Below are 273,402 nucleotides of genomic sequence, written 5' to 3' on the forward strand. Positions count from 1 at the left end.
GAAAGTGGCTCAGAAAATAAGGAACAGGAAGAAGGAAGGGAGAGAGAGGGGGAGGGAGAGAGAGATTAACTCCCCTCAGCACAGACGAAATATATATAACCTAAAGGCATGTACCCAGTGACCTCCAGTCACACCCTACCAGAGTATAGTTACCACCCAGTTAATCCCTATCAGAAGATTAATGCACTGATTAGGTTAAGGCTGTTGTAACCCAATCATTTCACCTCTAAGCTTTCTTGCATTGTCTCACACATGAACTTTTGGGAGGACTCCTAATGTCTAAACCATAATAAAAGCTGTTTGAACATAGTTATCCTCTAGTTCTATCATCTTTGTCATTTCAAGGTCTATTTCTATTGATTGATTTTTCTCCTGGCTATTTCTAGGTTCTTTGCATAGCTGGTAATTTTTTTATTGGATACCTGATATTGTTTTTATAATGTTGGATGCTGAATCTTACTTAATTTCATCAGTTAATGTTGACTTTTGTTCTGGTTCAGTTAAGTTACTTGGAATTAGTTTTTTTCCTTTTAAAGTTTCCTTTGAAACCCAAGAAGCCTTTGGTCTGAGGTTAATGTATCCCTATTATTAAGGAGATAAGCTTTGAGAACTCGGCCTGATGCCTTGGAAATTATGAAATCTTTCTACTCTGGCTGGTTGCATAAGCCAGGCCTATGTGAGCTCTCAGAATCTTTCAAAGCTTTCTGCTTTGCAATGATCCTTTCCACTGCCTTAATAGTTTACTGTCTCATGGGTGGAGTTTGTCCCAGGGAATTCTCTGCAAATATCCAGATCTCTCTCAACCTCCTCTTTGAACTTTGTCAAGTTCTAGTTTCACTGACCTCCCAAACTCTGATTTATTCTTTTAACTCATAAATGTTACTAAGCTGTTTGTAACCTTACAAACCGAGTTCTAGAAATTCTATCCAGGTAATACACTGGGAGAGTTGTAGAACTCACAAAGTATTTCCATTCTCTCAGGGATTACAGTCTACAATGTTTGCCATCCAGATTCCAAAAACAGTTGTTATATATTTTTGTCCAGAGTTTTATCTGTCAAGGCTAGAGGATAAATTCAGTTCCTATTATTCCATTATGTCTAGAAGCAAAATCAAGTCATCTCAGTTATCTCATTCCTGATTCATCAATCAGGAATCCCTTCCAATTGCACCTTTCATTTAAAATACCACTAATAATTATGGTAGTTATTATTAGGACAACAGAATGAAAGAAAAAATCAGTATGATGACATTATTTATATATCAAATCTTAACAAGATTGTTCCTGGTTATGCAAGTCTTGATGTGGTTCTTTCAGAGTTATAGCTAAGAAGAGTAAAAAGTTCCACTCCTCAACCTGTAGAAGAGCTTGGCAAACCCATGTATAAAAACCAGTGAGACAATGAGCCATGCTTCTCTGCCTGCTTTAATCAACCTTTAGTCATAAAGTTACAATCACATTGCCCTCTTATATTTTATTACTTTCGAAAGCATATTCTTCCTACATGTTTAATGTAAAAAAAATTAAAGCATACAGGTAAACAAGAATAAGATGAGCATTCACCCAAAGTTTAGGTACAGACGGCAAGAGATAACAATTAAAATACTGTAAGATATTTTAGAATAAAACTGTTGAGGATGTTTAATAAATAAACAGACTAGCAAAAATATAAATAACTGCTTAAATAGATGTAATTATGACTATGAAATCTGTTTGGGATGGAGCAAAAATCAGGGGAAAAATGACAAATGAAATTTAATCAAAAGGCTAGGATTGTGGCTTAGTGGTAGAATGCTTGCCTAGCATGCTTGAAACCCTGGGTTCCATTCCCAGCACAGCAAAAAAATAATAAAATTGATGCCAGGCATGATGACACTCTCCTATAATCCCAGCTATGGGGAGGTTGAGGCAGAAGGATGGTAAGTTCAAGGCCAGCCTGAGAGATTTAGCAAGACCCTGTCTCAAAATAATTTTTTAAAAGACTGGAGATGTAGCTCAGTGGTTGGAGTCTTTGCCTCATATGTATTGGGTTCAATCCCAATACAGGAAAAAAAAAAAACAAGTTTGAATCAAGATCCGAGAAATAGACTCAAAATACAAAACCATAAGCATGGTACAAGACAAGTCATACCCTGTTCACACGAAACATTATAAATTACAAATCTTAGAAAATAGATAAATAATTCTTTTGGGTGCGATTAGGGAAAGAACTGCTAGGGATCAAACCCCAAGCCTTGCACATACCAAGTACATGCTCTACCACTGAACTACACCCACTCCCAGATCAGAAAGTCTTTAACACCCACTATTCACGGTATTCAGTTGAAGCTGTGTTAAAGGACAAAATGTCTTAAATTTTTATTTCAATGTATGGTAAATTTATGATTATTAAATAAGAACAAAATGTACTTTCCATGATGAGATAGATATATTTTAATATATCCAAAAATCTTGTACAACAAAATGGAATGGGACACTATCACAAATAAAGCAGACTGGTGAAAAAGTATATAAGTCAGACTGATAAAGCTCATTAAAAGAATGAAGATTTGATCCTCAGTAGGCTAAGGCAGGTGGACTGCAAGTTCAAAGCCAGCTTCAACAACTCAGTCAGTTGTTAAATTTAAATTTTTAAATTTTTAAAAGGGGAGTGAAGGGCTGGAGATGTGGCTCAGTGGTTAAGCAATCCCTGGTATTAAAAAAAAAAAAAAAACAGCTCTTACCACCCACTCAGTAACTAATATTTAGAGATCAGTCAAAAATCTTGCATTAGAAAAAAATGGCTAAGCCATTTTATGGAAAAATTCTTTGTCTCACTGACAAGAGACACATAAACACAAATATTTTCAAGGTATCTTTATTCACCAAACTTTCAAAATAAATACCCTTAGATTTTGTTTTTGCATTTCAATCGGTCCCATTGTTTTCAGTATCAACCAGCTGGACACAAAGCCATTTACATCTTTGACTTGGTAATTTCACTTCTGGGAATATAGCACTGAGGCAATTTATATTCTAGGCAACAGTTTTATAATAGGACAGTTTTGAATAGTTGTTAGACAAACAAAACCTTAGAAACACAAAATCCCCAGCAACAGAAAAAAATTAAATTTAAAAATTAAAATTATGGGGCTGGGGATGTGGCTCAAGCGGTAGCGCACTCGCCTGGCACTGGATTGGATCCTCAGCACCACATAAAAATAAAGATGTTGTATCTGCCGAAAACTAAAAAATAAATATTAAAAAAAAATTAAAATTAAACTAAGATATTTCAACATGGTAGAGTACTTTACACAATATTAATAATTTTAATTTAATTTAATTTACAGAGCACTTGTTATATGCCAGGTACTAGATGGAGGTTTTAATTATCCTGTTTATATTTGCATTTACTTGCTTAAAAGTCTCTATCTCTGGTAGATATTCACAAATGGGGAAATTAAGTCTCAGAGACCTTATGTAATAAGTTTAAAGTATATAATAGGCTCTAGGTTGCAACTTAGAACAGTAGACAGACTCTAACTCAGGTTTATCTGACTCCCAAATCTTTGATACTTTTTTCACTGTATTATGGAGTTGCAGATTCCAAATAGGGTAAGCCTCAGAATTTGGAGAAAAGGCCAGAAGATATAAACCTTTAAGATCAAAGTTTGAAATAATCAAAATAAAATTCTTCATTACTGAACAGATAAAGATTTCTTCCCAGGAAGATTGCAATATAAATTTTGATTTATAATTATGATTGCAATATAAATTTTCAACACTGTACTATATTTTAAATACTTAAATAGCAGTATTTAGTGGAAATAATACTTTCAATCAAAACCTTTGGGGCTGGGGATGTGGCTCAAGCGGTAGCGCGCTCACCTGGCATGCGGGCGGCCCAGGTTCGATCCTCAGCACCACATGCAAACAAAGATGTTGTGTCCGCCGAAAACTAAAAAATAAATATTAAAATTCTCTCTCTTTAAAAAAACAAACAAAAAAACCTTCTTGCATGCTATTTGACTGTCTTCAGATCCTTTTGGTACACCTTTTTTTCCTCCTTGACACCCTGTCCCAACCCCTCCCTCTTTTCCCACCAGTTCCTGCTAGTCCCCTGCTCCCTCCTATCTCTTCTCCTCCCCTTAAAGTGCAGATCTGCTGCAAAAGGAACTGAGCAAGACCCAGGACAGAGCCATCTCTTCAGAATTGGTAAAGGGAATCCAAAAACAATACAATCAGTCATGAAAGCTCATGACTGAAGAGAACAGCCACACCAGTGGTGACCAGAGGGATGTTTCATAATAGGTTTAAATGTTTTCCAATTGAAAATATCCTAAGAACATAGTTTTGATGATTTTTATTTTATTTTACACATTCTGAGATAAATACAGAAATATATTGCCGTTGTGCAAACTAATCTGCATGTGTGTGGCTGGTAAATGTGATTGCTTCACAGTTTCCAGGAAGGGGTCCAAGATGTCTCTAGTAAATGCAAGTCATGAATTTAAAATGCAACTAGTGGGAGTGAAACAGTAGACTTTAAAATAGTGTCAGGTCTGGGAATCATCAGAATACTTCAGTGAGTAACAGTGAAAGAGGAGAGAAAGAATTGATCTATATAACCCGCTTTCTTTCCATGGGTTCCAGATATACCAATTCAATGATGAATTTAAAAATATTTATGTCTGTACTGAACATGCACAGGCACTTTTTCTTGTTACTATTCTCTAAACAATATAGAATGATAACTATTTACATGCCATTTACATTTTAGGTGTTATAAATAATCTAGAGATCATTCAAAGTATATAAAAGGATGTATGTAGGTTATATATAAAAATACCATTTTATATAAGGGACATGAGCAACTTTGTATTTTGGTAACTGGGGGACTCCGAGAATCAATCATCCATGGATACCAAGGGTCTACTGCATTTCCCTAGCACTGTCCATAGGAGAGAGATGGGATTTAGTGAATCCTAATCTCTAGAAGAGTATACCTTATAGCGGAGGAAGATGAATTCTGCACATCCTGTGTTAGCTCAGCTGAAGCAATCCCACAGAGAGGTGGCGGGGACTGAACTCTAGATGTACAAACAAATAAAGACTTTATTTCTTACCAGTGTCCTTTAACATGCCTTAACATATCTCGTTTTTTAGCTCCTGAACAATCTCTGAAGAATTTAAAGTTTTTCAGGCTCTTGTGATTGTATGAATAGCCTCATCTGGGGACATTTACAAAAGTCCAGTCTAGCGTATTTAAAAACCTCACATCCAGTTCAACGCTTTTCCCTACCTGGCTAGGGGATCCGCCTCGAAGAAGAAGGCATGTATGGTCTGCAATTCTCCTCTCCTTGGTCCACCTCATCCACCTCATTCCCTGCCGCTTCTGGATTAGGGAGAAGGGACAGGAAGCAAATGTCCTTTTACTTGGGTTGGTGCTGTTTGTGTTCCCTCTTGCCTGCCTTAGTTGGCCAATGTTTGATTGCTAGTTCTATAGAGGGGGGACATTCATGGGTTCTTCAGAGGCCCCACGTGGTACCTTTGTAGTGCCTGGTCCCTGATGTGAGGTACTCTCTGGGTGCTTTACTATGATCTCTTCATATTACTGGAGTCCCCCCTGTGGGGTGGGACCCATCAAGACAGCTCTAATCCTTCTGCCCATTGCAGAGTCAAGGAAGCATGATCCAGGAAATTCCCACATCTTTGCCCCACCAAAGTGTTGTGCTGTCTCCTTACCATTGCACTGTGGTCTTCTCTAGCCATCTTCTTGCCCTCAGAATTCTCCAGATAGGAAGCAAATATTCAAATATTGGTCTCTATGTTTACTAGAATTACCTCAACCTTCTCTCTCTCTCTCTCTCTCTCTCTCTCTCTCTCTCTCTCTCTCACACACACACACACACACACACACACACACACACACTACAAATTCCAGAGTCTACACTTCAGGCTTCCCAAGGTCTCTTTAAGCCCTCAGACTTGGCTCTGCGGGGGATCTGATTCTTTGTCAGAACATCAGGTGACCACATCACTCCCTCATAGGCAGGCTTTCTGTAAATAAGCCCCCTTAGAACTTCTAGGTGCCTATAATGCTGAAGGTGAGTGTCAGAGACTGATAGTCACACAATCAGCTATGTCATCTTTTAGGAAGCCCTAAAGAGATGTCTAACAGCATTCTTTCCTTTTTCTTTTTCTTTTTTTTTTCTTTTTGAGACTGTAATATGCTGAAGCTAGCCTCAAATTTTCTATCTTCTTGCTGCAGCCTCCCAAATCACTGGGATTACAGGTATGTGCCAGTGCCCCTGGTTCTAATAACATTATTTAGGAGGGAAGGGATCCTTATCACTATCTTTTGAGAATTTAGCCAAAACTCTGAGATATTAGGAAAATTCCACGCCTTGGTCATTTACATTAACAATAAGAGCCAATTTAGTTCCATTTTTTTTAACCTGGTTGCTTGTTTGGGTGTATTTATTTTGGAAAAACAATTCATGAGCAGTGTGCTTATGCTTCCTATACTTCTCTTTGTGTGGGTTATTATACATCCATAAACCTATAGAAAATTACCCAGGACCTCTTGTGTATTGTATTCTGTGCTAGGCATTTTATATATGTTATCTCATTTAATCAAGCTTCCCACCATTTACTGAGCACCTATATGTAAGCATTGTTATATTCTTTTTTCTTTTAATTTTTATTTTGATATAAAATAGACTACAGAATGTGTTCAGTTTAACAATTAGTTATAAAATGAACACACATATAACCACTATTCAGATCAAAAAACATTTCCAGCTGGGCAGGGGATGTGGCTCAGTGGTAAAGTGCTTGCTTCAGATGCATGAAGCCCTGGGTTCAATCCCTTGCACCACCACCAAAAAAAAAAAAAAAAAAAAAATTGGCAACATCCCAGAAGCCCCTCATGCATTCTTTCCTTATCACAACCCCCTGAAATATTCTTCATATGCATTCTGGCATGTTATAATCAGTGGTTTCAAGCTGAAAGATTCCCAGAGCTTGCATGGATCTAGGTAATATTTGAGTTCTGGAGGCAGAAACCTAATTTTAAGTACTGGGAGCATTCAGTCAAGACCCCAGAGGAGTTGCATCTTATTTATAGGACTGCACTTATCACTTAGTAAAGGATACTCTAGACCCACAATAACGAAATTTTTAAAATAAGCTTTAGAAGAATCAAACCTATCTCCCAATCATTTAATTGTCTTTCACTATGAAGTCCAACATACTTTAAGGAAGAAAGCAAAATTCAGCACTCAACAAATTTCAAAATGTCTGGCATCCAATCAAAAATGAAAGAATCTGAAACAGCTATTAGAGCTGTGTTCAAATATTTAAAAGAAAATGAACACAATGCAAACATTGATAAAGATATAGATAAGAAACAAAGAAATTATAGAAATATAATATAATTATATATTATGTAATACTATATAGTATACAATATATAAAATATGATAAAATTATATAATATAGAAAATATAATGTCTGAAGTTTTTAAGAAATGTACTTGAAGGGTTTAACAACAGATTAGGAAGTGCAGAAGAAAAGGTTAGTGGACTTGGGGACCTTGGATAGAAGTTATCCAAACTAAAGTACAGAGAGAAAAAAGACTGAGAAAATTGTAGGATAATATTAAATGATCTAAAATACATATACTATGTGTACAAAGAAAGACATGAGTGACAAAAAATATTAAACAAAAAAATTTCTGAGCTGAGATGCAGCTCAGTGGGAGAGTACTTGCCTAGCATGTGTGAGGCCCTGGGTACAATACCCCCAGCACCATTTAAAAAATAATTGCTGAAATTTTCCAAGTAATAAAAACTATTAAACCACATATACAAGAATTCCAAATGGAACTTTAGATTGACATAGAGAATGAAAATGCTCAAAATGGTATATATGTAAATAGATATAAAAATTTTTCTCTCATATTTTAAGTCCTATAAAAGATAATTTCCATTTAAAGAAAAAATAATAAGTATAGTAGAATTTATGACATACAGGGAGTAAAATGTGACAATAATAGTAAAAATGACAGAAAAGTGAAAGTACAGTCATTCATAATGACATTTCAGTCAACAACAGACCACATACATCCCATTGATTTCATAAGACGATAACAAAGCTGAAATTTTTCTATTGCCTAGAGATGTCATATGCATCATAATATCATAGTGTAATACATTACTCACAGGTATGTGGTGATGCGGATGTATACAGGCCTACATCTTTCCCAGTCATATTAAAGTACAGCACCATCAATTATAGTACACCTCATAATGTTTGTACAATGACAAAATGGCCTAACAACATATTTCTCAGAACATACCCATTATAAATCAGCCCATAACTGTATAACTATTATAAGTTTCTTACATTATACATGAAGCATAATATTATTTGAAAGTAGATTAAAACACAATCATCAAAATATATTAAATGTAAATGATCTAACCTTCCTGTTAAAGGACAAAGATGATCACATTCACTAAAAAAGCAAAAATCAACTATATTCTGCTTATAATAAACTTATTTTAAATATAAAAATATGGAAAGATTATAAATAACAGGACTTATCTCAGTAAAGTTTTTTTTTTAGCAAAATGAAAAGAAATAGTATACTATAAAACTCTAATAACAAAAATCTGGATAATCAAATGTTCTAAAATGAGATTGTGCTGGATACAGTAGTACACGCCTATAATCCCAACAACTCAGGAGGCTGAAGCAGGAAAATTTGAGGTCAGCATGGACAACTTAGTGAGATCCTGTCTCAAAATTTAAAAAAAAAAAAAAAAAATTTTTAAAGAAAGGATAGGGGGTAGAGCCTGTGTCCAAACTGCAGTCTTGCAAAAAAAAATAAACAAATAGAATGAGATTTTAGTGATGATTACACAACTATATATGAAAAAACCATTGAACTGTATATTTTAAATGGGTCAATTGTTTGGTATGAAACTGTATTTCAATAAAGTTGTTTTCAAAAAAGAAAACTGGAATGCCTATAAAATATCAGACAGAATAAGACTTAGAAAATGATTTTAAAAATTGATAGTGATAAAGTGATCAATTCATCAGAAATATATTACAGGGCTGGGGATATATAGCTCACTGATAGAATACGTGCCTAGTATGCATGAGATATTGGGTTCAATCTCCAATACCAAAAAATCAATAATATAATATAATATATAAAACAACACTTGATATGTCTGTATCTAATAACCTAACTTCAAAATACATGAAGCAAAATTGGGAGAAAAGGGGGAAAGACAAATCTATAATTATATTTGAAAAATATATAAAAGCTCTATCAATAATTAATGGAATAGGCAGAAAATCAGTAAGGATATCAAAGATTTGAACAACACTATTGACCTGTTTACATTAATCTGTGACCAAAATATCTGATAAGAACAACTTAGAGGAAGAAAAGTTTATTTTTGCTCACAGTTTCAGAGTTTCAGTCCATGGTCAGCTGACTCCATGGCTCTAAGCCCAAGGTGAGGCAGAATATCACGGCAGAAGAGCAAGGCAGAGGAAATCTGCTTATTTATGACAGCAAGACTCATTCATTCAATAAGCATTTATTGAGCATCTACAATGTACCAGGTACTGAACAAAGAGTTGGAAATGCGCATAGCCCTCAATAGGCAGACATGGTCTCTTTTCCATAGTAGATACTGTCTACTAGGGGATACAGACAAATAGCAAGACAATTATAGAGCATTGTGAAATATCCTGAGTGAGCAAGCCCAAGAAGTTTGAAAGTACAGAAAATAAATATTTAATTTAGACTTTATGTTTATGAAAGATTTTCTGGAGAAAATGAAATCAAAGCTGAAGCCTGAAGGATAAATAGGAGTTAACCAGCCAGAGTGATGGGAAGAGTGGGCAGATTGGCTCATTTGGGGCTGCATCTCCAAAGCCATCTTTTATATAGTCCAAAACTCTACGTGGGGGCCCAGCAATCTTTGTTTTAACAAACCTTCAGGTAATTCTGATTTGTGGCAAAATTTGAAAATTACTACTCTAGGCTGTGGAACAAAATGTACACAGGTTTGGAAAAAATATGGCATCCACTGGGCACAGTGGCACACACCTGAAATCCCAGTGACTCAAGAGGCTGGGGCAGGAGGATCACAAGTTCGAGGCCAGCCTCAGCAATTTAATGAGACCCTTGGCTATTTGGCAAGGTCAGCAATTTTGAGACACTGTCTCAAAAAAAGAAAAAAAAAAAAAAAAAGCAGGGGATAGCCTGGGGATGTAACATGGTAGTAAAGTGCTATGGGGTTAAATCTCCAGAACAACAACAACAACAAAAATTAGGTGTCCTTCTCCCCCATATAATACTCCATTTATGAGAATGGTGATCCTGATGTTTCATCTGAGGTGGCAACACCAGGCCTACTAGTTCAGTCCCCACATAAAAGAAAAATAGAAAAGGAGAGGATTACCATTTGTTAAACAGATAGTGTGCACCAGGCCCTTTACTGGTCTCTCTTATTGCATGCTCAGTACATCTCTATTTGCATGTCCATTTCACAGATATGGAAATTGAGGTTATAGAATTTTCCCAACCTTACTCAGAACTGGAATTTGAACCCAGTTCTAACTTCAGAATCCAATGAGTTTTCTACACTAGCCCACTGCTTCTAGGGAAAAGTTCAAGACTGAGAGATTAGGACATCTAGGGTCCACTCACAGAGGCTTCTGGAAATGGAGCAGGCAGATTGAGCAGCCATGTTTGATAGCTTTTCAACTTAATGGGTAGGCCTTTGGAGATGGAGCCCCAAATGAGCTAAGCCCTCTTCGTGTGTCAGAAAAGCTCTCTACCAGATAGTGATTCTGGCTGTGCCCAGGTGAAGTGCTGCTAGATCCCCTGGGCTTAAATCAGAGCAGATCCAGCTCTATTTTTCCTACTAAAGGAAATTTTTCCTTGTGTTAACAGCCCTGGAGAAAGCATCACATTGAAGGTCTTTGGTAGCAGTTGCCACCACATAATGAGGTGTGGTGTTGTTAGCCTTTGAATGAAGAGGAGAAAAAAGAATTACAAGTGTTCAGAGCTCAGCAGAAGAAAGAAGCACTTGAGAAAGGAATGATTAAACTTTTCTCCAGAGCAGTTACGCAAGCCATGTGTGAGCAGTGTGGGTTGAAGATAAACGTGGGTAAAATTGCAGTGTCTGCCTCTCAAATGGGCCCTGGAGCATGCTGGCGCCCATTTTCTTTTGTCTGTTTGGCTGGTAAAGAGCTGCTGGTCGACCTCATCTATTTTTATCAGAATGGAAAGATTCACTGTGGCAGGCACTGTGCTAAACAGCTCAGCCACTGTGCTCATCATGTGATGAGATAATTTTGTTGATGAGTACACAGAAGCTGAGAGGCACCATTGGCACATGAAACCCTTCTGCCACCTTGAGTGTGAAACAGTTGCAGGAGAACAAGGTGAAGGATAAAGAATAAGCACCTGTTCTGCCGTGGCAGCTTTGAGTCTCTATGCAAAGCACTGCGAACCTGTGGGGAATATATTGGTGTTGATCATGATCAGATAACCTACAACAGGTAGCATTAGTGTGCTACAGAAGTATGGTTTTTTGTTTTGGTTTGGTTTTGGTTTGGAGGGGTTTTGGGAGGGAAGGGGGTTGTTTGTTTGTTTGTTTGTTGTGTCCCATGTAAATCCTCTTTGTTGGAATGGCCTTTCCTTCCCAAACCAGATCAGATTTGTTGGTCAAAAACATGCAGCCTTGGCTGGGCACCGTGGCACAGGCCTGCAATCCCAGAAATTTGGGAGGCTGAGGCAGGAGGATTGCAAGTTCAAAGCCAGCCTCTGCAGATTAGCAAGGCACTTAGCAACTCAGTGAGACCTTGTCTCTAACTAAAACATTGAAAAGGGCTGGAGATGTAGCTCAGTGGTTAAGCACCCCTGGGTAATCTTCAGTACAAAAAACTTTAAAAATGCAGGCTTAGTAAAGTCATTTATGCCTCTAATTCTTCCAATTTGGACTTTCTCAAGACACTCCAGAAAAAGTATCCAAATAGGTAAAAAGCAGTTGGTCAGTGAATCAGTGTAGATAGTCTCTCCTCTTATCCTCTGCTCTGAACTTCAAGCCTCCTGACCCTTCAGGCAATGATAATATCACCCTTTATCAGAAATGCATGATCTGTATCTCTCTGGACAAGAACTAAGTATTGTCAATGAAGAATTTTGAGAAGGCAGAGTACAGCTTAAAACTCCAGAAGACCCTGAAAATAGGCTGAGCATGAAGGTTATATGACAGCTCCTTTTTAGATTTGGTGACACAAGCCTCTATAGCAACAGCCAGTGAGATGGATATTTGAGCCAATCCACATTGAAGATTTGATAACATGGTTAAAAATAAGACAAGGTAAAGCAAAACAATCAGAGCCTTGCAAATAAAAACTACCAATCCAACATGTATTGGATGACCCAGTCTCAAGATGAGTGGAGTGATTCTGCTTATGGCACCAGCCAAGCCCTACAAGGCTCCAAGAACTGGATCTGAACCATAGGCTTTAAGATATAATGATGATCAAACACAGGGCACAAAGATTCCCCGGAGTGTTTGTCAGAGACTTGAAACCAGAGCAACATATTCAGGATTCCATAGATTCTTGGCTTTGTCTAATATCACAGTAATTCAGTGGATGAAAAAAGCAAACTGCAGTCATTATAATATTCCCTGTGAACTCTGAGGAATTAAAGGCAGAAGACTGAGAAAATAAGCAACATAGGAATGTTGAACTTTTCTACACCATACAGGAGTGCAAAGTCCTTAAAAAGTCTAAGTTCAGAATTGTGTCCAGAAAAGAATCATGCTTAAAGAGAAACTAGTACATCTGCCAGTACTCAGAAGATCCAAGGCACAATCCAGATCACAGCAGGTCAAGTTTTCAGAGGATGTCATTAACATGGAAACTATGACAACATTAATATTGGGCAAACTCCAGTGAGTGAGAGGACTCTGGTCTACTTTTTTTTTTTTTTCCTTCTGGTGTCAGGGATTGAACCCAGGGGCACTTAACCACTGAACCACATCCCCAGCCCTTTTTTTATATTTTATTTAGAGACAGGATCTTGCTGAGTTGCTAAGTGCCTTGCTAATATGCTGAGGCTGGCTTTGAGCTTACCATCCTCCTGGCCTAGCCTCCCGGGCCACTGCTGGGTCTATCATTTGAAAGAAAGGGGATCCAGATCTCAATACTATTTTTACAAGAGAAGTAGGAGTTCCTGCTCTGACAAACTCTGATGTTTATTACAGAAAGAAAATATTCTCCCAAGGCCAGTCTGCAGCTTTCCCTCCTCCAATAACAATGAGTTATGTGGAATAAAAAGCATCCAGGAGATCCATCCACGCATACATCCAGAATACTGATCTCACCTGATGTGGTAACCCATACCTGTAATCCCAGCCATTTGGGAGGCTGAGGCAAGAGGTATAGAAAGGGCTGGGGATATGACTCAGTGGTTAAGTGCCCCTGAGTTCAATCCCCAATACCAAAAACAACCCAGAATATGGATCTCAACAGAGAGTATGCCCATGCCATTTTTGATTATGCACTACAGAGCCTGGGAGTGAACAGGTTTCTAGGACTCTGTGGTGAGGATGCTGATTCGAGGTGCTCCTTCTCTTCCCCCTCTTTCTTCCTTTTTCTCCTTCTCATCCTCTTCCTCTGACTGACAAAGATATCTTCTTGGCCTACCAATCCCTCAACTCCAGCCACAGAGATACATCTATACAGACTCTTCTAGCCCAATATCTGTACTCCCTGTCCTTCGATTTGGTCAGAAGACAACTAAATCCAAGATGAAAAAGGGACACAAGGAAAAAACCTGTATTATTCCCTAACCTAGTAGCTATGGAGATCAGTTATTTAAAACTTATCCATTGACCATCAGAATCACATCTTCTTTTTTTCTGTAAGAAATTTACTAAAATAGTTTAAAGTGCTTTTTTTTTTTTTTTTTTTTTTTTTTGCCATATAAGTGAGACCTCAACTGCTGTTTGTAGTGTCAGATTAACCTTTGAAATGTGCTTTCCTAGGATGGTAGTATGGGGTGCATTACTTTTTTGTTTGTTTGTTGTGCCGGGGTTTGGACCCAGGAGTGCTGAGCAACACCTTTGTCCCTTTTTGTTTGTTTGTTTGTTTGTTTGTTTTTAAGACAGGATCTTGCTAAATTGCTGAGGCTGGCCTGGAACTTGGTATTCTCCTGTCTCAGCCTTCCAAATCACTGAGATTATAGGTGTGCATGACCACACCCGGCTGCATTACAATTATTACAGTTTTATATAGCTGCTTTAGTGTCCAATCCTCAAGAGAATACTCAAGAAGCTGTCTGAAGGTGATTGAAGAGGGGTGCTTATTTTAAAAGATAGAGAACTCTAGACACCTTTATAAAGAGTTTGTCATTTAGGTAAATCAGATTGGCTCAGGTCCTGACTGGTCTGTCATGTGAGGCATGCAGATAATCACATCAACCTAGCTGACACTGTGCATCCTTTATACAATGCCAACTCATTCCCTTTCAATCTGCATACAAAGCCAGGTAAACACTGGATTGTATTAGCTCCTGCTAAAGATTGGGAAAAAAACAAACCCTGCTGTTTATAGTATATTATTTCATAAATCTAAATGTATTCCTAATTTCATGGTATAAATATTAATGTACATTCTATACAGCTGAGATTTTAAAACTGATATTTTTATGTCCCTGAATTATAAGGATTTTGTTACATTGTAAGCCCAGCTGGATTTGTTAGGGAAACAGCTACAACATTTATTAATTAAATTATTTGAGTTAGGGTTTACAAATTTAGATGATTGATTGCCTAGTGATGGAAATTTTAATTTTTTTATTTTTCAATATGACATGGTAGAGCTATGTAAATACTATTTAATATGGCTGTATTAATCTTACAAGTGTTATTTATGGGCTCTTTTTATGTAAACTGGATAAATATAAAAACACCAAAACCGAGGCTGGGGTTGTGGCTCAGCGGTAGAGAACTCACCTCTCACATGTGAGACCCTGGGTTCAATCCTCAGCACCACATAAAAATAAATAAACAAAATAAAGATATTGTGCCCATGTATAACTAAAAAAAATTAAAAAAAAAAAACAGCACCAAAACCCACACATACCCCTGAAATATATAGTAAAGACAAGGAGAAGTTGAATTTTCCTCTTTGGGGGTGGCAGGAAGGTGCCTGTCCTATTCTGAGCAAGGTTGTGAATACCTCATGGGATGAGGCCAAAACTATAAGAATCTACTTTTTGTAGTAGAGGACTTTGAGCATTTATTTATTATATGAGGTTATTTATTTGAGGCATTTATTTATTATAAGAGGTTATTTCTTTTTAGCCCTCCCTTTCAGATCACTTGTTGGCCTTTAACAGCAATTTTGAAAACTAGGTCTTCTGGTTATGTTTTTCTTTTTAAAAACTTTAGATTAAAAGATTTGGTACCACTGAGCACTTCAAGTTAATATGAGGTTCTAGTTTATGAAATATAATATTGGATTTGATCTGATTAACTGATGTCATGATCTATGCCATTCTTGTAGGTATGTCTCAGTTCTAATGTTAGGGAAGTATTTAGTATATGTTCATAAAAAGCACACCAATTAAAAAAAAAAGTCAGGAAAAGATCAGAACATGGACTTGGGCTCTTGGAGGGACAGGACTATCCAGGGTGGAGAAAGGAGATCCTAGTGTCTCTCAGATTGCCTGCTCAGACTCTCCTCTCTATGCCAGAGGGGATGACTGATAGACCCAACCTGATCTTTTCTTAAAATCGGGCATCTTGCCACAAAGCCATGAAAAGATAATTTCGGCTTTACTATAAATTACTGCAAATTCTGAACCTGCTTGGAATGCCTGCCCGTGCCTTGAACTCACCCATGCCTGGCTCTCTGACCAGATAGCAGCCCTCTCTGAAACTTTAGTGACACCTCATAAATATTGGCCTTCCCTGGCCAGACAACGACCCTCTCTGAGGCTTTAATGGTCCTCATAAATTCTGATGTTGGGGCCAGCAAAAAATGTAAACTACCATTAGTGTGATACTTGTCAGAGTTCTGTTATCTGTAACCCCTCTTTGTGTAACTTTCTGGGCTATAAAGCTGGGCTGCAGGAAAGCTGGGGTGCTGTCTTGTTCCCGCCGTTTTGGGAGGGAGAGGCAGCCCAGCCGGTTGAAATAATAAGCTTGCTTTAATTTGATTTTAATTGGAGTCAGTGGTCTTTTCTTGTGTCCTGGTCTAACAATGACCAACAGGCAAGAACAACTTGCCTGACATGCAAGTGAAGTGGGAGTCAAGAACCCAAGCTCAGGATTTTTCAACTGAAAAGTCCTTGTTAAAGTCTATGCTAAACACTGAAGGCTTATGAGAAATAAATGATACACTTGCCTGAAAACATGAAGCAAGATCCTTAAATAAGCTTTTAGATTCAGCTTTAATGATATCTATCTATATACAAATTGTGACCATAAGAATAGTCATGAAATAGTATTAAGAAGATTATCTGGTGCAATGATGCATGTCTACAATTGCAGATACTGGGGAGGTGGAGGCAGGAGGATTGCAAGTTCAAGGTCAGCCAGGACAGCACCCTGTCCATCCTTCCCAGTGAGTTTCTGGTAGGTAGAGAAGGGACCAATTCACCTCTATATCCCATAGGGGGACAATATCACCATTTCATGGTTGTCAATGATGATTTTATCAGTAGCTGCCCCTTGTTCTGCCTCAGGACAGGATCCAGCACTGGACTCTCTCACCCCAGGTCACCAAGCTGCCACCTACAGGCCAACTTTGACCTTCTATCACTAAAGTTTATTGCAAAACACACACACACACACACACACACACACACACATACACATGAACTTTTGTAACTATATTTATTTCAAAAGGGAATACTTGGGATGGTATACAGCTCAGTGGTAAAGTATTTGCCTAGCATGTATGAGACCCTGGTCCAACCCCCAGTACTACAAAGAAAAGAAAAAAGGTGGGATAAAAATTATATAACTGAATGATTCCAACCATGTTTAAAGTGCTTAATTAAAAACAAACGAATAAAAAACAGAAGATGCTGGGCATGGTGGCTCAAACCTGTAATCCCAGAGCTCAGGAGGCTGAGGCAAGAGGATCACAAGTTAGGGAGACCTTATCTCAAAATTAAAAATAAATAAAAATAAAAAGTGTTGGGGATGAGGCCCAATGGTTAAGGGTCCCAGGTCCAAACCCTGGTTAAAAAAAAAAAAAACAGAAATTAGTTTCTCCTTAATCTAATACTCCCAAAATAGACTAAATTTGATAGAAAGATTAACATAATAAGATGTTCTCTGAAGTATCTTAACAAAATGATAGCAGGAAACAAGGCCACAGTGGGCTATAGTTAGCCCACTGTTATGAAGTCAAGTCCTAACTTTCCTCTCTCAGAGGATCTACCCTATTGTGTTAGGGATTAAATACTGATCCAGGGAACTCCAGATTAAATGGGACTTATTCAGATTTAAAAAGAAGGCAGTTCTGCTTAAATCTCACCTCCAGCTGATTTACCCCCAGCACCCTGTCCATCCTTCCCAGTGAGTTTCTGGTGGGTAGAGAAGGGACCAATTCACCTCTATATCCCATAGGAGGACAATATCACCATTTCATTGTTGTCAGTGATGATTTTATCAGTAGCTGCCCCTTGTTCTGCATCAGGACAGGATCCAGCACTGAACTCTCTCACCCCAGGTCATCAAGCTGCCACCTACAGGCCAACTTTGACCTTCCATCACTAAAGTTTTATTGCAAAACACACACACACAAGAACTTTTGTAACTATAAGATTATGATGATTTAATATTAAGATGAAAAAGCAGAATAAGTTAAAACAAATTAAAATTTTTTAAAAAAATTAAAGTTTACACATACAGATCCTCTGAGACCCAATCAGGTTTACATTGCTTAATAAAAAGAATAGAAGGGAATACCAAAATACTAAGACAGCATCTCCCTCATCTAATACAATGATGTCCATTCTACAGAGGAAGAAACAGAGAAGTTGCCTCTGGAGAGTGGAATTGTGGATGGTTCACTCTAATTCTTCTACTGCTTTCTATATTCTTCTATAATCCCGTATCTTGATCCTTGGTCAGGAATTGGGAAAGAGGATCTTAAAGGGAAAAAAATCAAAGCTGTTCTGTGAGGCTCAAATGCCCAAAGATACCATGTTTCCATCTGTTATTAGGCCTCTGGGGAGATGAGGATGAAGGTGGGCACTGGGCTTCCGTGCAAGGCCTGGTCTCCTGTAGGCCTAGAAAGACCATTCTGTGCAGGTAGAAAGACCATCGCATAGCTACCTATAAAACTTGATTTGATTTGATCCAAAAACCATGAGCGGTCTCAGCTCCCTATGACCTCCCCTCAGGTAAATTTAGAGCTTTCCTGGTACCATCTCAGACCCTTGGCCTCCATTTCTGCCTATCTCTTTGATTCAGTGTTTCTTTGTAAACCAAAGAACAAGCTTCCCTCTGATTGTTTACTAATCTGATACCTCTTTATGCTCACAGCTCACCTGGCTCCTGTCTGAGGCTGTTGATGACCCAGCCCTTTGATCCCATCTGACCTCATCTCTCTGGCTTTTACCGTGCTTCTGACTTCCTGGTTCCTGCCCCTGCTGGCCACTTGCAGCCACCCTTCCAAGTGAAGGTCTCATGCACCAGCATCCTTGTATCAGTTGCCAGTCCTGTCCTCAGCACACATGTAGCACAATATTTTGTTGGAGAAGGTGGCAATCCAGAGGAAGTAGTCAGATTTTATTTCTGGTGGTGGCATCAGCAGCGGCTTAAGTCGGTCCTGACTATAGTTAATAGCACTGAAACTAACTCAGACAGTTCCAGTGCTTTCTATTTTTACTGTTTCTATCTCTCGGACTACACTTGCCCCTCCTCATTTGTGCCATCAAGCTTTGCTGTTACCATTAAATTGTGTCTCAAATGGAAACTCTGATTCCAAGCTTCGTCAGACCTATCAATCATACCTTAAATGTCTCAGCTCCCATGGTTCTATAACAAAGCTTGAGCACTTGTGAAATAAACAATGGACGCGGGTGTGATAGCGCACACCTGTGACCCCAGTGACTCGGGAAGCTGAGGCAGGAGGATCACAAGTTTGAGGATGGCCTCAGCAACTTAGTGAGATCCTGTCTCAAAATAAAAAATAAAAATGGCTGAGGATGTAGCTCAAGGGTAAAGTGCCTCTGGGTTCAATCCCCAGTAGGAAAGAGAAAGGGAGAGGGAAAGGGCCAGGAAGAAGGAGAGGGAGAGAGAGGGGGGCAGGGAGGAAATGCCTCCAGCACCACTGTCCTGCTTCCTGTCCTGCTAGGTTTTAAACTTTACATCCAACCTCTAGGCTAGAAATTCAGCCTAATCTTAGTTTCTTTATTTTTTTTTTCTTCCATCAAAGTAGAATTTATTGTCTGAATAATGTGTGTTATATCCAGATTGGAAAGGCAGCAGTTTTGTTGTTGTTGTTTGTTTTTTTATTTTTAATTATTTTTTAATTTGTTTTAATTAGTTACACATGACAGTACAATGACCTTGACACATCATACATTTGAATCACATGGGATACAATATCTCATTTTTCTGAGTATACAGGTTGCAGAATCACATTGGTCATGCGTTCACATATATTATTACTGTGTGTAAAAATGTGAATGCTAATCTTAGTTTCAAAGGAAAATTTTATTTCCAGGCACCTTGAGTTACTTAGATCAATAACTCAGCCTTCTATATATGCCTAGTTTTGTGGCCAGCTTTACTCTGAACTGGCTAATGGAATTGGAACAGTTGTAATAAAGCCCCTGCCTTGAAATTCCAGGCAACTTTGATCCCCTTGCTTGGGTCCCCAATGCCAGGCCAGCCTGGGATCCCAGGATGTGAAGTCACTTATCCAGCAGGAGGGCCAGGGTGCTGTTGTTATAGTCTTGTGAGCAGAGGTAAAAGGATCCCACCTGAGGTCTTGGCTTAGTTCTGGCTCAAGGCAGAGGGGGACCTTGGCTGGTAACCAAGGAGTATTGACCAACCTTCACTGGGGGAGAAAGCCTGAGCTGCTGATCTGTAGTCCACCAGCTGCTGGGGCTATGCCCCTCCTCCTGCCAGGTTCTGAGAAGTCTCCTAATCAGGTTGGGCTTAGTCAGCAGAGAATAATATCTGTTCATAGGGCCAGAGAGATGGGGTCAGGAAAAAAACCCTCACGGGATTTTATTTCCTCAATTGTATAATGAGGAGGTTGGATCTGGTGCACTTCAATTTTATTTCTGGTTCTATGAACTCACCAGAAGGCCTAGACCATTCTGTAATCAGATTATTATAGCTAAAGGTGTGTAAGAAACAAATTACATAATATGTGTAAAAGTACTCTGTGAAGCAATAAAGCCTTTTGTTTATGAGATTATAACTGCTATAAATTATCATAATTATCATACTGTCTCCCATGCTATGAATCATTAAATCCTGTCACTTACATCTTACATCCCCAATGTTCCTTTACATTGTCACAATGTTTCACCCACCACCATCTCAGTCATTGTCCACGTTAGCACCCTGTTTTTAAATATAGGTTTTGTTACTACTCAGATAAGTGAGGCCGACAGATGAAGATGCGGCTTCCTCTGAAAGAACAGTTTGTTACTCAGGAAGTTTGGTCCCCAGGAAGCCACCCAGGGCCACAAGGGGAAGCACCAGGCTTCAGGAGTCAGAGGAAGCAAGAGGAAGTTAAGGCAAAAGACTTTATTGTGGCCGGGTTGGGTGGCCTAAACTTGTAATCCCAGCAGCTCCGGAGGCTGAGGCAGGAGGATCAAGTTCAAAGCCAATCTCAGCAACTTATCAAGGCCCTAAGCAACTTAAGGAGACTCTGTCTCAAATTAAAAAATTAAAAAGGGCTGGGAATGTGGCTCAATAGTTAAGCACCCCTAAGTTCAATTCCTGGTTCCAAAAAAAAAAAAAAAAAAAGTGTGGTTTTCACAGGAATCCAGTTCCAAGCTGCAGATTAGTGTCATTGTGACTGGCAAGAGGAAACAGATCAAAACAGATCAGAGAGAAGGACATAGAAAGCCACATAGTAAGTACTGACACGTGACTTCATTTTGGATGTGAAGTATTAGCTCAAATACGCAGACTTATGTAGAAGCAGGTATAGATACAATCTAAACATGTATATAAAAATAAAGGATGAGAGCTGTGGTTGTGGCTCAGTATTACAGAACATGCCTAGCATGTGTGAGATGCTGGGTTTGATTCTCAGAAACATAAATAAATAAGTATCCATTGACAACTAATAAAAATTTAAAAAATAAAGCATGAGAAATGTATTGCTAACAGTAGCTATCTTTGGGTCAGAAGATCACACATAATATACAATTTCTTCTTTATCCTTTCTAAATATTTCTATAACTGGTGTATAATACTTTGAAATTTGGAACCTTAAAAACTACTAATTTCTTCTCTTTAAATCAATATATAATTCTTGAAAAAATGACTGGGGACATACTTAAGCCAGCAATGTCATAAATGACCCAGTGCATGTGACTGTCTACTCCAAAAAGTCCCTGAGTAGGAAGCTAAAGATAGAAAGATCAGGGTGGGTGGTGGAGGGGGACTGGGGGAGACAAAGCATCCTACCAAGAGGGCCATGAGCTAGGCAAACTTTAAGCACATGAGGGGATGGACTGGGGGGAAGGAACCTGGCTCAGAACTCTCTCTGGGGAATGCAGTCTGCATGAAGGAAAAGGGCTCACCTAGAGACCCAGCTTGGAAAGCCTTTGGGGATGGTGTGAAAGACTGGGAGCATTGTTGGGTGTATAAAGTTTCAGGGTAGGAAATGAATTCACTAAATAGCTGTGTCCTTCCCAAATCTCAGCCTATAAAGTCGACTTTTCTCTCTCAGAGTAAAATCTGATTACTGATCATTTATAGCCACTTATGGCAACACAATTCTTTTTCCAAAGAATTCCATGTCCCCTCAGGTTTGTCCTGGTTTGGGCGCTTCTTGAACCAAAATAATTTTCCATTGAAGTCCCTTCGACCAAAAAAATACACAGTATTAGGACAAGTGATGTACCTCAGTATGAAGTACTTATATGTCCTGCTCAAGGCCCTGGGTTCAATCCCCAGCATCACTAGAACAATGAAACAAATATCCAGTAATGCCAAAACTAGACAGGCCTTTGGAAATAATTTAACCAAGCACCCTTCTTGGTGCAAGGCCCAGAGCTCCCTTTAGAGATAAAGGAACTGGCGCCCAAGGGAATTAGGTTATTTGTCCAGGGTAGCTAAATGACAGAGCTCACCTGGACCCCTCTCTTTCTCTGTATATTTTTTCCCCATTATTCCTTGAAGTTCCCTGTTTAAAAAGAAAAAAAAAAATCTTCCTTTGCTAGGATATATCAATGACTGTCATTACATCTAGACAGAATAATATCATTACGTCTTGACTGAATAATACCACTTATTAAGGATTATATGTTCTTTTCATAAGTTGTCATTTAATAATCATAATAAGAAGGTATTCTTAGATTCTATTTTCAGGCAAAGAAGCTGAGCACCAAAGCAGTTAAATAAACCACCCAACATCCCCCTGTTAGTGGTAGCAGGATCAGGATTGGAACCTAGTTAATCTGAATCTACACTTACATTCTTGTCTCTGCATAAAGATAAATTAGTGGGACTGACTTTGATAGGAGATGGTTCCTCAATAAATTGAGCATTCCCTTAAAGTTTTTAATTTCTTTTTAATATGCTCTGAAATTGTCTTTTCTTTGATTAAAATGGCAAAGTTAAGCATTGAGACATTATATTAGAACTAAATTTCTACATTTTATTAAGAGAGTCCCTAAGTGGGGACTGGTGATATAGCTCAGTTGGTAGAATGCTTGCCTTGCATGCACAAGACCCTGGGTTCAATCCCCAGCATCACAAACAAAAAAAGATAGTCCCTAATTGTATCTAGATAGCCCCATAGAGTTTCCAGGAAAATAATTTTTACCCTGAGTTGGTGTTTATTTCACTTGAGTTATACCCAGGGTAAATTTTTATCAAAAACTATGAAGGAGAAATCGTATATATTCCCTGCTTGTTTGTTTTGTTTCCCATTAACATGATAATCTTCACAAGTTTTGTGCTATGAAGTATCAACTCTGGCACTTGAATTAGTCGATAAAAAGCAAGGTGCCCTCCAATTCCTTACTACTCTTGGGGACAAAGATCACTTAGAGTTCATCCTGAAAAGCATCTAAATTTAGAGATTTGCTGCTGGAGCAAAACTTCCATGTACCAGTAATAGAACCAGGCAGGCCTTCCAAAGTATGTCAGGCATGTGCTTGCAATGCTGTCACAAGCAGGGTCAAGAGGCTCTGTCCCTGTGTACTGGTGACCTGGGAGGCCTGGCTCTTTTCTAGGCCATTTACAGAGTGTTCCGGAGCTGGAAGCACAGAGTCAGGCAATGATTTTTAAAAAACATTTAAAACAAATATTTAGTGCTCATTTTGGCAGTATATATGCTAAATTAGGAATGACACAGAGAAGATTAGAATAGTCATTGCACAAGCATGACGTGTAGACTCATGAAGCTTTCCATATTTTTATGCTGGAGAGGATGTGGAAAAAAAGGAACACTTTTACACTGTTGGTGGGATTGTAAAGTAGTACAACCACTATGGAAAGTAGCATGGAGGCTCTTCAAAAGATTAGCAGAGGAACTACCATATGACCCAGCTATTCTACTTCTCAGTATTTATCCTAAGGAATTACAGTCATCATACTCTGGAGATACATGAACCATGTTTGTAGCAGCACAATTCACAATAGCCAAACAATGGAACCAGACGAGATGTGTCCATCAACGGACATATAGAAAATATTTTATTCAGTCATAAAGAAAAATTAAATTACGTCATTTGCAGGAAAATGGATGGAACTTGAGAATATTAAGTGGAAAGCCAAATTCAGAATGTCAAGGGCCCTATGTTTTCTCTCATAGGTGGGAGCTAAAGAGGAAAAGGAAAAGGAAAAATGGGGAGAATCTCATGAAAATGGAAGGAAGATGAGCAGAGTAGAGGAAAGGGTGCCGGAGAGGGAGAAGAGGAGGGAAAAGGGAAATACTGGGGAATGAAATTGACCAAACTATATTGTTATATTGTGTGTATACATGAATAGGTAACAACAAATTCCACCATTATGTGCAACTACAGTGCACCGATAAAAATATGAAAAAATAAAAATAAATCAAACAAATATTTAGGAGCTTGGGGCATAGCTCAGTGGTAAGAGTACCTGCCTGGCATGTGCAAGGCTCTGGGCTCAAATCCCAGCACCACCTCAAAAATTTTAAAAATAAAAAAATATTTGAGTAGTGCATTCATGCACATAGCTTTTTGTTTGTTTGTTCTTTAATGTCAAAAGATTCCCAAAAGAAACACAGCTCTCCTCAAACACTAAGTCTTCATCCCTTGATCAGGCAACCATGGTTCAAGCTCAGTGATGTGGCCTTTGTGGACATTTGAAGAGCAGAGGCAGACTGCTTTCCCATTCCTGATCTCTCTTCAGAGTATAGGACCCTGGTTGAGTGTTCGGAGGGCTGGCTTTGGTTTTTAGGTTCCTCAATCACTTCATTTCTTCAGGCTTGTTTTTCAAATCTAATTTACATATCACAAATTAGAGTGATTCTTAAACCATCAGTGTGTGGAAACTGCCCTAAGGTCTGCACTAGAGCTTTGGAGAAGTTGCATTGTTCAAAGTGGATGCCCCAAACAGAGCCTCTTGTGATAGCATCAGAAGAGGTACTAAACTGAGAATTCTCAGGCTGGAGATTGTTGTTTCATCCTTAACATGATTTCTTAAGAAACTAGATAAGGTCTTTCAAGAACAGGAGAGGAAGTGTGCTATAGATATTCTTGAATGGCCTAGCCCCTTCCCTGCAGAATTCCTGGAACAGCTGCCCATCAAGCAATCAAAGGGACGACAAGTGGACAAAACAGACTCTCAGAAACTGCAGGCATTTGGAAGGAGAGAAGTGCCAGCCACAGCAGATCAAATCGGAGTCAGTACATGTCTCCTAAATGTCATGGGGTGGTGAGCCTTGGAGGCAAGAAACTAGAGATTAAATCACGGTCTGCTGGAGCCAGCAGCAGGAACTCAATATGGACTTGAAGCATCTGTGGGACATAATGCTAACCAGAGCCAAGAGCAGAAATGCAGTCATTTCTAGGACTGGCCTAACATTGCGGCCAGAGGCCACAAAAAGGAGAAGACTTTCTTCATAAATGTACGAAGTTTAGAGGATTTCCCAGCAAGACATGTAAAACGTGCTGCTGGTGTCCCTTGGGGAATTCAGTGTACCTTGAGCAGTCAGAGCAGGAGTCATTTATGGAAAATCTTTTCCCCAAAATCCAACTTATTCTGAGACTGGAGGGACCACTTGGATTCTCACTAGGGGAAATGATTAAGGAAGAAGACATGGAGGTAAAATCAGATGTTTTGAGCTGGGACTGGGGTCACCATGGGAGAAGGATTGTATGTGTGCCGTAGTCTCCTGAAGTCAGAGCCCAGGGCTCATGGTAATGACTACTGTTTTGAGGTGTCCCTCTAAAGCTCCTGCTAATGCAGGAATATTTAGAGGTGAACTTATTAGATTGTGAGAGCTGTAACCCAATCAGTCTATGCTACTTTAATTGAACTGGCTGGATGATAAGTGTAGGCAGGTGAGGCATGGCTAGAGGAGGTGGGTCATGTCCTGGAAAGGTGCATCTGTCCTGTGGCCCCTAGTCTCTCTCTTCTCTCTCACTCCTTTCCGATCTCACCACAAGCTAAACAGTGTTCTTCTACTGGGCCCTTCCCCCTTCTTATGTTGCCTCACTTTAGGCCCAGAGCAAAAAATGTAGCCAGTTATTGATGGACAAAGACCTCTTAATTCATGAGCCCCAAATAAACTTTTCCTCCTCTAAGTTGTTCTTGCTGGTATTTTGGTAACCACTCACCCTTATTTGTATTTAGTGTGGCATGTTTGGTCACAAACAAAATCCTAATGCCACCAAGGCACCCACCACCCAGCATTCATCTTCTTCAACCTTGAAGGATAGTTTCAGGAACAAAACAAGGATTACCACCACCCCACTCCATCCCACCCCCATGTGATAGAATGGCCTAGCTTTTGCTTCAGTTGTGAGGATGGATACCTTGTGACAGAGTGCACCCATGAAGGAAAAAGCTGTGGGAGCATTGAGGAAACTCACCTTCTAAGTGGCAGAAGATTTCCTTCTTTTCCCATATCTCAAAATGGAAATTTTTCAGCTGTATCTTTCCCCATTAAAATCTAATGTTACAATGTCTAATCCCAAACTCAGCCTGGCTTTGTGGGGCCCATGACTTGCAGATCTGGAGTAGGAGTAGGGGCAAATTAAACCTTTCCTGGGCTGGGACTGTAGCTCAGTGGTAGAGCACTTGCCTGGCATGATTGAGACCCTGGGATAAATCCCTAGCACAGCAAAAAACAAACAAATCAGTTTTTCCTGATAATCTAAATAGTCTAGGTGAGCCAGACCTTCAAAAGGGTTTGAAGGTGATTCATGTCTAACCTCACCAAAGAAGAAGGGAGGGAAGGGAGAGTTCTCAAGATTGGAGAGTCTCAGGTGCCATGAGCAAACAGTGCATTGTATTTACTGTTCCCGTCACTCCACACTCTGAGGGGGTATTGTGTAACAGACTTGCTGGGATATTAAATGTGTCTGTGGAGGAAAACAGGATGGCGGAGTGGGCAGAGATAATTTGTCATTTATCATATTGTCTTCTGAAGAGCAGAACTCCCTTATTTGAAAGGTAATGAGTATAAAATGAAAATTACAGAAAAATGGATGGGAGGAGGGATGTCTCAGAGGAAGGTGACAGAAAACTCAGAAAGAGAAGAAACCCAAACACATGTATAGGACAAGGCCCCAGAGCCAGGGTGTCTGGTGGGAAAGAGGAGGATCCGAGGGGAGGAAGCAGATTGTTATGGAGTTTTGCAGCATGAGATGTTGTCTAATTCTCTTTTCATAAAGCCTTCAGCAAAATCTCCTTTACTGATGCTTTTTAACCAGGATTTGCTGTGAAAGAGGAGCTCAAAGTACTAAGTTTATCAAAGGAAGTGCAAGGACCTCAGGTCACATTCTTAAAGACTGGATTCTTAAAGAGAATCAGAAAGTTCTAAAGAAGAGGCGGCACCAGGATGGGCCTTATAGGATGCTCAACATTTCTGCTACAATTGCAGACATGGGAGACTCCAAGGGCTGGAGGCCAAGAAGGGAGGCAGGGAGGTCTGAAAGTACATGAAATGTCTAAGGAGAAGACACTACTATTGTCTTCAGGGGAATAAGAGCAGGGTGGCAGAACTATGGATGCTTAGCCACCTTCAGCTCTCAAGAGCAGTAGTGGATTTTATGGAAAGCAAAACTAGGACTACTGCGTGGGATTGGCAAGAAGACAGATTATGGCACAATATACTGTTATCTCTGAAAGAAGAAATAGGACTGAAGAACCTCTGGCTCCCTCCAACTTCAGTTGTCTACCTCCTTCAAATGACCAGGCGGACCTGGATTGAAAACACTGCACCAAGGAAAACACAATCTCACTCAGTTTCAGTAGATTTCCCTTGGACTTGACAGCTCTGCATCTGTTCCAGTTGAGGAAAAGTTTACTGCCCAACCATGCTCACTGATTTATGGAGTTAGTATAACCCCGAGGGCCCACCACCAATGCTGAAGTCACCCATATTCTGGCTGCCTGAGGAGCCCCACCCACCAGCAGGCCTCTACCTATATGCCAGGACTATCCTGCCTGCTGAGGATCCCTCCCTCCCTTCCTATCTCAGAGTTGTGAGTGATCACTCTTGCATTATTTTCCCCACAGTGTCTGAGGACCTCAGGCCCACAACTGCATGTGGAGCCCAGGAGGTATGGAAGAGATTGTTATAATTGATTAAATAAATTAGTTGTTCTTTTCTTGTTAAACTTTTATTTTAGGTCTGTCTAAATCCCCCTTATGATGGATGAGGACAAGTATAGTTTTATGCCCCACAGTTTCTGGCACTTAATGTAAGATATCATGGGCTGGGAATGCCATTCACTTTAGACACTTTGCTCAATCTAGAAGGTATGGTTAAGAGATCCTGGACTTCTGACAAAAGCCAGCCAAGGTAAGGATTCTTAACTACATCAGCCTCTCAGATCTCTGTGGGGACTGGTCAAGCCAGAATGGTAAGCAGTTTTATTTCAGGCCTAGCCAAGAACTCTAGGGAAGTAAAGAAAACCTTTCCTTCTCTAAAATAAGTACTCAACAAATATCAGACATTTTCATTTTTGATCATTTTAATAAGAGATACAAAAAAAGACCTAAAAATACATCTTAAAGACCTGAATACCGACCTTCCATATTATTTTCACCTCTGGTCATTGAACACATCTCCTTATTTAATATAGGTATTAATGAAGTGTATTCATGTAGTATAGAAGAGAGATGACTTATAATTTTGATTTGAGAAACCAAAACCTAGTTAAATGGTTTCAAAATCAGGAGGTTAAAAAAAAAAAAAAAAAGATTTGCAGAAACAAAAGAACAAAAATAATGCCTCTCAGAGAGAGTCTATCTACCCTGGAAAATAGAGATTTGGGACAACTTTGTTCAACTTGCATGCGCGTTCAAAATAAAAAGTAGGCTAAGATTTGATACCAGTGTCATTAATAGATTTACCAAGAAAGGTAGTTTCTCTTGCGCCTTCTAGTGACCAGGGTTTTAGTCCCTTTACCCTTCAGTCCCTCAGATTTTCCAATTATATATCAAAGAGTTAAATTAAAAGATCTTAAGTCTCATAGCTCTAAGCTGTAAGGTTCTGTGAATTCCTGGAGTGTGGGGGTGATGGTGGTGGTGTTTGTTTTTCGCTTTGTGCCTTGAGACCTGGAAAAGGCTTTGAGGGCAATAAACAGCCGCCGCAGTTTTCTCATCAAGGCTCTTTGCACGTGATGCATTTCCTTCACTGGTCTCTATCTAAAACAAAGTGTTTCAAGTCAGCAGCCCTAGCACTGCTTCTTGCCACTCTGGGCACTTAGTACTCGCTTTATGGTGGAGACTCAGGTGGCCCCGGGGGACATCTGTGAGGGAAGGAGAACTACAACTCCCAGGGTTCCCCAGGTGGGGACGCCCATCCGATTGGCCAGGGGTCAGTGACGCTCAGTGTTTTGGCCCCAACGGTCACATGTTTCCTTTGTTGTGAGCTGCGGCCGAGACTGGTGTTTCGCGGAGACGCCGGCGCTGGAGAGTGCGTTGCGCCGCCGGCCGCTGAGGGACCGCAGGGCCCGCCGCTGCTGGCCGCTTCCAGCCTTCGCCGAGAGGTACCCGGGGATGACAGCTCCGGGACCGGCCGAAAGGCGAGGAATCGGCCAGAGCCTGGGACCTCGGGGCGGAGGGGCGGCCGAGGTCCTGGCCAGCGGGTGTCACGGGTGGGAAGCTTGCGGCGGCCGGCCTCTCAGAGCCAGACTAGGGGTCTGCGGAGGAACTGCGGCTGGGCCTGCAGGGCCCTTTTCTGAGGCGAGGGGCCACCGAGGTGAACCTGGGGGTCTCCAGCCCCGGCTGGATAGCGTCAACGCTGAGGGAGAGCACCCCCGCCTCCCGGTACTACCGGCCCGGAACTGCCGCGCGGCCTGCGGGGGCGGGGAGGGCAGCCGGGGCTGGGTCGCAGGTGCGGTCACTCCGCCGCCTCGGGGCTGAGCAGCTGGGGGCCGGGCCCTGCACGTCGCTGATGGGCTTCGATCGGGCGTTGCTTTTTTTTTTTTTTTTTTTTTTAAGCTCTGGAAGCAGTAAGTGCGACGGTCTCAAATCCAGCCTTCCCGTTTGGCAGGGGGACCGTTGGTCCTATAGGGGAGAACTGACGGGATCAAGGTGGGGTACCCAGGGCTACGGGCCAAAGGAGCCCCGTTAAAACGATTGCGAAATGTGCTCGGCACTGTCACCTGACCGTTACCCCCGCCCCCGCCGCCCGCGAGCCTTTGTTTACCACGCTCGCGACCCGGCCCGCACCGGGAACCCGGCCGTCCCCTGAGAGCCTGGCGGGCGGGGGAGCGGGCGTTCCGCGGGTGGAGTCCCCGCCTCCCCTCCCCACCTTCCCACCACTCCAAGCCTCGGCGTCTTAATTTAGTTCCCAGTGTCCCCGCCCCAAGTTCTCGATGCCCAGGGCCAAGACTCTTAAGGCGGCCAGGATTGGCGCCTGCGGCGATTGTGGGTGGGGCCCGGCGGCGAGTTCGAGTTTTTGTTGGCGATCGTCACGTTGCTAGGTGGGCCTGCCCTAGTCAGTTCTTCCCGCCCCCTTGAAGGTGATCTGGAGGACGCGCGGGAGCGCGCCCTGGCCGCTGTGGGGCCGGGCGGTGGGGGTGAGGGCGGCGCGCGCCCCCGTGCTGGCCGCCAGGGGCCTCCGCGGTGGCGCTGGCTTCTCGCGGTTTCTGTAGGCGGTTCTGGCCACGCAGCTGACTGCAGCTGCGTCCCGCCCTCCGAGGACCGGAAAATTAGCACCCTGTAACTGCTGTCGCTTTATCTGCCGAGATGGTGCAGAGGAAGTCCTGCGAATTTGTTCTTGCCTGTTCTGTAAACAGGGCTTAGATGGCTAAATACAGGGCACGTTTTGGGGGGCTTCGCGGTTACCCCTGAGGCAGTGACTGTTCACAGTTGATTTAAGTGGATTTTAATGATTAATTGCTTTTGTTGGCAGCTTCATAAACACCATCTTAGTATTTGCAGCCACAGACCTTTTTAAATCCACCAGCTGGTTGATTTTTATTAGGTTTGTAAACTAGATTTAAAATGTACACATTGTCTGTTAAGACCGTTAATGGTTAGATTGAAAAGATTGCTTTAAAAAAATGATGGTTTGAGGATACGTCCCTGAAAATTAAAGATTCTTATATAACCCTGCTCAGATGAGTTATTTTCCTCCTTCCGGGGATTCTAGCTCACATCAATGTTTGAGCTAATTCAGTTTTGAGAAGGGAATTGCAGATGTGTTTGAAAACTGTAAATTAAGATAATAAAATCTGGGAGGCCAGTTTTAACCATAGTGTATTAAAGGTGGTTTTCTTAATCTTTTGAGCAAATAGGGTACTTGGGTTTTAACAGATTTTCTTTTCTGTAAATCTGTAATAGTTCACCCAAGACTTAAATATATTTTTTAAAGAAAAAAGATGGAGCTCTCCTGGGTGAAGCAGGAATTGAATGTGAATCCTTCTTATTGGTTATACATTCTTAACATATTTTAAAAATTCAAGTAGAGATGGCTGCACTGGAATGAGCAGCTGCTGTGATCCGAACTCCCTCATAAGTAGTGCATGGAAGGCATTTAATATATTTAAACAAGTACAAATGCAACTAACCTTTCTAAAAATTAAAGCCACCACTTGATAAAGACCTTTTTATTTAAACAAAGCCTTATGACTTAGTACCTGAACAGGAAGAAGAAATAGTATCCTGAGTTAGGGCTGTTGTCAACTTTATCTTAAACTTTCCTGTTTTTTGTCCAAGTTGTTAAAATTTTAACAACACACACACACACACACACCCTCCTGGAGATTGAACCCAGGACCTCCCATGCTAGGTAAGCACTCTACCATAGAGCTACATCCCTAGCCCATTTTATTTTAAGACAGGGTCTCTAATTGGAGCTAGCCTCCAACTTTTGATCCTCCTGCCTCAGCCTCCGGAATTGCAGGAGATATAGCCTGCAGTACTGAGCCAGGCTCAATATACTTTTTTTTTTTAATATTTATTTTTTAGTCATAGGTGAACACAGTATCTTTATTTTATTTTTATATGGTGCTGAGGATCAAACCCAGTGCCTCACGCATGGTAGGCGAGAGCTATACCTCTGAGCAACCCCAGCCCCTACTTTTTTTTTAACTTCCTTGTTTTTCTGCCATTTCATGAAAACTCAAAGGTCAAGTCTTTGAAAAATAAACACTACAATATATCCCGTTAGTGATATCAGTTGTTTTTGTAAATACTTTCCTCTTATCTGGAAATTTAGGACCTCTTTTTTTTCAATAGCTATTTAAGTATGTTGTACAATGAAAAATGTGAGTAAAATATAAATATGAAAAATACAACCTATATGATTTTTTTCTTCTGTTATGACAACAAGAAAACATTATACAACAACTGTATGTTTTAAAATCCCTAGCCTTTCTGTCATGAAAAACATAATAAGCAAGGTGCCAGGGTGCATTCTTGTAGGCCTAGCTAATACACAGGCTGGGGTGAGAGGGTCACTTTAGCCTAGGAAATCAAGAGCAGCCTAGGCAGCAGAGTCAGACCCTGGCTAAAAAAGGGGGTTGGGGGAAGGGACATGGAGGGATAGTGAGAGGAAAAAAAGAAACAAGACACAGAAGAAAAATCAATAGCTAAATTTTTTTAAATCACCCAAGAGCTATAATCTTTCAGCATTTGGCACATCTTAATACTCAAATTTGTGTTTTAAAATGGCTAGGCTTTGCTCTTTACCGAAGTTTCTAAAAGTTATTTCTTTTAATAATTTGTGTCACCACTAAGGTAAGTAAAAATCACTGTTTGGGGCTGGGGAAGTGGCTCAGTATTAGAGCATTTGCCTGGCATTTGTGAGGCCATGGGTTAGATCCCCAACACTGGAAAAAAATAAAATCACTGATTTACAAGTCTGACTCTGCTGCCTTTTATACATAAAAAAACTCATTTAGCGTACTCAGATTTCTCAAATTTGTTCAAGTGACAGAGTTTCTGGTGGCACCTTGCAGATTTAATTCTAATAAACAACAAAAAACAGTTTTGCTAAAGAAACCATAACTATGTCATATATATATAGTTTTTCAACTTTGTGTGTGTGTAACTGGGGATTGAACCCAGGATGTTCTGCCACTGAACTACATCTTTAGCCCCTTTTATTTTATTTTGAAACAAGGTGTTGCTAAGTTGCCCGGGCTGGCTTCCAACTGCCTTAGCCTCCTGAATTGCTGAGATTACAGGTGTTCGCCACCATGCCTAGTAGTTCTTTCAATTTTAAAATTAAAAAAAAAAAAAAAAGCATTTAATACTACATGTCAGCAGGATAAAGCCAAATGACATTAAATTTTTGTGTCAGATCTAGTGAGAAACAAGAATAGGCCCAGCAGGTATAATGTCTGATGGTTCAACATTCTTTTTTTTTTTTTCCCTTACCTTCCTTTTAGGGGTTGGGAAGTATTCTCTAGTCAAGTTTTAAGACAGATGAACATGGTAGCACACATCTGTAATTCAAGTGGCTCTGAAGAGTGAGGCAAGAGGATCCCAAGTTGGAGGACAGCCTCAGCAATTTAGCAAGACCTCTCAGCAACTCAGTGAGATCCTGCCTCAAAATTAAAAAATATATATATATAAAAAATTAATAAAGACTGGAGAAATAACTCAGTGGTAAAGAGCCAGAGCCCATAGGTTCATTCCCCAGTGCCAAAAAAAAAAAAAAAAAGTTTTAAGGCAAGGGAGAGAAACACTTGGGGGGGATTCAGTTTTTTCCTTGTGCCTTTGAAGACAGTATTCTTTTTAAATTATAGAATCATTGTTTAAGCTTCCTATATTTTTCACCATCAGACACTTTTTAAATTTTTCTCTCACCAAAGTGTATTATTTATCTAAGATTCTAGTTGACATAAGATAATCACTAGTTATATATCTAGCAAAAAACTAAAGATTTTAGTTGGTTTCAGATGTATCTTAAAGGGCTAAATCTGGTCTTGGTGGTTCCATTAAGAAACTGGAAATACTGAAAATTTCTTGAAGACTGGACTTTAAATATTGATTTTGTAAAACTTGCTTTAGGAACCACTTCTCCAGAATAATAACTTTAAATTGAAAATTTAACAGAGCATATTTATAATTTTTAAAAAGTAGTCATCAGGCTAGGAACTGTGATACATGCCTGTAATCCCAGTGACTCAGGAAGCTAAGGCAGGAGGATTGCAAGTTTGAGGCCAGCCTCAGCAACATAGTGGAGCCCTGTCTCAAAATGTAGCTCAATGATAAAAGTACCCATGGGTTCAATCCCCTGTGTCCCCCCCCCCAAAAAAAAAAGTGGTCATCAAGAGCTATAAGTAGCTTAATGGTAAAGCAAGTAGTTAGTCACCACACGTGAGTCCCTGGGTTTAATTCCCAGCATTGAAAGAAAGAACAGTGGTCATCAAATAACTAAATTAGTTATGAGACACTAGAGTGAAAAAAAATCTGAAGTTTATAAAAACTGCTTGGTTTTATATAGTATGGCTTCTTTTGAATTACTGTATATTTTCAAAGATAAATCTCTTCTTGATATTTATCCTTTTTTTTTTTTAATCTTTATTTTGTTTGTTTTTATGTGGTGCTGAGGATCTAACCCAGTGCCTCACATGTGCGAGGCACACGCTCTGCCACTGAGCCACAACCCTAGTCCAGTAGTTAACCTTTCTTGTTGCTGCTGTGTTGTTTTTCATCCGTGGTTAAATTTAAGAAAATGGAGTAGTATAGAGCATAGCATGTGGATTCACTACCACAAGATGTAGGGGCTGTGCTAATCAGGATGTTGTTGGTTTCCTATGTTTTTTGATAGTCTTTAGAAGGCCCTCATTAATCCATACTATCTTTATGGCTGATAGTAACTTCTTTGTTTAGAATTCCTTTATTCTACAGGAAAAAGAATCTTGTTGCATTATAACAATATGATAGATCACTTTTGGTATTACATATTCCTTAAGACTGTACTCTGACTTACTCTGGCTCTTGGCCTTAGAAGGTCAGTATTACCTACAAGTCCTGCAGAAAATGTCCAGGTGAATTGCCTTGCCCTTTCTACTCTATAAGGTATCCTTCTAGACTAGATGAGTCATGCTTCAGAAGGCTCTCTTGCAATTTGCACCTGTGTTGTCTGCTAGAGAAATGCTGAGAATTTGAATCTATTTTAGTATCTGTCTTGGAGTTCTTATTTGATTCTGGTCTTAGCCAGCCCTGCAAGGTCTGAAATTGGATCTGAATCCAACATTTGCAATCCCATTGCCAGGCACAGACTAGGGTATCTATAAATGTTTCTGGAATTGACCTGAATCTTTTGATTGACTCAGGATCTAATTGTCCACTTGGAAACACTTACTTAGCCCCTGTTTTGACCAAGTTACAATATTCTTTATCAGGGGTGCCTGTCAGACAGACTTCTGAAAATGAGGAAACACACAGGATAACACTCAGACTGGATAAAAAAAAAATGTGTATATATGTTTAAGAAAAAATCAGTTGATAGTTTATATTTGGTTTGAGGGTCAACTTTTGAATTTGCCTGAGCTTGTCTAGAATTTACGAGTTCTATTTATAAAAATCTGGGCCTGAAACCAGGGCCACTTATATTTAAATACTCTTGCTATTCTGTGCACAGCTCGAATTTCTGATATTTTCTCTTTTAAGTATTCCTCACCTTCCCTTCCACCAAAATAAATAAATAAATAAATAAAAGCAGTGAATTAGTCAGTTGCTATAGGCATTATGTCTGTAAGGTTCAACAAAGCAGAAGAAATGCACATTTACATATCTCAAAAACAATTATTTAATAAACAGATTATATATTAAAATTTTAATTAAGGATTTTAAAACAGGTTTTTTTTTTTCATGAATTCTTGAGCTTTTCTCATTGGTTTCATAGTACATAATATATAGTAGCTAAACTGTTTATGTCTGATAATATTGACAGACTGATAATTTTTAATGGCACCAAACTCAGATGAACATCAATTTCCAGATATTCCTCAAATATTCAAAGCACAATTATCACAGCATATGTAGTTTTTCATCTCACTGCTACATTTAGCTTCCTGTTGCCTTGAATGTTTGTTTATTCATCTTTTACTCAAGAAATCTTATTGCAGGATAAAATTGTCAAGTAAGGAAGCTGATAAATAAGAAAACTAATCTGTATATCAAAGAGCATAAAATTATTAATCTGCTTAAGGAAGTGTTTTTCTTATGACTTTCTATGAAAAAGTGAGCTTCCAGTTAGAAACTAAAATCTATTTCAACACATTAGTATATAATGCTAATAACTGTACTTAAATAATTAATATTTGATTTATATGTATCTGTTCTCCATTTATTTTAGGTGTGGAAATTAAAACAACATAAATATTTTGACTGAGGGCTTTGCAAACAAATGCTAAAAAGGTATATTTGTAATATTTATAAACTATCTAAACATTGTTATTAGAGAATTTAAGCCATTTTCCTTTCTTTAGCCAGGGATTTCTTATGCCAGTCAAAGTAACAAGGAGCAGTTCTCTCTATTATATCATAAAGAAATGCCATGTCACAATTATTTCTGTTGCTAAGTATTTAGCCACTCCTTTCTGTTCTTTCCTGAGAGCCTCAGTTCTTCTGCGTTTTTCTCCAGTCTTGGAGATACCAAGATACATTATTTTCACTCATTTTTCTGGGACCTAGGCCAAATACATGTAATTTTATATTTACCTAGCAATCAGAAAGTAGGTCTGTCACATGAGTTCTACAGCTGAAAATAAATCCTAGAATGTCCTTAACCAGAATAATCTTAAGAAAGGCCATTCTTTTCAAATGAAGAGTGTAGCTCCAGGAATAAAACTCCTAAAAAAAAAAATGAGGGAAATGAAGAAGGAAATACTAGCTTTTCCTGATAAGTCATGTAACTTTGGCAGCTAGTGAGTGTCTTGACAGTGTGGTCACACTTGTGCTCACTAACATATCTCTATACAACTTTCAGTCATTATTTTTCTTTGGAACAAATATGTTCCTACTGTTTTATCCAGAGATTCCTAATTACTTGTTTACTTTTTCCTGGTAAGAAATAATTATGCTTTGATATTTGCAAAATTTTTAGAAGAATTCACTGTGTAATCTTCTGTTTTGTTTGATTAAGTATGAGTTCATTTTTAAAATTTTTTTTAATTGTTGATAGAACTTTATTTTTATTTATTTATATGTGGTGCTGAGAATCAAATCCAGTGCTTCACACATGCTAGGCAAGTGCTCTACCACTGAGCTATAACCTCAGCCCATGAGTTCATTTTTTATAAACCTGGAATCTATATTTAATACATACTTTGATACATGATTAAACTTTTGTTTTCCTTTTTAACCATTTCTGGTTAAAATTAAGTACTTTATTTGAATAAAGTGGAAAGGTTAATAAATTACACCTGGAAGCCCAAAAGATGCATTTTGAAATACATCCACATTTCTAAGATGCTTCTGTGCAAATCCTTTACCCGGTCATAAATAGAGTTCTTATTTAGTGTTGTTTTGGAGACTGGTTAATGGAGAGTTCTTAGGAAGTCCAGAGAAAGCAAAAATATCCCCCAAAATCATGAGATAGTAGGCCATAGTTGCTTAAATGGATCTATCTGGTCTATGAGATTGCCTATCTTCTATACAAAGCAGTAAACAAGTGTCTTATTGCCATTAACCACTTTGTAATCAGGTGATTTTATGTGTTCTAATACAGAATTCTCAGTTGGAGAATAAGACCTCTTTTATCAGTCAGTAAATCAAGGAATCATCTATGAGAATAAGGGACCGAAAATAGTAAAAAGACCCTTAACTCAAAGTTTTAATCAGTCTTATAGTAATACTTAATTCACTCAATATGTGCTTTTGTCAGCTTTTTTGCAGCTGTGGCCAAATGACCTGCAAGAACAACATAGAGACAGAAAAGTTTATTTGGTTCTCAGGGTTTTAGAGATGGCCAACTCTATTGCTGTGGGCCCAGAAGGACATGGCAGAGGAAAACAGCTCAGAATATGGCAACAAGGAATCAGAAAGCTTTGCTCACCAAAGGCATGCCCCCATGACCTACCTCCTCCAGCCATGCCCTGCCTGCCTCCAATTAACACCCAGTTAATGCAGTCAAGTGGATTAATGCACTGATTCAGTTAAGGTTCATAACCCAGTCATTTTACCCCTAGACTTTCTCGCATTATCTCATACATGAGCTTTTGGGAGTCACCTCAGTCTAAACGATAACAATATAGTGTCACCAAATTTTGATACAGTAAGGTCATCAGACAAAGCAGAATGTCATTTCACATTATTTTCCTACTTATCCATGTTAGCCAAAGGGAAATTCTTACAATATACTAATTTGTTTTGATTTCAAACACATTTCATTGAAAGTTATAAAAAAAGAAAACTATAGCGAAAGAATGGTCAAAAAGTTTTTATTATTGTTAACACCAGTAATCATGCAGCACTAGTCACAGTCACAATAGCTTGTACAAATTGCTTAAACTTGAAATGTAATAAGAATTTAAATTAGATATTATAAAGAATAAGTTCTTGATTTAGACAGCTGACTTGTGGGTATTCAGTCATTATTTGAACTTATATTAGTAAAGCATTAAGATTGAAATATGAATTATATTCCATGTCACCACAGTTTATCATAATTGAAATGTTCCCCAGTTATCACTTGTGATATTACATACTTAAGTTTCAACAACAAAATTAACATTCAGGCACAGGGGGATAGATTTTGGTGTATAGAAGTATCATTGAAGATAACTTTCAATTAAGACCATAATTTATATTTATTCTCCTGCTTAAGATGAAAAGTTCCGTATGGGAACTTGGAATTTGGAAGTGACTCTATGCACTGTACATGGATTTTTAAAAATTTTTATTCTTTAGATATTCATGACAGTAGAGTACATTTTTACACATTATACATACATAGAGTATAAAATTAGGATGCCATTCTTACGATTGTACATAATGTGGAGTGTCACTGGTGGCATATTCATATATGAACATAGGAATGGTATGTCTGATTCATTCTGTCTTTCCTATTCCCATCCCTCCTTCCTTCCCATCATTCCCCTTTGTCTAATCCACTGAACTTCTATTCTTCCTTCCCCCTACTTAACTGTGTGTTAGCCTCCGCTTATCAGAGAATGTACATGGATTTTTAAGTTTTAAACCATGTATAAATGTATGTGCACATGAACATACACACATTTACATGGGCAACCATAACGCAACTAGTTAGATGACCTACAATGAGGCAAATACGAACTCTGTATGTAATCAGTGATAATAAATTTTAAAACTTAATCATAAGGTTGGGGGTGTAGCTCAGTGGTAGAATGAGTACAAGACCCTGGGTTCAATCCCAAGCACCAAACAAACAAAGCAAATAATAAAATACTTTAAACTCAGATTATCTTTATTCATTTAGGTAATTTTCTCTGTCAAATGAGATAAAGACTAAAGTAAAATAATAATCTTTTCATATGGGATCACATTATTACGATTCAGAGGCAGGATGCTGGTATCTCAAAAGTCCTAAAATGACTGAAAAGTATAATGCTCTTTGGTCTCCTCTAAGAATTCTGGCAAAAAACAAAAACAGGAAGTTCTTGGAAATCTACCAGGTTACACTTGATTAACTGTTAGGATCTGTGACCTAACAAGAATAATTTAGAGAAGGAAAAACTTACTTTAGCTCATAGTTTCAAAGGTATCAGTTCGTGGTCCGCTAAGTCCATCACTTTGGATCTGAGATGAGGCAGAATATCCTAGCCGAAGGACCCAGTGGAGGAAAGCTGGTCAGCTCATGGCAGTCAGGAAGCAGAGAGAAGGAAAGATGCTAGGGATAAAATATAAACCCCAAAGGTACATCCCCAGTAACCTACTTCCTCTAGCCACACTCTACCTGCCTACACAGTACAGTAGTCCTTTCCAACTATTAATCCATCAAATGATATAACCCACTGATTAGGTTATAGCTTTCATAATCTGTTCATTTCACCTCTGAACATTCCTACATTAATAGGAGCTTGGCAGGGGAGGCATCTCATATACAAAGCATAACAGGAGCTAAAAATCTGTTTGATGCAACCACAGAGGTTTTATTTGCTATATGAATTAAAAAACAAAACAGAAATGTGGAAAGAGAATAAAACAGGATAAAGATGATAAATAACATGGAAAAAAAGAGAATATATAATAGAACAAGTTATTCCTGATTTTGTTACTACATATTTACTTCTTTGTGCCACTTAAGAATTTTTCAAATGTGGTACAATTTAATACATAAAAGTATATACAATATATACAGTCTTATATTAAGATTATTAACTCTCAAAGCTCAGTTTTATTTGCAGCTTATGAATATAGGATGGCATCTCATTTTTTTAGATTACCCACAAGGTCCTTTAGGTACCTTCTTGTTGCTACCATACTTAGGCCTGAAATTCTGATTGATGAGATATTTCAAGAAGTTGGAACTTTTAGAAGGGGTTGTGCATAAGATTGTGAGGCTATGGAACTAGATAAGCATTACTTCCAGTACTATTAACTCAATTAATAATACATTTTAAATCATGTATCATTTTCTGGAGATGTGGAAAGAGAATAGGAGCAGAACTCCCTTAAAATTAGCATCATAGAGAACTGATGTCTGTAGCCAAGCGCCTAAATCCATTGGTTACTTATTCACAGTCATCTTTGGGAATCTGTGGGGTGTTTCTTATTAGCGAAAGGGAGGATGGCCATGAATGTTTTAATTTTTTAAAACAAAGCACTACCTATTTATAGTGGAAATTTTGAGGAAAATAGAGAAGGTAAATAAATCACTTAATTTTTAGACAGATATGCCTCCTTTTCTATCCCTAGATGCACTACTATATAAATTTTTTATTAGCATATGTTTTGCGATCTACTTTTTCATTTACTATCTGGCTAATACCTCACCATGTCAATAAGTAGCCTATATACTTTACAATGACTACATAGACTGTGTTCCATCTTTAAGATATTCTATGGTTTATAATCTATAGTAGGGCTGTTAAGTTGTTTTAAGTATTTTCTATTAATATGGCATTGAACATCTATAGATAAGACTTTCCATACAATCTTGTTTATTTCCTTAAGAGAGATTATTAGAGATGTGGGTTAGACAGTATATATATTTTTAAAGTCTGTTGATATATTTAGATAAAATTCTTATCCAGCAATGCTGTATTAAGATAATAACTATTTATATTAGGATCAAATTCTTCATCATTCTGACTTCTCTGTAGTCCGTCAGTAGAATGAAACCCAACTGTAAAAAGAGAGACAGAAAGTTACTTACAATTGAAAAACACATAGTATCTTTTCAGCTGGGGAACTTCAAGACTACAAATTACCCTTAATGTTCTAATTAGGTAAATACAAATTTTTCTTTTATTAATGGTTGTTAAAACGAGATAGTCTCATATACCCTACGTGAAATTTATTAATCATGTGGTTTATATATTTACATCAAAATGAAATTATGTAATTTGAATATTGAATTTTTTACATATTGAAATTCTTTCCTTTTTTTATTTTAGACACATAAAGAAGACCCCTATCAATCATTTCTCAACAATTATATAGTCAACTAATGTAACAATGGTACTAATATTGGGACGCAGACTAAACAGAGAGGATCTTGGGGTGCGTGATTCCCCAGCAACTAAGCGTAAAGTTTTTGAAATGGACCCTAAATCTCTGACAGGTCATGAGTTTTTTGACTTCTCTTCAGGATCATCCCATGCTGAAAACATACTCCAGATATTTAATGAGTTCCGAGACAGCCGCTTATTCACAGATGTTATCATCTGTGTGGAAGGAAAGGAGTTTCCTTGCCATAGAGCTGTTCTTTCAGCCTGTAGCAGCTACTTCAGAGCTATGTTTTGTAATGACCACAGGGAAAGCCGAGAAATGTTGGTTGAGATCAATGGTATTTTAGCTGAAGCCATGGAATGTTTTTTGCAGTATGTTTATACTGGAAAGGTGAAGATCACTACAGAGAACGTTCAATATCTCTTTGAAACCTCAAGCCTCTTTCAGATTAGTGTTCTCCGTGATGCATGTGCCAAGTTCTTGGAGGAGCAACTGGATCCTTGTAATTGCTTAGGAATTCAGCGCTTTGCTGACACCCATTCACTCAAAACACTCTTCACAAAATGTAAAACCTTTGCATTACAGACTTTTGAGGATGTGTCCCAGCATGAAGAATTTCTTGAGCTTGACAAAGATGAACTTATTGATTATATTTGTAGTGATGAACTTGTTATTGGTAAAGAGGAGATGGTTTTTGAAGCAGTCATGCGTTGGGTCTATCGTGCTGTTGATCTGAGAAGACCATTGTTACACGAGCTCCTGACACATGTGAGACTCCCTCTTTTGCATCCCAACTACTTTGTTCAAACAGTCGAGGTGGACCAATTGATCCAGAATTCTCCTGAGTGTTACCAGTTGTTGCATGAAGCAAGACGGTACCACATACTTGGGAATGAAATGATGTCCCCAAGGACTAGGCCACGCAGGTGAGAAGATTTACAAATATAGATAATAAAATTTTTTAAAATAGTTTTAAATCTCCTGAATCCAAACTCAGTGTAGTCATTTATTTGTATAGTTTACATGCAGTTTTTGTACAGTTGAATATTTATTTTGGATTATGTAAATAATGAAAAGGAAGACTAGTGAAGACTGCATTCAACAATGCATTTTTTAAAATATTGTTTTGTAGTTGTAGATGGGCAGAATGCCTTTATTTGTTTATTTTTATATGGTGCTGAAGATCGAACCCATTGCCTCACACATGCTGGGCAAGCGCTCTGCCACTGAGCTACAGCCTCCACACAACAATGCATTTTTTTTTGATAATGTTGTCCTGAGCTATCAGAGAGTGTTACAAAGGGTCTTTGCCACTGTGCTTGTCTCAACATATTACTACTAATTTCTCTTAACCTTTGTAAGACCTCAAACCTTTCCACTTTTCTTTCCAAGGAATTTTTGAATACAGAGTAGCTAAATGGTAGGCTCCCTTAAGAGTGAACAAATTATGTTATGTGGGTGTATGAATTTGGCACAATGAGTCCACTGTTATGTATAATCATAATGTACCAGTAAAAATAAATTGAAGAAACAATAAGCTTGCTTACTTAGACTGCCTCTACTTATTAAAAACAATTTGCACATCCACAGACTGACCTTTGTCCTCCAAGACTGAACATGGAATTTAGAGGTGAAGTAAGTAAACTGGTATGCAAAGTGAATTCACAGATGTAAAATTCAGGTCTCCAACCTTTTATAAATGCCATAGTTACTATATTTAATGTCAGTCTCAATTTTTTAATCTTTTTTCTGATATGAAATTATATCATGCTTTAGAACTTGTGCAATTTATTAGCATTGCACTGTATTTGTGTCTTCTTAGAAAAGGTTATTTCTGTAAAACACCTTTTGATTTTGATTGACAAAATATAGAAAAAATAAATTTTCATGCCTTATTAATAGAAAAAATACTGTTAAAGTTTATTATTAATAAGCAGAAAATACCTATTTTGAGAAGCATTCCAGAAGAGAAGTTTTTTAATATTTTTCTGACAAAGCTAACATTGATGTTCAGGTTTTTTAATTGTAGCTAAAAAATAGCATAACAGTTATCATCTTACCTATTTTTAGTTGTACAGTTCAATATTATTAAGTATATGCACACTGTTGTGAAATTGGAATTTTTTCCAGCATCTCTTTTTTTTCTGTAAATTTACTACAGCATATAAAACCACATTTTTAACTTTCATTTTAAGTGCCATTGTTACTCATTATGTCATGAAATATTCTATTTTTTAAATCTAAGCTAGTTTGGATGTAGCAAGATTTCATCCATTTCCTCATATGTAAAGTATGGATAATAAATAGGGTTTACTTCACAGGATTTCAGATTGGAGCTATTAAATTCAATAGTCCTTAGGCATCCAACATATATGTAGAAAGTCCCTAATAATAACTAGCTACTATTATGTATGCAGTATTATATGGATCAATACTTGAAAGTCTAAACTTTTTATAATTAGATACAATATTGGGTAACTATTATAATACAAAATTAGGACCGAGCGCAGTGGCACACGCCTGTAATCCCAGCAGCTTGGGACCTTCCTGAAGCAGGAAGATCGCAAGTTCAAAGCCAGTCTCAGCAAAAATGAGGCGCTAAGCAACTCAGTGAGACACTATCTCTAAATAAAATACATATAGGGCTGGGGATGTGGCTCAGTGGTCTATGCCTGAGTTCAATCCCTGGTAACCCCCCCGCAAAAAAAAAAATTAATATAGTATTTCCTTATACCAGGATGAGTAACTGAATTTACTTAAAAGTCTAGAACATTTTATTCAAGTCTTTAGCAAAGCATAGAAAGCATACAATTTTATCCTATAATTACACTGATGTTTTTAAAAATATTTTTAGTTATAGATGGGCTCAATACCTTTATTCTATTTATTTATTTATTTCTATGTCGTGCTAAGGATTAAACTTGTTGTCTCACAAGTGATAGGCAAGAGCTCTACCACTGAGCTATAACCCCAGCCTGATTTTCTTTTTTTTGTAAGTTAATTTTTTTTTTAAAGGACCATTAAAACACTTGGACTGATCTTAGGAATGTGGAAAGACCAAGTTTCCTGAATGTACTCATAAAGAAAACTAAACAGCCTGGGGCTGTGTGATTATTAGCTCTTCTGGGACTTTTCTGAACACATAGTATCACTCTAAGGGTAAAATCACTTTTTCAAGCAGAATTCCCTTATAGCAGACAGAATGTTCTGGGGGGTCAAATGAGGTTGACTAGTACCCAGCCTGTATATTTTATAGTACTAGAGTAGGGACCAAGGGTAATCCGTTGTAAAATTCAAATAAGCTATTTATTGTATTATTTATAAAGATATAACCTGAATAGAATCAGATTGCTGAGTAGGTAGCTTATCATTCCTTTAAAGAGAAAATTTTCCTAATCCACTTAATTATTTGATTTCCAAAAATTTGTTTGGCATCTAATGTTTAAGGGAACCAATCCATTTTATACAGCAGAACACATCTATGTGGAAGATTATAGCATCACCTTAGTTTAGGAAATGAATAAGAAAAAACAAGCTACAGTTATATTGAATTTGCAGGCCACTGTAAATATAATAGAAGATATTTATTTTATGTGGGCATTACATGAGGAATGGGGATTGAACTCAAGGGCACTCGACCACTCAGCCACATCCCAAGCCCTATTTTGTACTGTATTTAGAGACAGGGTCTCACTGAGTTGCTCAGCGCCTCATTTTTGCTGAGGCTGACTTTGAACTGGCCATCCTCCTGTCTCAGCCTCCAGACCGCTGGGATTACAAGCATGCCCAACCCAGACCTTCTGCTTTTTTTTTTTTTTTTAGGGCTGGGGATGTGGCTCGGGTGGCGGCACGCTTGCCTGGCATGCACGGGGGTACTGGGTTCGATCCTCAACACCACATAGAAACAAAAAGTAGAGATATTATGTCCACCAAAAACTAAAGGATAAATATTTTTTTAAAAAATATATTTTTTTAGTTGTAGTTGGACACAGTATCTTTATTTTATTTTATTTATTTATTTATTTAAGTGGTGCTGAGGCTCGAACCCAGGGCCTCACATATTCTAGGCAAAGGCTCCCCGCTGAGCCACTACCCCAGCCCCAGAACTTCTGCTTTTTATTTGCAGGCCTCTTTTCAGTCCCTCTCCAACTTGATCTCTCTTTAGGATTTGACATTGTTAATTGCCTTTTCTATTGGCTTTTTTCATGGGCTTCTGGAATATCATTTTTCTCATAGTCCTCCGGTTTTCTCCAGCTGCTCTTACTTTATATCTAGTCTTGGAAGTACTGATTATCTGCTCGTTCATCTCTCTCTTACCTTATGTACTTCCCTGTGTGATCTCATCTATTCTCATGATTTTAATTACCATACATGCTGTTGACAACCAAACCTGTTATCTCTAACCCAGACTTTTTTATTTGTTCATTCACATTTCTTTTGTTTGGATTTTAGATTTCTTTTATATGTTTTATTTATACACTTATTTTTAATTTTATTACTTGATTGTGTCTTTTAAAGAGATAGCATAGGCAAAATAGCAGGATTAAAATTAAACTTAACAGCTCATATTATCTCATGCCCAATCCATATTCAAATTTGAACTATTCTTTAATAAACTTGTATCCAATCCAGAATCACTCATTACATCTGGTTATTTCCAGGAAGTCTCTTTTATTCCAAAACAGTTTCTTTTTCATGATTCTGAATTGTTGGAAAAAAATTGTCCATAAAAATATTCCCCTTACTGGATTAATGTGGTTACTTCTTAAGGTGTTTAACTTTAATTCCTAGAAACTGAAATATGGTTCTACAACCTTCAACTTGATGAATACTAATTAAATATTTGTGTACATAAGTATTTATATTAAACCACATTAGGAGCACAGTATATGCTGTTGTCCCACCATGAATGATGCAAAGATTTAACTCTGTGTTAGGGTGATGACAGTCTGCTCGCTCCACTGTGTAGTTAACTTGTACTCCCCAAATTGGCCGGTGTTTTTTTTTAGTGTTTGTCCTATGCCAAGTATTCTTCAGAGCTCAAGCCATACTGGGTATTCTACCTATATACTCATGTGTTTTCAGATGACAAGAGAAAATCCTAGAGTACATTGTTTAAAAAGCAGTGTGACAGTAGTTTCCTAGAAAGAGGCAAATCTAAGAAGAGCACAAAGCTTTGATTATCTGCCCTGCCAGTGGTAAATCCTTGGTTGCATAGAGAGAAACTAATCACAGAAGGTAGTAAAACTTAGGAATAATTTGGATGTATTTCTTTTTTTTTTTTTTTAGTTTTGATGGACACTGTACCTTTATTTTATTTATTTATTTTTCGTAGTACTGAGGATCGAACCCAGTGCCTCATATGTTTGAGGCAAGTTCTCTGCCACTGAGCCACTACCCCAGCCCCTAACTTGGTTGTATTTCTAATGATATATATTTTGCAACTGCAAATCTTTGTTTTGATATATTTTTCAGTGCTAGCATCAGGATGTATTAAGAGTACAGGCTTCAGAATCAGACAGGCTTTAGAATCTCACTCTACACAACTAGTAAATTCCATGACCATGGGCAAGGCACTAAAGTTATACTGTACATTTACAGAGTAGGAATATGGTTTAAGAGAGAAATGTTTGCTATCAAATAGTTTCTTTTTTAAACATAATTAAAAAAAATTTTAAACTATGCATCTGTTTGAATATATTAGTTTTTTTCAAAGCTTACTTTATAATTGTTCTAATTTAAAAACAAATTTTGTTACATATGCATACTACCTTCCCATCATTTCTAATAGTAATGGCAAATGTTTGTGTTCAGGAACTGCTTTATGGACAATTACATATGTAACATAATGCTCAGAAAAGCCCTGAGAGAGAGTGCCATTATTATGCCCACTTTACTGATGAGCAAACTGAGTCTCACAGAGAAGTAATTTGTTCAAGGTTACATAGTTTAGTAAGTGGCAGAGCAAGGATTGAAAACAAGTGTTCTGGTTCTAGAGTATATGCTCCTAAGTAGTATGCATAGTGTCTCTTGTACATTTTCAATATTAATATTTAAAACACATTCTGCAAAAACGATGTTTTATAGGACCTTATTAAATAAGCTTTTTATTCAATAACTGTTTAATTTACTGTTTTGCCTGTTTTCTTCCTTCAGTCCTCTTGGTAAGTTCCCAAGTTGAAAATTTCACATTAAGGTGGAAAACATGGGGAGGAGCAGAAAATTTATATGCTCATATTGACAATCTAACACACATTTGGACTCAGAAATATTCTTGAACTCTAAAAAGAATCATTTAGGGCTGGGACTGTAGCTCAGTTGGTAGAATGCTTGCCTTGCCCATGTGAGGCATTGGGTTCGATCCTCAGAACCACATAAAAATAAAATGAAGGTATTGTGTCCACTTACTATAAAAAAAGAAAAAGAAAAAGAATCATTTATTAACCAACTTATATAAAGCCTAAGTTTTGTCGAGTACTGTCTCTGTGTCACCCCTGTAAGCAAAGTACTAGGCTTCAAACTCTTCATCAGGAGAAAAATGGTTTCTCTGCTTACAGTGGGTCTCTGGCTTTGTCCCAGTTCATGAATCTTAACTGTGGTATTTACTGTCTCTGGCTCTGATGTTTCACATTCCTGGCCATTGTTTGACAATCTGATTCTGACCTCCAATACACTTAATTTCCATTTCTTGCCCTAGCCCAAATACTAATTTCCATTCTATCCTGAGTACCAGATATTTATTATTATTTTTTTAAAGACAGACAGAGAGAGAGAGAGAGAATTTTAATATTTATTTATTTTTTTTAGTTCTCCGCGGACACAACATCTTTGTATGTGGTGCTGAGGATCGAACCTGGGCCGCACGCATGCCAGGCGAGCGCGCTACCGCTTGAGCCACACACATCCCCAGCCCCCAGACATTTAAACCCCTAATTGCTTGGTAGCTTGGTTCTGATTTTGCATTGTGTCTCAATCTAGATTGTTCCTACCATGATTCTCTGGAAAAAGTAGTAGTCTCCCCTGACAGATGCTAATTTTCCATTTTGGGAGGGCTGGACTACCTACATAATGAGGTTCTCATGTAGAAACACGGATGATATTAAACTAAACAAGCATCTTACAGTGTATTGACCATAAGTGGCAAATTGTTAATGTTTGTGCAAGATATCAGTGTCCTTTGCCATACTCCATTGAGCAACAGAGAAAGCTAAGACTTGTAAGTTCATTATTTTGAGTTAGAATCAACAATTAAAGTGCTTGTCTCTTTTAATATTGTTCACTTCCTGTTATCTGTATAGTGAATATAGAATTTAATTGCCATAATGAGGACAATGCTCAAGTTCCTATTGTAAACCAAGGAGAAAACTAAGAGAGTTAAAGAATATTTTTTTTAAGAAATGATATTTTATGATTATTTAATAAATTTCTTGTTCCTTATTTTATAGGTGATAAAAACAGGGCATAATTAAGCAAAATGACTTACTCTGGTTACAAAATTACTTAGTATCAGGGATAGGACTAGAATCTAGAATCTAAATTCCTTTTCCAGTCACTCTTAAAAAAGATATTCTAGCCAGGTGTGGTGGGACACACCTGTAATCCTGCGACTCACAGGGCTTAGGCAGTAGGATACCAAATTCAAGGCCAGCCTTGGCAACTTAGTGAGACCCTGTCTCAAAATTTAATAAATGAAATGGGCTGGGGATGTAGGTCATTGGTAGAGTACCATTGCCACTGGATTCAATTCCTAGTACCACATACATGTTCACACAAAAGATATTCTATATTATAGGAAGTATGGCTTACCAAATTTATATATATTCTTTTGAACTCAGACCCTTTTTTTAATGTAAGAGTATACATTTAAGTCTTCTACCTTACACTCTGTTCCTCTGAACTTCTTTTAGAAATCATCTTTTAAAAAAAAGGGGGGGGGGAGGGTGGTTAAAATATGTTTAGTTGTAGATAGACACAATACCTTTATTTTATTTATTTTTATGTGGAGCTGAAGATCAAACCCAATTCCTTACACATGCCAGTGAGTGTTCTACCACTGAGCCACAGCCACAGCCCCTAGAGATATTCTTTGTTTACACGTGTGTGTGTGTGTGCATGCATGCGCGTGCATGTGTGTTCATATGCAAACCTCTCTACTTTTCTTATACATATAGAGGATACTGCACTCAAAATCCTTCACCTCATTTTTACTACTTGAAAAGATCTTGGGAAAAGTTCTATTTTACCACATGCAGACCTTTCTCCATTTTGTTATTCAGGAATTTTTCAGATTTGATCTGGATAGTATGCCGTTTATGAATAGACTAATTTATTTAACCCATCTCTTGATGGATATTTAGGTTGTTTCTAGAGTGTGTAAGTATTTCCATTGCAAAGCATGATTAGTTACTATTCTGAGCCTATGTCTTTGCATACATACAATGTTAATTTATAGCATGAATAACTAGTAGTAGTATTGTGCAGTCATAGGATATGTATAGTTTTAATTTTTGTAGGTATTGTGAAAATTGCCTTCCAATTTATACTTAAGCTAGAAATATGAAAGCACATATTTCTGCAGTCCTTTGCCAACCTAGTTTGCATTAGTTTTTGTAAATCTTTGCTACTGTGAAAAGGGAAAATGATATCTCATAATTTTAATTTACATTTCTTTTTTAATGTGGAAGATTTTTCAAATTTTTCCTGAGTATAAAAGCCATTTGTATTTTTTCCTGCAATCCATTGAACTCTAATGATGTATCAGAATTCTGGATTGTGAATAATAGAGACTTTTTTTTTTTTCCATAAAAGGCAAATGTAAATCCAAGAGGCTTGGGAGGTAGAGACAGGATTATCACAAGTTCAAGGTCATTCTTAGCAATTTAGCTAAACCTTGTCTCAAAATATAAAAAAGGGCTTAGATGTAGATCAGCGGTAAATAGCCCCTGGGTTAAATTCCCAGTATCCCCTTTCCTCCCTCCCTGCCCCCCAAAAAAAGGCAAATGTATTTAAGGGAGACTGTATCTTGTAGAACCTAGGGACAAAAATTCACAGGACCTTATTGGAACAGGCTACTAAAAAGCCATCAAAAACCAAGCTGGCTGGGTACAGTAGCTACACCTATAATCCCAGCAACCCTGGAGGATAGTGAGTTCAAAGCCAGCCTCACCCAAAAGCAAGATGCTAAGCAACTCAGTGAGACCCTGTCTCTAAATAAAATACAAAATAGGGCTAGGGATGTGGCTCAGTGGTCAAGTGCCCCTAAGGTCAATCCCTGGCACCCATCCCCACCCAAATACCAAGGTGTGCCTTCTGTCTTCTGTTCTTGGCATGTATGCATAATTTTCTTTCATTAGTCTTGCTGAAAATGGCCTCTCATGGGTTTGGAGTTTATATATTACAAGTTCAATCACTCAGACTGAATCTCTCCTCTTGGGAAGAGAGATCTCTGAATGAGCCAGACAATCTTTTCTGGCCATGGGAACAGGAAGAAGCAGCAGAAGTCTGATGACTAAAAAGCCTGCTAGGCTGAAAAGAAACCAAATGGTGGCTGTTAGTAGTAAGGTCTAATTTTTATTTAGTTTGGTCTTAGATTGGGCAGATTAGGACCAGGGTAATTTACATTAATTGGAGAAAAATTAGAAAATATAATCAAAAATATTACCCATTGTCTTACCTGTAAGAGGTAATTGGCTTTCTTCTTTCTCTCTCTCACACTCTTTTTGGCCAAACTGCTAGGCAGATACTCTGAGTTACGTCTTTATTCTTTTTTTTCCTCTATAAGTTTATTATTTCATGTGTGGCATTGTAATCCTTTTCTTTGTTTTTTATCACTTAATATTTATTAAAGGTAGTTCCATAATATGAAATCTAGTACGGTATACCATAACCACCATCACCATGCACATTTAAGCTGTTTCTGATCCCTCTCCCCCTTTGTACTAGGGATTGAACCCTAGGACCTGCTACATACTGGGCAAATATACTGCCACTGAGCTACATCCTGGCCCTTTTTCTTTTCTTCTCTTTTCTTTCCGTCTCTTCCTTTTCTTCTCTTTTCTTTTTTTAAGATAGGATCCCACTAAATTGCCCAGAATGGCCTTGTATTTAGGATCCTCCTGCGTCAGCTTTACAAGTAGCTGGGATTATAGGCATGAGTCACTGGATCCAGCTGTTTCTGATTTTCAAACTTTAAGATGAACATCTTTGTTGCTCAGTATTTAAAAACATCTATGGTTAGTTCTTGAGAACTTATTAATTAACTGATTCTGATCAATACAGCCATTTCCTCAGAGAATCCATTCTGCCTATTGCCTTTCAGGTAGACAGCCTCACCACACAGGTGGTCTGTGTCCTCACCAGGTTTAGAAATTAGGAAGAGATCAAACTGTTAGGGACAGATTTAACATTCACTATGAGAGATTATTAACTCATTTATCTTCTAGTCTGTGTAAATCTATTTGTGGTGAGAAATGGAACTGTCAAGAGATTCAAAATGTTAAAGCGATCTGCCCAGTATGTTCTCTTACTATAGGCAAGTCCCTATATGGGAAGCCAAAGTATTCAAATGTTGTTTGGCAAACATGGAATCTAAACAAAGGGAGTCGGTGGGTCTTTAGAACCAGAGTCCTCTCAGCTAATATAACTTGAGGAACTCTCTCACCCAGCATTAAAATATTCTTGGCAAAGAAAAGATAATGTTCAAGTCACCTTACCTAAGATTCTCTTTTCCCTGGGTACAGCAAATATTTGCCTTTGTGATTGTTATTTATTCTTTTATTCATTTGTTCATTTATTTATTGTTTCTAGGGCTTATTAATCCCCTTTTCTAACTTTAGATGAATCAACACATTGAATTTGGTAGTGTAATATGTTATAAACTAGAGAATCATGCTGTTTCCTTAGACTTAGTGATGGTTTGATTTTCATATATTTTTAAGTCTTAGAATGGTGAATAGACTCTATCACTAACATCTCTCCCTATCCCTCCTTTCTGATTTCCTAATAAATGGGAACACACTTCCTTTCCTTATTGTGTTTCTTAAAAATCCATTTTGTTACTAGTCAGGATCATCTTTCAACCCTTGTTGTTGATGAAAGTTTGGGAGTTCATCTGTTTCTGGCATATTTGACATTGATTTATAAGTAGGTCTGTTATTTCAGACAGCAGTTCCTATATTTTACCTTTTCAGATTTTAACTGAATCTGGTAATTACTACGTTTTGTTTATTTGGTTTAGAATATCTGTAGATTTATAATTATTTTATCCTTCACATAAATCATATAAATTTGACCTTTTCTTGAATTTATGATGAAATAAAAGGAAAATTTTAAAAAATATATTATTATCAAAAGGACCTTTTGGAATGTATGATAAAAGAAAGGAAGATTTTTAAAAATATATTATTGTAAAAAGAACCATTTGGTTGTCATGCCTTCCTAGGGAGAAGTGGCAAAATTTAATGCTAGAGCAGCAAATATTTATTTCATCATTGTAGAAGATCAAAAACTTTACTTCAAAAAAATTAATGAAATAGTACTAGGGATATAGCTCAATAACAGAACACTTGCTTAGCATGTGCGAGACCCTGGTTACATTCCCAGAACCACCAAAAAAATAGATTAATTAATTAATTAAATAGATATATTTTATTGGGTTAACACACTGTGGTGAGAACACCGGACTTGTATCAATTAAGTTAAAGGCTATTTGATTACAGATAGGACCTTCAATATAGGCAAAACTACAAGCTTATAAGTGAAGTATAAAACCAATGTTCTATAATTATTACTCTGGATTTTGCATTAAAACAGTTAGAAATGATTTAGCCCCAGTGACAGTATTTAGTAATTTTATGGTATAATTGATAAAAACTATCAGCATTCTGATGTGGTCTTTTTTTCTCTCCACATTTAATTAAGAGAAGAGGGATTATATATAACTTACTCAGTCTGGTTTTTAGATGAGAAATGCAGCACAGATGTTGGGGAAACCATGAATATATATTTCAACTATGAAAGAAAATCTGCTTCTGCATTTGAGGCACGGTAAAATGGTTCATAAATGCCATACCTTATCTTTCTTGTAGCAAACTGCACAATTCTTGCCAGAATAAATGCCATTATCAGTGAAGAAAAAGAGAGATTATTGAAATTTTTTAATGAGATTTGACTTGTAGTAACCATAAAATGTAATCACAAGATTTTTTCATTTAGATTAAATTTCTGAACAAATATAAAGGCAAAGAATTTTAAAATTCTAAAGCTGTCTATTGAAGCTTATGAACAAAGAGATCTTGGCTAAGCATTTGTTTTTCCTGTGTATCTTTAGTTGAGGCCAGTGACTAGCATGAACCATTAGGATTCTCTTCATGGTCTTAAAGGTGTTTCTTCTTCTTTTTTTTTTTTTTTTTTTTCCATTCTAAAAATAGGCTGGATTTACTGTCAATTTGAAAATTGTAATGATTGAAAGTGGAGTACCATACCATTCAGAAACAACCTTCATCTGCATTTTGGTGGATTTTTTTCTCAGATACATTTTTAACATACCATTGAATACACTCTGTAATTTTTTTGTGTGTGTTTTTCCCCTTTACACTCTAACTATAATTTTTTATTTTGTGTTTTTTCCCCTTTAACATCCTTTGTTTGCATTTTTACTGACTGCCTGACACTTTTAGTTAGATTACCTTAATTTATTTACTCTGTATTTTTAAAATTTACTTCTGAACAAATACATAAACTTCTTTTTCTTTTCTTTTTTATATTTTTAGTTGAACATGGACACAATACCTGTATTTTACTTATTTATTTATTTTATATAGTGCTAAGAATAAAACCCAGTGCCTCACATATTTAAGGCAAGTGCTCTACCACTGAGCCACAACTCCAGCTCCTTCTTTTTTTTTAAAACTTTCGTTGAATTAGAATTTTTCTCATTGTCAGTCTATTTGCCTAGTATTAGATAACTAGACTATTTTTCTTATTTTTATTAAGCATGTATTATCAAGATATCTTAGTCCACTCAGGAATTATAGCAGGATACCACATACTGGGTGGCTTATAAAGAATGGAAATTCAATTCTCTCAGTTCTCCCAATTCTGGAGACTGGGAAATCCAAGAGCAAGGTGTCAGCAAATTCAGTATCTAGAGGGGGTCACTTCCAGGTTCATATGTAGATGGTTTTTGTTGTTTTCACAGGGCATAAAGGGTCACATAAACTTCTTTACAGGGTGCCTAGATCAAACCCATTAATTAGTTTTTTAGAATGAACAGTCTGATAAAAAAAAAAAAACAGCATTTTCCTACAGTTAGAAAAAGTCCATTATCTTAACCTTGTGTGGTTATATATATCTGAATTGCTACAAAACTGCATTTGAAAGTCATTCTTAATATTACTTGATAATGTCTTTAATATTAGTTTAAATATTAGTAAATTAGATAGGCTCGTTTGACTGGTTTACAAAACCCATAGAAAAAAATATCCATAGACATTTTCTGTTGTATGATGATGTCACTATCTACCCTGTAAATATTCTCAAGTAAGTAACTGCCAGTCTGTACTTTTGGCAAGTATGCAGAGAATAAACTTAACTGTTTGTTTATGACAATGTGTGGTTTGTTTTTAGGATTTTAAAAAATTTTGAATATATTTTAATATTTATTATTATTTGCATTTTTACAATAATTATTTTAGGTCCACTGGCTATTCAGAGGTGATAGTTGTTGTTGGAGGCTGTGAACGAGTTGGAGGATTTAACCTTCCATATACTGAGTGTTATGATCCTGTAACAGGAGAATGGAAGTCTTTGGCTAAGCTTCCAGAATTTACCAAATCAGAGTATGCAGTCTGCGCTCTAAGGAATGACATTCTTGTTTCAGGTAAATAAAGGATCACTGGAGTTGCTAGCTACTTTTGATTTGGATATGGCTTGACTGTTTTAAACAACAATAGTGTTTTAAAAGAAAATAGTGAAATGTGAATATGCTCACTTTAGGCAAATCTTTTTATACAACAAATTAAACTAAAAATAATATTTTTCTTTTAAAAATAGTCACAAGATAGAATGAGCTGAGCATGGTGGCACACCATATAATCCCAGCAACTCAGGAGGCTAAGGCAGGAGGTTCACAAGTTCTAGGCCAGCCTCAGCAACTTAGTGAGGACCTAAACAACTTAGCAAGACCCTGTCTCAAAAAATGAAAACAGGGTTGTGGATTGGCTCACATAACTAAATGGGTGGTTGAATGCCCCTGGGTTCAATCCCCAGTTCCAATCCCACCCCCTACAAAAAAGGATAAGGATAATGTAGAATATAACTATTGAATCTATGCTCAAAAGTCTGTTAATTGGCACTAGACATGGTGGTGTACACCCATAATCCCAGCAATTCAGGAGGCTGAGGCAGGAATATCACAAATTAGAGGCTGACCTCTATAATTTAGTGAAAACCTGTCTTATAAAAATTAAAAACAGCCAGGGGCAGTGGTGTAGGCCTATAATCCCAGTAGCTCAGAGACTGAGACAGGAAGATCATGAGTTCAAAGCTAGCCTCAACAAAAGTGAGGCACTAAGCAGCTCAGTGAGACCCTGTCTCTAAATAAAATACAAAATAGGGCTGGGGATGTGGCTCAGTGGTAGAGTGCCCCTGAGTTCAATCCCTGGTACCACCTCCCCCCACCCCCCCAAAAAAAAAAGATTGGGGACGTAGCTCAGTGGTAAAGTGCTTCTCAGTTCAATCCCCAGTACTTAAAAAAAAAAAAAAATTGTTTGATGGGTCCTGATATCTGACTTCTAAATTAACAATCATATATTTGTAAGACTCATATTCTATATTTTATTTTAAGAAGACCTATAATCATTACTTCTCAAGATCATAATTGACAAAGTTTAAATCTGCTCTGTAGAACTATTTTCATTAAGCTGTAAGAGCGTCTTTCTTTCATTTATTGAACTTAATTCTCAAATTTTTGAATTGCCTCCTGTGCTTTGGTGACATAGATCTCTTGATGATAAATATATAGTGATATATTATTCCATGTGCACTGTTTTGCATTTAAAGGTGGAAGAATCAATAGTCGTGATGTCTGGATTTATAACTCACAGTTAAATATTTGGATCAGAGTTGCCTCTCTAAATAAAGGCAGATGGCGTCACAAAATGGCTGTCCTTCTTGGTAAAGTAAGAGAAACCATTTTTTATTACTATTGCTGGTACATTTCCAAAATAAATACTACAGCTAAGTCCTGCATTTCACTTTCCCTTTGGGTGTTTTGGATTCAAATAGTTTTTCCTTCCATTCCTAACCACAGTAGATAAACTGAAGATATAAACAATATGACACTGTAATTTTGAATGGATATTTTGTTCTCCCAACTTCTAATTCATGGCAATGTAGCACATATCTTTTCTCATGCACATTGGAATCCAAATGCCTAAGAATTGGAAAAGAAAGGAGTTACATCAAAAGGGCAATGTCTAATCCAAGCAAAATTTTTTTTCCTTTTACTGAATTTGGCAGGCAGGCAAGCTAAGATTTACTTATCTAAAATGATGTTACTTTATCTTTTTTTTTTGTACAAGTAAGGACAAAACAAATTTAAATAACAAGATAAACATTAACATATTTTAAAGAAAATGTATTATTGACTAAAGATAATGAATATTATTAAAATACATACAATATAGGATAAGAACCATATACTAGCCTTCTTAACCTTTTAAAGTACTGTATACTCTTTTTAAAAGTTAAATCTTATATTAAAAACCCATTACATTAAACAGATTATCTTTAGCAGCTGTATTAGGGAGTAATTCAGAGTCTGTAGCCATTCCCTGCCAGCATCTCTGTGAGCGCTTCCAAAGCCAACTTAAATGAATGAAAAATCTAAGTGAGGATCACGAGATACTTGACTGCACATAATTCTTTGATTGGTCCCCTTGAACCTCTTTCTAAAAAAATCACTACCTTTAAGGCCTTACAGTGAGATATTTCAGAGACACTTAAAAAAACCAGAACTTTTCTAATTGAATCAAAGATGTTGGCTTAGAATTTTCCACTCAGACCCCTATCAGTCTTTCTTACCCTATATCCCGACAAGAGGCTTCTTGAAGTCTCTATACTGTGGACACTTAGAGCTTCCCAAAACACAGTTTAAAAGCTATTGTTGATTACTAGAGACTTTAATATCATATATGCTGCAGCTATCAACGAAGCCTATGAAAAATTGTGATTGATGTACTGGAAATAAAATATCAATAGAAATCTTTTTGAAAACCATTGATGTGCTCATACCTACTATATTGTATGTAGTTTTGGTAGCTATGCCTAAAGAATGACAAAGCATTACTAGGAAAGAGACTTTAAAATAATTGAGGGGTTAAAAGGAGATGAGCTCTGACTAAAAGTATAATTTGTAATTATTTAATCTGGACATAGACAAATGAAAATGATTGATGCATCAAAAAATATTATGTATTAGTAAATTCAAATTTATTTGACAAATACTTGACTCAAAGGTACCCAAAGCTTAAGGTGCTAAATCAAGAAATAAGAAGAATCATTTCTGTTTTACACAGCAAGTACCCAGTTCATGGAAACCATTACCCTAAAAATTAAAATAGAGGCTGAATTCAAATCTATGAATATATTTAAAAATTGTAATACTCTCTATAAGGAAACCTAAGATGACTTAGAATTTAGAATATAGAAAGAGGATATTTATTATAACTTTGTCAGTTTATAAGGAAAACCTTGCCCAAGGTTACACAGATAAAGCAATGGCAAAAGCTCAGATTTTCTCAATCTAGAGCCCTTCTGTCTTGATGCTCATGGTGTGCATTTTTCATTTATACGTATAGGAGTATGTACTAAAGTTTAATCTCTAAGGTTATGTGATAAGTACTCTTGTGTACATTTTTAATTGAGTGAATAAATACTCAGTTTCTGAGAAGATTAATTGCTATATATGGAGAGGCGGAGCTAGATATGAACCCAGCTGTCCTGTTCCCTAAAACCGCATACCACTTAGAGCTGCACAACCTTTTATAAGTTACTTTACCTTCCTGAGCTGTATGGTGTTCTGGGCACAAATCCACCATTAGGTCATCATAACATAATGTGAGAAATGCATGACAGAAGTGACATTAGCTTCTGTAAAAATTTAAAGGAACATTGAAAGATAAATTGTAGACAAATTTTAATGACAAGATGTGAAGTTTGGCTTTGGCCCTTGGGATTCATTGTTGAACTGTTGAATTGATGGCCAGGTGCTTTGGTGCTTGCCTATAATCCCAGCAGCTCAGGAGGCTGAGGCAGGAGGAATCACAAGTTCAAAGCCAACCTCAGCAATTTAGTGAGGCCTTTTAGTAAGTCCCTGACTCTAAAGAAAATATAAAAAAGGGCTGGGGATGTGGCTCAGTGATCAAGGGTCCCTGGGTTCAATCCCCAGTACCAAAAAAAAAAAAAAAGGAATTGATGAAGTGTTTTAGGAAAATTAATCTATAAGTTTCCAGAGCACAAGAATGGAAATCAGGAGGTTATTTGAGGTTTGAAATCATGTGGACCCTAAGGTAGGATGGTGGTAGTGACAAACAAAAGGAATGGGCAGATACAAGAGATGTGTGAAAGAAGATATAGATAGATATAAATAGAACTTAATTAAATTAATCAGATATGAAGGAAGAGTTGATGACGACTGCTCACTAAAGGAAACACGGAGAGCTTTGTTGAAATTAAAAAAGCTCCAGATATCTTTCATATAAAGATATTGATTTGCCCTGCCTTCTTCCTGTTTGTAAAGTGAAAATGTACATTAAAGCTCTTTGAAGTGAAGATTATAAATTCATTATGCATCAGGTACTAAAAGATAGGCCCTGTCTTCCAAATTCTCATAATCTAATAATCCTTACCTAATATTTTAGTTTCATAGTTTATTACTTTATGAAAATCAAATAGTTCATCATCCATGAGTGTGAACACTTAAGGTAAATCATGCAGTTCTCCATGATCACCAAGGAAGTGGTGAAAATTTGTTCTTGAAGTGGGGGTGTGAAAAAAGTCATAAGATTTCATGTACAAAATACAGATACACATACAGTGAGACAACAAATATACAGTATATCTGTGATATTAAAATTCCATCCACAGTGGTCTCATAGGGAAAAAAAGAGTCTTTAAGGCTTCATGGTAGTGTTAAAAAAAGAAGAAGACACGGAAGCTCTGGGTTAAATATATTGCAGTTATAGTTATCAAAGGCTTTTAAAGAGAGGAAATCCCTTCTTTAACCAACTAATTCAAAATTTGGACTTTTGATATTTAAGTGGTTTTATGTATTTTACATGTAGGTATACGTCGTAGGAGGCTATGATGGACAAAACAGACTTAGCAGCGTAGAGTGTTATGATTCCTTTTCAAATCGATGGACTGAAGTAGCTCCCCTTAAGGAAGCAGTGAGTTCTCCTGCAGTGACTAGCTGTGTAGGCAAATTGTTCGTGATTGGTGGAGGACCTGATGATAATACTTGTTCTGATAAGGTAAGTCAGTGCCCCTGCCCCCCACTCTCTTTACTGTGGATGGAACCCAGGGCCTTGAGCATGCTGAGAATGCTCTATACCACTGATCCACGTCCCCAAACCATAAGCCATGTTCTTACAAATAAATTACCAAAAATATATATAAAAAGGGAAAGACAGAAAGTTTATCCAGTAGGTAGTTAGGTTGCTTAGTGTGAAAGGTCTTTTAAAAATTTTCTGATACCTTATTCTTTTGGGGAAAACCTCTGAATTTTGTGTTGTTAAAGCGAGACCCTACAATATCTAAACACTTTTCATAACAAGTGTAATTAAAGTTTTTTGAAATAAAACTAATCTCAGTACTGAAATTTTACTGCTATCATCTACAGAATCTAAATTATTCACATGCAACCCAGTTGGGAAGTGAATTAGCCCAGGGTAAAGCACAATGACTAATTATACTGCTTCCAGCTAGGTCATTTTGTGCATACTTTCAAAGTATTTTTAGAACAAAAAGGAGGAAAAGGAGCCCCTGCAATGTATATAGAGGATGGCTCACAGTAACTGCAATTCATTGAATTCCTGAGACAAAAGAACAAATGTGGTCCTGACATCCCAGGAAACACCATTTTTATTCTGGGGAAAAATATCTAATGCTTAATTGATCTATAAATGTTACCTTAATTTTGTCAATCAATTAATTCTTTTTCTAAGTTAAATTTCAATACAGTGTGGTCAAATGTCACTTAGAATTCATTAATTCAGAACTTACAATAACTTACTGAATTGAGGTCTACTTGTATTTTTTTTTTTAAGAAAGGACTCCTTAAAAGTACAAAGAAATTATTTTCAGATTGAGGAATGCTTATTCCACATAATGCAATTTTTAAAAATTTAGACTGCTAATTTCAGTGGAAATAAGTAAAACTAACCTGATGGCCCTTCATCCTGGAAACAGTGTGCATTTATTACTTTTTTCTGCTTCATAGTAATAAATTTGTATTTTTTTTGGAGAATTTTCTAAATATACACCTTTCACTGTGAGGCTAACCTCCTCCTTTAATTCTCTGAACTAATGGAATTTTATTTTGAATCATGTTTCTATGTATTGGTAGACCTTTTATTAAGTAAATTTACTAATTTATTTAGAAACTTTAATTAAGTGTTTCTATATATTATTAGGTTCAATCTTATGATCCAGAAACCAACTCTTGGCTACTTCGTGCAGCTATCCCAATTGCCAAGAGGTGTATAACAGCTGTCTCCTTAAACAACCTGATCTATGTTGCTGGTGGACTGACCAAGACAATATACTGTTATGATCCAGTTGAAGACTACTGGATGCATGTACAGAATACATTCAGCCGACAGGTAATATTGTAAAACAGTCCAAGAGAGAAATAAACCTAAGAGGGACCAAGCACATGACTACTATTAATCCACTGGAATTTCACTTTTAAAATATTATCTGTTTACTTGAACTTCATATTTTTTTAAAGTTCCACATAAAACTTTTATGAACTCATTCCAGGGAATTTTTTTTTAAATAACTTCCTTTTTACCATCCCAAGATGAAGTATCCATTGATTTTTTTATTCCCTTTAACCTTTTTCAGAACCCTATTCTTGTCTTCATCCCCTTTTTAATATTTTTGAAGAGATGTTCTCATATGGATGGTTTTCTGGTTAGCAACTAGGTCATTTGTTGTTTTTGTTATAAAGGACATGGTTTGTGTGTCTCCACCTGGAGCCCACTCCCTTATCCCTGCCATTCCCCAAAAGACCTTCCCTCAACCTTTTGATTCATGGCTCTGTTTACCTTCCTTCTAGCAAAATGCTGCTTTTGATGCTGGAAATCTGGCTTTACTTATAACCACTTAAAAATGTTGTACTATCAAAGTCACTACTAGTAATCTCTTTAAGTCTCTTTCATATTTTTCTTAATTTTTTCTACTCAGTCCTTAAATATGAATGTTGTTTGAGCCCCTTTCCCCTTACCTCTTCCCAGTATATAGTCTATTCCTGAATGATTTCATCTGCTACCCAGTACTGAAGACTTCAAGTCTTGATCTGCACCAAAGCCTCTCTCCTGCGCTCCAGACTCCAATTTCCAGCTGTCTATTTTCCATGGGTGCCCAAGACTTCAGACTTAGTTAAAACGTACCCTCTTGCCAAGCTTATTTTTTTTGTGTCTCCAAACAACTTAGAAATGTAATTTATTAGATATTCTTCATTTCTATTAAATTGAATCAATCTATTAAATTGAACCATTTTGCCACCAGATCTTTTCTTTACACTAAAAATTCATCTCTCCCTTGACTGGAAACCTACTTGAACAAAAATCCAAGTTTTACCACTTCATTCTAGACCTTCTCTTACGAATCTTTTCTTTGCCTTTTCAGCCTCACTTTCTATAACTGTATCCCAATTACATTCCCAATCCCGATTTTCTTTTTTTTTTCCTTCCTTCTTGCCTTCCCTCTTTCTTCCCTTCCTCCCTCCCTTCCTTCCTTCTTCCTTTTTAAATTTTGAGACAGGGTCTCACTAAGTTGCCAAGGCCAGCCTCAAACCTCATGGTCCCCCTACCTCAACTGCCCAAGTCTCTGGGATTATGGGCGTGCACCACTGTACCTTGCTCATTACTTGTGTTCTCTAAACAGGTCATATATATTCTTGTCTTGGTTCTCGCTGTCTCCTCCTTAGCTTCTAATGAACCTTTTTTTTTTTTTTTTAAACCTTCTCTATTTGTAATTATTCATTTCAAAAACAAACTTTATCATAGTTACAACAAACTGATTTTACTTTGGCCAGAACTGATTGTGTTTTCCTTCTGATGTTACAACTTCCAACACTTACGTTATGACACTAACATATTTTCTAATGGGTATAAATTGAGTATTTTCCATGCTGGTCTCCGGCCTTCTTGAGAATACTATTCTAACTCATCTCTTAATGTATTTTGGATTTATTCATGTTCAGTAAATATTGAGTAAGTAAGCAAATGAGAAAGTAAAGTAAATGAAGAACCTAATTTTAAGATAATCTTACATTCAAGATACACAAGAGATATAGCATAGAACTATAAGGATAATGAAGAGGATTTGAGTATAACACAATCTTTTTAAAGTTGTTGATATTGACTTATGGTCTCCACTTAATAATGTATTCAGACTATCATTATCCCAACTGATAAAAGAGACATAATATGATCTTCAGTTTCAGAGTATATAGTGAATATAATCTTTTATCCTTCTCATATTACATTTAAGAGGAAATGAAGTTTTAATCTAAAATATCTTTTATTGGCTTGTTTTATGAATATTTTAAAGAGTAAATCATTTTTACTAAAGATCACTGTTCATTAGAAACTTGATTATACTGTACAAAATAATTAAGAGAGCTTAGTTAGGAAGCTAATTACCACATAAACATAATGCAGAGCATACAATGAATATATTTTTAATTGGATGATTGACATAACCGAAAAATATCAACAACAGGACATCATGGCACATTTTCTCTAAACAGTGAATAACATTGATTTCAGAAATTTCAAGGGAAAGGAACATTTGGATCAGAAGTATATTAAATTTTACAAAGACTATTGAAGTTCAAATGTAGTACCAGGATTTGGGGGATCATTTTCTCTCCCCTCATTCCTTCTCACTACCAGTATTACTAAGTGTATTTATGTATTAATTGCCTGCCCTTTTAATGCTAATCAGTGAAAAAGATAACTGTAATTTTTTTGGTAGACAATAAAATGAGAAATGAATCTAAAACTATTGCTTTTTTTAAATGCTCAAAATATTAAGTAACAAAGAGTTGAAAATATTTTAACTTTTTAACTTTTTTTTTTATGGTCCTTATGGACCCAACCTATTTCTCTATTTGTTCTTCACCATTTCCATGCCTCTCAACTTTGCATAATTCCTTAAGGTCAAATTTGATATTCTAAACATATTTTGCTTTCTGCTTTCTAACCCCCATTAGAAATGTCCTTGTTAAAAAATTATAGGTTTGGGGGTTTTTTGTGGGCTTTTTTTTTTTTTCTTTTTAATACCAGAAATTTAACAGGAACACTTAACCACTGAGCCACATCCCCAGTCCTTTTTATATGTTTTATTTTTGTTGTTGTTGTTATTTTGAGATAGAGTCTCACTAAATTGCTGAGACCGGCCTCAAACTTGGCCTCCCAAGTAGCTGGGATTACAGTGGTATGCCACCATGCCCAGCAGCAGGGGTGTTTTTTAAGTCAATGATGAAGATTTCTTTTCTTTCTTCAGTAGACCATGTATTTAAAATATCATTAAAGTTTAGAATAATTAAAATAACTCTGATTATTGTTGTGTACTGTTGGTTAACATTTTAACATTTAAGCATTTATAAAAGTAATTAAAGAGAAGATTTTTAATAATATAAGAATCATTTCATTTTAGTCTTTAAAAATAACATTAAAACTTCATATATTGATCAATTATTTTTACCACTAGCTACCCTTTGAGTAAAGAATAAGTGTTTCATATAGTATACATATACACAGAGTAAAGAAGTAGGTATTTTACAGAGTGAAATAAACAATTATATCTGGTAGAAATAATTTCCCAATATGAATGAATATTTGTTTTCAAGGTGGCTTGCTTCATTCATTTAAATTCTGAGCATTATTATCTGAAATATTAATAACCAGATTGTGTAATGACACATTGCTTTAGAATCACCATAAAAGTAATTATACCATTCAATATTCAACATAGCTCGTACCTGAAAATTAAGTATATTTTTGTCATTATTTTACTGTATTCAGAACTTTTAGAATTTATAGAAAGAGCTCATTGTGCTTTAGTTTGACTTATAATTTGTGTAGCTCATGGGTTTCACTCAAGATAAAAATATCATTCATTAATGTTAACAAGCCATTTCATTTTCACATATAAATTCTAATACAGGCATTTTAAGTACTCACTGATGCTTTCAGACCTGAAGATTGTGCAAATCCACCACAATTTAGGTTTTTTCTATAAGAGGGGAATCTATATGTAGCAAATATGGCCAGTGAAAATGTTTTTTGAACTCATTGGTAGAACTATTTCATTGTAGATGATGTGAAACCACAATAACAAGATACAATATTACGAGATATTAATTTTCTGAAGTAAAATGAAATGTAAATAGAGTATTTGACTTATAGCATAAATAAGTCCATGTAAAAGTGAGATAAATTTTAGTATTGTTTATTTGTTTGAAAAATCACTCTCATTTTTCACAAAAATAATTATTTTATATAGTTATTATATTATTGCCACACAAGAGTAAAACTTAAGCTAAGAATACGATCATAGGCAAAGATAACTAAAATGTTGTTTGGATCATTTCTGTGATCTATTTGGTTATAGCTAATTTGGTGTAACTCTTCCTCTCATTCCTTCATTCAACTTGTGGGTAGTTCTATAAAGTGAATAAGATTCCTACCTGTGGTCAGGTAATAGCTAGTTTCTATAATATTTAAAAAAAAACAACTTCCCCAGTAGAATTAGTAGAAGCGACTGTTTTTCAAAGAGGTTTTGTTTCATAATTGTTAAGTTAAGCCTTTCTATGTCAGTCTACCATGCCTATCCTGCCTTCACATCTTGGCCCCAATTACTAACATATATTTTTCTATTCACTACATGCATACAGAATTATCTAGTGCCCACACACAGGATGGGAATTGGGCAAAAAGTAGCTTAGCTTATATTATGTTTCCTTTTTTTTTTTTTGATTGTGTTTAAATGTCTTTTTTTTACTTTTCAGTTTGTTACCAAATTTTTTACCTGCAACAGTTAATTTTTTTTTATGTATTTGGTTAAACAGGAAAACTGTGGTATGTCTGTGTGTAATGGTAAAATATATATCCTGGGTGGAAGACGGGAAAATGGAGAAGCCACAGACACTATTCTCTGTTATGATCCTGCGACAAGTATCATCACAGGGGTAGCTGCAATGCCCAGGCCAGTGTCCTATCATGGCTGTGTGACTATTCATAGATACAATGAGAAATGCTTTAAGCTTTAAAGCCAGGATACCTCACCAAGAAGCCACACTGATCCAAGATGAGAGGTTTTAAAAACTCCTGAGTGGGAACTTGACTTATCTCCTCTGTGCCATATTCAAAAAATAGTAAAACCAATAATCCTGGTGCCTTTCTCCCCAGTACATCAGTCTTTCAAACTGTAATAAAGCCTTTGCTGTAATGGAAAGAAGTTGTTAAAGATAATTATGGTGATTGTTGCTTGACCTTTGAGAGTTTACCCTTGTATTTGTTAAGAAGCCTCTGTGGAGTAGGAAATAATGTCTGCTTGAATACTTGTTTAGAAATTGTGAATGGTCTTTTCATTTATGTACGTTTATCTGCAAGACTGTATATTCCTTATTTTGTCATTTATGTAAAGAAAAATTGCATGACTGAGGCTTCATTTAGGTTGACTCACCTAATGCTGAGAATGCTTAGTATGTATTCTTAGGGAGAAAAATCAATTTTAAAAATCTTTGTCACAGACATAGCATATCCACACTGGTTAATTTTATTGAAGGGTTTTTTCCCCCTGCAATTGATAAAATTGTAATGATAACAATTCCAGTATCATAAAATACTGAATTATTGTGACTTCATTCTTAGAACTGCTGTCTTATATTAAACATGTTCTTGGGGGAGGAGTTAGGTAGGAGATACAGATATAAGTGCCCATAAAAGGGGGATGAAAATTACCAGTTAATTTGTAAGAAAAAATTAAACAACTATTTAAGAGAATGGGACCCACTGTGGCTCTCAAAGTATTTATGCATCATCTCTAAGTCCTCTAAGGAAGTCTCTTTCCTTTAACCTGACAAAGGAGTTGAAATCCATTTTGCAATGTTGTCCTGTGAAAACTAGGAACAGGTTTCCTCCCCAGCCAATAGGTTTGACCTCATTAGTATGGTGCTTTGGGTCAGAACCTCTTCCTTGGTTATTCTGCTTTCTTTGAAACGGCTACAAACCCTGAGAATCTCTACTGTTGAAGTGCCTTTAATAGGCTAAAGCAGGGACCACTTACCTCAGTGGGTCCATTTTTCTTTGAAATTTAGCTCTGAAAAAAAAAAAAAAAAACAACAGTAGTTCCAGTCTTCTGAGATAAATCCAAATTGTATTAATTTGTGTAAAACAGACTGATTTGTCTAGATTTCTCAACTACAGTTTATGAAGCTTACCAGTTTTCAGAGAGGAATGTCAAAATTTTTCCAAGGCAAATAAATGGATATGGCAGGAACTACAACCTGAGTAATTATTGTGATTCCTGGATGGACAGATATAATTTACAACATTTTAGGGATGTACCAGGTAGCCTACTGTATTTTGACTTCCCAGTCAATGTTGTCTCTCACTTTGGAATTGCATACTCCTTTTCATAGTAGGGACGATGCAAATACATGATTATAGTGTCACCAGATTTTTGTTAAAACCAAAGTAGTCATCAAAAAACCTAACATTGGTAAAGTTGTTTTTCCCCTTATTCTAGAATGACACAGACATTTCAAATAGAGAAACTTTAGAGCTTAGGATCTAAATTCAAGTCAATTTTAAAATGATAAATAATTTTCTGTGATAACTATCAAAGCAATTCAGAAAATAATTAGTTGAAAAACAGTTATACAATTGGGATGCTTGTACTGTAATTTTATAATAAATATCTTCATTATACTTTTGTAGATAATGGAACCTATTTAGTTCAGAAATTCTTTATAGTAAATGAGATAATGTATGAAAACATGTTTTGTAAATGCTTAGAATTATACAAACAATAGTTGTTATTTTTATGTGTATTTGTAAGATCTTGTCCAGAGACTTCACATAAAAAAAAACTTTCTTAAGATAACTTTGTATTCTAGTATTTTTGTCTATTGTAAAAGTATTAACTATTTACTTATATTTTGTTTTACATTTATTTTCATATCCATGTGTTTGTTGTAGTAAAATTGAAATGAAACCTTAACAAAAATAATTTGTTTAAACACAGACCTCATATCAATATTGTTTAATTTTTTCTCTACATAATTTTAAACTACATAAATTAAGTACTTGCAATTTATGTTGAAGGCCACCAAGTACTTAGCATGAATCCTAGAAAATTAAAGTAATTTTTTAAAGTTACACAACTGATATTTTAACTTACTTTAATTATTTTTCTTCCTGTTTCTAATTCTTGATAAATAATGGCATTCGCCTTGATTTTAAAAAAATATTTTAGGATACAATTAGTATATCAAAAGGGATATATCAACCAGATTGGTGTCAGATTATATTCATTCTGTCATCCCATAGTTGGCAGATTTTTCTCTTGACAGGTGATGCTTGAATGAGCCTCTGGGTTAGTATGCATGTGTATACCTGTATGTATGTATTTATATATATATATAATTAGTATGAGTGTGGACACACACATATACAAACACCAAGAATTTTTGCAGTTTGTGATGATCAGAAAAAAAAAAACACATAAAGTAAAAATTAGTTGATAATGTTAAATTCGATTCCAGAAGATTTTTGTTGTTGTTTGGGCATTTCTAGAGTACTTTTTTACATTTGAAAGTACAAGATAAGTATTAGTAATGATGACTTATATACCATCAGAATCTATATAACCAGTTTTTACAAGGTTAGAAAACAAATTGGCAGCAGAGATGTTTGCTAACCCCAGCTTGATACTTCAGTTGGAAAGAGAATTTGAAGGTATGCTCTGTGGATAACAGAAAAATAGTTTTTGTGTTTGTTGCGTGTGTGTGTGTTTCATGAACTTGTATCCTTTTCCATATTTTTCCTCTGTGAATGAGTGACAGAGTGATCTAACTTCCTCCTTTTCTACTGTAATACTCCCACTGACTGTACTGCACAGGCATGAAATGGTAGCCTATTGGGTCTTCGGTGACTTTTTTTTTCCTAAATGAGTGAAACATAGATATTTAACTCCATTTAAACCAGGTTAAGAAAAGATGAGATTATATATATATATATATATATATATATATATATATATATATATATATATATAGACACTCAGGGAGGGTATTAACTTGTCACTTTTGCCTATCTGGGTGTTTAAAGTGCCATAACTAAATAACTTTCAGTTGATGATTCTAGAGTAAATTAAATTTGGTAAAGGAGCTTCACACGTGGCAGTGGTTAAACATTCTTTTGTATTTAAAAAAATGAAAACGTTTTGTGAACTGGTATATTTTCTCTTAGTGAATATGAATTGTTTCTTTACTGTCAATACCCTTTTTAAAACTCAGGAAAGACAAAGGTTCAATTATACCACTTTTGTCAATGTGCAAACCAGGTGTATGTTTCTTTTTCCTGTTATCTGGATATGGCAATAGACTTTTTAAAAATTACTGTGAGAACCCCTACATGAAAAGAGAGGAGTTGAATTGTTTGTGTGTGCCTTTTGAGTCTTGAGCTTTACATGTGGAAAAGACATCTACTCCAGACTATTTTCAAAGAGAGGGAGAGATTGCTATTTATGTGGTGCCAAGTGATAAGATAATGTCTCACAAAGGCTTCCTATGGATTGCCTTTATTTTTAGTAAACTCAAGACACTGGTTAACCTCAACATAATTTTGGCCTTATTAGAATTTCTTGTTCTTTATGTTGAAAGCCAGGTTTACATAACCTCATCCCCATTATTCTTTTTAGGTAAATAAATTGACCATACCAAGGCACCAGAATAGGAGAATTTGGCTGACCTATAAAACAGTAGGTGTGACTAGCTAGCTATGCTAATTGTCATTTCTAAAATGTTAGGCACCAGAAACCACTTGAGCCAGGCGTGTGAACTGATAATTCCAGAGACATTTTCAACATATGTTAGACATTTTTAAATGTTTTATATGAATGTTTTACATTTGTGTGATTGCTTTAGATATTAAATTTACTTAGTGCTAAAGATGATCATAATTTTTAAAGAACAGCAAGTCATAACTTATTTTATATATTGTTCCAAAGAAAACAATTTGTTTTAATGTTTTCAAAATAACTACATCTGAATTTGTTTATGTGCCTTAAGTTCTCCAGTGCTATTTCAATTTTTTTCAATCTAAGCAAAGTTCATAAACTTCCCCCTTAAATATTTTAATGAGCACCAACTGTGATTGCTTGGCAGAATGAGAATGTTAAAGAGAGGTCATTGGGTGCTTGGAGTTTTATTATATTTTTATTTTTTTGATACCTAGGTGCTTTTTAAAATATTTAGACACATATTTATCTTATTTTGATTAAGCCCTTGTAAATGTCATTTGAAATATCTACATCTAGTGTCAAAAAAAAGTATCTAATTTCTTTCGTTCCATTCTTCATACTATTTTTTCCCTCTACATGCTTTTACTTCAACTTTCTTGAGAAAGCATTTCTTCCCTTTCCTATCACTCCTCCCTTCAGTTTATATAAATTCTATTGAGACTGAAACAACCCAATTTTAAAATTGAACTAAGTATAATCTGCTTTACAACTAGTACAGACCCATGGCAGCCAAAGTCATTTGCTTTCAATTAGCTACTACGGAATCTTCATAGTGAAATGTATTTCATTGTTCCCAATTCAGTTGTAGCACATTAATATTTACATGTTTTGTTTTTATTCTTACATAGTTTAAATTTTTAAGAAGTTGTAAAATGTCTTTTAACCATTATTACTTGACTGTATGGTTACATTAAATTTTGTTTACCAAAAACATGTTGTTCTGGTTTTTTTTAAATATATCGAAGTAGTTTGGCTACATATAAATGTCTGTGTGTATTTTTCTCATGTGACATAAAATAACTGCAGGATAAATAAGAAACTGAAAATACTAGTGTTATGACAGGTTTGTCCTCCCCACAGTTTCCTGTGCTGTGAGCATGATCCCTACTGTAGTGGTGCTGAAGTGGTAGAACTTTTAAAAGATGGAGCCTAGTAGAAGGTGGATAGGTCATGGAGGGCACTGCCTTAGAAGGCATTAATACTCCACACTGTGAGCTAATTAAACCTGTCTTCTGAATGTTACCCAATTTTGCTATAGCAATAAAACACAGACTAAGGTAAAAAAGGAAACTTAACTGCATTTATGTGTGTGTGGGTGTGTGTATAATTATATGTAGTCATATCGGTATGTATAAAATGGAATTTTTTTGTCTAGACCACATGAAAGTATTACTTATTCAAAAAAAATTTAATTCAGAGGGTAATTCATAACATTTATACCCTAGCATTCTTTTTGGATTTAACCCAGGGTGCTTTACCACTGAGCCACATCCTCAGCCCTTTTTATTTTTATTTATTTATTTTTTAATATTTTTTTAGTTGTAGTTGAACATAATACCTTTATTTTATTTTTACATGGTGCTGATGAGTCACAAGCGTGATCCCCACTGTGCCTGGCTCTCTGATTTGGTTCTCACAAGTACTTCTATTGTAAATCAAAGATAAAGAACTTAAGAAATTTGATTTCAAATAAATTTGAAAAAAAAAAAAAAAAACGGTGTTATTTACTAGAGAGGCAGTGTCAGAAGTCAAAAAGGAACTATGGTGTCACGACTTACTGGAGAGGCAGTGTCTGAATTTGTATTAACAGTAGGGCTGGGATTGTGGCTCATCGGTAAAGTGCTCGATTAGCACTAGAGGGGCCCGGGTTTGATTCTCAGTACCACATAAAAATAAAGGCATTGTGTTGTGTCCATCTACAAAAAAGATTCTCTCCTTTAAAAAAATAAATTTTTGAAATGTAAAATATGGAAGCACATATAATGCTTAGCTTTTTTTTTTTTTTTTTTTTTTTTTTTGGTGGTACTGCTAATTGAACCAAAGGGTACTCTATCACTGAGCTACATCCCCTGGCCCTCTTCCTTTCTCCCTTTTTCCCTCCCTCCCTCTTTGTTTTTTCTTCCTTTCTTTCTTGACAATGCCTTGCTCAGTTGCTAAGGCTGACCTCAAACTTTCAGTCCTGCCTCAGCCCCCCAAGTCGCTATAACTACAGGCAATATTTTGTACCATCAAACCGATATAAGCCAGGTGCACATCTGTAATCCCAGCAGCTCAGGAAACTGAGGCAGGAGGATCTCAAGTTCAAAGCCAGTTTCAGCAATTTATTGAGGCCCTGTCTCTAAATAAAACAAAAAGGGATGGGGATGTGGCTCGGTGAAGTGCCCCTGGATTCAATCCCCGGTACCAAACAAACATTAACAAAAAAAGTTAGACTGCTTTTAAAATAGAAAATGTTAAACGTGTTTTCATTTGACTTCATTCCTTAGTAGCTACATTGGTAAAGTGTGCAGGCTTCATCAGACCTGATTCCCACTGGTTGCTCTGTCATAGAGCCATTTGCCTAAGTCTTACTTTCCTTATTCCAGGAAATGCAGCCACAACACTTGCCAGCTTCTTATAAAGAATGATATAATGCAACATATATTGAAGAACAGTTCTAGAACATTAGTATATAAATGTTGACTCCCTTCTCCATGCAGCTGGATCAGAACAAATAATGCAATATGAAAAGGCAGGGAAGGAATTAAAAGCACTTGTTAGCTTTTATTTAGAAAACCATGGAAGTGGGTAATAGGAGCCACTTGTACTTTAAATGTTCTCTAAAATTCATCTTCTCTCTGATGGGGAAATGGGCCATACCTACCTCTGCTTCTCCGCAATTTATTAACTTGTACTAGAGACAAAATGAGAAGAGTTAGTTTCAACCTAATTATGTTTGAAGAACTAAGTCATATTAATATTTTTATTTTCTACATTAAAATAGTGTTTTGACATCTTTAGGGGGCCTTGCTGGCTGGGAAGTGTCTTCCCCTCCCAGGGGAATTCCTCAGTGCCGCAGGAATCAGTTTGTCAGAGTTTGAGTGAGCTATGTCTCATGTATAAACCAATAGACTGTAAGATACCTCCAACCACCTCCTTTATCTAACTCTTACATACCAAGTCAATATTTCCCCTGCTGTAAATCATCACAGGACCAGGTACAAGCACCTGGGAGCAGCCCCAGCCCCCAGATTGTGCCATTAATTATTCAAACTAGCCAACCCTAATCTGTTTACCGAATTCTGCCTTTCTGGAGGAAACCAAACATAAAGACAGGCCTCCACTTTCCCCTTGCTCCTTTCTGTCTCCTAATGGACATACTGGTACTTATTCCTGTGGCCCTGGCCATTCCTGTCATTTTAAAGGAAATGTGAATAAAAAATCTTTTTTTTTTTTTTTTCAGTTATGGGAATTGAACCCAGGGCCTTGGGTATGCTAAGCAAGGCACTGGGCTACATCACTGAGCTACATCCCAAGCCCTTAAACTTTTTCTGAGATGGGGTCTTGCTATATGCCCAGACTGGCCTCAAATTCCTGAGCTGAAGCTATCTTTCTGCCTCAACCTGCTGGGTAGCTGGGATTACAGGTGCATGTCACTATATCCAGATAACAGTAAATTTTCAGCCTGGGAGTATAGTTCAGCAGTAGATGACTTGCCTAAGCCTGGATTCAATCCCCAGTACTGCAAAAAAAAGAAAAAAAAAAAATTCTTTCAAAAGCATTGACCTCTCCATATCACCACAAAGTGACCTTTATAAATGAAGATACAGGCCCAAATCACTTGTTCGTTTTTGTATTGTAGTACCATGCTTGCACAAAGGTGCTTAAAGTTTCTTAATAAAAATACCAATTCTGGTTTTTATGGCTATACATGAGTCTGTTTAAAAAAAAAAAAAAAAAAAAGACCTTGGCCAAGTACATTGGTGCACACCTGTAATTCCAGCCACTTGGGAAGCTGAGACAGAGGATGGCAAGTTCAAGGTCAGTATCAGCAACTCAGCAAAGCCCTAAGCAACTTATCAAGACTCTGCCTCAAAATTTTAGAAGGGATTGGATGTAGCTCAGAGGTAAAACCCCTGGGTATAATCCCTGGTACCCACCCCTCACCAAAATAGACATTAAAACACATATTCTTTTCTTTTCTTAATGATACTAGGGATTGAACCAAGGGGCACTTTAATATGGAGTTACATCCCCCAGCTTTTTTTATTGTTTTGAGATAGGGTCTCCTTAAGTTGATTAGGACCTTCTACAGCCAACTACAGCTTGGTAGTTTGCTGAGGCGGATCTCCAATTTGTGATTCTCCTTTCTCAGCCTTTCAAGTCACTGAGATTATAGTCATACTAGGGGTTAAACCCAGAGAGGCTCTTCCTCTGAGCTACATACACCACCGGCCCCCCTTTCTTTTTTTTTTTTCACTTTTCGAGAAAGCTCCTGGTTAAGTTGCCAAAGTGACCTTGAACTTGCAATCCTCCTGCCTCAGCCTTGCAAGTTGCTGGGAATTACAGGCTTGTGCCCCCAGGCCCAGTGACACAGCCCTCTTTGGATGGTGGGTTTTGGTACCCCTTCTGCTTTGCCCAACCTTCATTAGACTACAAGACAATGTAGGCTGCTTCTATCCATTCTCTTTCTTCTTCACCTGCTTTTGAGATCTAATGGCTCTCCCAGGCTTTTCTGGCTCTCTTCCATATTTTCTCCCACAGGGTATTTCTTTGCATGCTTTTATTAAAATCCTTGCCTGCTTAATCCCATCTTGGCATCTGCTTCTCACATGAAACTAGTACATGTCATAAACTAATCAAACAAAAAAAGTCTCTTGGGAATCATTGCCCTAATCATAAAGTGTCACTGTGGAGCCATCCACTAAACATTGCTTTTTTAAAACCCTAATTACAGTACACTTGGTGGCAATGAAAGGTGAAAATAGTTTTGAAGTTAGAGCAGTGTTTAAATGTCAGTTTTAATACTACCTGTGCATCTTTGGGCAACTTATTTAATTTTATGAGCCTCAGTTTCTTCTTTTCCTATGTAAGCTTGTTGTGAGGATTAAGTAAAATAAAACGTAAAAGTTCTTAGCACAGTCTTGGGATTGGTACCTTAGTCAAAAAGGGTGGCTAACAGCCTAGAGATTTAATTCATTTATTTATGTGATAAACATAAATTGGAGTCTTTTGGGGGAAGGGACGTGGTACTGAGGATTGAACCCAGGGTTTCTTTACCATTAAGCTACAACCCAAGTCCTTTTTATTTTTATTTTGAGACAGGGTCTTGCTAAATTGCTGAGGCTGGCCTCAAACTTGCGATCCTCCTGCCTCAGTCTCCCAAGTTGCTGGGATAAGAAGTGTGTGTCACCACATCCAGCTCATTGGAGTCCTTAATATGGATCAGACAGAATGTTTCCTACTGAGGTTACAAAAAGGAATGTGACATTCCCTGTCCTCAAGGGGTTTACAGACTGATGAGAGAAGCAGACATATGAACAGAAATTCTAAAAGTGATAGGCTTTCCAAGTACTGAGAGATGTTAATGGGAATAAAGAATCACAACTTTCTAGAGGAAAGAGATTGTCCTAGTGGGCATGGTGACACACACTTATAATCCCAGCAATTGGGGAGACTGAGACAGAAGAATCTCCAATTCAAAGTCAGCCACAGCAATTTAGCAATACCCTAAGCAAGTTAGTGAAAGGCTATCTCAAAATAAAAAATAAAAAGGGCTGGGGATGTGGTTCAGTGGTTAAGCACCTCTGTGTTCAATCCCCACTACCAAAAAAAGAAAGAAAGGAAAAGAAAAGAAAAGTGAGACAGATCCTGCCTTCCAGAAGCTTTCTATAAAGTTAGAAAATACATAGTAACCAAGAAAGGGCTGTCCTCTAAGATAGAAGAATGATGTTAATGTCCTTGCTTGTTGCATTTTCTACTTGTCAATCTTTGGCTTCCTTACTAATATCATTTACAATGTTGCAATGTTTGTTTGTTAGCAAATTTGGCATCTGATTCACAGTCTATCTCTTTAATTTTGATTTTCAACATTATTTGGGATCATTTCAGCATATAAGACCCATGCCCTTGCTCTGGCCTTTAATCAGCAGAACACCCCACTCATTCCAATAATACACAAAGTCATGCCTTAGATCTTTTCATCACCTAGAGTTACTTTTTTTTTTTTAAGATAAACTAGGCTTTTGTTGTTGTTGTGCTTTTTAGACATAAATGACAATACAGTGTATTTTGACATGTTTTACATATTTAGAGTATAACATTCTAATTAGGATCCCATTCTTGTGATTGTACAGGATACAGAGTTTCCCTGGTTGTGTATTCATATGTGAGCATAGGAAAGTTAAGTCTAATTCATTCTACTGTCTTTCCTATTTCCATATCCCCTCCCTTTCCTTCATTCCCCTATCTCTAATCCAATGAACTTCTATTCTTTCCCACCCCACCCTCCCTTGTTGTAGGTTAACATCCACATTTGGCTTTGGCTTCTAGGACTGGCTTATAGACTTAGCATGATATTTTCCAGTTCCATCCATTTACCGGCAAATACCATAATTTCATTCTTCTTTATGGTGAAGTAATATTCCATTGTGTATATATACCACATTTTCTTTATCTATTCACCTATTGAAGAGCTCCTAGGTTGGTTCCATAGCTTAGCTATTATGAATTGAGCTTCTATAAACATTGATGTGGCTGTGTCACTGTAGTATGATGATTTTAAGTCCTTTGGGGATATACTGAGGAGTGGAATAACTGGGTCAAATGGTGGTTCCATTCTAAGTTTTCTAAGGAATCTCCATACTGCTTTCCATAGTTTGCCGCAGTCTGTCTGGGCACAAAATAACCGAGCCGCAAACAGCAACTCTTTATTCCCCAACTCTCACCAGCACTTGACACACACTTCCCGGGAACACACTCCCTCCACCAGGCTCCACGCGACAATTCTCTCAGAACCCCGCTAGAACTCAAGGGGAACTCCAAAGTAGTGGGCACCCGAGGCAGCAGGATCCGCCCTAATCCCAGAGCCGCCCTATTCCCAGAGGATCCGCCCTAATCCTGGTGCAGGGTCACCTTTCAACCATTCCCTCTAGCAAAATGCCAGGCGTCATTCCGACTAAACTGTGGCTCTCAACATCTCCCCCCTTCTGTTTAATTAAACAACAAGCATGTGGCTTAGGGACCGTGCCTGTCTTAGGTTGTCCAATACTACATATGGTCCTTACACGTCATTGGATGAGCTGACCTCAAGGAGTCAGCCTCCTGTCTTAGGTTGGTACCATTGCAATTGGATCTTACCCATCATTGACTACCAGTCCAGCATACAGCCATACTTGTGGATAGGCCTTTGCACCAGTGGGGGGGTGAGGTTCTTTGCCTCAACTCTGTTGGCCCCCAAATTTGGCCTTTGCACCAGTGGGGGGGTGAGGTTCTTTGCCTTACCTCTGTTGGCCCCCAAATTTGGCCTTGCACCAGTGGGGGGGGGGGGGGTGAGGTTCTATGCCTCACCTCTGTTGGCCCCCAAATTTTAAACCATCACAAGCAGAAGGGAGGAGGATGCAAAATGCCAAGGCACCAAGCCAAATGACGGCTCTTTTTAGAAAAATTGTACCATTGATGACACCATCAGCAAAGATACCCCAGCACTACCACAATTTGCTGCACCAACAGATAGTTCACAATGCATGCAAGTGATACATAGTCCAGGCAAGTTCTGCAAGCAGTTCAAAGAAGAGGAATCCATTAATATGTCCATTTCCTCCCAAAGTAAATCGACTTCTTGATTGAGCATCACTTGTTGAGTTATTGTTCATTGATGCATCAGTTTATACAGTTTACTGTGATAGCTATCGAAAAAGCTGTAGTTTAGTTTTATCTTTGTCTTCACCGGCACTGGGATGAAGATAGGAATTCTGGCAATGATGGCTAAAAAAAAATTGTGTAACATTCCAGCAGGTACTAAGAAAACAATTTTCTGAACAATTTACATTATCCTGAACAGAATTATTAAATATAATGAAAAGGAAAGGTGAAAGTAAACAAACAGATCTGTTAACCACCTTTAAAAACAATCCTCAACAGCTGTATACCTAATTTAAATCACGTGAATAAAAAAAAAAATATTTGGATCTATTTTTTCATGAGCACTCCTCATATATATGGACATATGCACATACAGACATACAACACAAAACAGAAGTGTGCACACATAACATACAACACATAAGACAACAGTAAAGGCCTTGTAGCTTTACACAGGTGAAATCTCCATTGTAATGTTTAAAAACTCCACAGTCAAAAAATAGAACTGATCAGAAAAATATTAATCTAGGTCTGTATGAGCTCAAAAAATAAAATAAAACTTCATGATGTGGGAAAAGGCAATAATAAAATAGATATTGAAAAAAGCATCCTGGTTACCACCTGGGTTTGACTTTCTTTTGATATCTCATCCTTCTTCCTGTAACTTGCATATGGATCTGAAGGTATTCCCACAAGTAAGCCCCAAGGTTTCTTACATTTGAAATAGGCCTTAATGGTGTTCATTATTCATTAGCCTCCAGGTGTGGGAGAATCACTGTCGAAGATGTAAGAATAGCCAAACTGGAGTTCTGAATAACAGCTGTTATGAATTTGAGCCAAATCATCTTCTTTTTGGTCTGTAGAAATCGCTTTAGTTAATCTCTCTGGAATCCAAATCGGCTGCTGTTCTCCCTGTGGAAACACACAAACAGACCCCCGCCTCCAGACAATCACTGGGTCAGGACCTTTCCATTATCCTGTTAGAATATCCTTCCAAAGTACCTTGGGCGTCTGTACATTTTTTGGACACATATGCCTTTCTGCAGCACTAAGCCCTGATGAATCCAAATTTTAAAAATTTATAGAGTAAAAAAGGTTATTTTAAGTTTATCTTTGGGGGATATATACCCCTTTCCAATTCCCTCTTTTTGCTTTAATAAATACATTTTAATAATTTGATGAGCTCTTTCAACTATGCCTTGTCCCTGTGGATTGTATGGGATTCCTGTTATATGAGTAAGGCCAAATGATGAGCAAAATTGTTTAAAAGAGGTAGAAGTATAACCAGGAGCATTATCTGTTTTTAACTGTTTTGGAACACCCACAGTGGCAAAATTTTGTAAGCAAAGAGCTATAATATCTTTAGTTTTTTCTCTGGCATGAAGGGAGCCCATCAAAAATCCGGAAGAAGTATCAACTATAACATGCAAATATTTTAATTTTCCTAATTCTTGCAAGTGTGTGACGTCCATCTGCCAAATATGATTAGGTATCAGTCCTCTAGGATTGACTCCAAGATTAACTTGTGGTAAAAAGGTCACACAATTTTGACATTGTTTTATTATTTGTCTAGCTTGTTCCTTAGTTATTTTAAAACACTTTTGTAAAGTATTAGCATTGACATGGAACTTTTTATGAAAATTTGTAGCTTCTTCTAGCGTAGAGAAAATACGTATGTCATGTGTAGTTTTATCTGCTAAATCATTGCCCAAACTAAGGGCTCCAGGCAATCCTGTATGTGCTCTGATATGTCCTATAAAGAATGGATCTTTTCTGTCCCAGATTAGACTTTGTAAAGTGGAAAACAAAGAGAAAACAGTAGAGGAAGGGGAAATCCTACCAGCATCTTCAAGGGATACTATAGCATTAACTATATACTGACTATCAGAAAATAAATTAAATACAGAATCTTTAAACATCACAAAAGCTTGTAATACTGCATTAAGCTCTACCTTTTGAGCTGATTGTTTGGGTACTAAAAACGTAAAAGTTTGATCAGGGGTAACTACTCCTGCTGTACCATTATTTGACCCATCGGTGAATATATTTGGAGCATTCATGATAGGTGTTTTTCTTGTCATTTTTGGAAAAACTACAGGATGCAAAGACCAAAAAGACAATAAATGATTAGATGGTAAGTGGTTATCAAATGAAACATTAGATTTACACATGATTATTGCCCAAGTATTTAACTCATTAGCTAACTCATCAATTTGATCCATAGTATATGGAGTAATAATTTTATTGGGAGAAATTCCAAACACTCCCTTTGCTGCTTTTATTCCTTTGAGTATTAATTGTCCTACAACCTCAGGATACCTAGTAAGAATAGTGTTAGGAGAATAAGATAAATGTATCCACAATAATGGACCTTCTTGCCAAAATACTCCTGTAGGAATAGTTTTGTTGGTAGTACAGTAAATAATAAAGGTAAACTTATATCAATTCTATCCAAATGCATATTTTCCATATGTGTTTCAATGATTTTTAATGCCTTTCTTGCTTCAGGTGTTAACATTCAGGGTGAATTTGGATCTGATGGACCTTTTAGGATATCAAATAAAGGTCCTAACTCTCCTGTTGGTATGCCTAGATAAGGCCTTATCCAATTTATGTCTCCTAATAACTTTTGAAAGTCGTTAAGTGATTTGAGTTAATCTACTTGTATTTGAATTTTTGGTGGACGGACCATGGTTGAGGATAATAGAACTCCTAAATAATTAATTGAAAAATTTAATTGTACTTTATTGCTATCTCTAAATTATAATTTTCTAATAAATTTGTAAGTGTGGCATAACATTCTAGCAATATGTTTTTATCTTTGTGTGCTAACAATATATCATCCATATAGTCAAATATTTGTAGTTCAGGATTTTGATTTCTAAGTGGCTGGATTGCTTTGTTAACATAAATTTGACACATAGTTGGGCTATTCAACATTCCTTGAGGGAGTACTTTCCATTCATGTCTCTGATCGGGACCTTCATGATTCAGTGCAGGGATGCAAAACGTGGACTATCCTCAGGATGAATTGGAATTGAGAAAAAACAATCTTTAATATCTATAGCTAAAACATACCAGGTTTTTGGCAAAGCAGACAATTGGGGAAGCCCCGATTGAGCAGGTCCCATAATAACCATCTCATTATTAATGGCTCTTAAATCTTGCAATAATCTCCATTTACCAGATTTCTTTTTAATGACAAAAATGAGAGTATTATGGGGAGATACAGAAGGTTGTATATGTCCCTCCGCTAATTGTTGTTTGACCAGGTCATGGGCTACTTGTATCTTTTCTTTAGTCAGGGGCCACTGAGGAACCCATACTGATCTTTCTGATTTCCAAGTAATTTTTATTGTCTCAGTGACCCCTTCTGAAAACCCAATCCATGTCTATTTATTCCTTGATCTATTTGAATTGGTGCTGCTATACCTTGTTCTTATTCTCCTAATCTTTTTCCTTTCCTAAAACCTTGTCTAGCCATAATAGTGGGCACATTTGAATTGATATTATTTGTTAATGTCAAACCTAATTGATCTAGGACATCTCATCCCCATAAATTTATAGGAAGATGATCCAATACATATGGCTGTATAGTTCCTTCACATCCTTCAGGATCCTTCCAATCTAATACCATTGCACTTCTATGGGGATTAGTCGCCACTCCTAGGCCTCGAAGCGTTTGAGTGGCTTGTTGTAATGGCCAATGTTTTGGCCATTCTTGATGAGATATAATGCTAACGTCTGCACCTGTATCCAGTATCCCATTAAATTCATGTCCTTGAATATTTAATTTTAGCATGGGGCGAGAATCTAAATTTAAAGAAAGCATTGCCCAATCTACACCTGTGGAGCCTAATCCCCTGGAACCTCTTTCTATAGTACTGCCGGAAAATTTATCATGCAGGCTGGGTATTATTAATAACTGTGCTATACTATCTCCTGGTGAAATTACTGATATACCCCTTGGAGAACTGGCTATAATTTTTATTTCATCTTCAAAATCGGGATCAATTACCCCAGGACTTATCATAAGTCCTTTTAGAGTAGAAAAACTCCGTCCCAATAATAAGCCTACTGTTCCTTGGGGAAGAGGTCCTTTTACCCCTGTGGGAATGACTTGAACTCCCATCTCTGGAGTTAGTACTGCTCTGGTGGAGGCGCAGATGTCCAACCCTGCGCTCCCTCTGGTTCGTCTGATGAGGGATCTAATGGATAATGTGTCCTGGGCACTACCCTGATGGTATTGCTGGGTTCCTCCATTGCCCCATATATTTGTGGTCGTGGGCCCCGGAGCATTGGTCCCCCCTGTCCATTTTTTGGCAATGGAGCCCAATGCTTTTCTCCATGATATCGTGGGTAAACACTTGGTCCTTGTCCATTTTTTGATAATGGAGTACCCTCTATGGTGGTTTGAGAATGGCATTCATTAGCCCAATGTCTCCCTCTTTGGCATCATGGGCAAATACCTGGTATTCTACCCCTTTGATACCTAGTTTTGTTAAACCCTCCTCCTATGGGGCAATTCCTTTTAAAATGTCCTGTTTGTTCGCAATTGTAGCATGTTTTTGGCCTGGCATCTAAAGCCCGTTGTACTGCAGCCGCCAAGACTTGCCCTTATTCATTAATGTCTCTACATAATTTAATATATGTGTTTAAATCTTCATGTTTCCATGGTCTAATGGCTTCCTTGCACCAACGATTTGCTTGCTCGAAGGCTAGCTGTTTAATTAATGGCATTGCTTGTTCTGTATCCCCAAAAACTCTGGTAGCTGTTTGAATAAGCCTATCTACAAATTCAGCGTAAGGTTCATTAGCTCCTTGTATAACCTTAGATAATTGTTCTTGTAAATCTCCATGTCCTTGTAAAGTCTTCCATGCCCTAACCGCATCTGCAGCAATTTGTGAATATATAGCAGGATCATATTCAATTTGTTGCCACTGACCCTCATAAGGTCCTTGTCCTAACAACATATCTAGATTTCTCTGAGGATAACCGGCTGCTGCATTTCACCTAGTCGTCTCCGTGCAAAATTCCTGATTGGCAACCTTCCATAACAAATATTGCCCTCCATTTAGCACAGCTTTACACATGCTTGTCCAATCTGCTGGCATCATGTCCAAGTTGGTAATGGATTCGACCATGCTTAGAGTGAAGGGTGCTTGGGAGCCATAGGTTGTTACAGCCTCTTTTAGCTGCTTCACTGTTTTGAAGTCTAAAGTACGGTGAATTCACTGCCCTCCTGTCTGCTCAAATACAGGGCATGCTAATCTTTGAGGTCCTGTCTCAGGATCCCATCTATCAACTACGGGGGTTGGGGGCCCCACAGCATATGTTGTCTCTATAGGTGGAGCTGTTGTTTGGACACTTACGCCCTCTGGTGATAGAAAGGTGTTAGTAGCAGCCTTTGGTTGTAACTTTTTTTCTGATAGCTCCTTTTCCTTTAAATTTTCTTCTTCTGTCTTACTAACTCGAGAGACCTTCTCTTTTACTTGATCTACCATAGTCTGAACCTCTAACAATTTACTTAACATTCTTTCAGTTTGTTTTTTACTAATTTCTGATCTACTATAAAGATAACGCAACCCAACAAAATAACACAAAACAAAACTGAAACAGAATGAAACAAAAATGGAACAAAAAATCATTGTGTCAGTTTTTCTATTTTCTTGACATGTGCATTTGTGGTCTATCTCTATCTTTTCCTCAGGGGTGAACAACTTCAAACCTTGAGCCAACCATTTTCCCCAGTTTGCCTGAGAAAGTTCTAGGGACAGGCAGCTTGAAATAAAAACAAAATAAATCAAAACAAGAACACACTGTTTTTTGAAATGGTTACCCATTCTTTCGCTCTCCTTCAGGGGCGAGCAATTTCACTTACCTCCAAGCTTCAAGCGTTCCCCGTACGGGCCACCAAATGCTGCAGTCTGGGCACAAAATAACCGAGCCGCCACAAAGTCTTGTAGGTTCAAACAGCAACTCTTTATTCCCCAACTCTCATGGGCATTCTACACACACTTCCCCAGAACACACTCCCTCCACTGGGCTCCGTGCGCCAATTCTCTCAGAACCCCGCGAGAACTCAAAGGGAACTCCAAAGTAGCAGGCGGGCACCCAAAGCAGCAGGATCCGCCCTAATCCCAGAGCCGCCCTATTCCCCCCCCCCCAGGATCCGCCCTAATCCTGGAGCAGGGTCATCTTTCAACCATTCCCTCTAGCAAAATGCCAGTCGTCATTCCGACTAGACTAAACTGTGGCTCTCAACAATAGTTGTTGCACCAATTTGCAGTCCCACCAGCAATGTATGAGTGTACCTTTTTCCCCACATACTAACATTTATTGTTACTTGTATTCTTGATAATTGCAATTCTGACTGGAGACAGATGGAATCTCAATGTAGTTTTAATTTGCATTTCTCTAATTTCTTTAATTTGCTAGAGATATTAAACATTTTTTCATATATTTTTTGATCATTCATATTTCTTCTGTAAAGTGCCTATTCAGTTTCTTTGCCCATTTATTGATTGTGTTATTTGAGTTTTGGTGTTGTTTTTTTGAATTCTTTGTACATCCTGGAGATTAATGCTCTATCTGAGGTGCAGGTGGTAAAGATTTTCTCCTGTTCCGTAGGCTCTCTCTCTTCACATTCTTGATTGTTTCTTTGCTGTGAAGAAGCTTTTTAGTTTTATACCATCCCATTTATTGATTCTTGATTTTACTTCTTGTGCTTTGGGAATCTTATTGAGGAAATCAATTCCTAAGCCAATATGGTGGAGAGCTGGGCCTACTTTTTCTTCTAGTAGATGCAGAGTCCTAATGCCTAGGTCCTTGATCCACTTTGGTTATTTTCCTTTTTGCCTTTTACCTCAGCTTTCCTTTCCTTTCATCGCTCTCATTCCATGACTCTTCTTGAGGCCTCATCCAGATCTCCAGTCTTTTAACTTCCCTTTTTGCTAAGCACTGGTTTAACCATTGCCCCTTACCATCCTGCACTCCATAATTATAGTGTCATACAATCACTTTCACCAGCTTTCAACATTTGCTCACTCTTTTGATCTCCCATTTCCACTTACTTACTCTTATTGCCTATATGTGTATCAATCTAATTGTTAGCCGTTTCATTTCCTACTCCCAAACTATTGACCACAGGTAGAGATTCAATTAGTGGCAAATTTACACCTCTAAAATGTGATCTCCAACTTCAACTGGACAAGATCCCCCCTGCCCCCAAATACTGGGGATTGAACCTTAGGGATGCTCTACCATTGAGCTCCATGCCCAGCCCTTTTTATTTCAGGACTGGGTCTTGCCAATTTGCCAGACTGGCCTTGAATTTGCAATTCTATTGCCTCAGGCTCCTGAGTTGCTGGGTTTACAGGCGTGGCCACACCTGACTCTGGACAAAATATTCTTGACCGACTGCCAATGTAAGCCTACTCTCTCCTTCTTTCCCCTTCCTCTGTAACAGTTCAATTACCATCCTCCTGGAGTAAGCCACAATCTTGACTTTTGCTTTCAGTAGTTGATCTTACCTTCTCCTTCAAAGAGAAAATAAAGGACTTAAGATAGAATCCCTCCCAACATTTTGCCCTCTCAAAGATGGGATATGGAGGGGGAGGGGCTGGGGTTGTGGCTCAGCGGTAGAGCACTTGCCTAGCATGTGCGAGGCCCTTGGTTCGATCCTTAGCACCACATAAAATAAATAAATAAAATAAAGATTGCGTTCAACTACAACTAAAAAATAAATATTTTTTTTTTAAAGATGGGATATTTCCTTTCTTCTTCACCATTGAGGATTGAAGCTCATTCTTTCAGCTTCTTAGGGACGTCCCCTAAGAAGGGCAGTCAAACACACTCTGGCCTCTCCTATCTTTAAAATCCTTTCTATAACCCTGTGTTCCCTTCTAACTCCACATTGTTTTTCTTTCATGCCTAATCAAATATCTTAAAAGGTTCAACTTTGCCTCGCTTATTCCTACACAGCAATCTGGCTCTCATCCTGCACTCAAGACCACAGCCTTATTGAAATCACATTTGCCAAGACTGTCAGTTTCATCTTTGTTCCCAAATCTGAATTCTTTATCTTAACTTAACCTCCCTACAATTTTGATGCTATTAATTATATTTTTCCTGTTTTTATCTAGTCATAGAACTCTTTTCCACTTTTCCTTTTCCTTTTCCTTTTTTTTTTTTTTTTTTTGTTGTTAAAGAGCTCTTCTTCCACCTCAGCCCTGAATCTTCAATCATCAGGGTTTCTTTTTGCCATGCAGATAACTACCCTAAGTAATTTTAGTCAGTCACTCCTACGGCACCACCTATAGCTGCATTTGACAACCCCAAAATCTAAATGTTCTGCCAAGATTCATATGTTCAAATATTTTCTATAAACTTCTGAGTCCTTTATATTGAACTACTAGCACCTGGAACTTCAAAACCTCTTTCTCTCCAAATACTTGTCTATCTTGTATTTTCTCTTCCATTAATAGCAACAATATTAACTGCTTATCAAAGGCAGAAATATAGGAGTGATTTTTTTCTGTTATTTAAACATGCAAATATTTACCTTGCGCCAGGACTTCTTCCTCTTTGATATCTGTCTGTCTATCCATCTGTCTGTCTGTCTATCTTTTCATCCCCTCTACCAATGCCTTAGTTTGGGCCTTCAGCATCTCCTAAGTGGAAAAATCCACCTAAACTGCTTGCCTAAGACCAAAGTTCCTTGTTGCATGCAAATGAAACCAACTTTATCTAAATAGAGAAGGTAGCAGAGGCTCACAGAATTAAGAATCAAGTATCAGTCAGATGGTCATTCCTGGTTGTCAGGAAAAGTAGATAATTATTTAACGTTCCAGCTTGTAGGAGCCATGGATTGTGGTGCCTGCCTGTAATCCAAATAATTAGAGAAACTGAGGCAGGATGATCACAAGTTCAAGGCCAGTCTGGGCAATTTGGGGTGGAGGGATTGAACCCAGGGGCACTTAACCACTGAGCCACATCCCCAACCCTTTTGTATTGTTGTTTTTATTTTGAGATAGTATGACTAAATTACTTAGGGACTTTATAAATTGCTGAGCTGGATTTGAACTTGAAATCCTCCTGCCTCAGCCTTCTGAGCCACTGGAATTACAGGCATGCACCACTGAACCTGGCCTGGGCAATTTTTTATTCTGTCTCAGAATAAAATTTTAAAAAGTGTTAAGGATGTAGCTCAGTGGCAGAGGGTCTCTGGGTTCAATAGCCAGTACCACAAAATAAACTAATAACAATTGTTTTGTTTTGTTTTTTCAGTGCTGAAGATCAAACCCAGTCTTCGTACATGCAGGGCAAGCACTCTAGCACTGAGCTGCATCCCCAGTCCTCAACTGAATATTTTAAATTTTCTACTTGGCATGAGTATAAAGAAATAATTCCCTAGTATGAGAAGACAGCACTGCTAATAAAACAATAAATGGTAACTGATGCTCAGCCTGGGATGGGCAATGTGTCAGAAAAGCCTTGGGAGTGGTGAACTATGGCCTGAGGGCAACAGGGTCTCTAAATGGGATTAAGTTTCTAACTACTTCCTGGTGGGACAGCTAAACTCTCAGACCCTGAGGCAACTGTGTGTGTCCACAACCCAGCTGCACCACTTCTAGGCTGTGTAACAAGTTCCTCAACCTTTCTGCCTCCTTTTTCTTTTCCTTAAAATATGAATAATAGTAATAAAGTTGTTAGGAAGATTAAATTTGTATAGTGCTTGGAACACTGCCTAGGAAGCAGTGTTAGCTGATTCCTAATTATAGCAACATGGGCCAGGTTACCACAGCTCCTGATTTTTCACAGAAGCCCAAACCCAGGTTACTATGTGAAGTATCTCAATGTTCAAAATGTGGCTTGTTTAATGCAGATTGTGACATTTATAGGTGGTGATGGTGCAACCTCTGCACTGTTTTCTTTTCCATGGCAACCTCTCCGGCTCTCACCAGTTACCTGTTGACAACAGATTGTTGACAGCACCACCCATCAGTTCTTCCCTGAGCCCCAGAGCCATATACTATACACAGATACCTGTTTAATGTTGAGATGGATACCTCAAACCAAAATGTCCCAAAGGGATTTTTTAATTTTCTTTTTCTTTTCTTTTTTTTTTTTTTTTTTTTTTTTTGTGTGTGTGTAGTGATCAGGATTAAACCCAGGGCCTTCTCTATCACCAAGCTACATCCCCAGCTCCACACAGGGAATTCTTGATTCCCCCTCCCCGTCTTAGTAAATGATTCTACTATTCACCATTTTTTAAAGCCAGAGACCTGGGAGCCACCCTTATCCTCCTAATCCTCTTCTCCAGGCCCACCTTCATGGTGGCAAGCAAGCGCTGCAGGAGAGCCTGGCCAATCAGAGGCCCTGAAATCCAATCTCCAGCCACTAGTCAAGCTCCCAAATCTGCTTAGAGGAAGGGGTAACTTTCTAAAGGTCCCTTTGCCTTAGCAGGGGTCAGTTACTTTCCTTTTCCTCCCATCTCCTCTCCAGTCTCTTCCTCACCAAGTCGTTAGGTATTTTGTCTACAGTTCTTGTATCCATCCACCTCCCTCCATCTCCACTGCCCAGGGTAAGCCAACCTCACTTCTCACCTAGATGACTTGGACAAAATTTTCCAATACCTTCATTGCTTCTTTGTTCACAAACCCCTCCAGTCATTCCCCATCCATTTTCTGCTGCAGGTGATAGTTTTTAAAAGGTGAATTGGATACATCATTCCTGCTTAAAACCTCTTGCTACAGGGAAGGTGACACATGGCTATAATCCCAGCAATTTGGGAGGCTGAGGCAGGAGAATTACAAATTCAAGGCCAGACTCAGGAATTTAGAATCTGTCTCAAAATAAAAATAAAAAAGGGCTAGGGTATAGCTCAGTGGTAGGGCATTCTTGGGTTAAATCCCCGGTAAGGCAGAGGTATGGGGTGGGGACAAACAAAACCCTTTGATGACTTCCTGTTGCTCTTATGGAAAAGATCAAAATCTTGCCACACCTATTTGTGTGTTCTTGCTACTGTGGATATCTGGATATCTGGTCCCATCTCTTGCACTCTACTTTTGCTTAAACAATCCTGAGTTCCTTCCATATACCTTGTCTGAGACTTAATCCTCCCCAACAGCTCCTCCTCTTCAGCTCTCACTGAATATTTTTCAAGGGCCCTTTTCTAACACTAAATGTGTTCCCTTGTGTTGTGCTTTCTAAGGGCTTTGCTCATTTCCTTCACATAGCCCGTCTTTGTTTTTGAAATGTACACACTGCACGCAAATGTGTAAAAAAACTATAGCTATGCTCTTTTTAAATGATACAAGCTCTCTCATAGGTTCTCATCCCTGTTCGGGATGTTTGCTCTTCCATGGCAACCTCATCAGCTCTTAGGAGCTTCCGGTTGACAACAGATTGTTGCCGGCAGCACCCATCCATCTTCCTGGAACCTTCAACTTGAGCTCACCTTAAACTTGCTAATAATGGAAGTTAGATCTGAGTCCTTCCTGGTCTAAAACAGTTTCATCTGGGGGGAAAACATTTGGGTAAATAATTTAAAGTTTCAGTTCTATCAAAACTTTCCCCCTTTTCTCTTTTCCCTCTTGACTTTCCAAGGTCCCTGATGGGATCTAGGGGAAACCTCAAGGCTATAGCAGGAAGGGTCTCTGATCTGTGCACAATTATGATGTGCATTTTAGGTCTTCACTGGCTTCTTCTGCCATGTGCCTTATCACTCCTGGTTACCACTGCCTTGTGGCATAAGCTGCTGAAGTGGTTGGCCAGCCATCTCATGACCTGTTGCTTCAGTGCCTTCGGATCTGAAATCTCATCTTTCACCCCCTCTATTCTATCCTTGCTCCTCTCATCAGCTGACTTAGGAGTACTTCAGCTTTGCTGGCACCTTCAGCTTTGCCCTTGATGTCTTGTCACATCCTCCAGCCAGCCAGCCATACCACAAGGCCTCTTTACTTTAGGAATAACTGGCCCCCCGACACTGTGTCCACCTATGGCTCTCAGCCAGCCTACTTTCTGCATGCCTGGCAGGGAGCATAGACAGAGGTATGGATTTCTGGCACACCATCTGCAAGTGTCAGAGCCCAGAAGCATTATCTCGGATTCCTCTCCCACCCAATGCCACTTTCTGCTCTTGAGCCCTGCTCAGTGTGGGACTTTTCCAAGAGCTGGGCAGCTTTCCAAGCTAGAGCAGGGAAAGTGGACGATCTGGATCCTTCAAGAGTGAAGGAACTCCAACACACTCACTGTGACCTCTCATTTTACCTCTTTACTCATGGAATTTATTTACTGAGTGCTGAGATGTGAACCCTGGGCCTGGCACATGCTAAGCAAGTGCTCTACCATTGAGCTATATCCCCAGTCCTCAAAAAAAAAAAAAAAAAAAATTATCTCCCCAGTTTCTATTCTCTTTGAGTTTTAGCTTAAGGCTCAAAGAATCCTTTCTGTCAAGAAAGGATTCAGATTAGATTATTTCTCTGTCAAATGATAATCCAACTAAATTTCACAAGGGTAGGAGCTCTGTCTACTTTAATATCCTCAGTGCCTAACTAATATAAATGATTGGAACACAGTGTCTGAATACAAAATAGAAACATATAAAATTTTATTGAGCATCTGGGCATGGTGGCACACACCTGCAATCCCAGCAGTTTGGGAGGCTGAGGCAGGGGGATTGCAAGTTTGAGGCCAACCTTAGCAACTTAGCTTTTAAGCCAGAGCAACTCAGTAAGACCCTACCTTGAAATAAAAAATAAAAGGGGGGGTGATGTGTCTCAGTGGTTAAGTGCTTCTGGGTTCAATCCCCAGTACCCCCTTCCAAATATATATAGCAAATATTGTGAATCTGTTTTTACCCATAATAAACCTATGGTCAGGAGGCCAGAGGTGACATAAATTCCTCTATTTCCTCATAATGTATGGCTTTTGAGTAAGTTCCTGGCCCTACTTTTCACACGTTCCATAATTACTTTTTGAGTACATACTGAGTGTAATGAACTGGACATTTTATTGGTGATATAGAAGTGTATCTTTTAAAACATTCATATTAAGCATTAAATACATCAAACAATTGATAATGTATGTAAAGAAAGTATGAAAACAAAGAATTCAAACTCTCTAAGTCCATCCCCTTACTCCAATAGTAAATATCTACATACTGAAGAGAAAGGACTGAAGGGGGCCAGAGACCCTCAAGATCAGTTGAGAGGCTGTATTGCAGTCTCCCTCCACCTTCTTCAGTGTTGGGGAACAAGCCCAGGGCCTTGAGAATGCCAGAGGCTACTGCATCTTAGGCAGAAATGATGAGGTGTTGGGTAGGATGGCCCATGGAAAAGAAATGAGATGGCTGGCCTCAGAGATGGACTTGACAGTCACTAGTGTGACCTCTGTTAAATCGCAACATTTTTGAGCTTTCCTTTCTTTCTTCCTTTTTTTCTTTTTCTCCTCTCTTTGTCTTTCTTTTCACTGGGGTTGCCCTTTGCTGCCCAGGGTGGGCTCAAATGATCCTCTTGCCTCAGCATCCCAAGGAGCCCAGACTACAGGTAGGCACACGGAGCCAGCTTGAGCCTTGTTTTTGTATCTATAAAATGGGTTGTTATAGTTACTGTTATGTGTCTCCCCATCACCTAGTATAGAAGTTGGCACAAGGGCTGGGGCTTAGCTCAGTGGAAGTGCGCTTGCCTAGCATATGTGAGGCGCTGGGTTCGACTCTCAGTACCACATATGAATAAAAAGAAAAAAAAAAAGTTGGCCCAAGACGGCACACACAGAAATCAGTTATAATCGTACCACGGAAGCTCATGAACGCCGGAAGAATGAATATTCTGTCAAACTTGGGACTAGAAGTCGCCGTCTTCTGGACAGGAAAATGATGGAAGCTGGCTTCTGCAGCACCCACACCCGCAGTCCCCGCAGCTGGGTGGCGCGGCCAGATTCCCGGCCTGGGCCAGCCCCCGCAGACCCGGGCCCGCCCCGCCCAGCTCGCCCCGCCCCCCGCCCGCGCGTCCCCGCCGCCAGCGCCGCGCGCGCCCCGCCCCTGCTGCTGACGTGCGGTGCGGAGCGGGTAGAGCGGGCTCCACCGAGCTGTGCGCTTCCGCGGGCTTGCGGGGTCGCTGGGCCTCGTGGCAGGGCGGCTCCGCGGGGCTTCGCTCGCTCCCTCCCCTCCCCGTGCCCCCTCGCCTCGCCCGGCGGGGCCGCGCTGCAGCCACGGACCGGAGAAACGGTGAGTGCTGGCGGGATCGGGGTGACGGCGGCGCGCGCCCCGCTCTCCCGGGCATTGTCTGGGCGGGGGCTGCGCGGGCACGTGCGCGCCCCTCCTCCACCCGCCGGCCGCGCGGCGGCCGGACTGAGGCGGGGCTGGGGGAGCCTGAGGCCGCGGAGGGGAGGGGACGGGGGAGGCTGGGGGAGTGAGGTCGCTAGCCGCCTGTGCGGGAACCGGAATTCGGACGTCCGTGTGCAGGGGTCCTTTTTGAAGGGGCGCTGCGCTTCGTAGGGGTTGGTGGCTCTCTGAGCCCCAGTGGCCGAGCTTTCAGTGTAGTCAGCGTGGTGGCCTGTGGATGGTATTGGAAACAAAAATTGGCCCAGCACCAGCAAGTTGTGGATTTACCAAAAAGATTCTGGAATGTACCTCCAACCTGTCGCCATCACCGCTGGCCCTTCGCCTCCGAAGGGTGGGCAGAGTGAGAAAGGTGTGGGATACTCCAGGCGCGATGCCGGAGTCAAGCACCGGAGGTGTGAGACAGTGCGGCGTTAGAGTGGAGCCTCGGAAAGTGAGGGCTTGCCAAGAAAGGCTGGCTCTATGGGTTGTGTCCACATTGCAGAAGACAATGAGCCTTTTAATATAACCTTCCCCCCATTATGTGTGTAGTTAGGTTAAAAAATAGAAAGTAGAGGAGGGAAAATATCACTGCAGCCCCGACACATCATTCTTCGATGTATGTTTTCTTGTATTTTCATCTAAGCATGTTTCTTAACAGTTACAGTTGACCCATATTTTCCATTGTGTTTTTCCTCATGTAAAAAAATGCGATGTAATATTACATGTATTCAGCAGTATCGTTCTGTTAAGTAGCAAGTATTCATTGTAGAAGAATTTAAAAATAGACGCAAAACTAGAAAAAGTACTTTACTGTCTAGAAATAATTACCATTGATTGTGTAGACTTTCAAAGATAGGGACAGACAATTCCCTGATTAGTTTTATTTTAAAAGATTTTGAGAAGGGGAGTAGCATAATCTGCCTGCTACATGGAGGAAGAAGCCAATAAAGAGAGATGGGAGATCAGTTCCAATGCTGTGTACAATAACTTGGTCTAGGCCCATGGCAGTGGAGATGCCAAAGAGTGAAAAGATTAAAAAATAATTTGGAGGGCTGGGGTTGTGGCTCAGTGGCAGAGTGCTTGCCTAAGATGTAAATAAATGGCCTGTTGACAACTAAAAAAATATTTAAAAAAATAATAATTTGGAGGTAGAATGAACAAAACTTGAAAGTGAATTGATGAGAAAAGAAAGGAGTCTTTGCTTTTGTTTTTTTGAGCAACTGAGTAGATAATGGTGTCATTTATTAAGATGCAGAGTAGAAGAGAGTAATTTTTTTTAGGTTTTAAAAAAGTTTTTTTTTAATTACTGGGGATTGAACCCTGGGATGCTGTACCACTGAGCTACATCCCAGTTCTTTTTTATTTCTGAGAGAGGGTCTCACTAAGTTGCCCAGGCTGGCCTCAGGTTTGTGATCCTTCTGCCTCAGCCTTTCAAGTAGCTAGCATTTGGGTGTGCACCCCTGTGCCCAGCTGGGAGAGAGAAATTTGAGGAGGAAAAAAACATGAGTTTCATTTTGGATGATTTAATTTGAGATGCATATTAGTCATAAAATTGGTATGTTGAGAAAGTAGTTGGATGCACAGGTCTGGAACTCAGGGAGCTTCTAGAACTAGAGATGAACATTTGGGAATGATCAGAATATATTCAAAGATATGGGACTATGTGAGGTCACTTAGGAAAAGAGTGTAGAGAGAGAAGCAAATAGAACTTGGACACTCAGATACTTCCAGAGCGAAAAGGTTGAGCAAACGATGGAGAAGAAGCAGGTTTTTCTCCTCTTGGGAAGCCAAGAGAGGGAGTTTCTGGAAGCTAGCATTGGTCCTCATATCAGTGCTTCTGAAATGTTTAGTAAGATTGTCATTTGGATTTGACAACCTGAGGCTATTGTTTATCCACAATTCTGAAAGCAGGGGAGGTGGAGAACAGAATAGTCCAATGGGATGTAAGGAAGTAAAGACAATGAGTGTGTTGCCAGATCTGGTGGCGCACACCTGTAATCCAGGAGATTTGGGAGGCTGAGGCAGTAGGATCACAAGTTGGAGACCAGCCTCAGCAACTTAGACCCCCAGCAACTTATCTTAAACAACCCTCTCAAAATAAAAATATAAAAAGGATTGTGGATGTAGCTTATTGGTAAAGCACCCCTGTGTTCAATCCTCAGTACCAAAAAAAAAAAAAGTTTCAAAGGCTAGAGTTTATTTTATACATAAGTTGGAATTCAACTTCATTCTTGAAGGATGAAGAACATTTTGGTAAGTAGAGAAGGTCAAGGTGAAATTGGAACTCATTGGAAGATGATTGTGAAATGTTCAGGCATGTGAACTTTGATGACTAGACCTACAGAGGTAGAAGAACTAGTTCTCCTAGGCAAGGGTTGTTTGATCTGCTTGTATGTAGAGTGGGCTGTGGAGGGGGGACTGTTAATGTGATGGTGGAGAGGGGTGGGGGTGGGGATTCAACTTTATTTGTAATATTTTTCATTCATAGTGGTGGATACATTGGGGATTGTTTTTGTATTTTTTTTCAAGTATTATTCAAGCATATGGGTATATTTTTAAATCGAAATAAAATTTAATTACTGTTTTGAAGTATAGAATTGTTGAGATTTTACTATATTCATGAGATTGTGCAACCATCACCAGTATCTAATTCTGTGACATTACTATCTCCAAAAAAGAAGCCCTTTGCCTGTTAGCAGTGTTGATTCTCCCCTTCCCTCATTTCCCTGGCAACCACTTTCTATGTCTGTGCATTTGCCTGTTTCTACACATTTCATTATAAGTATAATCTAACATGTGTCTTTTTTCACTTAGTACAGGGTTTTTCAGTGTTCATCTATTTTATAGCTTGTATCAATACTTCCTTCTGATTGCTCAATAATATTCCATTGTAGGAATGTACATTTTGTTTACTATTCATCAATAGATTGGCATTTGGGTTGTTTGCATTTTTTTGCTATTATAAATAATGATATTGTAAGTAATGCTATTATAAATTATGTGTAAAAATATTCATATAGGTTTGCAAGGATATATGTTTTCATTTTTCTTGAAGACATATGTAGGAGTAGAGTTGCTAGTTCATATGGTAATTCTGTCTTTAATTTTTGAGAAAACACCAAGCTTTTCATTATGGCTGCACCATTTTATTTTGCCAAAAATGTATAAAGGTTCCCATTGTATGTTCTTACACATTCTGGCAGACTGTGTTTAATAGTGTTGTGTATGTGCAAACAGCTTTATTGAGGTACAGTTGACAGGTCACAAACTGCACATATATAGAATGTACAACTTTTTTAAGTTTTGATGTAGATATCTGTCTGTGAACCTATCACCACAGTCAAGATAGTAAATATCCAATCTCTCCGAAGTGTCCTCATGCCCCTCTGAAAACTCTTTTCTCCCTATCCTTACCCCTCCCCAACAGGCAGCCATTGCTCACCTTTTCCTTCACACTAGACTTCTTTGCATTTTATGTAAATGGAATAATGTAGTATGTACTTTTTTGGGCGTGAGGATTAACAAGGATAGAACCCAGGGCCTTGAACATGATAGGCAAGCACTCTACCACTGAGCTATATCTCCAGTCCTTTTTTTTTAAGTTGTTGAGGCTGATCTCCCAGCTTGCAGTTCTCCTGCCTCAGCCTCTTGAATAGCTGGAATTACAGGTGTGTGCCACAACATTCAGCTTAGTATATTTTATATTTTTTCAAAAACTGGCCTCTTTTACCCAGCATCATTTTGATGTTAATTCACGTTATTGTGTATATCAATAGTTTATTCCTTTTTTGGTGCATAAAATTTTATTATACAAATATATTACAACTTATTTAATTCATTCACTAATTAGTGGATTTTGGGGTTGTTTCCAAGAATGTGTGTGGTTATGGGGATTGAACCCAGGGCCTTGTGCATGCTATACACACGTTCTACCACTGAGCTACGTTCCCAGCCCCAGTCTCTCACTGTGTTCTCCTGTCTTTTTTTTTTTTTTGAGATGAGGTCTTGTTATATTGCCTGGCTGGTCTTAAACTTCTGTGTTCAAGTGATCCATCCTTCCACTTCTGCTGCCCAAGTGGTGTTTCTGGTTTTTGACTATTACAAATAAAGTTGCTGTGAACATTCATGTCCAAGTTCTTTTTTTTTTTTTTCCTGAATTTTTTAATATTTATTTTTTAGTTTTCTGCAGACACAATATCTTTGTTTGTATGTGGTGCTGAGGATCGAACCCGGGCCACATGCATGCCAGGCGAGCGTGCTACCGCTTGAGCCACATTCCCAGCCCCATGTCCAAGTTCTTACATGGACATATACTTTTATTTCTCTTGAATAAATACCCAGGAGTGAAATTCCCAAAGTGTCTGTACCATTTTACATTCCTACTAGTGGTACATGAGAGTTCCAGGTGTTCCATGTTCTCTAATTTTGTTTTTTTAAACATAAAGAGAAGCATAAAATAGAGACATGCAGACATCTATAATCTGTCTCCCAGATTAATCCTTTTGTCATTTTTATCTCCCAAATACCACATCTGTGTGGTTAGAAAGTTCAAACATGGTAGACAAGAATAAAATGAAAAAGCAAATCCACTACCCATTGGTAACTATTATCAATCATTTTGATTTTTTTTTCTCCCAGAAAGCTTAAAGAAAACACACTTAAGTATTTCTTTTTTCTGTCTTCACTTTTCCCTAGTTTATACAGAAGGAATGAAAATATGTGCACTGATCTGTGTCTCCATGTGTTTCACTTCACAATTTATTTTAGAGGTATTTCCATATCAGCCCATTATTTTTCTTTCTTTCTTTTTTTTTTTGGTACTAGGGATTGAACCCAGGGGCATTTAACTATTTAGCCACATCACTATCCCTTTTTATATGGGACAGGGCCTTGCAAAGTTGCTGAGGCTGGCTACACATTCTTTTTAATAACTGAATCATAGTCTTAGAGCAAAACAGTTTTGCTATAAGAAAACACAGATTTGTTCCCAAGCAATGTTCATATTTGGGGACTTTTGGAACATATTGTGAATTTCACATTTGTTTATGCGTGATTCCATCTGCAGAAAACACTAGGTGAATGCAGAAAACTACACCCTGCTGAATGAATACACAAGCCACACAAGTGCAACCTCTAACATCTTATAGGGATCTCAGCTTACTCTTGTTAAGAGTCACACTCATCCACATCTACTGTTAAAACTGTCTTGTCAACTTCAGATAACCCTCCTGTTATTTCACAGTAACACACAAGCTATAATCTTTCAGGCCCACTTCCCAAGCAAACTTGGTCTTTTTCAAGGTAAGATGTCATTTATTATAGCATTTATGTAATTCTTAACCATCTAACATATAGAGAAGTGGGCTACCATTTTTATTAGATTCCCCTTTTTATGTCACTAAGTGAAGTTTTTCAATATTGTGTCCAATCCTATATTCCCCATAAGCCAGGTGGTTTTATTATGCAGGTTTACAGAGTGAGGTTATTTTTTAAGAATAACATCACATTATAGAAGAACTGATTTGTTCCAAAGAATGAATGTGTCCTGTTTCTTTAATTTATAATTTTTTAGTTTAACAAAAAGGACTGGGGATGTAACTCAGTGGAAAGTGCCTTTGGGTTCAAGCCCTAGTACCAAAACAAAAAGGGAAATTATGAATACTTTTAATCTCCCTGTATTCCCTTTCACTGATCATTTTATACTTTTCTGAATATCTGAAATATCTAATAATAAAATTAGAAAGTATTAAAGTATTAATATCTCTTCATACACACACAACTGGTCTTTTGGGGGGTTGGTACCAGGGATTGAAATCGGAGGGGGGGGGGCACTCAACGATTGAACCACATCTCCAGCCCTATTTTGTATTTTATTTAGTTAGAGATAGGGTCTCACTGAGTTGCTTAGCGCCTTGCTTGCTGTTGCTGAGGCTGGCTTTGAACTCACCATCCTTCTGCCTCACCCTCCCAAATTGCTGGGATTACAGGCATGTGCTGCACCCAGCACAACTGGTCTTCATAATGGTGATTCCCTAACTGCCTGCCCTACTGCAAGCATACAGATAGTGTGCATGCATATTTGAGTGAAGGATAAATACATATGTAAATATATATTTAGCTATTGAAGGTAAATGCATCATGATGCATGCCTGTAATCCCAGATACTTGAATGCCTGAGGCAGGAAGATAACAAGTTCAAGGCCAATCTTGGCAACTTAAGGAAATCCTGTCTCAAAATAAAAAATAAGAAGAGTTGGGGATGTAGCTTAATAGTAGAGGACCCCTGAGTTCAATCCCCAATTCTGCCAGTATTGTTTAAAAAAGAAAAAAAAAAGATACATATCTGCACAGACGTGTGTGTGTGTGTGTGTGTGTGTACACAACCATCACCACATCTAATTCTAGAAAATTTTCATCAGGTAAATTTTTGTAGGTGTGTAGATTTAGGCACTGTTGTTTTAAAGAATAAAGCAATTTTCTAAAAAAAAAACATATATATATATATATGTTTTAAGGTTTTCCTTCTGGAATCTCACCTCCAGATAGAAAACTATGTAACTTATGCCCATAGGAGTAATTCTCAGTTTGAAAGCTCCAGCAAAACTTCCTGCTTAACAAAGTGTATAAGATTTGCCTCAATTATGTATGCACAGTGATTGTGTGCAAGAATTTGACATTCTTGATCTAGTCTAGTTCCTTTTCTCCATTTTTAACCTGGACTTGTAGATAAGTTTTATTTCCTTTTTGTTTCTGGTATAAAAATTTGCCGCAGTCTGGCTGGGCACAGAATAACCGGGCCGCCACAGCCTTGTAGGTTCAAAACAGGAACTCCTTTATTCTCCACACTCCGGGGAACAACACGCATGCGACCTTCTCCCCCCGCACCACCACCAACCGGAAATCCCTCCTCCGGCACTTCCCCAACCAATGGAAACTCTCCAGGAATCCCCAAAGTAGCAGGGGAACTCCAAAGTAGCAGGCCAAGGCCGACAGCAGGGGTCTAATATGCAATTGAATACACAGCTTAACATAACCATTATCATCTCAATGGCTTGCTGGCATCACCTCTCAACCACTCTGTTCTGGCAAAAATGCCATGTGTCATTCCAACTCAGCTATGGCTCTCAGCAAAACTTTCTGCTAGAAAAAATTTTAATGGCTTCATAACTGAAATACACAATTGCCATGTAAGTTAGAACCATCGTTTTATTGGACAGTTCAGTGGTCTTTGTTGGAAACTGACTTAAAGGAAGTCACTAGAGGGTTATGTGGCCTCCCTTAAGTCAGCTTAAGAATGTATCTTAAATCTCCTAAAACACTTATGTCCCACATTGCTCACTCTTCCAGAAAAATTATGTTGAATTAACTGGGGGAGTAAAGGAATGGTAAAACTTAACTAGGGTCAGCTCTTGAGTTGTTGCATTAGAAGTAAAAACAGTGACTTGGATGATTTAGAATAATTGTTTTATCCTTAACTTTTATTTCTAAATATCTTTATTTTGTTTATTTATTTTTATGTGATGCTGAGGATCGAACCCAGTGCCTTACATGTGGGAAGCAGGCACTCTGCCATTGAGGCACAACCCCAGCTCTATCGTTAACTTTTCTATGTGCTAGTTGGCAAGGTTGAGATAGAGTACTGGCCTGAATTGATCCTGGGTCTTATTAGAAGGTTGTATAGTCTTAAACAGTTTTATTTGTAATAGGAAAGTGGTTATTTTTTTGAGCTGAAGATACATAATTATTAATAAAGAAACAATATTTTTGAGCTAAGATCTCTAGCTTTTCTATTTTGCTCAGCTCTTTTCATATCACATTGGGAAAGGCCCACATCAGTTTGATACTAAGACCAGAGACCTCTCTCAACTTCCCACCATTTTCATCGTGTAAAATTGTGATTATTTTTACTTAAAAGACCTGTTTTGGGCTGGGGTTATGGCTCATAACTGTGAGTTGATTCCCAGTACCTTCTGCCCCCAACACAGACACACAGAAAGAAAAAAACAGTGATTGTTGGCCAACAATTGAGAACATATTCAAAAAGTTTTGTGTATAAGAATAATTAGCATAGTTTTTGTCAGTACCAACTCTAAGGAAAATCAGAACAAAATCTGTTTTCTCATTAATTTCCCTTGGTCTGTCTTTCCTGTAATAGATTATTTCAGATTATTTCTAGGATAACCATAATTTGGGGGAGAAAATTAGATGAATTTTTTTCAGTTTCTATGTCAGTGAGAAATGACAATCTTATTTGAAGATAGAGAAATTTAAATTGACATTGAAATATGTTTTGATTCTTTTGATTCTATTTACCTAATAATTTTTCTCAGTAAAATATTAAAATGGGAATATATTCCTAGAGTGTACATTGGATTCTTTGGGAATCCTGGATGGTATTTGGGTCATAATTGCTGCTATTTTTAGTTTGCAAAATATAATTCATGAGGGGCTGGTGTTGTGGCTTAGTGGTGGAGCGCTCACCTAGCACGTGCAAGGCCCTGGGTTTGGTCCTCAGCGCCACATAAAAATAAATAAACAAAATAAAGATATTGTGTACAACTAAAAAATAAAATATTTAAAAAATATATAATTCATGAAAGGATCTTATATATTTGAATTACTAAAAATCAATGGCATTAAAATGTTCTTAAAAGTCCAGCATTAGACATGTGCCGTGCAGATCACCTTCCTTCTAGGTCCTTCAGTACCATTTTAGGATTTAGCCTTTGTTCGGTCTGTTTCTTTTACTATAATTGGCATCAAAACCTAGTTATGGGCTGGGGTTGTAGCTCAAGTGGTAAGAGTGCTTGCCTCGCATGCATGAGGCACTGGGTTCGATTCTCAGCACCACATAAAAATAAAGATATTGTGTCCATCTACAGCTAAAAAAAATTTAAGGAAACTTTCCAGTTATGATGTGTTAGACTTTTATCCCCCCTGCCCCGCTGTATTAGTCTTTTAATACCCTGCCGGATTAGATTTATATCTGTATTTGCAAATAAAAACTGTTCTGTTATTTTCCTGTGAAAATGAGTGTGTCCATATTTCCATTAGTTTGGGTATATTATGTTTCTTTTCATTGTTGTCAGTTTTTATTTTGCTTAATTGTAATTTCCTCTTTGAGCCATGAGTTAGTTATTGCATAGTATCTTCTATATAGTGAGTTAATAATTTAATATTATTATCAGAGAATATGGTCATAACACTTCCACATTTTTTGCAGTAGTTTAGACTTTCTTCATTTCCTGTTATAATCATCCTTCAGTGTGCTTGGGAAGTTGATACCAAAATCCAAGGATGCTTGAGGCCCTTACATAAAATGGTATAGTATTTGCATATAATTTATGCATATCCTTCTGTATACTTTAAATCCTCACTAGATTACTTATAATACTTAATACAATATAAAAGCTATATAGATAGTTATTTTACTGTATCATTTAGGGAATGATGTCAAAAGTCTGTACATGTGTAGTACAGACACAATTTTTTCCCCCTGGTTATTTTTTTGTTCCGCAGTTGGTTGAATCTGTGGTTGTAGAACCTGATGGTACAGTGGACTAACACTGTATCTGATTTAAATTTAATGCATTTTTATAACTGGATTTTTCCTCTGTTGTGTTTAGAATTGTGTTAAGTCTGGCTTGTTAATTGCATTATTTGTATCTTTATTTTTTATCTGTCATCTTGATCTTTTAAATATTTTGAGAGATATGTTTAGATTATCCTACAATTATAATTTCTTAAATTCTCCTTGCATTTACATTTTCAGGTTTTTTGTGTGTATTTTAATACTATGCTGTTTGCTGAATGGTTTATGACATACCTTTTTGATAGTCTTTTAGTAGTATCGTAATTTTTATCATATTAAATATTTTTGCTTTGAATTGTTCTATTAATATTGCCATGTGTACTGTCTTTTTTTAAAAACCAATATGTCTAATAGTTTTGTATATCTCTTTATTTTAAACATTCGGCTATGGTGCCTTTGAAGGTGTAAAAATATTAAAAAATAGATTTGCAAGTATTGTGAAAGGAATGATGAAACCTAGTGCAAGCTAGTTATGTTCCCTGTGGGTATTTGTACTTGGCAAATATGTTAACCCTTCATTCATTTATTCAGCAAACTTATTGACTATTTCTAGGAACTTTGGAGGGAGTATGTGGGAAGAGCTCCATTGGATAGGGTGGTCAGGGAATCCTTCTCTGACAAAGTAAATGTTTGAGTTGGGATCTGATAAAGTTAATCTAGAGGAAAAGCATTCCCGGAAAAAAGAACTATAAGCCCAAAAGTTGTAATGAAAAATTGAACTGTATTTGAAGAACAGAAAGAACCAACATGTGAGATCTTAAAGATCAAGAATGGAGAGGGAGCCAGAGCCCAGTTCATGTAGGGTCTTACAGGTCATACTGAGGAATGTGAATTACTCTATTATGGGATTCCATTAGGTTTTAAGCAGGTGATGACAGAAAATATATTTTTATAGTTCATTTCTAAATTAAGGTATAGTTTATATATAGTAAAATAGGCAGATCTTAAGGGTCCAGTTGGGAGAGTTTTTGTGATTGCATATGCCTGAGTAACTTAAACCCTTTATTAAGCTATAAAACATTTGTCAACCCAGAAGGAACCTTTATTCCTCCTCTTAATAAGTCACCAGCACCCTCAACTAGACTTTCCATTTCTTTCACCATTAATTTATCAGTTCTAGGACTTCATATAAATAATATCATTTCATTTAGTGTGTGTGTTCTTCCCCGCTCCCCTTTAGTTTTTCTTCCAAAGCTGGGGATTGAACCTAGACTTCTAGCATGCTAGGTAAACTGTTCTGCCACTGAGCCACAGCCCCAGTTCCCTTGTGAATATGCTCTTGTTTCTGGTTTCTTTGCTTAACATAATGATTTTAAGGTTCATCCCTATGGTTGCTTGAATCAGAATTTCATATACCACAATTTTCCATTACCCTGTTCGGTTTTCGTTTTTATTTTTTTGGTGGTGCAAGGGATTGAATCCAGGGCTTTGTACATGCGAGGCAAATGCTCTACCAACTGAGCTCTATCCCCAGCCCGTGTTCAGGTTTTTGTAGACATTTTTTGCCGCAGTCTGGCTGGGCACGAATAACCAAGCCGCCACAAAGCCTTGTAGGTTTAAACAGCAACTACTTTATTTCAACTCTCACCAGCCCTGCTCGCGCGCTTTTCCGCCAACGCCACCCACGCAGCCGTTCCAGAAAACCCCCACACAGGAAATCCCTACTCCGGCACTTCCCCAACCAATGGGAACTCTCCGGGAATCCCTGCGAGAACTCCAAAGTAGCGGGCCCCCTAGGCAGCAAGAGCTGCCCCATTGCCCGACAGTAAAGGTCAAATATACAATAGAATCAATCCAGCATCATAGCAATTATATATAGCTTAACTCAAATCATCATCTCAGTGTTCACCTTTCAAACATTCCCTCTGGCAAATGCCAGGCTGACTGGCTGTGGCCCTCAACAATTTTTGAAGCATCTCTTTGGCTAATAGAAGGGAATGGATTACATGTTCTCTTATTCATGTATTTAATAAAAGAATACTGGTTATATTATTTACAAGGGAGAAATTATTTTATTTGAAGTGAAAAATATAGAAGAGGCAGGGCCAAAGAACTATAAAATCATTGCCAGAATTTTAGGAATGTCTGTCTGGAAGCAGATGGAAAATGATTGTGATTGTGCTAATTCCCTTCACCCTTGTAAGCTGGATGAGAAAGTATTTTGGGGGGGGGGGCGGGGAGGGATTAAACACAGGGTTGCTTAACCACTGAGCAATATCTCCAGCCATTTTTAAAATATTTTACTTAGAGGCAGCGGAGCACAACAGACACTAGTATGGCAATTTGTAAATCAATGGATGTGTAACTGATGTGATTCTGCAATCTGTTTATGGGGTGAAGGTGGGAGTTCATAACCCACTTGAATCAAAGTGTGGAATATGATATGTCAAGAAATTTGTAATGTTTTGAACAACCCACAATAAAAATTTAAAAAATAAAAAAAATAAAAAACCAGGAGAATAAAAAATCAAAAAAAAAAAATATTTTACTTAGAAACAGGGTCTCACTGAATTGCTTAGGGCCTTGCTAAGTTGCTGAGGCTGGCCTTGAACTCACCATCTGCCCTCCTCAGCCTCCTCAACCTCTCAAACCACCGGGATTACAGGCATGAGCCACCGTGCCCAGCTAATGGGAAAGTATTGAGTGAGACTTAAAAGTTCAGAGGTTCTAATGAGGTTCAGATGCCATGAGAAGCACAGAATTATTGAGAAGTTTTTGGCAGATTTTTCAGAGGCCTTATTTATCAGATTTCACTCCTTCCCCTCAAGAATTGGTCAAGTCTTGTACAATCAATGTGGTATTTGCAAAATATGGAATAAAGGACTATGTTTTAGCTCTTCCCTGACATGAAAACTAAGACTAATTTTTTTTGTTTGTTTGTTTTTGGCAGTTCTAGGGATTGAACCCAGGGCCTCATGCATGCTAGGCAAGTGCTCTGCTACTGAGCTACATTGCGGGCCCTTTTTATTTTTTGTTTCGAGACATGGTCTTCCTAAGTTGCATAGGCTGGTCTCCAACTTGCAATCCTCCTGCCTTGGCCTTTCAAGTAGCTGGAATTACAGGTGTGCACTACCGCACCAGGTTAGGAAATAAGATCATCTTTTTTTTTTTTTTTTAGTTGTAGATGGACACAATATCTTTATTTATTTTTTATGGTGCTGAGGATCAAATCCAGTGCCTCATGTGTGCAAGGCAAGCACTCTACCACTGAGCTATAACCCCAGCCCATAAATTAGATCTTTTAATACGAATTTTCACATCATATAATTTTTTTAAATACCTTTATTTTATTTATTTATTTTTATGTGGTGCTGAGGATCGAACCCAGGGCCTCACATGTGCTAGACAAGCACTCTACCGCTGCGCCCCAGCCCCACCCCCACCCCTAATTTTTGTTCTTAATTATATAATTTTCTTTTTTAAAATTGTTTTTCTCTTGGGGTTTATTTATACTATAAAACATTAAGAGATTTTGTTATGTTTTTGGTCTCTAAACCTTTGTCAGAAACAGACTTGCATGTGTTATTTGAATGAATACGGTAAATTATGTGATAAGTTTAAATATAGCATTTACTTCTGTAAGATTTTGTTTTCTTGTGTTGGTTACAGGGATAAAAACATTTATTTTCCAAGTTTAAAATGACAATATTTGCTTTTTATAATTACGCTGTTTTGATAGATAAAATTTTAAGTTGAGGGAATGAATGACAATAGTAGTCCTTATCTTCATTTGCTTCTGTATTTGATTTTGATCCCATAATATAGAAAAAAAAATCCATTCTCACAGACAAATTGTAAGTGGTAACTTTTTTTTTAACTAGTTCACATTATTATTCTTTTAAATTTCAACTGAAAACCTAAGAGGATTAATGTAGGACATTTTGTTTCAAAGAGGAATTGATGATATCTAACAACTGCTCACGTTTTCTTTACATAAATACAAGTCAGACAAGAAGAACTCAACTTAATATTATCATGGGTCATTTGTTCCACATTCCATTCAGTTATTTATTACATGGTGAGAAGAGTATGCCTTCATAGACATGCCTAGCTTTAGCAAGCATTTGTTTGAATGTGGCAAACTTTAGTATTCCTTCAAGACACAAGCAGACTTGAATTATTAAAAAATGTTCTGTAAAAGCTAAATCTTCCTTCAGGATGTTTTTCAGCTTAAATATTCCCAAGGATGATCAGAAAAGTTCTATTTCAAGGACTTCATGAGAAATGAATTACCTTGGCAGGGCAAGTTAACTCATTGGTGGTTTCTTCCTTACCATCCCACCCCCAAATTTTTCTGGTTCCCTAGTTTTAGAGCAGATATCAGAAGAGTTTTACCTTCTCTCTTAAGTGAGAATAAGAAAAATACTTTATTTTTTCTTCAAGGATCCCAAGCCTTTCTAGGTTGGAGCCATTGTTATTCTTGAGCTTGTTTGTGAATTGGCAGGAAACTATGCAGATAATGAATTCCACAGAATGGAGAGGTGAAGATGATGTTGGATTTGCATTCATCTATATAGATAATGTCATAAGATTTGGCAAACTGTAGAAGTAGGTGGCCATAGAGGAAGTAGTATGGTACAGGGAAAAATTTGAACATTTTCTGGGATGTATCAATCTCTGCTTCTAGGTTTATCTGCAAGTAGTTTTCGGTTAGTTTTTTATTTTGTTTTGTTTACTCCTGTCTTTGTTAGAGAAGAAGAAATGAGGTTTATTGATTTTTTTTTTTTTCCCAAGAGTGTATTCTTTTTATAACTGCACAGATTTTCTTGGATTGTCTAAAATGAGTTACAGACCAAAGAAGAAATAAAGACTTTACTTTTTTATAAACTTTAAAAATAGATAATTAGATTCCAGGCCTCTCCAAAAATCTTTATATTCTAAATTACAGCGGGTAACTAATGATTATGAACACATGTTAAGTGGCTTGATTTGGGATGTTTATATAAATGCTGCATGCTTTGGGAATATTTTTAAGCTCAGTAATATAATACAAAATAAGTTACAGGAAAAATGTTGTCTCAGAGGATATACGTATATATCATTACATGTTGAATGTCCTGCTTGAATCAAGTGAGTATATCTCCAAGTTGGATTAAGTTTTTTTAAATTATACATATTATTTATCTAAATCAATAAGAAATTCACAATCCAATAGAAATATGTGCAGAAGATACAAACTAAAGTGGTTTGTACCAACTTGCAGTCCCACTGGCAGTGTGCCTTTTTCCCTACAATGCTCACCAATATTTATTGTTTCTTGTTTTCTTAATAAATTGCCATTCTGACTAGAGTGAAATGAAATTTCAGTGTAGTTTTAATTTGCATTTCTCTAATTGATAGTGATGTTGAATGTAAGCGTTAGTATTGTATAATGTTTATTAATTAATTATTACTTTTACAGTGAAGAACTGAATGTCATCATGTCGGGCATCAAGCGAACAATCAAAGAAACCGACCCTGATTACGAGGATGTATCTGTGGCCCTTCCAAATAAGCGGCATAAAGCAATTGAGAATTCAGGTAGAAATTGGCTACCTTAGGAAACTATTACTACTTTGTTGATATTTGCCTCCACTTTAAAATGAATAATAGCTAAAATGAAATGAATTTCCGATTTACATATAATTTGAAGGGGTTTGTGAGCAAAGTACTCTGTATAATAGTAATACACCATTTGTTGCATAAAAGGCAGATGATCTGGCAGTATCATGATCAAGTAGATATTGAACATAGCAGTAATGAGACAGGCTACACATTTTAGCTATCATGGTATATTAGTAGTAATCATGAAGTCTTATGTGTACAATAGTGGGTATCAGGTGAGATGATTGCTTATAGTTGATACATAGATTGAGGTTTTAATGTGTGTTAAGAAAAAGAATGAACTCATCAAACTTGTAGTTTCGTGGCTACTATTTGGATAAAATTAAAATTATTTAAAAATATTATTTGTGTTAAAACATTTCACATGGTTTTCAGATTTTCAGGAGTTATCTTAAAAGTGATATATGAATGATATATGGAAATTTGGGGAACATTTATCTAGTTCAATCCCTGTACTTACCTAGCTGCTTTTAGTGGGTTCAGAGGCATTAATTATTTGCCCATCATTATATAATTTATTGAGGAGCAAATCATCAACTGTGTGTCTGTAGTGATCAAGAATGTCCTAAGCTATCTAAAAAAAAAATTGCAAGTTTGTGCAATAAATTATTGTTGAAATTTATGTTTATTTAAATACCTGAGTTGTGCACAGAAAGCATCAAAGTTATAGCTCATGTGTTGCAGTTTCATAAAGATTAAGACCCCTATAGTTTAAATGGTGAAAAAAATTTCTGTCTCTAAAAGTATAGTCAAGTCATACATATTCAGAAGTCTTTTTGGAAGGAAAATAGTAAAATTCAATCCTAAATAATGAAAATATTTCACTTCAACTTCCCCCTCTTGCAGCTGTAATTTTATGTGGAAATGTCATTTCTTTTTAATAACAAGCCAGATAAATATAGAGTTATCATGTAACATACATCTATTGCTCAAAATCTTCACATGCACACCCCCACCCTAAAAAGAATAGAGAAAAGTGGTTTTAACACTGTAGCCCTCTATCTTTGGTTTAAATCTAGTGTGAGTTCCCAAACCCTATTTAAGAAACGACAATTTTTTGTTACTGAGGACCATTTGCTGCTGTTTCTGTTGGTTTCCTTCTACCTAATCCTAATCTTTTTTTTCCTAAGAATTTTTTGCAGTATAGATTTAGTCATATATTTCCCTTTGCTTATGTTATTTTGTTTTGGCTTGCTTTTGCTTTTCAATCTTCTGAGAAAGATATAATATATTAAGTGTCAGGAATTTATGGTATGAAACAGTGACGTGGTACCTGACTCTCAGCATCTGAGAATATCTGTTGGTTTATGTATACAACATTTATGTATACTTTTATATATAAATTTAGGTACATAAAATTTATATATATTTTATATATTTAATAATAGAGTTATGTTATTTTTATAATTAATTATATGTAACATCATTTTAAGAATTATTTTTTACCTATAAAATACCCAGTGATCTAGGAAAATATTTATTAAATATGAGAAATATACTAGTTGTTTCTCTCTATGCAGACAAATACATAATGTCAGTAATTTAAACCATTTTTTTTGTGTGTGTGTGTGTGGTGCTATGTTAACCAAATTTTTGTTGGTCTAGTTTTTTTGTTTTGTTTTGGTTTGGGCTTTTTTGTTCATTTGTTTTGTTTTGAAGGGAACTCACTGTGTTTCCCAGGCTGGCCTCTAACTCCTGGGCTCAAGTGAGCTTCATGCTCAGCTTCCCAAGTAGCTGGGTCTGTAAGTACGCACCACCATGGCCTACTACAGGAGCACTTTTTTGATGATGGTAGTGATTTTGAACCCAGGACCTAGAGCATGATAAGCATGCAGTGTACCACTAAGCTAATTCCTCAGCCCCACCCATTACTAATTTTAAATTCCCAATTCCCTGACATATTTTATGTGGATAAAATGACACAGATTTATCAAAGAGTCAAAAAAATTTTTTATTATTTTTTCATATGCTGTACTCCAAAGCATAGGTGCTGAATTTTTCATGTCACAAACACAAGGATCATTTTTGCTAAATCCCAGATTTGCTTTTTAAGCAATCATATCACTGCTCTTTGTTTTGGTGTTCTATCTAGTCGCACTGTGTGTTTTGATATATTTAACTCTGAGTTGTGTATTGCTTTGAGTAGTCATCATCTGAGTTCTAGTGCCTTCAAAGGATTTGCTTTCTTTTGATTTCTTTCTTTGCTCATTCTTTCAGGTATTTATGATAAGAAATTGCTGAATTGCCTATTAGCCCATTCTCTGCAGAAGGAAACTTCTCCTGTTATATATTGCTCTAGTATCACAGATTACTTTTTCCTCAGCTCTTTACTGTCTTTTTCTTTAGACCTCTGGTTTTTCACAGGCCACCAAATATTTCAGAATTTCTTGATTTTTTTTTTTTTTTTTTTTTACTTCTTCCTTTTTTGGTAATTTCATTTTGATGTAATTATTTTCCTATTTTTTTATTGATGCATTATAGATGCACATGATAGTGAGGTTCATTGCTGCATATTCTTATATACACACAATATAACAATATAATCTGGTCAGTATCATTCCCTAGTATTTCCTCATTGTTTTCCTTCATCTCTCCTTATATAATTTCAAACAGAAAAATTGCAAGGAATACTCATGTCTTATCCAAATTAATTTACCAGTTATTTACATTTTGCCTTATATGACTTATCTTTATTTTTAGGTACTGGGTTCTTTAACACATCGACAGCCCTTTTAATATTTTATTTTGAGACAGGATCTCACTGAGTTACTGAGGCTAGCCTCAAACTTGGGTTCCTCCTGCCTTAGCCTTCCTAATCACTGGGATTACAGGTGTGTGTCACTGCCCAGCAATCATTTTTTTGTTGTTGTTTTTTAATATTTGTTTTAGTGTAGGTGGAGACAATAACCTTTATTTTATTTTTATGTGGTGCTGAGGATCAAACCCAGTGCTAGGTAATTTCATTTTGTGCTAGGCAAGCACTCTACAGCTGAGCCACAACCCCAGCCCTTTTTAAAAAACTTTTAATTAACATATTATTGTTTACATTTATGAGATAGTAAATGATGTTTTGATACGGATTTGTCCTTTTTCCCATTTCCACACACACGTACATGTATGTGCATGCATGCATGTAAGCACATTATTATTTTTTGCTTTTTCAAAACCATTGGAGAATAAATTGGAAACACCTCGGTGTGTTTTTAAAGGACAGTCTCTTATATAACCACAGTAAATTTATCAAAAGCAGAAAATTTGAGCATTGTTACATTATATTATTCCAATCTGTAGCCCGTATTCTGGTTTTATCAGTATTGTATTTTTAGAGCTATTTCTCCCCCTTCAGGATCCAATCCAGAGTATGCAGGGAATTTAGTTGTCCCATTTCTAGTCTCTTTTAGTCTCCTTATCCTTACCATTACTTTAGTATCTAAATGGTACAAGGCAGTTGTTTTGTGGAATATCTTTCGGTTTTTGTTTTTTTGGTTGATTTTTGGCTGATGTTTCATGGTGAGCAGGGTTAGTATTTTTGGTAGGAATATCTCAGAAAGATGTAGTGGTGGACTTCTTAGTGCATCATGTCACAAAGCACATGAGGTCATTTTGTCCCAAAATGAGTGATTTTAACTTTCTATTGCTGGTTAAAGTAATGCCCTCCAGATTTATCCCTTGGAGCTATTATTCCTTAGGTTTCTTGTTGTTTGCTGACTTAAGATCGCTCCAGATTAATTAGGACTTGATGTATTTTGTGTTCTTTGTGTAGCTCGAGATGCTGCTGTGCAGAAGATTGAGACTATTATCAAGGAGCAGTTTGCTCTTGAAATGAAGAATAAGGAACATGAAATTGAAGTCATTGACCAGGTATAATGATCATAAGTTGAAAAAAAAACCCACAAAAAGCTCCAAAGCTATGATAAAAAGTCTATAGGATGAATTGGGGTAAGAAGAAGAAAAATATATATATATGTGTTATATTATATATATATATATATTTTTCTATATATATAAATAGAGTCATGGTTTTCCTTTGCTTTTTTTTTTCCTGCTATTTTTTGAAAAATATTTTTCTTGTTTTGAGGGAAAATACCATGTTAAAAAAAATAACATTCCAGAAAAGATAAAGAAAATATATTGCCTGAAATTCCATCCCCAAAGATAATTCCTCTTTGATCTTATACTCAGTATCTTTGTTGACATTTCTCAATGAATATGCTCATAAATATGCATTTTAATATATCTGCATACCTTGCATTTGGGGGGCCGGGTTCATTCTTTAAATCTTTGCCAATCTGACAGGTGAGAAATGTCATCTTTATATATTTTTCTTTGATTATCAGAAAAAGTGAATTCTTTTGTCATTTGCTTTTCTTATTTAGTGAATTATGTTTTCTGTTATAATTGCCATATTTTAAAGTAATGAAGTAACACTTGTTTTTAGCGACTGATTGAAGCAAGAAGGATGATGGATAAACTTCGTGCCTGCATTGTAGCAAACTATTATGCTTCTGCAGGTCTTCTGAAAGTTTCTGAGGTAAGTATTTATCATATTCAGTTGTTTTCCAGCCACAGTAGTTGTCTGAGAAAAACTTATGTCAATGTGGAATAATCCCTCCCTGCCTTTCAAACATTTCTTTGACCTTTAGGATTTCGGAGGCCTCTAGCCTACCTTTCTGGGGAAACACACATATTCAACCACAGTCCTTTAGTCATTGCTGTTTGCATTGTCAGTAATCCTGAGTGGCTTTTTCTCCTTTTCATTAATCTTTTTCCTGCTAATTGTTAGCATTATGCCATGTTTTGATATCCAAAGATGCCCTAGTTCTTCCTCATTTGAGTATGTCTGTTTTGGAGTAAATTATAGACTGACTGAGTTTTCTCTTACCTTTTACTCTAATGATGGCAATTTTTAGTTTCAGAAGATTTACCATATTCAACAAGCCCTGTTTTCCCCTCTCTCCATACACTTTTTATGCCAAATTGCAAATATATGGAGCACCTATTTATACATTTGGATTCAGCGATTTTAATATTTATCCATATTTGCTCTGTCTTATTTTTTTTCTAAAACATTTAAAAGTAAGTTCTAGGCATTACAGCATCTCATACCTAACTACTTGAGCATTTCTTTCTTCTTTTTTTTTTTTTTTTTTTGGTACCAGGGATTGAACTCAGGGACATGAAGCCTCTGAGCCCACATCCCTAGCCCTTTTTCCTTTATTTGGCGTAGGGCCTCACTAAGTTGCTGAGTCTGGCTTTGAACTTGTGATCCTTATGCCTTGGCTTCCTGAGCTGCTGGGATTACAGGCATGCACCACCACACCTGGCTTGAAGCATTTATTTTTTAAAAGATATTCTTCCTTTATTATCATGATAGCTAAGCAGATGATTTCCTAATATTATCTGATAACTAATCCAACTTCAGATTTCTTCAGGAGGTACTGACAATGCAAACAGCAAAAGCCCTTATATATATATATATTTTAGTTATAAGTGGACACAGTACCTTTATTTTATTTATTTATTTATTTATTTATTTATTTATTTTTATGTGGTGCTGAGGATCGAACTCAGTGCCAAACACATACTAGGCAAGAGCTCTACTGCTGAGCCACAACCCTAGCCCATGTCCCCAAAACCTTTTAAGCTGGATTAAAAAAAAAAAAAAGATTTGTAGTTGTAGATGGACAGAATGCTTTTATTTTATTTGTGTATGTTTATGTGGTGCTGAGAATCAAATCCAGTGCTTCACACATGCTAGGCAAGCGCTTTGCCACTGAGCTATAGCCCCAGCCCTTAAGCTGGATTTTTTAGACTAGGCTTCATCAGGGTTTATTGACTAGCTTTGGTTTCTTCTAAAACAGTCCTTCTTTTTTTCTCCCATGAGAATTGATTATTTGAAGAGACTAGGCCACTTTTTTTTATAGAGTATTCTATATTTTGGATCCCCCCCCACCCTCCTGTGGGTTTCTTTTATTTGCTTTATCTTCCTATAAATGGAAGTCAAGTCTAAAGGTACAATTAGATGTAGGTTAAATATTTTGGCAAGATTACCTTATAAGTAATGCTGTATGTGTTTAGGAACAAAATATCAGAGTTTAAGTCTGAACACTGGTTAATGTGATAATCCCTTGGTTGCTCCAATTATAAATTTTTTTTTTTTTGGTGGGCAGTCCCTGGGGTCCAACCCAGGACCTCATATTTGCTAAGCACACACTGTACCACTGAACTACATTCCAATATCTAGCTCTTTTATTCTAGCAATCTGACTGAATTTGGGACAAGAGAATAGGACTGAACCAAAATAGAAATATTTTTTGTTGGTGTTTTATTAATTTCAGCATAACTTTTGTGGGGGGTGGTTTTGTTTTGAGATGGGGTCTTGCTGTGTTGCCCAGGCCAGGCTTGACCTTGAGATCCTGCATGCTCAACCTGAATAGTTGGGAATGACTGTCATGAGCCTCCATGCTGGCTGGTGTTTAAAAAATTCTTTTCTTAAATTTTGTCTGTTAGAATTAGTCTCAGCTAATTCTCTTCTTGTACATCACTGGCTCCGTGGGAATGAGAGAGGGCTAGACTCTAGGGTAACAGTGGGAGGTCTGTGTCATCTTTAGGCTTTCGTGTTATCACACAGAGCTTTACGGTGCCTGGTATTGGTGCTGCCCCTGATGTTATCTTGTAGAAACTACAGCATTATTTGAGTTTAATCCTCGATAGTAGGCAGATTTCATTTATTACTGGAGTTTCCATAATGTACATTAGAATCTATGTTCATTTTCTTTTTTTTCCTAATATTTTGGTTTTTTAGTTATAGTTGGACACAATACCTTTATTTTCTTTTTATGTGGTGCTAAGGATCGAACCCAGGGCCTTGCTTGTGCTAGGAAAGCACTCTACTGCTGAGCACAACTCCAGCCCCTCTATGTTCATTTTCTAGGACTTGCATTACATTACTACAGCTTGGTGGCTTAAAACAATAGGGATTTATACCTCACAGTTTTGAAGGCTGGTAGTCCAAAATCAAGTTCTCAGCAGGGCAGTGTTACCTGTCAAGGTTCCAGGGAAGAATCCTTCCTTGCTTCTTCCTCATTTCCGATGGTTGCTCACAGTCCTTGATGTTCCTTAGCTTACAGCTGCATTGCTTCAGTTTTTACCTGTAGCTTCATGTGGATGTTTTCCCTCTATGTATGGCTCCTCTGAATCTGTGTGTCTGAGTTTCCCTTCTTCATTTAAGGATTTAGTCTTGGATTAGAATTTACCACAATCTAGCACAACTTCATTTTAACTTGATTATATCTGCAAGGACACCCCACCACCCTGCCTTTTTTTTTTTTTTTTTGTACTGGGGATTGGACCCAGGGCCTCATCCATGTTAAGCCTCTTAGCACCACAGCACTGAGCCTATTTCTTAATAAAGTCACATTCACAGATTCTGGGGTAGACAAGACATAGTCTAGAAAATTCACTGATTTTATGCAGTAATGTTCTGATTAGGGGTCAAAATTATTTAGATACACTTTTGTCTATTATGATCAGCCATTTAATTATTTTTAGTTAATATGTGGTAACAACATATTTATAGCTCTGAGAAATCTTTATTATTGAGATTCAATAGTTTTGTTGTTTTGACTTAGAAACACTCTCTGGCTCATTTCCTCCCACCAAAATAATTATTTTAATAACAGTTTTTTTTAAATAATATATTTTAAAAGTTAGACTTCCTAGGAACATAACTACAGTGTATGACATTATGATGAAACATAACATTTTGTATATAAGTAACTAAGATACAGAAAAATACCCTGTAGACTGAGGGTAAACTTTATAAATTAGAGTTAATTATCTTAAAACATTTAATAAATATTACATTTTACTTCTATGTAGGTGTCATTTTTATACCATATACTTTTTAAAGAAATATTTTGTTTTTTTAGTTGTAGTTGGACACAATACCTTTATTTATTTATTTATTTATTTATTTTTAAGTGGTGCTGAGGATCAGACTCAGTGCCTCACACATGCTAGGCAAGCATTCTACGGCTGAGTCACAACCCCAGCCCCTATACCATATACTTTTTTAATTTTTAAATTTCTTTACAGGGATATTTAGAGCCTTTGATGTGTTTGTGTAAAGTGATATGCCACCCCCCATTTTGTTTTTCTGTATAGGCATTCAAACCCAGGGCCTGATATATGCCAGGCAGGCATTCCACTACGGAGCCACATCTCTACTTTTTTTTTAAAGTCAAATATTATTTTCTGTGTATTATTATTTCTAAAGAGAAATAAAGAGCAGTAGATCTTCTAGATAAGATAAAATATCTTCTAAACATATTTTATCTTTAGAAGACCCTCTATCTTTAGCTTTTAGTGTTAACAACTTTTATGTAGCTGTCACCTTAATTTTTGTTCTGTTGATGCAGACCTTGTTAAGGAGTTTGTCCTTAATTTTATAAGTAGAGATTTTGAAGGATTTTAAATGTAATCGTCATAGCTAAGAGTTTGAAGAGATCACATTTTTACCTCCTTTCAGTGGATTGGATTAAAAGTTTGCATGCTGTCATTCTTTTGTAGGGATCAAAGACATGTGATCCAATGGTTTTTAATCATCCTGCTATCAAGAAATTTTTGGAATCGCCATCTAGATCGTCATCTCCTACCAATCAGAGATCAGAAACACCCTCAGCTAATCATTCAGAAAGTGATTCTTTATCTCAGCACAATGACTTCTTATCTGACAAAGATAATAACAGCAATATGGATATGGAAGAAAGAGTCTCAAACAACATGGAACAGAGATCAAGCCGAAATACTGGAAGGGTAAAGTTGAATGGATGAGAGGGAGCTAGAGGAGAGGGAACTAGTATTTACTAATAAACTGTGCGCATATTATCTTCTACAGGCACTCTAGGAAACAGCCTGTTTTCCTTTTAAAGTGAGGAAACTTAGCCTTGATGAGGTTAAGGTTGTATTTGCCCAGATGTATCAGAACTGAGAATTAAGCCCATGTCTTTTTAATTTTAGAGATTAAGAATCCAGGGCATTGCACAACTGATAGATGTCATTCATGTAGATATGAAAGAAACCTTTAAAGGTTGATGGTTCAGTGACCTTACCAAAGGTCTTTCCACTATTGTGTTTATTCTTTCTAGTGACTCTTAAGCACTTTCCTGTATGAGGTTTTATGTTCAAAGATGTTATATTAGCTGAAGGAAATTTGACAATAAATAAATGGAATTGAATGCTATTCATTAATATTTGATCCTGCCAACTTAAATGCTTGAATTGCCAGCTCAAGGTACTCTAAACTTCATGTAATATTCAGCTATCATCATTATTGGTTTAGACCAGTGGTTTTTCTCAGCCTGGTGTTCTGTGACAGGAAATTTCCAAAGTAGCTTGCTTGCTTGCTTTTTTTGTTTTTGGTCCTGGGAATTGAACCAGGGGCACATAAACACTGAGCCACATCCCCAGCTCTTTATTATATTTTATTTAGAGACAAGATCTTGATGAGTTGCTTAGGGTCTCACTAAGTTGCTGAGGCTCGCTTTGAACTCACAGTCCCTCCCAAGCCGCTGGGATTACAAGCATGCATCTCCAAGTTGCTTTCTGTAGTAAGACATCAAATATTTTACTGATTGGTTCTCCATACTGGGTATTAAACCCAGCACACTTTACAGGGGAGCTACATCTTCAATTTTTGTTGTTGTTATTATTTAAGACAGAAACTCAGTAAGTTGCCGAGGCTAACCTTGAATTTGAGATCCTCCTGCCTCAGCCTCCTAAGTAGCTGATTATAGGCATATGCCACTGTATCTGTTGTATCTCTCTCTCTCTTTTTTTTTTAAGAACAAGAATTTAAGTCATATTAGTCTTAATTTAGAAACTTAACATCTTTTATACAATATGTGGTGGTTTATATATATGCATATATTACAAACATTTAGTACTTACTGTGAATCAAATACTTTTCTAAGAACTATACGAAACAGTCATAAAGTGGTACTATTAATGTCCTTTGAGAAAAGTGGGGCAGAGAGAGTAATTACCCAAGATAACAAGTTAATACCTGGAAGGACTAGAATTTGAACTGTAACTTTCTGTCACTATAGTCCAACTTTTAATTGATCATTGTATTTCTTTCTTTTTTGAAAAAATATTTTTTTTCAGTTGTTCAAAGACCTTTATTCTATTTATTTATTTATATGTGGTGCTGAGAATTAAACCCAGCGCCTCACACATGCCAGGCAAGTGTGCTACTGCTGAGCCACAGCAGCCCCTCTTTCTTTTCTTTCTTTCTTTTTTTTTTTTTTTTTTTTTTTAATGTTTTTAATTGTAGATGGACACAATATCTTTATTTATTTTTATGTGGTGCTGAGGATTGAACCCAGGGCCTCAGGTGTGCAAGACAAGCACTCTACCACTGAGCAACAACCCTAGCCTTAATCATTGTATTTATTTCTCATTGAAAAATTTTTAATAATACAGAAAATTAAAAAGAAAGTAAATTTTTCCATTTCCATTGCCATTTTTCAGAGATAACCACTGTAATAGTTTCTTGCATATTCTTCCACATCTTCTTTGCATATATAAAGCAGATGTATGTGAATAATAAAAATACATGTGGAAGTATAGTGTACAAACTTTTAGTATAAGATAGTGCAGTTATTTATAGCAAATTATTTTTTCATGCTCTCAAAGGTGCCACAAAGCCATAGAATTTTATAATTTAAAAAAAATATTTGAGCTCCTCTATACTTTTTGATTTTCTGAGTTTTGTGCTATTGTAAATTGTTCTAAATGAAATGAATATTGATTATTATTTTCAGGATACTTCTGGTGTTACTGGCTCTCATAAAACAGAACAGCGGAATACTGATCTCACAGGAGATGAGACTTCACGACTTTTTGTAAAGAAAACAATAGTAGTGGGCAATGTGTCCAAGTGAGTACGAGCTGATTTTTCTCATTTTTCAGCCATCATTTCTATTAATACATTGGCACTGGTAGTCCTTTACTGTAATATTCCAGTGGGTTGAAGCCTGAGGAATTCTTTTTTCCAGGCTCTTAGTTATTTCAAAAATTCACCATGATCCAAAACACTTTTAGGGTGATCTTGCTCATTAGTAAGCACGGTCCTATTTGACTCTAAGCTTCCTGTTTGTCAACTGGATATTGTTTTTTTCCTGTGTACATCCTCTCTTTACAGTGCCATTCTGCCTTGCACCATATCCACTAATATCCAGAGATGATAAGCAAGAAGACATTCTCTCCAAAGTGTCACTAGAGAAGAGGCAGTATAGTAACCTCTTAAACTTTGGTGTGACGTTTGTAGAAGATGCGATTAAGAGGCATTTGAAAGCATTGAGAGTGGTCAATTCTCAGGAACTACTTCCAACCCTAACTTTCAAATCTGTTTTTTTTCTATACATTTATGATCTCGGCATTTGCCATTTATTTGTGGTTGGCACTATTGATGCTGAAATCGGGTTCTTATTCCTGGGAACTCATTTACTGTTCTTTCTTTTCTTTTTTGAAATGGAAGGATTTATGTGTGATAAGTTTCTTGGACTTTTTTTTCTTCTTCTCCAAAATCTAAATTCCCAACAAGGTTCATGAAATTCACCAGTTAGTATATTATACATGGAAGAGCAAAGCACCAAGACTAGACAAGAATTCTCCTGAAGAACTGTTAGGCAGCTTGGCCCCCTGCATTACTAAAGATAACATAGAAGGCCATGTTCATATTCTCCTCCAGAATCTAGGAAGGAGCACTCATACATTGAAATGAAAATGGGGCCCATGAAGGGGAGGGCTTCAGATGCTAGTTTTACTATGATCAAGACTTGAAGGGTTGCAAGTTTGAGGTCAGCCTCAGCAACTTAGTAAGACCCTGTCTCAAAATAAAAGGGCTTAGGGATATAGCCCAGTGGTAAAGCACCCCTGGTTTCAATCCCTAGTACAAAACAACAACAACAACAACAACAAAAAGACTTGTAGTGGCTTGTTTGAGCTTTCAAAAGGCAGGAAACTAACCTTGGCAGCAGTGATTGGCTCCAAAAGGTCCTGAAGTTCTGGCACCCTGGAATCTGAGTGAAAACCTCAAAGACTAGAGGTTCTCTAGCTCAGGAATAAAAATATGTCAGGTTATTTCCACTTCAGGTACCCACCTGATAGGAAAAACAAGTTTTATATTAAAATCTCAGACTACTAATCAGAAAACAAAACAAACTTTAAAGGGATGGCTCTTAGACCAAAGAAATGTTTAAAGAAAAAATAAAATAACTCACTACAAAGACTTTGGCTAATTGACATAGCTGTTTAATATTGCTGGAATATTAATCTTGTTTTAAAGAGCAGTTAATTGTGTTATTAGGTCTCTGAAGGAAAGAAAAATTCAGATTTCTTTTTTCTTTTTCTTCTCTAGGTATATACCTCCAGATAAAAGGGAAGAAAATGACCAGTCAACCCATAAGTGGATGGTATATGTTCGAGGGTCTCGTAGAGAACCCAGCATTAATCATTTTGTCAAGAAAGTTTGGTTCTTCCTTCATCCCAGCTATAAACCAAATGACCTTGTGGAAGTTAGGTGAGCATATTTAAGTTCTTTAGCCTAAGAACAGAAATGTGGTTTAACTTTAGAACGTTCTCTGGAAATTCTTGTATTATTAGTGACATACTCAGAGTTGGTTCTTTAGTCACAATGTAGTTTTAGCTGTGGTTTCTCTCCTTTTGCAGATGACTGTCTCACTGAACAGGCATTGTCACCCCATGTCAGATTGTTACCATACTAATTACATCAGCTGATAGTAGCTAATTTGTTTATATGGATACAGATGTGTATTAAAATGTTACTATTTTTTATGTGTAATAGAAAGAAATACAGGATTCTGGTGTTACACAAATATTTAATGTTGAGATGATCCCACCCACTCAAAAATAATCCCTAGTGATACTTTTCCTGTGCATATACTATTAGTTGTTTGTGGTTACCTCACAAAAATGGAATGATAATATGTGTACTATTGTGAAATCTTGCTTGTCATTTATTTGCTTGTCATATTATTTGTTTGTCATGTATTCTTCCATCTGTATATGATGATACCACATACACCTTCACTGAATGCGCTGGGGTAGTGCTGGTGGCTTATAATTAGTGGAATCTCCTATATTCTGTACTCTGACCAGAACATTCCTTTTACTCCTAATTTTTAAACAAAACCTGGCTCTCTTGAGAACTCTTTTTTAAGTGGTGGCTATTTTTTTCCCCTCCCATACACATTGTACTGCTGGGTCTGGAAATGGGATTGGTGTCTTACTTGTCAGGTTTATGATTCCAAGATCACCTTTACCCCTTCTACCTAAAAAATCCTCACTTCCATTATAGAGCCATGTGGTTTGCTTTCCTCCTTCCTTGCATTATCTAATAATTTCCCATTGCAGTTATCTACTATTTTTCTCTATCAGAAATAGTTTTAGCATGTGGTTTATTGATTTTTTTTTTCTATCATTTGTACTCTTGCTATTATTATTAACACATGTCCTAGATTTAATTATAACTGGGTTCTTTTAAGACTTCAAAGCTGTTTTTTTTTTTTTTTTTTTTTTTGGTCTGGTGTCAAAATTAATTTGATGCATGGCTTTTGCACCTGGCTTGAAACTTGGGGTTAATCTTACTTTTGGGTCAGAATACAAATGTGTTTCTCATGCATGCTGTATCTTCTCATCCCAGCACATTATATAGGAAGAACATGGGTAGATTGTGCTCCTATAGAAGCATCTTTTTCATTTGTTTCAGTTGTCATGAACCACTCTTAGCCAGCTTCCTAAAACTTGTGCATGTTAACTTTGCTTTTAGTCATAAGACAGTTGCTAAATGTGTGCTAAACTCAGGGCCTGTTATGGAAACATAAAGACTACATAGTCCCTGCATTAGAAAAGTTGAGCATAGTACAACTGCCTGACCAGAGCGGATCAGGCCCCCAGAGCAGATCTTAGTGAGGGTCTTTAAGACGTTTGTGTCTGTTTTATGTAGGTCGAATGTAGAAACTCTTTAGAGTAGCACTGTTCAATAGAAATATATTATGAGCCACACATATAACTTCAGATTTTCTGAAAACCAGAAGATAAAAACAAATTACCTAGCATAGTAATGCAATTTTAAGCTGCCTTATTAGAAGTCAGGGGTACTTGCTGTCTATACCAGTCTGAAAAGAGCTAGCCATACTATTATTGTCCATCTGGAGGTGAGTGGTCTGGGCAGTATAGAGTTCTGTCACCATGGGAACCTAGACTACCACAGTGGTAAAAGCATGGTCCCTACAGCCTATTGCTTGAGTTTGAATCCTGGTTCAAGTACTTATTTGCTCTGTGACCTGGGCAAGTTAGTTATGCAACCTCACTGTGTCTCAGAGGAGATAGCTCATAGCGTGGTTGTAAAGATTACGTAAGTTAATAGATGCAAAGGACTTAGAATAGAGTGGGTCAAGGAAATACTATGGACATTTGCTGTTGCTGTTCTAAGGAAAAGAGGTGGTCATCCTGAAGAGAAAAGACTCACAGAGATGTTTTAATTCTTTTGAAGATCTTTCATGTGAATGAAAAATTTATTCTTTGTGATTCTAAGTGACATATCTAGAACTATCATACAGGAGGTAGAGTAAATATTTTTATAATAGGTATTCCAAAACGGAACAAGGAATTCGGTAAGTGGTGAATTCTGGGTCATTAGGAGTGATACTAAAAGACATTTGAATTCAAATTGGTCGTTTGAATTAATAAATTGAACAAGGAGTTGTACTTCATTCTGTTTCCAGTAGAACCTTTCTTCTTTTCTTTTTTTTTTTTTTTTTTAACCTTCTACTAGGAATCTAGAAATGTATAATTCTGTTCAGGGTATGCAGTTCTTTCTTGTATGGAATAACATATTTTTAAAATTATAGAATTTTCTTAATAATGTTTTCTTTATTAGTAGTTCTTAGATTCCTTTTTTTGCTTCTCAAAATATGATTATAGAAGAATTTCCTGTAAAAACCATTGTTCCTTTTTCTTGAATTGTGCTATTTGTCTGTGTCTTTCCTGGCCACAGTCCTTCCTGTCTATTCACTGAAGGTTAGCCTGCATACATAAATTAAGAACATGCCTGATTTCCATTGTGAGAGCAATTGACCATGCAAACAGTATAATGAGACATATTGCAAAATAAGTTTAGACTGTCCTCTCAACTTTACTGGAATTTAAATTACCAAATTTATCATTTATAGAATTTCCATTGATTATTATTATTAGGTCCACCATGGGCCTTGCCATACCTTTGGCCTTGGATCCCTTTCTATGCTACCTCAAGTCTACCTTCTCATTTACCCGAAGCCTGTTCCTCTACCATCATCATGCTGTTTCTCTGACCTCATCTTGTGTTCACCTGACTTCTTCTATCCAGGGCATGTACTTTGCTTTTGCTTTTGCGTTTTTTAAATTCTTTAACTTTCTTTTCTCTCTTTTATAACGTGGGCATTGTTTTGTCCACTTTTTAGACTGCTACTCAGATTTTTCCTGTTTTTCAAGGTCTTTAATGTGGAGGAAAAATTTATTCTTGATGATTCCAAATGTCATATCTAGAATTCACCATTCTGGTACCTCCTGGCTTTGTGCTTATTAATTCAGATCTGTTAAGAGTCCTCTCAGGCTTTATCCTTGGACTCTCCACTTCTAGAAAGCCTTTCTCTTAGTTTTGAAAGTGCCTGTTCCCTGCAAGATCAGCATTTTATCTTATTACAATAATTGTAAGCCAGGGATTCATAAACATTTTTATTTTAAAGGTATTCCTCTCTTCCCAATTAACTTAAGCCATATTGTTTTGAACACTTAAAGATCTCAATTAAATTTTTAAATTTTTTTATTATGGAAAGTTTCACATATATACAAAAGTAGAGGGTATAATGAACTTGTACCCATTGCAATTAATAATAGTTTGCCAGTCTTGTTCCATTAACCCACCTCTATACACACCCTTTTTTTGAGCAGTTTTGGGGATTGAAAACAGGGACTTATATGTGCTAGGGAAACATTATACCCCTGAGCTATATCCACTAGCCCTTTTTACATTTATTTTGAGACAGGGTCTTGTTAAGTTGCTCAGGCTGTCTTTGAATTTCTGACTCTCCTGCCTCAGCCTTCCAAGTAGCTGAGATTTTAGATGAATCCCAGAACTCTTGGCTAATTTCCATTTTTCCCCCTTAATTAATTACATTATGACTATAAATTCTTCAGTCCAATTAATATTCATACACATTCTCCTGTACCCACTAAAATCACAGCTATTGTATGGGGAAGATCAAGTCTTTTTAGCAGTTTCAAATAAATTTTCACTTTCGGATTGAGCATTTTCATGATTTATTTTATTTTTGCCTTTGGGGACCTGGGGTAGGAACACAAACCTCAGAGCCTGTGCCTGTCATATGCCAATCACAGGTTCTGGCTCTATAGTGTAACATTCATCAATTAACTTTGGTCCCTCGTCTATGAAAATAACTTTGGATTACTGTCTGGACCTATTAACTCTAAGCATTCAAAAATGGAATATTTATTGTAGATTTGAATTTTTGTAACTTAGTATTTTAGTGAAATTCAGCATGTAACTTTAGCTTCACATAAGGAAACATAAGTGATTCTAAGAAGGATGTGAATTTCTGACTTATCCATTATAAGAAAACTTCCTCTCTAGGATGAGAGCATGAACATGGGTGAATGTATAAATATCTGCTTTTCCCTAGAGAGCCTCCTTTTCATCTGACCAGAAGAGGCTGGGGTGAGTTTCCTGTCAGAGTTCAAGTTCACTTTAAGGACAGCCAGAACAAGCGGATAGATATCATACATAATCTGAAGGTATTGTGACAAAGCATTGCTCCCCAGAAATGATATTTTTTTTCCCATCATCTATTTCATATGGTAGTGAGGGAGGTGGTCATGGACAGTGGAAGCAGGATAATCATTTGAGCATGTTATGCTTACTGTTACAGCACTTCTTTGTCCTCTGAAGGTTGTGGAGACAAGTTACTTTCTAGCACAATGTATTTTCTTTGAAAAGATGAACTAATTGTTCAGATAATGTGAAGACTTGAATTTTTATCAAATCTTACCATTGATGTGTTACTTAAGACTAAGTAATTGAAATCTTAATTTTTTAAAAAATATTAGCTTTTCTATAAAATGAGACAAATAATGCATTGCTTGTTTATCTCACAAGGATTAAGGGAAACAAACATATTTTGGCAATTGTAAAGTACTGGGTTGCAATATCTAGTTTGTATGATCAGAAATTCTTCATTGATGTATTCACATGATTTATTATGCAGCCATTATAAATTATATTTTATGAAGAGTTTTCTGTTTGTAGAGAAAAACTACCATTATAGTAAGTGAAAAGCAGAGCACAAAATACTATGTATATGAAGTTAGCCATGATTTTTAAAAGGTAGAAAAAACAAAACAAAATACCAACTATTGGTGTTATTGAAGTAATGAATTGGTGGGCAATTTCCCCTATACTTTTTTCTGTTTTCCTGTTTGTTTTAACATTTTTGCAGTTTTATATAATAAACATATTTAGCTTTTATAGTTGGAAGACAGACCGTTTTAGTGCTCCCCCTAGACACTCTTTGTAATGTATAGTAGAAAATATCATCTGTTCATTTTCTCTATATGTGATATAATCCTAACATTTTACTTCTCCCAAAGCATCCCTACTTTGTGGCTTATAATTCCCAAAATTAAACTCAATAAAGCTGAGTACATTTATAGAATTCCTTTTACATTACCTTTGTTTTATAAATGTACCTCTTTAAACCCTGAGGCATACTAAAGTTTTCTCTCCATTAGTGATACATGGTACTGCTTAACTTGACTTTTAAGTTATTTTCTACTTACTGTAAGACTAGATTGCCTTATAACCTCAGAGAAGAACAGAACCCAATTAAACAGCGTGTAGGCACTTCATTCAAAAGGACAGAATACTGTTCTATTTGAAGAAAGTCTAAAATAGTTCTGCTTTCTTTCAACTTATTTTAATCACTGTACATAGCACATTATGTTGCTCTAGGCAACATAATTTATTTAGTCTCTAAAATAAAGGGAATTGTTTACATGGTTCTCACATATTTTATTGTGCATATCACCTAGAGTTCCCTGTAGAAAATTATTTGAGACACAGTGGTATAAAATGACAGTGAAGTACTTCTTAACCAGTTTTTCTAGAAAACATAATTTTTACTATTTTTGTTGTACATTGACCTCAAAGCTTTTAAATACCTATATTTTGGCCACAGGATCTTTATTTTTAGTGGAGTTGTCATTTTCCCTGTTTGTTTTTTTGTTTTGTTTTTTTTTTGGCAGGGATTGGGGGAGGTACCAGGGATTGAACTCAGGGGCACTTGACCACTGAGCCACATCCCAGCCCTAATTTGTATTTTATTTAGAGACAGGGTCTCACTGAGTTGCTTAGCACCTCGCTTTTGCTGAGGCTGGCTTTGAACTCGCAATCCTCCTGCCCCAGCCTCCAGAGCTGCTGGGATGACAGGCGTGTGTGCTATCACGCCCGGCATTTTCGCTGTTTTTTTCTGTGTTCTTAGAATGAAAGATCTTTCATTCTTACCTCTTTGTTCTAAATATTTGTTCAATTGAAGACCATTATTCTTTCTAAACAATCTTTCTTATATTCCCATTGTTGCTAGTCTGTGTTCTGCCTTCTTTTGTTCATTTCCATTCCCCTCTGTCCGTTCTATACACCATCATCAGATCAGTCTGTCCAAAACAGCAGAACCATTATGCTATTCCTTTTTTGGAAAACATAATTTAATTCTTGATGTTCAAGTTCAGACTCCCCGCCTACTTTTTAGGGTTCTTCCTGTTTTGATTCAACATACTTCCCCTAAATTATCTTGCATTAATCCTCTGCATGAGCATTCTCCAGTCATCTCACTCTTTTCGTGTCATAGAAAGTCCTTGGCTTTTCTTTCCTTGTACCTTTTTTTCTTATCCTCTCCTCCTCCTCAAACATTTGTTTGAATTCTTTCCATTCTTCAAGTTTCTGTGTAACTTTTTCTGGCTATTTAAGCTCGTAACGATGTCTGCATTTTACTCTACAGAGTACATAATTATGTGTATTTGATACTGTAAATACTGAATTAAATACTAACTATTCTTAAGTGTTAAGAGTTTGCAGAATATATGAAATTCCCTGCATCCTCAGCAGGTAGTCACTTAACCCTCTCTTCAGCATTACCATGGAGCACAGCACTTCCAAATAAATGTTTTATTTATTTAGTAAATAAAATTTTGAATTTTTTTTTCATAATTTACTTAAAACTGCTGTTCTTCTTGCAAAACAAAACAACCTTGATCTTATTGTTGTAGCTTGATTTTAAAATAATACTGTACAACATTGTGATTTATAAGAACTTAAAAATTTCAGTAATAGCCTTCATGTCTCTCCATAAATCATTTTTTTCTCTAGGCAAAACTTGTTTCTGTAACATTTTTTGTATGCTGTGTTTTCTAGTTCCTTTTGCTGTTTTGATAATAATTCTGTTTTTATCAATGTCCCTCTTAAAATCTGGTCCTAAGAATGAAACATGCCTGTTCAGATTATAGATAAACTGTTATTTTCATTTTCTAGGGGATAAGAAAATGAATGTCACCTAAAATTGCCCATACCTGTTTAGCAGTCCTACTCTTGGCTAAGGTTAAAATATTAAAACTCCAGATCTCATCTGTGGAACCTGTCTTAATCAACCCTATGTTGCTTTTTTTTCTTCTGGATACTAAAATCTCATGACTGACTGACTGAGTTGCCTTCCCTGTGTCGGCTGTGAGGAGCTCAGCCAGGCTTAACATCTGCCTCCTTTTTTTTTTTTTTTTTGGATCTTGTGATTAGCCTAAGGTCTGTAAATGAGCACAGACCTTTATTTTATTCATTTATTTATATGCAGTACTGAGAATCGAACCCAGTGCTGCACATATGCAAGGCAAGTGTTCTACCACTGAGCCACAACCCCAGCCCCATAACATCTACCTCTTATCAGCCTTTAAAACCTTGTGTTTACTAACCTTCCCTGGCTTTGCTAGTTTTTCCTTTTTTTCTACCCAACTTATAAACATGTTTTTCCTGTCAGTCTTACTGTACAATGTTTATATGGATAAGCTGTCACAAATTTCTTTTTTTTTTAAGATGTCAGGATATAAATTGGAACACAAAAAGAAGTAAAAGTAAACCCCTTCCTATGTAAATGTAAACTTTGGTTTATGTTATTAACATTCCCTCAGTTTATGCCTTCTTTCTCTCCTCAAAAATAAATCTTTCAACCTATTTGTGTGTGGGCAGGGGGCGGGTACTAGGGATTGAACCCATAGCCTTATACATGGTCGGCAGATGGTCTGTCACTGAACTATATCCTCAGCCCCCAAATAAGTCTTTCATGATGCTAATATATTTAAAATAGTTAGCATTGCCTGTCATGCCTAAATTTTCAAGAATGAAAAGTTTTTTTCAAGAATGCTTAATAACCATACATTTAAATATGTAATTGTGTCATCATATTATATGTATATTTTTATAGCCTGTCATTTAAAATGTATTTACACAACTTTTGTGAACTCATCTTAGTAGCTACATAATACTTCACAAGTTGAATATCCGTGTTTACTTAAGCATTCCTTTTATTGGACATCTATGTTTTTAGTTTGTGGTTATAGATGATGTCACAGTAAACTTCTGGTGTGAAACTTCCTCCATTTTAGGATTGTGTTTAGAATAGGTTTTTAGAAGTAAATGGCTTGCATTAAAAATATAATAACTGTAAGGCCGTGACTATTTTTGTGTTTACCCAGTATTTCTGCTAGAAAATTGAGGATTTTTATTGAAGCAATGACGTGCTTGTTTACATTATGAGAACATGGATCCTGTGATTAGCCTAAGGTCTGTAAGTGAACACAGTGAAATTGAACACTCTGTCCTTTGTCTTTCAATAGCTGGATAGAACGTACACTGGCCTGCAGACACTTGGAGCAGAGACGGTAGGTATTTTTCTTATGGTCTTCTTTCTTTCCTTTTTTTTTTTTTTGGTGGTGCTGGGGATGATCTTCATTTTTAATTAGGGGGGAAATGAGTGTTAGATTTCCTTCTGAAAAAAGTTTTTTTCTCTCACTCCCTTTGTGTTTCTTTTCTTTGTAATTGTTTAATTGTAGTTAAATAATTCATAAAATTTACCATCTTAGCCATTTTTCATTGTATGGTCTGGTGGCATTAATGCATTCTCACTGTTGTGAACCCATCACTATAGCTCATCCCTTGAACTCTTTCCACCTTGCAAACAGCTAAGTCCACGTGTGTGGAGCAGAGTTACCCCTTCCTCCCTCTCCCCATCTCTAGCAACACATTCTATTTTGTGAATTTGGCTACTCCAGGTACTTTATAAATGGAATCATTTAGTACTTGTCTTTTGTGGTTGCCTTTATTGTACTTAGCATGATGTCCTCAGTGTTCATCTATGTTGTAGCAAGTGTCAAAACTTCCTTCCTTTTTAAGGCTGAATATTCTATCATATTTATATATGACCTTTTGTTTATTCAGTCATTCATCAATGGACATTTGGGTTGCTTCTGTCTTTTGATTATCATAACTAATGTTCTTATGAACATGGATGTACAGATAACTGAATCCCTTTTTTCACTGGGCATGGTATCCCATGCCTGTAATCCTAGCGACTCTGGAGGCTGAAGCAGGAGGATTACAAGTTTAATTTAAGGAGACCCTGTCTCAAAATAAAAACCAAGGGCGGGGGTAGAACTAGGGATTGAAATGGAACAAATGAGGATTGATATTTGCATTTGTGAATATGTCAAAGTGAACCCCACAACTCTGTAAAACTATAATGCACTAATAAAAACAAATAATATTTTAAAAAGGACTAGGATTGTGGCTCAATTGTAAAGCATCCCAGTGTTTAGTCCCAGTACCAACAAAGAAAAATTGATGAATCCCCCTTTTCAGTTCTTTTGGGGATATATGTAGATGTGGAATTGCTGCATCATTTGCTAGTGCTATTTTAGTTTTTAAGGAAACACCGTGTTATATTTTCCATGGCAGCTGCATCGTTTTATATTCCTCCGCAAGTATGGAGTTTGTTTTTATCCATATTTTATCAATACTTGTTGTTTTCTGATTTTTAGTTTCTAGTAGCTTTTCTAATGGTCATGAAGTGGTATTTTGTGGTTTTTGAGCTGTGTTTCTCTAGTGATTAGTGATGTTGAATATCTTTTTCATGGGCTTACCTTATAATCATCACATATTTTATGCTTTTTTTTTTTTTTTTTCTTTTTCTTTTTCAAAAGAGCATGGTGTAGGGGCTGGGGTTGTAGCTCAGTGGTAGAGCACGAGTGTGGTGTAACCATTATGTGAAACTTAAAAAAAAAAATTGTGCCATTATTACTTAAAATCATGTATTGTTAAACTGTATTTGATGCAAGATTAGGATGCAGGGAACATTTGTGAATATACTTTAAAATTGAACAGTCCAAATAGATATACATCAGTTTAGTAACATTTTCCAGTCTGAAAAAAAAAAGTTAAACATTAGTTTTTATTGATTTGTGCATTATAGACGAAATATTACACTTGAGAAAATTTACTGTAGTGTTGTCAAGTATGGATGTATAAATTTTAGTCTTCTGTCCGAAGATTCTGTGCCTCTATCATTGGTTTTGTTATCTGATGAGCTGTCTTTCGTGCCACCTGTAAGGTGTGTTTACCTTTGGCACTGCAGCTCTCTAAACAAACCATGCAAGTGGACTTTTAAAATATGCTGGCAGTGAGTGTGCGTTGAGAATCCCAGGCCCATGGCTGGCAGTGTGCAAGAAGACAAATGTGCATTCCTGTGCCTCTGGTGACTGCCTTGCTGCTCTGTTTACATTTTAAGCAGCATGAAGAACAAAATTAATTCCATGCAACAATTGCACAATGTAAGGTTATAAACCAGTTTTTACATTGAAAAAAACAGGATGTGACAATTATGTGGTGAAATACAGTATTTAGCCATTTTATTTTCTTTAGAGAAATGTCTACTCAAGTCCTTTGCCTGTTTTTTACCAGATTGCTTTTGCTGTTTTGAGCTGTAGGAGTTCTTTATCTTTATATATTCTGAACATTAATCACTTATCAAACACACAATTTGCAAGTATTGATGCCCATCCTGTGATTCATTTCTCTACAAAAGTTTTTAGTTTGATGTCCCATTTACTTGTTGTGTTTTGTTTGTTGTTTGTTTCTTGGGTTTTTTTCTTGTGATTTTGGTGTCACATCCAAGAAACCATTGTGAAATCCAGTGTCATGGTGCTTTTCCTGTTTTATTCTAAGAGTTTTATTATCTTAGCTTTTGTCTTTAGGTCATTGATCTATTTGGGGTTAATTTATATAGAGAGAAAGTGAGGTACTACATTTGCATGTGAATAACCAGCTTTTCTTGCACTATTTTCTGGAAAGACTTTGTCCTTTCCCTTATTGAATGATCTTGGAACCTTTGTGGAAGATCATTTGGTCATACATGTGAGGTTTTGTTCTATTCTGTTGTTCTGTGTGTCTGTCTGTATGCCAGCACATACTGTTTTGATTACTACAACTTTGTAATAAATTTTAAAATCAGGAAGTGTGAGATCTCTTTTTTCTCTACCCTCTTCCCCATTTTTGTTTTTATTATATAATATCCACAGTAACTATTATAATCAAAATTAGTAGTCAAATCTTTATCTAGAGAAACGGACTATATTATTAGCAGGAGACATTTATTGAGCAACTACTATAACCTATGCACTGGTCCAGGTGTTGGCAATACAAAAATGAACAAGATAGTTTTTTACTCTTAGGGAGTTACATTCTTCGTAATTTGGAGAATGAGGAGAGTAGGCAGTAAACACAAAGCAAATAACAATTTCAGTTCCAAATAAGTACTTTGAAGAAGAGAGTAGCTGGGGGACAAGAGAGTTGCATATGTTAAGGTGGTTGTGGAAGATCTCTCTGAAAAGGTGACATTTGATTGAGATCTACTGATGAGAAAACCATGCAAAGATTTGGAGGAAGTATGGTTCTAAGGAGTAGAAACAGCAAATAGAAAGGTTTTTCACTGAAGGTATTCTGTGAAGCCAGACTACATTACATTCTAAGATAAATTCTTCAGTTCTTGAAATGGAAATTGACTTTGAGGTGCAAGTAGAAGTTGTTTGTCACATGTTCTAGGACAGGACTGGAGTATTCTGTGACCCCAATGGTGGATTCATCAGCCCAATGGTAGCTCAAGCACTCTACCACTGAGCTACAACCCCAGCCCCATACTTATCATATTTTAAGTGTTCACATATGTAAGCATATAAGGTGTACAATTTATTCTAAAGGGTGTTGTCCAATTGTGTAGGTAGTGGACGTTGAACTCCATCGGCATTCTCTTGGAGAAGACTGCGTTTACCCCCAGTCCTCCGAGTCGGACATCTCCGATGCCCCTCCATCTTTGCCTTTGACCATTCCAGCCCCAGTAAAAGCTTCTTCACCAATAAAGCAGTCCCTCGAGCCAGTAACCGATACCTCTGTGGAGAAAGGTAATGCTGCAGTCTTCCTTGTATGGGGTCTCTCTGGGGCCATTCTTTCTCATTTGTACAACACAGTATAAAACTTCTGCCTTCAGTGACTTAAGAGAATATGGAAATTAAATTTTCATAAATAGGCATGCTGCCAGTATTACACAGTTCTATCAAGGAAATATCAAAATTTCTGCTCCTCTCAGAAGCATTTTTCCCCCATAAAGTGCTACTGACATAAAAAGCAGGTGTCACCAAAAAAATTAGATTTTTATCCTTTGCTAAAAATCTCTGATTCAGCTTCTGATTGTTTTAACAGAATACTTGAATATTAAATATTTAATCTTAGTTAAAATAATGTTCCAACATCAAAAAAAATCCATGGTATTTTTATTTAATAAATATGTAAGTACACAAATACCATATTTTAAAAAATATTTCTTTAGTTGTAGATGGACACAGTATCTTTATTTTTTATTTATTCATTTTTATGTGGTGCTGAGGATTGAACCCAGGGCCTCACTCGTGTGAGGCAAGTGCTCTACCACTGAGCTACAATCCCAGCCCCATAATTACCATATTTTAAGTGTTCACATATGTAACCATATAAGGTGTACAATTTATTCTAAAGGGTGTTAGTTTTATCTCTAAGCCTGTATTTTAATGTGATGTTAATGTTTTAATTCTTTTATAAAATGTTGGCCTATTTTTTCTTTAGAGTTTAATTGCATCCTCTTTCTGAGCATTAATGAGATCAGACATCATTAGATTAAATGAATGGTTTCTTTTTTAGTTTTTCCTCTTTTCTAATTTAAACAATTTTTAATTTCATATATTAAAAAATGCAAGAACATAACAAACTTTTGCTTTTATATGTGGTTTAAAGTTAATGATTTCTATTTTTTTTAAATTTTTTGTTGTTGTAGAAGGACACAATACCTTTATTTTTCTATTCATTTTTATGTGGTGCTGAGGACCCAGTGCCTCACATTATAGGCAAGTGCTCTGCCACTGAGCCACAACCACAGCCTCAATTTCTAATTTCTTTTTTTTTTTTTTGACGCCAGGAGCGCTTCTCTCTCTCTCTCTTTTTTTTTTTTTTTTAACATTTATTTTTTTTTAAGTTTTCGGTGGACACAACATCTTTTGTCTGTATGTGGTGCTGAGGATCGAACCCGGGCCACACGCATGCCAGGCAAGCGCGCTACCGCTTGAGCCACATCCCTAGCCCTCAATTTCTAATTTCATAACAGAAGCATTTTAACTAAATAGGATTCTAAGCATGATACCTTCCACCAAAAAAAGTATAAATGGGTAATTGATTATATTTATTTTACCATCAGTAATTTGTATAAATAGGTATTAAAATATATGAATAATATACTGATTTTTTTTTATTCTTTGCCACAGTGGTAAGGTTTTGCTATTTCAAAATGATTGATGACTTATTATTTGCCTGCTAAATTTCAAACAGGATTCCCATCCAACACTGAAGCTGAGAGACACACTACATTTTATTCTTTGCCATCTTCATTGGAAAGAACACCCACCAAAGTGACATCCCAGAAAATTACCTTTTGTTCTCATGGCAATTCAGCTTTCCAGCCAATAGCATCAAGCTGCAAAATTGTGCCACAAAGTCAGGTTCCTAATCCTGAGTCACCTGGAAAATCCTTCCAGCCCATCACCATGAGCTGCAAGATTGTCTCAGGTATACAGGAGATGTGTTGAAGACGATGTGTGTAAAGGTGGCTGGATGGTAGAAGGGTTGGAGTGAAGTTCTTCTAAGTAGTATTTGTGTTTCTTTTCCTATCTCACTATTGATTAGCACAGCTGCCACAAAGCAAAATAATTAAATAAATAACCATACACACAACTTATTTATATGAGAATTCTTTAATGGGATGAAGAAATGAAACTCAAAATGGTCAAATTTTAGTCTCCTAAAGTTAGCACAGGTAAAATTTTGATAGAGTAACCTGGCTGAAATCAAGGTAGAAATTGAGTTTGGGGATTCTAAGTGAAAACCAAAGTAATTAATAATAGAAAAAATTTAGAGGCCTTTTGGCTTGAGGTTAAGCTTTAAGTGTTGGAATTGAGATACCTTCTGTTGTCTCCATAACCACACAAGCAAATTATTCATTCCTATTATCAATAGTATCTGAGACTTCCCTTTCACTAAATTTTGATTGTCTTTTGCCTTGTGGAAGTTTCACATTTATGTTAAAAGTTATGAACTTTTAGTAGAAATACACTTTATGGCTTTCTCTCTACCACTTCAGAAAAGACATGGAAAGCTGGATGTGAGGGGTGCGTGTCTGTAATCCCAGTGGCTCAGGAGGCTGAGGCAGAAGGATCCTGAGTTCAAAGCCAGCCTCAGCAATGGAGAGGCACTAAGCAACTCAGTGAAACCCTGTCTCTAAATAAAATATAAAATAGGGCTGGGGATGTGGCTCAGTATGTCAAGTGCCCCTGAGTTCAATCCCTGGGTTCACTGCCCCCCCCCAAAAAAAAGAGCCATGAAAGGGGTGATTGAAACATTAAGCAGGGAGAGCACTTGCATATAATGCTTAAATGAAAGAGGAAAAACAGGAGTCTCTACTGCTATACATGGACAGCTAAGCAGAATATGGTCCATATCTTTGAAATAGATAAAATCTTTGAATTGATTTAAGGTAAATTTCACCTTCCAGCTTGGATTTGGAACCTGCTGCTTCCAAGTTGGAATAGACTGAACACAGAAGTTGATTTGAAGTTTAGAGAAATTTGCAGGTGGCAAATTTGATCAACAAGGCAGTTGAGGATGTTTGTTCATGACTACCCTTTGAGAGTGCTCTGTGGGAACATGAATCTTCCTGGATTGTGGCTTTGACATAGTATTGACAGATTTTTGTCTGGAGTAGGTGAATTTCATATTTTTCTTTTAAAAATTAATTGTGAATTAAAACAGCAGGTTCCTAGAAAACTACTTCCTAGTTTTCTCTCTGATTTTAGTGTTTTGAGTATAACACCCACCTATGACGTTGAGAGAATCTTCATGCCGAGATAATTGCAGTTCCAGTTCCACTGTCACATAAAGCATTGCTTTTTGAACTTTAATGTGCATTCCAGAAGATCTTGTTAAAATGCAGATTTATATCCAGTAGGCCTGGGATAGACCTTGAAATCTTTTTTTAATGAGTTCTCCAATAATGCTGATGTTGCTGGTTTGCAGATTAGGGTATGTAGTGGATCACAGTACTTCCTGACCTCAGCTATACTATCACTGCTGCTGCTCAGCACCACAAGCATACAGTCCCGTTTTTTCATCCTGACTTGTTACCTTAGACTGACTAAACGTGCTTTGCTTTTCTCCTCTTTTTCATTAATAAAGGTTCTCCAATATCAACGCCAAGTCCATCACCATTGCCTCGAACCCCAACCTCCACACCAGTCCATGTGAAGCAAGGCCCTGCCAGCTCTGTTATAAATAATCCTTACGTTATCATGGATAAGCCTGGGCAGGTGATTGGAGCCTCTACTCCTAGTACAGGTGTGTATATGGCCAATATTTGTGCAATCCAGAGGATTTGATCTTTTATTAAAGACTAAATCCTAGCATGACTTGATAGCCAAGTGATAGGAAAATAAAATTTCCATCCATTAAAAAAGACTATATAAAGTAACATCAGTACTGTCTCTGAGGGTAGATTTGTTTTTTGTACAGGTACATTTTAGGAATGAAAAGTAATGAGCCATCATTAATTTTCTTTAAAGAAATAATTGATTTTCTTTTCATTTAGAAATGAAATTCTTGTTCTTTTGGGGGAATACAAGTAAATGCCCCAGACTTTTCCAGGTTAAACTTTTAGTACAGTGATAGTTTTGTGTACCATACACATTTCTTCCCAAGCAACTTGATATTTACTTATCTTCAAATAAGACACATTTTGCTTTGGGAGGAAAATTGAAACCTGTAGTTATAAAAAGAGAATACTAGTAGGAAGAGCAAGTCTTTGGAGTCACCATATTTGTCTTCACAATGGCATATGACTGCATAGTGCTTTTCAGTTTTTTTGATGTTCTTTTACTAACATTGTTTTATTTATTCCCTTCACTTACCCTCTATAAATACACATGTTCCTATCTGTAAATTTCACTGATGTAGGGAAACAGGAAAAGAGAAATGAGATAAAAAAGGATGATTATAAAGTAATGAGGCTTTTTTTTAATTTAATCTTTTGGATTTAATGCACATTATTATATGGTTTTGTTTGTTTTTTGAAAAGCTAAATAAGTACCATAATGATTTTTAATTGCAGAACTTTAAAAAAAAAAAAATACTGCTTTCCGGGCTTACCTAATACCTTTTTGAACATATTTAGGAATGTTAAATATATATATATTTTCAGGATGCTTAGTTTGGGGAATCAGCCACAAATCTTTAGAGATAGTTTTGGAAATGGAGTAGGTGATTGAATACCATTTTAGGTCTCAACTTGTTGACTGTTAATAATGTGACTTACTTTCATCAGACTCACATAGTTGCAGACAGTTGCACAGGCAAAGCATAAAATGTTTAATGTAGGCAGCATTCTAGGGTAGACTAAGACATTATACAAAGTAGTTTCACTAGGTATAATCTCTAATGAAACTACTTTGTAGAAGCTGACATTACTTGAATTTTTGTATTCTGGCCCATTTGTTAAAAGACCAATACCGTTATGTTGTTGTGTCTCTTCTTATGTAAGGAGTAGAGTATATAATGTGTACTTTACTTTTTCTTCTCTTCGTACTTACTAACTTCTTATTTCTTTGTAGATTGAATTTGTGGTCAACTTTGTCTCTGAATTCTTAAGTCTTTTTTTCCCTTAAAAGTTTCAGGGTTATAAGTATTCAACCCTTAAAAATGAAAAATAAGTAATGGCAAAGAGAGGAGGGTGGTGGAAAATGGTTTAAAATTACTTTTGTAAATTTTACCTTGTATTTCATTTTTAAATCTGCCCTGCTTACAGGAAGTCCTACAAACAAGCTCCCCACAGCTTCTCAGGTCTCCCAAGGAACAGGTTCCCCTGTTCCTAAAATTCATGGAAGTAGTTTTGTAACATCTACAGTCAAGGTAAAGCTCTCGTATGCATTGCACTTTGCTAGTTTGTACAGACAGTGTACACAGCCTTGGCAAGAGTGTCAGCTGATGATGCAGATTTCACAAATTAGGCTCTTCTTGCTGATAACTATTTTGAAGGTCATCTACTGCAGACTCTACTACCTCACCTTGGTCTTTTCCTAGTGTAGAAAATGCTTCTGAACATTTCTATCAAATAATTACCCATTTCAATTTGAAAACAGTGTGGTGAGGTGGTGACCTTACTTATTTATGTTTTGATGGAGATGACTTTTTTTTAATATTTATTTTTTAGTTTTAGGTGGACACATATCTTCATTTTATATTTATGTGGTGCTGAGGATGGAACCCAGTACCTCATGCGTGCTAGGCGAGCACTCTACCACTGAGCCACAACCCCAGCCCCTGGAGATGACTTTTTAAAAACTATTTTCTTACAAAAATATTTGTCTGACACCTTTCATTTTTTCATGTTTGGACTACCAAAAATAGAAATATTTCGTCTTGTACATGTTAGTTTTTTAGTTATTTGAGAATAATTCTTACCTCCACAAGTTTTTTCCCTTCCTCTTCAGAGTGAATAGTCCTTCAGAATTTTGGAACTCCAAATGATCTGACTTGTTCAGATCACAGTGCTAAATATCCACTCACCATTTGGCAAAGACACTTCCCCACTGTGTGGTTAAACTACCCAGCTTCCCTGTTAGGGCTCCCTTAAATCTGAAGCATTTGAGTATCAACTCCTATCTGAAAAACCGTGAGAATGTGAAGGTTGTCTCTTATATGATGTGTGCTGAACATAATTCTTATATTTAGACACATGGTAATGATAATCTTGAATAGTTTCCTGGCCCAAAGCTGGTTTCCCCTAAGTTCTGTGCAGTGTGCAAGTAGCATGTAGATGAATATCTGAACAATATTAATTTCCTTGAAGGTCTTAACTCTTGTCAGTTTATTTTTGATGTTTGTTGATGATCTTTTTATTACACAGTCAAGAAATATTCTTAACTTTTGTTTCTTTTTCTTAAAATTCTAAATATGGCAAATTGCCTCTGAGATTGGCATTTTGTCTTTGAGAATTAGAGACCATCTACAGTAGTTCTGAATGCCGACATTGTAAAGATGTCTTTGCGTATACTAATTAAGTTCTTCACATTTTTTTAGTAAGTCCTTACTGAAAAAATTTCCCTTGTATTCTAAGTATTGAATGAATTTCACAAATCAAGTGAAGTTATGTTAAGAGAACATATATTAAAACAACTACCTGTTTCAACCATTAATTTATTTAGTGAATTGGCTAAATAGAAAAGAATAAAATGCAGTGCCTGTCCTTTAATAGTTTATTCTCTGGCGGGCGCTAGGCATGCAAGCTGAAGGTGTAGCGTAGGAGTCTCCCCAGCAGCAGCAGGATACATCTGAGTAGCTTTGCTAAGTTGTAGCTTTTCTTTGCATTTGGTTTTTAAAACAAGATTAAAATATAGAAATAGAGGCTTGGAAAATCCCTAAGAGTTTGGGGGTTTTGTTTTTTTGTTTTTGTCTTGTCTTTTGATTGTTTATGTTGCTACAGAGCATCACAGTTTGTATTAAATGTAGATGACTTAGAATTTCTGAAATCACTCTTTTTGACTTGATTGCATAATATGTATTTATATACACACAGCAAGAGGATTCTTTATTCGCATCTATGCCACCTCTTTGCCCAATTGGGAGTCACCCTAAGGTTCAGAGCCCCAAACCTATTACTGGAGGACTTGGAGCTTTCACAAAAGTGAGTATTGAGTCTGTATGGTCTTATTACATAATTCTTTTTGTGGCATGTTAGAATTGATTGAGACTACCTCTACAACATGTTACTTTCTAGTATGTTTCAACTCTGAAACCAGATCTTAGTTCTGGTACATGTTTCTATTTATTTACTGATACCCACTTCCTTGGAGTCCAGCAAGATAGGGAATTCAGAGAGCACAAACTAGGTTGTTTCTCTTTAGTGCTATTTTTCTACTAATCTCTAAAACAAATGACGGAAGCACAGGGTCAAGTTCAGGGTCTCAAGTGTACTAGGCAGTTTCTGTGCTGCTGAGCTATACTCCCAGCCCTTTTTATTTTTTATTTTGAGACAGCATTTTGAGACCAGGCTGGCCTCAAACTTGAGATCCTCCTGCCTCCACCTCCCAAGTAGCTAGGATTATATGCATGTACCACTGCTCTTGGCCTTTTGGTCCCTTTAGTAGCTTTTGTATACTGTATTTAAGCAGTCTTTTTACCCTTCTCAGTAATCTTTCTACCCAGAACAAGTTTCATTGATTCATTAATCCCTGCAAACAGAATCTATTCAGATGCTAGTTTTTTTTCCCATGGGATATTAATTCAGTGTCATTGTCATGTTTGTTACAAGGTGATCATCAAACAGGAACCTGGTGAAGCCCCTCATGTGCCCACAACAGGAGCTTCGAGCCAGTCGCCACTTCCTCAGTATGTGACTGTGAAAGGGGGTCACATGATAGCTGTGTCGCCCCAAAAACAAGTCATTACTGCTGGAGAAGGGACTACTCAGTCACCAAAGATTCAACCCTCCAAGGTTTGTGTTGGGTAGAGATTGGGAGGTCAACATGTAAGTGAATATTGTATAAATAATTAATAAATGCCAAAAAGATTCAGATTGACAGGGTTGCTGATCCCGTAAGAATCTGAATAGCAGCCCAGTTGCAAAGCAAGTCAGTTGATGATAATCCCATCTGCTCCACTAGTATCCATGACGAAAGTTGAAGCATGTATTGTAGAGGGTCCAGGAATAGCCCAAGAGGCAAAGGAAAGCTGTGTCCTCTCTCTGGCAGCAGAGGTGACTGGCTTCACATGCACAGCTTTCTACCTATTCAGATCTGAGATGGGACCACTGGTTTGTTTCTAATTACACCTCTATGTCCAGACTGATCTATTTGATGATTTCTTGGTTCTTTAAAGTGTTAATATTCCTTACTGTGTGGAGATATGGTGGAATTAATGAATCAGGAGAAATGTAAAATGGCCCTCAGTTCCATATTTTCCTACATTGATTAGAAATAATATCTATTGAATGCTTTTTGTGTCAGGCTCATATTTATATATTACCTGTAATCTTTAAATACCCTGCAAGGTGGGTATTTTCACCCCCCTCTTTTTTTAGGGGAAGGAGTACCAGGGATTGAACCCAGGGTGTGGCTCTTTTTTTTCTGGTGGTGCTGGGGATTAGAATAGGGTGTGGCTCTTAACCACTGACCCATATCCTCAGTCTTTTTCATTTTTTATTTTGAGACAGATTCTTACTTAGTTGCTGAGGCTAGCCTCAAACTTTCAATCCTCTTGCATCAGCCTCCCAGGTCACTAGGATTATGGGTGTGCACCACCGTGCTGGGCTATTTTCATCCTCATTTTACAAATGCAGAAATAAATCATGACTGAGAAGCATGGCAGCTTCCTAAGAGCGTACAGCTAGTGAGTGACAGGGGTTTAAATCCATGTGTGCTGACTTCAGACCATTCCATTCATCCAGTAATGCTGAGCAGACATTCTGTCTTGTCACATGGCTATGTACCTAATGGTAACATAAGACTAAGAAAAAACAGATTTGTGCTAAAATGCCCTGAGTAAGGCTTAAGGGCACCTGGGAAGAAGTGTCACAGCAGAGTGAAAGAATAGCAAAGAAGAAAGGGAGCATGAGAAAAGCCACCACTGTTTACCCAGGATATTTAGGAGATAATGAGCTGTCTGCAAGGTAATACCATCCTTGGTTATTGCTGAAGTACATTCCTTGAAACTGTGCCTGAAAACAGGAGGGTGGAAAATGTCATCATTGTTCTTCCATATCATTTTGGCACAATAGAAACTCTTCTTACCATGTTTTCTGTGATAGATGAAACTAAGTCCACAATGGCAGGATGGGGAGTGGGAAGAAAAAAAGATCAGTGGATTACAGAAAGGGGAATGAAGGGAACAGTGGTGGGATAGGAATAGGAAAGACAGTGGAATGAATGTGACATAACTTACCGATGCACACATATGAATATGCCACTGTGAATTTCACCAAGAGTGGGATCCTAATTAGAATAAGGTATATTCCTTGCTTGTCAATGATATCAAAATGGACTCTACTGTCATGTGTAACTGAAAAGAAACAATTAAAAAAAGAAAAAAAGGGAAGTGCTACCTTCAACATGAAAAGTGACAGCTGAGGAATAAGTAAATTCCACATGGGAAGAAAGCAGTGTGGTGTGCTAAAAAGACCGTGAGCTTTGAAATTACTAGTAACTACTCATTACTTGTGTGACGTGGTTAATCTCTGTGAACTCTGGTTTCTTCATCTAGTGAAAGACCTCTTGTCTTTCAGAGCTTAGGAAAATGAGAGAGCGTCATATGTAAAGGACCTAGCAGAGAACACATGCTCAGTAAAGAACATCTGATATGAATGTCATGTGTACCTATGTACAATACCATGGTAACAATTATTATTGAGCACAGTTGGCTGTAGTTTTGAATATCTAGAGGCAAAAATCACATATAGAAGAATGTTCTTACGTGCTATAGACCTTAAAGTTGCGAATAGTTTTTTTTTTTTTTTTTTTTTTTGGTAATTACAAATAATATTATTACCTTGGACAAATTTTCCCCTTTAGAATGCTAAATTCTCACTTGCCAAAGTTATGTTCACAGGGTAGAAATAGAATAACAACAAATACAGAACAAAGGTGTAATTTCCTTCTAGTTGTTTTGTAAAGCTAGAAGGAAATTAGCAATACCCAGAGAAGTATTGTGGAATGGGAAGAGGAGAGTGGTAGGTAAGTTTAGGTTCTAGGCTAAAATGTTGTTTTGTTAAAAACTGAAGAACTAGCTTGGGATTATGATGTACTGCTTAAGGACCCTTTCTCCTTTGTAGTATCTATCACCAGCTGTGCATAGAACTTTTCCCAAAATCATGCAGCCTTTCCCATTCTCAGTTTTCCAGAACAAATGGTGTCGGGGTGAGGGGTCATCTTATGAGTGGTGTGCACATATTGGATAAGCTCTGTTAGTCAAGACTGCCCTCCTATGGCCAATTTGGGATATCATTTTATAAGGTTCTTAGATTAAATGTGTCATATCTGTTAATAGCAAGAGTTCGTGTTAGCAGCAGCTCTCATGTTAGCTGGGCATTTTGTACTTAATTCTCATTCCTGATTTTGTGGGGCAAATATTACCCATATTTTATAAATAAGAGGACTAGTGTGAAAGCTCAAAGTGGTTAAATAACTTACCCAGCTAGCTGCTGATGGACTTAAACAAGGAAACCAGGTCTCTCTGCTTACAGAAACCTATATACACTTTCTTCTGCTACACTGTGGTTTAATTAGTTGGTTAGGGGATCATTTTCTTTACGTCAGTCATATCATCCGGACACATGGCAAATATATATTAGTATATATTACAATTATAGTAATATGCTGTATATACAATTATAATGTATTAATATATACTATATAATGTCATATTACTATATTGTAATATAGTAATTACTTAATTAGAGCATCCCATTCATCAGTTGTATATGGTATATACTTTTATTCTACCTCCTAAATAATCTTATTTTTTAAAGAGGATCTAAAATTTCAATAAAATATACAAAGTACTATAAGCATTTGCATATCCTCTGAATTAGCATATTCATATTCAGATCTTTTTTTCCCAAATAGAACATGATTGATGTCAAGTTCACTTTGTTCTTCCAAGAAATGATACTATCATGAAATTGATATGTAGTCTTTTAGTCCATACTTTCCTTGCATAAATATATAGCCATGGAAAACATGATGTTTGTATTTTGAAGATTTCATAAGAGATACTTGTGGGTTTTTGCAATTGCCTTTTCACTCAGTATGTATCATTTAAAGTCTGTTTATGCAGACCTATGTAGGTCTCATTGATCCGTTTTTAATTGTGTGTGATAGATATTCCATTGTCTCTTCCTCTGTCTGTAGGCATTAAGAATGTTCTTATATGCTGTAAACCTTAAAGTTGCCAATAGTTTTTTTGTAATTACAAATAATACTACCTTGGACATCCTGTATAAGTTTCCTTGAGCACATGTTTAAAATTTCTGTATATTCAGGTTTCTATATTCCTAAAAGTAGAATTCTTCCTACATAGGGTATGCGAATTTTCAATTTTAGTAGATAGCCAGTGTCTCTCTGGAATGGCTGTACAAATTTATCTTTCTGTGATCAGTGAACAAAAAGTTCCTATTTCATCATATTCTCTAGCAATTCTTGATGTTATTAAGACTTTTTAAGAACTACTTTTTCTCTACCAGTTTGATGGGTGAAAAGTACTATCTATCTACTATCTTTTTTGCCTTTAGAAGGAAGATTGTTTGCATTTCTTATAACCTTTATGAGTCTTTTCATCTAGTTTCTGATCAGTTCTTTTATGAAATACAGAGCTGGGGAATGGCAAACACTGACTCAGTTTGCCATCAATTAAATTGTTTGTTCTAACTTAACATCCTGCAGTTTGCTTTGTTTACCTGTGTAATATTTTCTTAATTAAAAGAATTCACTTTACTTTGAAAACCAGATAGTTCTTAACTTTATTATTTGGGTCATAGGGTCTTTTTTAAAAAAAATCAATTAAATATTATTTTTGCTTAAGCTTTTCCTTTTGAATCAAATGTAACTTTAAGGAGAAGAAAGACTAGAAAGAGACATAGAAAAACATAACTTTTCTGGGCTGGGAGTGTAATTGAGTGGTAGAGCCTAGCATGGAGGAGACGCTGGGTTTAATCCCAGCACTGGGAGAGAAAGAGGTAACTCTTCTTACAGCTCAGTTGGAAGAGGCCATATAACAAATGACATGTGTTGTTAGGAATTCTAGAGATGGAAAGAAGAAATGGTTATTTCAGATGGGGATAATATAGAAGAGGCCACTGGAAAAAAAATGATTTTTAAAAATATCTAGTGGAGTTTATGGTTCCTACATGAAAATCTTTATTTATATAATTTTCATAATGTGAATTTTAAAATTACCTGAATTTCTAATAGTAATGAAATATTTACATAGATTGTCGTATATTATTCAAATGTTATTATTTTGCTCAATATAAAAATGTTCTTGAAATATAACATTGGAAAATCCTTATAATAATGGAAAATGTTGGATAATAAACATAAAACTATATGTATAGTGTGATCCCAATCCTGTTTTTTAAAATATATATTAGGAGGAATTGGAAGTATATATATTAAAGATATTAAGAGACTATTTCTGGTTGTGTAGAACTTTTTCTTTTTACTTCCTAGATTTTCTATTAAAAATCTCGTATTATTTTATAGTCAGAGGAAGTTCTAGAAAGTAGTTGAGGTTAGGATAACAGCCTGTAAGCTTTTATTATTACAGTATCCAAAATGTAAGAAATGTTGTCGTTTTATATCTGTCCAAGCAGCCTTGCTGGAGGACTGAATTAGACTCTGTGTGTCATATCCAGGCTTTTGCTTTGCTCTTTGCTAGAACAGAGTGGCTCCTCTGTTCCCAGAGCTCTCGCAGGGGCTATGAGAAGAAGCACTGCTGGACTCTCCTCTGTTTTGAACAGGTTGTTGGGGTGCCGGTAGGGTCTGCCTTACCTTCAGCAGTGAAGCAGGCTGTGGCAATCAGTGGTGGCCAGATCCTTGTAGCCAAGGCCAGCTCTTCTGTCGCCAAAGCAGTTGGTCCAAAGCAAGTTGTGACCCAAGGAGTTGCCAAAGCAATTGTGAGTGGAGGTGGAGGAACCATTGTTGCTCAGCCAGTCCAGACTTTAACCAAGGCTCAGGTCACTGCCGCTGGCCCTCCGAAGAGTGGATCCCAGGGCTCAGGTAACTGATCCTAATTGGGTCTCTTTCAGCAGCATCGCTGTCCAAAATTTCCATTGCTAGTGATTTTATTTGTTATTTGATTCTGACTGGGAAATTCTGTCAGGTTGAGACTATAAGAAGTGTATAAAAATGTTCCTTTTAATGAAACTTTTTATATAGAGGTTTGTAAGTAGTTTGCTTTTAAGTTTTATTATATCTGTTATTTATATTTTTATATATAATATGCATGATATACATGGAAGAAGAATAAAAATAGAGGCTATTTCTTGATACTACTTTCAGGTCTAAAGGACAATTTTCATCTGTCCTCATCCTCACTTTGGGTTATGTTTCAGTCTTAAAATCCTGGTCCGATTATATCCAGCAACATTTTGAGATACCCAACTTAATAGATATCTATCAAATAGAAGTTTGAACACAAACACATGTTAACCTTTGATGTGTTAGTTCTGTGAGGGCAAAAAACATATATATATGACATTAGATGTTTGTTAATTTTTAAGGTCTTGGTGAGGCCAAAGAATTGTTGTAGTCAATTGGGAGGTTGGAAGGTAATGCATATCCAAAATAGTAATTTCATAGGTGGTGCACTGCTAATGATAGCAGAGTTCACATTGTGGCATTAAAAATAAATGCATGAGCTAAGCATGGTGGCACATGTCTCTAATCCCAGCTACTCAGAAGGCTGAGGTAGGAGGATTACAGGTTCAAGGTTAGCCTGGGCAAGTTAGGAAGATCCTTTCTCAAAAAGGACTGGGGATATAGGTCAGTGGTAGATGACTTGCCTAGCATGTGCAAATGCCCGGGATTCAATCTCCAGCAAGTGGTTGGGGGGAATGCATGAGATAGATTGAAAGGAATGACCTTTGGAGTTGAAGATGAAGCAGATGAGAAGCCGGAGAATAAATAAGTCATCCCTAGTGTTCACTGAGAATTCTAGTCTTTAGTGTAGGGAGTGACTGGGAGTTTGGTAAATGATAGCAACAGTGGGTGAGCCTGCAGTGAGCCTCAAAAAAACAGGCTTTTTCAGGAGTGAGGGGTGGTAATGGTCTGAAAGCCCAACTACAGAGTACAAAGGCTCCCCTCCAGGGGCCTAGTCTTCACATGTTAAGGTAAGATGACTAGCCCCTAGATAAAGAGGCTGACATGTTTAATTACCACAAAAAGGTTGAGGAAGGTTATGATCACAGCAGGAATTCCAGGGCCACTTGGTCAAAGAGCTAGGAGGGAAGAGGAAATCAGATCAGGAACTGCCATGCCATGCTGGGTGACTTCTGGCACTGACTGAAATTGAGATGGCACTGTTGAGTTCTGTTAATAATAGAAAGGTTTCAGAGCTAGCTGTGGTCTCTAATATCTGGGGGCAGCTTCCAGGGTTCCTGGATCCCGGAGCTTCACAGCAAGGGTAGTGAGGATAAGAACTACTCCAGCAGGCTGGGGGAAGCTGATCCTTTCTCTATGACTGACCCATGTGTTTCTATACATTGCATCATGGAGATTTTATTGATTTAAAGTAACTGCAGAAAATTTTATATCTCAATCCCTTTTAAGACTCCTGTAGAGGTTTTATAGCCATTGTGCATAGATAAGTAAAATTTAAGGAGTAAGATAGAGCTCTTTGACTTAGACCAGACTTTTAAAAAGATGAATTAGTTCTCGGAAAATAAGGGAGGCTGGAAGTCTTGTTTTAAATTAGTAAATTCATCTCTTACTAGAAACTGACTAAAGGAACATTAAACAAATGGAGGAAAATGTGTGTTCATCCATAGATAGAGTATTTCATTAATTATGTAAATCACAGTATTTTTGATAGTAAAAAGTCACTATATTAATAATAATTACAATGAGAGGCTTGGGAGTGTAGCTCAGTGGTAGAGCATGCTTAGCATGTGTGAGGCCCTGGATTCAGTATCCAGAATTAGTAAAAATAATTACAATGAACATAGGTGTAAACTAGAACTGTTCTAGCAACTGATCAGCCTGTTTATATACAATATAAATTGGTTTGTGGTAGGTGCTACTAGTGTCTTAATTATTTTTTAATTAGCAAGATATTTAAGAATATCTGAAGCATCTAGGAAACAAACTTCAGTTTGCTGTTTGTTAGTGTTTTAAAATTAAGTACTTTATTACTCTGTATTTTGATTTTAGAGTATTGCTGATAGATCTAATAATCGGACTGTTTTTCCACCTTTTCTCTCTTAATCATTTTAGTGATGGCAACATTGCAGCTACCAGCCACTAATTTGGCCAACCTGGCAAATTTGCCTCCAGGCACTAAACTGTACCTTACCACGAACAGCAAGAACCCTTCAGGGAAAGGAAAACTGCTGCTGATCCCTCAAGGAGCCATCCTGCGAGCTACCAACAGTGCTAGTTAGTATCATTGAATCATTTGGTCATTCCTCAGATCTAGCTGAGGGACAGTTCTCACCTGCTCCAGGGAGCATTTTTGTGATTCTCTTTGGTCGTGTGGTGGTAGCTTCTGTCCAGATGGATTTAAAATGTGCACATAATTTAGCTAGAAGCTGTTTCAATAATCATAGTCTTAGGAGGTGACACTGTTATTTTGGGCTTCCCTATTCAGTTTGGGATGAGTGACAGATCACGATGGGGTAGGATTTGATTGTTGAGGTTGTGTGGGGATGTCTGACTGACCTGTAGTGGAGAGTTCCTTTTGGAGTGGTATCTGAAAATCATCTGGTGAATCCTGGGGAAGGTCTTTCTGCTTTTCACTTTAAAGGGAATGGAACAGGACTGGTATTAAATATCTCTGTTCGCTGTTATTTAGACGTACTTGTATTTGCTAGTTTGGAGATGGGAAGAGAAATCACCCTAAATTTGTAAGGCCCCAAGGAAATTAGCTAATTATAAAAAATTTTAGAGAAAACCAGTTTAGATCATGTTGAAAAGGAAAGGGTAAAAGGAATGATTTTCCTCTGATCAGAGGTAGAATGGTGCATCAGTGAGACTCGTTAACCACCCAGCTGGATGTGGTGGCACACCCTGTGATCCCAGTGACTCGCGAGGCAGAGACAGGAGCATTGTGAATACCAGGCTAGCCTGGACAACTTAGTGAGAACCTCTCTCAAAATAAAAAATAGAAAGATCTGGGAATATAGAAGAGTGCCCCTGGGTTCAATCCCTAGGACTGCACAAAAAAAAAAAAAAGGAAGGATGGAAGGAAGGAAGGACAGATGAAAGGAAAGGAGGAAATTTTTGGCAAGTGCAGTGTGTAGTTTATTCTCTGTAATGAGTCATTGCCACTCTCACCCTGATGTTTTTCCTGATACCTAAGCAGGGGAATGTCAGAAAGTTAGCTACGTAAGAAAAGGACAGTGCAAATCCCAGAAAAAAACCCAGAAAGCTACTTAGATTTTTCTGATGTCCTCAGGATCAAAATGTACCATTGGGAAGGAATCTGTTCTAATTATAATAGTCACCAGAATTAAGGTGGGGAAGGAAGCTGATCTCTAATATTTATTAAGTAAATATTTAAATATTTATAATCTAGGTAGCTTGTAGACATTATCTCACACAAATGGAAGTAAAACGAACCCATAGGCTTTGAAGTGGGATTTGAAAAGCAAAATAGAATGGGGGTCCTAGAGTCATTATAAATGGGGGGGGGGGTTGATTAAAATGTTACTAAGTCAAAATGCTTGTCAAAGATAAGTTCTTCATTATACTTAGAGCTGAAATATAGTCAGCTGTCATTCAAATTCAAACTACATGTACAAACTACTCATCCAAAATGCTTGGGACCATCCGAGCATTGCAGTGCATACCTGTAATCTCAGCTACTTGGGGGACTAGGCAGGAGGATTGCAAATTTGAGGCCAGCCTCAGCAATTTAAGGGAAATCCTATCTGAAAAATAAAAAAGGGCTGGGAATGTAGCTCAATGGTAGAGCGCTCCTGGATTCAGTCCCCAATACTGCAAAAACAAAGCTTGGGACTAGAGGTATTTCAGATTTTTTGGGGGGGGGGGATTTTTTTCAATGTCACGGTGCTCAAAACATTTTGGATATCAAAATTTCATATTACAGATACCTATAAGTAGATTTTAATTTTACCTTCAGACTCTAGAAAGTTCACCTCAATCTTGTCACAGAGTAGATGTAATACAGAGGAAAGAAAAGTATGGAAAGCAGGAGGAATGCTACAGGGGAAGCATCTCTGGACTCACCTGCTCTTTTCCTGTTAAACCGTTGCTTGACTCTTTATGATATGGCTATCACTCATTGTATTTGCAGACCTCCAGTCGGGGTCAGCCGCTGCTGGTAGTGGCGCTGCAGGAGGAAGTGGAGGTGGAGGCAGCAGTGGCAGTGCTGGAGGCAGTGGCAGTGGAGGAACAGGAGGATCCCAGGGCACCACTGGCCCTGGAGGGATCTCCCAGCACCTGACTTACACATCCTACATCCTCAAGCAAACTCCCCAGGTCTGTTACTTGTGCCTCATATTTTAAACCATTTAGCTATCTGATAAGTGCCTTTAATTTTTAAAGTTCCTTTGCCTTTAGTGCTCTGGGACCAGTAACACTTACATTTTACCCATATTATAAATCTATTTTTGGGGGGGCTTTTTTTGAAAGATGAGGAAATAGATTCAGAAAGACTTAAGTTATTTATACAAGACCTTCCTGCTAAGCTAATGGTAGACTTTGGATTTAAATCCAGACCTTTCTGCCTCAAAGAAAGCTTGCCATTTTGTTTATTTTCTTCCAAAATCCATGAAGTAATAAACAGTATTAACATACAGTTGAAATTTTGCTCTTAGAAGAGTGCAACCAGAGAGGAGTATCAAGTAGTGGTATTTTGAGTAGGGTCAGATTCAGTGAGAAATAGGTTTCCACCTTCTTTACCCTTGTTCTGGAAATCCTTCATTCTCCTCTAAGAAACATAATAGTATTTTGGTTCTAGACATTCCTATTGAAAAGGATGAATAGTTATCAATCTGATTAAATCCACCTAGATTGCAGAACTTAACTTTCCAATAACCAGCAGTATAACTACTGTGCAAAGTTTAAGAAGTGGAGTTATTCTTAGTTATATGTTAGTTATACTTAGAGCTGACTTAGTTTTCAGTTGTTTTAACTAAGTCAAAGGATGAAGGGGAGAGCATTGTAGCTTGTCACTTGGGTTCTTTTGATTTAAAGGATTAGAGCTATCCATTTGAATTTAACAAATTCCTGGTTAATTCTTTTTCTCTCCCTAACTTAGGGCACATTTTTGGTCGGCCAGCCATCACCTCAGACATCGGGAAAACAACTGACTACTGGGTCAGTGGTCCAGGGAACACTGGGAGTCAGCACATCTTCTGCGCAGGGACAGCAGACCTTAAAAGTTATCTCTGGACAGAAAACCACTTTGTTTACACAGGTAAACGTGCACCCGCACACACTCCTATTATGTGGTGATTGTGGCATTTAATTACTTTTTTATAGCTTCTCTCTTTACACAAACTATAAGAAGTTAAGTTTACATGAGAAAATGAATAATAAAATAGTATAGAAAATTAAAAATAAGTCTTGAGGGTTGGGAAAATATAGCTGGAATGAGAAAATAAGACCAAGAGGTATTCAGATATACAAACAGTAGGATCCTATATAGTTAATAATATGAGGTGTAAATTTGACAGAAAAGGTAAAATGAGAACCTTGATGAATTATAAAATCACTGCTTATGAGAAAGAAAAAAATATATATATTTCCTTAGAAGAACCAAAGATTCTTTGATACTTTAATTGTATCACTTCTCTGGAGAGATTTCATGAAAGATTTAGAATAGTGTAATAGATGATTTAGCCACAGTATAATATAGTAAGTAAGTGCTCTGATGGGTTTGGGGTATGTTTCTTCAGCATTGTTTAGTATAAACCCAAGAACAACATCCAAATTTTAACTGGGTAAGGAACATCATAATCATTTGTAGGAAGATCTTATAACTAAATCTCCAAAATTTACCAGATTTTGCAGACAAAAGTACAGAATATAGATTGTATACATACCATTCATCCCAAAACAGCATTTTCTATGACTATATATTTCAGCATTTCTCAGAAAATGGAATAAATATTAGATTTTTGCTAATGGACACTTTCTTTGTTGAGCATGGTTATATGTCTTTTCTTTAGTTTGTTAATTACATTGATTTGTTTTTATTTTCATTTTTTTTAATGTTAAACCTACCTGTATTCCTGGGATAAACCTCACTTGGTTTTTATATATTATCCTTTGTTAACATATTGTTGTATTTAGTTTGATGAAATTGGTTTATATGGGGCTGGGGTTGTGGCTCAAGTGGTATAGTGCCCGCCTAGCACCTGTGAAGCACTGGGTTTAATCCTCAGCATCATATAAAAATAAAATAAAGATATAGTATCCACCTAAAACTAAAAAATAAATATTTTTTAACAAAAGAAATTTGTTTATAATTTTTTACAAAGGATATATTGATCAGTAGTTTTCTTTGTAATGTCTGTCTGGTCTGACTAACTGAAGCTTCAATTTATTTAATAGACAAAGATCTGTTCAGATATTATTTCTTCTTGTTTCTTCTGTAGACTTTTGTTTTCCATAATTGCTTATCCACTATTGTGTTCCTCAGCTAAGCTTTTGAGCAGTCAATATAATAAACTTTATTTGTCTTTGCTACCATTTTTTGTGGATTTAATGCTGGGAGGAGTATTGTAGTCTGTGTTCAATCCCCCATTCTCAACCTGGAACAGAAAAATAGTTTTAGTTATCAAAATTAAAATCCACAATGAGCTGGGTGTGGTGATGCACACCAGACTAAGATAGGAGTATTCTAAGTTTGAGGCCAGCCTCAGCAACTTAGCAAGGCCCTCAGCAACTTAGTGAGACCCTGTCTTAAAATAAATAAAAAATAAAATAAGAAGGACTGGGGATGTAGCTCAATGACAAAGTGTCCCTGGGTTAAATCTCCAGTGCCTAAAAAATTCAAAAAAGATCCACAATAAAAATGAAATGGTATGATTATTTATGCATTGAACTGTGTAGCAGTGATTACACAGGGTACAAAAAATATTACCATATGAAGAGAACTTAATAAAATGGTTTTTATTTGCATATATTTGAGAATTGGATAAGAATTTGAGTTGGAATAACACTGTATTAGTATATTAGTTTGTTATCTGTTACTATATCAAAATATCCAAGGCTGAGTAATTTGTAAAGAAAGAAGTTTATTTAGGTCACAGTTTTGGAGACTGAAAGTCCATGACTAGGTGGCCACATCTCTTTGGCCTCTGCTGAGAGTCACCTTGGCTGCATCATCATCATAACATGGTAGGTGGCATGCTTGTGGGAGCACATGTAAGAAGAGTCTACGTGGCAAGACAGGGAGCCAGAGGGATTCAGAGGTCAGACCTGCTCTTTTGTAACAACTTGATTTTGTGAGAATTAGCCCTCTCCATGAAACCAGCATTAATCCCTGACCTATTCACCTTCCAATAATACCTACCATGTAAAGGTTCCAGCCCATTCACATTGCCATACTGGGGACCAAGCTTCCTGCACATATACAATCAAATCATACACATACCATAGTTCATTGTTGGTAGGCTTAATTATGTATCTTTCTAACACTATATATATATCTTTTATGCCTTTGGAACATTAATAAGTTGATTATGCAGTTGGTCACCAAAAAAATCTTAGCATATCCCAAAAGTAGCATTCATTGTACCTAATTTTCTTGATTAGTTAAAAAAAAAAAAAAAAACACAATGACAATAATTAGAAGTACTTTGAAATATATTCTAAATTCTTGCATCAAAAAGAAATAAAAGGGCTGGGGTCATGGCTCAGAGGTAGAGTGCTCGCCTATATATTTATTTAAAAATATATAGTGCTCACCTTTATTTATAAAAATAAATAAAGATATTATGTCCATCTACAATTTAAATAAATAAATATTTTTTAAAAAGTAATTTATAGATTACATTTTATTAGCTTTCATAGAGAAACAGAACCATAGGATATATATACACACAGATATATAAATGGAGATTCTAAAAATTGGCTCATGATTATGGAGACCAAGTCCCAGATATGTCAGGTCTGCAGTCTGGAGAAACAGGAAAACTAGTGGTATAATTCATTCTGAGGCTAGAGGCCTGAGAGCTCGTTGGAGTTGGGGCATGCACATGATATATATGCCCCTGATTTTGAAGGACCAGGAACCAGGAGCTCTGATATCTAAGAGCAGAAGATGGATGCCCCAGCTCAAAGAGTGAGAGTAAGAATTTGCCTTTGATCTACCTTTTGTTGTTAGGCCCTCAATAGATTGGATGTTACCCAACCACATTGGTGAGGGCACATCTCTGCTGCTAATCTATTCTGAAAATACCCGGAATTAATGGTTTACCAGCTATCTGGGTATCCCTTCCACTCACTCAGTTGATATAAAATTAACCATCACAATAGTACTTTATATTAAAATCTATGGAAGCAACTCAGATCTATTGGAAGCAACCCAATTTTCATGTATAAGAAAATTCAAACTTTTTTTCTTTTTCTTTGTTTCTTTATTCCTTCTGTGTGTGTGTGTGTGTGTGTGTGTGTGTGTGTGTGTGTGCATGCGTGTATATGTTTGTATGTGTGCGAGAAAGGGATACTGAGGATCAAGCCCAGGACCTTTTTATAGCCTAGGCAAGCGCTCTACCACTGAGCTGCACCCCAGCCCACATTCAAAGTTTCACCACATTATGTACAACCATAGGAATGGGATCCTAATTAGAATAAGTTATATTCCATGTTTGTATGATATGTCAAAATACACCCTACTGCCATGTATATCTTAAAAAAAAAAAAAAAAAACTTAAGTTTTAAATTCTTTTTTAGTTTTAGCTCTCATCAGTCATGATTAAAGTATAATCATATAAAATAATGCACAGATTATAAATGTACTGCTCAGTGAGTTTTGAAATATATACATAAATAAATAGATGCAATCACTGTTCCAATCAAGATATAGAATATTTCACTCTAAAACATTTTTAATCACCACTTTTCTATTTCTCTCATCAGACATCAGTTTTTATGTGTTCTTGAACTTCGTATCAGTGGAATTACATAGTATATGCTCTTTTTATGTCTAGCATCTATTGCTCAACATAATTTTTTGAGATTCATCTCAGTGGGATATATATACACACACGTGCGCGCACACACAGAGATAGATATATAAATGGAGATTTATTCTAAAAATTGGCTCATGATTATGGAGACCAAATCCCAGATATGTCAGGTCTGCAATCTGGAGAACCAGGAAAGCTAGTGGTATAATTCATTCTGAGGCTAGAGGCCTGAGAGCTCTTTGGAGTTGGGGCATGCGCCTGATGGTATACGTCCCTGAGTTTGAAGGATCAGGAACCAGGCTCTGATGTCTAAGGGAAGGAGATGGATGTGTGTATTAGTAGTTTATATTTTTTAATTTTTGAATATATTTTGTTTCATAACTCTTGATAGACATGGATTATTTCCAGTTTTTGGCTTATGAATTAAACTACTATAAACATTCTTACACAGGTCTTTTTGTGCAGAAGAATAACTCAGATAGCCTAATGTATGTTTATGAGTGGTTGTACCATTTGATTCTCCCATAAATCACATCAGAGTTGCTCCATATCCTCACCAACACAGAGTATTGTCTTTCTTCTTTTTTTTTAAGATACTATTTTTTAATATTTTTTTTTAGTTGGTAGACATTTATTTCATTTATCTACTTATATATGTGCTGAGAATCCAACCCAGTGCCTCACACATTCTAGGCAAGTGCTCTACCACTGAGCCACAACCCCAGAATTGTCATTTTTAATTTTAGCATTTTTGTGACCGTGAAGTGATATGTTATTGTGGTTTTAATTTGTATAAGACTCCATTGCAAATTATGCTATGGCTAGTACTTCTGGATTCTAATCAGGTCTTCTTCAATTACTAGCTAGCTGTATGACCCTGATAAAGTCACTGAGCTTAATCTCCTCTAAGGCAGAACTAAAATCAGCCCTATCTATTTAATGAGAATAACAATTTATGAATGACATAAGATACATGTAAGTTTTTTCTAACATTCCGGCAGGCAGTAAGCTCTCAGAAACTGAAAAAAATGGTATCTGCTTATTAGTGGCATAAATTTGGGCACTAAGTAATAGATAGGGGCCCGCAAACTACACCCAAGACTTTCTGTTTTTGTAAATAACATTTTATTGAAACACAGCCACACTTGTGTCATGTTGTCATCGTAGAATTGAGGAATTGCAACAGAGATTTCTGTAGTCTACAAAGCCAGAAATGTTTATTTATTCCCTTTACAAAAAAAAAAAAGTTTACTGAGCCTTGACTTAGACCACTGAGACGATATTTGCTGAGTGGTTCTCCAGTACTAAAATGCTAAGCCAGTATAGAGCCTAGAGCCCCTGAACTTACTCATTTGAGTCTGGCCCCGAGTTTGAGTTTCATGGTAATTTGTAAACTAATCCATTTACTTGTTCTGTATTAGTGCATTTATAAGTCAAAGGTCATTAAATTTAGACTTCTTAGGTTCATAAAAACTTCATCTAATCTCTATTAGCAAGACTTCCTTGGATGTGCTCTTACATGTAAATAAACAATAAATTGTGTCTCTTAGTGTTACCTTATTACTCTGTCCCTTTTGTTTTTGCAGGCAGCAGCTGGGGGACAGGCATCTCTAATGAAAATATCTGATAGCACCTTGAAGTCTGTGCCAGCCACTTCACAACTCTCAAAGCCTGGAACCACAATGCTGAGGGTAGCAGGAGGAGTTATCACAACTGCTACTTCCCCTGCTGTGACCCTCTCAGCCAATGGTCCTGCACAACAGGTGAGTTAGCATTGCAGTAGAAAATCATGAAACATGAAAAAGGAGGAACATAAGGAAGATAGATTCCCAAGAGCATAGCATTGTGCCTTTTTTAAATTGGAATTTTTTTTTTTTTTTTTTTTAGAGCTTTATAGTTATACATAGTAGTTGGGTTCATCCCAACAAACTCACAGATGCATGGAAATCAATTTCAGTCATAATGTTGTTCTTTCTTAAAAAAATTGATATAATTCACATACTATAAAATTTCCCATTTTTATAGTGTGCAATTCATTGATTCTTATTATATTCACTGGGTTGTACTTATCATCATCTAATTCCAGAACATTCTTATTGTCCCTCAAAGAAACCGAATACCCATTAGCAGTCACTCCCCTGGCCGTACCCTATCCCTACATAATCACTAACCCTTCTTTCTTTGTGGATAGTCCTATTTTGGACATTTCATATGAATGTAGCCATACAACATGTGACCTTCTGTGTCTGGCTTCTTTTGCTTAGCATAGCATTTTCAGGGTTCATCATGTTATAGCATGTGTCAATACTCCATTCCATTCTGTAGCTAAATAATTCTCAGTTTTATGAACATACCACATTTTTGTCTATTCATCAGTTGACAGACATCTGGGTTGTTTTCTGCTTTTTAACAATTATGAATAACGCTACTGTGAACATTTATATACCAGCTTTTGCATAAACAAATATTTCTGTAGTCAGTATGTCTAGGAATGGAATTGCTGGCTCATATCAAAAGTAGTGTTTAACATTTTGAAGACCTGGCAGACTGTTTCCCAAGAGCTGTTCCATTTTATAGTCATTCTAGCAATGTATGAGAGTTCCAATATCTACATCCTTATTGATACTTGTTATCCTTTTAAAAAAAAATCATCACCATCTTCATGGATGTGAAGTTGTATCTCATTGTGGTTTTGATTTGAAATTCTTTGATAGGTAGTAATATAGAGTATATTTTTATGAACTTATGGGCCATTTATTTAGCTTTGGAGAAATATCAGGTCATTTGTCCATTTCTTAGTTGGCTTGTCTTTATGTTATTAAATTGTTGAATATTTCATGTAGTCTAGATTCAACTGTCTTACATGTTTGCAAAAAATGTCTCCCACCCTGAGTTGACTTTTTTTCTTAATGGTATCCTTTGAACCACAAAAGTTTTTAGTTTTAATGAAATCTGATTGATCTATTTTTCTTTTCTTGTTCTTTTGGTGTCACGTCTTAATAAACCATTGCCTAATCCAAAGTCACAAAATTTAAGCTTACTTTTCTTCTATTTTATATTTAATTCTGATTAATTTTGAGGTGTCATGTGTTGTGTGAGTTGGAAACCAAATTGCATTCTTTAATATGTAAATATCCACATGGCCCAGCAACATTTGTTGAAAAGACTTATTTCTCCTATGAATTGTCTTGGGACTCCAAAGCACTTTTACGATCTGACTTCACACTCCACAGCTGCTGCTTCTCCTGTACTTCTCTGCTTTGCAAGCTCCTTAGCATACCGTGTTCTTTCTGACTTTCCACCTGCTTTCTTCTGCCAAGAACGTTCCTTCCTCTCCCATCTTTGACTTGAATATTGAAGGGTCCTTTAAAGTACTCTGTATCTTACCTGAAACATTCTCCAGTACCCTCCCTTTTGCATCCCTAGTCAAAAGCAGTGATTTCCCTCTCAGTTGTGTGCCGTGCACCTACGCCTGCAGTGGCACTTATCATTCTGGTGACCACTCTTCCTTGGTGGCTTTTAGCTCTAAGCTCTAACATTTGATACTATGCCTGCCATGTAGTAGATGTGTCTTGAATGAAGTGACAGATTTTAAAACTCTAGTTAAGTTGTTAATAAAGCCCATTTTATTTCATTTTTACATTCTGAGAATATTTCTTTCTGTTTTTCTGGTGTTGAAATAATAGATGGTGAGTTATTTTTTAATGTAACACTACGACACACTCTCATTTTTTTCTGGTCTATGAAATCTAAAAGCATAGAAATCACTGAATTAGAGAAGCCATACTTTTTTTTTTAATGGCATGACATTTAATAAATAATAACAACTAATAGTTCGTATTTGCTGAGTGTGCTGTCTGGCAGTCACTGCTCCAAGTAAGTCACACTGCTTTCTTCTTAATTTCTTCATTTCTGGCCCTGTGGGTAAGCAGTCTGAAGGAGCAGTCCCTGGCTCATCCTCTACCCTTGGTTCTGTAATGAAAACTACTGGGCAGCCGCAAGTGTGTGTGAGCCAGGCCGCCGTGGGAACCTGCAAGGCTGCAGCTCCCACTGTCGTCAGTGCCACCTCCCTGGTGTCCACACCAAACCCCATCTCAGGGAAAGCCACAGTATCAGGTCAGTTGTATCATGATGTTATTTCTCTCAGTTTTTCACTTGGGGCTAGAATATTTTTGGAAAGTCTTAATATTTTGTTTAATAAGTTACTAAAATATAAGGCAGAAATATTTTACAGATAGCTGCTTTTTAGATAAATTATTCTTATATTAAAATGTATATATAAATTTTCAAGTCCAAGACTTAAATTTATGGGGCTGGGGATGTGGCTCAAGCGGTAGCGCGCTCGCCTGGCATGCGTGCGGCCCAGGTTCGATCCTCAGCACCACATACAAACAAAGATGTTGTGTCCGCCGAAAACTAAAAAATAAATATTAAAAAAATTCTCTCTCTTTAAAAAAAAAAAAAAAAGACTTAAATTTATCATTTAAAAATAATTATTCAGTTTACAGATTAAACTTTTTTTTTTTTTTTTTTTTTTTTTTTTTGGTGGTACAGAGTTTGCATCCAGGGATGCTCTACCACTGAGACACATCCCCAGGCCTTTTTACTTTTTATTTTGAGATAGGGTTTCACTCAGTTGCTAAGGATGGCCTAAAACTTGCCATCCTCCTGCCTCACCTTAAGTAGCTGGGATTACAGGTGTGTGCCACCACACCTCGCTGAATAATCATTTTTAAATGATTTAATATAAAATATAAATAAATAAATAAATGATTTGATAAAATTGTAGCCACCTGAAATTTTGTTGGGTATTTTAGCTGTCTTCATAATGTAATTTATGGAGAATTAACAGTTTGCTCTCCTTAAAGAACCCATTTCTTTTTTATAAATTATCAATTTTGACTGGAATTCATTTTAAAATAGCATACTTTTATTTCCTCTTATGAACAAAGTATATATATATAAGTTTCACTAACTCTAACTCATATTTTTTGAAGTTAGTTATTATATTGGATAGATATGCTTGAGATTTGGCAAAATGTATGATACCTTTGTGCCAGCACTAAATGGCCCCAGAAAAATGTATCTTTTAATTCTTTATGTAGGGCAAAATTTGTGTGTGTGTGTGCGCGCGCACACACACACACACACACACACACTTTCCAAGGATCAAACCTAGAAGTACTTAACCATTGAACCACATTCCCAAACCTTTTTTATTTTGAGACAGGGCCTCACTAAGTTGCTGTGGCTATCTTTGAATTTGTGATCCTCTTGCCTCAGCCTCCCGAGTTGCTGGCATTACAGGCCTACACCACTGTGTCCTTCTTAAAAGAAAGAAAAAGAAATAAAAATTTCAGGAATTGCATTATATTTTCATTAAGTTCCATAGCAGTTCTGGAATCTAACTGCTTTTCAAAATTCTAGGGAAAATAACTTTCATTCTAGAATTCTTTAGGCAGCCAGATCATTTTTGAGTGAAGGTAGAATTATTTTCTGACAAAATTTCTAATGTATTTTCTATACACTGTCCAAAGACGTTACTTAAACATATGCAGAATGAAGACATATAAACCAAAAAAGAGGAGAGAAAATAGAAGATCCAGTTTAGAAGAAAGGTAAAGCGTAATAGTGCAGAGATAGTACATGACTGAGAGCTGTGTGGCAGCTCTAGGAAGCACCAGGCCAAAGTGGAGCAGATCAGAGATCCTGGAAGGGCTTCTCTTCTGAGAAGTGGAACTGTAGACTGTGGAGGGGGTTTGACATATGCAGAATTCTATTAAGGGGTAGCTTAAGGCGCTCTGGAAGGAGATGGAAAGACTTTGGGAAAGGGTTAGAAGAAAACTAAATTTTCAAATGATAAGGGAGGAAATTGTTAACATCAGGAAGTAAATGGAATTATGATATCAGAGTATACTCATCTGGATAATCAAAGAGTAGTATTGGAGTGTGGGGAGGAGTGAGTGAAAGTGCCTCAAGGCCAACCTCATTAGTCAGGTGGGTCACATGAAAAATCAGTGAATCAAAGCCTGTACCATACACATTCTTTTAAAATTGCTGAGGTACATATTAAAAGAAAGAACCAAAAGGGTTAAAAGTGGATGCTCCCAGCTGCTTGAGAGGCTGAGGCAGGAGGATTGAGAGTTCAGAGCCAGCAAAAGTGAGGCGCTAAGCAACTCAGTGAGACCCTGTCTGTAAATAAATACAAAATAGGGCTGGGGATGTGGTTCAGTGCCTCTTGAGTTCAATCCCCTGTACAAAAAAAAAAAAAAAAAAAAAATGGATGCCACTGGAACTAGATGAGAATTAGGGGGTGGAACAAGGGGTGACAGGTTTTAGTTATAAGGCTTTGTGTCTTTTTTTTTTTTTTTTTTTAACTTTTAAACTGTGTACCACATAATAATTTGATAAAAATAAGAATTTTAAAAGTACAGAAACACCAGACCATAATTGTACTCCCCAAGGGAGTACATATCTCAATAAGTACTTACTACTTAACTGATTTAACATTTCTCTGTTTCAAAGGAAGATTTTTCTGTTCATTGAAGGCCTTGTTTTAGAAAGAATTTAAAAGGATTCCTTTCCGTCAGGTGTGGTGGCACACACCTGCAATTCCAGCAGCTCAGAAGGCTGAGGCAGGAGGACCACAGGTTCAAAGCCAGCCATGGCAATTTAGCAAGAGACCCTGTTTCAAAATTTTGAAAAAAAGGAGTAGGGGTGGGGTTGTGGCTCAGTGGTTAAGTGCTCCTGGGTTCAATCTCTGGTCAAAAAAAAAAATTAAGGGATTTTTTTTCCTTAGTTCAAACCAGCTGCTGTCCTTGTAGGCCATAACATACCCATAGCCTCCATTGCTGTTTTTAGTAGATGTTGTCATATGTTTGTGTCTGCTGTGCTCTTCCAGTAAAACTTCTTTGTTATTCCAACCCCCCAGCCCCACCCCTTCTGAAACACTTGGAGCAATTTGTGATGCAAAGACAGCTATGGAAATTACCTTTATGATAAATAAGAGGATGACCCTCTCTAAAATGATAGAGAACATTTGATGTTTGAAAAATAGAGGCTACATAAAGATAGGAAATATAAATCAAGATATACAGGCAGATTAAAGTATAGGTGCAAAGGGTGCGTTTTCCTTTTACTGAATAAATTTAGTGGCGCTAAAATAAAAAGTATAACTGGGCGTGGTGGTACACTCCTGTAATCCTAGCCATTCGGGAGCTGATGCAGGATGATTGCAAATTCAAAGCCAGCCTCAGCAACTTAGTAAGGCCCTAAGCAACTCAGCAAGACCCTAATGCAAAATAAAAAATAAAAAGGGGCTGGGTGGTGGCTGGTGGCTCAGTGGTAGAGCACTTGCCTAGCATGTGTGAGGCCCTGGGTTCAATCCTCAGCACCACATATAAATAAATAAAATAAAGGTATTGTGTCCATCTACAACTTAAAAAAAAATTAAAAAAAATAAAAAGGATTGGGGGTATGACTCAATGGTTAAGCACCCCATGATTACCCGCCCCACTCCCCCCCAAAAAAGGTGTGAAGGGACCATGAAAGAAGATGCAGATACAGAGGGACCAGATTAAAATGGACCTCAAATAATTTGAAGCTAATTTTGGAGACGTTCTTTAGCCAGATTAAGTTTGTTTTTTTTTTTTTAATATTTATTTTTTAGTTACAGGTGGATACAATGTCTTTATTTTACTCCCTGGTGCTGAGGATGGAACCCAGTGCCTCATGCATGCTCCCTCTGAGCCACAACCCCAGCCCCAGAATAAGTTTTTAAGTAGGAGAATGACAGTTTTCTACATCAAAATACAAAATTTGTGTTCATTGTGCACGCATCATTGCTATATACAAAGCAAATAAATGGTCATAGAAAATACACATGGAAAGGAAATGTCTTAAAATGTTGATTCCAGACATCTTTGCAGTAGGACTTTGGGTGGCCTTTTATCCTTTCTATTAGTCCTGCATTTATTTGCAAAATTTTCTGTATTACTCTGTGATTGGGGAAGGACACTTTAAAAATAAATCATTATTGTCACATCAGTGAGATTGTGAATTCTGCAGCTTCCTTTGTTGCTTGCTTCCAGCCCTTTATTTCCTGAAAGGTGAATGTCTTGGAAACTTCTCTTGGGAGAAAACATGAGTGGCAGAAAGGGCACGGGGCTTAAAGGAAGCATCTAATCTTGAGCTTGGCCTTATTTTCCAACTTATTTTAGGATTGTTAAAGATTCACTCCAGTCAGTCCAATCCCCAGCAGGCTGTCCTCACGATTCCCAGCCAGCTTAAACCACTCAGCGTAAACACCTCTGGAGGTGTGCAGACCATACTTATGCCTGTGAATAAAGGTATGACCTCACCCCTGGTTTTGTCACACAGGTCCACCTTGGGGAAGGTTCTACTATTTGGTGATGGCTTGCCCTGTATAGCCTGCCCATTATTTGTGACACATCCTGGCCTACGGGCACTAACTCTGGGGCTGAAAGTAAAACCCAAACAATCCACTGGCTTCTAAATAGCTGCCCATTTCTAAAGTTGAGTCAAGAGAGAACGTTGTAAGTATTTGTGGGAATTTAGGCTAATTGGCTTTTTGTTTTTTAGTTTCCTGACAAGCCACAATTTCCAGTTGAGGATTTAGTTCATTTATCCTGGTACTAATAATAAACAGCCCAACTTGTTGGATCACTGTATGAGGACCTTACCATTCCCATTGTCCTGAGACTGTGCTATTAGTCTAATATGGGGCTGCCACATGGGAGTTAGATCATCCTTATTAAAAATAATTTCCATCTCTGTTATATCCCCCTCCTTTTGCCCTTTAGTGGTTCAATCATTTTCTACCAGCAAATCGCCTACCATTCTGCCTATAGCTGCCCCAACTCCAGCTGTCCCCAGCTCTGCTCCAGCAGCTGTTACAAAAGGTATGTAAGATCTCATGGTGTTTTGTCCTGAAATTTTATGCATGACATTACTTCAGTCTGGGTTCTTTGAATTTTCAGCATCTGTCACTTGGCAAATAGTTACTGACTACTTATCTAGTAGACTTGACATTGAGTGAATACAAATCTGTAAAGCATCATTTCTGTCCTCTAAGACTTTATAATCAGGTTGAAGAGAGCTGTGGTTAACAGCAAGCAGTGATTGACAAATTAAAGATAAGTGGTCTGGAAAATGATTGCTGAAATATTGCAGTCTAGAATGCCTAATCAGGGTTGTTGGGATGTGGAGGGGACAAGACTTTGTATGGGGCATGGATTATAAATTGGACTTTAAAGAGTAGAGCTTGTAGGGGTTGGGGATGTGGCTCAAGCGGTAGCGCGCTCGCCTGGCATGCGTTCAGCCCGGGTTCGATCCTCAGCACCACATACAAACAAAGATGTTGTGTCCGCCGAAAACTAAAAAATAAATATTAAAAAAAAAAATAGTAGAGCTTGTAAGCAACATAACTGAAAAGGGAGTAGACCTCAAACAGATCAACGAGCTGTCTTTATTAAGTAGTGGTGGAATGGCACGTGGCACATTTTCAGGGTAGAAAATGGCAACTGGTTACAGAAGGGTCTGTGTTTTATAGGTTACAATGGGGGTGAATTAATCATTGGAGACTTGGGATGTACTGGCTGGCAGTCAGGAAACTAGTTGTGCAGGTTAAAAATCTAACTCAGGAAAACAGCTATAAAAGCTGGAAACTCAATTCAAGGAAACAGTTCTAAAAGCTTAAAACTCATTGATAAAAATCCAGAGCCCATTTGTTTGCTTTTTCCTTCAGGACTCCATATTATTGGGAAAGGATGGAAGATTGGGGCCAATTGTTTGCCTTCCCCTCCTCCCCTCCTGCATCACACTGTCCTCCTTTTCTCCCTGGGAGCCATCATTTCCCTTTTATTGGGGGATGTTATTTTCCATATGCTTCAGAGCGTTTTACCTGTGGAGAGGTCAGTGGGGGTGCAGATTAAGGAAACAGTGGAGATAGGGACTCAGAGGATTTTGGAGGGGGGAAGTAGACCAATAAGAGATTCATTTGGGGAGCCAGTTATAGTAAAGGAGGGACAAGACTGGTGATCTTGCAGGGGTACTTTCCTGACGACAAGAATAAGGCAGTAGCCAGGCACTGTGTTTTCACCAGTAATCCCAGCTGCTCAGTATAGTGACAAGAAGGATGGAGACTTGAGAATAAAAAATAAAAAGGACTGGGGATGTAGCTCAGTGTAAAAGCATCCCTGGGTTCAATCCCTAATGTCACAACAACAATAAAAAGCAATAAAATGAATTTCAGCAACACATTTGCCATGTATAATGTGTCCAGTAATGACAGCTACTTGTGTTCAGAGCCTGCAGTGTGCCAAGCACCATTCTAGCTGCTTTATGGCCTTCGAAGGCTCTTATTCCAATACTTCAACATAGCTGTTGCCCACTCTATGCCTATTTTGCAGATGAGGAAGCAAGTTTGGAGATATTAAGTATATATTTCCTGAATCTAGAAAGCAGTGAAGTTAGAATTTGAAATAATATGTGTCTACCACCATTCTGGGCTGCTTTCAAACATGCCAGGATCTCATGAGAATCTCAGAAAGAGATGTATTTGTAATTTACCAAGTACTCACCTAACACAGGGTTGGCTAACTGAGATCTACTGCCTGTTTTTGTAAGTAGAACCATGCCTATTCATCATTATAGGCATGTGCCACCACGCCCGGCTGAAACTAATTTTTTTTTTAATGAGCAAAAAAAATATGGACAGTTGCTTCACAGAAGAGGACATCCAAATAGCTCATAAGGAAAAAGTATTCACCCTCAGTAGTCATCAAGGAAAAGTAAATAAAAGCATAGTAATAGACCAGAATCTCCAAAATAAAAGGATTCACAATATCAAGTGTTGGCAAGGATGTAAAGCAGCTGGAACTTGGATACACTGCTGGTGGTTTCTAAATTGAAACAATTGCTTTAAAAACCAGTTTGGCAGTTTCTAATAAAGTTAAATACCCATCCTATGTTCCAGTTCCAGCAAATCCACTTCTAGGAAATGAATGCGTATGTCAACCAAAAGGCATGCATTGCTACTCGTAATAGCTAAAATGGTGTTGAACTCAGGGTTTGTTTATTGAATGCTTGCTATGCATCAGTGAAGAAGAAAAGAGATGTATATCTCAGTTGTAGATCCCTGTTGTTAAAGGGAATTACTGAAGAATATTGAGTGGGCTAATGACACTGAAGTCTTTTTTGGAAAGTTACCTAATGTTGATGTTCAGAGTGGGTTGTCAAGGAAAGAGAATGGAGGCAGGGCAGCTGGGACAGAAGCAGTAGCTGTATAATCATGATTTTTCAAATCAAATTAGACAGTAGAAAGAAAGGAAGACACATGCTCCTGAGCCATTGCTGTCTTCTATCAGTAGATTTAGTGCAATCTGGGTATCCCGTATCCAAAATTCTTGAGACCAGAAGTGTTTCAGATTTCAGATTTTGGAATACAGTATTTACATAATGAAATGAGAAATACCTTGGGACTAAGTCTAAACATGAAGTTGATTTATGTTTCATGTATACCTTATACATATAGCCTGAAGGTAATTTTATACAGTTTTTTTGGTTTGGTTTGGTTTGGTTTTGATACTGAGGATTGAACCCAGGAGTGCTTGCCCACTGAGCCACATCCCCAACCCTTTTATTAATTAATTTATTTTTTGAGACAGGGTCTCACTAAGTTGCTTAGGGCTGCGAAGTTGTTGAGGCTGGCTTTGAACTTGCAATCCTCCTGTCTTAGCCCCCCAAGTCACTGAGATTACAGGGGTGCACTACCACACCCAGCTTATACAGTATTTTAAATAATTTGATACATGAAACAGTTTTGTGGTATGGGATTTTCTACTTTGGCATCATATTGGTACTCAAAAAATTTTGGATTTTGAATTAAGTATGCTCAACCTGTAATATTGAAAACCTAATATGATTAGCTTGGAAGTTTCCAAGCACAATTGATCTGATTTTTGCTTTCTGCCTTGTATCTCAGAACTCTACAAGAATGCCAAAAGTTAATGAACTTTAGCAGGAAAGATGATGTTGGAAAAGTAATAATAATAGCTATATTTTCATGTGGCATTGTTCATTGTTGTGGGTGTGTTTAAGTGACTATGAGAGAGAGATCTTACCTAACAGTGTTTGTGGCCCTTTAAGAAATATCTTATCATGAAATATCATGAGCCTGGAGCTGCTCCCCCAAGACCCAAGCTAACAGTTCTTCCCTTGTGTGCTGGCCCTGCCGTGACAGAAGCCATCTCAGTCTTCTGGCTGCGTCCCCACAGCAGCTGGAGGGGCAGTTTCCTCACTGAGCTCCAGTGGAAGAGCTTTGTCTGCCTGCACGTGTCCCTGCACTGCCTGACCCCGACAGCTCTCTCTTTGTTGTTCTTGTAGTGAAGACTGAACCAGAGACTCCCGGGCCAAGCTGCCTCTCTCAGGAGGGTCAGACAGCAGTGAAAACGGAAGAAAGTTCTGAACTGGGAAACTATGTCATTAAGTAAATATTCTAATATTTTCTAAAGGAGTTCTGCAATGGGTATTTTTATGATGTTTTTTTAAAATCATGCCTGTGACAGTTGAGTATGTGTGCGCAGAGCTAAGCCCCTGCACAAGCTGAAGAGCCTTCGTTTATACAGTGATACACTTGATTTACAGCCTGCAAGCCTCGGGTAGGGTTTCAGAACTCCCTTCATCAAGCTTGCCAGAGGTGCTTATCTGATAAATGGACAAAGTTTCTCAGGCTAAAATCACTCCAGTGTGTTCACATTTTGTAGCTGGCTACACCCTGTTCTTACAGAGCTGCTTCTTGATGAGCTGTGCACACTTTGGTCTAAAAGTGCTGCTTGAGGCTTTCTTGGTTTTTTGTTTTGTTTTGGTACTGGGGATAGAAGCCAGGGGCACTCTACCATTGAGCTATATCCCCAGCCTTTTTCATTTTATTTTTAAATTTTGTAAGAGGGTCTCACTAAATTTCTGAGGCTGGCCTCAAACTCGTGATCCTCTTGCTTCAGTCTCCAGAGTAGCTGAGATTACAGACGTGAGCCACTGCACCCAGGTTCTGAGGTTTTCTGATTCCGACATCAGGAACCTAACTCTGACCACATACTTTGGAGTATCTCAAATTTCTAGGACAATCGATGCTTAGCCACTTTAACATGACAGATGGCGGCATCACCTTGTAACCCTGTGACCTGCATTTGTATGGTAGAATTTTTCTGATCACCTTGCAAAAAGATTATGTTGCTATTTAGTTTTAAAATGTGTACATTTGTGTAACTAAAATCTGTTTATTCTTGACAGTTTCTTTCTAAGCATAGAACACTCTTCCTTTATGAAGAAGGCTATCTATAGAAAGAAAAATATACCCACATAATGGTTTTAATTTTAAAAAGAGAAATTGTGTATGTAAAAGAGAAATTGTGTATATAATTATATGTGTGTGTGGTTAGAAACTGCTATATGTATTTATCCAATTATTTTCTTTTATCCTCAGGATAGACCATTTGGAGACTATCCAGCAACTGTTAACAGCGGTAGTGAAGAAGATTCCATTAATTACTGCAAAAAGTAAGACATTTGTACTGAGTATATGAATGCATTTTTTAAAAGTTGTGAACTGCTTGGGATATTGAGTCCACTTAAGTCACTTGGTATGGTAAGTTAATACTGTATGGCAATTATTATCTTAAGAGGCTTTAGCTAGAAATGGCTGCTTTGCAGGATCTGAGAATTCACAGTGTCCTAGTCATCCAGCTAATCTTTAACCATTTTCATTGTAGAATAAATTTATTTACATTTTTTAGTGTAAATTATAAAATATTTAACTGTGCATTAGCTTTTTACTAGTCCTGGTTGAGGGCTAGATCTCTGATGGCTGTGTAGGTGTTTGCTGGGGTGAGATCGTCCTGAGCATCTCTGGGGGCAGGCACACAGCCAAGTGTCCTCCAGCCACTTAATTTTGTGTGATTTAAAATGATAGGCTGGTTCAGACCACCTTACAATTTTTTTCCTCTAACTGAATAGACAAAGAAATTATACCCCCCCCCCACCGCCATAGTTAAAGTTTGGGGACATTTGAGGGTTCATTCTGAGATAGCTCAAAATAAATTTTCAGGGCTGGGGTTGTGGCTCAGAGGTAAAGTGCTCGCCTAGCATGCGTGAGGCACTGGGTTTGAACTTCAGCACCACATAATGTAAAATAAAAACATTGTGTCCACCTGTAACTAAAAAAATCTTTTTTAAAATAAATAAATAAATTTTCAGTAACAGTTTCTCGGTCCAGCAGAAGAAAATTCAAAATCTCTTTTAAAAAAAAATTAGTTACAGATGAATAATATTAGGCAGTTAGAAAATCAGCTTTCTCAGCTTTCCCATTTTATGGGTAAGAGGCCCAGTGGTGCATACCTGGAATCCTAACTATTCAGGAGCCTGGGCAGGCGACCCCGAGTTTGAGACCAGGCAGAGCAACCTAGCAAGGCTCCCTCTCAAAAAATAAAAACAAAACTGAAACTGTGAAGAGCTTTGGTTTGTTGCCAGAGTTGATAGCAAGGCCAGAGCTCCTAAGGGAGTGTAATTAGCACTTATTTTAATAGCTTCATGGTGGTAGATTACCTGTCTGTATCAAGAAGTCAGTTTCCCAGGGCAGGAGTTACTTTGAGTACACAGGAGGCCTTCTCTCATCAGGAGAACCCTTCTGTGTTGTGTTGCACTTCAGCTTTGCCCAGTTAGGAATGTATGTCCCGTAAAAAGGCCTGAAGAAACTCTGGGACATGCCTCCAGCAAATGAGGGTTGGTCTGAATCACAACAGCTTTATTCAGTTGCGGGGTGTGTGCGTTCTAGGTGAAGATGCCAGCTGCTTCTCTGCCAAGTCTGTGGAGCAGTATTATGGCTGGAACATTGGGAAAAGAAGAGCCGCTGAGGTAAGCTGTTGTCTGCCTCTTCATATGCAGCCACTGAAGGCCAGTTGTGCAAGACACCATGCCTTCTGACTGTCATGGAACAGTGGTAAAATTTGCAGCATATTTTGCTAAAATATTTGATGTTAAACTGTTTTCCTCAGTTAAAAATCTTATTCCTCAAAGACATATAGCTTGCCTTTGAAAGGCCTGCTTTCTTGTCCTGCCTTGGTATGGAAACATCTCTCACATTTCTAAAAAGTTTTTTATGAATATCAGAGTATAAAAATGAATTCAAATATTTTTTGAGTACTTAAAATGTGGCAGCCTCTGTGACAGAGACAGTGGGGCTATAAGTAAAAAGAAACCTGTTTAGGAAGTGGTGGAGGAAGGTCAGTGTGGTTGGTTTGGGGATAGGACGTGGGGACTCAGGTTGAAATGGGTGAAAAGCTTTACATGCCAATCCTTGGAGTTTCTGTTTTATTTTATAAGCATTAGGGAACCAATGGAGGTTCTTTTCCCTTTTTTGCCCCCTAGACTAGAAAGTTATAGAGTCCATTTTTTTCCTTAGACAAAAATGATTCTAATATTAGAAGTTAGTACAGTGATTTTTAATTGCATGACTTATTTCAATACACAACTACTAAGTTGAAGGATTTAATTATGTTTCAAAAATTTTTTTTTAAGTGGCAAAGAGCAATGACAATGCGAAAAGTCTTACAGGAGATACTGGAGAAGAATCCAAGATTTCACCACCTCACTCCCCTTAAAACCAAGCACATCGCTCACTGGTGCCGCTGCCATGGCTACACCCCTCCAGATCCCGAGAGCCTGAGAAACGATGGGGACTCCATTGAGGATGTGCTGACCCAGATTGATAGCGAACCAGGTGAGCCTCTCCCAAGGGCTCTGCCAGCCTCAGGGCTCTGCCAGCCTCAGGGCTCTGCCACCCTCGGCCCTGGCCAACTTCAGTGCTTCATCCTTCAGCTAAGAGATGGCAGCAGCCTTTGCCTGCCTCCTGTCATGCCCCCTGGACAAATGTTGCCTGCTAGCCAAGAGTGTTCAGCTGTGCCATCTGGCAGGCATGCTGTGTTGGGGAGTCCCCACCTCAGTATCATCTCTTCTTTGAAGTCTCCTAATCCACCTCCTCCCTCCAAATAGGAACTGTAGGACCCCACCCTCAACCCCCATTGACAAGTCTTCCTGTTTCCTTGGGGCCTGTGGCTTATCTGTTATTTTATCTCCACACCTACCTAGGAATTACACCACCCAATAGGAGGTGAATAATAATGTAGATGACAGAATAAAGAAACAACTGCTATATTATGGTGGGGGGGGGGGCATAAAAGGTAACTAGTGAGGAGGAGCATTTTGAGTCTTGAGCATTTTGAGGGACTGAGGGAATGTGGAACACAGAGGTGTGACCCCTTTAAGACTTAGCATAAGTCTCATAAGGAAACTTTGTGAGAACCCTGTGCAAGTTGACCTTTCCTTTCTTTGATCTTCTGAAGCACTTGACACCATGAGGGGCTATCTGACTCCGCCTCTAAACTCTTTGGTGGGCAGACACTGCATTGATTGCCACAGTGTTTCACTGGTGCATTAGGGAAAGCACAGGTTTTTCCATGTGCTAGGCTTTCTTTTTTTTTTTCCATGTGCATGACTTGCTGATTTGTCAGAATCCAGTCAATAAAACAGAAAAGGCCAGGAGCCAAATGCCCTGCCACCATCTTGCTGGGTTCCATAACCTCACCTTATACTCATTTGGACCTCACCTACTCATCTATGAAGTGAAAGAAGTGTCCTGGAACTGACTTTACTGTCTTCACACTTAGGCTTTTTTATAAAAGCTTATTAAAAGCGGGGGCATGGTGCATACTAAATATCAGCAGTACTGCTCTCTGAGCAGAGAAGATGTGGGTAGTTTTTTATATTCTTCACTGTGCATTGCTGAATTTCCCAGATTTAAAAGGTGAAGAAAAGCTGGGCGTTGTGGTACATCCAGTAGCTTGGGAGGCTGAGGCAGGAGAATCACAAGTTCAAACCCAGCCTCAGCAACTTAGCAAAGCTCTCAGCAACTTAACAAGATTCTGTCTCAAAATAAAATATAAAACTGGTTGGGGATGTGGTTCAGTGGTTAAGTGCTTCTGGGTTCAATTCCTGGTACCACTCCTTCTGTACCACTTCCCCCAGCTAAAATAAATAAAAGATAAACAGTTCAATCCTTAATACTCAGGGGTCTGGGGATGGCCTGTTTTTTTGTTTTGTTTTGTTTTTTGGTGGTAGAAGTCAGAATTATGCACTTTCTGGTCTTAGATAGCAATTATATGGGTCCTGTCTTCTCATCCACCTCATGAAATACTAGTTCTCATCTTGATAGATTTATGGAACTTTAGAACTGGAAAGAAGGTCAGCTCCCTTGAGACTTATCTGCCTTCCTCAAACTGTTGGTCCATGTAGACTGAAAGCCCTTTACTGTTGTCACCACAGCTGTCATAAGACTGATTACCTCTCATTTAGAGTGCCCGTCATCTTTCTCCTCTGCTGACAACCTCTGCCGGAAACTGGAGGACCTGCAGCAGTTTCAGAAGAGAGAACCAGAGAACGAGGAGGAGGTGGACATCCTCAACCTCCCAGAGCCATTAAAGATAAACATCAAAAAGGAGCAGGAAGAGAAACAAGAAGAAATGAAATTCTACCTGCCACCAACTCCAGGGTCTGAATTTGTTGGTGAAGTCACACAGAAGGTAGGGGCCTGTGGCCTCTGGTGTTGATAGATAACAGAGCAGGTATGAGATATGCAGGTTCAGCCTCATAAACTCAGACCCCAGACTTGCCTGGTGATGTCGATGTAAATGTCTGATCTACTTCTGCCTAGTAACTCAAGTATGCTTGCTGCACTTCCCACTTCCTACCTCAGAGTTCTTGGGCAAGAAAATTACACATGAAAAGGTTGCTTGTTGAACGGGACTTGAAGTAAAGATGGCTAGATATAGACAGCTTATTACTTGTCTTCTCCTTTAGTCTCCTGCCTCAGGACAAGCACCTTTTCTTCATGAAGCATGTCATGATTTCAGTTATACTTCAGTGGGTAATCTTTAACTAACGTTTTTATAGCTCCCGAGTGCCTGCCTGTCGTATAGACATGATGCATACTACCCTTGTGATACAGATGAGAGCTGTTTATCCACCCGATGAAACTTAGCAGTTCTTAGCATCTGTTGCCTGTCAGCTGCTCAGGACCCAAAGTAAAAGACAGTGTTTGTCTCTCTTATAGGATAAGATGAAAAATGGGACCAGGTAAAGATGTACAGATTCCAAGTACATCTTTACCTCTTGCAAACAGGGCCATTGAGTCAATTCTAGGCTTTCCACTCAGAATTCATGACAAATCCCAGCCATGTTCCCCCATGAAAGAGATTTAGAAGTAAAAACAGGATTAAGTTTTGTCTGAATGTTTGTGGAACCCTTCTTCCAGCCAGGCATCTCTGGGTGTTAGAAAAGTCTGCTTTTGGAAAGATGCTATTTTTAATGTAGAAATGGGAACAAATTATTTTCTTCTGCTTTTCCAGATTGGGATCACCCTGCAGCCTGTGGCATTGCACAAGAATGTGTATGCGTCCGTCATAGAAGACATGATCTTAAAGGTGGGTGCTTGCTGGTGGCAGAGAGACCAAGAACTGCAGCTGTGGCCTGTAGAGCTGGGGTATAGCCATTACCCCACAGCCACCCAGGGCACTTTTCTGTTCTGCAGGGTAGAACACTAACAGCTCTTTGCAATTAAAGACAATATGTGTCATACCTTAGGGCCAAGCATTATATGTTGTTGTGGTGGTGGTTATTGCCTAATTTATTTTTTACTGCAGGCCTATTCTTCCCCTTTTAGAAACAGAAAATTAGGCTTTGGAAGGCAATCTTCCCTGGCCTTCACAGCAAATAGATGATAAACGTAAATCCAGATACAGATCTTGCTGGCACTGAGGGGCCACCAGGCAGGATGGTCTATTCCAGACTGGAGGTTTTTTTTGTTGGTTTGGTTTTTTTTTTTTTTTTTAATTTATTTATTTATTTTTGTGGTGCTGGGGATTGAACTCAGGAACTTATGCATGCAAGGCAAGCACTCAACCAACTGAGCTATATCCCCAGCCCTTGTTTTTATTTTTGTTGTGGTGCTGGGCCTCACACAAGCTAGGCAGGTACTCTGCCACTGAGCTACACCCCAGCTCTACAGATATTTTTGTGTCATTTCAGATACTTCTTAAGAAGTATTCTGGGGTGAAAGTTGGGCATGGTGACTCACACCTGTAATTCCAGGGTCTTGGAAGGCTGCAGCAGGAGGATTGCAAGTTCAAAGCCAACCTCAGCAACTTAGCAAGGCCCTAAGTAACTTAGTGAGACCCTGTCTCTAAATAAAATATAAAAAGGGGATATGTCTCAGTGGTTAAGCACCCCTGGATTCACTCCCTGGTACCAAAAAGAAAGATTCCTGGGGTGAGAGTAAGTGCTCTTATTGTTTGGAAAATAGCAAAGACAGAGCCTTGGGGTTTTTTTCTGCATGGGACCATAGAAAAACAGCTACAACTGTCCCTGGACAAGAGGATGGAAAAGCCACAATTTCCATACCCACCCTGATCCTCTTCCCTGATGGATCTCCTCCAACAATAAATGCCTCAGTAGCAGCCCTCACTGATTTTCCTTAAAAATAATGTCTGATTAATGAAAACAATCCCAGTTGATAATTTTTCAGAATCATGAACTCTACATTTATGGTCTGTTACTCAGACTTTTAAGTTTTCCTTGAGGATTTTTTAATCTTTAATTACAGTTGTTTCAAAAGTTGGGGTGAGGGGTGGGGTCAGATGCATCCCTTCTTGTCAGAAGGCAGGTGGCCATTTTGAGAATAACAGCATCTTCTGTTGCAGGCCACAGAACAGCTGGTGAATGATATCTTGAGACAGGCCCTGGCCGTTGGATACCAGACAGCATCGCACAACAGGTATCTCTGGTTGGTGATGTGAAGTATGTAAACATTTCCTAACCATTTCTTTGCCCACGAAGATGTTGCTTTAGTTAACTTTTTTCACTGTGATTAATATACCTGGCAAGAACAAGTTAGAGGAGGGAAAGTTTATTCAGGGCTCTGTTTCAGATCTCAGTTCATATGGTCAACCCTTTGCTCTAGGCCCAAGGTGAGGCAACCCATCATGGCAGAAGGACCAGCAGAGGAAAACTGCTCGGTTCATGTTAGAGTCAGGAAGCAGAGAGGGAGACCGAGAGAGGGAAGGAGTGAAGGTGTGGAGGAAGAGGACACAGGAAAGATGCACCCTTCCAGTGGCATGCCCCCAGTGACCCACCTCCAGCCATGCCCCACACATCTACAGTTACCGCCCAGTCAGTTCCTTCAAACTAGAATGGACTGATGAGATCACAGTTCTTACATGTCTAATCATTTCACCTCTGAACATCCTTGCATGAACACAGGAGCTTTTGGGGTACACCTCATATCCAAACCATAATAATACTTAAGTCAGCCCAGCAGGAGATAGGGTTGTCAGTGCTTGGAACTTTCTTAGAGCCAGACAGACTAAAGGGTCTACTCTTGTCATTTTGAGAGAACCTCTTGGTTGTGCTCAGCTTGCCAGAGAGTCTGTACCCTCCTGGCCATTACTCCACAGCCACCCAGGACACTTTTCTGTTCTGCAGGGTAGAACACTAACAGCTCTTTGCAATTAAAGACAATATGTGTCATACCTTAGGGCCAAGCATTATATGTTGTTGTGGTGGTGGTTATTGCCTAATTTATTTTTTACTGCAGGCCTATTCTTCCCCTTTTAGGAAAACTAGGCTTTGGAAGGCAATCTTCCCTGGCCTTCACAGCAAATAGATGATAAACGTAAATCCAGACACAAATCTTGCTGGCTGTGTAGCCCCCAGTCTCATCTCTCTGCTCTGCTGACTATTTTTCTTTGGGTCACTGAATATAGCTTTTTTCCAAGATTATGAGGGAATGATAGATGAGCCACATCCTGCTTTCCTTTCTAAGGAAGTGAATATTATTTATCATGTTATACCAAAGGCTGTTGTGAATTCATAGTGTTGTAACAAAGGGCCTGAGGACATGAAGAGTCATAAATCAGAAGAATATTATATAAGACCTAGGATTATCATACATCAGAGAGCATAGACGTTTTAAGGGGAGCAAAAAAAGGGAGACAGAGTTTCATTCATGCTCGTTGTTTGAAACCTGGGAGCGAAACATGTGCCTTCTGAGGCCCAGTTCACCTCCAGGGTCTGACCCTGGAGATGCAGAGACTTGAGTGTTCTGAGCAAGAACATTTAACCTCACACTTGGTTTGGCATGACTCCTTCTCCCGTCTTCCTGAGAGATGGGGAATGTGGCTCCAGAGCGCTACAAGGCATTGACTCAGCCTTTCGTCTGCCAAGATTGAATGACAACCATGTCATCCTCTTCTGCTCTTCATTTTACTTCCTCTCTCTTTTCTCAGTCCTTAATAGGGTTTATTCCTAATCATTCAGCCAACTTGAAGCCCATTTACTTCCTGTGATTGGGAGGTGTGATTTGAGGCCTGAGTAGGACTGTGGTTGGAGACAGGCCAGATTGTTCATCAGGGTGGAAAGGGGGTCAGAGAGAGAATGTGCCTGGCTCTCCCTAACCCTTGAGCTATAGCTTGTCACTCATTATCCCCTTCCATAGGGCCTGTGCAGGGGTTGGTCCTGGGTAAGTTAATCAAGTAGATTATCATTAGATATGCTTGGGAGAATTACATGTAATAACACCCTTTGGATGTTTTTGACCAGGATTCCCAAAGAAATTACAGTGAGCAACATTCACCAGGCCATTTGCAGCATTCCTTTCCTGGACTTCCTCACCAACAAGCACATGGGCGTCTCAAACGAGGATCAGTGAGCACAGTGATGCTGCCGCTAGCAGAGCAGGACTTGAAAATGGAGCTGAAGTGCGCGACTGTGGCGACTCTCCTGTTCAGGAAAGGAGGTTGTTTTCTGTGTGCCTGAAATATCATGGCTACCAAACCATTGCCTCTGCCCGAACGTGACACCAGAGCATTGGGTTCCAGGTGGAGCCCTTTTAGGACAGAAGTCTGTTCCCTGAATCTGGAGAGAAGCCGAGCTGGATGGGTGTTTTGTCACCTTGGGTTTCCTCACCCTCTCTACCAGCTCCAGGAGGCCTCTGAGAGCACCAGGCCCTCCCTTCCTTTTGTGTTCCTGGGGGCACCTTGGGCCTGATCCCCAGGAGAAGGGAAACAAGTCTGGCAGGCCCGAGGTTACCCCCTCTATGAGCTGGGGTCATCCTGAGAAGGGATTGTGTTTCACTCTCAGTGAGTGGTTTTCTGTTCCTGCCTGGCCATGGTGTGAGGAGGGCCTGCACTCATAGACCAGATGAGTCAGCTATAGGAAGAAGTGGCGCCTTACAGAAGCCACAGAGGCCTGGACTGTAGACTGGGCAGGATCCTTTACTGTGGAGCACAGGAACATCACTGCAGCACAATGTCAAGGAATGGATGGGTCCCAGCGGGGTTCCAGAGAAGGTTTGACTGGGAATCTCTTAGTGTGTTACAGTAGACAACATCCACAACCCTGGGTCCCTGGCATGAGTGTACCAATTTGTCATATGTTTGCCAGGCAGATCTGGGGTCTACACAGGAGCTCAGATGTCAAGTGGCCAGGGAGCAGCCCCTGGACAGGTTCTGCTGGGATTGTTGTCCTAATGGTGAACCTATTGTCCTGTTCTTCTCGGTCAAGGAATTTTCCCCAAGAAGAGAAGGGTTCAAAAGAAATACCTGTGAGTGCCTTAAAGTTGGAAAAATAACTGCTCAGGCCCAGATCCAGGGATGCCAGTGCTCAGAAGCAGAGAGAGTGACTTGTATCCATCAGGGAAGGATACAACTTGTATCCATCCTCCTCAGTGGGAAGGAAGAGCAGACAGGAGAAGGAAGCGTGGCAGGGCCACTGCCAGGTATCCAGCCCACTGAAGGGATCCACTCCAGGGTTACTAACGCGGTCTGTGTGGAGGGCAAAGGAAAGAACTTAATTCTCAGTTAGAAACCTGCTCTTACTCTATTCAAAGAAAATCTGAAACCTCTGAGTCAAAGAAACTTATCCAAGCAATGTAATTCATATTTTCATGGGTCTCACAGATATTTGTGTCAGGAAAAGAAAGCAGGGTGGTGGCTGAATAAAATCTGCCTTTCTAAATTCAGCATCTGAGAGTTGCAAATGCAAAAGGAAATCCACTCAGCAGGGCAAAGGGCATGCCTTTAAAAATGTAGTTGAGTACATTAGGCCCAGATGCATTCAGCAAGTAGATTGCTAGTGAGACCTGTGGGTGTGTTCTCTTCCCGATGGGAAGAGATCCATTTATTACAGATATGAAAGCCTAAGGAAATTTCTATTTGCAAAAGAAGTATTAAATGATTTAATAGTCTCGTGTGTTAAATGTATTTGTATCATAATGTGTAACACCATTGTATAACAAAAATGTCTACAATAAATCTTTTAGTATTTATGATGGTTTTTCTGAGTTGGAAGTATTATACCAAGGCTGTTTCTTGGGAAAGGTCAGAAAGAACTGAAATGAGGGGAGGTATAGCCTTTTATTTGTGTATTTAAAATGTATTCTTCTACTTCTTTCCAAGAAGAATTTGCAACCATGCAAGATAAAGGATTACACTTACATAATAGTCTAAAAAAAAAATTGGAAGGTACATGTTTGACCATGGACATAATTGTTTCTGATGGCTCAGAGGAGGAGGACTATATGGATGAGCTCCAGAGTTTCCTGAAAGCCAAGGTAGAGAGGCAGGCAGCTCCTGTTGTCCAGTGCAGGAACATACCAGTTTATCTGGCAAAGTAAAATTGGTGTGTGCTGGGTTCTGAAAGAAGTTACTCCTTTTGCAGCCCTACCGTCTGCATCATGAGCTAAAACAGAAATGCTTGAGCTAAAAAACTGAGAGCTTAGGTCTCTGAAGGTGGTAATTTCTGCAGGAGGCATTGTGACACAGTGCAGAGAGGTCACTTGCTGGGGGTGGACTTTGTGTAGGGTCAAAGTCAAGAAAGTTGACTAGGCCATACATGGTGGCTCACGCCTAATTCCAATAACTTGGGAGGCTGAGGCAGGAGGATCAAGAGTTCAAAGCCAGCCTCAGCAATGGTGAAGCAACTCAGTGAGACCCTGTCTCTAAATAAAATACAAAATATGGCCGGGGATGTGATTCAGTGGTAGAGTGCCCCTGAGTTCAATTCCCAGAACCAAAAAAAAAGTTGAGTAGACTGGTGGAGTAAGGATGGGGCACGGTCAGGCCCAAATGTTAGTTGTCTCAGGGTTTGGACGGGAGCTGCAGAGCACAGATCCATGTCATAGGCAGTGCTTAACTGGGGACTCCCTGCTACTGACTGAAGGAACCCATTGTGAGTGAAGCCAACAGTCAGCTTTAGGGGAAGTTCCTCCATCTGCCTGATTGCTTTTATTTTGTTTGTTTTGGTACTAGGAATTAAACCCAGGGCCTCACACATAGTAGGCAAGTACTCTACCACTGAGCTACAACCCCAGCTCATCTGCCTGGGGTAGGCTGCAGGGCATCCCCTGGTAGGGTCTAGCATTTCTCAAAAGCAGTGTTAGGGTTTCACCTAAGGTCCTGGAGTTCTGTTCCGTGAAGTACAGAGAGGTGGGGCACTGATCTCACAGTTTCAAGACTCCGGGACATGTGGAAGGACCTTGTAGTGCACTCTATAGCTGACGGAGACTCCTCCCACAGTGGTCTCTTGGTTATGGAATAATTAATGCTGAACACTCTTTCAGTTGCTAAAATTAGCTGAACAGACTGAATTGCATTTATTTTTAAAAACTTTCTGTACAGAATACAAAAATGCTTAATTATATTTTAGCAAGTATAATAAAGTGTAAAATGTTCCCCATGACTCCCCTCCTAGAGATAATAACCTGTTACTAGTATAATGCATTCTCCCTGTCCCCGGGCACTGTCTGTGTGCATAAGATAGATACGGGTTGGAAGCACAGAGCTGAGACTTGTCTCAGCCAATTCTTGGGTCATGCACTTGGTATGTGAGGATTTACTCAGACCTAGAGTGAGTGGGAGGGACTTCCTTCAGGCACCTGGGAAGTCTCCTGGGGAAGGCTGTGAAGATGGGATGTGTGTGGCATTGCGTGGGGCGGCGCATCGCAGGAAGGTTCTTGGCATACAGTTGGCCTGGCAGAGTTCAAGCTCCTCTGGTGCAGGAAGGCCTGCTTTTTCCCAGCCAAGGTGCAACAGAGCTGATGTGTCCCTTACAGTCAAAGAATCATGGACCTCCCAGGCTGGCTTTGGGATGGAAAGAGCACTGCCAGGTGCACAGTGTGACCTCAGGCAGGGTGCAGCATGGGGCACAGGGTGTTAATGGCTACAGGCAGGAATAGAGGTGCCCAGGGAAGGGGGGCTTAGGTTGGAAAGAATTATTCCAGCAGCTGTGCTTGGTGTTACCATATGGAGCTCACCCCACCCCCCACACCCTGTGCACAAACATGAGGGCTCTTGGCCAGCCAGCGCGGGGGAAGTTGTGGCAGCTAACTGTCCACATGAAGAAATGGAAGCACCCTCCAGTCCCAGCTGGTCATGAAGAAACAGGGTTTGAGCCTGAGACTAGCATCATGGGTCCATGTCCCTGGATTCCAGAATGGCAGTGGGAAGGATTGAAGCATAGCAGGGAGGCTAGTGGGTTCTGTGTGCCACCAACACCAGTATCACCTGCAGCCCACAGTAAGAAGAGCTCAGCATTTATAAGCCTCCAAGGGACACTAGAAGGAGCCACATTAAAGTCATTACTTAGAGATGGGACAATATATGTGAAGAGAGACTCATGTTTATAATTTAAAAAAATAAGAAATTGAAAGCGTGCATTTTTGCATTTTAGTAAAGTCAGATTGTACAGTTAAGCTGCTCGGCCCCCACAGAATGCCCAGCAGGCAGTCTCCTCCGCCCAGAAACATAGAACATGCAAACCAGTGAAGTCTAAAGCAGTAGAACCCTTTGTGTAAGCATATGGTTTGTTCTCCCTTTAAAATGACTGTCATCGGAGCATTGCCTTAGCTGGAGTGAGGGAGGGCCCTGCCTGCCAGAGCTAGCACCTCTGAGGGGACACTGGCAGGCAGCCTGAACTGGAAATGGCCCCTCTGAGCCTGCTGTGATCTGAAACCAGTGCCACCGCCTGGGGCCTTACCATTCAGCAGACCAGAGCCACTGCTGAAGAGGAAGAAGAGCCACAGGAAATGCTCAAATTTCCTTACCAAAACTGCCCCAAGCTTGTGCCTCTATTTTTCAAGAAGGGATACAAGACCCCTTCAAGTGTTTGAAAGGCTGCTGTGCAAAGAAGAGACCCTGCTTGTTCCATGCAGCCACACTGGCTAGAATTTATGAAGACAGGAGAGCCTTTCAAAGATGGGAGCAGCTGTCCCTGCAGCAATAATGAGCCTCCTGTCACTAAGTGTGCAGAGTAGGCCTGAGGGCAGGGACCCCCGTAGAGATGATGTTCTAAGGTTCTTAATGATGTGAGGCAAATGCCACCAATTCCTGCTCAGTGTGTGCAGCTGTTCGGTTTAGTCATCCCTGTTAGGGGAAATTGAAACACAATAGGGAGCTATGCCTGTAGAAAACTACCGCATGGTCATTGTTAGTCTTTAAATATTTCACTCACCCCAAGATGTTTTGTTGAAGCATGAAGGCCACCTTGGCTATAAAGAAATTATGTTTTTGACATCAAAACCCTGTGATTGGTACTATTTTCTTCTGGAAACCTCTTTTGGCTATTCAGCATCTCATGAATCACATGCAGGTGGGAACCTGAGTTCTGAAACATGGGCCACCGCAGAAAGACCCAAGGATATCACCTGGGATTACTATAGGTTATAAAATTAATAAAATTCTCATGCATCCTGGGAAAACCACCCAAAGTGGACATCACTGGCTCGGCCAAGGAGCTGCTGCGTCCATATTCCTCAGCCCCATGGACAGCTGGGTTCACAATTGAATTGGTCCTCAGGTTCTTCAAATTTAAAAACTGAAGAGTGGCCAAATGACAATTAAAAACAGATGTGAAGCCTCCCACACACTTTGTGGGAGGCTGAGGAGTTGGTGATGCCGGGTCCATCTGCACCTGTGCTCCACGCCAGGCCCGCAGCCCAGGCAGTCACACTCCTCCTGAAAGCAGAGGACAGAGCCAGGCTCCTTTCTCAGCAATATTCCAGCAGCCATAGTTCCATGCTGACGCAGTCACACGTTGAGAATTCGGGGAGCTGACGCCTGAAAGATGGCTGAGGGGTTAGGAGTGAACTTCTTCCTCACTTCAGGGACCTGAAAAATGAAATGTGGCCACATCAGTGGGCCTTTTTCTCAACTCCCTCCCACCCCTGGCTCCAGGAAAAGAATTCCTCGCATTGTCCAGGAGTTGGAACTACTACCTGAAGGTCAAAAGGGGACTGCTGCCAACCGTGAGCAGTGTCGCTGCAGTAGCAGGTTAGACACAGCCTGTGAACCTTCCTTTCTGCTCCCTGAAGCCTCTTTTGGGTGGGATCAGGAAACAATCCTCGCGTCCCTTCCATTTTCTCTTGCATTTTATATGGAGGCCCACATATTGGGTTGCTGGAGATGGAACCCAACATCTTACTCAGGCTAGGCAGGTGCTCCACACTGAGCAGCCCCCCAGGCCAATGCTACATATTTGGAAGGAAGGTCACTGGTACTTAGTAGTTGAAGTTAAGGTTGGGATTTAGGAGGCAGAGAGACCCCCTGCTCACCAGAGAAGCCAGCACTGGAAGGGTACCCATCTGGCTAACGACAGTTACCTTAGTTTTCTGTCAGTAACAACTTCCTGGGCACTGCTCTCCCTGATCATAACATTTAAATCCACTAAAATCTCTCCTAATCCCCACGCTGGAAGGAAGGCTTCTGTGGCCAGGGCCCCCGTAGCACCTGACCTGGAAGCTGGCCCCAGTGCCGCCGTCCCATCCGGAGGTGTGGGTTGTGATAACTCTGGCTGGTTTTGCTTTTGGGGGTCTTGAGGGTTTCACTCCAGTCCAAGCCTGAAATTCCTGTCTGGAACAGAGCATAGAGTCACAGCCTTACACAGGCTCAGCCACTGGGCCACTCCCCTGTGCTGCTTGGAATGTCAGGGCCTGTCCACTTTGGGATCCTGCTTTAGCCCCAGGTGGTCCTTTATCCCCCTTAGGTGGGCAGAACTGGCAGAGCAAGTAGGTACCCAAGACAGGCACCCATTCTGCCCTTCACCTCTGGGTGCTCCACTGGGAAACTTGGGCTCACCCTGTTCCCTAAAAGTAGCAGCAGAAACTTATGCAGGTGAGCGACAGGCTCGGGGTAGAGCTCCATCAGCAGCTGGTGTGCGCTGGGCCTTCGGCGCTCTCTGTGTTTAGCCTCCAGGGCCCCTGAAATCCTCCTGCAGCTGCCCCTCCAACAGGCAGGCTACTTAGAGGGGTCCCACAGGCTGAGAGCCAGTGAAGGCCAGTCACCTCCTGCTCAGGTCAGTGGTGACCTCTTATGTCCACAGGAAGTACCAACCTGGACAATGCTCAACACAATGAAGGTCCTCCATATCTGGTTATGATTGAGAAAGAAAAGTAACACTCAGTATCCCGTGTACATAAGCTGTCTTTTCAGCTTATGCAAAGAATGATTCTGAATGACCACCTTAAACTAGATGGTCTGGCATTTGCACGGCTCTGAGCATTGAGGAGCCAATCTGTGAGCCAGTGTGAGGCTGCAGGGAGGGCAGGGGTGGTCTGTGTGGGCAAAGTCAGCTCCTTGGAGGGAAATGACAGTGCTGGCACAGCCCAGCTTCGTGTCCTGGGAGTGAGACTTCATCCTATCCCTCTGAGCAAAGGAGACCTTTTAATTCTGTCCGTGTCCCTGCTAGATGGTGAGCTCAGGAAGGCCGAGGTCCCTTGTGTCTGTTGGGAGCACCTGGTCCAAGGACATTCTGTAAGAAGAGTCCAGCTGGCCAGCACCAACCCCCTCATGTGCCTGGGGCCGCTCTTGCTCCACCCGTAGTCCTGGCTGGGCTTCAGGCCCTGAGTCAACAAAGGCGCCTTTTCTCCTGGGCAGTGGCACAGCTGGGGCTCCCAGGGCAGGCAGGCTGGGCAGGGAGAGCAGTGTCTGTCGGTGGTCTGCACTCAGGGAGCCTTGGTGTGTCAGGAGGTAAGCTCAGCCAGGGCCTGTCAGTAATCTTTGCTTCTGAAGCTGCCAGGTTCTAACGCCCAGCTGTCCAAACCATCTGCTGCCCTGTTTCTCCTAGGGAAGCAGGTCCTCCCCTGGGCATGTCCTTCTGTTCCCAACTGCCTCTTATGCTGAGCCTTGGGTCTGGCAACCTGAGTCCATTGCCCTGGGGTGGCTACAGGAGTCTCAGAGAAGGAAGGGCTCAGAGGAGAAGCCCAGGCAGAGAGGGTGACAGAGAGGATAGAGAAACATCAGAGGGAATTAGGGAGACTGCCCAAGAGAAGAGGAAGACAAATGGATGGCTCTGACCAAGAAGATTAGTGAAAACTACAAGCCTAGCTGTGCCTACTGTGTACCAGGCCTGACAGTGTTTCTGGCGTGTTCCTGCATCAGCCACCTCTTGCAGGATCAAAGGCACTGAACAACCCAGAGAGAATTTTTGAGGAAGAGGCTCTGAAAGGAGCTGGTTGGGTAAAGAGTCCCAGAATGGCTGAGGATCAGACCTCCTTGTTTGCCCACGTGACCAGGCAAACAAAGCAGGTCCGTCCTCACATGGAAATCAGCAGCCAGGCAAGTCAAGAGGTGGATACCAGCTCAACACTTCTGGGTTAGGAGTGACCACACATCTGCTGTGATACCTGTAGAATCACTGGATTTGTTAATTTTCTTTGTTTTCTAAATTTCTTTAGCAGTTTGCTTTTAGATAAGGTGCATCTTGCAAGATGGAAGGCAGGATGCAGTTGCTGGAGCCAGGTTCTAGAGCTGGAAGGTGGACCATTTCAGAGACCAGCTGGTGTGGTGCTGGGGGAGCCAAATTCATTGGGGAGCAGGGGTCTGGGTCTGCTCCTACTGTTCCCACTCTCCATATGAGGGTCCAAGAGGCCTAGTTTATACAGCAGAAAGTGGGAGCGCCACTGAGTCCCTGATCCCATTGTCAGTTCTTTTCACTGCTGGCTTTGGGACACTGATTCAGAGGCGGTGGCCTAGACAGGTAATAATAACCTCTGGGGGTCACAAATTTGGTCTGAGGCAAGATAGACTGGTTTATTCTCTTTTCTGCCCTTCAGAGCTGTGTGACTATGCACCAGTCCTTCATCTGTGGAATGGGGACAGTGATAACTAAGGGCTTGGGGAGCTAATCCACAGGCAGTACAGAACTGTGGTTTAGGGGGAGGAGCTGCTTCAAACAGCCCAGACTTTGCTCGAACATCTCCAGTAAGGAACAGCTTACTGTCAGACAGTTCTGCTTATTGGAAAGGAACTCCTCCCCTGCACTGGAACCCTCTCCCCAGCAGGCCCCACTCCTTGTTCTTGTTTCTAGAGCCTCAACCACTGCAAGGTGCTGCACCCTAGGGCCTCTCACCATTCTGGCCCTGCCAGCTAGCTCACCTCCCCATTGGCCAGTAGTCAGACCTGTGCAAGACCCAGCTATGGCCATGATGTCTGACTTGCCATCAACAGGGGTACCTGAGTTTCAGCAGTTCAGCTTGAGCATGTGTCAGTGAGCACAAAACCCACCCTGCAACCACAGCCCCCATCAGATCCCTTGAACAGTGCACACCTATGAAGGAACCTGTTGTTAGACACGTTTAAGGTCTTGGGTTATCATTGCACGCAGGCTTCTGGGTATCCTGTCCCATGGCAATGCCATAATTAGCCAATCCCCCATATTAGGACTAAGGGGCTGTTAACTACTGGCAAAACGTTTCCATGTATTTTATACTCCCACCTCATCATCAGGAAACCTGAAGGGAAAATTCTTAAAGTATTGAAATAGCTGCACCATCAGAATAGTAGTGTTTCCAGTAACCCCATAACCAGAGATACCCTAAATATTTAATAAGGGAGTAGGCAGATAATATTGGGATATATAGATATAGAACCCATAGGATAATGCACTGCACATTTATTAAAATGCATGTTGTAGAAGAACATCTAGTAACATGACCAGACATCCAAAGTAGGTGGGAAAATGTGTACAGTAAGAATGGAACCATGAAGGAATGTGTCAGCTTCTATGCACTGAAATGCACATTAAGAATTAGAACCTCGGTTTGGGAAGGGGCTAATGGATTTTTTTTCCCCTTTGGTAATTTCTGTCATTTCCAATTTTTTCTACTGTGAGCGAGTGTGAATTATTTTTGTAGTAAGAATGAAGTCCTAAGTTGTCCAGGGCAGGGAGACGGTAAGGACCTGCAGACTTGTCCTCAGCGAAAGGGCAGTTGGGATGTTAAGGGACTCTCGGACCGGCCAATGCTCCCGCAGAGGGAACCGGACCACTTGGCCTGTGCACACCCCCGCTGTGGGGAGGCCCACCGGGTTGAAGTTAAAGGAAGCAGATTTCACCTCGGCGGCCGGCCTTTCTGACCTGGCTGCTGGGGGCGGGGAGCCAGCTGTGAGGGGGTGAGATTCTGGTCGATGGAAGTGATCATTCATTCTGGGTCTGGGCAGGGAAGGGAGCAGCAAAGGTGGCGTCTGCAGTGCCAGGGAACCGAGGCGGTGACCTCTAGCCACCAGCTGCTGTCGAGGTCTTGTGGGATCCAGGAGCCTCCTCTCTCCCACCCACCCCCATCCTCCTGGCTCCGGGTGTTTCCTTCCACCACGGGGTGTGAATTTGGAGGGTGTCCCTACCCCAGCCCGATACCTGTACGACGTGGTCGCTGCTGCACCGGTGTCCGGATCGCCAATGGGCAGCACGTAGACCCCCCTGGCGCCGGGCGCCGAGGACTTGCTCCTGCGGCCGCCCGCCCCCGGACCGCGTCCCTGCGCCGCATCTCGAGTTCCCGCAGGCGCGGTCCACACACCAAAGTCGCGCTGGTACTGAGTGAGTGGCACGTCCCGGCCAGAGTCCCGGCCGCCGGCGGGGGTCAGGACCCTGCGCGAGGCTGCGCCTCCCAGGCCCGGGTCCTCGCTCTCCAGGTCCGAGTAGCCGTGCAGGGTCAGCGGCACCGCCACGTCGGAGCGGTCCAGCTGGTTCCAGCGCCGCGCCAAACAGCATAGGCGGCTGATGCAGGGCCACGCCATGCCCGCCCAACCCCGGCCCCGGTCCTGGTTCCTGGTCCAGGCGCTCAGCTCCTGGCGCTCCCAGCCGCACCGCCCCCGCCCGGCGTCCCCGCCCCCGCAGCCCTCCCCAAGCTACCGCAGCGCCGCCCCCCGGCCTGGGGGTGGGTGTCCCGGGAGTGAGAGGGCTCGGCGACAGCCCAGCGTGGCCTCCACCAGAGTGCGCACGGTTGGATTGGGGCGCCGGCTAGGAGAGAGCGGCGACCAGAGAAAGACTGTACCGTCGCCAGGGGGCACCTGAAACCGCTTGCGGTCATTTACTTGTGTCTAACTTAATATTTCAAAATTGAATCCCAAGTTCCCCAAATGTTTTATAAATCCGATGAGCCGAGGTCGAGGGCCGAGATGGCTACCTCGCGGGTCACTCAGCCCGCACGCAGCTGGGCAGTTAAATTGGCCAGGAGGGTCTATATTCGGTCTTGTGGACCCGGGTAGCTAGCTAAGGCACTCCCAGTACTTGTACAAGGCTGCACTACAGGGTCTAAATGGGCAGCGGGAGGGGCAGCAGTGAGGTCATGGTGGGGAACACTTGGGGGCGTGCTTCCCAGAAAGCACGTGAATCAGTCAAGAGTCCCCAGCTTCTTTGCTTTTACTATGCTCATTCGCGACAGGGATACAAAACTTTGGCCAGTTATGCTATATAGTTCCTTTCCCTACTGTGCATGCAAATAGTTTGAACATACAGCTAAATTGGGATAATTCTGCAGGGTAAAGGTCAATTTAAGGTAGGACAGTGTATCAGAACAACTCCTTGGACACACTCAAAGGCTGAGTATTTGATACATGCCTTCAGTATTCATTGCAGACCAAACACTGTCAAAACAGCATTGATTAGCTGGAGCTCCTTCTCCAGACTGTACTCGGAAGGTGTCCAGTCTGCACCTCTGAGATGACTGCATTGCTGCACTGGCCAGAGTCTCATTGCCTCAAACACTGCCTTAGTTGGAAGTCACAGCATCATGACATTACATTGGCCAGCTGAGCAGGCCAGGCTGTGGCCCAATAGACAACAGGAGCTGAGCCGTGGGTACTGAGTTTACATTCACTACATCAGAGTTATCCAGAGGGCCAGGAGCTCAGCAGACCTGACACAAACAACTGAAGCCGCAGAAACTCCCGTAGCAGTGTGAGCAGAGGGAGGCAGGATGGCCAGGGTGCACTTGGAGGAACCCCACACTTTAGAGGCAGGCCCATGGCCCAGGGAGAGTATGGCCAAGGAGGTGTGGTCAAGGGTCAGCAAAGCCTTGATGAGGGGAAGCTAAACCCCCTAGTGGCCAAGAGGAGAGCTTGGGCAGGCTGCAGGGGGCTGGGCCTCCTATGGCCACTCATTCACAGGGAACAAGGTCCTCCATTGTTCAAAGGCTCCTCAGCTGAAGGACTTTATAGACAGGTAAGTGCTCCAGAGACTTCTCAACACTACTTCTCTGACACAGCAAGGACAGGAGAGAGGTCTTCACTGCCTCTTTTCCTGATCTGCCTTTAAACAGACGATGAAAATTTTGTGTGAGCTCAGCCTCTCATCCCAACTATGGAAAATATCTTGCCTCATTTGTCATAGGGTTATTAGCAGATTCAGAAATGGCAGAGCAGTCAGTCACCCTACCCTCCACCAGTCATTTCCTTACTGGCAAAATGAGGGCTGGGTTAAGACAAATCTAGACGGGATGCTAGTTTATAATCCTCTGCCCACTGAAAATAACTGGGTACTTCACAGTGAAGCCAACCACGCTGGTGGAAGAGTTAAGAATTACCAAGTACTGGACAGTATTTATGTGCCAGGCATGTGCTGTCATGCAGTTCTCAGCCACCTGGTGAGGTGGGTGTGACCCCCACTGCTCTCTGAGCTCACTGCTTAGAAAGCCCAGCTGTGCACAAACTGGAGCAAATTAGCCAAGCAAGGCTAACATCAGGGCTTCTCCTCCTCCCCAGCAAAAGCAAGATTTGGTATAACATTTTAAGGCTACCAAAAAACTAAAACCTCTCCTGTAAATGCTTTCAAGAAAAATCCTCAAATTGAATTTCCTCGATGTGATTCTCCACCATGAGGCAATGTGAACCCCACTGCAGTGAGGCCAAAATGACGACAGAAACTATTTCAGGAAGACACTTCCATTAGAATGTACCTTTTCAAACATAAGATGCAGTTGGGCTCAGATTCAAGTCTGAATTTATCCAAGTCACTTCCTTTTACTCTTAATTTAGCTACAATTTTAACCTAGAAAGCAAAACCTAAAAATAGCTTTATGTATGTGCCTCTCACTGCCAGGAAACTCCACCTTTCTTGGGAACATTTAGAAAGTATCTGCAGCTGTTATTTCAGACTATGGCAGAGAGATGATGCTCTCAACTTCTGTCAACCAAGGAAAGGGATAGGTCAGTCTGTGCTAAGCAGAGATGTCAGAAGGTCAAGGCCAAAACCAAGGCCATCAAGTTTCTATCATCCCTTTCAAGGGGCCCCCTGACCAGGTTCACTGGCCAAACAATGTCAAAACAAAGATGCCAGAGCAGCACTGATGCTCTCAAAGAGACCACCCCTCCTGTTTACAAACTAGAGATATAAATCTTTATTTCACAACTTGTCATAATTCACTTTCTAAGGAGACAAGTACTGGGGGACAGAGTTTAAAATGCTGGGGAGGCTAGCTGCTGGGTGTCTTCCAGGCAGGAGCACAGCTGTGGTCCCTCCAGGGCCAATGCGCTCTTGGAGCTTCCAGGCAGCACGGATCAGATGCACCAGTAATGTCCAACCCCAGTTTTATTTAGAGCCACCTCCTTTTTTGGGGCCATCAGTCCTCATTTCATGCCACATTTTCACTAGAGGCTCCCTGTTCTTCCAAATGAGTTCATGACCATAAGTAATATACCATCTGGAAAAGAGAAAAACCAGGTTTGACATTCCAATAATATGACATACAGATTTAATCAAGCCAGCATTTTTAAAAATCAAATGCTACTGTGCTTCACTATGTAGCTTATGAAAATGGCTAATTTATTTGCTGTAGATAAATGGTTTAGCTTTAATATACAGAGCATAAAAAAGGTCATAGTAGTGTGGGGTGAATGCTCTGGAATGTGTCGAGTACTTCACACCCACTACTTTTTTTTTTAAGAGAGAAAGAGAATTTTAATATTTATTTTTTAGTTTTTTGGCGGACACAACATCTTTGTATGTGGAGCTGAGGATCAAACCCAGGCCGCACACATGCCAGGCGAACGCGCTACCGCTTGAGCCCCAGCCCCACACCCACTACTTCTGATTTACCTTTGCCCTGCAAGTTAAATACCATTTCTCATTATGGACTCAAACCAAGTCCAAGAGAAAATAATTTGTCCAAAGTGCCAATAGCTTCTACACAGTCAACTGAGGTCTGACCCCAAGTCAGACTGACTCTAAGTCCAGGCTCCTATCTAAGAAATGGTGGAATTGCCTCATGATGGCACCTGTCACCCTTGGGAGTAGAGGGAGACTTCCTGGAGCACATGGGGGTGGGAATTAAGGAAAGCTTTCATCTTAAACTCTTGAACTCCTTTTGCTCCCCAAACAGAGCAAAGTTCCCTGAGGCAGAGATCAGGTTTTGTTGAGCTTCACATCTCCCAGATACTGTTTAGCTTATCAGAACAGCAATTTAATGTTTTTAACATTTTTTAAATGCCCTGAACTTTGTTTTTCAGTAGTGGGGACTGAACCCAGGGGCACTCTACCATTGAGCTAATCCCCAGCCCTATTATCTGTGGGAGACCAACCTTGCAGATGACTGAGTCAGACTCCCCGGCTGGGTGCTGAGGTGCTCAGAAACAAATATGGCAGGGCTTTCCCCACCCTTCTTGGGTTCAAGGGATGGTGTCTCATGCATGGGCGTGGCTTCCTACAGCCCCAGGGTGGAGCTATGCTCACCTGTTCCTTTGTAATATAACCCCTTGCCCTGTTTAGTATAGAATCTTCCATGGAAGTGTCTTGTGTGTGTCCCCTTCTCTTACTGTGCCCTTGGATGTGGCCTACCCAGATGTCAGTCAACCTGCTGACAATGGACATCATGAAGATAGACTCGGCCTCCTGAAACCTGACCCCTTGCCTCATTTGAACAGCTGCTTCTCAATAAAAAGGGTCAGCACATGCTCTCTCTCACTCTCTTCCTGCAGACCCTTAAGGTCAGAGGAGCCATCACAGCGACCCCAAAGAAAAAGGTATTTGTATCTCTTGTGTGGTTATTTTGTGCAGCCCAGTTAGCCCAGTTTTCCTGGAGTGACCCCTGAGCCTTTTAGTCGTGAGAACAGAAACCCGGCAATTATTATTTTTTGGAGTACCAGGAATTGAACTCAGGGGCACTCAACCACTGAATCACATCCCCAGCCCTATTTTTTACTTTATTTAGAAACAGGGTCTCACTGAGTTGCTTGGCACCTCACTGTTGCTGAGGCTGGCTTTGAACTCACAATTCTCCTGTCTCAGTCTCCCTAGCTACTGGGATAAGAGGCATGCATCAGTGTGTCCAGCATTTTTATTTATTTTTTTTGAGATAGGGTCTTAGTTTGCTGGCCTCAAACTTGGAAGTCTCCTGCTTACCCTACCAAGTAGCCCACAACCAGCTCTGAACATTTTCTTCTTATAAAAGTCTTGATTTGTATCCGAATCTTAAAATATTCCCTGAATGTAGTTAAAACCTGATTATAGAATTACATTATTTTGTTAACATTAATTTTTTTTTAGTTGTAGATGGACACACATCCCTACTTTGTTTATTCATTTTTATGTGGTACTGAGGATCGAACCCAAGCGCCTCCATGTACAAGGCAAGTGCTCTGCCACTGAGCCACAACCTCAGTCCCCAACATTAAATTTTTGAAAAATAATCTGTATATTTAAGAATGAAAAAAGCATTTAAAAGGGTATGCAAATTAATAGGCATGTAACAAAATTCTCTTGTAATATAAAAATTTCCGGTGAATTCAGAACAAGAGAAAATGGACCACCCTAAAATGCAATTTTAAAGATTCTTGCAAGAAACAAAAACCTTTTAGGGATTCTCCATTAAATCTTTTGAGCCTGCTTATTTCAAGCAGAGTCAAATACTTTAATCTTACAGGTACGCTGTTCTGATTATATTCATAAAAACCAAATGTAACTAACTAGTCATTTGGATAATCTCAAATTAGAAAAATACTTAACTATTTTCTTTTTTGTGTTGGGGATTAAACCTAGGGCCATGCACATTCTAAACATGTGCTCTACCACTGAGCTACACCCCCAGACCCCAGATCACTAAACCTTTCTTGCTGCAGCAGCATAACAGTCTAGTAGTCTGAAACTCCATCTCTGCAATTATGAGCTGTGAATCTTTGGTCAAGTTACCTCCTCTATAAGGTTTTTTTAATATGTAAAGTGGAATAGCTCCCACCACTTTAAGAGTCTTAAATTAGCCCTTAGCTCATAGAATTCTACATGATTTAAAGTCACAGCTTATGCACACAACAACTATTCAATAAATTATTAGCCATTATTGCAATAGTACAATGTAAAGACTGAGAGCTGGTCAGGGACACAAAACCAAGGAAATGTGCAAGTGAACAGCAAAAAATTAGGGCAATTTAACTAAAAAAAAAAAAAAAAAAGATTTTCACATTTCTGAATCCATTTTAAAGATGTTATGACTGAGATCTAGAAAGTGAAAATAAGCTGAAATTAGAAACAGCAAAGAGATTCCTCTGCCTTCCAGATCCTAGGCTTTAAAATGCCTTTGATCCAATTATTTTCAGAATGGAAAAAGGCCATCTAATTATATTTTGGAAGAATAAAAACCTGCTGGAAAGACGACCCTTTACAGACATGTAAAAAGCACCAGGTAAATTTTGAGTTCATAAAACAGAATCCCTTTTCATGTTTTTGTTTCTCATACTGTAATAGCAGGTCAGCTTCTACTATTTATATTTGTGCTGCTGTTAAAGCTAGAACTCACATATGCTATTCTTTAATATCACTGAAAATTATAAATGGCATAATGGCATTTAGTTCCACCACCTACTTGGCAAAACTGCGTCACTTAGATTTTTCTAAAAAAAATTTTAAGAAGTTTCCATTGTCATGAAACAAAGCAAAAATGAAGTAAGGGCAAAAGACAACTGATTTGCAAGAAAAGACAGGCCATTCAGGGATGGCACCATCAGACAACTGTGCTGAAGGGACTCCCAGAGTCAGATAGGCTCCAGGAGTCCAAAGGAAGTTTATAGTTGCTACCGAACTATTACATTTTAGGCAAAAAAGAAAAGCAAATAAACAAAAAATGCTAAAACACCATTGTTGAAACACAAATGGAAACACTTTCTGACCATATGCCAGGCGTACTAGATGTGGTGTGATGTGGCTGGAAAGCAAAGGAGATCTGGGTTTAAATTCTGCTCTGCTACTTCAGAGCTCTCTGTCCTAAGGAAGACCACTTCTTGTACTTCAGTTTCCCATTAGTAAAATGGGAATAATAGACGCCCTCTTCCTCGTCCATCACTGCCGCCTCCTTCTTCTGCTGCTCCTGGAGCTGCTTGTGTGCTCATGAGGACCTGGTACCTCTTTTGTGAAGCAGCAGCTGAGGAGACTCTGGTGCTCGACATGGCCGACGAAAAGCCCAAGGAAGGAGTCAAGACTGAGAACAACGATCATATTAACTTGAAGGTGGCAGGGCAGGATGGTTCTGTGGTGCAGTTTAAGATTAACCACTTAGTAAACTAATGAAAGCATATTGTGAACGACAGGGTTTGTCGATGAAGCAGATCAGATTCCGATTTGACGGGCAGCCAATTAATGAAACAGACACACCTGCACAGTTGGAAATGGAGGATGAAGATACAATTGATGCATTCCAGCAGCAGACAGGAGGTGTCTACTAAAAAGGGAACCTGCTACTTTACTCCAGAACTCTGTTCTTATAGACCAAGAATACATTCTCAATTAGAAAACTGCAATTTGGTTCCACCACCTTCTGACCACTATAGTTTTCTTTTTTCTTTCATTTTCCCCTTCCCCATTCCTTTATTGTACATAAAGTAACTGGTGTATGTGCACAAGCATACTGCATTTTTTTTTAAACTAAATGGCCAATGATATGTTTTGATTGACAACAAATGGAGATGGGATGGGGAAAAATACTGGTTCTGTGAAAATATCCCCTTTCTCCATTAGTGGCATGCTCATTCAGCCCTTATCTTTTATATTCCAATAAGTTCTTTTTCTTTCACTGTTTTAACAGCAACAACAAAAAAAACCTGAACAACATAAAAATCCTTGCATACCTTGTTCGATTGGAGAATTTTAATGTTTAGATTTCCCTTCAAGTCAAGTGTCTTGTTGTTTAAATAAACTTCTTGTTTATAAATAAATAAATAAATAAAACGGGAACAATAAAGTACAATGTAAAGTGACTAGCTCAGTGCCTACATATGATGCCCAGTAAGTGTCCATGCTGGCTTGCTTCCTTTATGCAGACACACAACACTCCCCCTCACAATCACTACAGGAAAAAAAAAAAAAAAGGCTCTTCCAGCCCAGAGTCTGTGCAGCACTGGTGAGATGGCGCCCACAGAAGAGGGAGGAGGGCAAGAAAGCCCAAGAGTGGGAAATAGAAACATCAAAGACTTGGGGGCTGGGAGCAGTATGAGAGGGGCTGGGAATGACGAGAGGTTAGGAAATGGAGTTGAGTTTAAGGGACCAATAAAAGCACATAGTCACTCTACAATGATCAAGGCAGAGGCAGGGCTGACATTCTCAAATCCCATCTCTCTTGGTGAAACTGATTTAGACCAAAGCAAACCATGCTGAGGATCTCTCCCCTCCCAACAGTATCCTCCTGCCTGTATCACATAGCTCAGTTGCCTCACTCTGTCTTCCTCAGGGAGGACAGGGAAGCAACTGAGGAAGCAGTTTAGCATCAGCTACACTCAACTTACATGCCAAAGAGAGCTCCCCCAAGATGTGCTGCATGATCAAAAAATTTCCATCCCAGGATCATTCCAGCTGTATCCATGGCAATAATGGCTTTTAGGGCCTAAAAGATGGCAAGAGAGAACAGAAGTGATACACTTTGATTCCTCCAGCATTGACATTCCTAATTTAAGAGCAAGACTTCAGTCATTGTAAAAATAACACTAATGTCCTCAGAACTTCATCCAGGTACTTACATTCCCTGCTGTGAATGTGAACATTGGGAGGAAGATGATGGCGAGCCTCCCCTCTGGGATCTTAGTGCAGACAGCTGCCAACACACTCATGATCGCACCTGACTGCAAAAGAATGGAAAATGCTGGTTAGGGACAGCAAACTCCGCACACAACCTCTGGAACACAGTGGCTACATGTCTGAAGTAGCAAAACTTTTTCCAAAAGGCTTATATGCTTAGCTGTAGGTGAGCACAGAGCTTAAAAGCTTTCAGTTGCTAATGTGCACTGTACCAAGCAGAGAGGCTTCAGGTTTGTCACATTCATAGTAATCACTGGGTAAAACCTGAACTTTCATTACAGGTTACTAAAATGTATAAAAACCACTGTGTTAGCACTTAATGAACAGTGTTAAACACACCATAAGCATTATTTCATTAATGCCTAAAAAAGAACTTCTCAAACCTCTCTAAAAAGCTCGCCAAACCAGAGAAAATGACCATAACTCTGTCCAAAGAAACTCATATGTGGCTTGCTCGGCTTGGCGCAGACGGAAGGCCTGGCCCTCACTCGGCTCGGCGCAAATGGAAGGCGGCGCAGAACAGAGACTTTGCTTGCAGGTCACCAGATCGAGCTCTGGACACAGCACAAGGTTACCCCAGCACCCCCCACCTCACCAAACACCCTATGTGGGTAACAGATGGAATCCATCTTGGAAAACCTTCCTCGCAATCTATCAATGGGCGTGGCTACCAGCACGATTCTGTGGCTGATCAGGTACCCGGTTCCAACTCCCCCACCCCCAGCGGTGATAACTCAAAATTTTTCTCACAAACTTTTGCGGGTGTAGCTATCAACGCAGAACAGCAACTGTACAGGCACCTGGTTTCCAACTCAGAGACTAAGAGTAGGGAGGCTCCAGGTAGAAGCTCAAGCCCTTTCACACTGGCTACCTCCACCACCCTGAACACAGACACTCAAGCTAGGAATAGACAACTCCATCTACTGGAAGAAAAGAAAACAGAGTCCTGAGACTTTTTCTTTCTTTCTTTTCTTTTCTTTTCTCGCTCTTCTCATCCAATCTCCTCTACCCTTCCCCCTCTGGTCCTCACAACCTCAACTATGTGAATCCAAGAACTTTGCATGAAATTAGACTTTAAGAACTGAATCACCAGAATAATATAATATAGAGGAATTGCACTTTCAACCTCCTATCTTTTACTATTTATACGTAATTTTCTTTAATACAGATAAGGAGTTTGAAGTTATACATTCTTCCGTAAACTATCCCTGTCTATTCATTAGAGTTCTCCTCTAAAGTTGCTGTTAAGAGTCTGTAAACAAGTCAAAATAACACCTGGCATTTTGCCAGGGGAATGTTAGAGTTCGTAAACAAGTTTGGATGGTGCCTGGCAAAATGCCAGAGGGAGTGGTTTGAGAAGTAACAAAAGCGAGCCATTAAGTGTGGAGATTCCTGATTAGTTGACTGCTGTATCTAGTTTATGCTAATTAGATAAGCTGTGTGGAATGTATAAATACCGCTCCTGTCCTACAATAAACGGCTCCCACTCCTGCTGTATCAACGTACACAAGTTGTTCGTCACACCCCCCCCCCCCCCCCCCCCCCGGTTATTTTGCTGCAGCCGGACTGTGGCAAGTTGCTAAGTTAGAGTAATCCCCTACCCTCACTCCTTTCCCCCTTAACATGATGTCCTATGCCTGACCTTCAGGTTCTCTATATGCCACCAGAAATGGTATGCCTTTTATGAAACGAATGAATATAGTCTATTATTTAGACTATATTCTAAATAATAATTGAAGCCAACATCTGTAGACATAGAGTCTAACTATAAATGTAATAACAATGAAAACTTGCTCATAGATGATGTATTATTGATATTGGGAACTGTTAACATTGGTTTTCTCCACAAAAGAGATATTTTGGGAACTATATAAGAGCAATATAAATATACAGGGGGAAAATATTAACAAAAACAGTCACAAAGAGCTGGAAAGAAACGTGAGTAATATGAAAAGACAAGAAAAGAAAGGACCACAAACAATCCAGGACAAGTCAACATTAGAAGAGGTAACATCTGCAGCAGAAGGAATGTCAGATAAAGATTTCAGGATATACATGGTTCAGATGATCTGGAGTCTTAAGGAAGACATTATACAGCAAATGCAGACAATGAAAGTTCACTTTGACAATGAATTACATAAACAAATCCAAGAAGCAAAAGATCAACTCTACAGGGAGATAGAGGTTATACAAAAAAAAAAAAAAAAAAAAAACAAACAGAAATCCTGGAAATGAAGAAAATTATAAACCAAATAAAAACTCAAATGAGAGTACCATCAGTAGAGTAGACCAATTAGAAGTCAGAACATCAGACAACAAAGACAAAATATATCATCTTGAAAAGAGCCTAAACAACTCAGAAAAGCTGATAAGAAACCATGAGCAAAACATCCAAGAAATCTGGGATACCATAAAAAGACCAAATTTAAGAGTTATTGGGATAGAGGAAGGTATAGAGGTCCAAACCAAAGGAATAAACAATCTGTTAAATGAAATGATTTTAGAAAACGTTCCAGACATGAAGAATGAAACAGAAATCCAAATCCTAGAAGCCTACAGGACACCGAATGTACAAAACCACAAGAGACCCTGCCAAGACACATTATAATGAAAATGTCCAACACACAGAACAAGGAGATAATTTTAAAAGCTACAAGAGAAAGGAGGCAGATTACATTTAGGTTAATGGCTGATTTTTCATCACAGATGCTGAAAGATAATGGGTTCCAACCAAGAATCTGGTATCCAGCAAAACTAAGCTTCAGGTCTGACAATGAAATAAAAACCTTCCACGATAAACAAAAGTTAAAAGAATTTGCAGCTAGAAAACTGGCTCTGCAAAGCATCTTGGGCAAAATATTACACGAAAAGGAAATGAAAAACAACAACAAAAATCAACAGTGGGAAGTAGTACAGTAAGGAGAAAAACTAATCAAAAAGGAAAAACAAATCAAGTTAAATAACAAAAATAAACAAACATGGCAGGAAGTACAAATCATATCTCAATAGTAACCCTAAATATTAATGGCTTAAACTCACCAATCAAAAGACATAGGCTAGTAGACTGGATTTTAAAAAAAAGATCCAACAATATGCTCAGCAAAGAATATCAAGCTGGGCATGATGCACGCCTGTAATCCTAGTAATTTGGGAGGCCACAGCAGGAAGACTGAAAGTTCAAGGCCGGCCTCAGGAATTTAGGGAGATCCTAAGCAATTCAGTGAGAACTTGTCTCAAAATGAAAAATCAACAGAGCTGGTGATATATAGCTCAGTGACAAAGTGCCCTGGGTTCAGTCCCCAGTATCAAAGGAAAAAAAAAAGCAAGCCAGGCATGGTGGAGCACATCTGCAATCTCAGCAGCTCAGGGAGGCTGAGGCAGGAGGATCACAAATTCAAGGATAGCCTCAGCAACTTGGCAAGACCCTGTCTCAAAGTAAAAAAGAAAAGGGCTGGGGATGTGACTCAGTGGTTAAAAACCCTTGGGTTCAGTCCCCTCCTAAAAAAGTTCTCTAAACAAAAAGTAAAAACAATGAAACAGTAATATGCCTTAATACAAAAGATTTGTTTTTTCCCTTTGAATTTTCTAAATTATGTTTAATATTTGAAGCAAAAATTCTAACAGTGATATTATTACTGTAGAAGAAATATATAAAACAATTGTAATTTGAGGAGGTACAGAAATGTAAGAAAGGTGGTAGGCTTCTCCACTTACCCTAATAAAATGACACTAGCACCAAATTGTGATAAAAGATGTATAATAAATAGAACAGCCAGAAAAAAAGTTGCAGAAAGCACTACAGATAAATCAAAATGAAATTATAAACGAATCTGTTCTAGTGACCATTTTACTTGTAACTTTGTAATGAATAAACAAAAGAATTCCACTGTGCACAGGTTAGGTCAATAGCAGTTAAATCAATGAAGTCACAGTGAGCAGATTATCATTTAGTGACCAAATTTAGCCTATGATAAACTTTATAAATTTCAAGTGAACAATTATTTTCTCTAACAAATATTTTAATAAATGCTGTTTCTTACAACAAATAACACATGTTCTGTGCTACCTTGAGATGAGGGTTACATTTCACAGAAAATAAAACTTCTAGGGCTGGGGTTGTGGCTCAGTGGTAGAGCACTTGCCTCAATATGTGTAAGGAACTGGGTTCAATTCTTAGCCACCTATATAAAAAATAACTTCTGAAAAGCAGAATATTGGAGATAAGCTTCATGCCAATAACTAATAAGAAATTAATTTTTTGATGAGATTTAGAATATACACAGCTGACACCAAAACTAACCAGTATCCTTGACCCCTAGTAGCCAATATGGTAATTGACAAATATACTTTAATAGTCTTTAACAAAATTATGACTAAACCATTAAGACCAATATTTTATTTTAAAAAAAATTTTTATAGTTTTAAGTAGACAGCATGCCTTTATTTGCTCTGTGTGTATTTATTTATTTTTTTAATGCTGTGCTAAGGATCCAACCCAGTGCCTCACACATGCTAGGCAAGCATTCTGCCACTGAGCTACAGCCCCAGCCCAAGACCAATATTTTAAACACAACTGTCAATAGTATTTTCTTACTGATTTCTCATCAAGAATGCCATTGTACCTCCATTGTACCTATTGACTTAATTTTTATTATCACCAAGGATGAATTAAAAGTATTTGGGGATAAATAATTTTATGGTTGGCATGTTCTATAGGATTTTTTTAAAATGATATATCTCTCCCCATACATCTACTTTTAAAAAGTTTATTATATATTTATTTATTTTTTAAAAATAGTGCTGAGAATCAAACCCAGTGCCTCTTAAGTGCTAGTCAAGCATTCTACCACTGAGCCACAACCCCAACCCCAGCTGTATAGGATTTTAATGAAGGAACAGGAACTATTTTTTGCACATTTCTCCCTATATGCTCCTTACTGTGCTACAGACTCTAAACATACTTGCACTGCAAATCAGAAGTAGCTGGTATTTTAATAATTAAGCAAAATAAAAATAACTGGTTTTATTCCCACTTTATGTGGAGAAACAGGCTCAGAGATGCTCAGTAATAAGTCCTAAAAATCACAGGTAAGCGGCAGAGCCAGGATTCCAACACACTCTACTTCCAGATACCATGCTGCTATAATCTACTAACTAGATTTCAGTTTCTTATTTATAAAACAAGAATAACAACTGTCTAAGGGCACATCAAAATGCCCTCCCAGATCCTACTAGCTACTAAGTCTCTCCATCCTCAGAAACCACAAAGTCCTCAAAATTCTCATCCCTTTCAGTATTTATTAGATGTGATTATATTTTCTCCAACTAAACTTAAAATCCGAGTCCACTTCTGATTCATTCTAGTAGTGATCTTCATTGTCTTCATATAACAAGATGCTTAGCTGCTGAGTAAGGTACAGAATATGATTAAAATTTATAAATTATACCAGAACCAAATTTTATACAAAAAAATATTCCATGAAGAAAATAGGGTGGTGGTGGGTATAGAGCTTAAGAAATAATGCATGTAAATAATATAGATATAGACCTCTTAAGAAAATTAAATATACACAAAGTAGGGAATGATTATTTTACATAAGAATTTTTTCTCATAACAGTCTTTTTAAGAAAGAGTTCCTTTAAATATGAAATCTTCTATTAGAATGCATTTAAATGCATTAGTATTTATGTATTTATTCTTTGGTACCAGGAATTGAACTCAGAGGTGCTTAACCACTAAGCCACATCCCCAGTCCTTTTTATGTATTTTGAGACAGGGCTTCACTAAGTTGCTAAAACTGGCTTTGCACTTGCAATCCTCCTGCCTTAGCTTCCCAAGCCACTGGGATTATAGGCACTTACCACCACACCTGGCTTTTAGTATTTAAATATACAAAGTGAATGTGTAGTCTTTAAAAATACATCACATAAAAATTTCCATATGCCTAGAATTCTGCCATTGAACTCAAAAGAAAACATGTTTAAAAAAATAAAAATTCTTAATGCTTAAAAAAAGGTTTAAGTTCCTGAGGGCAGGAACCATGATCATCTTGCTCACTGGCTCTCTCTCTAGACTCTAGCATAATGCTCCGTAGTCTCATCTACCCAGCAAACACTCTAATACTGACTCAACCAGGAGGACATAGAACCCAGTTCAAATCTGTAATTAGTTAAAAATTCTCCAATGCCTGATGAGGCTCTCTGGTTTATGAGGATTGGATCCTCACTGTTCTGACAATATTCTTGCCATGTACTCTATTCCACGAAGTATATGTAAATAACCAATGGTTAAAAGCTTTAACCTGAAACTTAAAATTTTAAAAATATTTAAGTTGTAAATTACATGTAGATCAACCAAAATTATTTTTCAATGTTGATTTCCTGGTTTTGATAATTGTTCTTTGGTTCTGTAGGATGTGGTTAATTAGGATGAAGAACATGTGAAAAAAAAAGTTGCAAAATTAATATAGTTAAGTATACATTTCAAAATTAATTTTAAAATTAGAAATTTTTAAATTAGAAATACTTACTGCACCAAGTGAAGGTCCATATCTTCCTGTGGCAACTTTACACATATAACTGACAAAGTTGGAAATAACACCTGAGAAACAAGTCATAGTTCAACAGTTTAAGTAAGGTTTAAAAATGACTTCTATTTTTTATCTCTACCGTCCACAGATTAATAGTGTCAGGTTTGTACATGTATCACTCCAAGGGTGCCAGCACGAATACTTAATCTGCCAATAATTTCAAACAGTTTTAGGGAAAGAAAAATCTGACCCACATCATGACTTGCCATTGACTTTACCTCTCAGTTACCATTTTCCTCATATATAATTTAAAGAAAAGGAGGCTAGTTCTCAAACTCACCAACTATCTCAGAACCCCCTGGGCAGACATGCTGAATCAGAATCTCTGGTGGGACACTAAACTAAATGATCCATTAGGTTCCTTTTGCTTCAATGACAGTTGAGTTCAGTGTGGCTCATTTTAAAAAACAACTTCCTATGGAACAGGAATTAATGGCATCTGAAACATCCTTTGTACAACAACTACCCCCATAACTAGTACTTGGGGAAAGAATTATATACTACCTTAGAGGCCAAAAAAAAGAGAAAAAATGATCAGCTTCTACTTTTGATGGACTGGACACATATACCTGAGTGTTCAATTGATATTAATTTAGGAGTCACTTTGGATCATGAGTAGATGCTTTTATTTAATCTTTTCTACAAGGCCATGTCTTGAAAAGATAAGTATCATTACCCCCAGAAAGGCATAGTCATTTCTGCCAAATCACACAGCTGGTAGCAGAAATGGGCTCTGAACCTAGGTCTTCTGTCTCAAAACTCAGTGCTTTTTTCACTACAGCACAATTGGCAGATATAAAATTTTTAAATGTTGGGACTTTAGAAATGAGTTTTTATGTTTTACTTATATAAATTTTGCAAACAGGTGAGCAAAAGTTGATCAATTAACCACTTAGCAGCAATGAGTAAACTGGAATCACATGCTACCATTTCCTAATTAAAATATTTTAGAAATGATGCCATCTCCAGAACCACAACTAGGAAGTTTTGTCCTACATATAGTCTGGCAAAAAAACACACTCACTCCTCTTGGCAATCAATAACATTGGATCACTCTGATAAAGCTTTATGCAAACTGAGCACAATGGGGGAAGTAAGCCTGCTTAAGATTATTTAACACAAACTCAGATGACTAAGACAGCTGGAAAGCCTAGCCTGAGCTGGGAAGGAAAAAAAAAAATCAAGGCCTGGTTAAGATAAAAATGACATGTAAAGGTCCTGAGATTAAAATTCATTACCTGCAGATAGGTACACTGCCATGAACTGCTCTTGACCCAGAATATTCACTATGCTGGAAGAAAAGCTCCACAAAACATACATATTTGCTGCCATGTGAAATAAGGAGAAATGACTGAATGTTGACAACAACATTGGAGAACAAAGGACCTCTACAAGAGAAAGAAAAAACACAGTCTGGTAATTGAAGAACACAAAGCCAGTAAAAATTATCTAGTTTAGAATTCTCAGTATTATCAAATAAACACAGGAAGCAAAAACAGAGCCAGTTAGTCTTTTTTTTTTTTTTTTTTTTTATTTTTTAATTATCGGCGGACACAACATCTTTGTTTGTATGTGGTGCTGAGGATCGAACCCGGGCCGCACGCATGCCAGGCGAGCGCACTACCGCTTAAGCCACATCCCCAGCCCCAGTTAGTCTTAATAAGATGGTTTAAGACAGTACTTTTCAAAGTGATAAAAAGCTATCTTAATCTCTTTTCTACTTAGTAAGCAATCAATAAAAATTCTCAGTTCAATGGAGGCAAAAGTTACAAATAGAAGGAGAAAATTATTTTAATTTTAGATATAAACTTGCAGTGATCATAGATCTTAATTCATTAAAAAATATTCACTGTCTATGTTTTAAGCACCTGGGATTCAGCAATGAAAGAGACAAGGTCTTTGTGCTCTAGAAGCTGATAGTCTACCCTCCAGATTTTGTTTATAACCGTTGACAGTATCTCATTTTTTTTTTTGTAGGATTTCAATAAACAAAGCATATTTATTTCATATTATCTCTACCTCAAAATCACAAGTTAGACTTACTTGAGGCCGGATTGGATGTGAAGTATCTCATCATTGTCCGCTGCAGAGAAGGTACTCTCCACAAACAGAATACAAGGACATTTGCAGCTATAATACCTGCAAAACAAATACAATTTAAGGAGGTTAAAAATAAGAGGAAAGAGGCCAGGTGTGACGGCACATGCCAGTAATCCCAGCGAATCAGGAAGCCAAGGCAGGAGGATCACAAGTTCAAGGCCAGCCTCAGCAAGTTAGCAAGGCCCTAAGCAACTCGGCAAGACCCTGTCTCAAAAAATAAGAAGGGTTAGGGATGTGACTCAGTTGTTAAGAGCCCCTAGGTTCAATCCCTGGCACCAAAAATAAATAAAGAGGAAAGAAAATCAGATCTAAAGTTCACCCGAATACAGTGAGCTAAGGAAAGCAAATGAAATCAATGTCTATAAAGTATCCTGGTTAAGTCAGAGATTCCTGAAAAACTGCAAATGCTCTAGGAGCTAACTTCCTTCACCTAAATCCATATTTCACTTCTTCACAACAGTTTACTTTTTTCAATAAATAATGAGATCTATAATTATTGTTTGATAATGGACAATTCAGAGACAAGTAATGTACAGAATTAGGTTATCTGGCCAAGAGTAGAAAAGCTAACATCTCATCTTTTCCCATAGGGATGGCATACTTCTTAAACTTATGGTAAAAATTCAGGGATAAAAAAAGAAAAAGAGAATTCAGGGATAATCTAGAAGAATTTTGCAACTGCTTATTTGCAATATTTACATATGGAAACTTGGCTGACTTTTTGTGCAAGAACTTACAATGTTAGATCAATAAATTGAGTAGGTTTAACTATAAAATTAATAATTAGTCATACTTAGGGTCAAAATCAAGTTATTCTTGAAAACTATACACTTTAAAAAATGCATTTATTTTTTAAATTGCCACACTCCTTGCACAAAGTATACTATCATCTACTTGTTGATTTAGTTAAAGGACTTAAACACTGCTCATTCCTCTAATCTCTAGGCAACAGGCAAGTAGCACTTCAGCTTCTTCAATGGTAAGGACTACAGCAACATTCTGATAAGAAATTTTCTTTAAAAGATACTCTTTTTAGGGTCCTTGCCAGCAGCTATATTTTGGAGTCACTGTTGGCTTCCACACTTGCTCATTCTGTGAGGCTCTGGGTTACCACCTGGTATTATGGTTTCTGTTCTCCCTCTTGAGTTAGGTAGAAAGGAAGATATCATTTTTCTTTTCTTTTTTTTTTGGTGGTGCTGGGGATTGAACCCAGGGCCTTGTGCATGCAAGGCAAACACTCTACCAACTGAGCTATAACCCCAGCCCCATTTTTAATATATTTTAAGACATCATTTACCATGTAAATATCTGAAAGCAGAACGTATCTTACAACTGGTGGTCCATTATAGTTTAATTAGTTGCATTTTTTTTTCTCTGACCAATTATTGATGAGAAAATTGAGATTTTAAAACATACAAGTTGCCTGAAAGCCAAAGTCAGTGGCCAAGCCAAAATTCCTAATCTAGTACCCTTTCCACTTTCCATTGTGATTTATTTATTTCAATCTTGGCCACCAGAGGGCTTCTGACACCAGACAAAGGGTCCTCAAGGTGGGTAATACATGGCCTGGTTCCCAGAATCAGGTAAGCACCAGAGATGTGTGGTTAAGGCAGGATCTACTGAGGGCACATTGGCTAAGAGTTAGGGAATCCAGCAGAACTAACTCTGGCCTACTTACACTATAAATTGGGCAAGGGGCCTAACCTCTGAGGCTGTTTCCTATTCTGTAAGATGAGAACAGTAAAATCTACCTTAAAAGGTTAGATTATGATAAAATGAGAAAGTATGATTAAATATAACAGTCACACAGTGACAACGCAATAAATGGAAAATACAGTAGAAAGAGAATGGCCTTTGCAGGTCTGAATCCTAGGTATGCCATTTACTATCTATTGACTGGTGGCATTTTCATCCCTTTCACTTTAGTCCCTCATCTGTAAAAAGAAACTAATACACCCTACCTCATAAAGGCTGTAGTGAGGACCATAGTTCAGTGGTAACTCACTCGCCTAGCATGCACAAGGCTCTGGGTTCAATTCCCAGCAGGAAGACTATAGTAAGGCTGAAATAAGCTACTGAGCATAGCATTAAATGCCCAGGGAGCAATGGTTCCTTCCCCTTCATCCTATTTTGAGAAACAGGACAGTTTAAAGTCTCTATGTCTCGGCTTAGAAGGAGTATTATCTGCTTCCTCCTGACTCAGTAACTTCTTGGACAAGCTATGCACGACTGATTCAGGAAGGTTGCTACTGTCCCAGAGTCTACCCTTACCAAGAGTGATGTATTCAATTATATCATATATATCAGTGAAAACAGCCAAGTATTTTTTCTAAAAATTCTCTCCTTCATAAGTTATAAAAAATTGTGGCAAAAAACTGTCAGAATCAACATTTCAGAACTCTGAAAACTAACCAAAGGCTTGCAGCAAACCCAGGGGCCATTTATTTAAGAAAAAAAAAATGACTGATTCTCAGAACTAGCTTTGCAGCAATTTGCCTAGTCCCACCTCCGGCTTTTTAGCTACAGAAAGCCTTGAAAACCCACATTCCCAGTACAGCCCAACAAACACAAAAGGAAGCTGAGAGACCAAGCTGGAGCTCTTTCCAAGCCTTAATCCCAAAGAATAATCATAATTTGACCTGCCTGCTGATTTCCTGGAAGACCCTACTTTCAAGGCTGTCTGACTTTAAAAATGAATGGAACTGTCCAAGTACAAACCTCCTTTTCCCAGAGGGCATTTATCAAAAATAATTACATGTAAATGATTTAAGTTAAAGGTTGCCTGAGGTGGTAAATAACATTCAGGGCAAATAAGAGACCAAAAATCTTAAATGAAAAGCAGAGGGATGAGATTTCCATAAGATCTTTAAAAACCTCCAACATATTCCTGGAATCTAAAGGCCCACATGCAAAAAACGACAAAATACAGGAAGACAAAATTGGTTACTAGAGAAAAGGATATTATAAAGAATAGAAAAATAACAGAAAAATCAATGAATCCAAAAGTTGGTTCTCTGAAACCCTAACAAACAAAATAAGCTTTCAGCTGTAGTTAAAAAAAAAAAAAAAAAAAACCAAAATCCAGAATGAAAGGAAAATCCTACTATTGACCTTATAGAAATAAGGATCACATGGGTTGGAGATGTGTGTAGCTCAGTGGTAGAGTGAGTGCTTAGCATGTATTAGGCCCTGAGTTCAATCCCAATACACATATACAAGACTTTAACAGAATACTATGAATTAGTGTATACCAACAAATGAGATTAGATGAAACTGAAAAATTCCCAGAAATACACAACTACTAAAATTGATTCAAAAAGAAACATGAAATCTAAATAGCTAGAAAACAAGAAAAAAAATTTGAATTAGTAATCAAAACTTACCACAAAAAAATAAGCCAGAACTAAATGGCTTCATTTATATTGAGTTTCCCAGGGCTGCTATGACAAATTATCACAAGCTCAGTGGCTTAACATACAGAAATTTATTCTCTTATATTTCTGGAGACCAAAAGTCTGAAGTCAAGGTAACAAGATGTCAACAGTCATGTTTCCTTCTGAAAGCTCTAGGGAAGAATCCTTTCTTTCTTTCTTTCAGCTTCTAGTGGCTCCTAAAATTCTTAGCATTGCTTGGCTTATAGGCGCAAAAATCTGATCTTTGCCTCCATCTCTTCACAAAGGATTTTTTTTTTTTTTTTTTAAGTCTTTACACTCTTCTAAGGACATGAGTCATTAGTTTTGGAGTCCACTCTAATATGATCTCATTCTAACTATACCTACAAAGCCCTTATCTCAAACAAGGTAACATTCTGTGGTTCTGGGTGGACAAGACTTTTTGGAGGTGTGGGGAGACACTATTCAATTTACAACAGATGAATACCAAAAAAAAGGTGAAATTAACACCAACCATTCTCAAACCCTCCTTAAAAAAAAAAAGAGGAAAGAACATCTCCTGAGTCATTCTATGCAGCCAGTATTACAGTGATATCAAAACCAAAGATATCACAAGAAAACTATCAACATTGCTTCATGAATATTTATACTAAAATTCTAGAGGAAATGTTAACAAATCCAGCAACATATAAATCATGATCAAATGGAATTTGTCACAGGAATGGAAAGCTGCTTCAACATGTGAAAAAAATCAATCAACGTAATACTTCATATTAACAAAGTTAGAGGACTCAATTACTGGCTTAAAAACTTACAACACAAACATAACAGTAATCAAGACAGTGTGGTACTAGCGTAAGGACAGACATACAGAAAATGAAATAGAATCGACACACCAGAAATAAACCCACACAATCATGGCCAATTGGTTTTTGACTAATGTTCAAAGGTAACTCATGGGGAAAGTATAGTTTTTTCAATAAATGTTGATGAGACAAGTGGATATTCATAAATAAAAGACTGAATCTGGACTTCGACCTTACAGCAAATACAAACTAACTCAAAATGTATCAAAGACCTAAATATAGGAGGGAAAATTGTAAAGATCTTAGCAGAAAATATAGGTATGAATCTTTGTGGCCTTGAATTGAGCCAATTCACAATTAAGCCACATATTATGTGATTCCGTTTATACGAAATGTCCAGAACAGGCAAATCCATAGAAAAACAGATTAGTGGTTGCCTAGAGCTGAGGAGAATGAGGAATGACTGCTAATGGATAAGGAAAATGTTTGGGATAATGAAAATGTTTTGGGATTAGATAGATATACAACCTGTGACTGTAATAAAGACCATACTTGTTGGTGAATTAAAGATATAAGAGTTATATTTCAATTTTTTAAAAAGTGACACACTGATCTGGGAAACACGTGGTTCAGCAACCTCTAGTCTTGTGGCCCAGAGAAAGCAGTGCAACCTCTTTTCTTTTTCTAAAAAAAAAAAAAAAAAAAAAAACTTACTATCCCACTTGAAGTCCAATAGCTAAGCACAGGATACCTTCTGTTTCTGGGGTGAGCCAATTCACCCCTCCACAGCTCCGCAACCTGAGGAGGCTGCTAACTGACCCAGATCTGCCATCCAGAAAGTGACAAGTATGAATATCCATAGCAGCCGAAGAATGAGCTTAAGCAACCTCTAAATCCAATTCACAGGAATCAGGCAAGTACAGGAGTCAAGCTGTTAGCTTCACTTAGTGGCTACAATTTCTCTTTCTAGGCAGCATCCACAAAACTAGAGAACTCAATTACTGATTTAATTGAATAAGGTCAAGGCCCATAGTTACTTGGAATCAAGAGGAAACTCGGACTATCCATATTCCATCCTCCCAATGGGATGAAGACAAAGTTCAAAACTAATATGGGAAAACAGAAACTAATATGGGACAAATTCCCTCTCTCTCTCTCTCTCTCTCACACACACACACACACACACACACACACACACACAGCGAGGCAAAGACCCCATACTGCTAACCATAAAAGGGATTATCATTTCTCTGCATTCTCCCTGTAGATGAACATATCTAATCAATCCCTGTGAGCAACTTTAAGAAATTAATCTGACCTATATATACTCTATACATTGTTGGACATTTAAATTGGCGTAGAACTTCTTTTAAAACAATACAAAATTTTGAATGTATATACTGAGTACTTTTGACTCAGCATTCTATCTTCAGTAACTCATCCTAAAAATACACCTGCACAAGGCTGCAAAGGATACGAATATAAGAATATCCACTGTAGTATTACTTATAAAAGCAAAGACTAAAAACAACCTAAGTAAACATTAATAAAAGAAATGTTAAATAATATTCATCCATATGGAATGCTACAATGACATTAAAAAAGAATAAGGCTGGAGTATAATTTCCATTTCTTGATTTGGATGCTGGTTATTATGGACATGTTCAGTTTGTGAAAATTATAATTCAATACATTTGTACACAACTCTATGTACACTAATCTTCAATAAAATATACAAAAGAATGCAACAGATCTATTTGTATTGATATGAAATGTTCTTTAAAGTATTAAGTGAAAAAAATCAAAGTAGAAAAGATGCATTATATATCACAATTTATGTTTTGAACTTCAGATAGATATAAATGCTTACATACAAAAGCATGCTTTGTGAGAATACAAAAGCAACTAATGACGTGGTGATTATTATGAGAAGGAAACTGCAGAACTTAAGTTCAGGATGAAAGAAAGACTTTTCTCATCATAAAAATTCTTTCCCACTGTTTTCATCTGTTACTATGTATACCTATTTATCTTATAATGACAAATCAAACCCAGGAAGTCAAGAAGGGCTCCCTTTCTCCCCTGGGTACCAGCTTGCTGACTTTGAACACTATTGAAATTTGGGCTTTTAATCAGCACCCAGATACCTGGGATGGGGCAAAACTGTAGTAATTATAACAACTGTGATTTGTTATAGTAGAAAGTGATAGGTTGTAATAAAAAGCACATTTTTTGAATTATGAAGTATGTTTGATTCCCATATCCACCCTTCTTTTTTTTTTTTTTTTTTCACCTAAATAATAAATTTTATTCTTTTAAAACTCCTGGTTAAGAAGATGAAAGAACAAAGGTTTTCTTTTCTTTTTTGGTGGTGCTGGAGAATCGAACCCAGGGCCTTGTGCATGCAAGGCAAGCACTCTACCAACTGAGCTATATCCCCAGCTCCCCCATATCCACCCCCTTCTAAGAAGTCTGTGAACTCAGATTGTTATTTAACCCATCTGAGCCTCAGTTAGTCTACCTGAAAAATGAGGATACTTTTAACAAGGTTCTTATGATGATTCATAACCGTAACACTTTACAGCACATAAAGCACCTAGGATAGTAGTTGAAGCAATAGGAGGCACTCAGCATTAGTTGTGTCCTTTCTTTCCCAGAGATAACTTGTCTGAAGACTAGGGAGCCAGGAATCACAGAAAAATAGTAACTGATGAAAAAGTTAAGAGGAACTAGAAGATCAAGGAAAACACTACCTCACCAGCAATCTCATTAACAGGGAAAGAGATTTTGGCCTGGGAACTTAAAAACCTTAAAAAGGTAAAAGGAGAAAGAAAATTGAACTAAAACCCAATAATTTGATGGAAAACAGCATAGCAAAGAAAAAAATAAAGAGACTTCAGAGACTGGGGCAGAGGGGCTGATGGCCTTAAGGCAAGCAGTGACTAAACTTTGGAGTTGACAAAAAATATGGAATTCTCCTCATTGTGCCCACTTTGATCAAAAACAATACCTGAACTGAATCTTTCTCGGGCATTCCAATATAGTGAAGGCAGCATTCTGCTGAAAGAACAGGAACCTAGCAAGGCCCTCAAAGGCAACCCTGAAAGCCAGAAAGGCTGGACAAAATATTCTCCTTGGAGGCTGCCTGGGGACCTTACAGATCAGGTCAGAACAGGCAACCAGTGAAATACAAAAGCACAGACAAGTCTCACTTTGAAAACTGCTACCTTGTGCTCTTGACCCTAAAAATACCAAAAGAACTTACAAAATCTTCTTTCTAATTAATACAAAGTTTGGGGGCATAGTTCTGTATAACAATCAAGACCATGAAAAAAATCCTATAACCAAATAAAAAAGAATTGAAACCACATCTTTAAAAAGTGAAATCTCAAGGACAAAATAGAACACTAAAGACTCCAAACCTAACATGATATACAAGGGAGGTTTTTCACTGCACCATGGACTCCACTTTATCAATGAAATAAATTACAAGTATCCCTCACTATCAGAATAAATTATCTAAATTTAGAACTAAAAAAAAAAGGATAAATTTGAGTCATGCCTTACTATCAAAACTCCGGAACCAAAGACATTTGGACAAAATGCTTTGCTGTCTGAACCTACTAGATCCCAAATTCTTGCTGTCCAAATTCAGAAGCCCAAGAGATTCAGACAGCAAGAAATCCTTATGTGAAGTGCTTGGTGTCATCACAGAAATCTTTAATAACCTACTGGGTCTTTCATGCTGCCAACTGTCTAGAGATAAATACTATGGAGCAAAGTTCTGGTCTCAGATATTGAAAGTTCTAGGTAAGAACTCTGGTTCTTTAAAAATGACCGGAAGAATGGGCTGGGGCTGTAGCTCAGTGGTAGAGTGCCTGCCTTGTGTGAGGCACTGAGTTTGATCCTCAGTACCACATAAAAATAAATAAATAAAAGATATTGTGTTCATCTACAACTAAAAAAACATTTTAAAAAATACAAAAAGAAGACCATGCACATTACCATCTATAATCCTAGGGAAAAAAACTGAACAGAGTAAATCTATCACTCCTTACTCAGTGATGACCTGAGTCAGCCTCACTTAGGATCAGTCTGAGTAGCAACTGAGAAAGCTAAGCAAGGAAAGCTGGACTGTCACCTCTAATGGAGACAACATATTATTAAAGCACCAGTTTATCCTTGAGAATTGTAGTCTATAGTTAACAGATGTTGTAAAGCTACACTACTACTAGAGAAGTATGAGGCAATGTGAAACAGCTCAAATTGTTTCCTCATCTTTTAAATGTCTCTTGAATAATGTATTAATATTAATTCAATATCTTTAGCAGAACCATTCACATTTATATTATTCAAAGTACTTTATACTCAAGTTGCTAGTTTTATCACAACTATACTATATTCTTGACGACAAACTGCTTAAAAAAAAAAAAAAAAAAAAAAAAACCATAAGGCTAGAGGGTAGAACTCTGATTTTTAAAAACCTCCCAATTGGCTTCTTTGAATAAACTATTTACTGGCATGACAAAGACTTTAAATTCTGAGTCCATGTTTCTTTTTCTTTTTTTTTTAGTTTTCAGCGGACACAACATCTTTGTTTGTATGTGGTGCTGAGGATCGAACCCGGGCCGCACACATGCCAGGTGAGCGCGCTACCGCTTGAGCCACATCCCCAGCCCTGAGTCCATGTTTCTTCATGTGAAATGGCAGAAAACCTTTACAAGTACCCTCAAAGAATACAAAGTATTAATTTCAAGATATTGTAAAATGCTTTGAAAATACTGAAGGAAATCAAAATTTTGTTATCCTAAGAAAATTCTGTTACTTCCAGAAAACTTGCAAACAAATATATGAAGAGAGAGAGATTTCTGTGAAGTAACTATTGACACTCTGGAGTCCATACTCTGTGAAGGTATGGAAATACACTTTGAAACATCTCAATCTATTGGTTCAAAATGCCATTCAAGGGATGCGTCCTAGGACATCTTGAAGACGCTGATCACTCCCTTGTAGTAGAAAAGAGGATGCTGACCCACCATCCTATCATCCGAATCGGCTGGAATGAACCACCAGATGACGTTCACCTTCTGGCTAAGAGAAGTCACGTGGCCTCGAGGCTCTGAAAGTGAAGGAAACTTTCAGGACTACAAAATGTATCCAATCAAAAATAAAAATAAGACCGCCTCCGCCCACCAGCATACACCCACCGAAGTCAGGCTCAGCCCAGCTCCGCCTCACTGACCTGCGCGGAAGCTGGGGCCCAAGGTAGGCCCAAGTCCATCCCATCACCGGCAGACACCTGCCAGAGCTCAGGCAGGGCCCAGACTCTACTCGCTGACCTGTGAGCAGGAGCCAGGGCCCAGGGTAAGCTTGGGTCCCCCACCACCACCATCACCACCACCACCACCTGGGAGCCCAGATCTAATTTGAGATACTGCAGCCATCCTCATAGCCTTCCCCATGTAGTAGCCTCTACTTTGGAACAACAGACAGAGCCTAGAAGCAGCTGCATCTTGGAGTAGGCATCCCAAAGCCAGTGTAAGGCCCACCCTTTCAGCCCCATCTCTGTTGCATCCATCTTGGGGCACTTCCACTGCTATCTTGAGTTATCTCCTGCTATTGCTATAGTTGCAGTACCATCCATCTGGGACACCAGCAGGGTCTGGAAGCCCAACGCCAAGGTGAGGTACAGATAATCTGTACAGATACTACAAGATTATAGGGTAGAAACTGTAATACCTCACATCCACACTGCAAGAAAGAAAATCACATAGACAATACGAAAAAACAAGGGAGGAAAATGCCCCAAACCAATTAGGACACAATAACAGAACCCATGGGCAGTCCAGTTGATGAAATGTCAGAGAAGGAATTCATGATGTTCATAATTAAAATGATCTGTGAATTAAAGAATGACCTAAATGAGCAAATACAGGCAAAAATTGATCACTCCAACAAAGAGATAAGAGCACAAATACAGGCAACTACTGACAACACCAATAAACAGATAAAGGAACAATTACAGGCATCCATTGATCACTCTAACAAACAGATAAGGAAGCAAATACAAGTAGCAAAAGATTACTTCAAGAAAGAGAGATTCTGAGAAAAAAAAAAAAATCAGAAATCCTTGAAATAAAGGAAACAATAAACCAAACAAAAAACAATAGAGGGCTGGAATTGTGGCTCAGTGGTAGAGTGCTCGCCTACCATGCATGAGGCACTGGGTTCGATCCTCAGCACCACATAAATGTAAAATAAAGATATTGTGTCCACCTAAAACTAAAAAATAAATATTAAAAAGAAAAAAACAATAGAAAGCATCACCAATAGACTAGATCAGCTGGAAGAGAGATCGTCAGATAATGAAGACAAAGTATACAATCTGCAAAATAAAGTTGACCACATAGTGAACATGGTAAGGAACCATGAGCAGAATATCCAAGAATTATGGGATAGCATCAAAAGAGCAAATCTAAGAGTTATTGGGCTAGAGGAAGGCACAGAGATTCAAACCAAAGGAATGCACAATCTCTTCAATGAGATAATATCAGAAAATTTCCCAAACATGAAGAATGAATTGGAAAATCAAATACAAGAGGCTTACAGGACACTAAATATACAAAATCACAACAGATCTACACCAAGGGACATTATAATGAAAATATCTAGCATACAGTATAAGGACAGAATCTTAAAGGCCACCAGAGAGAGGATCAGATAACATATAGGGTGCTGGGAGCCATTAGCCAAGTAAGTAGGTATGACAGTTTCCTTGCCAGCGTACCCCATGTTGCAGTGACATTGAATGTAGGTGACCTTGTTCAAGGACCAAGGCGGATTAGGGCGTTCCCGGTTTAGGTTCCAGGTTTAAGGTTTAAGATTATTCCTGCTGGGAATAGGGCGTATCCTGCTGCCTGAGTTCCCCTTGAGTTCTCACGGGATTCAGACAGTATATTTTGGAGATAGAAGCCCAGTGGAGTGGGATTTGGGCAGAGAACGTGGATTTCCCCAGAACGTGATTGTAGACGGCTGGTGTGAGTTCGGGAATAAAGAGTTGCTGTTTGAATCTACAAGCTGTGTGGTGGCTCGTGATTGTGTGCCCAGCCAGACTGCGGCATTTGTGCCCAGCCAGACTGTGGCATTTGGTGGCCCCTACGGGGAACTTCTGAAGTTTAGAGGTAAGTGAAATTGCTCGCCCCTGAGGAAGAGCGAAAGAATGGGTGACCAATTCAAAAAACAATGTGTTATTGTTTTGATTTATCTTGTTTTTGTTTCAAGCTGCCTATCCCTAGAAATTTCTCAGGCAAACTGGAAAAAATGGTTGACTAAAGGTTTGAAGTTTGTCGGCCCTGAGGAAGAGAAAATTGATACAATGATTTTTTATTCCGTTTTTGTTTCATTCAGTTTCGGCTTTGTTTTGTGCTATCTTATTGGGTTGCGTTATCTTTATAGTAGATTAGAAATTAGTAAAAAACAAACCGAAAAGATGTTAAGTAAATTGTTAGAGGTTCAGACCATGGAGAAAGACATTTTAGATCAAGCAAAAGAGAAGGTCTCTCGAGCTAGTCAGACAGAGGAAGAAAATTTAAAGGAAAAGGGGTTGTTAGGAAAAAGGCCACAACAGGAGGCTGTTACTAACTCCGTTTTATCACAAGAGGGCATAATTCAACCAACAGCCCCACCGATGGAGACAGCTGAGTGGCCCTCAAACCCCGTAGTTGATAAATGGGATCCTGAGACAGGACCTCAAAGATTAGCATGCCCTGTACTTGAACAGGCTGGAGGGCAGCGAATTCACCGTGCATTAGATTTTAAAACAGTGAAGCAGTTAAAGGAGGCTGTAACAACCTATGGCCCCCAAGCTCCCTTCACGGTAAGCATGGTCGAGTCCATTACTAACTTGGACATGACGCCAGCAGATTGGGCTAGCATGTGTAAATCTGTACTAAATGGAGGACAATATTTGTTATGGAAGGTTGCCAATGAGGAATTTTGCACGGAGACAGCTAGGCGAAATGCAGCAGCCGGTTACCCTCAAAGAAATCTAGATATGTTGTTAGGAAAAGGACCTTATGAGGGTCAACGGCAACAAATTGAATATGATCCTGCTATATATGCACAAATTGCTGCAGACGCAGTTAGGGCATGGAAGACTTTACAAGGACATGGAGATTTACAAGGTCAGCTATCTAAGGTAATACAGAGAGCTAATGAACCTTACGCTGACTTTGTAGATAGGCTAATTCAAACGGCTGCCAAAATTTTTGGGGATACAGAACAAGCAATGCCATTAATAAAACAACTGGCTTATGACCAAGCAAATCGTTGCTGCAGAGAGGTTATTAGACCATGGAGACATGAAGATTTAAACACATATATTAAATTATGTAGAGATATTAATGAACAAGGGCAAGTCTTGGCAGCTGCAGTACAACAGGCTTTAGATGCCAGGCCAAAAACATGCTATGATTGTGAACAAACAGGACATTTTAAAAGGAATTGCCCCATAGGAGGAAGGTTTAACAAAAGTAGGTATCAAAGGAATAGAATACCGGGTATTTGCCCACGATGCCGTAGAGGGAGACATTGGGCTAATGAATGCCGTTCTCAAACCACCATAGAAGGTACTCCCTTATCAAAAAACGGACAAAGACCAGGTATTTATCCAAGATATCGTGGAGAAAGGCATCAGGCTCCATTGCCAAAAAACGGACAGGGGGGCCCAATGCTCCGGGGCCCACAACCACAAATATACGGGGCAGTGGAGGATCCCAGCAACACCATCAGGGTAGTGCCCAGGACACATTGTCCATTAAATCCCTCATCAGACAAACCCGAGGGAGCGCAGGGTTGGACATCTGCGCCTCTGCCAGAGCAGTATTAACTCCAGAGATGGGAGTTCAAATCATTCCCACAGGAGTAAAAGGACCTCTTCCCCAAGGAACAGTAGGCTTATTACTGGGACGTAGTTCATCTACATTAAAAGGACTTATGATAAGTCCTGGGGTAATTGATCCCGATTATGTAGGTGAAATAAAAATTATAGCTAGTTCTCCAAGAGGTATATCAGTAATTTCACCTGGAGATAGAATAGCACAGTTGTTAATAATACCCAGCCTACATAATAAATTTCCTAGTCATAGTGTAGAAAGAGGTTCCAGGGGATTAGGCTCCACAGGTGTAGATTGGGCTATGTTGTCTTTAAATTTAGATTCTCGCCCAATGCTAAAACTAAATATTCAAGGTCATGAGTTTAATGGGCTACTGGACACAGGAGCTGACCTTAGCATTATCTCTCGTCAAGAATGGCCAAAACATTGGCCATTACAACAAGCCACTCAAACGCTTCGAGGCCTAGGAGTGGCGACTAATCCCCATAGAAGTTCTATGATATTAGATTGGAAGGATCCTGAAGGATGTGAAGGAACTATACAGCCATATGTATTGGATCATCTTCCTATAAATTTATGGGGACGAGATGTCCTAGATCAATTAGGTTTGACATTAACTAATAACATCAATCCTAATTCGCCCACTACTAGGGCTAGACAAGGCTTTAGGAAAGAAAAAAGATTAGGAAAACAAGGGCAAGGTATAGCAGCACCAGTACAAATAGATCAAGGAACAGACAGACATGGGTTGGATTTTCAGAAAGGGCCACTGAGACAATCAAAATTACTTGGAAATCAGAAAGACCAGTGTGGGTTCCTCAGTGGCCCCTTACTAAAGAAAAGACACAAGTAGCCCATGATCTGGTCAAACAACAATTAGCGGAAGGACATATACAACCTTCCATATCTCCCCATAATACTCCCATTTTTGTCATCAAAAAGAAGTCTGGTAAATGGAGATTATTGCAAGATTTAAGAGCCATTAATAATGAGATGGTTATTGTGGGACCTGCTCAATCAGGGATTCCTCAATTGTCTGCTTTGCCAAAAACCTGGCATGTTTTAGCTATAGATATTAAAGATTGCTTTTTTTCAATTCCAATTCATCCCGAGGATAGTCCACGTTTTGCATTTACTATCCCTGCATTAAATCATGAAGGTCCTGATCAGAGATATGAATGGAAAGTACTCCCTCAAGGGATGGCTAACAGTCCAACTATGTGCCAAATATATGTTAACAAAGCAATCCAGCCACTTAGAAATCAAAATCCTGAACTACAAATATTTCACTATATGGATGATGTATTATTGGCACATAAAGATAAAAACATATTGCTGGAATGTTATGCCACACTTACAAACTTATTAAAAAATTATAATCTAGAGATAGCAATAGATAAAGTACAATTAAATTTTCCAATTAATTATTTAGGAGTTCTATTATCCTCAACCATGGTCCGTCCACCAAAAATTCAAATACGAGTAGATCAACTCAAATCACTTAACGACTTTCAAAAGTTATTGGGAGACATAAATTGGATAAGGCCTTATCTAGGTATACCAACAGGAGAATTGGGACCTTTATTTGATATTCTAAAAGGTCCATCAGATCCAAATTCACCCCGCATGTTAACTCCTAAAGCAAGAAAGGCATTAAAAATTATTGAAACATATATGGAAAATATGCATTTGGATAGAATTGATATAAGTTTGCCTTTATTATTTATTGTACTACCAACAAAAAATATTCCTACAGGAGTATTTTGGCAAGAAGGTCCATTATTATGGATACATTTATCTTATTCTCCTAACACTATTCTTACTAGGTATCCTGAGGCTGTAGGACAATTAATACTCAAAGGAATAAAAGCAGCGAAGGGAGTGTTTGGAATTTCTCCCAATAAAATTATTACTCCATATACTATGGATCAAATTGATGAGTTAGCTAATGAGTTAAATACTTGGGCAATAATCATGTGTAAATCTAATGTTACATTTGATAATCATTTACCATCTAATCCTTTGTTGTCTTTTTGGTCTAAGCATCCTGTAGTTTTTCCTAAAATGACAAGAAAAACACCTATCATGAATGCTCCAAATATTTTCACTGATGGGTCAAATAATGGTACAGCAGCAGTAGTTACCCCTGATCAAACTTTTACATTTTTAGTACCGAAACAATCAGCTCAAAAGGTAGAGCTTAATGCAGTTTTACAAGCTTTTTTGATGTTTAAAGATTCTGTATTTAATTTATTTTCTGATAGTCAGTATGTAGTTAATGCTATAGTATCTCTTGAAGATGCTGGTAGGATTTCCCCTTCTTCTACTGTTTTCTCTTTGTTTTCCACTATACAAAGTCTAATCTGGGACAGAAAAGATCCATTCTTTATAGGACATATTAGGGCACATACAGGATTGCCTGGAGCCCTTAGTTTAGGCAATGATTTAGCAGATAAAACTACACATGACATACATATTTTCTCTACATTTGAAGAAGCTACAAATTTTCATAAAAGGTTTCATGTTAATGCTAATACTTTACAAAAGCGTTTTAAAATAACTAAGGAACAAGCCAGACATATAATAAAACAATGTCAAAATTGTGTGACATTTTTACCACAAGTTAATCTTGGAGTCAATCCTAGAGGACTGATACCTAACCATATTTGGCAGATGGACGTCACACACTTGCCAGAATTTGGAAAATTAAAATATTTACACGTTACAGTTGATACTTCTTCCGGATTTTTGATGGGCTCCCTTCATGCCGGAGAAAAAACTAAAGATGTTATAGCTCATTGCTTACAAAATTTTGCCACTGTGGGCGTTCCTAAACAGTTAAAAACCGATAATGGTCCTGGCTATACCTCTACCTCTTTTAAACAATTTTGCTCATCATTTGGTATTACTCATATAACAGGAATCCCATACAATCCACAGGGACAAGGCATAGTTGAAAGAGCTCATCAAACTATATTAAAGCAAAAAGAGGGAATTGGAAAGGGGTATATATCCCCCAAAGATAAACTTAAAATAACGCTTTTTACTCTAAACTTTTTAAATTTGGATTCATCAGGACTTAGTGCTGCGGAAAGACATATGTATCCAAAAAATGTACATAAGCCTAAAGTACTTTGGAAAGATATTCTAACAGGACAATGGAAAGGTCCTGACCCAGTGATTGTCTGGAGTCGGGGGTCTGTTTGTGTTTTTCCACAGGGAGAACAGCAGCCCATTTGGATTCCAGAGAGATTAACTAAAACAGTCTCTACAGATCGAAAAGAAGATGATTTGACTCAAATCCATAACAGCTGATATCCAGAACTCCAGCTTGGCCATTCTTACATCTGCGACAGTGATTAACCAGGATGCTTTTTTCAATAGCTATTTTATTGCATTTTTCCACATCATAAGGTTCTATTTTTATTTTTTGAGCTCATACAAACCTAGGTTAATGTTTTTCTGATCAGTTTTATTTTTTGACTGTGGAGTTTTTAAACATTGCAATGGAGATTTCACCTAGGTAAAGCTACAAGGCCTTTACTATTTTCTTATGTGTTGTACGTTTGTGTACACTCTTGTGTTTTGTGTTGTATGTCTGTATGTGCGTATGTCCATATTTCTTATATGAGGAGCGCTCATGAAAAAATGGATCCGAATTATTATTATTTTTATTCACGTGATTTAAATGGTTTAATTTAAATTAGGTAAACAGCTGTTAAGGATTGTTTTTAAAGGTGGTTAACAGATCTGTTTGTTTACTAGTTTAAATTAGGTAAAAGGCTGTTAAGGATTGTTTTTAAAGTAGGTTAACAGATCTGTTTGTTTACTTTCACCTTTCCTTTTCATTATATTTAATAATTCTTTTCAGGATAATGTCTCTTTAGCATCATTGCCAGAATTCCTATCTCCATCCCAGTGCCGGTGAAGAACTCAACAAGTAATGCTCAATCAAAGAGTCAACTTACTTTGGGAGGAAATGGACATATTGATAGATTCCTCCGCTTTGAACTGCTTGCAGAACTTGCCTGGACTATGTAACTATCGTTTGGTGCAGCGAATTGTGGTAATGCTGGCATATCTTTGCTGATGGTGTCACTAGTGATGCAATTTTTATTTCCTTGCCAGCGCACCCCATGTTAATTGTGGTAGTGCTGACATATCTTTGCTGATGGTGTCACCAGTGATGCAATTTTTTCCCAAGGAGCCGTCAATTGGCTTGGTGTCGTGGCATTTCTGTATCCTCCTCCCTTCTGCTAGTGATGGTCTAAAATTTGGGGGCCAATGGCTTATGCTGGACCGGTAGTCAGTGACGGGTATGATCCAATTGCAGTGGTATCAACCTAAGACAGGAGGCTGACGCCTAAAGGTCAGTTTTCCGATGACAGGTAAGAACCATATGTTGAATTGGACAACCTACCAGGCACGGTCCATAAGCCACATTAACCTCACTCCCCCACTGGCACCAAGGCCAAATTTGGGGGCCAACAGAGGTGAGGCAAAGAACCTCACCCCCCAACTGGTGCATAGACCTATCCACAAGTATGGCTGTATGCTGGACCGGTAGTCAGTGACGGGTATGATTCAATTGCAGTGGTATCAACCTAAGACAGGAGGCTGATGCCTAAAGGTCAGTTTTCCGATGACGGGTAAGAACCATATGTTGAATTGGACAACCTACCAGGCACGGTCCTTAAGCCACATTGCTTGTTGTTTAATTAATCAGAAGGGGGGAGATGCTGGGAGCCATTAGCCAAGTAAGTAGGTATGACAGTTTCCTTGCCAGCGTACCCCATGTTGCAGTGACATTGAATGTAGGTGACCTTGTTCAAGGACCAAGGCGGATTAGGGCGTTCCCGGTTTAGGTTCCAGGTTTAAGGTTTAAGATTATTCCTGCTGGGAATAGGGCGTATCCTGCTGCCTGAGTTCCCCTTGAGTTCTCACGGGATTCAGACAGTATATTTTGGAGATAGAAGCCCAGTGGAGTGGGATTTGGGCAGAGAACGTGGATTTCCCCAGAACGTGATTGTAGACGGCTGGTGTGAGTTCGGGAATAAAGAGTTGCTGTTTGAATCTACAAGCTGTGTGGTGGCTCGTGATTGTGTGCCCAGCCAGACTGTGGCAATAGGGGATACCAATTCCTTTCTCAGATTTTACAACCCAGATCCTCAAAGCCAGGAGATCCTAAACCAATTTGTATCTCAACAGATTTTACAACCCAGACCCTCAAAACCAGGAGATCCTGGAACAACATATACCATACCCTGAAAGAAAATGGATGCTGGGCTGGGGTTGTGGCTCAGAGGTAGAGTGCTCACCTAGCACAACAAGTGAGGCCCTGGGTTCGATCTTCAGCACCGCATAAAAATAAATAAAACAAAGGCATTGTGTCCAACTACAACTAAAAAATAAATAAATAAAAGAAAACGGATGCCAACCAAGAATCTTATATCCAGCAAAATTAAGCTTTAGATGATGAAATAAAAACCTTCCATGATAAACAAAAGTTAATAGAATTTACAACTAGAAAGCTTGAACTACAGAGCATCCTCGGCAAAATATTCAAAGAAGAGAAGCTGAAAAACAACAATAAAAATCAGCAATGGGAGGTATGACACTAAAGGAAAAACTAATCAAAGGAGAAACCAAGTCAAGTTAAATACCAAAAATAAACAAAAATGGCTGGGAATACAAATCATGTCTCAGTAATAACCCTGAATGTTAATGTTAATGTTAAATTCACCAATCAAAAGACATAGACTGGCAGACTAGATTTAAAAAAAAAGACCCAAGAATATGCTGCCTCCAAGATATCACAGGAAAAGATATCCACAGACTGAAGGTGAAAGGTTGGGAAAAATCATACCACTCTCATGGACTGCGGAAATAAGCAGGGGTTTTCATATCAAATAAAATAGACTTCAAGCCAAAGCTAATCAAAAGGGATAAAGAAGAATATTTCATACTGCTTGAGGGAACCATTCATCAACAAGACATACAATTATAAATATCTATGTCCCAACAATGGAGCATTTACGTTCAAACAAACTCCTCTTAGGTTCAAGAGTCAAATAGACCACAACACAATAATTCTGGGTGACTTTTAACACACCTCTTTCACCCACCACTGGATAAATCTTCCAAACAAAAGCTGAATAAAGAAACTGTAGAACTCAATAGTACAATCAACAACTTAGACTTAACTGACATATAGAATATTTTATCTTTCAACAAGCAAATATACTTTCTTTTCAGCAGCACATCTAAAACAGACCATATATTATGCCACAAAGCAACTCTTAGCAAATAGAGATATTACCCTGCATTCTATCAGATCATAATGGAATCAATGATAAAATAAAAAATAAAAGCTATTCCAACACCTGGAAACTAAATAATTTGTTACTGAATGAACAATGGGTTGCAAAAGACATCAAGGAGATCAAAAAATTCTTGGAGGTAAATGACAACACAGATACAACATATTGAAATCTCTGGGATACTATGAAGGCAGTACTAAGAGGAAACTTCATTGCATGGAGTTCATTCCTTCAAAGAAGAAAAAAATCAACAAATACATGACTTAACATTATATCTCAAAGACCTAGAAAAAGAACAAATCAACACCAAAAGCAGAATACAAGAAGTAATTAAAATCAGAGCTGAAATCAATGAAATTGAAACAAAAGAAACAACTGAAAAAATTGGTAAAACAAAAAGCTGGTTCTTTGAAAAAATAAATAAAATGACATACCCTTAGCCATGTTAATGAAGAGAAGGAGAGAGAAAACTCAAATTACTAACATACATGATAAAAAAGGAAATATCAACAGACCCTAAAGATATACAGAAGATAATTAGAAATTATTTTGAAATAAAATAGAAAATATCGAAGGCATCAACAAATTTCTAGAGTCATATGATTTGCCCAAATTGAATCAGGATGATATATACAATTTAAACAGATCAATTTCAAGATAAAAGAGAAGACACCATCAGAAGCCTACCAACCAAGAAAAGCCCAGGATACACAGCCGAATTCCACAAGACCTTTAATGAAGAACTAATACCAATACTCTTCAATTTATTTCAAGAAATAGATAAAGAGAGTACACTTCCAAACTCATTGAGGCCAATATTACCCTGATTCCAAAACCAGGCAAAGACACATCAAAGAAAGAAAACTTCAAACCAACATCTCTAATGAACATAGATGAAAAAATTCTCAATAAAATTCTGGCAAATCAAATACAAAAACATATCAAAAAGATAGACACCACGATCAAGTGAGCTTCATCCCAGGGATGCAAAGTTGGTTCAACATACAGAAATCAATAAATGTAATCCATCACATCAATAGACCTAAAGAGAAGAACCACATGATCATCTCAATAGATGCAGAAAAAGCATTTGACAAAATACACCACCCCTTCATGTTCAAAACTCTAGAAAATCTAGGGATAACAGAAACATATCTCAAGATTGTAAAAGCTATCTATGCTAACCCCCAGGCCAATATCACTCTAAATGGAGAAAAACTAAAGGCATTCCATCTAAAAACTGGAAGACAGGGATGCCCTCTTTACCACTTCTATTTAACATAGTTCTTGAAACACTGGCCAGAGCAATTAGATGAAAGAAATTAAAGGGATACAGATAGGTAAAGAAGAACTCAAATTAGCACTATTTGCTGACAATATGATTCTATACCTAGAAGACCCAAAAAATTCCACCAGAAAACTTCTAGAACTAGTAAATGAATTCAGCAAAGTAGGAGGATACAAAATCAAGAACCATAAATCAAAGGCATTTCTGAATATCAGTGACAAATCCTCTGAAACGGAAACGAGGAAACTACCCCATTTACAATAGCCTCAAAAAAATAAAATAAAATACTTGGGAATCAACTTAACAAAAAGAGGTGAAAAACCTCCACAACAAAAACTACAGAATGCTAAAGAAAGAAAGAAGAACTTAGAAGATGGAAAAATCTCCTTTGTTCTTGAATAGGCAGAATTAATATTGCCAAAATGACCATACTACCAAAAGCACTATCTAGATTTAATGTAATTCCAATCAAAATCCCAATGACATTCCTCATATAGAAAAAGCAGTCATGAAATTCATCTGAAAAAATAAGAGACCCAGAATAGTTAAAGCAATCCTTAACAAGAAAAGTGAAGCAGGTGGCATCACTATACCAGACCTTAAACTTACTACAGAGCAATAGTAACAAAAACAGCACGGTATTGGCACCAAAATAGACTGGTAGACCAATGGTATAGAATAGAGGACACAGAGACTAACCCACATAATTACAATTATCTTACATTAGACAAAGGCACCAAAAACATACATTGGAGAAAAGATAGCCTCTTCAACAAATGGTACTGGGAAAATTGGAAATCCATATGCAACAAAATGAAATTAAACCCCTATCTCTCACCATGCACAAAACTCAAAGTGCATCAAGGATCTAGAAATTAAACCAGAGACACTGCATCAATTAGAAGAAAAAGTAGGCCCAAATTCTCCATCATGTCAGAGGCCCCTATTTCCTTAATAAGACTCATATAGTGCAAGAATTAAAATCCAGAATCAATAAATGGAATGGATTCAAACTAAAGAGCTTCTTCTCAGCAAAAGAAACAATCAGAGGTGAACAGAGAGCCTACAACGTGGGAACAAATTTTTATCACACACACATCAGATAGAACACTAATCTCTAGGATATATAAAGAACTCAAAAATCTTAACACCAAAACCCAAATAACCCAATCAATAAATGGGCCAAGGACCGAAACAGATACTTCTCAGAAGGTGATATACAATCAATCAACAAATATATGAAAAAATGTTCAACATCTCTAGCAACCAGAGAAATGCAAAGATTTCATCTCCAGTCAGAATGGCAGCTATTAAGAATACGAACAAGTATTGGCGAGGATGTGGGGAAAAGTCACACTCATACACTGCTGGTGGGACTGCAAATGTGGTGCAGCCAATATGGAAAAGCAGCATGGAGAATCCATGGAAAACTGGGAATGGAACCACCATTTGACCCAGCTATCCCACTCCTCGGTCTATACCCAAAGGACTTAAAAACATCATGCTGCAGGGACATAGCCACATCAATGTTTGTAGTAGCACAATTCACAATAGCTAAACTGGAACCAACCTAGATGCCCTTCAGTAGATGAATGGATAAAGAAAACATGGTATATATACACAATGGAATATTATTCAGCATTAAAAGAGAATAAAATCATGGCATTTGCAGGTAAATGGGTGGAGTTAGATAATATAATGCTAAGTGAAGGAAGCCAATCCCCAAAAAACCAAATGCCAAATGTTTTTTTTTTTTTTTTATTTAAGGCTACTGATTCATAATGTGATAGGGGAGGCATGGGAGGATTAGATGAACTCTAGATAGAGCAAACGGGAAAAGTGGAGGGAGGGGAAGGAAGGGGGCTTGGGGGTAGGAAAGACGGTGGAATGAGATAGACATCGTTATCCTATGTATGAAGACACAAATAGTATGATTCTACTTTGTGTACAACTAGAGATATAAAAAATTGTGCTCTTGGGCTAGGGATATGGCTCAAGCTGTAGCATGCTCGCCTGGCATGCATGGGGCGCTGGGTTCAATCCTCAGCACCACATAAAAATAAATAAAGATGTTGTGTCCACTGAAAACTAAAAAATAAATATTAAAAAAATTCTCAAAAAAAAAATTGTGCTCTATATGTGTAATATGAATTGTAATGCATTCTGCTGTCATATATAACAAATTAAAATTTAAAAAATAAAAAACAAAGATACCATTCAACATTCAAACAGATTTTAATTGATTGCCTCTAGTGTAATATATGTGCTAAGTGCTATAACAAAATGGAAAAATCAAATCACTTGTCCTCAAGATCCTTACATTTCTCTCAAGGTTGTTACATGTATAAGGCAGGAGGTGTTAAAAATGACAAAAACTGCAATGAGTTCAGGAAAAGAGAAAGCAAAAATTAAGGCTTCCAGATAGAGAAAATAGTCTGAACAAAGGAAGATAAATATACTTTCTCTACTTAGGTAGGTACTAATAAGTGACTAAAGGCAATATTTTGCTATTCTCTACAATATTTTTTTTTCCTATCTCCTCTGAAATAACTTACAAATCCACTTTCCCAAATTAGTCACATAGGACTAAAAAATATTGTACAAATGTTAAAGAGCTAGATCTTTCCATAAAAATTTACAAAGAAGAAAAATTAAATAATCATAATGACATGCATTGCGTGTTTGGCTTTAGAATGAGACACTGCATTCTGAAACTCAGCCCTACTATTTATTAACAGTTTGACTTTCAAACAGTTCCTTCTCTGAAAGTTGGTTTCCTTTTTATAAAAATGGAGACAACTACCCTGTAAGCAACCCTACAAGATAAGGAGATAATATGCATAAAGCACCCAATATATCGAAGGTACTTTTATCAATGTCTACTTTAACTTATTTAATAGGGGAAGTAATAATTACTCATGAGCTATGCTACAAGGAAAGATTCTATAACAAACTAATCATTTTGTCAGTATCATATTAGATCAAAATTCGAAAATAAGTGATCCAGAAAGTCATGAAAACCCTTATGCCAAACTACTTTTTTGTGCTCTTACTTGAGCCTATAGGTACAGACTCTGAATGTCTTCTAAACCACTGGTGAGCATGTATGAAAGCCATTGCCTGTGACATACTGTACCTTTTGATTTGATTTCTCTTCCCTTGAATGGCTAAAACGTGTAAGCTAACACAAACCTGTCACAGTCCGTTGGCCATCACTTAGGTTATTCCACCACTTGTTAATCTAAAACAAAAGGAAAATTGCATATCACCGCACGTGAAACACTTTTAGGCTAGGAAAATGAAAATCCAGAAAGGAAATGCCTGTGCATGAAAGAGGGATTCTTGAGGCTGGGGCTATAGCTCAGTGGCAGAGCACTTTCCTATCATGTGTGAGGCACTGGGCTCGATACTCAGCACCACATAAAAATAAATAAAATATAATGATGACATACACTACAAAATAAATAAATTAATTAATTAAGGCATGTTGTCCATTTACTACTACAAAACAAAGTTAAAAAAAAAAAGAGGAATTACTCATTTGCAAAATAATCACAATGCAGTAGAATGGAAAAAGCATGTGTTTTAGTCAGATTACATTCTCAACACAGTCACTGACCAGACATTTTACTTCATAGCTTTGGTTTCCTGATATATACATGGGACAATAATAGATATGAAGCAGCATTGCCAGGACGAATATCAATAATGTGAAGCAACTAGCTACACTATCAGATATAGACAGGCACTGAGTGATTATTCACCAAGGGCCTATTGAGTTTTAAAATTCCAGCTGAGGCCAGTTTTAAAATTCTAGTGACACATGCCTGTAATTCCAGAGACTCAGGAGGATCACAAGTTCAAAGTCAGTCTCAGCAATTTACTGAGACCCTCAGCAACTTAGTAAGATCCTGTCTTTAAATAAAAAGAACTGGGAATATAGACCAGTGGTAAACTCCCCTGGGTCCATCCCTAGTACCATCAGGAAAAAAAAAAAAAAAAAAAATCTGTTTAGGCAGGGTGTATGCACCACGCTGAGGAAAGAGGAATACTTGAGACCAAGAGCTTGGGGCCAGCCTGAAACATATATTGAGATCTGGTCTCAAATAAATAAATAAATAAATAAATAAGATAAAAATAAAATCCTGAGAATATTTTGTAGCAAAATTGCTATTTTTCTTAAAAGATATAATAATGGCATTGAAGTTCAGAAAAAGATATAAGGAGAATCCTAAATTTTTAAAGATATACACTGAAATTTTTATGGTTGAAATATGCCTAAGACTTGCCAGGGGCAGTGGTGCATGCCTGTGTTCCCAGCAACTCAGGAGCTTAAGGCAGAAGGATTCCAAATTTGAGGGCCCTCTTGGAAACCTAGCAAGACCCTGTCTCAAAACAAAAAATAAAATGGGCTGAGAAGTTAGTTCAATAGCAGCACTCCCCTGTGTTCAATCTCCAGTACTGCAAAACAAATGAAAAAATAATAATGCAGTGAGGGAGAGGAAATGAAAGGGAAATAGATGTATAACAAAATTGGCACTGTTAGTAACCACTGAAGTTGGACAATGGTGGTACGTAATACTTTTCTACTTTTGTATATGTTTATAATTTTCCATGATTAAAGTTTTAAAATAAGAAAACACATTCTAATTATAAAATTGAACTAGATTTTGTTATGGAAAAAAACTCAGGATAAAAAAAAATTACTGTTCAGTATGTATGTGATTCCATTTCTGTAATTATAATAAATTTGTGCATGAGTTCCCAGACCTTATTCACTGCACAGGCAGTGGTGTGAATGGGGTCCCAGAATCTTGCTTTGCTGCCCAGGCTGTCTAAAACTTTTATTTTCCATCTTAAATTCATGTATTGTAACAGTTTTCTTTAATGGGCATGAATTTTATGTATCACAACCTATCATTTAGCTATTATAAAAATCTATTTTGGACTAAGATTATATATATATATTGCTTATGCTATTTTTCACCTTTTTTCCCCATGAAGTGTTTTCATCATAGTGAATCTTTTTTTTTTTAATACCTTTTAAAAATTATTATTTTTTTTTTTTTTTTTTTTAATGTGGTGCTGAGAATCGAACCCAGTGCCTCACACATGCTAGGTAAGTGCTCTACCACTCAGCCACAACCCCAGTCCCTATTTTTCACCATTTTAAAGAAATATTTGGGGGCTGGGGTTGTGGCTCAGTGGTAGAGCACTTGCCTAGCACGTGTGAGGCACTGGGTTCAATTCTCAGCACCACATATAAATAAAGGACCATCAACAACTAATATTAAAAAAAAAAACAACTGAGGTACGCTTGGACATTAAAACTTCACAGCACAGAGACATGCTAGAAACCTCTAGTTTTTGAAGGGATCCAGGGTTATGTAATAGGTCTGTTTTACAATCCTCTTGAATAATATACTGAATAAAAATCTGCTAGTCATTGTTTTCACCTACAAATATTACCATTGTTCTACCATAAAGCCTCTCTGAAATAGACAGGGATTACGTTTCTTGTACCTATGGGGAAACAGAGGAATGATTCCTTCTCCCTAAATATGAAAACCTCAAACTGTCATTAGTAAAAAGAAAATCCAAGATTTTTCTTCTCAGGCTCTTATCAACCAGTATCAGATTGTCTCAAATTAAAAAAAATAAAACAAAATTTAAAAAGACTGGGGATGTAGCTCAGTGGTAAAGGGCCCCTGTGTTCACTCATCAGTACTGCCAAAAAAAAAAAGAGAAACAAATCATTCAGAGGACAGAGGGGCCACCATGTGCATATTAAAAAATAAATGGAAACCAGGTGCGGGGTGCACACCTATAATCTCAGCGGCTGGGGAGGCTGAGGCAGGATGATCGCAAGTTCAGAACCAGCCTCAGAAATGAGGAGGCACTAAGCAACTCAGTGAAACCCTGTCTCACAAAATAGGGCTGGGGATGTGGCTCAGTGGTCAAGTGCCTCTGAGTTCAATTCCTGGTACTCCCTTCCCCAAATAAATAGAAATCTCTGTAAGTTCTATAGTTGTACCTCTGTGTTGTATCCCATACTAAGTAGAGTCAGAAACACTCAACAGTGGGGATTTTACCTTAGAAAGCTCTTCAAAATCCAGTTAGTTGGTGGCTCTACCCCTAAGGCATGTATATTTTGAATAACTCCTCTGATTTTGATACACACTCTGAAGTCATCCAGCAAGGTGATACAAGTAAAATAATGGGCCTTATACTGTAGTAGGCCTGGGATGAGGCCCCAATACATTAATTTTTAACAACTATCTGTGGTGAATTTGATGCATGTGGGTAGAAGGAAAAAATTCTTGGAGCACTATCAAGTACAACACTGCCAGACAGACAACCCATTAATAATACTTACTGTGGTAAAAGGACTTTAAAGAAGAATGTGAAGTACACTGTCTTCACATCTATGGATGGAATATAACCATTATCTAAAAAAGACTTCATAAATAACCAGACTTCAAAAATTGTGGTTAACTATAACAAAGAAAGTAATGTTTATATTTACCTCCTTTCTGAGGTCTCCTTCTTTTTGTGGTCTTATGCTATCCAACCAATCAGCTTTTATACCATCGAAATAACTCTGGACTCTGGACTTCAGTGATTCATATTGCCAAATAGCAGCTGATCCAAATGCACAGCCTGTAAACTATATAAAATTAAATGTAATACAAAATAACTAATAGGGAAATAGGTCTCTATATAATTCCAAGGACAATACTTTGCTTTTACAAACCAATAGAAGGAACATCTGGCACAGTAAAAACTATCAGGTGACAAGAATATTTTATTGTTTTCCATTTTGTTAACTTCGTAAGACCTTAAGGCCTGTTTCCAGCAACAAATCTCCAAATGAATTCAAAAATTCACATTGTATCTCTTGAAATGGTGTGCCAAATAGGAAGGCCCATAAATTTCTTCTCTAAAACTTACTGACTGGGGCAGATCCTAAAAGCAATTATTAGGGGGCTGGGGTTGTGGCTCAGTGGCAGAGTGCTCGCCTAGCATATGTGAGGCCCTGTTCAATCCTCAGCATCATATAAAAATATGTAAATAAAACAAAGGTATTGTGTCCATGTATAACTAAAAAAAAAAAATTTTAAAAAGCAATTATTAAATCCATTCTGTAATCAGAATTCATGAGCCCAGCTACCCAGATCCTTTTGATATCGTCCTCCCCACACACAATATGTTCTTACTCTAAAGGAACCCAACCAGATTGATAGTACTTGAACATTACACTGGAAACAAGCTAGGTAAGAAACTTCCAGTGATATGAACTCTTACCCCAACAGTGAAAAAAAAAGGTTTTATGAGAGTCCTTATAGGATAGGGAGAAGGATAAAAGACTGTTTCTTCTACTGGAGGGATCAAAGCACTTCTCTTGTATGCTTCACCACTTGATCCTGTGTCAGATCTTCGAGGTTCAACCTTCCTGGGAGCTTTTCTGAATCCACATTTTTGCTGAATAAAGAAGTTAAACCTGTGGAGGGAAATATCATATTAGAAACAGAGTGGGATCTAGCAAACATATACAAGCTTCTACTTGGCCTGCATTATTACCACTTCAGTTTATCCTCACTCCACTGTCAGGACTCCTAACCCAGGTAGAAATCAAAATCATAACATTTAACTTTTTTGGAATAGAAGAGATACAAACTACAGCAACTTCAAAGGGTACTTCCATCAATCAACAAAACCTACATTAGCCATTGGTAATTTCCCCTTATACATGGCATCTGTTTGACCTCACATGCTTTGAAGACTTGTCTGTTCTTCAGACAAGTTCTCCAGAAGACAGCATTGGAAGTACTGTACTTCACTTCTGCATGACATCTGCTAAAAAAGTAGCACTCTCGAATTGTTTTAGTTAAGTCTTTTAGATATAACATTTATTATCATCGTGGATCTAGTTATCAGGTATTATCAGTTCTGAATAAATTTTTAATAAACATTTTTTAGTTGTTGATGGATCTTTATCTTATTTTATATACAATGCTGAGAATCGAACCTAGTGCCTCACACGTGCTAGACAAGTACTCTACCACTGAGCCACAACCCCAGCACTGAAGAAATAAATTTTGAGGAGATATAGGAGAAAATGCATCTTATGAAATGTTACAATGAAGCCTAGTGTTGACTTTTGACTATCAGGAGTTTTGTTTTTTATTTTTTAAAACAGGGGAAGCTTGTAGGCAAAGATATTCAGTGATTAAGGGGCCTACATATACCATATAGCTTTTCTTCCAAATATAAGAGAAAGTCCATTTTAAAAGTCTCTTAAATATTTTCAATAGTTTCTGAATTATCTATAGGAAGCTCTTAAATGTTTGATATGGTCTACCATTGAATCCAGGTCATATTTTACATCAAAATTTATGATAAGCAAAGCCAAGTTACTTGACCTTTGATCTGTCAAAGTGTTCTTCAAGTATGTTTTGAGATGCTTTTGTACATTTTCATAGTGCTCATTCTCAATCTTCATTGCAGGCATATGTACTAGGAAGAAACATGACATCAGGCAGATGGAGGGCCTCATAAATGGTAGATGGAAGCTTTATATCTTCCCTCTGTGTTTCCATTTGATTCTTCAACAGTGAAGTTTGGCTGAAGAGCATGTCAGGATAAGGCAAGTCATTTTTGTATACATAAGTATGATGCTCCTCTGATGTATTGAATTTAAGCTATCCCATGACTGAAGGTACCAGAGATAAAAGATATCTTTTCAGAAGAGTGCCTTAAGTTCCTGAATGATGTGCTCCACTGTTGGAACATTACAGTTTCTAACTTTCAGAGGTTAGTTAAGTTTCCAAGTTACCCTGCCAACACCTACAAAATTTCCCAGGGAGTTTCATTTGAATATTGTTTGGTTGCCAAATTTGTTGCTTCCTCAAACCAAAACTCATGATAAAGTTCAATATTTTCCATGACTTCCTGAGTCAATGTAGCATTGTATTCAAGCTGGGAGCAAAGAATATATCAGAGGTTTGTCCCTGGAGATTTTTCCCCAAAGGCTCTTGTAAAAGATAAAATGTTTTTTTAAAACAGCAAATGGTAACAATGAAATAAAAATCTCTTGCTGCACAACAGAGTACAGATGCTCAGCCAGCTATACAGTTATTCCACCTAATATTTGTGTTACTACATAGACAACATCTAAACATAAAACAAACATTTGCAGGTTGGGGCTGTAGCTCAGTAGCAGAGTGCTTGCCTAGCAAGTGTGAGGTACTGGGTTCAAGCCTCAGCACTACATAAAAATAAACAAATAAAGGCATTCTGTCCATTTACAACTACCAAAAAAAAAAACAAAACCCACTTACCCGAGGCCCACTAAAATTGCAAAAGGGCCAGGCACAGTGGCACACACCTATAATCTCAGTGGCTTGGGAGGCTGGAGCAAGGAGAATCACAATGCCAAAGCCAGTCTCAGCAACTTGGTAAGGCCCTAAGCAACTCAGTGAGACCCTATCTCTAAAATACAATTACAACTAAAAAATAAATATTTAAATATATATATTTAAATATATATATATATATAAAAGGGTTAGGCACCCCTAGGCTTAATCTCCAGTAGCCCCCCAAAAAATAAATAAAAATTTCAAAAACATCACACCAGCCTGTCCACTGAGAATGGCAAATTTCCTTCAGTTCTTTACCAGTTTCCTCACTATTCTGAAAAAGAACAGAAATTGCATTGTCAAGTTCTAAAAGAGTTATGGATGGGAAAAAGACTTTTCTTCATTATTCCCAATGCAATAGATAGCCCCAGGGGCACAGATTTTACAAACCACATGTTTAAGGTATAGGAAGAGCAGAGTGTGTAGATAGCTTGGGGATATTTCTCGAAAAGTCTTGAAGCAGCAACTTTCATTTTGGAATAGAATTTGCTAGAAACAATGTAAGCCTGGCCATGACAATACTCCATATGTAGTCCCCACTTCTCAGTTATCATAGTGTGAAATTTCACAGCCAAAATTTCTTCATTAACTTCCTAAGGCAGTAAGACCACAAATTCCTCTCATTTTATGAGATTTATCTACAAACCTTACCAACACAGGAAGGTGCTCTTCCCCTCCTACATCCACACCTCATAATGGAAAAAAATGGAAAAAATCCCGGAGGGTTTCTTCTCGAATGCTGCTTACAGATCTTTAACATGTGTTTCTGCTATTTTTGAACATAACAATGTGTTAATCACAGTAGTCTCAAAGTGCTTTCTCAGGACCTCTTCGCTACAATTTATTTGGCACTCCTGCAGTGGCTAAATGTTATGAGGAGTGAAGAGACCTTCTGGGATTTCATCAGCCTTATGCCCATCTAGAAGTATGTTTTGTTTTCTCATAAGAATCAAAATTTCAAATACAGACTTTTGTTTACCTCTTTAAGGACTAAAGGCAAAATGTCTTCAGCCTGCTTATCACCCCTTTCTTCTGCACTGGAGTTCTGAGCATTGCTATTGTTTATGTTTTTGTTCTTTGTTCACAAGTTTCATCATTTTTTGTTTTGTTTTGGTGTCCTGGTTTTATCACTCAATTCTTTTATTGTTTTCTGTGTCTACTATGTGAATTGCTCAAATGACTGGTTAGATCAAATATTGCTAGTATTGCATTATCTAAAAAAAAAAAAAAAAAAAAAAAAACTGTCCTATAAGGACTCTCCCAAGTATCTGCTTTAATTAATTTTTTAAATTTATAATATGGTGATGGGGATTGAACCCAGGGCCTTGTACATCTGAGGCACCCCACCCTCATGCTTCAATTAATTTTGAGAAAGAAAATAACCCAATCATTTAGTTTTCTGATGCCTCTATAAAATGCATAGTTCTATAAATCAGAAGTCTCAAAGTGTTTTGGCACATAATTGAAAACTTTACTTAGCTAATCAGTGCCACAGTCTGGCTGGGCACAAAATAACTGAGCCGCCACAAAGCCTTGTAGGTTCAAACAGCAACTCTTTATTCCTGAACTCTCACCGGCACTCTACACACACTTTCTGGGAACACACTCCCTCCACCGGGCTCCGTGCGCCAATTCTCTCAGAACCCCACGCCAATTCTCTCAGAACCCCACGGGAACTCCAAAGTAGTGGGTGACCAAGGCAACAGGATCCGCCCTAATCCCGGAGCAGGGTCACCTTTCAACCATTCCCTCTGGCAAAAATGCCAGGCGTCATTCCGACTAAACTGTGGCTCTCAACAAATCAGGTGTTTTTATCTTCCATGTCAGCTTTCCTACAATTCTCCCAATTCTGGCATCTGGCCTGATTCCACAGGAACCTGAAGAAGGACCCAAAAGGATTGCATGCAAGAGTTTTCTTCCACATGCAGTCTGCAGTCTGGGACAGAGTAGTTTCACAGAAGTACCTCACCTCCCCACCTCTTCAGGGCAGCCTGCCAGCCCACCCATCCCTATAGGCAGGGGAGGGAAGCCAGGCCAACCGGCCAGCTTCTTACAGTGCTCCCCTTACTTTAAAACCAATATATTCACATGGAAACTAACTCACTCGCTTCTACAAACAGTTCCATTTTCTGACTTATCTCTCAGTTCTATCAGTCACAGAGGTTAAAATATGTCATTTGGAATTCACTTTTACTCTTAATATCCAATTAAAAACCAACTCTGTCAACAAAAAAAATGCTTTTCATTCCTAGTCTGGTCCCTTACTTTGTGCCTAAAATACACCAATGGCTTACTGAACTTACATACTTTTTAACATGTCCCATGTTCTTTCTTCACATCACTGTTCTTCATTCAATAGTTCCTCAAATGCCTCTCACAGGACTAAAAATCTTTCCCTAATTCCAATACAACTTCTTAGCCCATCACTTCTGTCTAGAACACTGTACCATTTCCTAGCTAATATCCCTTTTAATATTCCACACTCCAAATTCATCCTTCACATTGTATTACCCACAAACATAATGTTCCCCTGCTTTAAACCCCACAATATACCCTCTACTGCAACTCATATGTGATGACTTACAAAAAATAAACCCCAAAATACTTTTTCAGCACATCCCTTTATATGTTCGCCCTCCTCTCAGCAATTCTTTACCATCCCAAACCATTTTTACTCCCATTATATTGTGTAGTACTTAATTATATGAATTATATTGAATTCTTTGTTGTTCCCTTCATCTGCCTATGACAACACTACTTCCTTATTCTAGTACCTACTTTGTCCAGCCAACTTTTTTGTGCCTTTCAGAATATGACCTCCTCCAGTAAGTCTTCCTTAACTCCCCCAGGCTTCAAGGATCTCTCCTGTGCCCTTCCAGAGTTCTAAATCGATTATAATGTTTATCTCAATCACTGCCTCTAATCCTACTAGATTATAGTGTTGTAGTCCTTGTATCTTTACCACCAAGCATAGCTCCTAATAAACAAGTTAGTAATAATCCATTAGAAGAAAGGAGTTAAAATGTTAGTTAGGTCTGGAATGTAGCTCTGGGTAGAACACTTGCCTCACTTGCATGAGGTATTGGATGCGATAAAGGGAGTAGTGTCGGCTCTTATGCATACTCATTTGTGCGCGCGCACACACACACACACACAGTCTGTTAGTCTTACTTTGACTATCTGAAAGGAAAGTCGGACTATTTACTAAGATAAGAAAAGCTAACAGCTTCAAAAGAAGACTAGAAGATGCTGAGGTCATGGAGCTTTTTATTGCTAAAAACTGGAACTTACATTTCTATGAACAAGGAATTGAATAATCTGTGATAGATTCATATAATTAAGTACTATACTTGGCTAAAAGAAAACCTTCACCTGATGATCATATCTCAGGGAGAACTCTCAAAAACAATGAGCAAACCCCGCACAGTAATCCCAGCAGCTAGGGAGGCCCAGGTAGGAGGATCACAAGTTCAAAACCAACCTCAGCAACTTAGCAAGACTCTGTCTCAAAAAATTAAAAAAAAAAAAAAAAAGGACTGGGATGTGACTCCAGGGTGTTTTGTTAAATGCCCCTGGATTCAATTCCTGGTCCCTGACCCCACCAAAAAAAAAAAAAAAAAAAAAAATGACCAAAAGAAGTCAAACAAAAGAATATTCAAAATATAAAATATACAAAATATATTTTGGTCTGTGATTTACATATGAAGTTGAAAAACAGGCATATGAAGTTGAAAAACAGGCACACTAATTAACATGTTGCACTAAAAATCAGAATGGCTGCCTGGAGTAGGTGTGACTTTACTAAAAAGGGGTGAGAGAACTTTCTAGGGTGATGGAAATTGTTCTTTGCCCTGATTTAGATGAATGGTAGCACAGGTATACATATTTATCAGACTTCACTGGCTCTAAAGTTAATACTTATATATTGTACAATATGTAAAGTATGTCTCAAAATATTTTCAGCATAAAAAAATATGCTTGTAGGATATCTAGGTGGAGGTATCTTGGAAGCAATTATACTCAAAAATGGTATGTCCACTATACTATCACATGTGTAGACTACCCTCTCTCCTCAACACTGAGCCCACTCAGTTCATCTCAGAAATCATGTAGCAAGGAGTGTGGTGATAAAGTAATTTCACTGGAAAGTTTATATAATTCAGAATTTATTCTCAAATAAGTGATATTTCTTTCAAATAAATCTATTATAGAAAGTTAAGAACTTACTCAAACAATGCTAATGTTGCTCTAAATCTAAATGCTTTTGAAATCCTGTTAAAAGTCTTGTGAAAGAATATCCTTTAGCAAACACTGTTGAATGGCTAAATTCAAATTATTTCCAATCCTCTCTCCTTGCCTGCTTTTTCTGTAGTGACCAGGAAAGATAAATATCTTCAATTTTTCAGCCTCTCCTGAAGTTAGGTGTGGCCAAATCACACAAAACTCTGGCTAACTGAGACTTAGGGATTTTTCAAGAACCTCTTGGAAAGGTTTTGCTTACCTGATAAAGACATATCACTTATGTCTGTCTCTATCAAACACAACCACTCCCTTTTTTCTGCCTTGAACAATGCCTTAAGCTGAGCAGTTATCTTAAACATCAAGAGAAAGACCCAAGGATTTAGATATTAACCTTGACATTTTTTGAGCTACCAAGCAACAATAGTCACTTAACTACAATAATCTCATAATACTTAAAATAACTTGTCTAAACAAACCATCAGTTTACTTTCAGCCAAATGAAATCCCAACTGATATTTCAAATGGTAGATGTTAAGTCTTTGCAATTGATTTGATTTCTATTAAATGTTCCAGGGGCTGGGGATGTGGCTCAAGCGGTAGCATGCACCTGGCATGTGCAGGACGCTGGGTTCGATCTTCAGCACCACATAAAAATAAAATAAAGATGTTGTGTCCACTGAAAACTAAAAAAATAAATAAATATTTTTAAAAACTCCAAAGTAACTTAGATCTGGTAAACAAAGAAGTAATCAAAACAAAATGCCACTGGGGACCAAAACAGGGTCTGGCAAAGTAACCAGAACATGTTTACTATAGAGACAAGTTGTATTGGTGGTTCCTTTCATTTCTCTTACTATACCAAGAAATACAAAGTATATGAATCTTTTATATTGCCAACAGCTTAAATTAATCAACCAAATCTAGTGAAAGATTACTTCTTCCACATCTCATTCACTTAAAATTTTGAAGCACAGGGTCTTGGGATGCGGCTCAAGTGGTAGCGCGCTCGCCTGGCATGCGTGAGGCACTGGGTTCGATCCTCAGCACCACATAAAAATAAAGATATTGTGTCCATCTAAAACTAAATAAATAAATAAATATTAAAAAATATTTTGAAGCACAATGTTTGGAAAGAAACACAGACACTAGGGTGGGAATCTAGAAGCAAAGTCAGATCTTTTGCTTACACTATTTACCTTGTGAATCTCATTAGAAACAAGCACAGAGTTGAGGACCTTAACAAGAGTGTTAAACAAGCTGATCCCAGGGCTAAGTTCAGAACTTATCAGATACAGTATATATATATTAAGTGTGTATGTAGATACAGAAAATTACATTTGGACATACAGAATAAAATTCAATACTATGTCTTGGCTCACTGAATCTATTGCCTAGGATGCATTCAAAAGGTACACAGTGGAAAGCCAAGAACTATTCCCCAAGTCCCCTTGTAGTGAGGGTTTCAGATGTAAATAAGATGCTAATGAGACACATTGGCATTTCACTGGAATTCAAAACTGAGTTTAGTAAAAAGATTTGAGGCATCGTATTTGCTACCAAAAATAATGGTGGAAGCAGCACAGATCTTTCTTTAGTCAGCAGATCCTGATTTGGCGGCACCTTTCCGAGTTGCCTCAATACTGCGTAACAAACCACTCTAAAACTGACTTAAGACCACAGTTTATTATTTCTCATGATTCTGCCAGTTAGCTGCCTTCAGCTGGGCAGTTCTGCTGGTCTCACCTGGGTCACTCAAACAGCCAATAATCAGACTGTTTGCCTGGAGCTGGGGAATCTAAGAAGGTGTCACTCCTTATTCTGAAGCCTTAGTGCTGGTTGTCAGCTAGCTCGCTCTCTGCACAATCCCAGAATTTGGTAGTCTAGAAAGGGCGTCTGCCATGGCAGTGGGAATGTCCAAAAGGGCAAAAGCTGCAAGGCCTCTTGAGCTTCTGGACTTTAGGCCTCCCCTAGTAATATTTCTGCCACATACTACAGGTCAAAGGAAGTCACAAGGCCAACTTCAAGGAATAAGGAAATCAACTCCTACTCTGAATAAAGCGAGCTGCAAGATACCAAAGCCATGTTTTTTAATCCACATACCAGTAGTGGCATTTAAGATTCTGAAGATTTAGTCTAAAGCAATAATTTTCAATGTTAATCACACATTAGAATTTCTCTTTAAAAATGCCATACCATGGTCCCAGCTTGAATTAATTAAACTGGAACCTCTAGGAGTGGGGCCAGGCCCTCAGTGGTTTTTCTCAAGGTCTTCAGGTAGTTCTCATGTGCTGCCAGGGCTTGGGGAAAACTTTAGTCTACATACAAATCACCTGGGGATCTCATTAAACTCACATTCCAATTTACTAGTCTCTGGGGCAGGATACATTTGAGAGTATACATTTCTGAGGTTTTAAATTAGAGGTTGACAAACTATGGCCTGCAGCAGGGTGAATTTGATCCTCCAGGTAAGAGCGGTTCCTACTTTTTTGAAATGGGGATTGAGCTCAGGGCACTTTACCACCAGAGCTCTGGATTCTTGAGTTTCTAGTAGCCACACAATTGTTATGGTTCTGTTCTTAATATGATCCCATAACTTTTAAATAGAAAAAGTCCATATATTTGAAAATATCCATATAATAAAAAATATCCATATATTTGGCTTACTGGTGAGATAATAGTTTCACTATGAATTGTTTTTACAAGTTTGAAGATGAAGATAATGTGATAATAAAGCTTTAATTATTTACCACTGGTGAGCTCAGAAGTTGATAAATATACATATGGGTCAGTGCTAATATCTGTTACTAAATTCTATATGAACAAAACTAAGTAGGAAAGGCCTAATATTGAAAATAGACAAGATGTATCTAAGCACACAGATCAAATTCATTCCATTTAAAACAAAATAAATATATTTGGGCTGAGGAGAAATCCTAAATTTTCTTAAAACTGATCTTTTGGTGGGGGTACTAGGGATGGGTTCAATCCCTAATACCCCCACCAAAAGACCAGTTTTAAGAAAACGTAAGCAAGCATTCTACCATAAGTTATATCCCCAGTTGTGAAGAAAGAGAAAAAAGAGCCTTAAATAATGATGGGTTAAGCAGGGAAAGTAATTTAACACACCTGATTTACTAATTTGCCAAGTGTCTTACCTAAATATATTTAAGATTGTCACTTCAATCTAAAAAAAAAAAAAATTAATCCTTACGTAGGTGCTACAGTCAACTTTTTTCTTCCCTTAGTTTCATACAATCAGCAAATTATGCAGGTCTATTTTCAAACCTAAGTAATGTTTTTCAGAAGTTCTGCCAGAAGCTTGATAACAGAATTTCTGAAGAGCGTGAAGTTTTTTTATGAAAAGGTTAGATAGTAAATGTTTTAGTCTTTTTGGACTGAAATCTGTTACATCTTACTTTTTTGTTTTACCCTTTAAAAATGTAGAAATCATTCTTGGTGGGCACCCTGGATCTGCATAAGTTTGTAGATTCTTGTATCACCACCTACAATGCCTGGCCCCTCTTCAGGCCCATTACATCAGTCACATGGACTGAATCATTATTCTGCACACTGATTTTAGAACCAGAAGAACTCAAAGCAGACCTAATAAAGGTTATATAGAAGGTAATTCATATTCCAACTTTAAGTGCCTGTTTCCAGAGACAAGGAGCAAATACTATTTCAGGCTTACTCACATTTTCAAGTAAAGCACATTTTTATATACAACCACAAAAATGTCACTTTCAAACTTTCCACATAAGTAGCAAGCTTTTAAAAAAATCAGGTGTTAATCTTCATCATCACACATTTCTTGCTCATTGTTGTTCCAAATGGTCTTTACAGCCAGTTTTTATTGGAAGCTCCTCATTAATCAAGTTAGAATTCTTCCTAAACATTTCTTTTCCTGATTTTTTTTTTTTTTTTTTTTTTTTTTTGGTGCTCGGGCACTTAACCACTGAACCACAATCCCAGGCCTTTTTAAATATTTTGAGACAGGGTCTCATTAAATTGCTTAGGGTCTCACTAAATTGCTAAGGCTGACTTTGAACTTTTAGTCATCCTGCCTCAGCTCTCGCTCAGCCTCTTATTCTTTCATTCTTTCTTAGCCCTCAAACCATGGAATTTCAAAAGGGAGTTAAACAGTATCAGATTAAATAGTATCAGGACTATTTTTAATCTCACTACCTCCACCTGATCTCCTCAGCTCCAGGATACAGTATCATTAAGCTAAGATACATTGTATGAAAGTTTTTCACAAATGCCTAATAAAATTCAGCTGGAGTGCTTGTACTTAATACTAGTTCTTCCATTCTTCCTATCCCTCTCCAGATTCTGATTTTATAGGTTTAGGGTGAAGAATGGGAAATGACAAACTCTGTAAACCCTCCAGGCGATGCTCAAGATTACACAATAGCTTCAACGTATAGAAGCTTTAGTTATTTACCACTGGTGAGCTCAGAAGTTGATGAACAACTCAGGGTCCTTGCTCCCATCAGGTGGATTTGAGACAACCATCTAACCAAGTCAGAAATTAAGAGGATTAAAAATCTGGATGAGGCAGGCACATGGGAGGACAGAGTTCAAAGCCAGCCTCAGCAACCCCGAGGTGCTAAGCAACTCAGTGAGACACTGTCTCTAAATAAAATACAAAATAGGGCTGGGGATGTGGCTCCCGAGTTCAATCCCCAGTACCAAAAAAAAAAAAAAAAAAAAAAACTGGAATGAAATTTCAAAGTCAATACATTAGATTCTTGGACTGTTGAGGGATTTATCATCTCAATTTAGAATTTATCTTAATGCAAAACCAGCAATTACTGTTAGACCATACTCTTCACACAGCTTCTACTCGGGCACGTTAGGTGGCTTTCCTTCGCTGTCTCAATTCAGCAGAAAAGTCTCTTAGGACTTTGCAAGAGGCACAGTGATGTTTTCCTCTGACTCCGTCCTCTCTTGGCCGTCTAAACGCTAAAGAAGGTAATTGGCTGTAGTGAAACACAGGCTTAATACCCCGACTGATGGAATATAAAATCTCAGCTCTACTGTTCTACCAACTATACAACTGCTTGTTAAAAACAACTTAAAAACTAGGTTCAATATTTTCCTCTCAGGATTATTAAGTGTGGCAGCAATTAGCCCTCAACTGTTAGCTCCTCTTCCCATCATTTCTCTCCCAATAGGAATGTGGAAAGCCCGGACTCAGCAGGGGATTAAGCCGGGGCAGCTCACGACGCACACCAAGGAACTGAACGAAGGCCAAAGTAGTAGAGGAGGGGGAGAAAGCAAGTAAGAAAGGGATGAACGCCCCGGATGGCCTCTGCCCCCGAGGATGCGCGGCCACAGTTCAGGGACCCAGAAGCTACAAGCCTGGAGAAGCCATTACCTGCGTCCGAGCAGCCGCGGCGGGGCCAGGGCGGTAATGAGCTCATTGCAGCTGCGGCCACCCCTCGGCGGAGCCCACGCCTGGCCGCAGCCCCAGCCTCTATGTGCCCAGCCTCGCCACGCCATCTTCCCAACCTCTGTCCCACCATGGCCCGACCTTACTAACCCCGACGCGTAACCACTTCCGGGGCGAAGGAAGAACCATAGAGCACCGAAGAACATCCTAGAGCGCCACCACGCGGCGCAGCGGAGGCGGGACTGGTCCGAAGTACCAGTACCTGACTGGTGCTGCGTGGTTCTTCCTCTGCTAAGCCGGGGTCTCAGAACCTCCCGAAGAGCGGCTTGGCGTGCGTCGTCTGCGGATGAGGAAGACGGAGACGAGGCCTGGAAGGAAAATAAAAGGGAAAACTAACATTATTGAGTATTGCCGTGTATCAGGCATTTTATCACATTTAATCTTTACAAAACACTTCTTGAAGTAGATACATTCATCACTGCTTCAGCGGCTCAGCAAAGTGACTGGCCCCAAGTTACCAAACTGGTCCCTGATAGTGGCGCACACCTGAAATCCCGGCGGCTCAGGAGGCTGAAGCCAGCCTCAGGAATTAAGCGAGACCCTGTCTCAAAAATTTTTTTAAAAGGGCTGGGGATATGGCTCAGTGGTAAAGCCCCTCTTGGTTCAATCCCCAGTACCATAAAAGGAAAAAAAAAGTGTGTGTGTGTGTGGGGGGGGTGAACCTCGGAACCAACATTGCAAACCAAGTTTTCATTTGTATTATTTGTCCTGTTTAGTACTAGAGATTGAACCCAGGACCTCACGTGTGCTAGGCAAGCACTGTAACACTTAGCTATATTCCCCAATCCACCAAACCCAAGTTATCTTAAATGGCAATTATTTCTTACTATTTAATGTTATATTGTCACAATATACGTGGAAGGATGTGCCTTTTATCTTTAACCAAAAGTCCAAGCTTGAGATGAAATGAAAATCCAGATTCCCTGCTCCTCAGTCTGGTTTATTTCCTGCCTCCCCATCACTCTGACCCTAGTTGCAGCCACACTAAATCATTGGTAGTCTCTCAAAGGCACTATTTCCACTTCTGTGCATTCTTATATCATTCTCAGTGCCTGAACACCTTTCTCTTTGCAAGCTTTTCAACCTAACCAACTCATCCTTCAGATCAGCCTCAAGTGTCATGGATTCTGGAGCCCTTTCCCAGACCTCCATTCTGATTTCAGTGTTCTTTCTTTGTACTTTTATACTGCTTTATGCATTTTCTATAACACCTCATTCATTCTGAAAATGCTTACTTAGCACCTACAATATATCTAAATCTGGGAATATAATTTAGAAGATACTACCTTTAACATCACAAAGTTCCTACAGTGTTGGGGAAGAAAGGAACAAGTAAATAAACAATTACAATACATTGTGATAAGTGCTATGATTAGAGAAACACAAGGCTCTGTGAGATTCAGAAGAGGGGGATATAACTCAGTCAAGTGATGGGGAACGGGAGGCTGCAGAAAAAGGCTTCCCAGAGAAACCCACAGAGGTCAACAAGAGAAGGACTGAAACATTTTGGGCAGAGAGAATAACATATGTGATGTCTCCTAGGGCATGACTTGTTTGAAAAACCAAAATAAATTAACTTTTGGTATGTCATAGGTATCAAGGGTTTGATTTTACCTTATTTGCCAGCTAAAAGGTTGGATGCCAGCCAAAGACTGGAGACTCCTGGGTCAAAGTCAAAAGACTTTATCATCACAACACAGCAAGCATCATAATCCTCGATTTTGCCTGTGTTCCCCTTGTTCTTTTCAAGTCCCACCCTGATAATACTGTGGCCCAGATATATGTTAACATGTTATGGATTTGCATCTGACTGAAGAACAGTGAGCTTGAGGAATCTACTATTTTATATTAAATTTTTAATCTAAACCAGCTAACAACCTTAGAAGGTAGACATAATGTTTTCCTCCAAAGCAAAGGGAAAGTTTGTGTATAATATTGGAAGAAAAAGAGCATTACATCATGGAGCACAGGGATGTGTACTACTCATTATAAAATATTCTGGTTCCTAAATTCAGCATTCCTTTCCTATAATTCCACCCACTGAGTTTGCAGGTGTCATCTAGCCCCATGGGCATTGCTCGTGGGGATTGGGACTCAAAAAACCAGCAGAAATTTTTGAATAATCTTTCTAATGCTTTTGGTATGAATAACAAATTACCTTTAATCTCTGATCCAGGACTTTTGTGTTTTGCTGTTGTTGTTGTTATTGTTTTTCACCAGCACAACTAAAACTGTAACAGGCCATCATCCTGTATCGGGGAGGACATAATATCAGACCCTTCACAGTTCTTGACAAGGGTCTGTGGATTCTCAATTTCAGTGGAGAGGGGCCTTCTCTAGGTTCTGTCAAGAACTTGGGTGTGGCTATAGGACTGATGACTGAAGACAAAAGAAACTGGAAGTCACTGAAGGTGAGGAAGTCCAGAAACTAAGTGTTAGATGTTGACTGATTCACATGAATTTGGGGTCACCAGGACTTAGAATGGAATCCTAAGGTTTCACTGAAGGAGAGGCAGTGGTGAGATCATCATTAGTGCTAACTAATAGTGCTAAATGGTGTTAGAGATAAAAGACAGAGTCTTAATAGAGGAAAAATATGTACTCAAGGCTTTCAGTGTAAGATAGTCAGGACCCTCCATGAAAAGCAGCACTCCTTAAGATTAAGAGAATGAAAACTTGGAGGGGGAAATGAGCCAGCCCCCAAAAAAGGGCAAATGCACTTTAGGTACCTTAACTTATAGCCTGTTAACTATTAAAAGAGTATGTTTTTTTCCCTGCTCCCCCATCTTAACTTATGATTTGTTAGCTCTTAAAAGCATGTGCCTTATTATCAAGAACTAGTAACAATAAATGTTGGTAAGGATGTGAGGGAAAAGGTACACTCGTACATTGGTGGTAGGACTGCAAATTGGTGCAACCACTCTGGAAAGCAGTATGAAGATTCTTCAGAAAACTTAGAATGGAACCACAATTTGACCCAGTTATCTCACTCCTCAGTATATATTCAAAGGACTCAAATCAGCATATTATAGAAGAGGCGGCCACATCAATGTTTGTAGCAGCTCAATTCACAATAGCTAAGCTATGAACCAACCTAGGTGCCCTTCAATAGATGAATGGATAAAGAAAATGTGGTATATATACATAATGGAATATTACTCAGCCATAAAGAAGAATGAAATGATGGCATTTGGTAGTAAATGGATGGAGCTAGAGACTATCATGCTAAGTGAAATAAGCAAATCCCCAAAAAAACAAAGGCCAAATGTTCTCTTTGATATAAAATGCTGATTCATGATGAGTGGGGAGAGGGGAAGTTCACTAGATTGGACAGTGGGGATTGAGGGGAAGAAAGCAGGTATAGGATTGGGAAAGACAATAGAAATGAATCAGACATAACTTTCTTTTGTTTATATATGATTATATAACCAGTGTAACTCCATATCATGTTCAACCACAAAAATGGGAAGTTACACTTCATTTATATATGATATCTCAAAAATACATTCTACTGTCATGTAAAACTAAAAAGAACAAATGAAATAAATTTAAAAGAACATAGGTGCCTTTTTCTACTCTCTCAGGATAAACAACATAAAGATAAAAATATTGAGCAGTCACTGAAATAGCAATTTCCCAGTACCCTTACCTTGTTACTCAAACAATTTGTGTTTTCTTCTATACCCTATCTGTATGTTCTCTTAACAGTTACAGCAACTCATCACAGGGCAAAGATGTTTATGCAGGACGAGGCTTCAACATGAAAGATGCAACATCTAGCACACTACCCCTCCCTCCCGGCTGAAAACCAAAGAAAAGAAAACACCTTCATAAATGCCCCTAAATCCAATTCTGAAACTCTAGGCCACTCCTACCACCATCCTTTTACATGAATAATACCAGCTATCTCTTTGTCCAAAGAGCGTATTGACACTCTCTTGGTTAGTGCTGTGTCTCCCTTCTGCTCCGGCAAGAAGTCCCAATATAAAGAGTCTTGTTTCTTAGCAGTTGTACCTTTATCTGATTCTGATGGAAAGCACCAAAACTACTGAATTGATAAAAAGTGACAAGTAATCACTCTGGAAGACTCATTAGGGCACAAGGAGGATGTCGTCTACCTCCAGAACCAAATGGATGTGGTCCTGGGTTGTGCTAAATATTCTTTGCTTCCTCTTCCAGATCACTCTCATATGAAGCTTTATGGGCCACATCAATGGATTCTCTTGCACTTTGGCTTCCAAATGGGTTCTGCCAATTATAGGCAGGAATAGGAGTTCAGAGAATGAAGTAGAGCACTTATTCCTCCCACTCCTTTCCTCCTTAAGCCACATGTATTGGCTTCTGTCTTCTGTTACTAAACTCTTCCTTGTTGCTCAATTTGAGTGAATGACGGTGCTGTTCCCTGCCAGAACCTGAACTGACACAGGAAAATGAGCAGCCTTCATTCAGTCTGCAGGAGAAGCAATGTCCTCAGGGGATATCCAGGGGTCATTCAGCTGAGAAGATGAGTGGAAGAATCTAGTGGAAGAGGGATCTAACTGATCCTGGCAAGGAGTACTTATGATTTTCATTGCCATTTAATGAGCACTTAGTATTATCAAGTATTGTGCTAGGTATTTTGCATTCAGTATATTATTTAATTCAGTCTTAATATCAAGTAAATGAGGTATCATTATTATTCCACTTTGCAGATGAGGAAACTGAGGCTTTTTGATATTCTGACACTTTTTCTTTGTTTATGGGCAAGATCCTGGCTCTCATTTCTATAAGTCTAGATAACTTCAATGATTAAATGACTTTGTATATATTGACTACCCAGTTCTCTCACCAGCACACATGGCACTCAAATTGTGACAGATCACTTGGAAACCAAGAGGGAAACTCATCCAAGGGGAAGGGCTCCTCTCATCATCATTACATTATTTTATGGTCATAAACAAAGATGCATAGAGCCTTATGGGTGTTATATGGGAGAAAGGGATCCTACCAACATTAATCATACTCCAGACTCTATGCTGAGTACTGTCACTCAAAATGATTCTTTTTTAAAATTTTATTTTGTTTATTCATTTTTATGTGGTGCAGAGGATCGAACCCAGTGCCTCACATGTGTGAGGCAAGCGCTCTCCCACTGAGCCACAACCTCAGCCCATACTCAAAATAATTCTAAGGGACAGCTCCATTTGACATAGGAAGAAACTGAGCACTCTAAATGTACAGTTGTATGAGGTTTTTTGTTTGTTTGTTTGTTTTTATGTGGTGCTAAGGATCGAACTCAATGCCTCACACATGCTTGGCAAGCTGCTAGGAGTTGGGTATTGAGAGCAAAACTACAACTTCAACCAAAGTCAAAACCCATATGAGGAAAGCTTCCAAAGGAGTTGAACTTCCAATAGAATAACATAGAGGCAGGAAGGAGCAAAGAAGGGAGGCTGGATGGTGGGGGTGAAGGGTGTTCAAGGTGCTATAAGCTTCAGGCAGGGTCTCTAATAGGGAGAGGCTGACAGAGCATGGCTAGAACCAGTTGAATTAGGGCCCAGTTTTGTTACCTCTGCCCCAGATCCTGCCTGGGTCACAAACAGCTTCCAGATCAGGACAGGAATGTCCTCATATAAGAACCCAAACTTTCTACTACTTTTGGGGACCCCACTTGTCCAATGTGTCCCAATCTGGACTCCCCAGGCTTTGTGTACGTTTCCACACAAAAATAGAATGTCTGTTGGAAAGTTTCAAAATTTCAAAAAGCCTAGTATAACTTCTATATTTACCTACAGAAAGGTCAGTCATGAATTAATAGATCACATTTCCCTATTTCTGTTAGGAGTCCTTCCAGTGTAGCAATAATGACCCATAGCCTACTAGTGGGAAATGTTGCTTCATTTGTATTCATCTCTTTTATTATTTTAAAATTATTATTATTATTATTATTATTATTATTATTATTATTATTATTATGGATCAAATCCAGGGCCTTGCGAATATCAGGCAAGTGCTGTACCACTGAGCCACATTTCCCCTGCTTTAAATAATACAACAGAGAAATATAAAGCATTTCTTTTTTTTACAAGTCAGGTTTATTGAGATAAAATACATACACAATAGCACTTTAAATGTGCAGTTGTATGAGGTTGTAGGGCATGATGTAACGTAGGACATGTTGCATCAGAAAAGAGGAAACTTAACTTGCTGGCTGCTACCCGCTTCCCAGTCCTGGGGCTACATGTGACTAAGAGAGCACCTAGCGATTAGCCAGAAGGCATTGCCGTGGGTTGTGATGAAGAATCGGACCACCTCTAGGATAGGCTCAGAACCCTTCTGCCCTCACAGACAGCTTGGGTCTCCCATTACTGCCTGTGGGATGGGTGTAGATGTAAATTCTCCCCACCCTGCTGACCTTTACCCTGATTGGTTCCTGTACTTTATATTAGCTGTGTGTGTTTTCTCATTAAACTAGATCCTGCTTTTACTGTTCTCCCTGGCGTGTCTGATTGTCCTCCTGCAAGGGAGGGCTGGGTGTGGGCAGCCAGAGGTCAGGAGGGAACAGGGAACTAAAACCCCCCCCCACATGAGTTTTGTTTGTTTGTTTTTATGTGGTGCTGAGGATTGAACCCAGTGCCTCATACATGCTAGGCAAGCTGCTAGGCAAGCGCTCTGCCACTGAGTTACAGCCTCGCCCCATACTTGTATGAGTTTTGACAAACACATTTTGTCATATAACAATCACCACAATGGAGACAGAATATTTCCATTCCCCTAGAAAGTTCCCTGTGTCTGTCTGTCTACATTCAACCCTACCCCAGACCTTGGCAACTTGGCAACTATTTAACTGTTTTCTGTTCCTCCAGTTTTACCTTCTCAAGAATATCATAGAAGTGGAATCATATAATATTCATTTATGAGAACACATATTTCACCTGTTTGGGGTAACAAATACCTAGGACTGGGATGGCTGGATTGTATAGCATAATGCTTGCTCTTACAAGAAATTGCCAAACTGTTTTCCATCATAGTTGTATCAATTTACATTCTAACCAGCAGAGTATGAGAGTTACAGTTGCTGGACATCTTTCCCAGTTCCTGAGGTTGTCAGGGTTTTGTTTTTATCAATTCTAACAGATATGTAGTGGTATCTCACTTTAGGTTTTTGTTTATTAGTTTGTTTGTTTGTTTGGTTTGGGTTTTTTTTTTTTTTTTTTTTTTTTTTTGTGTGTGTGTGTGTGTGTGGTGCTGGGGATTGAACCCAGGGCCTTGTGCATGCACAGCAAGTAGTCTACCAACTGAGCTATATCCCCAGCCCACTTTAGTTTTAATCTGCATTTTCCTAATGTAAATAATTCTCTTTTAACAAAGAAATCTTTTCTGAAGGCATAATATTTCAAAGCTTGGAGACCCTTGTGGTGCAAGCAGAGGGGGTCCTTGGTGAAGAATTTTCTGGAAACAGGTTGACTGCTGGTTTTGCCTGATGAATTAGGGGAGCTCTCTCCCTATCCTGGTTCATCAGGGACCTGCATTTCTTCCCAGTGGTCAGAAGAGGGCAGGAGAGGGCAGAAAATAGGCTGCTGGGTTTTTTTTTTTTCTCCCCCCCCCCCCTTTTTTTTTCCCAGCTCATCAGTCTCTGGTATTCATAACATTTGCATTCATTATTATATTTATAGTTTTGCCTGAAAGCCTTTCCCTCTGAAACTACTTGGCTGCCACTTTGAAAAACAAATGAACCATTTTATATCATGATTGAACTGACTTAATGTCAAACCTTAATTAACCTTGCAAAATCCTTCCCTGCTGAAGCATAACTAACTTAACCCAAGAACTAAGCTAACCAAATTGAGCTACCTTTGTAGAGTCCTTGATAAGTCCACTCTCCACTGTGACCTGTAGAGCTTGTGTTGGGGGAACTACATGCAGCTGAGCTTGATGAACCCCTATTCTTCCCATTTTCTAACTTTGCAAGGGCCAAGAGAAACTGAGGAAGATTTTTGTGGGGGACAGGCCTTCAAACGCCCAGCTGACTACAGGCCCTCTTCCCTAGGACCTGGGCTGGGGCTGCTCAGGCGGGGCACTGCACAGATTTCCTGCGGCTGGGGCTGCAGAGTGCCCCCAAAGATGTATTCCAGCCTGAGTCCCTGGCTCCCATCCGGTAGTTGGAACCGAAAGGTCCTGAGGAGGGTGGCAAACATCAGGAAGAGTTCCATTCGGGCTAACTGGTCTCCTGGGCACACTCGATGCCCTGGAAACAGAGAAGAAGGTCAGAGGGTGGCAGCTGCTTATGTCTGTCCCATCATCATCACACCTACCACCCTGAACCCAGCACTGTGCCTTGTACCCGCAGAAAATGGCAGGAAGGCTTCATTGACCACGAAGTTTCCATCCTTGTCCAGGAAGTGGCTGGGGTTGAATTGCCGCGGGGTCTCCCAGTACTCAGGGTCATAGAGTACGGAGGCCAGGTTGGGCAAGATGATGGTACCCTGTAGAAAGGAGCTGGTATGTCTCAGGGAGCCTCAGAGGACCCAGTACCCAGTCCTGACCTGGTCAAAGTGAGCTTCAGGACGAGCAGTGTGCAGGTGGGAGTGGCTGGGGGCTCTCAGGGAGTCCTCCCTCCAGACCCACAGGAGTGCGGGGCCTGAGCATTCCACCTTCTGGGTTACTGGCAACCCACATTTGAGAGACCCACAGAAAAAGAGATGGAGAGAAAGGAATGACAAAGAGAAGACAGGATCACAGAGAAAAAAATGACTGAGAAAGGTAAAGCTTGAGTTTTTAGGGTTGGGGGGGAGAGTATGACCCATCCTCACCTTCATCCTGACCCACCCTAACCCTTGCCCTCATTGTCACCATAATCCTAATCTTCACTGTGTCACAAAGAAGTGACTGATGGATTGGAAACAGGATCAGACTGCTCAGATGGGAGGGAACAGGAAGGAGTCAAAGATTGCAGGCGGGGTCTGCTCCTTCCCATGTGGGCCCTGAGATGACCAGAGATGACATAAGGAGGCCAGCGTGGTACAGGGTGGTGTTGGTTATGGTCCCAGAACCTAGGACAATCAGTTCTAGAATTCTCCATAAGGCTTCCTACCCCATGGCTCAACACCATAGAATCAAATCAGCTACTCTGTGAGGTCTAGGAGACTGACTCCAAGACTCTAGAAATTTAAAACAAAAACCAAGTAATAAAACCTCAGCAAAAATTGAAGCCTGCATCCAAAGCAGAAGCCAATGAAGAAAGCAGAAATTGAGCTGATGTAAAACTTCCTGAAGGCACTTCTCTTTTTTGTTTCCTTATTTTTATTTTATTTGTTCTTTTTAGATATACATGACAGCATAGTGTATTTTGACATATTATACTTCAGAAGACACTTTTCTTTGTTGTTGTTGAAGTTTGTACACTAAGGGAGGTACCAGGACTTATCCTTCTGGACCAATAGGACACCTAGACCTGGTCACTCTGTGGCTTTAAGCATACAGTTGGGGAAGCATGTTTTCTCACTGCTGCCTTTGTGAGTTCTACACATTTTCCCATTATAGTCCTGAGAATTTCTCCCTGTTTTCTTTACCAGGGATTAAGTAACCCTTGGCATTGCAAAAATGTGTGTGTGTGTCTGTGTGTGATGCTGGGAATTGAACCCAGAGTCTTGCACATTATAAGCACATAGTCTACTACAGAGCTACATCCCCAGCCTCTTCTACAATTCTTCATCTAATTGCCTTTAGATGAAGGGGCTCTTGGGAAGATGCTCTATTCCTTCTAGAATTATTTATATCCTGTTCTGGGTAATATTCTGGCTTCCTTGCAAGGCAACTGACTGATCTGAGCTCATGGAACAGGTTCAGAGTATCATCTATTCACACACAAAATGTAACCCCCCTACCCCAGTTTATAGAACTATCTTCCTGCTGGATGCTTCCTGGGGACACTATGCCAGTTTCTCCCTAGTAAGAGGCAGTTTGAAGCTCACAATCAAATAGAATGCCTGAGCAGAGATGGGCATGAAGTGCACCATTGTGTTAGGGACCACTGCTATTGTCACCACCACTCAGCGGATGAGAACAGTGTAGAGGTATCTGTAACATTTAATGATCTATCGTCAAGCTTTGATTCCACTTTCAGCAGACATCCCTGCCTCAAGTTGTAAAAGCTCGATATCGATTCCAGGTTTTTAATGGCCCCCTGGAGTCTTTATTACAGAGCAATTCCTAGAATCAAATTGGCAGGAGCTGGTTCTTAATAAGGAAACTTCTAATCTCAAATGGCATAGAACATCTAAGCCCTGGTCCTCTCTTTTTTAACTTGACCTAATTTGGTATAGTTTTTAGAAAACCTGGGCCCAGGCCCTCCTGCTATGCCAGCAGCAGGATGCCACTGTCCTGTCCTCAAACTTGATAAACCCATGAACTTGGTGGCCAATGAATGCCAAGAACAGCTCAGTATCAGCCAACCAGGCTGATCAATAGATGGATGATGTAAAACATCTGTTTAACATATCAGTTCGTTTATTCACCAAGAGGCACATTTTTGGAGCAACACAAATAGCAGGGTGCATGTTGAAAAGAACATAATCTTTGAATTCATAAGACAATTACTGAGTTAAGTCATATACTAGCTATGTGTTTAGGGGTTATTACTTGGGCTTTCTAAGCTAAAATTTCCCTGCCAGTAAAAAAAGCTTTTTAAAAGTGGGAAGATCAAATGCAGCCCCTGCATTCTAACTATCTGATTTTTTAAAATCTGTGCATACATGTATTTTTTATTATATTTATTTTATTATTTATTTTTTGGTACTGGGGATTTAATTCCAGGATGCTTTACCACTGAGCTACATCCCCAACCCTTTTTATTTTTTATTTTTAGACAGGATCTTGCTATGTTGCCCAGGGTCTCATTAAATCACTGAGACAGGCCTCAAACTTGCAATCCTTCTGTCTCAGCCTCCTGAGTTGCTGGATTACAGGCATGTGCCACTGCGCCAGTTGTGCATACATTTAAACTGTAACCAATAGTTTATTAGAGTGAGCTCCAAATATATGAGAAACAGTAGTCTCTTATAGCTTCAACTCTGGACTTCATTGTGTTAATGGAACATGAAGTGATACAATATAAATTATTTCTGAAGGGAAAATGCCTGCTTGGTTACAGACAATTCAGACATGTATCCCAAGCAATAGGAAGCCCCATCCTGTCTGATTCTGTAATTAGTCCCATCTACATATCTGAACAAAAGCTTGTTGTAAAATCGTTAGTCTTTAATGAGTAAAAGTTGGGTTTTTTTTTTTGTTGTTGTTGTTGTTTGTTTGTTTTATACCAGGAATTGAACCCAGGGGTGCTTAACCACTGACCTACATCCTCAGCCCTTTTTATTTTTTTATTTTGAGAAAGGGTCTTCCTAAGTTGCTTAGGGCCTTGTTAAATGGCTAAGGCTGGCTTTGAATTTGAGATCCTCCTGTCTCAGCCTCCTGAGCTGCTGGAATTACAGGTGTGTACCACCACACCTGGGGTGAGTAAAAATTTTATATGAAAATTTTACTCATTCACGACTAAAACACCTTCATTTTAACTTGCAAAGTAATTTAACTTTAAAAGAATTTTCTATGTACTTCTGTGTCCCTTCTAAGAGAATTGATCAGTTTTGGACAATAAAAAATATTTTGAGTAATAAAGAGGTTGAGACAAGAAGCAGCTGCCATTTTGAAGACTATCTCCACATTAAAAAAAAAAAAATCCTACTTAAGGTATTATCCAATATATTTTCCACTGGCCCTTGACAGGCTATTATGAATGATGATCATCAAAACTTCTTGGAGTGTCATAAGATAAATCTTTCCTGATAGGCACACTTCCTTTCATTACACAATGAGAGGCATAACTGTGATTTCCTTTTTTTGCCTTGACTCTAAGGAAACTTAGACACAAGTTTTCTGTATATATGCAATAGCTGTACTGACCTAAATATTTACATATATCTCTTTTCCTCTATCTCTCCTTATTTGGCACTTACTCTTTTAGCCATGAAATAAGAAACAAGAATGACATTTCTGCTAGAAATCAATTCTAAGGAAATAATACAAAATGCAGACCAAGCTTAAAACACACAATAAATTGTAAATGGCCTAAATGTTCACCAATGAGAACTCAAAAAAATCACAAAATCACCCATTTGGCTGGGCGCCATTACACATGCCTATAATTCCAGTGACTCAGGAAACTGGGGCAGGAGGATCACACATTTAAGTTGCCTCAGCAACTTAGTTAGACCCGTGTCTCCAAATAAAAAACAAAAGGACTGGGTATGTAGCTCAGTGGTAAAATGCCCCTGGAATCAATCCCCAGCACCAAACCAAACAAAAACAAAGAACACGTATTCAGTGGAACACTGTGCAGACATTAAATGCTGTAGAACAGTGATTTCCAAAGTGTGTTCTCTGGACCCACAGCAACAGCGCCACCTGGGAACCTGTTGCAAAGGCAAATGCTCAGGACCCATCCAGACATTGGGGGTAGAGCCAGCAATGTGTCTTAACAGATCCTCCAAGTGATTCTGATGTATCTGGGGGTTTGAGAACCACTGTTTTAGAAGAATCTGAAAAACGTGTTAAGTGAAATGAAATATTCAGAGTGATATATTCAGCACAATCACAGCTATGTGAAATATATGTATGTAACAAAGATTGCAAAGAGGAACATGCAAGGGTTATCCCTGAACAATAGGAAACTTTAAAAATATCCATCGTGTGTGCATTCTTTTATAACCCCCTATCCCAATGCCATAAATAGGTAATAAATGACTGACTGATGGATAACTGGTAGAGAACTGGCAGGTTGGTAGAAGCTACAGCAGATGGCTGTGCTGGGCAGGAAGAGTGCTGTCTGCAGGCACTGGGGTGGGCATGGGGCCATGCAGGGCCACCTACCTTGGATATGTAGTAACCATGCACCCTGGTGGATGTCACGCACTGGCGCACAGCGCCCACTGCCACAACACTGCTGAGGCGCTGCACCTCATGGAGGACGGCACGGGTGTAGGGTAGTCGCTCTCGGTCTTCATAGCAGACAACTGGGGCAGTGCCCAGCACTGTGTCCAGCTCCTGCTGCACCTTCTCTGTGGGTGGCTCAGCATGACCAGGATGGCCTGGCCTCCTTATCCCACCCCAATGCAGTCTTCCCCACCCAGAGCCACTGAGGCTCAGGGTCCCTGGATCAAACTGCCCCACCCTGCTGCCTCTGGTCCCACAGAGACAGAGCCTACTTCTTGTAAATAGGAATTTGCAGGGTTTGCACCCACAGGGGCACTTATGGGAAAGGAAAAGACCCAGAATTGAGCCCCTACTATGTGCCAGGTACTCTATACACAAAGAGCCTTGTGTCACAGGAACCCTGTTGTCTCTACACATGAGAAAACTAAGGCTCCAACAGAGCGGGTCCTTTTGCCCAAAGTGACAAAACTGGAGCCAGGAGTTGAACTTAGGTCATAGCCAATTTGTCCCTGAGAGAACTGCAGCCACTTTTGCTCCTCTACAACTATGATCTCCAGGTGGACATTAGCATAGGGCCTGGCACTTGGCGGGTGCTGGATCATTACTGAATGAGTGAAATCATGCCACCCCATTTACTCTGGTTCTGAGAGCTGGAATGACTTGCCCAAAGCCACACAGCAGCCTGGGCATTGAAGCCCCTCCCGTTTGACTCAAAGCTATCAGTGCTCCCTTTACCACAGAGGTGACATCAGAACCTACTCCTGGGGCCACAGGGCAAAGTGATGGGGGCAATACCCACAGCCCAAAAACCCCATGTGGGATTGGCAGGCACAGGGCAGTCAAGCAGGTATAGCCAAGAGCTTCTCACCCTGGACAGCCCTGTGCTGGACCATGTAGATGAGTGCCCAGTGCAGGGTGGTGGCCGTAGTGTCAATGCCTCCCAGAAACAGGTCGATCACCACCTGGATCAAGTTCTCCTCGTTGAATGTGGAGACAGGGTCGTCCATAGCCTGGTGGGCAGTAGGGGAGCAGCTCTGGGTCTGGAGTTTCCCCCAACAGTCTCCTGGTGTCTCCCCACTACCTTTTTTTTTTTTTTTAGTGGTACTATGGGTTGAACCAAAAGGCCTCTACCACTGAGACATATTCCTAGCCCTTTTTATTTTATTTTGAGACAGGGCCTTGCTAAGTTTCTGAGGCTGGCCTTGAACTTGCAATCCACTTACCTCAAACTCCTGAGTAGCTGCTATTACAGGCATGTACTGCCCTGCCCTCCTTAAGGCCTGACTTGTTCCAAGACTTCTGCAACCAAAACTCACTGAGGGTCAGATCCATCAGGAGGGTCTGAATCCCAAGACTGCACTGATTTTTGATGGGGGACTGCCCTGGGGTTATGGCCCTGATATCATCCAGGTCCTGTTTTGCAGCCCACCCCTGTCTGCAGAAGCCAGTTCTTGGCATGGGAAAATATAGAGAGAAATGCCTTCTTAATGTAAGCTTCCAGGGTGCTTGGGTCAATGATGAGGAACTGACACCATGGCATAGCAGCCCAGAAACACAGCCCCTTGCTTTCTCTGCAGCTCTTCCAGGCTTACCTTGGTGATCTGGGTCAGGTAGCAGCTGATAAAGTTCTTGGGAGCCTCAGGTGTCCTGAGCTTGCACCTGATGATCTCATGGCAGATGAAGCCCTGCAGAGCTTCTTGGTACCTAAATATCTCCTGGTGAGGTCCTGGGAGGTGGCGGAGGGCCCAGGGAAACATGTCATAGAGCTGTGGGGAAAGAGTCCCACCCAGGGCCCGCTTAGGCCCCAGCTCAGGGCAGCTGAGAGCTGTCCTGAGGGCTCCAAAGTATACTCCAAAGTCTATGGTGACGTAGGCGACCCAGGGCTGCCTTTCCTCTGGAGACCCCAGAATAATCTAAACAGAAATAAGAGCAGTGGTAGCGTGATTGTGTTCAAAGCTTAGCTAGGACACTGCAGGTCTAAAAAGCTGCGTTTCTGAGGCTATAACCTGCCTCTTAACCCTGCCCAACATCCATGCTAAGAGTCTACACAAAGGTTTGGTGCCATGAGCTTCAGCTTGCTGAGAAGAAACTGCCTAAGGAACCAGCATCAGGCCCCACAGCCCCCACTCCTGCCTGCTTGGCACCCTCCCTACAAGGTCTTGGCCAAGGCCCCTGCCTGCCTTGGGCCCCAGCCATCCCAAGGCCTGCACGTCTGCCCCCCAAATGTCAATTACCCGTCGCCACGTGGTGCTGACAAAGGCCAGGCCAAAGTTGATGGCTTGAATGAGTTCCTGGAAGATGGGCTCCTCCGAAAGGAAGCGGTGGCCAAATACCAGGACCCCGATGACTCTGGCTGTGGACCTGACAATGGGGACCTGAGGGTTGAAGGGTCTACCTAAGAGTAGAGAGGCAGAGCTCAGGTCAAAGAAGCACAAAAGGAGCTGCCCTGAGCACTCTTCCAGCCTTTGAATAGAGTCGTTCATTTACCTCTTCAGTCACCCATTCTCATTCCTCAGTCACTCCCCATCCCAGGGCTTCCTGAGTACTTTCTATGAGCCAGGCTCTGTGAAATGCACTGGATTTGCAGAGAGAAGTATGAGAGACAGTGTTTAAATGACAACAGAATGCAGGACAGGCATGTCACAGCTGGGAACAAGGGAGGGTGGGAGAGGACTAGCTTTGCCTGAGATTCAGGGAAGACTTCTTAAGGCAGGGGACTTTGGCCAGGTCTGAAAGTGGAGCAGTGGCTTATTACCGTGAGGAAAGGGGTGCGGGTCAGGACACATCTTGAGGGGTGTGCAAATGTTGGAGGTGTGAGAGGTCTTGGGTGTTGATGGAGGACATGTCCCTAGCTATAGAGAAGGAGGGCTTCTGGCTTCCCACTGGGCCTCTGTCCATCCACTTTGGAGAAACTCCCTTCTTTTGATGCAGTTCAAAATCATTTTTAATGTTCCTGGGCTTCATGGGCGCGCACACGCAAACAGATGTGGCAAGGCTCAGCCTCCTCTGCAGGGATGTGCACCTGTGTGGGGGCATGCAGAGTTTAGGATAAGCCAGCTCCTCCCCAATCCTTACCCTTCTCTCTGTGGAAGGCCTCAGCCAGCTCTGCTGCCTCTTCCTGAAGCTGTGCCTCCAGCGCCGGCTTGCCTAGGCCCAACCCACGAAGCGTCATCAGGCAGAAGCGTCTCTGTTGCCGCCATGTGTGCCCATTGCTGCAGATGACTCCTAGCCAAGGTGGGGAAGGGGTGGGATGGACAATCACCAGCCCCTCCCAGCCTGCTCCCTGGTCAACATCACCTGGCTCTCACCAGACCCAGAGTCAGATCCAAAACTAACTTCCTGATCAGCTCTGTGGTGGTACTCTGACCAGATGGTGGGCCCCGCTATGGCTTCCCCTAGTCCCCCAGACTGATTTTGCCTTTAAGAGTCCTCATAAGACACAGAAGAGGAGGTAAAGAAAAGGAAAGGGCACGGTCATTTGCTGAGCCAGATGCTGCAATGGGCCTTCTCAGATATTTGGGCTTGCTTAGTCTCCCCCGCATCCTCAGAAGGAGAGGGCACTCATGATCTCCATCTAACAGATAAGAACCCAGTCCAGCAAAGAGCTGAAATGGATTTGAATGCAGGTCTTGTTGATCCTCAGTGCTGCTCCTTCCACACCCTGCCCTCCACTCACATGGAGGTTTGGAGGAGACCTAAGTCCTCCTAGTAGGTCCCTTTCCGTTCACAGTTCTGGGTCAATCCTAACTTTGAGTGACCATCCAGCCACCTTCCCTTCCCAGTAAGAGGGGCAATCTTACCTCTTTCTCCAAACAGGTCCTGGAAGAGCGGGGTGAGGGGCCTGCCTGAGAACTGCTCTGAGTTGGAGATCAAAGCTTCCTTCACCGCCTGGAAGCCATTCAGCACCACAACGGGTGTGGGGCCCACCCACACTGTGAACACGTTGCCATGAGTCTGAGCCAGCTGCAGAGAGACAGGGCAACCTAGGACTGTAGACAAAGCCTGTGAACCCCATTTCCTGAGACCTACCTCTTCACATGAATTTCCCACCTTCTTACTCCCAACACTCATGTCAAGTGAACCTTCTCAGAGCACCCCACCCCCTTCCTCAGGCAAACCCAGGTCACAGACTCCCAGGACACAGAGTAGTCAGTGACCAGCACTTATGTCCCATCAGTCCTAGAGGTGGGCATCTTCTACCACTTTATAGATCATACAAATAACAGCTACTATTTCTTGAGGGCTTGATGCCCTGGGTGGACTTCACATGTATTATTTGAGTCCACCTTCAGTGTAAGCATGTGAGGTAGGTAAGAAACCAAAGGCCAAAAGACAGACCAAAAGACCAGGAATGTGGACCAGGTCTTCCGATTACTGGTGTAGTGCTCTTTCTACTGCAGGAGGAGCCTGGGGATCCCAATTATGTGGCATCCTCAACCAGATGCTGAAAACATCCTTATGCAGCACCGATTGAGAGGAGAGCTGAGTACTGCCATGGGGAAGGGTAGTGTCTCCCACCGACCATAGCTCTCAACAGAAATTCAGCTCCGGCCCAGATTCCATACCCTACTCAGTACAACTGGAGTCCTCTGACCACCGAAACTATCTACCCTGGAAGGTGTCTTTCTGCAGAGATCATTTGAGTACTGGAGTGTGCCCATGGAGTCCCATTTCTCCTGGTTCCTATTTCAAGTGGCTTTTCAGAAAATGCCTTCAATCCACAACAGTGCTCTCCCCTGGAGTAAGATTCAGTCCTAGTTCCCCTCACCCTTTATGTCACATTTGCAGTAGACTTCTACTGCCCTTGGAATCCTCTTCAGTACAGTCTGTACAAAGTCTTTACATTCCATTTTTGCTTAAGTTCTCAGAGCTGATGAGTAACAGGACCAGGATTCACCCCCATATGTGTCTGATTCCAACTTCTTTCTTCTACCTCTAGTGTCCCTGGGCTGAGGACAGGAGGGGTTCCTCTGCCTACCCCTTTCTCCAGCTTGGGGACCAGTTCCCTACCTGGATCAGTGTCTCTGGGTGCAGTCGAAAGCTTAGTTGCCACAGGTTTCCAAGCAGGGGTATGGGGAAAGGGCCAGGAGGAAGGTGACTCCTTTCCCAGCAGAAAGTACCAAGTTTCAGGAACAAGAAGGAACCAACCAGAAAAGCCAGCCCACTGAGCAGGGAGAACATCTCTGTGGGCCTGTGTCTCCTCTTCTCCCCTTTGCCTCCCAAGGCTTCCAGCAACCGATCTGGCCACCCTCCTCTCCCCACTGCCTGCCCTGACTTTTATGCTGGTGCTCTCAGGCAGTGTGATGGAGGAAGGCAATCCCTAGGGGTATTTTCCCAGGGAGTAAATCCATTTGGTCACACCTGTCACACCTGAGCCATGCTGCTCAACAGGGCCGCAGGGCTCCAGCCTGGGACAAGTTGGGACACCCTTACTCATACATCAGCATTGGCTTCACCTCTGGCCCATGGAGCTTCACCTTGGGGAAGCTCCTCTCAGCTTCTGCCCAAGCAGTTTTAGCTGACCACATGGCTCAGCTGAGTAGGGGACAGGGGCGTCCACTGGAATGGTGAAGTCTCCTCTGGGGATACTCTCTTCTGGCTGGACATGATTAAAGCTGGGCTCCTGTGCCTGCTCTCTCCCACTCCGGTACACAGCAGCCTCTCCTGAGGGCTCTCCAACCTTCTAGTCTCCACCTGTTCCAACTTCTGGTAAGCTCAGATTTTTCATCTGCCCTGGGCCATGTTTATCAGTGGTTAAGTTTGATAGCCCTTATGTTTCAGCTTAGAAGCAGATTCCTGGAATCTAAACCCAGATCTAGCCCTTACTAGTTGACCTTAGACAGATTTTTTAACCTCTACAATGGAGATAAGACACAATGATTATAACCAACTATCTTATAGAGCTGTGATACTGGTCCAGTAGCAGAAAGATACCACACTCCAATTGGTAAATTGATGATACTTTAATCAAGAGACTATTGGAAAAGGTGTTTGGGTAGCCTGGCACACATACTGTAATTCCAGCACTCAGGAGACTGAGACAGGAGAATCAAAGACAGCCTCAGCAATTTAGTGAGGCCCTAAGCAGCTTACCAAGACCTTGTCTAAATTAAAAATATAAAAAGGGTTGGGGATGTGGTTCAGTGAGCACCCCTTGGTTCAATCCCTGGTACCAAAAACAAAACAAAACAAACAAACAAACAAAAAGATGTTTGGGCAGGGGATCTACAAAGTTAACCACAGCAGGGAGCCCTTTCTACCAGAAGCTCTCAGAGTCAAGGGATATGTTTAAGGGGCACAGAGCTTCAGTTTGGAAAGACAAAAAAACTCTGGTAAAGGACAGTGGTGACAATGTAAATGCACTTAATGCCACAAACTGTACACTTAAAAATGCTTAAAATGGTAAATCATGTGTTAGGTATACAGTGTTTTACTGTAACTTTTAAAAAGTCAACAGGCAGAGATTGGGAGGAAGCTGGAGCCCCTCACTGCAGCGCCTCCTGCTCTGTGAACTCTGTCCAGCTCCAGGGACATCTGGCCTGGATGAGGTGAGAGCAGAGCTCCGCTCCCCAGGCTGCTGGGAGGTGAGCTGGGAGGATGCAGCAGGGACTGCACAGTAGTGTTGCTGCTGCAGCTTCCACTAACTGCTGCCTTCTTCCTTTATAAGTTGCCTTCTCTCTGACAAGTCGTGTTCCTCCCTCCTCAAAACATTGAGATTACAAGTCTCTGAAACCTTCCCTAGCCAACTCTACCAGTCTCTAACCTCCACCTCCCAACACACCCACATCTCCCACAGTGCCCCTGGTCTTGTCCCAGGTCCAGTCCCTGCCTCTGCTAACTACCTTGTGTATCCACCCCATCTTTTCTATAGCATGGCAGCTCAAGGGCAGATGCCATGTCTCTCTTTCTTTGGGTTTCTCTGACAGTGTCAGTGGTTGCTGTGAGTTTCCATTGAGTGATGTGACTCACTGATGGAAGGATCTGGTGGCTCATGAGTCCCCGTCCTATCGTGTGCAGTGTTCCTCCATGGATGCTCCTCTTATGCATGACCAGAAGCTCATTTGGCCACCTCCTGTCCCTACTGAAATGAGAGCTACTTGAGGCTAAGGACTTTTCTCACCTGGAACGTCGTCCCTATATCCTGGTGCATAGTTTAAGTGTTCATCTGGCGAGCACGCTACCGCTTTAGCCACATCCCCAGCCCCTTTAAGTGTTCATCTGGATTCAGTTAATTTTGGCATTTGAGGCTAGCCATTTGGGGGTAGCTGTGATGGGTGGGGCTGGTTTCAGTGGGGGCTTCAGTGTGGATGATGTCTGAGATTCTGAGATAGAGGTGGGATAGAGAGATGGGCCTATCATCTTCCCATGACCCATTGACCATATTCCCTTTGGGTTCTAGCTTTCATCTGGTTATTTTGGGCAGGCTTATTTCTCAGAGTCTCACCCAAATCATATATGGAATTTGAGGCCTTCTCTTGAAGACAGAGAAATCTGTGACCTTTGTGGGAAATGTGCCTGCTCAACAGTCCCAAGTGTATTGACCTCTGATAAACTTCCTCCCCCTGCTCCCTTGTCCAATGGTCACAGTGTTCTGGCTGCTGAGGGTGGGACACAGACAGTCCTGGCACAATGGGCCATAGGGCAATCAGATTTCAGGAGTGGCACATGACAGGGACATAGAAGTCTCAGTGACCAGCCCCCTCATTGCTTAACCAAGGCCCTCAGTGTCTGACTGAGGTGTGGCCTTCTCAGTGACATGGTGGCAGTAGCCACAGATTTCCCTCTTAGAGGAAATACCCCATGCATCGAATGGCTGACTCTAGAGTAGCCAGCTGTGAGTTACCATCTGCCTCTTTGGTGGTCTTCTTATGATTCCAGGTATTATTGGGCTATGGGGTTCCCATGTTTCCTTTATATTCTGAGCCAAGAATAGACAAAACTCAGGCCCCTCTCTGTGGGGAATGGTGACTTGGATCAGGCTATCTGATTGCCTTGTGGTTGTGGTGTGCTTATACTGGGAACCCCCTGTTTAAAAGTACAGGTTAAGATGGCCCAGTTGCTATGGCAACACCAGCCTGAGGAAACTCTGGGCAAAGGCTCAGAATTATCAATCTTTTTTAATTTTTAATTTTATTTTTTACACAAATGGAGCACAACTTTTTATTTCTCTAGTTGTACATGATGTAGAGCCACACCGTTCATGCAGTCAGTTATCAGTCTTAACCTTGAAACTCACACAATCGCTCCCAGGAATAGAGGATTCTGAGCATAGCAAGATAACTATAATGCCTGTCAGTAGTGTGACCTTTGAGCCTGAGGGGTTTACAGAAACTTTCCCACAAATAATCTGTAGATGATAAAACCTACATAATAAATGTATGGAGCCAACTCTGGATCACTGTTCTCAACCAGAGATCAGTTTCCCACCTGATTCCACTTTTCTTTCTAAACGTTTGTGTGTTTTTTGTAATCCCTCATCACGCCTCAATGGTTTCTGAATTAAGGACAGCTCAGGTTATGACACCTCTGTTTCTCTAAGAATAACCCCATTCAACTAAGATGCCTTGACAGAGCCCCTTCCTTGTACAGGGTATTGTCACATGGAATTTCCAAACTTACTTCTCTCTATAATCCCACGAAGGAAGTTTTTGCTTCTGCCTTATAGATGAAGGATGCAAAGTTCAGAAGGGTGAAGCCGTTTGTGTGAGAGACCACTCCTGTCTCAATTTTCTCTCCACAGCTCCCTCCCAGCCGGCACAGGCCAGCACTCTCAAAAGGAAGATTACACCTGTGAGGAGCCCAGAGCTCATGATGATTCCAGAGATTCTGATCCAGCTGCAGAGGCCTCCTTTCCAGGGCTCAGACTGCTGCCAGGCCTGCTATCTGCCTCCTGTCTGATGCTGCACCCAGAAAACTCCTCAGAGCTGACAAATTCCCCCCTTTCCTCCATCTCTGTCAGCAGATCCCATCAGGCCTGTGCCACCATGCCTGGCAAATGGGGATACTTTTTTTTTTTAAATATTTGTTTTTTAGTTATAGGTGATGGACACATTACCTTTATTTTATTTATTTATATGTGGTGCTGAGGATCGAACCCAGTGCCTCACGCATGGTAGGCAAGCGCTCTACCTCTGAGCCACAACCCCAGCCCAAGGGAAGAGCCCCTTCTACACTCTTGCAGAAACAGTGGATAAGGGGTATGTTTCACAGCCTCAGCCAGAGCAGAGGTCACTTCCCTTAACAGATCACCCCTCACCATATGGGCCCTCAAACCCCACCCTGCCACCATGAAGGGGAGACAGAAACACTGTGGAGACCCAGAGATCACTGGAGATGGGAGAAACAAGGAGAGCGGAGGCAGGAGAGACCCCAAACTTATCACCACACCTCTGAACAAAGAGTAGGCTTTTTATTTCTTATGTTTTTGTTAAATTTACACAATGTCTCCCAGCACCGCACAGGAGGGATGGGGACAAACATGGGTTGGCCTGACTCCCTCTGAATATTACATGGTGTCTCCAAAAGACAGTAACAGTTTGGAGTTCCAGAAATCCCTCACCAAAGGAGGGGCAGGCTCAGAGACCACATTCAGGCAGCCAGAGCTGGGGTCAGTGCTGAAGGACCTGGGCCTGGCTTGCACTTTTTATTATTAATGTCTAATTTCACTCTCAGAAGTATCCCATTGGGCTGGAGTTGTAGCTCAGAGGCAGAGCGCTTGCCTACCTTGCATGAGGCACTTGCATTAGGGTCCCGGGAAACGTCAGAGAAAGAGACCACCAAGTGACCACTCATGCAATTGGCAGAAGGGGGATTTATTGAACCAGCATGCTGGGGCTCCGTGCCCACTCAAGAAGGGAAAGCAGCCAGAGCCCCGAGCAGGGGCTGAGCACTGCTTAAGTACACTTTTTGGGGAGGGCGGAGGGCTTTGTATACATCAGAACAAATCATCATTAGGCGCGGGAAAATTGAACAACAACTCCTAAACATGATTGGTTCATTCATTGGCGGGAACAGGTCAGGCTGGAGTGATAGGTCATTCCTAAGGAGGGGGTTACATTTAAACTGATTGGTCCAGGCCCTGCAATGCCTATGTGCGACCACACAGAGCCCTTATTACTGGGCAGTTCCAAGCATTGTCTTAACAGCTACAGAAATTTAACTCAGACCTTGCAGCTTAGAAACTTTACAACACCCGGTCTTTTACTCTTTAACTTTTACGCTTTAACTTCAATTTCTTTTACCCTTACAGCACTGGTTCGATCCTCAGCACCATGCAAAAATAAATAAAAAAATAAATATATTGTGTCCATCTATAACTAAAAAATAATATTTAAAAAAAAAGTATCCCCGTTTGCCAGGCATGGTGGCAAACATGGTGGGATTACATGTCTGTAATCCCAGCAGTCCAGGAGGCTGAGACAGGAGGATTGTGAGTTCAAAGCCAGTCTTAGAAAAAGCAAGATGCTAAGCAACTCAGTGAGACTCTATCTCTAAATCAAATACAAAATAGGGTTGGGGATGTGGCTCAGTGGTTAAGTGCCCCGAGTTCAATCCTTGGTATGCCCCCCCAATTTTTTTTTTTTAAAACTATCCGCATTTGACTATGCCTCCCGAACACTGTGAACACAGACTCTGAGTCTCCAGGTGGTGGGGAAACAAGGATGTAACTCCTAATGGTTTGCCATCTAGAATTCATATATGGCATTTGAAGCTTTTTCTTGAAGACAGAGAAACCTGTGACTCCCGTGGGAAATATGCCTGCTCAACAGTCCCAAGTGTGTTGACCTCTGACAAACTTCTGGAATTATTCTGGGTGTTCCAGTGGAGTTTCAACCTCAGGTTTGAAGAAAAGGACACAGCAGCACAAGACACACCTGTCTTTGCTGTGATCCAAGGAGTCTGAGCTCATGGAGGCTTAGGTTTGCAGGGCGTGGCAAAGGGCAGCCACAAACCTCCCTGCCCTGAAGCCCTGACTTGCACACAGACACACCCACAGCCCAATGCATTCTGCCTTCAAAGAGGTTCAGGGGCAGTGGAATTATTCATCAAACCAGAATAATGATGTCTCAGTTATACTCAATAATTTTATTTTACCTGAAGCACAGCCCGTGCTGCTGCTGTTCCCAGAGGCTGTTCTGGGCAGAACCTTCTGCTGATCCCTTCCATGCTGTGGCCATGCCCCATGAAGCAGTCAAGGAGACTGGTCTGCACAGGCTGGTGCTTCCCAGAGGCCACTTTGACACCAGCCCCTCGGTTGCTATCCTTGTATTGGACCTTTGGATTTTACCACCTGGGGCGGCGGTGTTGGGAGTGCTGTAAAAACCCAAGGCAAGAGGAAAGGGTGTGCAAAGGACTTGGAATGGAACTAGCACAGGTATCAGTCCAGGGGTGAAAGACCTTGAGTGCTCAGTTACATAAAAGAGGGAAAGGCATTTAGGAGGAAGGGATGAGAAAAAGAGGCAGAGATAAAGATAAATTATCTAAACTCCCTTCTTTGGACTGTAAGCTCCATGTGTCTGTTTTGGGGGTTTTAGTGCCTAGCATAGTACCTGGCATTTTAATAGATGCTCAATAAATATTTTGGGGAAAAAGAAAAAAAAATATATGGAGGAGACCAGAGAACAGGTATCAGGGAAGCCATGAGGAACAGAAATTGAACCCATAAGCCTGTTAGGAGAAATGGGTAGCTGAAACTCCTGGAGGGCAAGAGGGAGGCCATCCTCATGGGCCTGAGGGGATGAAGTTGGGAAAGGACACCTGGGGGTGGGGCTAGCACATTGCTTTTCACGGTGAATGAGCCCAGAACTGCCGCCCATCAGATTCTCTATCAAGAACAAACAAAAAAATGAGAGCAGTGTCCCGTGTCCCCAGTCCACAGTCCTGGGAACCAACTGTTCCAGGTCAGACCAGTGTCTTTGCCCAAGTTACTTTGTGCTTGCAGCTGTATCTGGAAGACACTGGGCCAGTTCCAACTGGGTGACAGGGCTCCCCTTCAGGAAGATGACTATGTCGGGACAGTGGGAGACCACCTCTCACTTAGGCAGGGGCCGGCGGAGTCCACATGATCAGGTGGAAGGGAGCTTGCCTTAGTTAAGGAAAATGCTGAGCCAGGGAAGATTGCAGGGAAGGAGTGATCCTCCCAGGTGTGCACCATTTTTCTCCCTACGGGGAACTAGAAGGACTAGGCATAGTTCTGGAGCTGTTTGGAAAGGAGGTTAGCAAGATCCAGGCTTTTTGGATCATATTGATTGATTCACATTAGCCACAGAATTAGAGCTGGAAGAAACCTGAGAGACCATCTGGTCTCTGCACTTATTTCTGAGGAAACTGAAGCCAAGGTCATGCGATGTGAGAGGAACAGCTTGAACTCTGGAATTAGGCTGTTTGGGCTTGAATTCCGTGTGATTCACTCTCTACAGGAAACCTGAGGCAACAAACTTTCTTCAATAGCAAAATGTGTTTAATAATATCTACCTTGTAAAATGGTTGAGAAAATTAAATACGGTTGTGTTGAAAATGCCTGGATGGTGCACAGCACACAGGTACTCCTGAGTTGCAACTAATAGAGGCGATGGAGGAGAAGTCTACCACCTTCAGGCCTGGCCCATGAATGCTTTCCACTCAATATTCCATGCTTGCTTTTCCTGGATCCACCAACCCAGCATGGTGGAACCAGCTGAGAACTTCAGGTTTAGAGGCTGGGAGAGTGACCAGATGGAGGGAGCCTGGGTTTATGAATGGCCACACGAGTGGAACCCTTACTCCATCCCTCCACAGATCTGCTGAGAGTTTGGACCTGTTGTTATAGCTGCTGCCCACTCTTTCGACTCAAAGAGACAGTTATGGGCTGGGAAAGCACACAATGGTGATATGGAAATTGCATTAAAAATCAAACTGAGGGGGCTGGGGTTTTAGCTCAGTGGTGGAGCACTTGCCTAGCATGTGTGAGGCACTGGGTTCGATTCTCAGGACCACATAAAAATAAACAAAAATAAAGTTCTATTAACAAAAAAAAATTTTTTAAAAATCAAACTGAAAAGAAAACACTCAAAAATGAAAAGCTGAAACAACTTTAATAACCATTAAAAGTGGACTGGTCATGTAAATTATGTACCTTCTTAGACTTTTCCTGCCTAGCCTCTAAAATTTTATCCTCTAGCCCTGACATTTCCCATCTCTTTCTCTGCTTTACTTATTCTTCTTGTCCCTATCATCATCCAATGTGCCATGTATCTTACTTATTGCTAGTTCTCCCAACAGAATGTAAACTCCATGGTGTAGGATGATTTTGTTGGATTCGCTACTGTACTGTCAGTTCCTAGAAAAATGCCTGTCATATACTAGATACTCAATAGATCCTTGTTGAATGAAACAAATACATGGATCTCTACAAGGAAATGTTATAATTAAAATTTTTCTTACAAATATTTAATGACATGAAAAATGTTTATAGTATGTCAAAATCATACAAATTAGATCGGTAAGTTATCCCAATTTTGTTTTTAAAAATCAGTCTAGAAATAATGCTTTTGTACTCAGAAGAAAAGCCTGGAAAAATATAGATCAAATTGTTAACAAGTTTATCTCCTTTGTAGGATGCTATTAAGATGTATTTTGCATGGGCATGGTGAAGCACACCTGTAATCCCAACAACTTGGGAGGCTAAGGTAGGAGGATCACAAGTTTGAGTCCAGCCTTAGCAACTTAGCAAGACCCTATCTCAAAAAATAAAAAGTGTTGGGGGTGGGGTGTAGCTCAGTGGTAAAGTACCCTGAATTCCATCCCCAATATCCCCTAACCCTCAGCCCCACCCCCCAAAAAAAAGAAAAAAAATAGAAAAAAGATAAAGGTCTGGGGACCATAGCTAAGAGGTAAACTGTCCCCAGATTCAACCAACAGTATTAGAAAAAAATTTTAAAAGATATATTCCTATTTCCTACATTTATAGACTATTGGATTTATAACAAGCATACATCATATTTTTGATAATAAAAAAAAGCAAAACATACATGCCTAGAAAAAGCTGTAAAGAATATAGCAATATAACATTGGCTAGTTCTTGGTGATGGGAGCTTCAGTAATGTTGTACAACTACCCCAAATGTAGTGGCTTTAAAGAATGTTTATTTTGCTCAGGGATTTGGGAAGGGCTCAGCAGGGTGGTCCATCTGTGATCTAAGTGGCATCAGCTGTCAGGGCTGGACATGACATTCCTTTTTCAAAATGGTTTCTTTACTCACACTGTCTGTTATCTCCATACTCTGTGGCTTTACTTTCCACATGGTATCAGTCTCCAGAGAGCTGGGTTCTGTGTGTGGCTTGTGTGTCTCACAGTATGCGGTCTCAGGAGAGCTGCACTGTTACATGGTGGCTAGCTTCTAACAGGCAGGAAGTGTGAGCTGCTGGGCCACACAAGGGCTTTGTGCAGCGCTGGCACAATATCACCTCTACCATATTCTGTTGGTTGAGGTGGTCTCAGGACCCACCCAGATGTAACAGGTAGAGAAACAGACTCCCAGTTCTTGGTGGAACAGTGGCAAGGTCAGACTGCAGAATAGCATGTGACATGGGAGATACTATGGGAGTCATCTTTGGAAAATATACCCAGCCACAACAGGGCTACAGATGATGTTACCTCTTGTTTCTTCACTGCACCTTTTTGTATTTTCCAAATTTTGTATAATGGGCATGTATCACTTATAAGCAGAAAAAAATTCTATTAAAAGAAACATGGCACAGAACAGTGTAGACAGCCATCACACTAGCTGTTGTGTGTCTCTGTGGCTCAACACTTTCAATACTATGCCCTGCTTCTAGGTGGTCAATCAGAATCGGGGTAGGAAAGGGAGTGTCACATCATGAAGGCATTCCCCCAGTTGCTGGGCATTCTTATTTATCAGCTTTCCTAATTTATTCCATATAAAGGACTCTATCCTTCAATGGGATTTTTAAAAAAAATTTTGTCTCTTTGAAGCAATCAATCTTATTTTTGTCATGATTACAGTGAAAGTCTACAGCATGGATTCATAATAATAAATATTCACTAAGCATCCACATCTCAGGCACTCTTTGAGTGAGCTTAATAGTGTGACATCCACTAAGTCTATGTATGTAAAACATAATACTTAATCCAGGAATTATAAGGAATACAAAAATAAGCTGATTTATTGCCTCTGAGAAGCTTATATTCATGGAAAGAAACATAAGAAAATAACCATAAATATGCAAAATAAATAACTCTTAAAATCTATGTGTCAGCAAAGTGTTTTAAGAACCTAGAGAAACTGGTTTGAAGAGATAGTCTATGTGTGAGAGAGATTTTTTTAAAAATCATAGCTGTTTGATGAGGTAGGATCAAGGAATTCCAGGCTGAGAAAATAGTGAAGACTTAAAGGTATGATAATAGATGGCCTGAAGGAGGGCTGGAGCTAGAATGGACACACTTGACAGTGCAGGTAATTGATACAGCCATTTTCTAGGCATCTGTGCCTAAAGGTACCTGGAGGGTACCTTTGTATTTTTTTGACCAATTTGTATTTTTAGTCTGTGATAATAGTATCCAATGGTGCAGAAAGGGAAATTAAGGCAGAAAGGCTGGTTAGGAAAGACTCTAACCACAATATCAAAAGGAAGGGAGGTGGGCCTTAGTTAGGGCAGAGGTAAAGAGAAAGGGTGGTGGTGGTGATGCACAGGACCTGGAAGTGGCTGAATCTGGAGAGAAGGGGGCTGGGAATGTAGCTCAGTGGTGGAGCACCTAGCACATGTGAAGTCCCAGGTCCTTCCCCAGTAATACAAAAACAAAACAAAACAAAACAAAAAAACCCTCTTGAGAGAAGGACAGGACAGTTGCCCAAGAGACCAGGAGTTCAGTGGCACTACCAACAAAGTCAAGGAATGCTGTCTTTGGTGCCTGGGGACACCCCATGGAGGCACTCTGATGGCAGGAGGATCTGGTCACAAATGAAAGTTTGTCACTGCACTGTCTGAGTGAAAGACACCATGCAGGGAGAAAAAGGGGAGTGGGCAGAAGTCAGGGAAGTACTTTGTTTTTGAGGGCAGATGCAGTTTGAGAGGTGGGAGGAGAAGCAAGAGATAAGAGAGAACAGAATGAATGGGAAGAAGAGAGGACAGTGTTAAGGGCAACAGCAAGCTTGGGCGGGGAGATAACAAGGGCTGGCTCTGCTGCCCATTACTCTCCTTGGAAGACAAATCCAAGGATGAGAAGAAGCAGTTACAGTCCAGACCAGTGCTGCCCAGCAGAGCTGTTGCAATAGTGGAAATGTTCTGTATCTGCACTGTGTGACAGTAGTCACAGGCCACATATGGCTAGGCACATGGCACATGACAACTGAGGAATTGATATTTTTGAATTTATTTTTTGAGGGACTGAATTTTTAACTTTAGAATCAAGACCCTGAATTTTCAAGATAGAAGTTTGCAAAAAAGGCTAGACTTGACTGCCCATCACTGGAAATGCTTTTTTGTCTGCATACAGCAGAAAATAGTCAGAAACTTTAGTCTTTTCATAGGCACTTATTCTTAGTGGGTTAATTTGAATGATTTGGTAGAAAGGGCAATAATATTATTTGAGTTGCTAAGAACACGTTTCACCACGACAACCCACCTCATTACAACCACTCATTTCCCCACTCCCTGCCCTCCTGTCAGCAGCACGGGGCCTTCATTTGGTGACCATATACAGGAATCCAGTCTGCAGGAAGCAAGGCCCAGCAGCAATAACTTCAGGCATTATGGGTCCCATGTCCCTTGCAAGTAACCGGCTTTGCTACCAGCCTTTCCCAGATGTGACTCCATCATTGGACATTCAGATCCAAGGCTGCAAAGTCATTCAAAGCCATCTTACTCCCTTCCCAGAGAACTATTTTATGCACCAGGATTTTCTTTTCTTTTCTTTTTTTTTTTTTTTTTACAAAATCCAAAATAATTTTATTCACTTTTTCAGATTTTTGCTTCCACAAGGTGTTCAGCAAACATGCTAAGGCGACAGAATGTCTAGTTGGTCACGACATGCAACACGGACCATACAACTGATGACAGCAGCGACCACGCCCACCTGAGCTACCCGGCCCCAGAGCACAAAAGGGGTCTGCAGGAACACACCGAACCACACGGCAATCAGCAACCTGAGGTAGGTCTCTTTACAGTACAAAAAAAAAAAAAAAAAACTTCTACGCCAGTGAGAGACACTGATTAGCAAGAGCTGCTGAAAGTTGCAGACTTTGGAGAGGAGACTGTGCGACAGCTGCAGTGAGGAAGGAAAACACACCCACACGATCCTGAACCCTGTCACTGAACTGTGGAGGTGTGGGAACAGGCAAATGAAAAGTACCACCCCAAAAAAGCAGCAGTTGGCCCCGGGGCTGGGAGCCAACAGGTCTCGGAGCTGGACAGCCCCGTGCAGTGGGCAGCTTTAGGAACCTGAGGCAGTGGGACTCTCTGTGAACCGACTGATTCCTGTTTAGAAACAATAGCAAAAAGAGGAAGGCAGGAAAGAGACCCCCCCCACCCCGTGAGGAATGTGCCTGCGACTCTCATTCCTGCTGGAGGGAGGGAAAAGGGTCTGGGGCTGTGCCCCACTGCTCTCCTGACA

The 273,402-nt window shown here is 39.0% G+C and overlaps 5 protein-coding genes, 2 non-coding genes and 3 pseudogenes across 16 annotated transcripts; 5 read left to right on the forward strand and 5 right to left on the reverse strand.

Moving 5' to 3' along the window:
• The first annotated feature begins 10,778 nt into the window (after window positions 1-10,778).
• LOC114105134 (prickle-like protein 1) lies at window positions 10,779-29,819 on the forward strand (annotated as a pseudogene).
• LOC114105203 (U6 spliceosomal RNA) lies at window positions 23,561-23,667 on the forward strand. The gene has a single exon (XR_003584971.1). It is a non-coding gene; the product is annotated as a U6 spliceosomal RNA (small nuclear RNA).
• Klhl24 (kelch like family member 24) lies at window positions 29,353-87,144 on the forward strand. 8 transcript variants are annotated; one of them, XM_071615143.1, is made up of 8 exons: window positions 29,353-29,479; window positions 36,217-36,278; window positions 41,459-42,439; window positions 55,208-55,392; window positions 56,574-56,692; window positions 59,858-60,046; window positions 61,208-61,396; window positions 65,878-70,767. In XM_071615143.1, the coding sequence occupies exons 3-8, from the start codon at window positions 41,520-41,522 to the stop codon at window positions 66,076-66,078; spliced, it is 1,803 nt and encodes a 600-aa protein (XP_071471244.1). In that variant the 5' UTR covers window positions 29,353-29,479; window positions 36,217-36,278; window positions 41,459-41,519; the 3' UTR covers window positions 66,079-70,767. The 8 variants fall into 8 exon arrangements, with proteins under 8 accessions (XP_071471244.1, XP_071471246.1, XP_027807244.1 ...); XM_027951443.2 differs by lacking the exon at window positions 65,878-70,767 and adding an exon at window positions 86,968-87,144 and having other exon boundaries at window positions 29,355-29,443; XM_027951439.2 differs by having other exon boundaries at window positions 29,355-29,443.
• A 4,595-nt stretch (window positions 87,145-91,739) lies between these two features.
• Window positions 91,740-177,326, forward strand: Yeats2 (YEATS domain containing 2). 3 transcript variants are annotated; one of them, XM_071615146.1, is made up of 31 exons: window positions 91,740-91,909; window positions 106,999-107,117; window positions 110,965-111,062; window positions 111,640-111,732; window positions 115,773-116,018; window positions 118,028-118,143; window positions 119,626-119,787; window positions 123,971-124,082; window positions 128,223-128,267; window positions 131,657-131,837; window positions 133,291-133,527; window positions 135,190-135,348; window positions 136,811-136,914; window positions 138,581-138,688; window positions 139,316-139,498; window positions 144,515-144,773; window positions 146,988-147,149; window positions 149,029-149,213; window positions 149,995-150,153; window positions 155,461-155,637; window positions 157,804-157,990; window positions 162,094-162,222; window positions 162,697-162,795; window positions 166,280-166,382; window positions 167,379-167,452; window positions 168,726-168,805; window positions 169,469-169,670; window positions 171,302-171,528; window positions 172,354-172,428; window positions 173,704-173,777; window positions 175,601-177,326. In XM_071615146.1, the coding sequence occupies exons 2-31, from the start codon at window positions 107,018-107,020 to the stop codon at window positions 175,707-175,709; spliced, it is 4,245 nt and encodes a 1,414-aa protein (XP_071471247.1). In that variant the 5' UTR covers window positions 91,740-91,909; window positions 106,999-107,017; the 3' UTR covers window positions 175,710-177,326. The 3 variants fall into 3 exon arrangements, with proteins under 3 accessions (XP_071471247.1, XP_027807285.1, XP_071471248.1); XM_027951484.2 differs by having other exon boundaries at window positions 157,807-157,990; XM_071615147.1 differs by lacking the exon at window positions 91,740-91,909 and adding an exon at window positions 101,310-101,327.
• A 1,302-nt stretch (window positions 177,327-178,628) lies between these two features.
• Map6d1 (MAP6 domain containing 1) lies at window positions 178,629-186,065 on the reverse strand. Its single transcript, XM_027951503.3, has 3 exons — window positions 185,684-186,065; window positions 181,788-181,905; window positions 178,629-181,164 (listed from the first exon to the last, which is right to left on the reverse strand). The coding sequence occupies exons 1-3, from the start codon at window positions 186,061-186,063 to the stop codon at window positions 181,084-181,086; spliced, it is 579 nt and encodes a 192-aa protein (XP_027807304.1). The 5' UTR covers window positions 186,064-186,065; the 3' UTR covers window positions 178,629-181,083.
• Window positions 186,066-188,639: 2,574 nt separating this feature from the next.
• Parl (presenilin associated rhomboid like) lies at window positions 188,640-242,912 on the reverse strand. Its single transcript, XM_027951523.3, has 10 exons — window positions 242,752-242,912; window positions 231,016-231,211; window positions 230,237-230,377; window positions 226,903-226,951; window positions 202,954-203,049; window positions 202,149-202,298; window positions 200,851-200,921; window positions 194,263-194,364; window positions 194,032-194,129; window positions 188,640-188,966 (listed from the first exon to the last, which is right to left on the reverse strand). Exons 1-10 carry the CDS (start codon window positions 242,874-242,876, stop codon window positions 188,855-188,857), a joined length of 1,140 nt encoding a protein of 379 aa, XP_027807324.2. The 5' UTR covers window positions 242,877-242,912; the 3' UTR covers window positions 188,640-188,854.
• Window positions 192,651-193,055, forward strand: LOC114105162 (small ubiquitin-related modifier 2 pseudogene; annotated as a pseudogene).
• On the reverse strand, window positions 204,199-204,271 carry Trnaa-ugc (transfer RNA alanine (anticodon UGC)). The gene has a single exon. It is a non-coding gene; the product is annotated as a tRNA-Ala (tRNA).
• LOC139706744 (52 kDa repressor of the inhibitor of the protein kinase-like) lies at window positions 232,034-234,073 on the reverse strand (annotated as a pseudogene).
• A 7,887-nt stretch (window positions 242,913-250,799) lies between the features above and the next one.
• LOC114105114 (cytochrome P450 2J5-like) lies at window positions 250,800-257,549 on the reverse strand. The gene is made up of 5 exons (XM_027951427.2): window positions 257,385-257,549; window positions 256,661-256,802; window positions 255,730-255,917; window positions 251,150-251,291; window positions 250,800-251,053 (listed from the first exon to the last, which is right to left on the reverse strand). The coding sequence occupies exons 1-5, from the start codon at window positions 257,547-257,549 to the stop codon at window positions 250,836-250,838; spliced, it is 855 nt and encodes a 284-aa protein (XP_027807228.1). The 3' UTR covers window positions 250,800-250,835.
• Window positions 257,550-273,402: the final 15,853 nt, after the last annotated feature.

The sequence above is a fragment of the Marmota flaviventris genome, chromosome 8, assembly GCF_047511675.1.
Source record: "Marmota flaviventris isolate mMarFla1 chromosome 8, mMarFla1.hap1, whole genome shotgun sequence".
Classification (NCBI taxonomy): domain Eukaryota; kingdom Metazoa; phylum Chordata; class Mammalia; order Rodentia; family Sciuridae; genus Marmota; species Marmota flaviventris.

What these genes read in the sequence shown, in the direction of transcription:
- Parl (XM_027951523.3), bottom strand. Translation starts at nt 242,876, where the DNA reads ATGGCGTGGCGAGGCTGGGCACATAGAGGCTGGGGCTGCGGCCAGGCG. An exon ending in CCGCGGCTGCTCGGACGCAG is followed by an intron (nt 231,212 to 242,751) that starts GTAATGGCTTCT and finishes TTCCCTCCACAG; the next exon opens with GTTTAACTTCTTTATTCAGC. An exon ending in TGGCCAACGGACTGTGACAG is followed by an intron (nt 203,050 to 226,902) that starts GTTTGTGTTAGC and finishes TTTGTTTTGCAG; the next exon opens with GTATTATAGCTGCAAATGTC.
- Yeats2 (XM_071615146.1), top strand. Translation starts at nt 107,018, where the DNA reads ATGTCGGGCATCAAGCGAACAATCAAAGAAACCGACCCTGATTACGAG. An exon ending in AATGACCTTGTGGAAGTTAG is followed by an intron (nt 119,788 to 123,970) that starts GTGAGCATATTT and finishes GCTTTTCCCTAG; the next exon opens with AGAGCCTCCTTTTCATCTGA. An exon ending in TCCAGCAGCTGTTACAAAAG is followed by an intron (nt 162,796 to 166,279) that starts GTATGTAAGATC and finishes TTGTTCTTGTAG; the next exon opens with TGAAGACTGAACCAGAGACT.
- Map6d1 (XM_027951503.3), bottom strand. Translation starts at nt 186,063, where the DNA reads ATGGCGTGGCCCTGCATCAGCCGCCTATGCTGTTTGGCGCGGCGCTGG. An exon ending in GCAGCGACCACGTCGTACAG is followed by an intron (nt 181,906 to 185,683) that starts GTATCGGGCTGG and finishes GCTCTGTTCCAG; the next exon opens with ACAGGAATTTCAGGCTTGGA. An exon ending in GCACTGGGGCCAGCTTCCAG is followed by an intron (nt 181,165 to 181,787) that starts GTCAGGTGCTAC and finishes TTCATTTTTCAG; the next exon opens with GTCCCTGAAGTGAGGAAGAA.
- LOC114105114 (XM_027951427.2), bottom strand. Translation starts at nt 257,549, where the DNA reads ATGTTTCCCTGGGCCCTCCGCCACCTCCCAGGACCTCACCAGGAGATA. An exon ending in ACCTGACCCAGATCACCAAG is followed by an intron (nt 256,803 to 257,384) that starts GTAAGCCTGGAA and finishes ACTGCCCACCAG; the next exon opens with GCTATGGACGACCCTGTCTC. An exon ending in ATGGTTACTACATATCCAAG is followed by an intron (nt 251,292 to 255,729) that starts GTAGGTGGCCCT and finishes TCCTTTCTACAG; the next exon opens with GGTACCATCATCTTGCCCAA.
- Klhl24 (XM_071615143.1), top strand. Translation starts at nt 41,520, where the DNA reads ATGGTACTAATATTGGGACGCAGACTAAACAGAGAGGATCTTGGGGTG. An exon ending in TGGCTGTCCTTCTTGGTAAA is followed by an intron (nt 56,693 to 59,857) that starts GTAAGAGAAACC and finishes TTTTACATGTAG; the next exon opens with GTATACGTCGTAGGAGGCTA. An exon ending in ATAATACTTGTTCTGATAAG is followed by an intron (nt 60,047 to 61,207) that starts GTAAGTCAGTGC and finishes ATATATTATTAG; the next exon opens with GTTCAATCTTATGATCCAGA.